At 43.3% G+C, this 288,358-nt stretch overlaps 3 protein-coding genes and 1 pseudogene across 11 annotated transcripts in view; 2 read left to right on the forward strand and 2 right to left on the reverse strand.

Annotated features, from left to right (window-relative positions):
• Positions 1-46,565: 46,565 nt before the first annotated feature.
• On the forward strand, positions 46,566-238,973 carry LOC139535652 (calcium-dependent secretion activator 1). Of its 7 annotated transcripts, XM_071335273.1 has the most exons (30): positions 46,566-47,485; positions 92,202-92,315; positions 94,418-94,750; positions 126,803-126,883; positions 127,242-127,475; positions 128,769-128,890; positions 156,641-156,752; positions 156,970-157,109; positions 158,637-158,703; positions 162,932-163,040; positions 168,714-168,926; positions 177,348-177,484; positions 177,593-177,780; positions 181,091-181,192; positions 181,572-181,635; positions 182,341-182,464; positions 186,742-186,810; positions 187,993-188,040; positions 190,476-190,582; positions 193,576-193,732; positions 195,584-195,725; positions 203,811-203,954; positions 205,813-205,968; positions 206,338-206,485; positions 207,568-207,642; positions 207,740-207,823; positions 208,243-208,275; positions 209,341-209,448; positions 225,168-225,272; positions 237,687-238,973. In XM_071335273.1, exons 1-30 carry the CDS (start codon positions 47,147-47,149, stop codon positions 237,858-237,860), a joined length of 4,029 nt encoding a protein of 1,342 aa, XP_071191374.1. In that variant the 5' UTR covers positions 46,566-47,146; the 3' UTR covers positions 237,861-238,973. The 7 variants fall into 7 exon arrangements, with proteins under 7 accessions (XP_071191374.1, XP_071191376.1, XP_071191377.1 ...); XM_071335275.1 differs by lacking the exon at positions 187,993-188,040; XM_071335276.1 differs by lacking the exon at positions 186,742-186,810.
• On the reverse strand, positions 211,085-211,203 carry LOC139536612 (5S ribosomal RNA; annotated as a pseudogene).
• Positions 238,974-250,562: 11,589 nt separating the features above from the next.
• fezf2 (FEZ family zinc finger 2) lies at positions 250,563-253,910 on the forward strand. Of its 2 annotated transcripts, none has more exons than XM_071335269.1 (5): positions 250,563-250,762; positions 250,970-251,814; positions 252,108-252,242; positions 252,365-252,497; positions 253,233-253,910. In XM_071335269.1, the coding sequence occupies exons 2-5, from the start codon at positions 251,026-251,028 to the stop codon at positions 253,493-253,495; spliced, it is 1,320 nt and encodes a 439-aa protein (XP_071191370.1). In that variant the 5' UTR covers positions 250,563-250,762; positions 250,970-251,025; the 3' UTR covers positions 253,496-253,910. The 2 variants fall into 2 exon arrangements, with proteins under 2 accessions (XP_071191370.1, XP_071191369.1); XM_071335268.1 differs by having other exon boundaries at positions 250,563-250,717.
• A 27,672-nt stretch (positions 253,911-281,582) lies between these two features.
• The window catches only part of LOC139535651 (receptor-type tyrosine-protein phosphatase gamma-like), a 312,527-nt gene continuing 305,751 nt past the window's right edge, over positions 281,583-288,358 (reverse strand). For both annotated transcript variants that reach the window (XM_071335271.1, XM_071335272.1), the window contains 5 exons: positions 287,281-287,409; positions 286,652-286,798; positions 286,343-286,485; positions 285,479-285,614; positions 281,583-284,386 (listed from right to left, as the gene is read on the reverse strand). In XM_071335271.1, coding sequence (XP_071191372.1) covers positions 284,240-284,386; positions 285,479-285,614; positions 286,343-286,485; positions 286,652-286,798; positions 287,281-287,409 — 702 coding nt within the window. In that variant the 3' untranslated portion in view covers positions 281,583-284,239. The remainder of the gene's footprint in view (positions 284,387-285,478; positions 285,615-286,342; positions 286,486-286,651; positions 286,799-287,280; positions 287,410-288,358) is intronic.

Below are 288,358 nucleotides of genomic sequence, written 5' to 3' on the forward strand. Positions count from 1 at the left end.
ACGAGCTTGGATAGGGAAATGGTGTTGAATGCTGAGCTGTAGTCAATAAACAGCTTTCTCACATATCTATTCATTTTATCTAGGTGGATGAGGGCAGTGTGGAGTGCAACTGACATTGAGTCGTCCATGGATCTGTTGGGGCGATATGCAAATTGGAGTGGGTCTAGGGCACATGTGTCAAACTCATTCCACGGAGGACCGAATGACTGAGGGTTTTCGCACCACCCTTGTACTTGATTGATGAATTAATGTCACTAATTGGTAAGGAACTCCCCTCACCTGGTTTTCTAAGTCTTAATTGAAAGGAAAAAACAAAAACGTGCATACACTTGGCCCTTCGTGGAATGAGTTTGACAACCCTGATCAAAGACATGAAACTTAAGGTTACTTGCATAACCCCGGTTCTCTGATAATATGAGTGAGATGTATCACATATGGGATTCACTCTGCGAATGAGGTGAGCCCTTTCTCCCTATGAGGTGCCACTCACATGTCCTCTGGTCATTCTTGACCATGCCCCTATTTGATTGAGCTCTTGCGAGCAGGGAAATTAGGTGATACATCTCACTCATATTATCAGAGAACCGGGGTTACGCGAGTAACCTTAAGTTCTGTTTCAAATACTTATTTCGATGTATCACATAAGGTGATATGGCCCGTATCGCAGACATGTTCTCTGAAGCCAGGGTAGTCCCAACAGTGTAACCCCTCAGTGGCTCAGACACTGAGGACAGTATGTGCCAACAAGGGTGCAGTGACATCCAGTCGGTAAAACCTCATGAAGTTATGAGAGGCGGCCCGACATGTCGCATCACAAATCTCTAGTAAAGAGATGCCTGTGAATAGTGCCCAAGAGGCAGTCATACCTCTGGTGGAGTGAGCCCTCAGGCCTTCTGCGGGCTGTAAACCCTTGCCAGTATTAGTAATTTAGTATTCTCCACTATCCAGTTGGAAAGACGTTGACGAGAGAGGGGCCTCGCCTTGCAGGGAGGTGCCCAAGCAGCGAAGAGTTGGTTGCCCTTGTGTAAAACTCTCATTCTATCCAAGTAAATGTGCAACGTGCGTACTGGACACAAACGGTGGAGACACGCTTCTTCCATAGCGGTGAAGGGCGGCGGACAGAAAGCCACAAGCTCTAAGATGAGACTAGTGGTGTTTCTCAATGTGCATACAACCATGCTCCTCCCCCTACTGTATTACCTCACTCTTCACCTCCCCATTCACTGAACCTTCTTCAAGCCAGGACAATAGCAACAAAGCAACCGTTTTAATTCATACCTATCAGTTATCAGCTAGCTATATGTGAACCATAATAATGTAGCTAACCAGATAGTTTAACAGGCAAAAATTACCTAAAATTAATATTATGCAAGATAGATTCTTCATCGGTAGCTGGCTAACAATTATTTGTGGCTATCTGGCTAGCTAACAGTACTAGTAGCTAGACAGTTAGCCCTATTGACTTATTATGAGCATGTGATCTACTGTACGTAGGCAGGTAAACATGCCAAAATTAACACAGCCTGTATTTATTAACGTATCAAGATAAAATATTGTAGTCAGTCAACATATGAGATGTGAATAGGCAACATTTCATTCCGAAGTCGGAGTGTATTTTCTCTCACTTCAACTAGAATAATGGCTGCCATTGATTTCAAGAAATGTTGCATCATTTTTTATGTGGTTGAGTCATATTTCTTTGCATACTTTCCGTTCAAGCTTGCATCGATGCATGCTTTAAAATATGTACAAACAGAGTACGCATTCAAGAAGTGCCCTCTGTGCTCCGTTTCACATACCTTGATTTGGACAAATACTCCAACCTTCCCGTGCTCCAATTTGTGTGCTCGGAGCAGGGTAGTATGCATTTTGAGAAAAACCTCTGGTCCTGTCCCCGACTAAAACAAATCTAGGTTGACCAAAAGGCGTCTGTTCTTCAGACCAATGGATTGGTCGAAATGTTTAAATGTGTATTTTTCGATATATAGACACACCTTATGTGTTTTAATCAAATCAACTATATGCATTGAGCTTGTCTGATGCTTTAAGCTTACTGTTTGATGAAATATGACACAAATGACTCAAGAGGGAGCCAGAGATTTAGATAACCAGAAGAAAAAAAACTTAACCTGACCCAATCATTCTCCTCCCTCTCCTGCTGGCTTTCGCAGATTCTGCCATTACTCTCCTGAAGTAGCTGGTAACAGGTTACACGAGGAGTTGACAACCTTTCTCTCGTAAAATGCCAATTTATCTTGCATTTCTACCGATCTGTATGCCAGTTATGGTTTTCATATGCACATTTTCAATTAATTACAAACATCTTCATATCTCAAAATCATTGTCATGCGGTTAATCAAATTATATCCAAATCTAAATGAAAATGATACAACATTAAAAAGCAACTTCTATTACCATTGCCAACTATGTAAAAATAGCCTACATAAAGCCAACAAATAAAACTGCAGCCAGCAGGTAGAAAATATCATGATTTAAATAAATATCCTATAAATCACATTGGCCTGTCTGAAACGAACTTGAAACATTGTATCAACTATAACTTGGGTCCAGCCCTAAGCTTGTGGGTCCAGCCCTAAGCTTGTGGGTCCAGCCCTAAGCTTGTGGGTCCAGCCCTAAGCTTGTGGGTCCAGTCCTAAGCTTGTGGGTCCAGCCCTAAGCTTGTGGGTCCAGCCCTAAGCTTGTGGGTCCAGCCCTAAGCTTGTGGGTCCAGCCCTAAGCTTGTGGGTCCAGCCCTAAGCTTGTGGGTCCAGCCCTAAGCTTGTGGGTCCAGCCCTAAACTTGTGGGTCCAGCCCTAAGCTTGTGGGTCCAGCCCTAAGCTTGTGGGTCCAGCCCTAAGCTTGTGGGTCCAGCCCTAAGCTTGTGGGTCCAGCCCTAAGCTTGTGGGTCCAGCCCTAAGCTTGTGGGTCCAGCCCTAAACTTGTGGGTCCAGCCCTAAGCTTGTGGGTCCAGCCCTAAACTTGCACTAGGGAACTTGCAACATTGTATAAAATATTCTGGTCCCTCAGAGATTCCCACGCCAGTGAGCTGGGATGCATAAATCATGACATGCAACAGAATATTGAAAGCCTTTATTGAGAACAACTGTTGCCATGTTTAACATTTTGCACAGCAGAAATAATAAAATAATAATACAAATCATAAAATTGTTATTATTTTATGTTCCATTAACTGGCCCTTCTCAACAAACATCTGACAACTAAATAACAACATCTGGACTAAACAATTGAATGTTTGTGGTGTCCCTTATGGAAAAAACGAATGAATTCCACATGTGAACACGTGCTCTTGTGTGATCACATGTAATTTTATGTGAAGTTAATGTGATAACATGTGTCAATGTGAAGGAAACGTGATTAAAGGAAACTACACGTGACAATATGTGAGCACATGTGAGAACAACATTTCAACATGTGATACCATGAAACTAAACGTGACATTTCACATGTTTTTAGAACACATCGCATTTGTGAAATTTCACTTGAAATCATGTGCAAGTGAAATTTCACATATGATATCATATGCAAATGTTTTTTTGGAACACTTCACATGAGATACTGATGCGATTTGATTATCTGACAAGGGTTGCCCCAGCGGGAGAAGTTTTCCCCGGGTAAAAAGGGATTGGATTTGTTTTGGAACGTGGCTGCCCCATTCAAAGCCCATGGCGAAGTTGGCTCAAAACAAAATGAAGCATGTGGATGTTCTCAAGCCATTTGTTTTACCAGTCGTCAGGACGTTACGTAATGGTCCCAGATGGTCCCAAACTATTATAAGTAACGTAATGATATGGTGGTTTTAAAGTAAGTGGAACGCTGTTCATCTAAAATATAACCCCACCTGGGATTTGAACTCACAACCTATGGATTTGAGGTATGCTGATCTTTCTGCTGAGCAATAATATCATTGCACTACACATTAATTGTCTATAATACATCTATGCACTTAGAAAAATAATGCCATCTGCACTGCTGTTTTAATTATTAGTTATTAGTCCATCTGACTATTCTCTCATCATTGATTTAATTTACTCACTTCAGCAAAGTTTTATTATATTTTATTTATTTAACCTTTATTTAACTAGGCAAGTCAGGTAAGAACAAATTCCTATTTACAAAGACGGCCTACCAACAGGCAAAAGGCCTGGGGGCCTGGGATTAAAAATAAAAACATTAAATACACATCACAACAAGAGAGACAACCCTACATGAAGAGAGACCTCAAACAACAACATAGCAAGGCAGCAACACATGACAACACAGCATGGTAGCAACACAACATGACAACAACATGGTAGCAACACAACATGGTAGCAGCACAAAAAATGGTACAAACATTATTGGGCACAGACGACAACACAAAGGGCAAGAAGGTAGAGACAACAATATATCACGCAAAGCAGCCACAACTGTCAGTAAGAGTGTCCATGATTGAGTCTTTGAATGAAGAGATTGAGATAAAACTGTCCAGTTTGAGTGTTTGTTGCAGCTCTTTCCAGTCGCTAGCTGCAGCGAACTGCAAAGAGGAGCGACCCAGTGATGTGTGTGCTTTGGGGACCTTTAACAGAATGTGACTGGCAGAACGGGTGTTGTATGTGGAGGATGAGGGCTGCACTAGATATCTCAGATAGGTGGGAGTGAGGCCTAAGAGGGTTTTATAAATAAGCATCAACCAGTGGGTCTTGTGAAGGGTATACAGAGATGACCAGTTTACAGAGGAGTATAGAGTGCGGTGTGTCCAATAAGGAGCATTGGTGGCAAATCTGATGGCCGAACGGTAAAGAACAATTGAAGGGGTTTGTATAGTTGTCTAATGTTGGTGGGGCATATTATTCTGTTTAAGTGTTACTCCTGAATCAATATGAATTTAACCAAGCTGAGATTTACTTTGACGTCCAAAGTGCAGGAATACAAGTGTGGTGGCGTAGCAGAAATATCATAATGCTGTGAACCAAGAGGTTGTGAGTTCAAATCCCAGATAAAGACACATTGAATAATAATTACCTTATAAATAAACATACAATGTAGTCAAATATGTAAGATGAAAGCACTGTGTGTGTATCATAGACACACTTGTTTTTTTCATAAATGCCACGTGAAGTGATCTAAAAACACATACATTCAAATGTGAAATGTCACGTGTGAAATGTCAAGTGTTCCAAGAACTTGTTTTCACGGTCTGAAATGTCACGTGAAGTGTTCCAAAAACCAGGGCACAACTTTCACTGGGGATGGTGGTGACATACCCCCCCCCACATTCTGAAATTCAATTTTTGTCCCCCCTGTTGGAATGTGATCCAAAACAAGGAAACAGTGTGCTTTCTAGGTAGGCTGTTTGGAGTGTTTACCCGATGCGGACACCACAGAGCGGACTGACAGGCTGTGTGAAGGCAAAGCTTCTGGAAAGCTGGCTAGGCCAGCACAGGAGAGTTGAGCATAGTTCAGTGTGTTCAGCATTGCGCTCTTTCACCGAGTTGTAATAGGAACAGAAACTGGCTACTCTTTAGTTGACTGATGTAGCTGGAAAGGTAACCGCTGTTAACTTAACAGAAAAAAAATGAAACTAGTGTTTATTCGCAGTGCTGAGCTATTATTGTAACTGACATGTAACTTTAGCTAATGTTTCATCCCTTCTCGACTGAGGTAAATGGATAAGCTACGCTAGTGAGTTGCTGACTTGCTGCACCCTCGACAACTACTGTGATTATTATTATTTGACCATGCTGGTCATTTATGAACATTTGAACATCTTGGCCATGTTCTGTTATAATCTCCACCCGGCACAGCCAGAAGAGGACTGGCCACCCCTCATAGCCTGGTTCCTCTCCAGGTTTCTTCCTAGGTTTTGGCCTTTCTAGGGAGTTTTTCCTAGCCACCGTGCTTCTACACCTGCATTGCTTGCTGTTTGGGGTTTTAGGCTGGGTTTAGGCTGGGTTTCTGTACAGCACTTTGAGATATCAGCTGATGTAAGAAGGGCTATATAAATACATTTGATTTGATTTGATAGTGAGTAGCTACCACAGCCAATTCAGCTCTAGCCTCTAGTTATCTGTCAGATGGTAATAAGAACCACCTCATATCGCTATCTAACAGCAGTTCTTTGAATGGACACGTTTTGTAGCCTTTGTTTTGTTACGTTTCAGAAGTAAATTAACTTGGCAAACTTTCGCCAATTGATGTACCGTTAGAGAGAAAGCTGGCCTTTTTTCCTCAATCAAACTAGACCTGAATCAAATGATTGAAGATTGATATTCTGACTTTTGTCAGTGCAATGTGAGTTGTATTAGTCAGTATGTCTATTATTTTAGGTGTATGTGACACAGCTCACTTGCAAGCCCTGGTCCCAGCAACTTTGCGCCCTATAGGTAATATCAAATGCGCATTTTTTTTTAAAGAAATAGGTTGAATTACCAAAGACTCTCACATGGCCCTTACATTGTATTACTGGGCTAGTTTGAAGAGAGCAGAGTTGGAGAGACTTGCATTTTCTCTTGAGCTATTTTTATAGCCTACATTTTAGGAGTGGGAAGATTTTCAGACTGAGAAATATGAGTGATCAATATTTAAGCCTATTTCTAGGCAATGTAGTAGACTATAGCCTAATAATAGGCCTATTTAGGAAGTACATTTCCTTGGAAAGATAACTGTTCAGTGCTTCTCCGCCCATGTATACATAGGCTCTAGCCAGCTCTATTTAATTGAGACCACACATGTACCTGATCTCGCAGGCATGGCTACTGAACTGGAGGCAGCAAGAATGATGACAGCAACACTTTCTACGTTTTAGGAAGACGATTTGCAGGCAGAGACAAATAAATGGCTAATCCATACTTATTGGAAATGAAAAGGCACATCGCTCGCTAACCATAGTAGCCTAACCTATGTTCATATAATTTCAGACTTAAATCACCATAGAATGTATTATCTACCAGTGAAACTGAATATCATGCACTCAGAAATTGTATTATTTTTCTGGAGGTGTAAAGCAGAAAAGGGGACATATTTGCAGATGTTGTGGTCTTGTGTAGCCTGGCTGAATTCTGGCAAACAGTATGTTCTTTTATCTCAGCATGTCTACAGATTCTCCCTTCTCCCTGTTAACTTGGAAATGTTGATACTGGACACTGTTATCAAAAGAAACTATGTAACCTAGCTAGAGGCTAATAAATGCATTACCATTAATTGGAAGGTTGGTTAGATTTGTTTTAAGATTAAGGGTATATTGTGCAGCTTTTATAAGGTCTGGATGCCTTATATGGAATACTGTACGAAAAAAAGGAGTCTATATTGAAAACATGGCCACGTCAGGGGAGATTTAGGCAATCCCTAGCTTCTGGGCTGCCCAGTCCTGGCCCTGCTGTACTGTTGTCACTCTGGCCTTGGCCTTACAAACCTGAAACCAATAATTAATGTTTCACTAAGATTCTAAAGCTGAGTGGGGTGTGTTGGGTTGGGGCGCTACAGGGCCGTGGACCCCTAGGGGCAGGACGTGATGACCCAACTATATTGTGTGCATTAAAAATAGCTTTACAGTACTATTAGGCCTATGAGATGAATTGTATGGAGGGTGTACTGTTTCTGTATGTTAATGTGTAGGTGTACAGTGCATTCGGAAAGTATTCAGACCCCTTGACTTTTTCCACATTTTGTTACGTTACAGCCTTATTCTAAAATTGATTAAATATTTTTTTCCTCACCAATCTGCATCTAGTACCCTATAATGACAAAGCAAAAACAGTTTTATTTTTTTTACATTTTAGCAAATGTATTAGAAAAATATCACATTTACTTAACTATTCAGATCATTTACTCAGTACTTTCTTGAAGCACCTTTGGCAGCAATTACAGCTTTGAGTCTTCTACGGTATGACGCTACAAGCTTGGCACACATGTATTTGGGGACTTTCTCCCATTCTTCTCTGCAGATCCTCTCAAGCTCTGTCAGGTTGGATGGGGAGCGTTGCTGCACAGCTATTTTTAGGTCTCTCCAGGGATCTTCGATCGGGTTCAAGTCCAGGCTTTGGCTGAGCCACTCAAGGACATTCAGAGACTTGTCCCGAAGCCACTACTACGTTAGCTTGACTTTGTGCATAGGGTCGATGTCCTATTAGAAGGTGAACATTCGCCCCCAGTCTGAGGTCCTGAGCGCTTTGGAGCAGATTTTCATCAAAGTTCTCTCTGTACTTTGATCTGTTCATCCTTGCCTCAATCCTGATTAGTCTCCCAGTCCCTGCTGCTGAAAAACATCCCCACAGCATGATACTGCAACCACGATGCTTCACCGTAGGTATGGTGCCAGGTTTCCTCCAGAGGCGACGCTTGGCATTCAGGCCAAAGAGTTACATTTTGGTCTCATCAGACCAGAGAATCTTGTTTGTCATTGTCTGAGAGTCTTTAGGTGCATTTTGGCAAACTCCTAGCGGGCTGTCATGTGGCTATTACTGAGGAGTGGCTTCCGTCTGGCAACTCTACCATAAAGAGATGGTTGTCCTTCTGGAAGGTTCTCCCATCTCCAAAGATTAACTCTAGAGCTCTGTCAGAGTGACCATCGGGTTCTTGGTCACCTCCCTGACCAAGGCCCTTCTCCCTCGACTGCTCAGTTTGGCCGGGCAGCCAGCTCTAGGAAGAGTCTTGGTGTTTCCAAACTTCTTCCATTTAAGAATGATGGATACCACTGTGTTCTTTGGGACCTTCAATGCTGCAGAAATGTTTTGGTACCCTTCCCCAGATCTGTGCCTCGACACAACCCTGTCTCAGGGCTCTACGGACAATTCATTCGATCTCATGACTTGGTTTTTGCTCTGACATGCACTGTAAACTATACAACCTTATGTATACAGGTGTGTGCCTTTCCAAATCATGTCCAATCAATTTAATTTTCCATCGGTGGACTCCAATCAAGTTTCAATGGAAACAGGATGCACCTTAGACTCAATTTCGTGTCACATAGCATAGGGTCTGAATACTTACTGAATAAGGTATTAATAAAATAATAACATTTCTAAAAACCTGCTTTCACTTTGTCATTGATGGGTGTTGTGTGTAGATTGCTTAGGAATATGTTTAAAAAAAATCTATTTTAACAATAAGGCTGTAACACAACAAAATGTGGAAAAAGTAAAGGGGGTCTGAATACTTTCCGAAGCCACTGTATGTGTGTTTTCATTCAACTTCTGTTTTCCAAACCTTTCCCTTGAGATATAATAAAAAAGATGGGAAGGATGTTGTGTTGGGAAGAGAGTTGAGTTATTGACTAGACTGGTGGGGGTTGGGCGTGTAGGCGGCTCGGCTTGGCTGGGCGGTCTGGCTGAAATTTGATATAGAGGATGACTTAAAGAAAATAAAAAGTTGTCTTGTACTTTATTTGTAAGAGTTGTTCATTTGTTAGGCTATTGGTTAAAGGTGCTATTATCATGGATCATAGTTCAGTCTTATCAAACACTGAAACATATTTAATAATCTCTCACCTAGCTTGATGACTGTGGGCATTTTTGCTTACTTTTTGTTGTTCTAAATAGAGATGGCTAGAAGGGCCATGGGTCATATTAGATTGTGTATAAATGCAGGAAATGTGGTTTAGATGCCCCAAAAAAATGGGAGGGCCCCCAGACCCCCTACCAAGCTACTATATGTCCCCCTCTGCAAATAGCACTGCTGGGTGATTTTAAAATAATACTCTTAGCAAAAATGTATATTTTTAATTAACAATATGTAGAAATCTATGAGTATAGAAAGGTTCCGAACTTTTGTGATACATCACAGCACATTTGAAAAATATATGGAAAATCAAAACTGGATGGTGTTCAGAGATAGATGGGAGGGGTTGAAGGTAGCTGAAGGATGGATGAAAAACAAACAAAATAGAAATATTGTAAAATATACTGTGTCCGTAAAATGTATATCGTATGTATAAGCTGGAAGTAGAAGCCTAAATGTTGTTGTCCATTAGTTTACTCCAATTAGGGGAGGGATGGTAGGGTTAGGGGAAAATAATAAAGGAAAATATATTTTGAAAAATATATATATATTTACAAAAAATATATATGGGTGATTGGAAATTATGCAGTCAATTACATTGGCCATAATCATATGGGTGATTGGAAATTATGCAGTCAATTACATAGGCCATAATCTATCTGTCTAATTAAAGAATTAAAGCTGATTTTTGTTATTTTGTTATTATTATATCCCCCCACTTCTAAAACCAAAGTTGCGCCCCTGCCAAAAACACATGTTTTTTTTGCATGTGTGTGTGTGTGTGTGTGTGTGAGTGAATGTTGGACATGTTCGCTCAATCAGAGACACAGTTGTGACAGTGGTATGGTAGTCGTGGGGTACAGGCTTAGTGGGCCCATCATTTTTATTCCCAGCACCCAGACCTCCATAGGCTTGTTACAACTAACCCTGACCTTTGCAGCCATTAGCTATCTTCAATTTTAGCTACATGTTCAAACTTTAGCATTGCCCTACTTAAATCAAATATATCTACACACATTGGTTATAAACCTGATATAAGTTTGATGAATCTAACGACAAAGTAGGTGATGCCATCGCAAAAACTAATTTGGTAAAAATAAATACTTTCTGACCTCAAAATCAAATTTCTGTCAATAAAATCTGCAGAGTCTATAACAAGGGCTGCGGTCTAAACACTTAAAAGACACACCCTATCCCCTCAGTCCTCAAATTAAGTGGACACTTCTGATGATGTATCACTTCGTCTGGCGAGTATACACTTGCAGGACAAGGGGCGAGGGAGGAAGGAATGATTTTTAAATGGACCACCCTTGGCTGGAAATTCGTCACTCACGCGATGATTTCAGCCACCAGTAGCTTGTGGGTGCTTTATATGCACTACAGTCAATTATGAGTGCATGTCTACTTATATTAAATATATAATTATTAATATACGCCTACTGTATGATAGCTAGCAAATTAATTAGCTAACTAACATTAGCCTGCCTAGCTGGAACTTCTGAAGAAGGAAATTGTTTTATTTCTACAACTTCGAAAAGATAACCAAACAAAACATATTTACTTTTTACGAGGCATGTTTGTGCCGTCATGTGCATTAGTAGCACAATTTCTAACTTATTTACATTCGTTTTTACTTACACTTGTATGTTGACTTCTCCATTGATGTTGTTTTTATGTTTTCGCTGACTTTTCTTAGTGGATGTACAGTCGTCGCGAATTGAATTATGGGGAGTTTCAGGCCCCGAAATGAACATAATTGTACACTCCCAAAGCCGACTAAAAATTAGGGCTGGGGGGCTTAAGTTGCAAACTTCCCTTGCTTGGCTAATCATTTGGACCGCACTCCAAGATGGCGACGGGCATTCCCCCAAGGGCATAAGGCGAGGGTAAGTGGACGAGGGTGTGTCTTTTAAGTGTTTGGACAGCAGGCAAGGTCTTGCTTCTTCACATGAGGGTTGAGGACTAAACTGACCATGTGCACAGTGAGTCACATGATTCTAACTTGTTCCCGATTGGAGATATTGAGAGTGTACAATCCTGTGTTACAACCATCCCTGGTCTCCCCACTGACACCTCAAATGTTCTACTGCTTGAGCTCCTGTTCCTCTTATATAATATTTTCTCAAAAGTATTGTGGTGCTCCTGCACCTAAATATAAACAGTACCATCACCCAAACCTATTTCAGTCCAAGTCAAGCACTGATAAGAAGTAATCAGGTAGGCCTATTTTATGACGTTTCAACTGGATCAGAGCATGACATTTTTCCCTTTCACGCTGAGTGGTTATCGAAAGGGAGACAGCTGGAAAGATTTTTCAAATACATTGAGGAACTATTGTCATTCTCAATGGATGTAAAAGCAGACGTTGTTTGCTTGCCGTTTGAGGTGAAGAAAACATTACTTTGAGAAGCTCCACAGGTCATTAGTGGTGGTGCATTAAGCCAATCCGAAATACTATAATTTGTGCACAGGCCAGATAGCCTACAGGCCTATTTCTAAGCTACTCAGGTGCACATCCTTATTCAACATTGACTGGAGCACTTCAAACAAAAGACAATGACTAAATTGAATTGACAAAATTTGATGAAATAAACTAAAACTTGTTTCTCACAAGTGTTGCATAGGTTGTGCGCTCTGCAAACAATGTGTCCACTCCGACAATGAGAAGGGTACAAGGAACAATAATATATTGAATGCAGTAACAGAAATTACCATAACCAAACAAACACTGTAGATTAGAAATGATAGGAATTAACGGTAAATGTACTACTAGCAAACAATTCACACAATGAAGTTATGAAACAATGAATGTGCACAAATTGGTGGGAGAGATCGCATTCTAGCGAGAGAAGTGCATTGTGCATCTGGGCGCTGATGTCTACATTGGCCATGCAGCGCTTATGGTGATACGGCCTCTGCAGAAATCAGGGCATTCATACTTCTTGCTCATCGCGGAGCAGTGCAGAGCTGTTGTCAAGGAAGTGAGTTTGTGTTTATACAGGATGTTCCGCCCCCACCTACTGTCAACCAATCATGTCAATGCGGAGCTATACAGAGCCCTCGACATTGTTACAACATTTGGGAGCCATATGGCGGTGCGGTATATATCTCAATTTGGCCTCTGCATGCCTCTGGAGGCTCGCAATTGCGTCACACCCTCCATATGGCGCCATCGACCACATTTTCAGATCAAGCATAAATTGTTTTTTAGTCTAGGCCTCCGCAATGGATTAGTTCACTGAGATGTGTGCAAATAAATATATAAGATGCAAGATTGCGTCCCAACAACTGGGGTACCTAATGTGTCCAAGGCGAATGTGCAGAGTTCTTGTAAAGACAGGATTGAACCTCTTGGACTGTGCCTTTAATGAGTGGCGACAGGTATGGCCATACAGTCTGGCGAGTGTGGGGCTGTCTGCCAGAGAGCAGCTAACGGAATGTCGCAAGCCACCAACAGTATAGCGAAGAGGAAGAAGGAAACATACTGGTTACCCAGATTTCCTAATCCTAAACAGTAGAGCAGCTATGTGTCTGGTCTGTCTTGCCCCAACTCCGAGGAGGAAGGGTTATAAAGAACAGAATATTTCCCCGACCGCTCGCCCCCGTGAGGGGAGGTAGAGTGGTCAGTGGTCAGTGGCCGGACTGCTTGAAACAAGCACAGGTGTAGGGACGAGGAAGACGCCTAAGCGTTGTAGACTTGGGAGTACCAAATAGGTGTATAGGGCTCCCGGGCCTGAAAAGGGCGCAGTTTCCCCTTTATTGAACCAGAAAGTATACATAATGAAATACTGGGCTAAGGGAGTCCTGTAGTGAGACAGAAAAAGCCTGTGCCTAGGTTTCATTCCCTGCTCCGCTCACCTAGAGTGATGGCACCCCCTGGAGGAGAACCAAGGGGGTGCACTTATGAGTCTGTTCTATGGTGTTCGGTTGCGCGCAATAGACATATTGAGTCAAAGTGCATGGGAAGAGGGCCATGATAGACGGCAAATGTCAATCAGTCATCCTGCTCCGTTTGTCACAACTGACCCGAGGGGTAGTGGGCATACACTGACTTCTACCCCTGGCTGGAACCTGAAAAGGTGCCGAGGGGAGAGCCTAAGTGTCACGATCGTCGTAAGAAGCGGACCAAAGCGCAGCGTGGTTTGAATACATTCTTCTATATTTAATGAAGAACACTTGAACAAAAACAACAAAACGAATAAGACGAACGTGACCGCTATATAAACACAGTGCTAACATGCAACATAACATAGACAATAACCCACAACACAAACAGGCTACCTAAATATGGTTCCCAATCAGAGACAATGAATGACAGCTGCCTCTGATTGAGAACCATATCAGACCAAACGAGAAAACCCCACATAGAAACAGACAACATAGATAATACCCACCCAACTCACGTCCTGACCAACTAAATAAAGACTAAACAAAGGAAATAAGGTCAGAAACGTGACACTAAGGGAGAATAGCACTTGGGGGTAAGGAGACCACATGTCCCAGATTATGTGGGACAGTCTGGCATTTTGTCCCTTTGTCCTATAACCAAACAATCATGTCCTGCATTTTATCAGCAAATTAAAACCACTAATTTACAATAAAAGGTTGATTTGTCCAATTACCGTGCGACTGGCAGTCAGACATTCCACGTTGCACTTATGAGAAGATATATATCATAAGGATTTGGTACTGGTGATGTTAAACACTCCAGTCATTGTTGAGATCTGATATTCTGTAGGCCAGTATGTCATATCATTAAACAACCACTTTTGTCAAATCCTTTCAGGCTAAATTCCAGCTAAACATGGAGAGGACAGTTAAAGCTGCAATATGTAACTTTTTAAGCACCCCGACCAATTTCACATAGAATAGTGAGTTATAGATATTTTATTCTCATTGAAAGCAAGTCTGAGAAATGGTATATCTGTTCTATGTGTGTTATTTCTATGCTTCCCAATCTTCTGTTTTGTTTTTACGTCTTTTACTTTCGGTTTTGTACACCAGCTTCAAACAGCTGAAAATACAATATTCTTGGTTATGTAAAATATATTTCACAGGGGTTTAGATGGTATAATGATTCTCTACTCTATACTTGCTTGTTTTGGGCTACACTAGTTGTCATGCCCTGGCCTCAGTTATCTTAGTTTTCTTTATTATTTTAGTTAGGTCAGGGTGTGACACGGGGGATGTATGTGTTTTGTACTGTCTAGGTTTTTTTTGTAGATTGATGGGGTTGTGTTCATTCTAGGTGTTTATGTAAGTCTATGGTTGCCTAGATTGGTTCTCAATTAGAGGCAGGTGTTTATCGTTGTCTCTGATTGGGAACCATATTTAGGCAGCCATGTTCTTTGGGTATTTTGTGGGTGATTGTTTCCTGTGTTAGTGTTTGTGCCACACGGGACTGTTTCGGTTTGTTCACGTTTATTGTTTTTGTATTTGTGTTCATGTTCAGTTTTCCATATTAAAACATGGACACCTACCACGCTGCGTATTGGTCCGATCCTTGCTACACCTCTTCAGAGGAAGAAGAGGATGACAGCCGTAACAGAATCACCCACCAACCAACAGTGCAAACAGGCTACCTTAATATGGTTCCCAATCAGAGACAATGACAACACCTGCCTCTGATTGAGAACCATATTAGGCCAAACAACAAACCCAACATAGAAACACAAAACATAGACTACACCCACCCAGCTCACGTCCTGACCAACTAAACAAAGACTAAACCAAGGAAATAAGGTCAGGAACGTGACACTAGTTCATTTAGCAGACAAGATTTGCTTAGAATTCTGTGGCATTATTTTATATTATTTTATAGTATGAAGAATACAATTGAACATATCTGAATTAAACAGAAGGGATATATTCTCCAAACGATTTGAGGGAGTATGCACATGCGGCTATTCTGTGTTGCTTAATTTAGAGTTATTTATGCAACTTTAGTTGTGATACAAACATTGGGCTATGTTTAGATTTTCAATACATTCTAAGGCTGCATGATGCGACTCTAATGATGATTTGAAAAAAGTTGCATGAAAGGCCTGAGCTCTGCTTAGTTTTTTTTGCGCAGGCTGCACACACTTCATCAGTCTCATTTCCAATTTGACAAGCATTTGATATTGCCTGGAATTCCCTGGCGGCATTCCCTTTGTGTGGCTGTAATGCCCCCTAAAAAAATCCATGCCTTTTGTGGCTAGTGGCTGTTGTGCCCTTAGGCTGGATATAATAATTGTAATTTCCTTCTCCCGGCTGTGTGCTCCGAAGCACCTCTAACTCTTTCAGATATCTCAATTCTTATTAGCCAATGCCCATCACGTGATCAGGTACTTCTCACAGGCTACAAGTGAAGACAGTCAGATCGGGGACGCAACTGCGCACATACTTATCAAATTCCGAGAAGCATATTGATGATGTTGGAAGAACTGTCCACTTTTCATCAGCTAACAAGATGAGTAGGTCTAACGAACAGCAAAGTACAAGCCTATGTCAATCTTCTATTCCCCATAGTACAAAAGTTGACCTATTCTATTCTGTGCAAAAAATAAATATTCCAAACATAGTCTGGGACAGTTGTGGGATGCGATAGATCCCAAATGAATACAACCACAATCATCAAAAAACCTTTTAAGGGCAATGAGGCTGAGGAAACAGATCAGAACGTTTAGCTTAAAATGTTGATGAACTATTAGGATATCTTTTCACACACGGCAGTAGGATACAAGCGCAAATGTTCCAAAATACAATTAGCGCGGCGACACTGTTCTCAAATGTGACCGCAAATGTGATTAGGCATGTAATGCTTTATTATAAAGGTGCTTTTTTAGGGTGAAAATTATATTCCCCGAACTTGAAACTCACGTGCTGTGTATATACAGTGCCTTCGGAAAGTATTCAGACCCCTTGACTTTTTCCACATTTTGTTATGTTAGAGCCTTATTCTAAAATGTATTAAATATATAGTTTTCCTCATCAATCTACAAACAAAACCCCATAATGACAAAGCAAAAACAGGTTTAATTATTTTTTTGCTAATTGATTAAAAAAATATATAAAAAAATACATTTACATAAGTATTCAGACCATTTACTCATTACTTTGTTGAAGTACCTTTGGCAGCAATTACACCTTTGAGTCTTCTTTTAATGGCGATCTGTGGAGTATTTGATTGTGTCTCTGCTTGTCTCTGTCCCTTTTCCCCTCTCTTCTGTGTGAAACCACTGTTTCTTCCTCTCTTCCTTTCATAGGTATCAGGCAAGTCCTGTGCCTTGCCTTGGGGTGTGTTAATCATCCATATAGTAGTGTTTGATGGACTAGTATCTGAACACCCGTGTGCTTGGCTGTTTAACACTCTCACTCCATTCTTTTCATAGGAGGAATGGGAGATATTTGGTCCTGACAAGTTTGACATAAATTTGGTTATTTTCTGCAGTGAAATGTCATGGCTCAGTAACTTTGGACACTATCACATTTTTCACAGTTATCAATTAAACCTATCATGCACCTTCAAAAACACAAATCAATGAAACACGATTAGACACTGATACAAAGATTTTGGAAATATGTCTGGTTAAATGGCATTTGTCCTGGTCTCATTCTGCACCAGTGACACAGCCTAAATAATCAGGATTAACATTAGCACGATAGGGGAAAGAGAGAAGGGGGGGGGGGGGGGGGAGGGAGAGAGGGAGAGAGAGGGAGAGGAGCTGCAGCATGAGGATGACCTCAAACTGGTAATATGCCAACCTGGTCTCAGGGCAATTCTTAGGATATGGTATGTACACTTATTTTGCCTCCATTTAGTATGATACATTATGTTAGGTTACATTATGAATGGAATAGCGGTCGTACAGTATGATATGATTTGGTATAGTACGTATAGTATCATATATATAATCGTATAATATCAATTGAATTGGAGGATGTATAGCCTTCAAACTCAACTCTGGACCTTGAAGTTCCCCTGCATTTCTTTATTGTTCCCCTCTAATCAGGGACTGATTTAGACCTGGGACCCAAGGTGTGTGCAATTAATTATCAGGTACAACAGAAAACCAGCAGGCTCCAGACTGCGTATGGTAATAGTTGAATAACCCTGACATATATTATTATACTTCTTTCTCTGTGACCAGGCTGCTTGTTGCATTGTAATGACAAAGGTTAGGAGAATTAGGTTAAGGTTAGGAAAATAGTTAGGGGAAGGGTTAGCTAAAATGCTACAGCTGTCCCCGATGCGACTTGAACATGTAACCTTTGGATAGTTAGACAGTTGCGATATATTAGTTTGTCTAAAGCAACCAGACCATTTGACATATCATATGTCTTGGAGGTCCACAAAAATATGTATAATATCCTTCGTATGGCTCTAAGGCCAGCCTGGATATGCACAGTTGTGGACTTATTATTAGGCAGAAGAAGCAATTGCCTCAGGCCTCACATCATCAAGGGGCATTATTTAAGAAAAATAATACTTCAAATAAAAATAAATCTCCGCTTGAGGCTCGGCTTCTGCCTGGGGCTTCTAAATCACTAAGTCCCCCCTTGGATAGCAACAACACATGCATGACATTCTCATAAACGAACATGTGCATTCAGGCACAAACATACAGACATCTCTGTCTTTATCTTATACACATGTGTGCACAGCTTTCAAGTGCAGCCTTTGTAAACACATAATTAAACCATATCACATAACTGTCCAATCAGTAAAAGCCTGTCTCTGTGTACCGTCAGGTTCAGCACATGCAAGAAGAGAACATAGGCGCTTTATTACAGTAGACCCAGAGCCATTTATAGTGCATTCAGAAAGTATTCACACCTCTTGACTTTTTCCACGTTTAGTTGTATTACAAGGTAGGATGAACATTTATTTAATTGTAATTTTTTGTCAACGATCTACACAAAATAATCTGTAATGTCAAAGTGAAAGAAAAATTATAACATTTGTAAAAAAAAAAAGAAAGAAAAATATAACACTAATATACAGTATCTTGATGAAATAATTATTAAACTCCCTGAGTCAATACATGTTAGAATCAGCTTTAGCAGTGATGAGTCTGTGAGTCTTTCTGGGTAAGTCTCTAAGAGCTTTGCACACCTGGATTGTACAATATTTGCACATTATGCTTTACAAAATTATTCAAGATCTGTCACGTTGGTTGTTGATCATTGCTAGAAAGCGATTTTCAAGTCTTGCTATAGATTTTAAAGCCGATTTAAGTTAAACTGTGTAGCTAGGCCACTCAGGAACAGTCAACGTCATCTTGTTAGGCAACTCCAGTGTATAATTGGCCTTGTGTTTTAGGTTATTGTTGAAAGGTGAATATGTCTCCCAGTGTTTGTTGGAAAGCAGACTGAACAAGGTTTTCCTCTAAGATTTTGCTAGTGCTTAGCTGTATTCCGTTTCTTTTTATCCTTAAAAAATTCCCTTGTCCTTGCCGATGACAAGCATACCCATAACATGATGCAGCCACCACCATGCTTGAAAATATGAAGAGTGGTACTGGATTTGTCCCAAACATAACACTTTGTATTCTTGGACATAATGTTAATTTCTTTGACACATTGTTTGCAGTTTTACTTTAGTGCTTTATTGCAAACAGGATGCATGTTTTGGAATATTTTTTATTCTGTACAAGCTTCCTTCTTTTCACTCTGTCATTTAGGTTAGTATTTTGGAGTAACTACAATGTTGATCCATCCTCAGTTTTCTCTTATCACAGCCATTAAACTCTGTAACTGTTTTAAAGTCACCATTAGCCTCATGGTGAAATCCCTGAGCGGTTTCCTTCATCTCCGGCAACTGAGTTAGGAAGGGCACTTGTATCTTTGTAGTGACTGGGTGTATTGATACACCATCCAAAGTGTAATTAATAACTTCACCATGCTCAAATGGATATTCAATGCCTGCTTTATATTTACCCATCTATCAATAGGTCCTCTACTTTGCGAGGCGTTGGAAAACCTCCCTGGTCTTTGTGGTTGAATCTGTGTTTGAAATTCACTGCTCGACTGAGGGACCAGTGGGGTACAGAAATTAGGTAGTCATTCAAAAATCATATTAAACACTATTACTGCACACAGAGTGAGTCTATAAAACGAATTTTGTGACTTGTTAAGAACATTTTTACCCTTGAACTTATTTAGGCTTGCCATAACACAGGGGTTGAACACTTATTGATTGACTCAAGACATTTCAGCTTTTCATATTTTTTTTGTTTGTAAAAATGTCTAAAAACATAATCCCACTTTGACATTATGGGGTACTGTGTGTAGGTCAGTGACACAACATCTCAATTGAAACCATTTTAAATTCAGGCTGTAACTAATCAAAATGTGGAAAAACTCAAGGGCTATGAATACTTTCTTAAGGTACTGTACATACCGCTCTGAGTAGACCTAATTTGAGCTCTTGCCACAGATTGAAATGCAGTAAATACAGTCAGGTTCAAACATCTGAGTCACTCACCCAGGAGCCTTTGATAGACTGAGCTCTTACCACGTCTGTCATTGGTCAGTAGACCGCTTCAGAGGGCACCAGGAGAAGTCGACTCCATGACAACAGATTTAGCCCATCCATTGCTAGGCAACTAATCCGGTGGTCATGGAGTGGGTCAATGATGGCTAATTATCGGATGCTTATCTCTTTGCAGAGGTTAACCATTCCACTAAATGCATTTTTCAGAACACTATTTTGTAACTGATAATGTGCACTTTTTCATGTCACAGAATATTTGATTATGTGCTTTCAGTTATTGATAAACAGAAAATGTCTTTTGGACTTTCTGCATTATGAACAAGTATGCACCCAGCCATAGAGGGTGGGAGTGCCGGTCGAGGTCTACACTATTTGTATTCTATAACACAGGGAATTAATGTGGCAAAATGACTATGGCCACTTCTAATAATATACCTTAATAGATCTACAGTACATCAGGGTCAGAGAGAAGTAAGCTCTATAGTGGGAATGACACTTGTTTAGATTTGTTTGGGTGACATCAAATCGAGGAGCAGAATCTTCTGAAGCCGTAGTTATTCATTTTCATGGAAACTCTCTGGTGCCCACTGTGGTTGAATTAGTTTGATGTCATATTCCTATTTTCGAAATGCACAAGGTTTACCGGTATGTCTGGACTGGACTGACTGACTGCATAGTTGTCATCCAGCCATGTGTCTGCACTCTGAAGGAAATGGATTTGCACATGACATGATGCATTTGTAGGCTCAGTATCAAAGGGGTTATGAAACCACCTGGATGAACCCTACTGCCAGTGTACATCTGCATCTCAGCTAACTATCACATCGTTTTCTGTATCTATCAATACATAGTTCAACCACATCATGGGGTAAAAAATATCCCTATATCTTCAGAAATAAATCAACTAGATGTTTTCCAGTGAACAACTGCAGATGCCAGAGAGGCCCATCCTTCCTAGCTCCAATCGAATTTAAAAAATGTGGTTATCTGTTGCTGCCAATCTCCATCGGAAATTACTGATGGGAAACATGCAACGACCAGCGCCTTTGTCTAATCTGCAGCTATCAGGAGATGAGGAGGCCAGATAGAGCCTTCCCTGTGACGCTAGAGCACTGATAACCTGGGGACAGGCTGCCAAACACATCCAGTCAAATTAATGGGTGATTTTTCTCATCAGCTGTGCTCCCTATCTCCTCACACAGCCTGTTCTGCTGGCTGGCTGCACAATATGCCAACATCACCACACTGCTTATTCAGTCTGGGAAGACAGGCACTGTTAATTAACTGACTGAGGAGAATTGCAGAGAGAGATTTGGGTGGTATTGTGAGCTATGGTATCCTCAATTCTTTCCTCAAACACAAAGACGGTAGCTAGAAAAGTAGCACAATGTCACACACTCTCTTACTGTGGCAATATTGGCATTTACCTATTAAACTAAGCATTTCATTTCACAATGGTGGAGAGGTTTACTTGAGTACATTTAACATGAATTATATACATATAAATATGAATAATATTTCATCATTAAATGTGTACATTTCTGACAGAAAATGAGCATGAGGAATAGTGTAATTTTGATTAGAAATAATAGACCAGTAGGGGGCTCTCTCTCATTACCTAGCCAGCTTCTACAGAGCAGTGTACTGTGTAGTGTAGGCTACTACCCAACAGCAGAAAATAAGGCCTCAAAGAGTCTCTTTGAAAGACTACTCAAATCTGTGCCTGTCCTACCCCAGGTGATAGGCTTGATCACAGTGATGGGGAGTAGTGAACTATACTGAACAAAAAAAGAACGCAACATGCAACAATTACAGTTTGCAACACGGGGCCGTGCATTATCATGCTGAAACATGGGGTGATGGCGGCGGATGAATGGCACGACGATGGGCCTCAAGATCTCATCACACTATCTCTGTGCATTCAAATGTCCATCGATACAATGCAATTGTGTTCGTTGTCCATAGCTTATGCCTGTCCATACCATAACCCCACCATGGGGCAGTGGTGGAAAAAGTACTCAATTGTCATACTTGAGTAAAAGTAAAGATAACTTAAAATGACTCAAGTAAAAGTGAAAGTCACTCGTGTAAAATATTACATGATATATTACATACAAATATTACATACATTTGTTTTAAAATATATTTAATAAGAATCAAAAGTAAATGGAATTGCTAAAATGTACTTACGTATCAAAAGTAAAAGTATAAACCATTTCAAATTCTTTATATTAATGTACTCAGATGGCACACTTAGATTTTCTTGTTTTATTGATGGATAGCCAGGGGCACACTCCAACACTTAGACATCATTTACAAACAAAGCATTTGTGTTTAGTGAGTCCGCCAGATCAGGGGTAGTAGGCATGACCAAGGGATGTTCTCTTGATAAGAGTGTGAATTGGACCATTTTCCTGTCAAATTGTAACGAGTACTTTTGGGTGTCAGGGAAAATGTAAAAAGTACATTATTTTCTTTAGGAATGTAGTGAAGTAAAAGTTGGCAAAAATATAAATAGTAAAGTAAGGTACAGATACCCCCAAAAACGACTTAAGTAATACTTTAAAATATTTTTACTTAAGTGTTTTACACCACTGCCATGGGGCAGTCTGTTCACAATGTTGACATCAGCATGCCGCTCGCACACACAACGCAATACACGTGGTCTGCGGTTGTGAGGCCGGTTGGGTGTACTGCCAAATTCTCTAAAACAACTTTGGAGGCGGCTTATGGTAGATAAATTAACATTACATGATCTGGCAACAGCTCTGGTGGACATTCCTACAGTCAAAATGCCAATTGCACACTCCCCTCAAAACTTGAGACATCTGTGGCATTGTGTGATAAAACTGCACATTTTAGAGTGGCCTTTAATTGTCCCAAGCACAAGGTGCACATGTGTAATAATCATGCTGATTAATCAGCTTCTTGATATGCTACACCTGTCAGGTGGATGGATGATCTTGGCAAAGGAGAAATGCTCTCTAACAGGGATATAAACAAATTTGTGCACACAATTTGAGAGAAATAAGCTTTTCGTGCATATGGAACATTTCTGTGATTTTTTATTTCAGCTCATGAAATATATGACCAACACTTTACATGTTGCATTTATATTTTTGTTCAGTGTACATGTAGTTCAACCAGTAATTGAATCACATTTTGCTGTAGCTTGGTGGTAGTTGAACTAAATTCAAATCTTGGTAGTGTTTTCAGTAAGCTACACCACTACATGGCCGAAAAGTAATTAACTACTGGAACTACACACTACTTTTTTTGTGAACAGAAGATATGGGTACAGTAGGCAATATTTCCTTTCTTTTCTGGCATCAGACCTGTCTAATTTTTACTTGAAACCTAGTTTTTATGGTAAAAAATAAATATAATTTTTCTTTGTTAAAATGCTCTAATTTTTACCCCTATTTCTACCCAATTTTGTGATATAAAATTACTAGTTACAGTCTTGTCCCATCGCTGCAACTCCCGTACAGACTCGAGAGAGTCGATAATCGAGAGCCATGCGACCTCCAAAACACAACCCTGCCAAGCCACACTGCTTCTTGAGACACTACCCGCTTAACCCAGAAGCCAGCCACACCAATGTGTCAGAGGAAACACCGTACAACTGGTGACCAAAGTCAGCGTGCATGCGCCCGGCCCGCCACAAGGAGTCACTAGAGCGCGATGGGACAAGGACATTCCGGCCGCCAAACCCTTCCCTAACCCATGTCTCCCGGTCGCGGCCGGCTGCAACACAGCCTGGGATCGAACGCGGGTCTGTAGTGACGCCTCTAGCACTGCGATGCAGTGCCTTGGACCGTTTTTTATGTTTAATAGGCTAAATTACACATTATGTTAACATCTGACTCCAGAGACCTGTTCTGCAATTTGTGGTCTTTGACATTTCGGATTTAGATATGATAATTTTTCAGGAAGTAGTTTGGATGTAATTAACTACTTTCTCAAATTAACTTTAGTTTAGTAAACTATATGTTTATTAAGGGTAGCTTTAGTGTATCTTAACTTCTTCCAGTGTGAAGTAGCTTGGTAGCTTGTTAAACTATAATTTCAGAGTAGCTTCCCGAAGCTGGTATTGCACACATTGCTATAGATGGTGACTCACTGTGCTGAGCTGGCATCTTACTGTAACAGGAATTGACAATGCTGACTGGAGGCCTATCATTGGCAATGATGGAGATGGGACAATTTTGTTGGTTGATTACTATTTTAGGCCTATCTGCGCTGGTGGCACAAACCAGGTTCTCTCCCCTCTACAGAGCACACAGGTCCACCGCTATGAGTCTTGCTCTGTGGGTCTCCCCCTGTGTGGGTATGATTTAACTCATATTTACAGTAATAGCAGTGTGCTGGAAACAGGCTCAGGGGCTCCGGGCTTCTCTCTCTGAAGGACTCCGACTCGCTTTAATCCTTACAAAACCACTAATGGAACGCCTCATGACCTGTTCTACTCCAGCGAGCTCATTCACACGGTACACACACGCACGGTACACACACACACACGCACGGTACACACACACACACACACACACACACACACACACACACACACACACACACACACACACACACACACACACACACACACACACACAGAGAATAAGTGCATGCTGGTGTCCACTGAAAGTAAGGCAGATATTTATTACCTCACCCATTCCCCGTCATGTGTGTAATGGATTGATATCTGCAGGTTGTACAGTTTCTTCTGTTCTCTTTATAACAGTAACAGTTAGTGAAATAAATCTAGGTCTCTCCAGTGGCGGCTCGCCCACTAGGGCATTAGGGGTGGTGCCCTGCTTTTGATTGGTCCCATTTAAAATGTTAAAAAACTACAAATAATAATACTCACTATATATACACTGAACAAAAATATATAAGCAACATGTAAAGTGTTGTTCCCATGTTTCATGAGCTGAAATAATAGATTCCAGAAATGTTCCAAACATACAAAAACCTTATTTCTCTCATATTCTGTGCACAAATTTGTTTACGTCCCTGTTAGTGAGCATTTTTCTTTTGCCAAGATAATCCATCCACGTGATAGGTGCGAGCGGTTTGCTGATGTCAACGTTGTGAACAAAGTGCCCCGTGGTGGCGGTGGGGTTATGGTATGGGCAGGCATAAGCATTTTATCAATGGCAATTTGAATGCATAGAGATCCCATGTCGAGATCATGAGACCCGTTGTTGTGCCATTCATCCACCACCATCACCTCATGTTTCAGCATGATAATGCACGCCCCCAAGTCGTAAGGATCTGTACACAATTTCTGAAAGCTGAAAATGTCCCAGTTCTTCCTTGGCCTGCATACTCACCAGACATTTCACTCATTGAGCATGTTTGAGATGCTCTGGATCAACGTGTAAGATAGCGTGTTCCAGTTCCCACCAATATCCAGCAACGTCGCACAGCCATTGAAGTGGAGGGGGACAACATTCCAAAGGCAACAATCAACAGCCTGATCAACTCTATGCGAAGGAGATGTGTCGCACTGCATGAGGCAAATGGTGGTCACAACATATACTGACTGGTTTTCTGATCCACGCCCCTACCTTATTTTTAAAGGTATCTGTGACCAACAGATGCATATCTGTATTCCCAGTCATTTGAAATCCTTAGATTATGGCCTAATTTATTTATTTAAATTGACTGATTTCCTTATATGAACTGTAACTCAGTCAAATCTTTGAAATTGTTGAATGTTGCATTTATATTTTTGTTCAATATATTTTTGTTCAATATATACATACAGTATGTACACTACATGACCAAAACGATGTGGACACCTGCTCTTCGAACATCTCATTACAAAATCATGGGCATTAATATTGAGTTGGTACCCTTTGCTGCTATAACAGCCTCCGCTCTTCTGGCTTCCGATTTCCACAGCCGTCTAAGGCACTTTATCTCAGTGCTAGAGGCGTCACTACAGACCCTGGTTCGATTCCAGGCTGTATCACAACCGGCCGTGATTGGGAGTCCCGTAGGGCGGCGTGTGATTGGGAGTCCTGTAGTGCGGCGTGTGATTGGGAGTCCCATAGGGTGGCGCACAATTGGTCCAGCGTTGTTAAGGTTTGTCCGGGGTAGGCCGTAATTGTAAATAAGAATTTGTTCTTAACTGACTTGCCTAGTTAAATAAAGGTTAAATAAATAAATACAAAATTAAAAAAGGCTTTCCACTAGATGTTGGATCATCGCTGCGGGAACTTCCATTCAGCTACAAAGAGCGTTAGTGTGGTCGGGCACTGATTTTTAGAGACTAGGCCTGTGTCGCAGTTGGCATTCCAATTCATCCCAAAGGTGTTTGATGGGTTTGACATCATGGCTCTGTGCAGGCCAGTCAAGTTCTTCCTCACCAATCTCAAGAAATCATTTCTGTATGGACGTTGCTTTGAGCATGGGGGCATTGTCATGCTGAAACAGGAAATGGACTTCCCAAACTGTTGCCACAAAGTTGGAAACAGAAACAGAATAGTCTAGAATGTCATTCTATTCTAGTGTTAAGATTTCCCTTCACTGTAAATAAGGGGCCTAGCCCAAACCATGCAAAACAGCCCCAGACCATTATTCCTCCTCCACCAAACTTTACAGTTGGCTACCTGCATTGGGGCAGGTAGCGTTCTTCTAAAATTGAATAAATATATAAATATTTTTTTCAATCTACACATAGTCAGAACTTCTGGGTCTGCTCTAGTCTCCCTCCCAATGAGTCTCTCATGCCAGACTGCTTACTTTCGCATGTGAGACTAGATCTGCTCTATCAGGTGTAGACGGAGCTAAATCAAAAAGCAAATTGTAATTAACTTGTAAATAAATAATCATAACAGTCATGGGAACCTGGGACCTGATGAACCTGACATATACATCCAACAAGAGTTGAAGGACAGAGGGATACACTAGCCAGAACCTTCTCATCGAGGATCTGGTAAGGACAAAAAAGCATGACGGTGGCTGGCCAATTTTTGGTTTTTCCCCACAGTACTCATCAGGTTCTACTGTAGGTTACAGTCTGACGTTGTTTTGTGGACTAAAAGAGCATAAAACCGGGGTGTCACAAAGCATGCTAAAATTATTTACCCAGCTTCTGTAATACATTTCTTTGTTGTAAAATTAACCATTTATATCTACCTTTAATAAGCAGCTAGCCACCTTTAATAAGCAGCTAGCCAGCTACAGCTAGCTGGTAGCTTGCTAGCTAGTTAGTTAGCCCATGTCAATTTCTTTCTAATGTAATATCTGACTAACTCGGAAATATGAAGTTATTTCAGAATGAAAGGTAACGGGCTAGCGCATCATGCTTTGTGACATTATGTTAGCTATCCCCAGTTAGATAATGTGTTTTCACTTATTGCATCTGCATGCTTGTTATGTTCTCCCTCGGTTGAATGCTTAAATTCTTGTTAATCTAACGGCACTGTCCAATTTACAGTAGCCATTACAGCGAAAGCATGCCATGCGATTGTTTGAGGACGGCGCCCCACATCAAAATATTTTCCCACCGGAAACGTTGCTCAATACCTTGCATAGCAGAAGGTCATGGCTGATCTCTTTTTGATTAAATGGATTTCTTTGATTAAATGGATTTTCTATTAAGGCTGCCTTTCACCAAATAATGGCTTTCTGATTTTACTGTTCCCATAGGATGTCAAAGGGGCTTCTGTCTTCCTTGCATTATTCTTGATTTATGTTAGTATTCTTAAATTTGATTATTTCTTATTGTTGTTGCAGTGTCGAGAAGGAATCTGCAAGTAAGCATTTTGTTGGACAGTGCATACCATGTGTATCCCGTACATACGACTAATAAAACTTGAAACAGTAAACAATACAAGGTTGGCAAGCAATGAACGCTACTATTTTTGACCTATGACTTGCATTGTAGTTAATCATCTACTTAGCTACCCTGTGCTAAAGTAATAAAATCACATTTTATTTGTCACATGCGCCGAGTACAACAGGTTTAGACCTTACCGTGAAATTCTTACTTACAAGCCCATAACCAACAATGCAGTTAAGAAAATAGAGTTAAGAAAATATTTACTAAATACGCTAAAGTAAAAAACAAATAAACAATAATGAGGCTATATACAGGGGGTACCGGTACCAAGTCAATGTGCGGGGGTACAGGTTAGTCGAGGTAATTTGTAACATATCAATCACTCAAGAAAACGATGAGATGGTTACTAGACAAACGAAAGAGACAGAAATGAAACAGAAAGTTATTCAATGCACACAACTACCCAACTGGGAAAACTATGAAAAGGATTGTCGTGATTGCACAACATATTCTGTTTAAATTTCTAGAAAGGTTCTTAAATCCCTTGACGAAACATAAAATAAAGTGTTTGATTCTGAAAATTTTTACCTAGACATACCATGTCCTCAAAACTATGGTGCAAGGCAACAGAGCATGTTTCATAGATAAGAGCAGTAGTCTAGCGGATTACTGACAAATAATCTTAATACAACTATATATATATATATATATATATCTTATACTTGACTTTCTGTAGCCCTCTATCAATCAATGAAATACAATTTATTTTATAAAGCTGTTTTTACAACAGCAGTTGTCAAAGTGCTTTACAGATTCCCAGCCTAAAACAAGCTAAGCAGAGGCACAGTTGCTAGAAAAAACTCCCAAGAATGCAGGAACCTAGGAAGGTGCTTGACCAGGATCTTCTTAAACTCCCGGGAGATGGTCGCCACAGTGATGGGATACCACATCTGGACCAGCATGGTCTGTGAGGGAGAAACAGACAGATTTTCAAAACACAATTTGATTGGAGAAGTTGATTTAGTTCAGAGACGACTTCTAAAACCTTTACAATGGGGTGTGTCTGTGCCACTGCTGCTGGCAGGGAAGCAGAAATGGGTGGGGCCTGGATATCAAAGCTGAGAAACACAGTCGGTACATCATTGTACTTGAATACTTCTTGATAAAACATTTTGTTGTGAAAGCACAACAAAATGACAATGAAGGACACTAAAAGGGGAAATTAAGAAAATTACCTCAATATAGTTGGTGAGCCAGAAGAAATCTGGGTCTGTGTTTTACACTGTGAAGACAACGGAACGATCTTTCCCTCAGGAACCGCTTTGATCCGGATTGGGAGACGGCCATCATACTTCTGATTGATCAGTATCAAAATCTCCTATCAACCTCAGTGCGTGTGTCAGCATGCTTCAGTTTGGCTGGCGGCTAGCCGAAGTCGGCTGGGCAACCAAACGAGTGTGCTCGCATATTCCCTTAAAAGACCTTAGCTTGAAAAACAAAAAGCGGCAATAGTAGGGGAGAGCGAGGTAAGTTGTCACACGGGTAAGTTGTCAAACTGTTCGTACCTCCAACACTAGAGGCGCTATCTCAAAAATCAAATAGCTACTTTGTGTGACTACATGTTCTATGGTCAACTTCCTGTTCACATGTGGTCAAGGTCACTTTAATCTGAGGTGAGCACAAGTTTCTTATTTTTCCCCTTCAAAAGTAAAAAATTGGCACTTTAGATTTTATGCAATACAACTTTGTTAGGTATGAATGTTCAAAATCATAATTTTGCACTGAGTAGAGGAGACAATAAAGTGTATTTTGATACTTTAACTGCAGTGCTAGGTTGAGCTAACCTTGAGATTTAGCCAACATTAGCACACATGGTAGTTTGGGGCAAATTGTCTCAATGACCTTGGGGCAAGTCTTCACATGTGACAACTTGCCCCAGTATACATAGAACATGCTCAAAAAACATTGTGATATTGTGTAATCAGCTCTGATAATAGTATTTACTGTTACTGTAAATTGATTATTATATATACGTATAGTTTAGAGCAGCAGACATATCCCTGGACTACACCAGACAGGCTCTGGCGTGCGTGTGTGTGTGTGTCTACTAACACACTACATGCCTACTGTATGAGACAGCATATCCACACACACACACTACTTCATACAGTGTCATGAATTTATTGTGGTGTTATGAATTGTATTGTGACAGCAAGGATAGTAGACAGGGAGGTGGGCGTAATAAGCCTGTAATGAATATGTAATTGCAATGAGGAAATGTGATTTTGAAGGAAAGAAGAAAGGAAGGACGGAAAGAAAGAGGGGAAGGAAATAAAGATGGTTAGAAATTGTAAAAGAAAGACAGAATGGCAGCACACCACCTGGCATAATGTTAAAGGCAGTGAGGCAGGTGAATTTGCAGAACAAATCAATCAGGAGTACAGCAAAGGATTTTGACAAATTACCGTACTCTGACTCAATATTGTCAAAAGGTTACCAGAGAAGAAGTCAGACAGCCATGCCAACAACAGTGGTTGGCTATACAAAGCCACGGCAGGTTTTTTCACCTGATTTGGAGATGCAGCTTGTTCAGTGTACTACTAGGTCAGCTGACATTTATTTTGGTCTGTCGCCAAGTGAGGTCAGAAGACTTGCCTACCAGTTTGCTATGGCACACCAGCTGAAGTTCGCGCCAATGTGGGCAGAAAAAGAAAAGGCCAGCTCGGAGTGGTTTACAGGCTTCTTAAAGCGGCAACCAACACAGTCACTGAGAAAGCCAGAGGCAACTAGCCTTGTCAGAGCAAGTAGCTTCAACAGAGAAAATGTTAGTGCTTCCTTCAACAATGTAGCAGAAGTGCTACAGAGATATCAGTTTGGACCAGGAGACATATGGAATGTTGATGAAACTGGGGTGACCACTGTACATAAACCTGACAGAGTGGGGGGATATCAGTTTAGACCAGGAGACATATGCAATGTTGATGAAACTGGGGTGACCACTGTACATAAACCTGACAGAGTGGGGGGATATCAGTTTAGACCAGGAGACATATGGAATGTTGATGAAACTGGGGTGATCACTGTACATAAACCTGACAAAGTGGGGGGGATATCAGTTTAGACCAGGAGACATATGGAATGTTGATGAAACTGGGGTGACCACTGTACATAAACCTGACAAAGTGGGGGGGATATCAGTTTAGACCAGGAGACATATGGAATGTTGATGAAACTGGGGTGATCACTGTACATAAACCTGACAGAGTGGGGGGATATCAGTTTAGACCAGGAGACATATGGAATGTTGATGAAACTGGGGTGATCACTGTACATAAACCTGACAGAGTGGGGGGATATCAGTTTAGACCAGGAGACATATGGAATGTTGATGAAACTGGGGTGACCACTGTACATAAACCTGACAGAGTGGGGGGATATCAGTTTAGACCAGGAGACATATGGAATGTTGATGAAACTGGGGTGATCACTGTACATAAACCTGACAAAGTGGGGGGGATATCAGTTTAGACCAGGAGACATATGGAATGTTGATGAAACTGGGGTGACCACTGTACATAAACCTGACAAAGTGGGGGGGATATCAGTTTAGACCAGGAGACATATGGAATGTTGATGAAACTGGGGTGACCACTGTACATAAACCTGACAGAGTGGGGGGATATCAGTTTAGACCAGGAGACATATGGAATGTTGATGAAACTGGGGTGACCACTGTACATAAACCTGACAGAGTGGGGGGATATCAGTTTAGACCAGGAGACATATGGAATGTTGATGAAACTGGGGTGATCACTGTACATAAACCTGACAAAGTGGGGGGGATATCAGTTTAGACCAGGAGACATATGGAATGTTGATGAAACTGGGGTGACCACTGTACATAAACCTGACAAAGTGGGGGGGATATCAGTTTAGACCAGGAGACATATGGAATGTTGATGAAACTGGGGTGACCACTGTACATAAACCTGACAGAGTGGGGGGATATCAGTTTAGACCAGGAGACATATGGAATGTTGATGAAACTGGGGTGACCACTGTACATAAACCTGACAGAGTGGGGGGATATCAGTTTAGACCAGGAGACATATGGAATGTTGATGAAACTGGGGTGACCACTGTACATAAACCTGACAAAGTGATGGGCAGACGTGGATTCAAACAAGTAGGGTCACAGACCTCCGCTGAAAGGGGAACCCTCGTCACACAGGCCTGTGCTGTCTCAGCCACAGGGAATAGTATACCTCCATATTTTATATTCCCCCGTGTCAACTTCCACAATCATTTCCTGATCAATGAGCAACCTGGCAACAAAGGAGGGGCAAATCCCTCTGGGTGGATGAAAGATGTGCACTTTGTTGACTTTTTGAAACATTTTGTCGAGCATACAAAGTGCTCAAAGCAGAAGCCCTGTTTACTCCTTTTGGACAAAACCAGTCTCATCTGTCAATTGATGGACTCAATTATGCCAAAGAAAATGGCATACTTATGCTGTCATTTCCACCCCTTTGCTTTCATCGGCTTCAACCCTTAGACAGGTCTGTCTACGGGCTACTAAAGAGGCACATCAACACTGCGTGTGATGCCTGGATGAGGAACAATCCCGTGAAGACAATGTCAATTTATGACATTCCTGGGATTGTGGCAATCGCCTATCCTCTGGCTGCAATCCCCTTGAACATTCAGGCTGGCTTTAGGGTGGCTGGGGTACAACCTTACAACAGCAATGTATTTCTGGAAACCGAGTTTGCGCCATCCTACGATACAGATCACCCCATTCAGAACCCAACCCTACCAGGCCCCAGCACCAACCCAACCCTACCAGGCCCCAGCACCAACCCAACCCTACCAGGCCCCAGCACCAACCCTGCCCTGCCAGGCCCCAGCAACATTCCAGCCCTGCCAGGCCCCAGCACCAACCCTGCCCTGCCAGGCCCCAGCAACATTCCAGCCCTACCAGGCCCCAGCACCAACCTTGCCCTGCCAGGCCCCAGCACCAACCCTGCGCTGCCAGGCCCCAGCAGCATTCCAGCCCTGCCAGGCCACAGCAACATTCCAGCCCTGCCAGGCCCCAGCACCAACCTGCCAGGCCCCAGCACCATTCCAGCCCTGCCTAGCACGAGCTGACACAGACCTGCCCAGTTATTATGCTAGCACCAGCTCACCCTTGCCCAGCAATGCCATTTCTGACAGCGGACTACCAACTCCAGAGGACATCCGGCCATATCCATAAGCTGGCCCCCGAAAACCAGCTTGTAAAGGAAGAAAACGGCGCAAGACAGCAATTCTTTAATTTTTTTATTTTATTATTATTTTACCCCTCTTTTCTCCCCAATTTCATGGTATCCAATTAGTAGTAGTTACAGTCTTGTCTCATTGCTGCAACTCCCGTACGGACTCGGGAGAGGCGAAGGTCGAGAGCCAAAACACAACCCAACCAAGCCGCACTGCTTCTTGACACAATGCACATCCAACCCGGAAGCCAGCCGCACCAATGTGTCGGAGGAAACACCATACTCCTGGCGACCTGGTCAGAGTGCACTGCACCCGGCCCGACACAGGAGTCGCTAGTGCGCAATGAGACGAGGATATCCCTGCCGGCCAAACCCTCCCCAACCCGGACGACGCTGGGCCAATTGTGCACGCCCCATGGGCCTCCCGGTCATGGCCGGCTGCGACAGAGCCTGGGCTCAAACCCAGAATCTCTGGTGGCACAGCTAGCACTGCAATGCAGTGCTTTAGACCACTGCGCCACCCAGGAGGTGTGCAAGACAGCAATTCTAACTGACACACCAGTGAAGCAGGCACCAGAAATGGAAAAGAATAAGGCACAATCTAGCAAAAGACTGGTTCCGAAGAAATTGAACCAAGGGGGAGTCAAAATCTGGATCTGCAAAGAACAAGAAGGCAGCTAAAAAAAGAAAAATCATTGAAGAGTCATCAACAGATGAAGAGGAGTGCTTCTGCCTCGTCTGTGTGGAGCCATTTGCTTTCCAAAGGAGACTTGGGTGAAGTGTGTGAGATGCAACAAATGGGCCCATGCTTGTACCTCAGGCCAGGACATTTATGTGTGCCAGAACTGTGACTCTGAAGATGAGTCTGATTAATCAGATACGGATGTACGTCGTATAGGCTGTTACAAAACTGTGCATTAGTGCATTAGCGTGTTTAAACACCACGTCTGTTTTGTTTAACATCTAAGCAAGTTATCTGCAGCATTACATTTCATTCCGATTCCAACAATTACCGTGGATCTATGTACACGCCAGAGAACATTCTATTTTCAGTTCAAAGTAAAGTGGTTGTGCCACTTCATTCATGTGTGCTCTGTCAGCATTATTGTTTTGATTGAAAGGTATGATTTGCTAGATTCTCTAGGCATGATTGTTTTTATTTTGACTTCTTTAATGAAGTTGAATTTGGTTTTGAATTTGAAATTAAAATCAATATTCACAATGAATTAGTTGTGTTCTTATTTGTTGATAATCCAATGTGACAACTTACTCGACGTACTGTGACAATTTACCCGCTGATGGGGAAAATTGTCACAAGTGCACACTCTCTATTTAACTGTCTACAATTCCGTACTGAAATAAGATATGAAGATGTAATGAATACAAGATATGTGCCCAAGACTTCCTTCTTTCATTTGGTATGACATTTATACCATTGTGATGTATTGTGCCCAGTAAATGTTAGATAGCGTGAAAAGTGTGGTAACATACCTCGCTCTCCCTTACTGGGTCTATTTTGAGACGCCGTAGCCAGTATACACTTACTTAAAATAGGAGAGATCTTAGTCGCGCAATTTTACATCTAACTAAGATGTTTGGTGCAGTATTTCTCAATGAAAAAAAATGTGCATGAGAACATTTGATTGACAAAGACTTTATTCTGGAGCGAGTGCGCTTATGAAGTGGCTATGTTGAGTGTAAAAGTGATCATTTGAAACAGGTCCTATATGCTAGATATAGATTTATTTGGCAACTTTAGTTGTGCTGATACAAATCCTGAGAATGTCTTAGAAATCAAAACATATGATGCAACTATAGGCCATTGATGATTTGAAAAAGTCACAAAAAAAGCTTGCACTCTGTTCCTTGTTTCAGGCTGCACACACACTGTTCTCTCATCAAGTGATCATATTTTCACCCATCAGACTATTCTCAATTGAATCTTGTCTTTACTAATATGTACAGTTAGTTTCGGTTTAGAATGGCCCCTCATCAAATGGGCAGGAACAGGGGCAGGGGGAAAAAGACACGGCATCCGTATTCACCCGAACAGCGAATAGATCCTCCTCTTTTTAGTGGCAACCATCAAAACTCTTTTCACACAGGATTGAATATAGGAATATCTGGGCTCATAAGTAAACTCTCTCCCTCCCTCTCCCTCAGGACCTGAGCCAGGTCCCTCAGGACCTCTCCCCCAGGACCTGAGCCCTGGGACCATGCATCAGGACTACCTGGCCTCTGTAGTGCCTTGCGACACCTAGGAGGGAGATAGCAGCTACACCGTATTTCTAGTAGTGTAATGCTGTGTTCATAATCAAGTGGGATGGTGGTAATTACCAGTTGAAGTCGTACATACCAGTTGGACACATTCTCGTGCTTTGAACTCGTTGAGAATGCTGATTGGTTAATGGCCAACAAGCTGTGTCAACCACAAACTAAAAGTGCAGCTATCATGCTTGTAAACGATTTATAGTGTTCAAAGAATTATTAATAGAATGTTGAATACATTTAATTTGAACTTACTCTATCTGCTGTCCACTGATTTTGTTAAAATATGAGACTAAATATCCACAGGAAATTGTGATTAAACCAACTTCCAGAACGCTGGTCAATATAATGATCTGTAGGTTTTTGTATTTCCAGGGTGTATTTTCATGGTAACATTCGGGTATTGTTTAGGTAGTGTGCATTACGTGCGAATGCAAGAGATTGAACATACAAGCTGAGAGAACCATATACTCACTGGTTCTCTAAAAAGGAGGGTTAACAATACTTTCCTGTGGATATTTTGTACAAAATTTCAAGCAGCTGAAGGGTCAACTGCACAGACAACCAGTAGAGTAAGTTCAAATGTAATTGTATTAAACATTCAGGCTTGTAATTAAAACTTCTACGATTTTAAAGATATACAGTAAGTTTCAAACTATGTCAAGCATTGGTAGAAAAGTCTGATTCATTAGGCAAGGATGATACTGTATGTGGTTGTCTCACTCAGCTATCTTAAGATGAATGCACTTATTGTAAGTCGCTCTGGATAAGACCGTCTGCTAAATTACTAAAATTAAAAAAAAATGTTTTTTAAATGATAGACTAGTAATGCCCCAGTTGGAGGGGCATTCAAGTGGATTTTCTTCCAGTCATATGTGATAAATACCAGCTTCCCACTTGTTTATGAATGCAGCTTTACACTGCCACAGAATGTGACCACACAGAGATGGAGATTTCAGAGCGGAGATGGAAGAGGAAGCGAGACAACCCACTCCCTGTTTATTTTCTTCTGGCCACTCCCTGTTTTTTTTTCTGATTCAATGAAAGTCAATGAACAAAGCAATGATCTATATAAACACTAGATGACTATTTGGGGGTGATGTGTTTAAGCCACCGTGCTTCCATCTTGGCACTCCCCCACCGGTGTAAAAAATATATTTTCGTTTTTGATGAATTTATACATACTTCTTAATTACATTATGTGAGATAAACATTATGATTAAACATTTTAAAATATATCATTTTGCTTAAAGTATACATTTTAGAGATTACTAATGATACTGTCCCTACTACTTGAAAAAATACTTTAAATACATGTAATTTTGTCCTAGAAACATTTAATTGAAATACTGTAGAATTCCATTAATTCTTATGGAGAACTGCTCCTACTGGGGATTGCAACTATATGGCCGACCGGTGGATTCAAAGCCTCTCAATGGTCAATACATAGCATCAGCAATCCAGAGTTTATATACATGATTTGAACTATGTGGACCAGAGCCAGCTGCTATTGCATTGGTGTCTATGGGAAAACCACCCGTTAAGTAGACTGGAACTGACACATTTTTTTTCAATGGTTAACGGCCTGACTGAACTATCTTCATTTACCCATCATCTTTGTTTCAGAGGTTTCAGAGGTGTTCAAAGAGGGCAAGTTTGAAAACATGCATGTCAGAAAGCATGTAGTGAATGGGTGTGTTCGAGGGGTTACGCAACCAAAGTCGGGGGAGGTGCATCTGCTATATAGCCGAAAGTCCGACACTGTAGTGGTTTTCCAACAGCAAGGCTCAGATCAGTATGGCAATGTGTTCTACCTACTATTGTTTCTAAACGTTATTCTGTATAAATCTCGAAAAAAAATAAAAAAATTCAGTGTTCCTAGATGTCTTGAATACACTGAAGTTGGAAGTCAGAGATTTCCCAGTTCCCAGTTGTTTAAAACCCGGTAGTGGTTGCAAGTCGGACGTTTTTTGCAAAACCATATTGCAAAAGTGATCCGCTTGATTCGCTGCCACTGAAAAGGCGTAGTCACTCAGTTACACAGGAGGCTGCAAAGGTGAGGACGGCTTATAATAATGGCCGGAACGGAGCAAATTTAATGGCATCAACCACATGGAAACCATTTGTTTGATGTATTTGATGCCATTCCACTAACTACGCTCGAACCATTACCACGAGCCCGTCTCCCCAAATAAGGCGCCACCACCCTCTTATGCTCAGTTGTACAAGTTTCATTTCAGCACTGTACTGATTATCACTTGGTGGAAAGTTTCACTTTCTTAGAAAGCATTGACTGAAGGGAAATGATGGTGCTGCTGTACGTTTTGGATTGTAGGCCTAGTGGCTAACCCAGTCAAGAGTTCCTGATCACCACTCTAGCACAGGTGGGATTGAAAATGTTCATAAACTTCATAAACATGTTACAAAATAAATGAACGCATACAGTTAAAGTCGGAAGTTTACATACACTTAGGTTGGAGTCATTAAAACTCATTTTTCAACCACTCCACAAATTTCTTATTAACAAACTATAGTTTTGGCAAGTCGGTTAGGACATCTACTTTGTGCATGACACAAGTAATTTTTCCAACAATTGTTTACAGACAGATTATTTCACTTATAATTCACTGTATCTCAATTCCAGTGGGTCAGAAGTTTACATACACTAAGTTGACTGTGCCTTTAAACAGCTTGGAAAATGCCAGAAAACGATGTCATGGCTATAGAAGCTTCTGATAAGCTAATTGACATAATTTGAGTCAATTGGAGGTGTACCTGTGGATGTATTTCAAGGCCTACCTTCAAACTCAGTGCCTCTTTGCTTAACATCATGGGGAAATCAAAAGAAATCAGCCAAGACCTCAGAATTTTTTTGTTGTTGACCTCCACAAGTCTGATTCATCCTTGGGAGCAATTTCCAAACGCCTGAAGGTACCACCTTCATCTGTACAAACAATAGTACGCAAGTATAAACACCATGGGACCACGCAGCCGTCATACCGCTCAGGAAGGAGATACCTTCTGTCTGCTAGAGATGAATGTACTTTGGTGCAAAATGTGGAAATTAATCCCAGAACTACAGCAAAGGACCTTGTGAAGATGCTGGAGGAAACAGGTACAAAAGTATCTATATCCACAGTAAAACGAGTCCTATATCGACATAACCTGAAAGGCCGCTCAGAAAGGAAGAAGCCACTGCTCCAAAACCGCCATAAAAAAGCCAGACTATGGTTTGCAACTGCACATGGGGACAAAGATCGTACTTGTTGGAGAAATGTCCTCTGGTGGGATGAAACAGAAATAGAACTGTTTGGCCATAATGACCATCGTTATGTTAGGAGGAAAAAGGGAATGCTTGCAAGCCGAAGAACACCATCCCAACCGTGAAACACGGGGGTGGCAGCATCATGTTGTGGGGGTGCTTTGCTGCAGGAGGGACCGGTGCACTTCACAATATAGATGGCATGATGAGGGAGGGAAATTATGTGGATATATTGAATCAACATCTCAATACATCAGTCAGGAAGTTGAAGCTTGGTTGCAAATGGGTCTTCCAAATGGACAATGACCCCAAGCATACTTCCAAAGCTGTGGCAAAATGGCTTAAGGACAACAAGGTCAAGGTATTAGAGTGGCCATCACAAAGCCCTGACCTCAATCCTATAGAAAATGTGTGGGCAGAACTGAAAAAGTGTGTGCGAGTAAGGAGGCCTACAAACCTGACTCAGTTACACCAGCTCTGTCAGGAGGAATGGGCCAAAATTCACCCAACTTATTGTGGGAAGCTTGTGGAAGGCTACCCGAAATGTTTGACCCAAGTTAAACAATTTAAAGGCAATGCTACCAAATACTAATTGAGTGTATGTAAACTTCTGACCCACTGGGAATGTGATGAAATAAATAAAAGCTGAAATAAATCATTCTCTCCACTATTATTCTGACATTTCACATTCTTAAAATAAAGTGGTGATCCTAACTGACCTAAGACAAGGAATTTTAATGAGGATTAAATGTCAGGAATTGTGAAAAACTGCATTTAAATGTATTTGGCTGAGGTGTATGTAAACTTCTGACTTCAACTGTACATGTTATTCAGTCATTGCATCCAAACTGCTCGTGCGCTTCTGCGTAGTCAGGCGCTAAAATAGAACTTGGTTCTATTTGTGATGCTTAAAGCACTTCAAGTTCCGCCCCTCCCATCTCCTCATTGGTCTTTAGGAGCATACACCCACGTGGGTGATTGAACGATAATTTGAGGTCCACACTCAAGTCCAGGTTGTGGTGGTAATGCACCTGATAGTGCCTGCATCTGATGGTCAGAGACTGACCATCAGATGCAGGCACTATCAGGCAAGAAAATTATTAAAATGTATGCTCACTCAGTTGTGTGTCACAAGTAATACAACAACAGATCTTTTCCGGTGTGATCATATAGCATACAGTACCTCGAACCGAACAATAATGCATTCAGTGGCAGGGCAATTCAAGCAAAGCAAATATCCTGTGATAATGTATTGGGCCTATAGTTTACTGCACAATCCTCATTGCTACAGTACTGTTTTTAATAGGTTAATGTTGCATAGGCTTACGTTTTTTAAGTAATGTTAAAAATAAATCTGAGCGGTAGATCTCGGCTTGCATAGACTTTACATAGACCGGTGTGGCATAAACAATCAGAGTTGCAGTAGGCCTATATGCAAATAGACCATTGCCAAATATGGATCTTTGCCATTTACTTCGAACCGGACTGTGTTTACAGCATGAGAAGTTGTGAGTACCGTAGATGCGCTTGTTTTGAAAACTAGAGCTGCATGTAGCCACTTGTAGGAAGCAGTGATTGCTTCCTACAAGAGCACAAAACATATACATTTCTAGACATCTCTGAAATGCCAGTCAGGTGAAGAGCTTTTTTTGTCTTAAAGGGGCAGTGTTGTATTTTGAGACAGGCTTGAATAAACTAAGTAGCCAATTGGCAGAGGGTAGCAGAAGTTGTCTGTTTCGCTGTAATAATGGTATGGGAATAATAAATCAGTTTATTTTGTAAAATGGTTTCTTGCATCAAACAACATAACATTTTCAGTCACCTCCTTGTCTGAAGGACAAGTGGATAAACAGGTTGATATCAAGCCCTGCATGTTTTTTCCCCCTAAAGTCTCATGGAGTGTAGGCCTACATTGAACACCACACACTGGCTGCTACTGTAAGCTGAATGATAGAACAGCTATTTCCATGTTACAATGTTATTTTCTCCATTGCTTTTAATGGTAGGCCACTCTGGTAGGGCTACATTATGATCAATTAGCCACAGTAGCCTACATGGCCACTGTTAAAACTGTAACTTAGTATTTACAGCCTCAGTGTTCACATTAAACGCACGCTGGAAGTTGAACAGAATTTTCATAACGTTCACGTTTGCACTAGATATGAAATTTGCTCAGTGCCACAAAAAAATTTGAGCCAACATTGGTCACAGACGTCTTCTTCAAGTGTTATTGAGGGGCGATGAGACGCAAACCGCTGTGCTCCTTAGCCCCTTGCTGGTGGCAACAGGCATAAACAATTCCTTGGAGGACTCAGCCCAAAATATCAAATCAAATTTATTATCAGCTGATATCTCAAAGTGCTGTGCAGAAACCCATCCTAAAACCCCAAGCAATGCAGGTGGAAAAATAATAGTGGATTACAACCAAATACAGTCATTGATTACAACAATATCTAAACCATGTTTTATAAATACAATATGATTATATAACCTTTATGGGCAGCCAGAACTATAGTGTATGAAAATAAACCTTCATACTTGGATACGTTTGTGCGTTTTCAAAACTTGCACATCACAAATTATAAACCTACAATGGTCTATGCCATCTCAATCTAATCTCAAAATGAGATGGCAACATCTACAGTAGATACAAAGATATGACAAAGTAGTCATAAGGTTGCCTAACACTAAATGCAATTAGAAATTAATTCATCCCTACAGATTTATGTATTGTTTTTATATATAGTAACAGTAATAAGTTTGGACACACCAACTCATTACAAGGTTTTTCTTACATTTTTTAAACATTTGTCACGATCGTCTTGACTTTGAATGGAGGACCAAAACGCAGCGTGTGAAAAATAAGACATCTTTTAATGAAGGAAAAAACAAACACTTACAAAATGAACAAAACAACCGATCGTGAAGCTAAGAAGAACTAAGTGCACACATGCAACATAGAACATCGACATAGACAATTACCCACAATAACCTAGTGCTTATGGCTGTCTTAAATATGGCTCCCAATCAGAGACAATTAATGACATCTGTCTCTGATTGAGAACCATTCAGGCAACCATAGACACAGCTAGACACCTACACTAAACACAAACCCACCTACTCTACTTAACCCCCCTAAACCATACAACCACTCTAGACAATACAAAAACACATACATTCCCCATGTCACACCCTGACCTAACTAAAATAATAAAGGAAACAAAGAATACTAAGGCCAGGGCGTGACAGTACCCCCACCCAAAGGTGCGGACTCCGGCCGCAGAACCTGAAACAGAAGGGGAGGGTCCGGGGTGGCCCCCATCATGGCGGTGGCTCGGGCGCGGGACGAGGCCCCCACTCCACAATTGTCAATACCCGCTTTGGTGGCGCCTCTGGAGCGGCGACCCTTGTAGCAAGTCCCGGACTGAAGACCATCCCAGTGGGCGCCACCGGACTGAGGGGTAGCTCCGGACTGAGGGGTAGCTCCGGACTGAGGGGTAGCTCCGGACTGAGAGACGGCAGCTCCGGACTGAGAGACGGCAGCTCCGGACTGAGAGACGGCAGCTCCGGACTGAGAGACGGCAGCTCATGGCTGGCTGACGGATCTGGCTGCTCATGGCTGGCGGACGGATCTGGCTGCTCATGGCTGGCGGGCGGATCTGGCTGCTCATGGCTGGCGGGCGGATCTGGCTGCTCATGGCTGGCGGGCGGATCTGGCTGCTCATGGCTGGCGGGCGGCTCTGGCTGATCCTGGCTGGCGGGCGGCTCTGGCTGATCCTGGCTGGCGGGCGGCTCTGGCTGATCCTGGCTGGCGGGCGGCTCTGGCTGATCCTGGCTGGCGGGCGGCTCTGGCTGATCCTGGCTGGCGGGCGGCTCTGGCTGATCCTGGCTGGCGGGCGGCTCTGGCTGATCCTGTCTGGCGGGCGGCTCTGGCTGATCCTGTCTGGCGGGCGGCTCTGGCTGATCCTGTCTGGCGGGCGGCTCTGGCTGATCCTGTCTGGCGGGCGGCTCTGGCTGATCCTGTCTGGCGGGCGGCTCTGGAAGATCCTGTCTGGAGGGCGGCTCTGGAAGATCCTGTCTGGCGGGCGGCTCTGGAAGATCCTGGCTGACGAACGGCTCTGACGGCTCGGGACAGACGGGCGGCTCTAATGGCTCGGGACAGACGGATGGCTCTAATGGCGCTGGGCAGACGGATGGCTCTAATGGCGCTGGGCAGACGGATGGCTCTAATGGCGCTGGGCAGACGGATAGCTCAGATGGCGCTGGGCAGACGGCAGACTCTGGCCGGCTGAGGCGCACTCTAGGCCTGGTGCGTGGTACCGGAACTGGAGGTACCGGGCTAAGGACACGCACCTTCAGGCTAGTGCGGGAAGAAGGAACAGGGCATACTGGACCCTGGATACGCACATTAGACCTAGTGCGTGGTGCCGGCACTGGTGGTACCGGGCTGAAGACACGCATCTCAGGGCTAGTGCGGGGAGCAGCAACAGGACGCACAGGAGGCTTGGTGCGTGGCGTAGGCACAGGTGGTAATGGGCTGGAGACACGCACCACAGGGCTAGTGCGTGGAGGAGGAACAGGGCTCTGGAGACGCACAGGAAGCCTGGTGCGTGGTGTAGGCACTGGTGGTACTGGGCTGGGGCGGGGAGGTGGCGCCGGAAATACCGGACCGTGCAGGCGTACTGGCTCCCTTGAGCACTGAGCCTGCCCAACCTTACCTGGTTGTATGCTCCCCGTCGCCCGACCAGTGCGGGGAGGTGGAATAACCCGCACCGGGCTATGTAGGCGAACCGGGGACACCATGCGTAAGGCTGGTGCCATGTAAGCCGGCCCGAGGAGACGCACTGGCGGCCAGATGCGTTGGGCCGGCTTCATGACATCCGGCTCAATCCTCAATCTAGCCCTGCCAGTGCGGGGAGGTGGAATAACCCGCACCGGGCTATGAACACGTACAGGAGACACCATGCGCTCTACTGCGTAACACGGTGTCTGCCCGTACTCTCACTCTCCACGGTAAGTACAGGGAGTATGCGCAGGTCTCCTACCTGACTCCTCCTACCAATAATTTTTTGTGGCTGACTCACAGGCTTCCTACCGCGTCTTCGTGCTGCCTCCATTCACCGGTATCCCTCCTCGCACTGCGCATAGAATCCCAGGCGGGCTCCGGCACTCGCCCTGGGTCGATCGCCCACCTGTCGATCTCCTCCCACGTAGTGTAGCCCAGATCCTGCTCCCATTGCCATACATCCTGTGTGCATTGCTCCTGTTGCCGCTTGACACGCTGCTTGGTCCCGTTTTGGTGGGTAATTCTGTCACGATCGTCTTGACTTTGAATGGAGGACCAAAACGCAGCGTGTGAAAAATAAGACATCTTCTTTTAATGAAGGAAAAAACAAACACTTACAAAATGAACAAAACAACCGATCGTGAAGCTAAGAAGAACTAAGTGCACACATGCAACATAGAACATCGACAATTACCCACAATAACCTAGTGCCTATGGCGGTCTTAAATATGGCTCCCAATCAGAGACAATTAATGACATCTGTCTCTGATTGAGAACCATTCAGGCAACCATAGACACAGCTAGACACCTACACTAAACACAAACCCATCTACTCTACTTAACCCCCCTAAACCATACAACCACCCTAGACAATACCAAAACACATACATTCCCCATGTCACACCCTGACCTAACTAAAATAATAAAGGAAACAAGGAATACTAAGGCCAGGGCGTGACAACATTGTAGAATAATAGTGAAGACATCGAAACTATTATATACATATGGAATCATGTGGTAACCAAAAAATTGCATAATAATGTAAAATATTATATCTTTGAGATTCTTCAAAGTAGCCACCATTTGCCTTGACTTCAGCTTTGCACAATCTTGGCATTCTCTTCAGCTTCATGGGGTTCTCTTCTTGGCATTCTCTTCAGCTTCATGGGGTAGACACCTATAATACATTTAAATTAACAGGTGTGCCTTGTTAAAAGTTAATTTGTGGAATTTATTTCCTTCTTCATGCATTTGAGTCAATCAGTTGTGTTGTGACAAGGTAAGGGTGGTATACAGAAGATAGCCCTATTTGGTAAAAGACCAAGTCCATATTATGGCAAGAACAGCTCAAATAAGCAAAGAGAAACGACAGTCCATCATTACTTTAAGACATGAAGGTCAGTCAAAACCGGAACATTTCAAGAACTTTGAAAGTTTCTTCAAGTGCAGTCGCAAAAACCATTAAGCGCTATGATGAAACTGGCTCTCATGAGGACCGCCATAGAGGATACGTTTATAACATGCTGACCAGACCGGACACGTCGCGTGCGCGAGCGTTGCAAAATAAATGTAGAAATCCATGTTATTCAATTATTGCACCCACACTGCTTGCGTGCACCAACGAGCATCTGCGCTGCCAAGGGCTAAAATAGAAGTCATTCCTATTTCTGACGTAGATTGTGCTGCAAGTCCTGCTTCTCCCATCTCCTCATTGGTTTATAGAAGCAGGTACCCACGTGCCATTTCCTCATTGGTTATACCCACGTGGGTGATTGAAAGACGAACTGTTTTGACGGTCGTCGTGGTAATACTATGAAAGTTTAGATGCCAATCACCATATAAATTCAAAGATGAAAAAACCTGGAAGGAGGAGAGATGACTAGAAACGATTCGGTTGACCGTTTTATGTGTGGATTAATTGTCGGAGTAGAGGACCTTGTGCATTTCAGGTAAAATAACAACTCAATGTTTATATCCCAGGACAAATTAGCTAGCATGTGCAACCTAGCTAAAAAGGACAAATTAGCTAGCATGTGCAAGCCAGCTAGCTAAATTGCCATACATGTTTAATGCTTTTCGACCTGTCCCTAAATTAATGTAATTGGTTCAGAGTTTGTTTTGATATTTTATCCTGCGTGTCGTGATCGCGTTTGGTGTGGGGGGACAAAATAAATGTATGCACAATGGCGCACGCGCGCAGCCGGTTTGGGTTCCGTGTTAGAGTTACCAGCCTCAGAAATTGCAGCCCAAATAAATGCTTCACAGAGTTCAAGTAACAGACACATCTCAACATCAACTGTTCAGAGGAGACTACGTGAATCAGGCCTTCATGGTCAAATTGCTGCAAAGAAACCACTACTAAACGACACCAATGAGAAGAAGAGACTTGCTTGGGCCAAGAAACACGAGCAATAGATATTAGACTGGTAGAAATCTGTTCTTTGGTCTGATGAGTCCAAATTTGAGATTTTTGGATCCAAACACCGTGTCTTAGTGAGACGCAGAGTAGGTGAACGAAAGATCTCAGCATGTGTGGTTCCCACCTTGAAGCATAGAGGAGGGTGGTGTGATGGTGTGGGGGTGCTTTGCTGGTGACACTGTCTGTGATTTATGGTAAAAAGCCACAGAAGCCTTGGCCATAAGGGTAAATTGTTGGCACTGTCTTTGGAGGGATGGGACGCGGCCATAAGGCTGCACTTTATTGTTTTTTTATTAAGTATGCTATATAGGCCCACACCCTCTCTAAACAGAAATTATAGCTATCCTGTGTTGGATTGGAATTATCCCAGGACCAGTCATGGAAAGAGGCTCCAGGACAGATATTATGCTGTCAGTATTGATGATTGATGCATTAATTCTGAGGCATAATTTAAAAAAATTAAATAATTCTGATGCATAACCTATTACCTAGGCTACATAATTAATTATTAATAAGAAGGGACAAGTCTAGGCTATATAAGGCCTAGGCTACCATACAACATTGGCACTATCATAAACAAAAACATTTAATTAATAGTCAATGAAATCATGCACTTCTAGCCTGACTATTGCACGTGTTAGGGATAAATTGATAACGTGGATAAATGATATTGGTGGATTGAAATATGAATAGGATGAATAAAGAAATAATGATGTTGAAATAGGCTTATTTGGTGAAATCTCCCTTGGAGATGCATCTCCGAGTCTCAGATCATCAGGTGGATGGAGTGAATCGGTTGTCGCAGCAACAGCGTCAACTGCACCCCCACCCCCCGCTATAATTTGCTTTCTGATTCAGAACGACGGTCAATTCCCGGTACCTTCCAGTTGTATCTTCCCAATCCGCGCGATGCTTAGCAGGAAGCGGCCATCGATAGTTTTCTATTGACAAATCGCATCAGGAAAATAAGTGAAAGTCGATGGTTGTCCGTTCTTTCTATCTTTCATCCGACTCCTTCCCGTTCTCATAGATAGCATCCTAGCAAATCCCCGAAGCTGACTGGAGAGTTAAAACGCTGAAAACGCGTAGCCTAAGCAACTACAATTTTCTTTCGTTCGAATTCAATCGCTTTTTGTGCGAACAGTTTGACTAGCTACTCTCGTTCAACATCAGTCGCGCGCTTTCGTAATTCCTCTCCTCAACTGAAATTTCCTGTTTTAAATATAGTTTATCTGGATTTTTTCGACTTTTCCCCCCACTGGCGTTGCCAACGCAACACAGATAGCCTGTTTCTGAACGCAGTCGTTATTCGAAAAAACCTCCTGTGGCACTGAGACACATCGGTCTACGCTTTCTCCCCTGTCTAGATAGTCTCCACCCAAGACCGACAACATGTTGGACCCATCTTCCAGTGAGGAGGAAGCGGATGAGATAGTGGAAGAAGAAGGCAAAGAGGTGATGGCACCAAAGACCGGGGGAGCACGGGTGTCACCCAGCCGGACCACCGAGAGTTCTGGTGGGCTCCAGCCCTCGAGCCGGGGAAGCAGCGCTTGTCCGTCCAGCCCCAGCCCCTCGGCGGCCAGCGAGAAGGAGAAAGATGATCTGGAAAAGATGCAGAGGGAGGAGGAAGAGCGAAAGAAGAGGCTCCAGCTCTATGTCTTTGTGATGCGCTGCATTGCCTACCCTTTTAATGCCAAGCAACCCACCGACATGGCCAGACGACAACAGAAGGTACTGTAAATAATAAACTCACAACAGTGACAAATTAATTTGAATGACTTTTAAAAAGCATCTCATATATATATATATACGTATAGTATCTTATGAAACTAGTTGCCTGTCCTCTTGCTTTGGAATGGTACATAAGTCATTATTAGAACAGAGCCAACCACACATGCACAATTCGAACGCTCATCTGCTACTGCTGGTGTTGGAAAGACAGTAGATCCAGGAAAGGCATATTTCAATACAGCAACACTAGTCAGTGACCAGTTGCACTGTCACATCGTTTCCTCAAATGACAATCTGTGATTGCTCCATACTTTTAAATGTATGATATATAGGCATACCCATTGATTCTTGAAGAATATAACTTATAAATTACTTTAGCTGTCTAACCCCATCAGAATCCAAAATATAAGCTTGTTTTACTCCTATCTTTGTAAACACTGTAAATGTAAACAAACACTGTACATCCTCAAAACATGGTTAAAACTATACATTTGATCTAATGGTTGGTCAGTCCTTTCATCCATAGTTCTGTTTTTGAATTTGAGAGTGGTTATATTTCTCCAGCCCCTTCCCTTAGCTGTTGTGGCTGCTTTGTTGTTGTTTCTGTGCCCAGCTCCAAGAGACATTACAGTCACACCATTAACAAGACTAATGTACATACACTGTAAAGCGGTTATCGTGACTTTGACAGTAGCTTACAGGCAGCTCGGTGGCAAGTAAAATTCTGTAATTCATATTACAGCACACCAACTTTAATATATTTTTTAACCAGGCAAGCCAGTTAAGAACAATTTCTTATTTACAATGACGGCCTACCCCAGACGAAGCTGGGCCAATTGTGCACCGCCCTATGGGACTCCCAATCACGGCCAGATGTGATATCGCCTGGATTCGAACCAGGGACTGTAGTGATGCCTCTTCGACTGAGATGCAGTGCCTTAGACCGCTGCACCAGTTGGGAGCCCAATATAAATAGCGTATTAAAGTAAGTACTGTGTAATGACACAGTACAAAGCCATAAAACGTACTTTATTATACTGTAAAAAAGTAAATGTCACCGTAATCAGAATGAATTAATTATTGAATGAATGAATGGATGAATTAATTACATTTGTTGAGGGGAGGGGTTTGTATTTCACAGTATTTTACTGTAACTACAAGGGATTGATGCAAGCAGGTTGGCTGGTAAGTAAAGTGTTTAGAAACATTAGAGCATATTAATGAATATTTTGTGATTTATATCACTTGCACTTCTAAAGGCCTTAAAGGCTTCCAAACTGGCAGCGACTACACAGCAAAACAGACCAAAAGGACATAGAAAAATGCTCAATCATTTAACGTTCAGGACTTGCTGCTACTCCAATCTTTCCCCTAACCATTTTTAATTGGTGGGGCATTATAGCCACATAGGAGTTAAATTGGTACAGCATTCTCAATCACGGGTGCAACAAATATAGCTCTTACAAGGCACTCCTCAAAGTATGTTAATGAGACAGAAACAACAATACCATGCCCTCACTAGTAGTCAAAATATTTTTTTCGCTCCAAAAATACAGTACAGTACTGTATTCTGGGCCGGCAGGTAGCCTAGTGGTTAGAGCATTGAACTAGTAACTGAAAGGTTGCAAGATCAAATCCCCAAGCTGACAAGGTAAAAATCTGTCATTCTGCCCCTGAACAAGGCAGTTAACCCACTGTTCCTAGGCCTTAATTGAAAATCAAAATTTGTTCTTAACTGACTTGCCTGGTATAATATTCTGTGGTATGGAATTACAGTATCATTCAAAATACAATTATTTCCCCGCCTACAACCTTTTCTCACAATGCCCCATCATTTACAGTATGCTGCAGTAAAAAGTTTTGTACTGATTATAATACAAAAAAACACCATATAATTTACAGTTTTCCGTTAATAGTGTACTGGACAGGTTTGTGACAATACCAGTATCGAGATATTGTGATACTCGATTTTCCATGGCAAAAATGAAAACACAAAGTAGACCAAACTCTTTGGTCCTTTAAAAACCTGCGGTATGTTAAATATTGTGTGCTATAGACTGGTTAGCTGACAACATCACGAAAACGATGCGCGTGCTTCAATGGGGCAGAAGTCCGTGTGTTGTGATTCTGGATGGCCAGATAGCAATCAACAATGACAAGAAGCTGCCATGTGGGGAATGGTAGGTGACTCGTTTCAGCTAGTTTTATCTTGTTCTTGATACCATGTCTTGTTTTGACTGATGTCACGTCTATGCTAATATGGCTCAAATCTGCTAGTGAGCTAACCAACAACTGTAACGATGTCTATAGCTTGGAAAATAAATACATGTGACTCTGGACAGCAACATAATGATGTTTGTTTCCAACATTAGGGCTGTTTTCCTTAAAGGCCCAGTGCAGTCAAAACGAGATTTTCGTAAAAGAATCGCCTGGAATTTTAGCCTGTTTGGGTGGGATGGAGTTTATGTCCGCTGCATGTCACATGGCGATCTGATTTTAATGGACAAAAGATCATTTATGTTGTATTTGAATATTCATATTGTATTTGCATACGTACCCTCCTACGCTAGAACGAGAGAGTGGCTTCTTCTGTAAAAAACATGTCCTGCCCTAGGCTAATAGCTAGCTAGCTACACGTTATAGTGTGGCTATTTGAATAATGACAGATCTTTGGATTACTCATATTTTCATAATGGACAACATGCAAAATTAAACAACGTCTTTCAATAATGTGTTGCCCTGAATTCACCTGGTTCATCGACGACACCGCACTCAGTCAAGAAAGTCTGAAAAAAGTTCATGCTGAGTGAGAATGTTTCACTTTCAGTCTTCTACCATTAATCATTCATCCATACACAGGTAAGAGACTAACGTTATGGTACAGTGGCTAGCTACAAGTGCATACATTTTATGTTCCACCTGTATGACGTAATTTGCTTTGCTAGCTATATTGTTAGCTAGATAGCCAACTGCATATTGGTTAGCTAGCTAGCTGACCGGCAGCTGCAGGTTAACGTTGATTACACATGCGTTATATAAGCTTAGATAATCATCTTTGTCATTATTGTACATTTTTGTCTGTTCCCTGCCAAAAATATTCACTGTGGTTCTAATGCTAATCAAATCACATGAGTCAGTGGTACAAACTGGATTTTATTAGCTAAATTTGGCTAGCTAGCTAGTTTTGATTAAAGTTACACAATTAGTTAAGGACGTTGTTTGCATATTCAACTAGGTGGCTAGCTAGATGAATACCATTCACATCCAGCTAGCTGGTTATTATGGCGTTAAATGTTTGTCAAATCTAGCTAGTTACAGTGCCTTGCAAAAGTATTCATCCCCCTTGGCGTTTTTCCTATTTTGTTGCATTACAACAAGGGTTTAAATAGATTTTTATTTGAATTTCATGTAATGGACGTACATAAAATAGTACAAATTGGTGAAGTGAAATGAAAAAAATAACTTGTTTCGAAAAAGAAATAAAAAACTGAAAAGTGGTGTGCATGTGTATTCACCCCCTTTGCTATGAAGCCACTAAATAAAATCTGGTGCAACCAATTACCTTCAGAAGTCACATAATTAGATTGCACACAGGTTGACTTTATTTAACTAACTGTCACATGATCTGTCACATGATCTCATTATATATACACCTGTTCTGAAAGGCCCCAGAGTCTGCAACACCACTAAGCAAGGGGCACCACCAAGCAAGCGGCTTGGAGCTGCAAAGCTCCACAGCGGACATTGGAGTATCTGTCCATAGGACCACTTTAAGCTGTACACTCCACAGAGCTGGGCTTTATGGAAGAGTGGCTAGAAAAAAGGCTTAGCTTAAAGAAAAAAATAAGCAAACACGTTTGGTATTCGCCAAAAGGCATGGGGGAGAATCCCCAAACATATGGAAGAAGGTACTCTGGTCAGATGAGACTAAAATTTAGCTTTTCGGCCAACAAGGAAAATGTCTGGCTCAAACCCAACAACTCCCATCACCCTGAGAACAGCATCCCCACAGTGAAGCATGGTGGTGGCAGCATCATGCTGTGGGGATGTTTTTCATCTGCAGAGACTGGGAAACTGGTCAGAATTGAAGGAATGTTGGATGGCACTAAATACAGGGAGATTCTTGAGGGAAACCTGTTTCAATCTACCAGAGATTTGAGGATTTGTCCACCTTCCAGCAGGAGAATGATCCTGAGCATACTGCTAAAGCAACACTCGAGTGGTTGAAGGGGAAACATTTAAATGTCTTGGAATGGGGCGGCAGGGTAGCCTAGTGGTTAGAGCGTTGGACTAGTAACCGAAAGGTTGCAAGTTCAAATCCCCGAGCTGACAAGGTACAAATCTGTCGTTCTGCCCCTGAACAGGCAGTTAACCCACTGTTCCTAGGCCGTCATTGAAAATAAGAATTTGTTCTTAACTGACTTGCCTAGTTAAATAAAGGTAAAATAAAAAAATAAAAATAAAAAAATGGCCTAGTCAAAGCCCAGACGTCAATCCAATTGAGAAACTGTGGTATGACTTAGATTGCTGTACACCAGCTGAACCAATCCAACTTGAAGGAACTGGAGCAGTTTTGCCTTGAAGAATGGGCAAAAATTCCAGTACCCTGATATGCCAAGCTTATAGAGACATACCCCAAGATAACCATTTTAACTTTGAGCTGTAACGGCAGCCTTCCCTCTCTTCATGAGAAGAGGAGGTGTAGCAGGGATCGGACCAAGACGCAGTGTAGCTCGTGTTCAACATGATCTTAATTACGAAAATACTGAACACTAAACAAATACAAAATAACAAATGTGGCTTACCGATACAGCCCTATCTGGTGCAGAGAAAACACAGAGACAGGAAACAACCACCCACAAATCCCCAACACAAAACAAGCCACCTATATATGATTCCCAATCACGGACAACGATTGACAGCTGCCTCTGATTGAGAACCATATTAGGCCGAACACAGAAACAGACAAACTAGACACACAACATAGAATGCCCACCCAGCTCACGTCCTGACCAACACTAAAACAAGCAAAACACACAAGAACATTGGTCAGAACGTGACATGAGCCTGTTTCTGATGCTGAGGTCTTTAAAGCACTAAAGGCAACAGACACTAAAAAGTTTGCAGGTCCAGATAACCTGGATCCCTACCTCTTAAAGGTAGCAGCTGCTATTATTACTGAACCTGTGGATCACATTTGTCTGTTGAACAATTCCATACCCAGCATTTGGAAATCAGCTCATGACCTCCCACTGCTAAAGAATGGAGATCCCTCAGATGCTAATAACTATCATCCTATCTCCAAACTCCCTGTCCTGGCCAAAGTCTATGAATCCCTAGTGAGTTCACAGTTAAAAACCTTCTTAATTGAAAAGAACATACTCAGCGGGGTTCAGTCTTGCTTTAGATCGGGGCACAGCACCACAACTGCAGCTATGGCAGTGGCACTTGATAAAAGCAACATTGTGCTGCTCTGTTTGTTGATTTATCAAAGGCGTTTGATTCAGTTGACCATGAATTGTTGCTAGCTAGACTCAGTAACATTGGTCTCAGTGAAGGGGCAGTAAATTGGTTGAGGAACGATCTGTCTGACAGAACACAATGTGTATATACTGACAATCACAAGTCTAGCTTTCTTGAGATTAATAGAGGTGTGCCCCAGTGTTCCGTTTTAGCTCCTGTGTTGTTCTCAATTTTTATTAATGTTTCGGGAAATGGGATGCAACCGGCAAAGTTGCATCTATATGCAGATGATAGAGTCATATATTCATGTGCTCCTTCTCTGGTTCAGGCTGTTGAAGAGCTCCAGACTACTTTTCAGTCACTGCAGGCCTCCCTTTATGGTCTCAAACTAGTCTTGTATGTACAAAAAAACTAAATTCATGACCTTTACCAGAGCTTGCACTCAGCCAGAGAAGGTTAGCATTGTCACATCTGGTGGCTTATCCATTGAAAAAGTGTCATCCTACAAATACCTAGGTATATGGTTGGATGACAAGTTGTCTTTTAAAGTTCGTATGGAAAATCTTGTGAGGAAGCTTAAATTGAAATTGGGTTTTTATTTTCGTAATAAGGCTTGCTTCCCGCTTATGGCTAAAAAGAAGCTTGTTCATGCTACTTTTCCCTCTGTAATTGATCATGGTGACTTGTTGTATATGCATGCAGCCTCCTCCGTCTTACAGAGACTGGACTCTGTTTATCATGCATCCTTGTGCTTTATTACAAATGCCAAGTCACTCACCCACCATTGCACCTTGTACCAAATGGTAGGTTGGACCTCACTTTATATGCGCAGAAAGCTACATTTGTATGTGTTCATCTACAAAGCCCGAGTAACTGCCTCCTGATGATTACATCATCGCCACACCGGAGAGTAGGATAAAAACCCAGCTTTGTCATGTCAACATGTTGAAACCATACTTCACCCGCTACGATCGGGCGACACTCGAACACACTCCTGTGTTTCAATGGCACGTTGTGTTAGCTAATCCAAGTTTATAATTTTAAAAGGCTAATTGATCATTAGAAAACCCTTTTGCAATTAAGTTAGCACAGCTGAAAACTGTTGTACTGATTAAAGAAGCAATAAAACTGGCCTTCTTTAGACTAGTTGAGTATCTGGAGCATCAGAATTTCTGGGTTCGAGTACAGGCTGAAAATGGCCAGAAACAAAGGACTTTCTTCTAAAACTTGTCAGTGTATTCTTTTTCTGAGAAATGAAGGCTATTCCATGCGAGAAATTGCCAAGAAACTGAAGATCTCGTACAACGCTGTGTACTACTCCCTTCACAGAACAGTACAAACTGGCTCTAACCAGAATAGAAATAGGAGTGGGAGGCCCCGGTGCACAACTGAGCAAGAGGACAAGTACATTAGAGTGTTTGGTTTGAGAAACAGACGCCTCACAAGTCCTCAACTGGCAGCTTCATTAAATAGTACCCGCAAAACACCAGTCTCAACGTCAACAGTGAAGAGGCAACTCTGGGATGCTGGCCTTCTAGGCAGAGTTCCTCTGTCCAGTGTCTGTGTTCTTTTGCCCATCTTAATCTTTTCTTTTTATTGGCGCAAACCAGATGTGATGGCGACATCTGGTTTGCGTTTAGTGGGACTATCATTTGTTTTTCAACAGGACAATGACCCAACACACCTCCAGGCTGTGGAAGGCCTATTTGACCAAGAAGGAGAGGGATGTAGTAATGCATCAGATGACCAGGCCTCCACAATCACCCAACCTCAACCCAATTGAGATGGTTTGGGATGAGTTGGACTGCAGAGTGAAGGAAAAGCAGCCTACAAGTGCTTAGCATATGTGGGAACTCCTTCAAGACTGTTGGAAAAGCATTCCATGGGAAGCTGGTGGAGAGAATGCCAAGAGTGTGCAAAGCTGTCAAAGGCAAAGAGTGGCTAATTTGAAGAATCTCAAATATAAAATATATTTTGATTTGTTTAACACTTTTTGGTTACTACATGACTCCATATGTGTTATTTCATAGTTTTGATGTCATAGTTTTGATTATTCTACAATGTAGAAAACAGTAAAAATAAAGAAAAACCCTTGAATGAGTAGGTGTGTCCACTGGTACTGGTACTGTATGTATGGTACTGGTACTGTATGTATATATATATAGGGGATATCAGTATAAATGCAACATGTACAATTTGGTTCCATTAGCTGATTTGAAAATCCCATAAATTTACCATACGCACAAAAAGCTTATTTCTCTCAAATTTTGTGCAGAATTTTGTTTATAACCCTGTTAGTGTGCCTTTCTCATTTGCCAAGATAATCCGTCCACCTGACACGTGTGGCATATCAAGAAGCTGATTAAACAGCATGATCATTACACTTGTGCACCTTGTGCTGGGGGCAATAAAAGCCCATTTGAAAATGTGCAGTTTTGCCACACAACACAATGCCACAGATGTCTCAAGTTTTGAGGTAGAGTGCAATTGGCATGCTGACTGCAGGAATGTCCACCATAGCTTTTGCCAGAGAATATTGGAGAAGGCGATGCATTTAAGTAGCGACGCATTTAAATTGATAATATTGTGTAATGGAAGTTGTTCTCTGTTGGTGGTGAGCAAACGTGTCCAAAAAAATATAAGCACAACATGCAACAATTTCAAAGATTTTACTGAGTTACACTTCATAGAAGGAAATCAATCAATTTAAACAAATTCATTAGGCCCTAATCTATGTATTTCACATGACTGGGCAGGGGTGGGCCTGGGAGGGCATAGGCCCACCCAGTTGGGAGCCAGGTTCACCCACTGGGGAGCCAGGCCCAGCACAAGTTCCCCCACAAATGTGGAAAAAGACAGAAATACAGACATAAATAATCCTCAGCACCTCCCTCCCCCTCCTCAGACAATCCTGCAGGTGAAGAAGCCGGATGTGGAGGTCCTGGGCTGGCGTGGTTACATGTGGTCTGCGGTTGTGAGGCCGGTTTGATGTATTGCCAAATTCTCTAAAACGACGTTGGAGGTGGCTTATAGTAGAGAAATGAACATTCAATTCTCTGGCAACAGCTCTGGTGGACATTCCTGCAGTCAGCATTCCAATTACACACTTCCTCAAAACTTGAGACATCTGTGGCATTGTGTTGTGTGACAAAGCTGCACATTTTAGTGGTCTTTTATTGTCCCCAGCAGAAGGTGCACCCGTGTAATAATCATGCTGATTAATCAGCTTCTTTATTAGCCACACCTGTCATGTGGATGGGTTATATTGGTAAAGGATAATTGCTCACTAACAGGGATGTAAACAGGGATGTATTTGATTATACATTCAAAACATTGATTTAAATGAATATGTTTTTAACCCGGTGAGTGACAGAGGAAGAAGATAATTTCATCAACTGCAAGCAAGAGTTTTCATTGAGATTGCTAATACAGCTAGCTGACCAAGGTAAGATTTGTTTTTGAAAATGAAAATTGAGTAGAGTTCAGTAGAATTATTATTATTATTATGTAACAAAATACAAAATAATTGTTAAATGGTCTTGGTTAGCCAAGCAATGTGTTGCAAGCTAGCTAGCTAGCTAGCTAGCTAACTTAGTTAGCTTTAGTAAGGGTCGGTTGTCTGTTAGAACTGGCTAGCTAGCTAGATTATTTTTAGCAAAATATATTCCTATTTTCCCCTCCTGCAGTGGATCCTTCTGGTCTTGAGCCTCAGCTGCCTATGGACAGACCCATCCAATATAAGTAGTCTTTTGTATAATTTAGCTAGCTAGTTCCCAATTAAGTTCAAATCTGTTGACGAACATTAACCCCTTATTTATTTATTTTTCATCTTGTGTGAATAATTTCACTGACTCTCTGTCTCTGCATTATCCACAGGGACTGTCAACTTGTAAGTCTGAAAATTAACACTGAGTGTGAAGGAATCTGAATTGTAAGTATCAATTTTAAGTATGTTCATAAACATTCAACTCTAATTCATCTTCTTGCAAGGAAAGTTTTCATTGACTCATTTACATTTAGTCAGAATATGTTATTGTTAGACATCCAGTATCCTATGGAACGGAGAAGGGCAACAGTCTGGTACAAGTCAACAGGACAGGCGTGAGTTGGTGAGAAGTGAGGAATTTGGGCTGAGGTCAGGTCAGATGAAGTGAGAAAGAACAGACATCACTAAAGTCCTGTCTAGCAACAGAGATGTATTGGCTGTTCAGATGTGTAAGGAGGAGACTCAGCATAGGAGGAAGGTTTAAATACCAGTGCTTGTGTGAATATGTCTTTGTCTTATGCAGCTGTGTGACCCAGTGGGTGAATAAACTTGGTTTGAGCTTTACTAGTTGTCTGTGAGTTTTTACTCCGTTTATTTAGAACCTAACTAAGGTAACTGTCAACTTGTGAGTCTTAAAATTGACCCTGGAGGTGAAGGATTCTGCATTGTATGTATCGATTTGATTTTCAAATTCATTATTTTCACAGAGGTAATTACATTATATTTTGTGTTTTAGATGTGACCATATTTATGAAATACATTTTGTAATATATTTTACTAGCTACCACAGGATGCTGACAAAATGTATTTCCACACCATATATTTAAATATATAAACAACAAAGTTATCCAGGTCACACCCCCACACGTGATATTATTGAAAAGCCCAGAATGTCCTCTTAATGGTACAACATGACTTAACACACTGGCATGTATGGCCTCTAATGTCCATTAGAGTGGACAAAAATTTATTTCTGGGTCTCAGGAGGAGTAAACTCTAGGTTACTTTCGTAACCCCGGATCTTTGATAATATGAGTGAAATGTATCACATATGGGGATTTGCTAGGGAGCAGGGGCATGCAATGATACATCTCACTCATATTATCAGAGAACCAGGGTGATGAAAGTAACATTAAGTTCTCTTGCAAATACTTATGGGAATATGGCCAACTCCCGTGTCTCCGACATGCTCTCCGAAGCCATGATAGTCCCAACAGCATTACCCCTCAGAGGCTCCGACACTGAGGACAGTATGCGCCAACAGAGGTGCAGTGACTTCCAGTCGGTAAAACCTCATAAACGAATGAGGAGCGGCCCGACATGTCGCATCGCAAATCTCATGTAAAGAGATGCCTGTAAACAGTGCCCAAGAGGTAGCCATACCTATGATGGAATGAGCTCTCAGGCTCTCCGGGGGCTGTAAACCTTTGCTATTATAAGTACATATAATAGTTTCCGCTATCCGTTGACGAGAGAGGGGCCTTCCCTTGCAGGGAGGTACAGTAGGTGCCCAAGAAACGAAGAGTTGGTCGCCCTTGTGTAAAACTCTCATATCCAAGTAAATGCGTACTGGACATAAACGATGGAGACGCTCTTCTTCCGTAGAGGTGAAGGACGGCGGGTAGAAAGCCACAATCTCTAAGGTGAGACATTAAATATTTATTGACCTTAGGCATGAAGGCAGTGTTATGTAACAAGGTCACCTTGGATAACCCTGGGGCTGTTGTAGGCATGAATGGTGAACACTACGTGCAGCTCATTCACTCGCTATGCAGACGTAAGGGCCATTAGTAGGACAGTAAGAAGGAGAGATTTTTTTTTTCAATCCTTTATTTAACTAGGCAAATTAGTTAAGAACAACTTCTTATTTACAATGACAGCCTACCCCAGCCAAACCCTCCCCTAACCCAGACGACACTGGGCCAATTGTGCGCTGTCCGATCACAGCCAGTTGTGATACAGCCTGGGATCGAACCAGGGTCTGTAGTGACACATATAGCACTGCGGTGCAGTGCCTTAGACCGCTGTGCCACTCGGGAAAGATATTATCTCCATGCTTTTCATATCAAAAAATGCTGCAGTGAAATAGCCTCAAGCACAATTGGCCGGTCCGAAGATGCTTGGAGGGCTTGGATACTGAGCGGAAACAACATGCTCCCTTCATGAAACGACATAACAGAGGAAGTTCCTGCTGTGTTATTGTCGAAACCTATAGCAGGCCGAGATAGAGGCTAAACAGTGGAGAAAAAACCTTCCCCCTGTTCAAAAAGGGCCTGCAGAAAGCATAAAACCTTCGATACATAGGTAAGGAATGATCTGTACTTGGTAACACCACTTCTCAAAAACGCACCACCTGTTACCGTACACTGGGTGTGTAGAAGGGACTCTGGGGATCCCAATGATTTTTTTAACAGGAGAAAGCCTTCCTTTTCTTTGAGCCTCAAAACCCGCCCTAGTCAGCATTTTGCAATGCTCGTAGGACTCAGGGTTGTCGAGTGCTGCCTGAGCATGCTCCCTTCCCAAGCAGTTGATGTAGGTGAAAATCCTTCCTCACAATCATGGAGCCGCAAGCCGGGGGTTCGAGTGCTGGGCATGGCTCACCCTTGGATGGGGTAGCAGTGGCCATTATATGGAACAAGGCTTGCTAATATAGAGACGCATGTTGTAAAAAACAACGTATTACGTGGAAGGCTCTGAATAGGCTTAAGCAAGTTAGGAAAAAAGCCACAAGGCTAATAACTAGCTAGCTTGAGCACAAAGTGAACGCTATAGCCACGAGGCTTGTAAGGCATTAACTAGCTAGCAGCTACCCTGTGGCTAAGGTGTGCTGTAGCTAGCACAGTGCTACCCGAAGGGGACTGCGTGGGGCAAGGTTCGACTTCGGGTTGGTAAAGTATCTCAAAGGAGAAGCCGTGAGGCTAAACCAGTCGATCTAACTAACCCAACGAGTGGACGTAGGTTAACTAGATGAGAAAAGAGAGCTAGCAATGCTACCATGTGTGCAGGTAGGGATGCTTGTGTGGGTTGGCTAGCTAGCAGCTACCTTGTGGCTAAGGTGTGCTGTAGCCAGCACAGTGCTAGCTGAAGGGAACTGTGTGGTGGCAGAGTTCTGCTTCAGGTAGGTGTTCTCCCACGACCGTGGAGCCGTGAGGCTAAGTCGGTTGGGCAAGTTAACACAACCAAATGAACGTAGATTAGACTAGACGAGAAAAGGAAGCTAATACTAACTAACGTATGTGCAAGTAGGAATGTGGTTTGCTTGCTTTCCAGCGAGCTAGCCAAGTTAGCTTAAGCATTGCAGCGTGGGCTAATCAAGTTTCGATAGCTAGCCATGTAATGCTAGCTAACACCGAAGACTGAGAAGTAGAAAATAAATTATCTTAAAGCAAAATCTTTCCTTTCAGTCAGTACTCAACAGTATAGCCAGGAGGTAAGGTCCTTTGTTCGGCAGCGTTAACCTCGCGGTTCGCATGAGAACAGTTAAGTAGGAAGACAGGATTCTAGTCATGCTCAGGAGAGCTTCAGGAGCCGTAGCGATTCTTCCACAAGGAAGAAAGGTGAGAATTACCAGAGGACGGGTGAGTGGCGCTCTTACTCACCACATTCGCCACTTGACCTGTCTGTCTCCGACAGAAGTTGTGTGATTGGATCGTCATAGTGATCCGCCTCCAGTGAATCCCCATATTTGATACATTGAAACTAGTATTTGAAAGAGAACCTCCAATGGGAATTCCCAAAGCAAGGCTTTGCAGGTGCTGATTTCTCCTGGTGATAACATGTTATGATCCTTTTCTTGTATGATGAAATACACTAGACAATTTGGCATTCTCTAGACTAGTGACTGTCATAAAGGACACCCTGCAGTCTGATGGGTGGTTCTGGTTCAAACATTCATTACATTACCTTGAAGAAGGCAAAGTGATGCCAAAGCGCCGGTGGTTTACCCAATAAATTACTGGGAGCTTTTATATAGTGTGTGACTCTATTTATTTTTATAGCCTCTTCTTTGCAGACATTTTCTGGAGATGAGTGGTGAGGGATAGCTCTCCTGGAATAAGTTGTCATACTTATTAGTCTATTTGGACACTTAAAGTATCTTCACCACATTACTGTAATGAGTATATGGACACATGGTGGTCCATGTCAAACAATGGTCCACCGTAAGATAAAGGGCAGTTAATTACTGCTGTTGATCCTTGAATGAGCTGGCGACTATACAGTAACTGGGTTGTGACCCTGGTCTGACCTTACCCGAATCAATGAAGTCAGAGTAACGGATGTGACCCTGGTCTGACCTGACCCGACACAATGAAGTAACAGTAACGGGTGTGACCCTGGTCTGACCTGACCCGACTCAATGAACTCACTCTGATCTGATCTCTTAACATCAATCTCAAAATATCCTATCTTGTGTTCCCGATCACTAAACTCTTTGTTGGTTCAGTTTCAGGAAAACATGTAATTTCTCCCAGGAACAAATTGGATCGCTTTAACAAATTTTTTTCTCATGAAGTCATTGTGGATAGCTCCATTAGACCAATATGCAGGGCTGGAGGCTCAGCTGTCTCTCACCATTACCTTTGGGACATTACCTCATCTCAAATCAAATCCAATTTTATTTGTCACATGCGCCGAATACAACAAGTGTAGACCTTACCGTGAAATGCTTACTTACAAGCCCTTAACCAAAAATGCAGTTCAAGAAATAGTTAAGAAAAGATTTACTAAATAAACTAAAGTAAAAAGTAACACACAAAATTACATAACAATAACAAGGCTATATACAGGGGGTACCGGTAGCGAGTCAATGTGCAGGGGTACAGGTTAGTCGAGGTCATTTGTACATGTGGGTAGGGGTAAAGTGACTATGCATAGTTAATAAACAGCGAGTAGCAGCACTGTAAAAACAAAGTGTGTGTGGGGGGGGGTCAATGTAAATACTCCGGGTGGCCAATTTATTAATTGTTCAGCAGTCTTATGGCTTAGGGGTAGAAGCTGTTAAGGAGCCTTTTGAACCTAGACTTGGCGCTCCGGAACCGCTTGCCGTGCGGTAGCAGAGAGAACAGTCTATGACTTGGGTGACTGGAGTCTTTGACAAATTTTTGGGCCTTCCTCTGACACCGCCTAGTACATAGGTCCTGATGGCATGAACCTTGGCCCCAGTGATGTATTGGGCCGTACGCACTACCCTCTGTAGCACCTTGCGTTCGGATGCCAAGCAGTTGCCATACCAGGCGGTGATGCAACCGGTCAGGATGCTCTTGATGGTGCAGCTGTAGAACTTTTTGAGGAGAGGGACTCATGGGGACTCATGCTAAATCTTTTCATTCTCCTGAGGAGTAAAGGGTGTTGTTGTGCCCTCTTTACAACAGTCTTGGTGTGTTTGGACCATGATAATTTGTTGGTGATGTGGACACCAAGGAACTTGAAACTCTCGACCAGCTCCACTACAGCCCCATCGATGTTAATGGGGGCCTGTTCGGCCCTCCTTTTCCTGTAGTCCACAATCATCTCCTTTGTCTTGCTCACATTGAAGGAGAGGTTGTTGTCCTGGCACCACACTGCCAGGTCTCTGACCTCCTCCCTATAGGCTGTCTCCACGTTGTCGGTGATCAGGCCTACCGCTGTTGTGTCATCAGCAAACTTAATGATTCATGGGTGAACAGGGAGTACAGGAACGGGACTAAGTACGCACCCCTGAGGGGCCCCGTTATTGAGGATCAGCGTGGCAGATGTGTTGTTGCCTACACAACTGGATCCTGGGAGCGGCCATGGTCCAGTTGCATAGGGAGGTGTTTAGTCCCAGGATCCTTAGCTTAGTGATACGTTTTGTGGGCACTATGGTTTTGAATGCTGAGCTGTAGTCAATGAACAGCATTCTCACATAGGTGTTCCTTTTGTCCAGGTGGGAAAGGGCAGTGTGGAGTGCGATTGAGATTGCGTCATCTGTGGATCTTTTGGAGCAGTATGCGAATTGGAGTGGGTCTAGGGTTTCCGGCATTATGGTGTTGATGTGAGCAAATGACCAGCCTTTTCAAAGCACTTCATGGCTACTGACGTGAGTACTATGGGGCGGAAGTCATTTAGGCAGGTTACCTTCGCATTCTTGGGCACAGGGACTATGGTTGTCTGCTTGAAACATGTAGGTATTACAGACTCGGTCAGGGTGACATTGAAAATATCAGTGAAGACACTTGCCAGTTGGTCCGCGCATGCTCTGAGTACACTCCCTGGTATCCGTCTGACCCCGCGGCCTTGTGAACGTTGACCTGTTTAAAGGTCTTGCCCACATCGGCTACTGAGAGCGTGATTACAGACTCGTCCGGAACAGCTGGTGCTCTCATGCATGCTTCAGTGTGGCTTGCGTCGAAGCGAGCATCTGGTATGCTCGTCTGGTATGCTAGCGTTACTGGGCAGCTCGCGGCTGGGTACCCCTTTGTATGCTTTGCAAGCCCTGCCATATCCGACGAGTCAGAGCCGGTGTAGTAGGATTCAATCTTAGTCCTGTATTGACGCTTTGCCTGTTTGATGATCATCTTGTACTGTTATTGTGTACACTTCCAGTTATGTCACATATCAGTATGTGTGATTGCATGTGTCTGCTCTCAAGTTCAGCTCTGAGCAGATTGAATGGAATCTGCTTTAGAAACAAGGCAGTTGATTGCCTTCTCTCTTTTAGGGTTCACAGGGCACCTAGCTTGAGGTAGTCTGTGAATGTGACACTTGCTGTGGTTCTCAGTCTTAAACAGTATGTGTGAGTTCGATTTGTCCCTCTGTTAAGGTCACACACACTCACTAGCAGGATGATAAGTGGATGGTATTGCACCTGTAGAGTCGAATCCCTCCCTGTTCAGACTGAGCCTTTACTCTCACTTGAACCCCAGTGGATAGCTGACTGAGAAAGTGTATCTTTATCATTACAATGTCTTCAAAATCTCACATTGATGTAGGTCTCTATCTCCCCTTTCATATGATCTTCTCTTCTTTCTCTGACTGTCTTCCTCCCTCTTGTTCTCAGTCTCTTTCTCAGCCCCCCCCCCCCTCTCCATCCCTCCCCTGTCTTCTTCCGTCTCTCACTGCCTCTGTCTCCTTCTATCGCTTTCTCTCACTCAAGATCACTCTCTCACTCTGTCTTTCAGCGAGCTTTCAGCCTGGAATTGGAGCTCATTTGCTCCCAGCAGTCGATATACCTTGAAGGCCTCTATATGAAAGTGATTGTAATAGTCATCAAGTCATTTACTCAATGTGTCGGCTGGATGCTTTCTCACTTGCTCGCTATCCCTCAAATACCACAGTGAAAATGTGGACTTATTAAAAACTAAGAGAAAACTAGCATCTGTTGTGTTAATAGGGCCATAATGCTTGGGAAAAACAAGTCTTTGTCTTTTTAGGCATCAAGCTAAAGTGAATTTTTGCTGTGATAGATTATTTGAAACTTGTTTCCTCAAAACATGTTTTCTAATTAGGCATAAGCTCTGCAAGGCCCTTGATCTAAAATGAAATATGCTAACTAGCTCTGTTGTTTCAACCACTTCTCAAAAATATTGCATGCCATACCAATTACTGAAAACATGGAGCGATAGTTAAATGCAGAAGGCACTGCAATATGGTAACAACCTCCCGCTCCCTTTTGTCTTTTATTTATTCCCCATTCTCTCCCAAGCCTTCTAATCAGGCCTGGGGGATTAGTACACACAGGTGAGGCTGATGCGGTACAGTAGCACAATCAGGCCATCTGTCCTCTTTTTCACCACAATAGGCCTGGATGAAACCAGTCCAACACCGTCACACCTCACCCCCGCTTTTCTCTCCTCTCCTCCTCTCCTCTCCTCTGCACCTCTCTGCCTCTCCTCGACCATTCCCTTGCTCCTTTTCCTGTTCTTCTCCACTCCTCTCTGCCTTTCCTCTACCATTCCCCTACTTTTATCCTTGCTTTTCTCCTCTGCTTCTCTCTGCCCTCCTCTACCCTGCTCCTTGTCTTCTGCATATCTCCCCCACCCTCTCCTCTGCTTATTTTCCCTGCTCCTCTCCCCTGCTTCTCTCATCCACTTTCCTCTTCCATCTCTCTGTTGCTCCTTTTCCCAAATCCTTTTCCCCATCTCTCTTCAGGAGCCTCCAGTGGCAGGGCCTTGAGTACAAAGCTGTCGGATCAACAGATACACAGGGCTCCAGCCAACAAGGGCTCCCTTTTGATATTTTCATCTCTTTGTTCAGCCGACACCTTTGTCCATGGCTACTTACCCTCCCTGCTTTAACAAGCAACATGTTTAGGGCCTTACTCTTAGGAGTTTAACCAGTATAGTAATTTCAGCATATCAGAGGTAAACATAAGGAAAGGATATAAAGCAACGGATGAAAGGGAGGAAAGGATGTAAGGCCTCTGAGAGTTTTGGTCCAGCCTTGCTTAGTCTCCGCTCAGCCTACTCTGGGACGTATGAGACAGGTAACGGGACAGAGTTACGACCTCCCCTCCTCTCTCTCGTTAATTACCGTGGGATACTGCCTTGGTGGAGAGAAAGTTGCTTCTCTGCTCAGCTGTATTTGTCTCAGAGGAACGTGGTGCGCGAGAAACAAAGAATGATGTTGAACAGCAGTATGCTTTCTATTATCTCTCTGCCATCCAAAGCTAGACCAATAAAACTCCAGAGACAAGCGCTGCGAATGGGTCTTTTTCATTTAGCATTAGCACAGCCAGCTGTGTGATGCAAATATGCTTGGCTGCTCCCTGTACTGATGGAGAGAAAGAGATTCAGTAGTAGATTCAGTAGTCCTGCTTCAAAATTGACAATGAGATACAGTATGTATCTTTTTCTGTCCATTGGATACAGGTTTTATGCCTTTCTTAGACATCACGAGTGAGTGGTGTATAATACATGAGAGTTTCTGGAATTTAAATGTCTTAAAATAATACGTTTTAAGTGAGAATAGGCATAATCTGAAGCCAAAAAATAAAGGAAATTCACGAGCACCACAAGGCCTATTCTACCCAGGCTCTACCAAGGTTTCCAGCACACAGCTTTGACCTACTACAGTAGCTATTTTGGTATTGTACTTCAAAATATGTGTATGCAGATTGCTTACGATTAAAACCTTCTCAAATAGCCTAATTCATGCTCGTAGAGTGTCAGGACCCGGTGTGAGAAACAGTCACTAATAGTCGGCAGAACCCAGAAGATGAGGCAGACACAGCAGTACTAGAGACGGTGGTTTAATCAAAGTAAAAGATCTTCAGGCAAAAAATATAAATCCACAACGTCAAAAGTAAAGCCAAGAGAAAAAATGGATATCCTCCAAAATACAATGAAAATCCACAAAGTGGTAAGAACAGCAGGAAAAAACAAACCTCAAAAGACTAATAAAAAATAAACAAGAACAAAACCAGAGAACCTCTGGAAAATCCAACAAGAGAAATATATGTTCACAGCATGGCTGGGGCTGGGTGCTAACATACAAACACTGAGCAAAGAACTGAGGAACACTAAGGGTTTAAATACCTGCAAAGAAATAAGGCACAGGTGCAAATAATAATTAGACCAAGGGAAAAACAAAAGGTTCAAAAAAGGCGCAATGGGGACATCTAGTGACCAAAACAATCCTGGCCAAATCCTGACATAGAGGAGGTGCTTCCACAATAATGTGATGTGTACTGCATACAAGATAAAGTATTCGATTCTTCACACACCACAGTATTATCCCATTACACTACCTTTTCATGCTTATTTTATTAAATGAAGGCAAGCTTTACTATTATACTTACAAGACCATCAGCCTTGATTGAGTTGTTTTGTCTTGTAGTAATGTGGTGTATGCATGTACTGTATTTCCTTAAACCTTTATTTTAGCAATACTGTAACGGATTTCCTCTTCGTCTGAAGAGGAGTACCAAGGATCGGACCAATGTGCAGCGTGCTAATTGTCCATAATAGATTTTTAATAAATCAAAATGAACACAGAACAAAAATAACAAAACACGAACAAACAACCGAAACAGTCCCGTATGTTGCAAACACTGAAACAGGAAACAACCACCCACAAAACACAATAGAAAACAGGCTACCAAAATATGGCTCCCAATCAGAGACAACAACTGACACCTGCCTCTGATTGAGAACCATACTAGGCCAAACAAATAGAAATATAACAACAGAACAAAACATATAAAAACAACATAGAATGCAGTGACAGTACCCACCCCCAAAGGTGCGGACTCCGGCCGCAAAACCTGAACGTATAGGGGAGGGTCTGGGTGGGCATTTACTGCGGTGGCGGCTCTGGAGCGGGACGAGGACCCCACTTCACCATAGTCTCGGCCCACTTCTGTGACACCTTAGGAGCGGCGACCCTCGTCACCGACCCTGGATTGGAGACCCTAGTAAAGGGCACCACTGGACTGAGGGACGCCTCTGGACTGACGGGCGCCTCTGGACTGACGGGCGCCTCTGGACTGACGGGCGCCTCTGGACTGAAGGGCGGCTCAGGCGGCTCCTGACTGAAGGGCGGCTCAGGCGGCTCCTGACTGAAGGGCGGCTCAGGCGGCTCCTGACTGAAGGGCGGCTCGGGCGGCTCTTGACTGAAGGGCGGCTCCTGACTGAAGGGCGGCTCAGGCGGCTCCTGACTGAAGGGCGGCTCAGGCGGCTCCTGACTGAAGGGCGGCTCAGGCAACTCAGGACAGACGGGCGGCTCAGGCGGCTCAGGACAGACGGGCGGCTCAGGCGGCTCAGGACAGACGGGCGGCTCAAGCGGCTCAGGACAGACGGGCGGCTCTGGCAGCTCAAGACAGACGGGAGCAGTTGTAGGGAGGAGACGGAGAGACAGCCTGGTGCATGGGGCTGCCACAGGACCCACCAGGCTGGAGAGACCTACAGGAGGCCTGGTGCTTGGAGGAGGCACCGGAAGGACCGGGCTATGGGGGAGCACTGGAGCTCTGGTGCGCAGCCTTGGCACCACTCCCCCAGGCTGGATGACTACTCTAGCCCGGACCCTCCAGAGTGCAGGCACAGGTCGAACCGGGCTGTGGGTGAGCACTGGAGATCTGGTGCATACTACGTGCACCTCCCCCTTAGGCTCAATTCCCACATTCGCCCGGCACGAGCGGAGCGCAGGCATAGGACGCACTGCACCCTCCCAGCGCCCCGGAGACACAGCACGCAGAGCCGGCGCAGGATACCCTGGACCAAAACGGCGTACCGGAGACCAGACACGCTGAGCAGGCACAATACGCCCTGGCTGGATGCCCACAGTCGCATGACACTTTCGGGGGGCTGTCCTATAGCGTACCGGGCTATGGGCGCGTACTGGCGACACCGTGCGCTTAACCGCATAACACGGTGTCTGACCAGTAACGCGCTGCTTACAATAAGCACGAGGAGTGGGCTCAGGTCTCCAACCTGACTCTGCCACACTCCCCTTGTGCCCCCCTCAATTTTTTGAGGGGGCTGCCTCTCGTACCTGTCGCGCTGCCGTGCTGCCTCCTCATATCGCCGCCGCTCAGCTTTCGCTGCCTCCAGCTCTGCCTTGGGGCGGCGATATTCCCCAGCCTGTGCCCAGGGTCCTTTACCGTCCAAAATCTCCTCCCATGTCCAGGAGTCCAGAACCTGCTGCTGCCCGATACCACGCTGCTTGGTCCTTGGTTGGTGGGTGATTCTGTAACGAATCTCGTCTGGTGCAGGAGAAGAGGACCAAAATGCAGCGTGGTATGTGTCGATGTCAATATTTAATGAATCAACTGAACACTGAAAATACAAAATAACAAGTGAAAGACAGAACTATTTCGTTTTCGTTTCTGTCTTTCACGTTGTTATTGTATTTTCTGCATTTTGGTCCTCTTCTCCTGCACCAGGCGAGATTCCTTACAAATACATGTAAAAAGAAATGTTTTAGCATTGGTCATTTTTATTTTTATCATTGGTCAGTAGGTGCCCAACATAACAACAGGTGGTGGTTTGTTGGACACAGTAGCTCAGATAGATAGAACCTGTCTACATTCCTGATTTCTGTAACTGTTAGCCTCCCTGTGTAATATTGACAGAAGCTCAGAACCACTTGTGTTTCAAACATGGTCCTGTTTTATCAATTGCTTTGCTGATCAATGGACAGTTCATTCATTACTGCTGTCAAAATATGTCACTTAAAGTTATGTATGTACTTCAAATGATTTTTGCAGTAAAGGATGGCGACACAACAATAATACACATTTACAATATGTTTACAGCCCCATTATTTATATATATATATATATACACTACATGGACAAAGTATGTGGTCAACTGCTCATTGAACATCTCATTTGTCACGTCTACTCCCGCCCCTCCCCTCCCCTCCAGTGTTCGACATCGCCAGTATACTAACCACCGGTCCTGGGATCCATCATTACGCACACCTGGCATCAATCATTACGCGCACCTGCACGTCGTCGTGAGGCACACCTGGACTCCATTACCTCACTTATTACCTCCCCTATATCTGGCACTCCCTTAGGTTCTTTCCCCAGTCAGTATTGTTCCTGTGTTTATGCGTAAACGATACTCTTGTCTCGTTCCATGTTTGTTGTTTTATTAAAAGTTTCACCTACACCTGCTTCTCGACTCTCAGCGTCTCCGTTACATCATTCCAAAATCATGAGCATTAATATGGAGTTGGTTCCCCCGTTGCTGCTTTAACAGCCTCCACTCTTCTGGGATTGCATTCCGCTACAGTAGATGTTGGAACATTGCTGCAGGACTTGCTTCCAGTCAGCCACGAGCATTCATGAGGTCAAGCACTGATGTTGGGCGATTAGGCCTGGCTCGCAGTTGGCGTTCCAATTCATCCCAAAGATATTCTATGGGGTTGAGGTCAGGGCTCTGTGCAGGCCAGTCAAGTTCTTCCACACCAATCTCGACAACCCATTAATGTATGAACCTCGCGTTGTGCACGGGGGCATTGTCATGCTGAAACAGGAAAGAGCCTTCCCCAAACTGTTGCTACAAAGTTGGAAGCACAGACTCTTCTAGAATGTCATTCTATGCTGTAGCGTTAAGATTTCCCTTCACTGGAACTAAGGGGCCTAGCCCAAACCATGAAAAACAGCCTCAGACCATTATCCCTCCTCCACCAAACTTTACAGCGAGCACTAGGTATTGGGGCAGATAGCGTTCTCCTGGCATGCGCTAAACCCAGATTCGTTCGTTGGACTGCGAGATAGTAAAGGTTGATTCATCACTCTAGAGAACGCTTTTCCACTGCTCCAGAGTCCAATGGTTTCGAGCTTGACACTACCCCAGCCAATGCTTTGCATTGCGCATGGTGATCCTGGGCCATGGAAAACCATTTCATGAAGCTCCCGACGAACAGTTCTTGTGCTGACGTTGCTTCCAGAGGCAGTTTGGAACTCAGTAGTGAGTGTTGCAACCGAGGACAGATGATTTTTACTCGCTACACTACGCTCTTCAGCACTCGGCTGTCCTGTTCTGTGAGCTTGTGGCTGAGCCGTTGTTGCTCCTAGACGTAACACTGTAACGAATGAAAAACAGTTGAGAAACACCTGCAAAATACAAAGTCATTAGACAAGTACAAAACTCTTAAGAGAAATGATAGACATATTTACAAATCTGAAATTGGATAGGTGCTCTAAACCCTTGAATACTAAACTTCAGCTACAAATGTCTTAAGTACACCGCTGTCCAACTCCAGTAAAAGAGCACACATGTCCTCATTTATAAATGGTTGTATAAATATTAAAACCGGTGAGAGAACTCACAGATTTGGATCAGAACATACATTTTAAGTATCGAAAGTGTGCGAAGTACCATGTTTACTGCGTGCATTTGTATTGGTATAAGTCGTTTGTCAGTTCCACATGGGCCAGCTTGCATTTCTCTGTGAGAGGTGCATTCCCAGAATCTGCCACTCTGCCATAAAGCACTGTGTTCCCAGGTAGTACCTTAGGGTTGGCGTGCATCTCACAGATGAGTGCAACGACCCACGCAGTAGTACACACCACCACACTCACTGCCACTTGCCTGCCACTTCATGAACCCAAAGGCTCTTAAGAGCCACCTAATAAATGTAAATAAGTGTGCGTGTGCGTGCGTGTGTGTGTGTGTCGGTAGGGGTCTGTCAAAACTATAAACTAAATAATCCTCTGGGAGGCGAACCCACCTCCAGCCATTACACTACAAACCCTGTTCTCAAAACACCGATTTCTTGAAGCGTTTGTTAAAAAAAATGTTTTTGTTTATTTCTCTTGCTTGGTTAAAATACAATAGTCTAAAACAGTTGATTTGTTGAAAACAGACACATTTAATCGTGTACATTGTCTTCAGAAAGTATTCCTACCCCTTGACTTTTCCACATTTTGTTGGGTTACAGCCTGAATTCTGAATGGATTAAATATATTTATTTTTTCACCCATCTGCACACAATACCCAATAATGACTAAGTGAAAACATGTTTTTAAAAATGTTTGCAAATTTATTGTAAATGCAATACAGAAATATTTAATTTACATAAGTATTCACACCCCTGAGTCAATACTTTGTCGAAGCACCTTTGGCAAAGATTACAGCTGCGAGTCTTTCTGGGTAAGTGTCTAAGATTTTTCCTCAATTGGATTTTGCCCATTATTCTTTTCAAAACTCTTCAAGCTCTGTCAAATTGGTTGTTAATTGTTACTGGAAAACCATTTTCAGGTCTTGCCATAGATTTTCAAGCAGATTTAAGTCAACTTTCATTCGGCCACTGTCTTCTTGGTAAACAACTACAGTGTAGATTTAGCCTGAGAATATGAGAATAACTTTTTTTATGCACGATGCGTTTAACAATGCAACAACCAATAATGGAACAGAAAACTTTGTAAATGATGTAATCAAAGGCAGATCTTGCATGTTTTAGTGAGTAAACACATCGTTTACTATTTGTTTGTGAATAGAGCGATTGTGTGATATGGAAATCCAGCGTAAGGTTTTGTGTGTGATGATAGTGTAAGCTTGCTCATGCTCTCCTTGCTCTCTTAAAGTAGTTGTGATACTGGTTCAATAGTTCACTATTCATGAGGACAAGGTGTTTGCACCTAATGTTGCCATGTCAAGTTTTCTACTGTGCAGCCAGTCAGTGAGTATTGTATCCTCGCCAGGGTCTGTACACACACTCACACTTAACGCATGGACACACATACATACATACATACACACACACACACACACACACACACACACACACACACACACACACACACACACACACACACACACACACACACACACACACACACACACACACACACACACACACACCCACACACACACACACGAACACAACACATATGTGCAGTACACCCACACATACTACACATGCTCACACATCCTGTCTCTGACACATGCAGTACACGTACAGTACCACTCTTTCAATGTTTTTTCTATATTTTTACTATTTTCTACATTATAGAATAATAGTGAAGACATCAAAACTATGAAATAACACATATAGAATCATGTAGTAACCAAAAAAGTGTTCAAAAAATCAAAATATATTTTATGTTTGAGATTCTTCAAGGTAGCCACCCTTTGCCTTGATGACAGCTTTGCACACGTTTGGCATTCTCTCAACCAGCTTCACGAGGTAGTCACCTGGAGGTTTGTCCAATCTTTTGTCTGGTACTGTACACAAACATATATTAATAAGACTGATCAGTGCATTGAGTCACTGTGAACACACAACCACAAAGTCTGATCAATTACAGCTGTAATGGTGTGCTGCCTGAGACACCCACAGAATGAGCATGTCAATTAGTACAAAGACTAAATGCACATGCTATCAGCCTAACCCCCCGCCACAAGCTCAGCGGTACCAGACATCAAGCTGTGTTTTAGTATTCTTTAACACTATTGAACTACTGTTAATGTATGTGCCATGCTATTCCATTCTCTATGTTGTTGGTATTCTTGAATACCATTTTAAAAGGGTGTGTTTTCTGTAGGTGGTGCTTAATCTATCTGTGAAGGAGTTTCTTATGTTTCCACACTTCAATGTCTCACTTTATAAGTGGATTACAATTGTGGAAGTGGCCAGAGATGTTTTATGTGGGCAATCCCATTTTTGGGACATTATCCTAATTTTAGCTGAGAGGTAAAAGCCTCCATTCACAGAACCTGTGGATAGTAGTTACAAATGGCCATGGGAGAGCTGGGTTGGACCTGGGAGTGAGGCAGTGGCAAACTGGTAATGAACCATAGATGGATTCCCCACTGGCCCAAAGCACTTTGGAGGGAGAGAGCTGTGATGAGAGTGCCACTGTGGGTGCTGGAGCACCGTTCCAATACTACTTTCATGATTTATCCTTCCTGCCTCCCAGTCCCTACCTCAAAGTAATCATTAATCAGACTGGATTGGCTAAAACTAAGATGTGGAATCTTTGATTTTCTCATCTCATTAGATCAGTGATCACTTCAAGAAAGGGAAGAGCAGCCTCCTGAGTGTTGCAGGGGTCTAAGACACTGCATCGCAGTGCTAGCCGTGCCACTAGAGATTCTGGGTTCGAGTCCAGGCTCTGTCGCAGCCGGCCACGACCGGGAGACCCATGGGGCGGCGCACAATTGGCACAGCGTCATCCGGGTTAGGGGAGGGTTTGGCTGGCAGGGATGTCCTTTTCCCATCGCACACTAGTGACTCCTGTGACTGGCCAGGTGCAGTGCACTCTGACACGGTTGCCAGGTGCACGGTGTTTCCTCCGACACATTGGTGCGGTTGGCTTCCTGGTTAAGTTGGCATTGTGTCAAGAAGCAGTGCTGCTTGTTTGGGATGTGTTTCGAGGGACGCACGGCTCTCGACCTTCGCCTCTCCCGAGTCCGTACGGGAGTTGCAGTGATGAGACAAGACTGTAACTACCAATTGGATACCACGAAAAAGGGGTAAAAAAAAAGAAACAATTTCTTTAAAGGGAAGAGCAATAATGTTTTTTACAAGTGCCCCCTTTAGAGGGCTAAGCTACAATAAACCAATCTAATGTTTCTTGCCGCAACCAAGTCTGCTCTGATTGATTTTCTTTGGTGGAACCATCCCACTGGGCACGAACTGGTTGAATCAACGTTGTTTCAATGTAATTTGTCATTGTGACATGGAATCAACGTGGAAAATACATTGGATTTGAAAAAAGTCAACAACGTAAACTTTTTCAGGTGGGTTAAATTTCAACCACATCACTATGTCACCATGTTAACCAAATTTCAACATAGACAAACATTGTATAAAATATGTTTAATTTGTATCTTTAAAACAACGTCAGACCTTCAACATTATGTCCACTATCAGAAAAAAAACTATAGGCTGGGCAGCACCTCCTACTGGAGAATTTATCTATCTACATCTTCCCTTTAGTCTCCCATCCAGGGTTTTAACCAAGCCCTGCTTAGCCACAGTATGATATTTGTCGGTGACTATTACCAATGTGCTATCGTGAGAATGATTGTTGAGAGATCTCCACTTAAAAACTAAATAGATTCACTGATTCACAATTCAATAGGTCAAGGGTTTCAAGCTCTGGATGATTTCAAATGGAATGGTATTATGTTTGGTTGATCAACACAACCAAATATCAACATTTGAAGGAGATGTATCCTATGCACGGATAGTTCCATCTGTGCCACTGACTTAGTCTGGCTTTAATTCCAGTTTGACTACAAATTATTTATAGGTTGGATTCACATCTCCATCTCAACCAAAAATCTTTGTTGTTTAAAGTGTTATTTTTTTGTTTAAAGTATTGTTATTTAAAGTGTATTTAAAGTGTAAATTGATTTAGTCCTATTCTTTAACTTTGGTTGAGATAAAATGTTGGTTTAGATGGAGAAGTGGATCCACTATATAAATAATGAATTTGTAGTCAAACTGGAACAAAAGCCAGACTAAGTAATGTAAGTAAGCAGATGGAACTGTTAAAACAGAAGATAAATCTCCTTCAAATGTTTTTTATTTTTTATGTTTATTTAACCTTTATTTAACTAGTTAAGAACACATTCTTATTTACAATGACGGCCTTTACAATTTTGATATTTGGTTGAGTTGACAACCAAACACAATTCAATATCACTTTTGAAATACAATAAATAGCCTGTTAACTTGTCGACAGGTTTACAAATGAAACAGTATGTTGGATTGACGTCTCCAGCACAAACAAAATAAAAGTAGAGAATGGGATTAATGCCAGTGACTCAGATGGAACTATCCAAGCTGAAGATACATCTCCTTTAAACGTTGATATTTGGTTGCATTGTCAACTTTTGCCATACAGTACAGTAAATACCTAAAGTTAAGGCTATCTTACAAACTATTGTAACATTCAACCTTAAAATGAGTAACACATCCATGGCCATATTTTGAGGTTACTGTAACTAGGCCTATACATTTCATCTTATGTAATCATATAAAACGGGCATGTTCAAGATAGCATGCATAGGTCGTTGCAGGTCTGTGGAGATCTTCACAATTGCTGTAATAATATGCACTGCATCTCAAACGGAATTGATCACTTGCACCATGTACTTTAAATATTATCTCAACTGCAATCCAGGTCATTTGCTTCTGCTATTAGATGAAGCACAGTGATAACACATTAAACGGTTGTATAAATAAAATACATCTGACATTGTATTCCCATTTGAACTTTGCTGTGGTTTTAAATGGTTGAAAGCATAGTGATAGCACATTGGAAACTCAACTAACTTTTGGCGGTATTTTTGAGTTGGTGATCATTGATCAACGTCTCAACCAAATATTACCCAATTATCCAGGTTGATACTATGTGGTGTATCCAGTGGGATTACTCTAGAGGAGCGGCACTGGCACGTGACTGGAAGCTCTATTATTTCGTTTCTTTTTGGGAAATATTCATTTTAAAATGGCAGCTTCCTTTCAAAAAGGCAAGAGTAAAATAAAATAGGAGAGAGAATGGGGGATTAGACATGTCTGTGTTTGTTTCTTCCCTTCTTTTGTGCTTGTGTAAGTGCATGTCCCTTAATAAAGCAACACGATGTTGCTGCTGAGCATTCACGTACCTCTGTTTTTATATGCAGGCCTGTGTGGGTGGGTGTGCACGTGCACAGATGAGCACTTGCTCTCCTTTGTTGGTTGTCAGTAATCTGGGATTACACATCCATTTGATGTTTTACGGACATTATGTAACTGCCGGGGAGAGCCTGTCTTTGTGCCCTGCCCTCTATATAAGAGGAGAGGAGAGAGAGTGATGTGTGGACGACGAAAGAGAGAGAGATATGGTTGCCCTCCTGGTGCCCTCTCTCTTCTCTGAGACTGTTTTCCTGACCATATGTTCAGTAGTCACACATTAAAGACACTCCATTGGAAGCTGAATGGTGATGGCTTTTCCCCTGATGGTGATTAGGGAGATATGTTCCTTGATTTGCAATGGCCGACCCCCTTTGAATGATTCAGAGCTATTTCAGACCTCACCAACTGCCGAAAAACACTAATTAACGTTGCCGAGAAAGAGAGACAGAGAGACAGAGACAGAGACAGAGACAGAGAGAGAGAGAGAGAGAGAGAGAGAGAGAGAGAGAGAGAGAGAGAGAGAGATCTGCTGGTATCTGCTGTATGACAGAAGAGCAGAACACAGAAACACAGTGGCTACATCAGGGCTGCCCAACCCTCTTCCTGGAGATCTACCGTCCTGTGGGTTTTCAGTCCAACCCTAATTTAACACACCTGATTCTACTAATTAGCTGTTCAACAAGACCTTAACTAGCTGAATCAGATATGCTAAATTAGGGTTGGACTGAAAACCTACAGGACAGTAGATCTCCAGGAAGAGGGTTGTGCAGCCCTCATCCATCATCTCCCTCCTTTCCATGTCCCAGTTGCATAGTGGCTGCAGAAACAGCGTCATATATGATAGGTGAAGTATGTTGCAGCGTGAACATTCGTGACTGAGGTATGTTTTTGTAGCTCACAGATGGCAGGCATAGAGATGGCCTCCACTAACACCAGGCCCTAAGTTGACATGTCCACTGCTTTCTCCTCTCTCCAGTAGTGGTGTGTGGGTAAAATCACTGGTGCAGCCAAGCCAGTAAAAACATCCATATTACAACCTATGTTTTGTGATAATTGCTTTGTTTGCTCTATAACCTGTTAGTTCATATGCCTTGACACCGTGATATATAGGCCTAAGGCAGAGACAATAAGATATCACAGTGGCAGAATATATTCAACCACACCTTTGTTTCATCACAAAACCGGAGATCAACCTCTGTCTGGTGAAGTCCACAAAGCATATTGCATGTAACAAACAGTTACAGTGGGGAGAACAAGTATTTGATACACTGCCGATTTTGCAGGTTTTCCTACTTACAAAGCATGTAGAGGTCTGTCATTTTTATCATAGGTACACTTCAACTGTGAGAGACGGAATCTAGAAAATCACGTTGTATGATTTTTAAATAATTAATTTGCATTTTATTGCATGACATAAGTATTTGATCACCTACCAACCAGTAAGAATTCCGGCTCTCACAGACCTGTTAGTTTTTCTTTAAGAAGCCCTCCTGTTCTCCACTCATTACCTGTATTAACTGCACCTGTTTGAACTCGTTACCTGTATAAAAGACACCTGTCCACACACTCAATCAAACAGATTCCAACCTCTCCACAATGGCCAAGACCAGAGAGCTGTGTAAGGACATCAGGGATAAAATTGTAGACCTGCACAAGGCTAGGATGGGCTACAGGACAATAGGCAAGCAGCTTGGTGAGAAGGAAACAACTGTTGGCGCAATTATTAGAAAATGGAAGAAGTTCAAGATGACGGTCAATCACCCTCGGTCTGGGGCTCCATGCAAGATTTCACCTCGTGGGGCATCAATGATCATGAGGAAGGTGAGGGATCAGCCCAGAACTACACGGCAGGACCTGGTCAATGACCTGAAGAGAGCTGGGACCACAGTCTCAAAGAAAACCATTAGTAACACACTACGCCGTCATGGATTAAAATCCTGCAGCGCACGCAAGGTCCCCCTGCTTAAGCCAGTGCATGTCCAGGCCCGTCTGAAGTTTGCCAATGACCATCTGGATGATCCAGAGGAGGAATGGGAGAAGGTCATGTGGTCTGATGAGACAAAAATAGAGCTTTTTGGTCTAACTCCACTCGCCGTGTTTGGAGGAAGAAGAAGTATGAGTACAACCCCAAGAACACCATCCCAACCGTGAAGCATGGAGGTGGAAACATCATTCTTTGGGGATGCTTTTCTGCAAAGGGGACAGGACGACTGCACCGTATTGAGGGGAGGATGGATGGGGCCATGTATCGCGAGATCTTGGCCAACAACCTCCTTCCCTCAGTAAGAGCATTGAAGATGGGTCGTGGCTGGGTCTTCCAGCATGACAACGACACGAAGCACACAGCCATGGCAACTAAGGAGTGGCTCCGTAAGAAGCATCTCAAGGTCCTGGAGTGGCCTAGCCAGTCTCCAGACCTGAACCCAATAGAAAATCTTTGGAGGGAGCTGAAAGTCCGTATTGCCCAGCGACAGCCCCGAAACCTGAAGGATCTGGAGAAGATCTGTAGGGAGGAGTGGGCCAAAATCCCTGCTGCAGTGTGTGCAAACCTAGTCAAGAACTACAGGAAACGTATGATCTCTGTAATTGCAAACAAAGGTTTCTGTACCAAATATTAAGTTCTGCTTTTCTGATGTATCAAATACTTATGTCATGCAATAAAATGCAAATTAATTACTTAAAAATCATACAATGTGATTTTCTGGATTTTTGTTTTAGATTCCGTCTCTCATAGTTGAAGTGTACCTATGATAAAAATTACAGACCTTTACATGCTTTGTAAGTAGGAAAACCTGCAAAATCGGCAGTGTATCAAATACTTGTTCTCCCCACTGTATATGACCTACAGCATGGTCAAGCAAGTTAATGTTTCCGACATTTCGGACTACTAAGCAGCTATTTATTTGGAACCACAGAGAGTTACTGCAAGTCGCAAAGTAAACAGGAGCTGCCTCCACTATTCCAGCACCATTTCAACTTGAACATTTCAACATCATCAAATCACCTACGCCAATGCTATCCTCCTCTCTTTCATGTTGACAAAACAGTCTTTGTCTCTGTCATACAGTACACGCTTTTATTTTTTGTTGTCCTAGGCTACCTGGATTAAGTGCTTGCTCACTAGCCTAACTTCCTTTCATGGGCAATGTCAGCTAGTTAACATTAGCCTTCTACATTTTCTAATTTTAGATAGCTAGCTAGCCACCAGAGGACAACAACACAATGGGATGCAACAATTAAAGTTGTTTTTGTCAATGATGTATTGCTCGTGATGTGATGTGATTGGAGTGAAGCCAAATCCAAACTGGCTTCCCTTGACACTTTTTTTTTGGTGCACCAGGACCATTCATAGTTAAGCTCACTCAGTTTAGCTCAACGCTAATTGGCTATTATTTTATAATTTTTTTTATCAAGGGAGGCCAAATGCTCGCTGGCTTCCCTTGCCTTCAATGCTACGGGCTGCAACAATGTCATACTCTTTATGACCATACAGCATCAGACAGATGGCCTACACATACAGAGACAGAGGGATGCTGTTTTATTCGCTGAGATGCTTTCTCCGATGAGATGCTTTCTCCGATGAGATACATTCAACCTCTTACGAATTGAAGGAAAATTATGAAACAGAGAGACAAAAGATAAATAATTTTATAGATTTTTTGTATTTTTTTCTTGTTCAAGTTTTTGGGGAAGTCTGGCTTCCCTTGGCATCCATGAATACACGCCACTGGCTCTCTTCCTCTTTCACACTCTTCCTTTCTCGGACTCTGTACCTCCTCTCACTCTCATTCGCTCACACATCTAGTTAACTCAGGATGTCAGCGCCAAACCAAGTTTCATTACCACAGATGCCATTCCATACAGAAAGTGGGGGGGGGTTACCTAGTCAGTTGTACAACTGAATGCCTTCAACTGAAATGTGTCTTCTGCAATTAACCTAACCTCTCTGAATCAGAGAGGTGCGGGGGGCTGCCTTAGTCGACCGCCTGGCACCACTGTTAACACTAACTGTAATACATTGACTATCAGTAAGAGAGAGGAAGATTTCTTGAAGAGGTTGCTACATTACTTGGTACAGTTGAAGTCGGAAGTTTACATACACCTTAGCCAAATACATTTAAACTCAGGTTTTCACAATTCCTGACATTTAATCCTAGTACAAATTCCCTGTTTTAGGTAAGTTAAGAATGTGAAATGTCAGAATAAAAGTAGAGAATTATTTATTTCCGCTTTTATTTCGTTCATCACATTCCCAGTGGGTCAGAAGTTTACATACACTCAATTAGTATTTGGTAGCATTGCCTTTAAATTGTTTAACTTCTGTCAAACGTTTCGGGTAGCATTCCACAAGCTTCCCACAATAAGTTGGGTGAACTTTGGACCATTCCTCCTGACAGAGCTGATGTAACCGAGTCAGGTTTGTAGGGGTCATTGCCCATTTGGAAGACCCATTTGCGACCAAGCTTTAACTTCCTGACTGATGTCTTGAGATGTGGCTTCAATATATCCACATAATTTTCCTTCCTCATGAAGCCATCTATTTTGTGATGTGCACCAGTTCCCTCCTGCAGCAAATAACCCCCACAACCAGATGCTGCCACTCCCGTGCTTCACGGTTGCAATGGTGTTCTTCGGCTTGCAAGCCTCCACCTTTTTCCTCCAAACATAACGATGGTCATTATGGCCAAACAGTTCTATTTTTGTTTCATCAGACCGGAGGACATTTCTCCAAAAAGTACGATCTTTGTCCCCATGTGCATTTGGAAACCGTAGTCTGGCTTTTTTATGGCGGTTTTGGAATAGTGGCTTCTTCCCTACTGAGCGGCCTTTCAGTTTTTTGTTTTGTACCTGTTTCCTCCAGCATCTTCACAAGGTCCTTTGCTGTTGTTCTGGGATTGGTTTGCACTTTTCCGTCCATCTCTAGGAGACAGAACGCGTCTCCTTCCTGAGCGGAATGACGGCTGCGTGGTCTCATAGTGTTTATACTTGCGTACTATTGTTTGTACAGATGAACGTGGTACCTTCAGGCATTTGGAAATTGCTCCCAAGGTCTTGGCTAATTTCTTTTGATTTTCCCATGATGTCAAGCAAAGAGGCACTGAGTTTGAAGGTAGGCCTTGAAATACATCCACAGGTACACCTGCAATTGACTCAAATTATCAATCAATTAGCCTACCGTCTGCTAAATGACTTAAATGTACCAGAAGCTTCTAAAGCCATGACATAATTTTCTGGCATTTTCCAAGCTGTTTGAAGGCACAGTCAACTTAGTGTATGTAAACTTCTGACCCACTGGAATTGTGATACTGTGAATTATAAGTGAAATAATATGTCTGTTAACAATTGTTGGAAAAATTACTTGTGTCATGCACAAAGTAGATTTTCTAACCGACTTGCCAAAACCATTGTTTGTTTACAAGAAATTTGTGGAGTGGTTGAAAAACTAGTTTTAATGACTCCAACCTAAGTGTATGTAAACTTCCGACTTCAGCTGTATTATAAGGAATTGCACCCTGTAGTGTATATTCTTGTTTGTGAGATAATGTGAAAATGCATGCATTTAAAATATTGTAAGCTGGAGCCTGTTTGGGTACCAAATGTAGTTCTGTAGGCAACAGAGACATTAAGATGTGGCAATGATCATCAGAGAGACCAGGGTCCTGTTTCCCAAAAGGCATCTTAAGGCTAAATTAATCTTAGAACCATAGGATCTTATTCTAACGATGAACTTAACCTTAAGATACTTTTGGGAAACCGGGCCCAGGGTAATAGAGCTCTGAAAAGCTGTGATAGGGAGAGAAATAGAGTCTAACTTCTTAAATGACAGCCTAGGGAATTATCAGCATTGGTCCAGTTTCCTAGAGGACCAGGACTCTTTGTCATGTGTCCACCCCCATACAGAGCCCTCTGTGTGGGAGTAAACACAGCCCGGCTCCCGGAGACATGAAAAGAGGATTGTACCTCACACACACACACACACACACACACACACACACACACACACACACACACACACACACACACACACACACACACACACACACACACACACACACACACACACTATGCTTGCATGCACACACACACACACACATACATACAATGGGGAGAACAAGTATTTGAAACACTGCCAATTTTGCAGGTTTTCCTACTTACAAAGCATGTAGAGGTCTGTAATTTGTATCATAGGTACACTTCAACTGTGAGAGACAGTTGAAACAAAAATCTAGAAAATCACATTGTATGATTTTTAAGTAATTAATTAGCATTTTATTGCATGACATAAGTATTTGATCACCTACCAACCAGTAAGAATTCCGGCTCTCACAGACCTGTTAGTTTTTCTTTAAGAAGCCCTCCTGTTCTCCACTCATTACCTGTATTAACTGCACCTGTTTGAACTCGTTACCTGTATAAAAGACACCTGTCCACACACTCAATCAAACAGACTCCAACCTCTCCACAATGGCCAAGACCAGAGAACTGTGTAAGGACATCAGGGCTAAAATTGTAGACCTGCACAAGGCTGGGATGGGCTACAGGCAAGCAGCTTGGTGAGAAGGCAACAACTGTTGGCGCAATTGTTAGAAGATGGAAGAAGTTCAAGATGACGGTCAATCACCCTCGGTCTGGGGCTCCATGCAAGATCTCACCTCTTGGGGCATCAATGATCATGAGGAAGGTGAGGGATCAGCCCAGAACTACACGGCAGGACCTGGTCAATGACCTCAAGAGAGCTGGGACCACAGTCTCAAAGAAAATCATTAGTAACACACTACGCCGTCATGGATTAAAATCCTGCAGCGCACGCAAGGTCCCCCTGCTCAAGCCAGCGCATGTCCAGGCCCGTCTGAAGTTTGCCAATGACCATCTGGATGATCCAGAGGAGGAATGGGAGAAGGTCATGTGGTCTGATGATTCAAAAATAGAGCTTTTTGGTCTAAACTCCACTCGCCGTGTTTGGAGGAAGAAGAAGGATGAGTACAACCCCAAGAACCCCATCCCAACCGTGAAGCATGGAGGTGGAAACATCATTCTTTGGGGATGCTTTTCTGCAAAGGGGACAGGACGACTGCACCGTATTGAGGGGAGGATGGATGGGGCCATGTATCGCGAGATCTTGGCCAACAACCTCCTTCCCTCAGTAAGAGCATTGAAGATGGGTCGTGGCTGGGTCTTCCAGCATGACAACGACCCGAAACACACAGCCAGGGCAACTAAGGAGTGGCTCCGTAAGAAGCATCTCAAGGTCCTGGAGTGGCCAAGCCAGTCTCCAGACCTGAACCCAATAGAAAATCTTTGGAGGGAGCTGAAAGTCCGTATTGCCCAGCGACAGCCCCGAAACCTGAAGGATCTGGAGAAGGTCTGTATGGAGGAGTGGGCCAAAATCCCTGCTGCAGTGTGTGCAAACCTGGTCAAGAACTACAGGAAACGTATGATCTCTGTAATTGCAAACAAAGGTTTCTGTACCAAATATTAAGTTCTGCTTTTCTGATGTATCAAATACTTATGTCATGCAATAAAATGCAAATTAATTACTTAAAAATCATACAATGTGATTTTCTGAATTTTTGGATTCAGTCTCTCACAGTTGAAGTGTACCTATGATAAAATTACAGACCTCTACATGCTTTGTAAGTAGGAAAACCTGCAAAATCGGCAGTGTATCAAATACTTCTTCTCCCCACTGTATGCACACATACGCACATACGACTAATGGGGACTCTGTTTCAGTGGGGGTCCGTCAGTCACAACCCACGCACATGCAGGCCCAGTGGGCTTCTGGGTCTGTGAGCATTGTCTTCTGGCCACGCTCGGGGTGCTAATGATGGGAGGAAATGTACTGTAACGTTAGATGAACAATAATGCATACACAGGACATGCTCACTTAAGCGATACAAGGCACGTGCCAGGCACAGACATACAGACCATGCTTAAACTCTTATGAACACACACACACACACACACACACACACACACACACACACACACACACACTGACAAAACATGACTTAATCCGCATTTAAGTATGTATAATATACTGTTCATGTTTGTACAAGACATTCATAATACATCCTACATTACATTGATGAGAGTTGTACTATACACATACATATTGTCATATTTGTGCCGTGAACCTGTAAAGAGCATGCCTTTTCAGGAGTCAGTGCTGGTTGTGGCCAGCTGGCTCAGTAAAACAATCATTCAAGGGAATATTCCATCCTGTGCCAGAGATGATTAGATTCATGCCATTAATGTGGTGCATTACATAAACCCTCAGCCTGATGTTAGCTGGCTTGGGGGCTTAGGGCCAATGGTGCTGCTTCATGAATGGATTGTAGTGGACAGTAAAACATGGGAGAGGACTTTAGTTAATGAGAAGAGACTAAGTTGTAAGTGGAACAGTCTAAACTCTCTGAGTTGCTTATACACTGTGGGAAGGTAGATGACTACATTTCTTTATCGTATTATGTAAAAGATTTAGGGAACTATGACTTTGCTATTAATCTAATGGGAGAACACAGCATCAAATGTCAAATAGCAACATGATCTCATGCACATACAGTGGGGAGAACAAGTATTTGATACACTGCCGATTTTGCAGGTTTTCCTACTTACAAAGCATGTAAAGGTCTGTAATTTTTATCATAGGTACACTTCAACTATGAGAGACGGAATCTAAAACAAAAATCCAGAAAATCACATTGTATGATTTTTAAGTAATTAATTTGCATTTTATTGCATGACATAAGTATTTGATACATCAGAAAAGCAGAACTTAATATTTGGTACAGAAACCTTTGTTTGCAATTACAGAGATCATACGTTTCCTGTAGTTCTTGACTAGGTTTGCACACACTGCAGCAGGGATTTTGGCCCACTCCTCCCTACAGATCTTCTCCAGATCCTTCAGGTTTCGGGGCTGTCGCTGGGCAATACGGACTTTCAGCTCCCTCCAAAGATTTTCTATTGGGTTCAGGTCTGGAGACTGGCTAGGCCACTCCAGGACCTTGAGATGCTTCTTACGGAGCCACTCCTTAGTTGCCATGGCTGTGTGTTTCGTGTCGTTGTCATGCTGGAAGACCCAGCCACGACCCATCTTCAATGCTCTTACTGAGGGAAGGAGGTTGTTGGCCAAGATCTCGCGATACATGGCCCCATCCATCCTCCCCTCAATACGGTGCAGTCGTCCTGTCCCCTTTGCAGAAAAGCATCCCCAAAGAATGATGTTTCCACCTCCATGCTTCACGGTTGGGATGGTGTTCTTGGGGTTGTACTCATACTTCTTCTTCCTCCAAACACGGCGAGTGGAGTTAGACCAAAAAGCTCTATTTTTGTCTCATCAGACCACATGACCTTCTCCCATTCCTCCTCTGGATCATCCAGATGGTCATTGGCAAACTTCAGACAGGCCTGGACATGCACTGGCTTAAGCAGGGGGACCTTGCGTGCGCTGCAGGATTTTAATCCATGACGGCGTAGTGTGTTACTAATGGTTTTCTTTGAGACTGTGGTCCCAGCTCTCTTCAGGTCATTGACCAGGTCCTGCCGTGTAGTTCTGGGCTGATCCCTCACCTTGCTCATGATCATTGATGCCCCACGAGGTGAAATCTTGCATGGAGCCCCAGACCGAGGGTGATTGACCGTCATCTTGAACTTCTTCCATTTTCTAATAATTGCGCCAACAGTTGTTTCCTTCTCACCAAGCTGCTTGCCTATTGTCCTGTAGCCCATCCCAGCCTTGTGCAGGTCTACAATTTTATCCCTGATGTCCTTACACAGCTCTCTGGTCTTGGCCATTGTGGAGAGGTTGGAATCTGTTTGATTGAGTGTGTGGACAGGTGTCTTTTATACAGGTAACGAGTTCAAACAGGTGCAGTTAATACAGGTAATGAGTGGAGAACAGGAGGGCTTCTAAAAGAAAAACTAACAGGTCTGTGAGAGCCGGAATTCTTACTGGTTGGTAGGTGATCAAATACTTATGTCATGCAATAAAATGCAAATTAATTATTTAAAAATCATACAATGTGATTTTCTGGATTTTTGTTTTAGATTCCGTCTCTCACAGTTGAAGTGTACCTATGATCAAAATTACAGACCTCTACATGCTTTGTAAGTAGGAAAACCTGCAAAATCTGCAGTGTATCAAATACTTGTTCTCCCCACTGTATATAGTGTATATGCTGTACCCAAGGGTTTGGAATATGGAGTGTTCTCTTCCTGGTCATCTAATGTTTGGAGTGTGCCTGTTTGCTCTGTGTCTGTTCATCAATAAAAGGCTGGCAGAAGAGGCATGTGTTAAAACTGACAGTGTGCCAAACTCCAGTCAGAACACTGATCTTTTCCTTAGTAATTCCCTGGTATTAGTGTGTTGGTGTGTGTAGTTTCTGGACTGCTGCCATGGCTGGCCGGCCTCTCAGTCTGACAGGCATCTATAGAGAACCCTAAGGGTTTTTCCTCACTGTCTTAGGAGGAAGAGAATATTACATAGACACACCCATCTATTTATGTATGCACAATATCTCTGTGAGTATCTTTTCTTTCGCATCCGGGATGTACAAACCAATCAATCCTAAGATTGTACTAAGTGTCAATCTTAAAAATATTACAAATATTTACACACAGGCATGTGCCTGATTTCTTGTACTGACTTCGCAGTTAATTTAATTAGAGGACACTGACTTAAATAAAGAAATAAAGTATGCTCAATGCTCAGCTTCGTTTTGTCTTTTACTCCACTCTGAAATGGAGGTAGTGAACATTGCACGGGTGCAAGCGTTTAGTAAATCTAGGCCCATGGTTGATGGATTCTAATGTAAACCAATACAATTAAATGCTTCATTAAGCACATGTGATTCCTGCGGGAATTCACTCTTGAGACGGACCATACAGTATGGAAACTGTAGACACACAGACCATTATAGCGCCTATTCTCACCCACACTTTTTGCATAATTTCTTTGAACAATAAAATGTCCATTAGTGAAGATATGATCAATACAAATGGATGTCACAGATCCAACACTATTGTTATACACTGTAGTTGGTTGAGTTATAACCTGGGTTACAGGCATTAGTCACAGTTAGAAGCTTCCTCTTGAGAGGAGAACTAGATGATAACCAGTCAATGTTCAGGTCACCAAGAAAATGTATTCTTTATTAGTGTCTAACATCAGACACATATACTCCAGATACTGACAGTTTGCACTTGGTGGCCTATAGCATTACCTTAAAAGAAGAGGCTTCCGATGAGGCATGTGAACCTGCAACCACAGCACTTATTTTAACTTTTATTTAGGGAAGCCCAATTGAGACCAGGGTCTCATTCGCAATGGTGCCCTGAGTGCACACATAATCACAATCAAAGAAAATTAACATTCCAAATAAAATAAGAAGAATAAAGATACAAATAAACTACTAGGTTTACAATATTACAATTTCAACAATTAAACCAATTACAATTAATCAAAATAAGTACAATCCTAAATTAATGAATTTATCACCAGAGTCCTGAATGGCCCTAGTGGCACCAGAGAATCAAGACGCAAGGTATTTTGCAGGTTAATCCAGCAATGGGGAGCAATAAAACTCAAGGTGTCAAGGCTCTGGAGAAGACCCAGACACTTTCGAAGTAACAAAAGTTTACTACAAAAACAGGGGTGCAGGCAAACGACATGTCAAGGGCATGCAGACGTCAGTAGTCCAGAGCAGAGTCCGAAAGGTACAGAACGGCAGGCAGGCTCAGGGTCAGGGCAGGCATAGGTCAGAAATCCAGGGTGGTGTGACAAGGTACAGAACGACAGCCAGGCTCAGCGTCAAGCAAGGCAGAATGGTGAAAAGCTGGAAAACAGAAACTAGAGACAGAAAGGAGCGCGGAGAAAAACACTGGTAGGCTTGACGAAACAAAACAAACTGGCAACAGACAAACAGAGAACACAGGTATAAATACACTGGGGAAAATTAGGAAGATGGGTGACATCTGTAGAGGGTGGAGACAAGCACAAAGACAGCTGAAACAGATCAGGGTGTGACAAAAGGAGGATTTACCTAAATTGGTCAAGACCAGAGGGACCTCAAGAGTTAACCAACCCTGCGAGCGGGTTTGGTAGCTCATTCTTTTATACTTCAGCAAAAAAAGTATGTAAGTCGGTAGCTTGTGTAGTAGAGCTTTGTAAACATAAAGGGGTAATGAAGGGATCTACAGGACTTTATTGAGTACCAGCCAACCTTTTAATAGAGGATACAGTGGTGAGTATTAAAACTGTCACCTGTGATAAAGTGAAGGGCGTTATGCTAGACGACATCCACTTCATTTGTCATGAGATCCTCTCTGACCTTTACAGGAATATGCCTCTGAATATATACAGTAACACCTCCCCTGCAGACATTCCTGTCTCAGAAATTGCTAATATATTAATATTATCTAAGATTAGCAAATTACTAATCTCATTAACTTTGTTTCTGAGGCTACATACATTTATATGAGCTAACTTTAACCCTTTCTTTGGTAGCGTATCTAAAACTGAACTCATTGATAATAGGTTTTATTTGGAGTGTGTGAGTAGAGCTCACCAGATCTCAGAAAAACGTTGAGATTCTCTACATGTTGGATGGTGGATAAATGAGGATGGCTACTGTACAGATTCAATTGAATGTTTGTCACTTCCATAACTATAATCTGTGCTATAATCATTACCCTCATTTCAGGGTTTTAGTATAGCCCTCGGCAGAGAGGCTAGCAGTGGAAAGGTCATGTTAAACTCTGAACCTTGACCCCATTAAGGGTAATCACTACATGGCTTCCTGGAGTTGCCTGTGACATGGTGACCACGGTAAAAGTAACTTGGGACAGCTGTGGGAGGGGACAGATGGGGGAGGAGGTCCAGGGGTGGGTTGGTGGGCGTGGCTTTAGACATTAGTGTCATAGACAGAAGAGAAACCGAGACACACTGCTCCCTCATTTTTTCTGATCGGGGCGGGGCCAATCTGCTCTACTTATTGCCTGCTTGTTTGTCTTGTGTAGAGGACAAAGGAGAGAGAACACATGAGGGGAGCATTGATAATACATTTGAATGAATTACAGTATCTTGTTCCTTGACAAAATGATGACAGAACGGTTGGCTACCCTCCCCTCTCTTCCTCTTAACATGTTGCAAGTGTGTGGTAAAGACTTTGATAAATGATGGACGTCGTTTGGGTGATTATCCTCAGTCAACATCACATTCCTAGATAGGACCTAAAAGTTTCATTATGGCTGTACTGCCTTGTGTCACCTCGTCTATGCTGCATCACTTTCTCTATCCTCCCAGTTAGACCTGCTCTCTTGTCTATCTCTGCTCCTACCAGCCTGTGTGTTTAGCTTGGGATGGAGAGAGGCTGGGCAGTTTATTAGGTACACCCATCTAGTACTGGGTCGGACCCCCATTTGACTCCAGAACAGCCTGAATTATTTTGGGTATGGAAACGTTGCTCAATTGGTATCAAAGGACCTAACGTGTGCCAGGGAAATGCTCCCCACACCATTACACCACCGCCACCGGCCTGTACCGTTTACACCAGGCAGGATGGTGCCATGGACTCATGCTGCTTACGCCAAATCCTGACTACCATCAGCATGACGCAACAGGAACCGGGATTCATCAGACCAGGTGATGTTTTTCCACTCCTCAGTTGTTCAGTGTTGGTGATCGCGTTCCCACTGGAGCCACTTGTTCTTGTTTTTAGCTAATAGGAGTGGAACCCGGTGTGGTCGTCTGCTTCAGTAGCCCATCCGAGACACGGACTGACTGACGAGTTGTGCGTTCCCCAATGCCGTTATGCACTCCCTGTTGTACTGCACTGTTATTTGCTTGTTTGTGGCCTGTCTGTTAGCTTGCAAGATTCTTGCCATGAACGGTCCTTGGACCTCTCATCAACGAGCTGTTTTTGCCCAAAGGACTGCTGCTGACTGGATGTTTTTTGTTTGTCGCACCATTCTCGGTAAACCCTAGACACTGTCGTGTGTGATAAGCTCAGGAGGCCAGCCGTTTCTGAGATACTGGAACTGGCGTGCCTGGCACCAACGATCATACCACGCTCATAGTCGCTTAGGTCACTCATTTTGCCCATTCTAATGTTCAATCTAACAGTAACTGTATGCCTCTATGCCTGTCTGCCTACTTTATATAGCAAGCCAGGTTCACATGACTCACTGTCTGTCTGTAGGAATGAACCATTTTCATGAACGGGGTGGTATAACTAATAAACTGAGTGTACATTTGCACAAGTGACTTGTGCAGTATTACTGTGGCAACATCAGTCCAAACTCATTTCCTATCTATATTTGAACATCTTTAATACCCAATCATTTATTTATAGCCTATATATCAGTCCTATGCAATATGCAATAAACCTCATTGTTACTGTCAGTTAAGAGACCCCAGTTTTTAAAATGTTGGCGAGGGCTGTAATCCAGAATTAAGGTGGCATTTTTTTTGTCATAAAAGCACTGAAGTTTACAAATAAAGATGTGGATGGGTCGTTCCATGAAATGAGTAACCTTTGCATCCCTTTGATATTTCAAGTAGAAATTGTGCAGCAATATTGCATTTTAAAAGCCTGTTCAATTAAGTGCCCTTCAATATAGACCACATGGAGAATTCAATAAATTCTATTTTTTTAATATGAATAAACACTTGCTAATGTGGCAAAAATCTGCATTTGAAATCCTATGACACAGGATGATTTTAACCCCAAAATTTCTCCCAAGTTTTCACGATGATTGTAAAGCCCTAGTTATTTTGTTGCTTTGACAAAGACATTTCTGAAGATTATTATTTATTTAATGCAGTGGTGTAAAGTACATAACAAAAAATACTTAAAGTACTACTTAAGTATTTTTGGGGGGTATCTGTACTTTACTTGACTATTTATATTTTTTACAACTTTTACTTCAATACATTCCTAAAGAAAATAATGTACTATTTACTCCATACATTTTCCCTGACACCCAAAAGTACTATTTACATTTTGAATGCTTAGCAGGACAGGAAAATGGTCAAATTCATGCACTTATCAAGTGAACATCCCTGGTCTTCCCTACTGCCTCTGATCTGACGGACTCACTAAAGACACGCTTCGTTTTGTAAATTATGTCTGAGTGTCCCCCTGGCTATTTGTAAATAAAAATAAAATGGCCACATCTTGTTTGCTTAATATCAGGAATATGAAATGATTTATACTTTTACTTTTGATACTTAAGTATATTTTAGCAATTACAAATTACTTTCTATACATACGTATATTTAAAACAAAATCATTTTAGACTCTTACTCAAGTAGTATTTTACTGGGTGACTTTCACTTTTGCTTGAGTCATTTTCTATTAGTGTATCTTTACTTTTACCCAAGTATAACAATTGGGTACTTTTTCCACCACTTATTTATGTTATTAGTGATTCCTTTTAAGGTTAAAAAAAACCTGTCCCTTATTTTAAGTTCAACAATGTTAAGTGAACTAAAATCTTGTTTTAATGTGGTGAAACTATTCCTTTAAAACATTTTTGAAAATAAACATCTAATAGTCAAATCATAGTGTTAAAGCAGGTGAGCTGGATCTACTCTTTTTGGCAATATTCTGGTGTTTTGTGGTAGAAACCTAAGCGGGTCGAGCATAACATGTCAACCCTGTTACCTACAGCTAGGTTGACTAGAAATGTGCTTCCATTTCCACTGTCACAAGGGGATTTTTGTTTGATTTAAGATGCAATTGTCAACCCTGCTACTTTATTTGGCACTTAACAGGCATTTACTATGGTATGTTTTTTATTTATTTAACTTCTTGTGATGGAAAATGTGTTTTTTATTAAGTTGCCAATGTGCCCTTTATGACAGAATGTAACCATTTGGTAAAATCAGAAATTTTTTTCTTACAAAGTTACACATCTTAAAAGGCATCGAATTGGTGGAACGACACGGATGTTAAATACGGCATGAGATGGAACCAGGAAATGTGTAATTGGTAACGGGAGGACTGAGATATGAGTGCTGGGACCGGGGCTGCGCAGGGCAGTTAAATTATTTGTGTGTTGAGGATGTTAGAGGAAAACACGGTTTAAACGGGAGGCCATGTTTCAATTTAGCACTGAAGAAGAAAGATCTATGCATGCAAAGAGGATCCAAAAAGAGGAGTTGTGTTAAGTGAAGAAAGACAAATTTTTTTTTACTGTATATTCAACATTGATATGAACTTATTCATTTTATAAGGGGACTGTGACAATAAATGTTTGAAGTGAAGTAATATGAAACCTATGAGCTAACTTAATGTTACCATGATTCCTAATACTCTGTTGTTTCCCTCTATATTGTCTGTCTGTCTGTCTGTCTGTCTGTCTGTCTGTCTGTCTGTCTGTCTGTCTGTCTGTCTGTCTGTCTGTCTGTCTGTCTGTCTGTCTGTCTGTCTCCTCTCTCAGATCAGTAAGCAGCAGTTACAGACAGTGAAGGAGCGTTTCCAGGCTTTCCTCAGTGGTGACACCCAGATAGTGGCAGACGAGGCCTTCATCAATGCAGTCCAGAGCTACTATGATGTGAGGCCCTACTCTCTCTCTCTCTCTCTCTCGGTGTGTGTGTGTGTGTGTGTGTGTGTGTGTGTGTGTGTGTGTGTGTGTGTGTGTGTGTGTGTGTGTGTGTGTGTGTGTGTGTGTGTGTGTGTGTGTGTGTGTGTGTGTGTGTGTGTGTGTGTGTGTGTGTGTGTGTGTGTGTGTGTGTGTGTGGGTCTGTATTGTTGGATTGTGTTATCTGTTGATTTGTATTCACCAATGATTATTCTGCAGTTTTAAATAGTCCTCTGCGGACGAACCAAATCGTCTGGATGTTTGAGGAGATGACTCACCTTTGGTCTGGTAAATGATGTGGAACACACAGACAGCTGCTTCCCTCAGGCAGTCTTATTAATGTTTTCCCCCTGCATCTGACAGATTCAAATGAATTGGACTTCCCAAAATAGGCCTCTAAAATATTAATAGTTCAGACAGAGGCTATGTGAGGTGCTAAGCTGAATCCTTGGACATCTTGTGCTCCAGAAAAGTAGCTTTGAGTATGCCTATCCGGGGCCTACCGAGTGGCGCAGCGGTCTAAGGCATCGCAGCGTCTGTGTTGCAGCTGACTGCGACCGGGAAACCCATGAGGTGGTGCACAATTGGCCCAGCGTCGTCTGGGTTAGGTAGGAGGTTTGGCCGGCCGGGATGTCCTTGTCCCAACGCACTCTAGCGACTCCTTGTGGTGGGCCGGTTGCATGCACTCTGGCTTCGGTCGCCAGTTGTACAGTGTTTCCTCTGACACATTGGTGCGGCTGGCTTCCGGGTTAAGCGAGCAGTGTGTCAAGAAGCACTGCGGCTTAGCCGGTTTGTGTTTCGGAGGATGCATGGCTCTCGACCTTCACCTCTCCCGAGTCCGTACAGGAGTTGCAGCGATGGGCCATAACTGTAACTACCAATTGGATAACATGAAATTGGGGAGAAAAAGGGGTGAAAAGTACCCAAAAAATAAATACAAGAATATGACTATCCATCCCTTTCAATATGTCTGCCTTGACAACTCTGAAATCACAGAAGAACGATGTTCGAAACACTATCTCAAAGCTTCCAAACAGTTACAGAAAATGAGACAAAAGTAAATGAGATTTGCTCTGCCTGCAGAATTAATTGATACAACACTTCAATCAGCCTAAATTTGTGAATTGAAATGCTTCATTACTCAACACCCAGCTAAAGCTGGTTTTCCAATTCAATTAAAGCCCAATGCTCTTACTGACTGTGTTCTGGATGCTTACACACTCCCCACATCCCCACCTGCCCTAGAGCCTGGAGGAAACCTGGGTGCTCTTCCTTGGCAGAATTTAGGATTAAGCTACATTAAAAAAAATTATTCTAGCCAACATTTCAATTTTATTGTTTATATCAGCAGTTCTATCTTCAACACTCCCATTTGTGCAATGTTCCCTTCTTTTTGGCCCACTGAGAGCACTGCTGCTGTTTCAGAAAAGTTGCAAGTGCCCGAGGATGATACATGTCTGTGTATCTGTATGTCCATCCAGCCTCAGAGGCGATGGCCCTCAGTCTTCACCCTGCGTTAGGCACTGATTGGGAACAGGGAGCCTGTCACCGTGAACCATAAGGAGGCTGCATGGTAGAGAGAGGGCCAACATCTGAGTCAGCCAGACATATGGGTCCCTCTCTCTTTCTCTTTCCCTAAACCACACCCCTTGGCATGGAAAATTGCTTTGTGAGAATTGTGGGAAAATAAATGTGCAGTTTGGGATTGAACAGATAAGCACAACAATGCCAGATTTAATTGAAACTACAATCATTTATTTTCCTCTGCACCTTCATCATGAAGACAGAAAGACCAAGCTGTAGCAAATCCTCAAAGAGAAGCAGTACTTTAGACATTTCACTTCCCTCCAGAAGCAAAGACATGTCAGGCTGCCACCAGGGCTTCTTTACGCAGATGCAGGGGAGAATGTCTCACAGAAAATAATGGGCAATTTCCAATTCAGAAATTGAGTTGAAATAAAATTCATCCCAACCTCACAACCAAACTGTATGTTCTTCCTGTATGTTCTTCCTGACTTTTTAATACTTAAACCACATGCTTAATCCCCCATCTCTGCTCTTAACTGTGACCACAGATATTCCTGAAGAGTGACCGTGTGTCCCGGATGGTCCAGAGCGGAGGCTGCTCGGCCAGTGACTCGCGGGAGGTTTTCAAGAAGCACATTGAGAAGCGTGTCCGTAGCCTGCCGGAGATCGACGGCCTAAGTAAGGAGACAGTGCTCAGCTCCTGGATGGCCAAGTTTGACACAATCTACCGCGGAGAGGATGACCCCAGGAAGCACCAGCAGCGGATGACGGCCAGTGCAGCCTCAGAGCTCATCCTCAGTAAGGACCAGCTCTACGAGATGTTCCAGTCCATCCTGGGCATCAAGAAGTTTGAGCACCAGCTCCTCTACAATGCCTGCCAGGTGAGATAAGAGCTTCCTCTCATGTCCTTTACCAGACATTTGTCTTAACACTAACACTTTCACTGATGGAGATTTCTCAGTTTCACTCCTTTCTCTAGGTCTGAGAGGTGACTTGAGGTGCAGTGTCAACTTTTAACACCTTTTTGATGCTTTGATTTGAGGCTTGCTTCCGATTAAATTCTAATGGGTTGAAATGGTAAAAGTGTGCTGTGAAATCAGCCTTACTTTAAACCCCTGGAAAATCCATCCACTTTCCAGGGTTATTAGATGAATAGGCACCTGTAACAGAAAAGCACAGTTTAGTGTGGGATTGAATACTCTTTAATCCAAGCAGGAAAGAGGACTGGAATGAATACTGCAAAAAAATATGACCATTGTGAGATGGAGAAATAGTGTGGGTGGTGTGAAGGGCACTATGGAGGCAGAACAATAGATGAGTGTGACTACCAAGGTACTGTGCTAACGGCAATCATATTGTATCATAGAGAATGGAATGGATAGCTATTGATCATTATTGAATGGAGAGGGTGGGCTGAGAAGTAGGCAGCCAGAATAATAGGACGATGGTGGCCTTTAAAGAGGGGGTTCACATGTCAGTCATACTGGGTTCAATGGAAGGTGTAGTGAGCCCTTCAGGATGTCTTAAGTCATCATCCAGGCTTTTGTCTGTCCAGGATTCAGTTGCCACACACACAGGACGCTGGCCAAGGACGGCAGGTAGCCTTGCAGTTAAGAGCATTGGGACATTAACCAAAAGGTTGCTGGTTTGAATCCCCAAGCCTACTAGGTGACAAATCTGTAGATGTGTCATTGAGCAATGCACTTAACCCTAATTGCTCCTGTTAATCAAGTCAAATCAATTTGTATTTGTCACATGCGCCGAATACAACAGGTGTAGTAGACCTTACCGTGAAATGTTTACTTACAAGCCTACAATGCAGTTCAAGAAATAGTTAAGAAAATATTTACTAAATAAACTAAAGTAAAAAATAAAATAAAAAGTAACACGATAAATAACAATAACTAGGCTATACAGGGGGTACAGGTACGGAGTCAATGTGCGGAGGTACAGGTTTGTCGAGGTAATTTGTACATGTAGGTAGGGGTAAAGTGACTATGCATAGATAAAGTAAATAGTCCGGGTGGCCATTTTATTAATTGTTCAGCAGTCTTATGGCTTGGGGCCTTTTGGACCTAGACCTGGTGCTACGGTATCGCTTGCCGTGCGGTAGCAGAGAGAACAGTCCATGACTTGGGTGACTGGACATTTTGGACCTTTTTCTGTCACCGCCTAGTATATAGGTCATGGATGGCAGGAGCTTGGCCCCGTTGATGTACTGGGCCGTACGCACTACCCTCTGTAGCGCCTTACGGTCAAATGCTGAGCAGTTGCTATACCAGGCAGTGATGCAACCAGTCAGGATGCTCTTGATGGTGCAGCTGTAAAAAAAAAAAAAAAAAGAGGATCTGGGGACCCATGCCAAATCCTTTCAGTGTCCTGAGGGGGAAAAGTTGTTGTCGTGCCCTCTTCAGGACTGTCTTGGTGTGTTTGGACTAGAGGTCGACCGATTATGATTTTTCAACGCCGATACCGATTTATTGGAGGACCAAAAAAAGCCGATACCGATTAATCGGCCGATTTTTATTTATTTATTTGTAATAATGACAATTACAACAATACTGAATGAACACTTATTTTAACTTAATATAATACATCAATAAAATCTATTTAGCCTCAAATAAATAATGAAATATGTTAAATTTGGTTTAAATAATGCAAAAAAAGTGTTGGAGAAGAAAGTAAAAGTGCAATATGTGCCATGTTAGAAAGCTAACGTTTAAGTTCCTTGCTCAGAACATGAGAACATATGAAAGCTGGTGGTTCCTTTTAACATGAGTCTTCAATATTCCCTGGTAAGAAGTTTAAGGTTGTAGTTATTGTAGGAATTATAGGACTATTTCTCTCTGTACGATTTGTATTTCATATACATTTGACTATTGGATGTTCTTATAGGCACTTTAGTATTGCCAGTGTAACAGTATAGCTTCCATCCCTCTCCTCGCCACTACCTGGGCTCGAACCAGAAACACATCGACAACAGCCACCCTCGTAGCAGCGTTACCCATGCAGAGCAAGGGGAACAACTACTCCAAGTCTCAGAGCGAGTGACGTTTGAAACGCTATTAGCGCGCACCCCGCTAACTAGCTTGCCATTTCACATCGGTTTCACCAGCCTAATCTCGGGAATTGATAGGCTTGAAGTCATAAACAGCGCAATGCTTGAAGCATTGCGAAGAGCTGCTGGCAAAATGCACGAAAGTGCTGTTTGAATGAATGCTTACGAGCCTGCTGGTGCTTACCATCGCTCAGTCTGACTGCTCTATCAAATCATAGACTTAATTATAACATAATAACACATAGAAATACGAGCCTTAGGTCATTAATATGGTCGAATCCGGAAACTATCATCTCGAAAACAAAACGTTTATTAGTTTCAGTGAATTACGGAACCGTTACGTATTTTATCTAACGGGTGGCATCCCTAAGTCTAAATATTCCTGTCACATTGCACAACCTTCAATGTTATGTCATAATTACGTAAAATTCTGGCAAATCAGTTCGCAATGAGCCAGGCGGCCCAAACTGTTGCATATACCCTGACTCTGCGTGCAATGAACGCAAGAGAAGTGACACAATTTCACCTGGTTAATATTGCCTGGCAACATGGATTTCTTTTAGCTAAATATGCATGTTTAAAAATATATACTTCTGTGTATTGATTTTAAGAAAGGCATTGATGTTTATGGTTAGGTACACGTTGGAGCAACGACAGTCCTCTTTCGCGAATGCGCACCGCATCGATTATATTCAACGCAGGACACGCTAGATAAACTAGTAATATCATCAACCATGTGTAGTTATAACTAGTGATTATGATTGATTGATTGTTTTTTATAAGATAAGTTTAATGCTAGCTAGCAACTTACCTTAGCTTCTTACTGCATTCGCGTAACAGGCAGGCTCCTCGTGAGGCAGGTGGTTAGAGCGTTGGACTAGTTAACCGTAAGGTTGCAAGATTGAATCCCTGAGCTGACAAGGTAAAAATCTGTCGTTCTGCCCCTGAACAAGGCAGTTAACACACCGTTCCTAGGCCGTCATTGAAAATAAGAATGTGTTCTTAACTGACTTGCCTAGTTAAATAAAGGTGTAAAAAATAGGTAACCTGCCTAAATGATTACCGCCCTGTAGCACTCACATCTGTGGCCATAAAAAGCTTTGAAAGGCTGGTCATGGCTCACATCAACACCATCATCCCGCAGTGGAGGCTCCTCATAGGAGGAAAGGGAGGAACTTCCTCCTCAGTGAATTTTATAAAAGTAAAATTGTGAAACATTAAAAGTTATCCTTTTTAGATAAAACTATACTAAATATATTCACGTCACCAAAAATGGATTAAAAGCACACTGTTTTGCAATGAAGTTTTACAGTAGCCTCAGTAGTACTCTGTAGGGTAGCAACATGGTGTAGCCGGAAGAAAGCTAGCTTATGTCCTCCTCTGGGTACATTGACTTTAATACAAAACCTAGGAGGCTCATGGTTCTCACCCTTTTCCATAGACTTATACAGTAATTGTGACAACTTCCTGGGGACATCCTCCAACCTATCAGAGCTCTTGTAGCATGAACTGACATGTTGTCATCCCAATCAAAGGAGCAGAGAATGACTCTAGTACTGGAAGCATAAGCTACAGCTAGCTAGCACTGCAGTGAATAAAATGTGGTGAGTAGTTGACTCAAAGAGAGAGCAAGGCAATAAATGAATTTCTTCCAAAATTAATAAGCAAGATATAGAGAGAGCTCTATATTTCATAGTATATTTTTTAAAACTTTCACTTACTTAGCTAGCATCGAATGCAGCTAGCTATTTTAGCATACTCAAACACCCGGCTCAAACAGAAAGGGATGCTATGTTAGCTAGATAGCTATGGCTATCCAACCCTGGAACTCTTCCAAGTCAAGGTAAGCTTTTGGTTTTATAAATGTATTTTCACCCGGGCCCGCCGGTGTAACAGCTAATCTGCTTGCTGCTGACTATACACTGTACTACATGATTGTAGCGGGTTTACTAATGTGTTAGTTCTATTAGCTATGTTGACTATGATGTGACAACAATGTAGGCTGTGTTGTAGTGGTTCGTGGTCATGATATGACGGTTTGGCTTGGAAAGGTTTTTTCACCTGGTCACAGACAGCTGATATGTTGTGCACAAGTCCACAAGCGAAGGGAAAAGTTGAGAGGAGGAGAGCGCGTAGATAGATGTGAGAAGGAATTATATATATATAACAAACTGTTTGTATGTGGCTGTTATGAAAGTGAACTGTGTGGGCATGATCAGGGGTGTATTCATTGCACTGATACTGTTGAAAAACGTTTCTCAAACGGAAGTGGGGATAAATATACCTGAATTTGTGCGATAGAAACTCTTGTTAGACTTAAGATTACACCCTAGATCAGCTAGATGCAGGCAAGAGTGTGCAAGACAGTATTGAATGTGTCACTGTCACCTTGATTACTCAAAATGATCTTGATCTGTCAACCTACGTTGTAAACTTTGCTTCCTAGACTAGGTTGTAGCAACCTCATGATGGGTACAGGGAAAATGTGAGTATCATGTAGTAACCTAAGCCTATCGCTGTTACATTGAACTGGGTGAAAGGAGTATGAATGACAGTCATCCAATATGCTGCAATAGAAATAAGGCCATGTTAATCCTCCCTCATCTTAAATGGCACCGACTGCCACTGCATCCCAGACAACCTGGACCCGCTCTAATTCGCATACCGCCCCAACAGATCCACAGATGATGCAATCTCTATTGCACTCCACACTGCCCTTTACCACCTGGACAAAAGGAACACCTATGTGATAATGCTGTTCATTGGCTATTACTCAGCATTTAACACCATAGTGCCCTCCTAGCTCATCACTAAGCTAAGGAACCTGGGACTAACCACCTCCCTCTGCAACTGGATCCTGGACTTCCTGACGGGCCACACCCAGGTGTTGAGGGTAGGCAACACCACATCTGGCGTGCTGACCCTCAACACAGGTGCCCCTCAGCGGTGTGTGCTTAGTCCCCTCCTGTACTCCCTGTTCACCCACGACTGTGTGGCCACGCACGACTCCATTACCATCATTAAGTTTGCAGATGACTCGATGGTGGTACGCTTGATCACCGATGACGATGAGCCAGCCTACAGGGAGGAGGTCAGAGACCTGGCAATGTGGTGCCAGGACAACAACCTCTCCCTCAATGTTAGCAAGACAAAGGAGTTGTTCGTGGACTACAGGAAATGAAGGGTCGCGCATGTCCACATCGATGGAGCTGTAGTGGAGCAGGTCGAGCGCTTCAAGTTCCTCGGGGTCCACATCATTAAGGAATGGTCTACACACCCCAATCATGGGCCACACACACCAAGACAGTCGCGATAAACGCCTCTTCCCTCTCAGGAGGCTGAAAAGATTCAGTATGGGCACTCAGATCCTCAAAAAGTTATACAGCTGCACCATTGAGAGCATCTTGACTGGCTGCATCATCGCAAGGTGCTACAGACGGTAGTGCGTACGGCCCAGCAAATCACTGGGGCCGAGCTCCCTGCCATCCAGGACCTGTATACCAGGCAGTGTCAGAGGAAGGCCCTGAAAATTGTCAATGACTCCAGACACCCAAGTCATAGACTGTTCTCTCTGCTACCAGACGGCAAGTGGTACCGATGCACCAAGTCTGGAACCAACAGGACCCTGAACAGCTTTTACCCCCAAGCCATAAGACTGCTAAATAGTTAGTCCAGGTAGCTATTGGTTAAGTATTTAACTATTTGCATTGACCCTTTTTGCACTAAGTCTTTTGACTCATCACATGTGCTGCTGCTACTGTTTATTATCTCTCCTGTTTCCTAGTTACTTTATCCCTACCTATATGTACAGTGCCCACCACTAATATTGGCACCCTTGGTAAATACAGTTGAAGTCAGAAGTTTACATACACTTAGGTTGGAGTCATTAAAACTCGTTTTCCAATCACTCCCCACATTTCTTGTAAACAAACTATAGTTTTGGCAAGTCAGTTAGGACATATACTTTGTGCATGACACAAGTAAATGTTCCAACAATTGTTTACAGACAGATTCTTTCACTTATAATTCACAGTATCACAATTCCAGTTGGTCAGAAGTTTACATACAAGCTGCCTTTAAACAGCTTGGAAAATTCCAGAAAACGATGTCATGGCTTTAGAAGCTTCTGATAGGCTGATTGACATAATTTGAGTCAATTTGAGGTGTGTACCTGTGGATATATTTCAAGGCCTACCTTCAAACTCAGTGCCTCTTTGCTTGACATCATGGGAAAATCTAAAGAAATCAGCCAAGACCTCAGAAAAAAATGGTAGACCTCCACAAGTCTGGTTCATCCTTGGGAGCAATTTCTAAACGCCTGAAGGTACCACCTTCATCTGTACAAACAATAGTACGCAAGTATAAACACCATGGGACCACGCAGCCGTCATACCGCTCAGGAAGGAGAGGAAAAAGGGGTAGGCTTGCAAGCCGAAGAACACCATACCAACCGTGAAGCACGGGGGTGGCAGAATCATGTTGTGGGGGTGCTTTGCTGCAGGAGGGACTGGTGCACTTCACAAAATAGATGGCATCATGAGGAATTGAAAATTATGTGGATATATTGAAGCAACATCTCAAGACATCAGTCAGGAAGTTAAAGCTTGGTTGCAAATGGGTCTTCCAAATGGACAATGAATTGTGAAAAACTGAGTTTAAATGTATTTGGATAAGGTGTATGTAAACTTCCGACTTCAACTGTATGAGCAAAACAGGATGTAAAAAAAATCTTTATTGTTTATCCTCTTGGTCTTTCTTTGAAAATATTCACAAAAATCTAACTTTAATTAAAAGTAAAATAATTGAAAGAAAAAATATATTCTTCACATAAAATAAATATTTTTCTAAAATATGTGTTTATTATTGTCACCCCTTCATTCAATACTTTGTGCAACCTCCCTTTGCCAAGATAACACCTCTGAGTCTTCTCCTATAATGCGTAATGAGGTTGGAGAACACATGGCAAGGGATCTGAGACCATTCCTCAATACAGATTCTCTCTATGCTTGTGGACTGTCCTCTTCAGCTCATCCCACAGGTTTTCTATGGGGTTTAGGCCAGGGGACTGGGTTGGCCATGGCAAAACCTTGATTCTGTGGTCAGAGAAGCATTTTTGTGTTGATTTTGAGGTGTGCTTTGGTTCATTGTCCTGCTGGAAGATCCAACCAAGGCCCAGTTTAAGCTTCTTAGAAGAGGCAGTCAGGTTTGGATGTAACATCTGCTGGTACTTGATGGAGTCCATGATACTATGTATCCTAACAAGTTGTCCAGGGCCTTTGGAAGAAAGACAGTCCCACAACATTAAAGATCCACCACCATACTTCACAGTGGGATGAGGTACTTTTCTGCATGGCTAACTTTCTGTCTACGCCAAATCCACCTCTGTGTGTTTCCAAAAGCTATATTTTGGTCTCATCTGACCATAGAACCCGTTCCCATTGAAAGTTCCAGTAATGTTTGGCAAACTGTAGGCGCTTGTGTTTGTTGTTTGATGACAGCAAAGGCGTTTTTATGGCAACCCTCCCAAACAACTTGTGTTTACGTAGGTGGCGTCTGATCGTAGTTCTGGAGTCTTTCTGATCCCAAGATCCAACTAACGTCTGCAATTCTCCAGCTGTGATCCCTGATTTTTTTGTTGTTGCCACTGTTACCATCCTCCTCACTGTGCGTGGGGTCAATATAGACACACGTCCTCTTCCAGGCCGACGGTTGACATCTCCAGTTGCTTTAAACTTCTTAATTATTGCCCTGATAGTGGAAATGGGCATTTTCAACCGTTGAGCTATTTTCTCATAGCCATTTCCTGATTTGTGCAGCTCAACAACCTTTTGTCGTACATTAGTACTGTATTCTTGGGTCTTTCCTATAGTGATGGTTGACTATGGGAACTTGGCCTGTATGTCACCTCATATTTATACCCCAGTGAAACAGGAAGTCATGGTTTAACACTTAAGTATTTCTAATCTCTCAGGTGAATTTAAAACGTAAAATATGCATGGGAATATACTTCAGTTAGATTTTACCATAAGAATGTCTAGGGGTGTTTTGGAGATTTTTTAAAATTTAATTTACTTCACATTTATTTATTTTTACTTCATTTTACTTCAATTAAAGGTTCGATTTTTTGTGAGTATTTTGAATGAAACACCAAGAGGATAAACAGCAAATATATTTTTTTTTACAGACTGTCTTGCTCATGTTTACCAACGATGCCAATATAAGTGGAGGGCACTGTACATATCTACCTCAATTACCTCATAGCCCTGCACGTCGACTCGGTTCTGGTACCCCGTGTATATAGCCAAGTTATCATTACTCATTGCGTATTTATTCCTAGTGTTATAATTGTTCTATTTGTCAATTACTTTTCCTCTTTCTCTCTGCATTGTTGGGAAGGGCCCTTAAGTAAGCATTTCACTGTTAGTCTACACCTGTTGTTTACGAAGCAAGTAACAGATAAGATGTTATTTTATTTGAGTGTCAGATTGAGTGTTTGAAGAACAGAACAGCTGTAATCCGTGTCCCTACTCGGGTACCTGTCATCATGTACTTTAGGGTTGTGAGTTGGATGCTTTTGATGGAGATTGAGATACAGATAGTTCCCTCCTATCACATTTTGTAGCAAGCTGTTGTTGCACTCATTAGATGAGTGGTTGTATTCTGGGGATTGCAGTGTAAGAATGGTGCAAAGAGGGCTGGTGGATTTCCAGTTGATAATCTGGGTAATAGGGTGCATTTCATGTTGTGTGTGTGTGTGTGTGTGTGGAGGGGTGGACCTCTGCAAACTGAAGACTAAGTCATGACTATGTAAACATTTCTGTGAAGAAACAACCTCAGTGACTGTCTAAATTAAAATGAGAGCATATTGTCTTCTGATGAATATGTTTTAGCCTGTAATGATGATTTGAGTTAAGGAATAAATTGAATTTCAACCCTGTTTGGCAGATGCGTGACTTGACCTAGGTGTGGGTGGACAGCATGGGTCTTCTTCCTTTTCACCAGATGGAGTTTGGAGTTATGGATGTGGTCCTGCTGACCGCCTGCCGCTGTTTTAATGAAAGCACAATCAGCCTATAATTGGTCAGAATGGACAAGCAACAGCACAACATGGCTGAAGTGACTACACTGCTGGCTTCCCAGGGACTCATATAGAAACACAAAATTAGATCATCATGAAAAATAAATAGTATCTTTATTAAAGATGCAGTCCGGGATCTTAAGCACTTACAAATTCATAACATATTGTACGAATTGGAATTTGTAACATGTCATACGAATTGCAAAGAATTTTCAGGATGTAACATATCATACGAAATGGATGACGTACTACACAATTGTGCACCATTTTTTGGAACCCGTTTTGGCACAAATTTTCTATAGGATTAAGGTCAGGGCTGTGTGATGGCCACTCCAATACCTTGACTTTGTTTCCTTAAGCCATTTTGCCACAACTTTGGAAGTATGTTTGGGGTCATTGTCAATTTGGAAGACCCATTTTCGACCAAGATTTAACTTCCTGACTGATGTCTTGAGATGTTGCTTCAATATATCCACATAATTTTCAATTCCTCATGATGCCATCTATTTTGTGAAGTGCATCAGTCCCTCCTGCAGCAAAGCAACCCCACATCATGATTCTGCCACCCCCGTGCTTCACGGTTGGGATGGTGTTCTTCGGCTTGCAAGCCTCCCCCTTTTTCCTCCAAACATAACGATGGTCATTATGGCCAAACAGTTCTATTTTTGTTTCATCAGACCAGAGGACATTTCTCCAAAAAGTACGATCTTTGTCCCCATGTGCAGTTGGAAACTGTAGTCTGGCTTTTTTATGGCGGTTTTGGAGCAGTGGCTTCTTCCTTGCTGAGCGGCCTTTCAGGTTATGTCGATGCAGGACTCGTTTTACTGTGGATATAGATACTTTTGTACCTGTTTCCTCCAGCATCTTCACACGGTTCTTTGCTGTTGTTTTGGGATTTATTTGCACTTACAGCACCAAAGTACGTTCATCTCTAGGAGACAGAATGCGTCCCCTTCCTGAGCTGCGTGGTCCCATGGTGTTTATACTTGCGTACTATTGTTTGTACAGATTAACGTGGTACCTTCAGGCATTTGGAAATTGCTCCCAAGGATGAACCAGACTTGTGGAGGTCTACAATTATTTTTCTGAGGTCTTGGCTTACTTTTGATTTTCCCATGATGTCAAGCAAAGAGACACTGAGTTTGAAGGTAGGCCTTGAAATACATCCAAAGGTACAACTCCAATTGACTCAAATGATGTAAACTAGCCTATCAGAAGCTTCTAAAGCCATTACGTCATTTTCTGGAATTTTCCAAGCTGTTTAACTTCTTATGGCTGCAATCCCGTCACCGGGATGATATGACAACAGCCAGTGACAGTGCAGGGCACCAAATTCAAACAACAGAAATCTCATAATTAAAATTCCTCAGACATTCATGTGTCTTATATCATTTTAAAGGTAATCTTGTTGTTAATCCCACCAAAGTGTCCGATTTCAAATATGCTTTTCAGCGAAAGCACTACAAACGATTATGTTAGGTCACCACAAAACCACAATAAGCACAGCCATTTTTCCAGCGAAAGATAGCTTTCACAAAAAGCAGAAATAGAGATAAAATTAATCACTACCCTTTGATTATCTTCATCAGATGACACTCATAGGACTTCATGTTACACAATACATGCATGTTTTGTTTGATAAAGTTTATATTTAAATAAAAAAATCTGAGTTTACATTGGCGCGTTACATTCACTAGTTCCAAAAACATCAAGTGATTTTGCATAGCCACATCGTTTCAACAAAAATACTCATCATAAATGTAGATGATAATACAAGTTATACACATGGAATTATAGATATACCTCTCCTTAATGCAACCGCTGTGTCAGATTTCAAAAAAACTTTGCGGAAAAATAAACCATGCAATTGTCACGACTCCTACCGAAGGTGGCTCCCCTTCCTGTTCGGGTGGCGCTCGGCGGTCGTCGTCACCGACCTACTAGCTGCCACTGACTTTTTCCTCCCCCTCCTTGTATGTTTATTGGTTACACCTGTTTTTAGTTAGGGTGATTAGTAGGGCTTTATTACCCAGCAGGCCCGCCTGTTGGGTGTGCGGGATTGTTTTGTGTACTGTTTGTGCATGCGTGTATGTCACGGTTCGTGGTAGTTGTATTTTCGGGAACTATTTTGTTCCCCTTGTGTGTTGGGGCATTTGGTTGGAGTGGCGTCGTGTTTCACCTTTTTGGTGATTAAAAGTTACGCTACTCTGAACTCTGTCTCCTGCGTCTGACTCTTTCCTCCACTACACCCCGTGTATTACAGCAATAATCTGAGACGGAGCTCAGAACAATAGCCAAATTAGCCGCCATGTTGGACTCAACAGAAACCAGAAAATACATGATAAATGTTTCCTTACCTTTGATGAACTTCATCAGAATGCAGTCCTAGGAATCCCAGGTCCACAATAAATGCTTGATTTGTTCGATAATGTCCGTTATTTATGTCCAATTAGCTACTTTGGAATTGTTTACCAAACACGCTAACCAAAGTCACAAACCGCGTCCACTATAACGTGACGAAATGTCCAAAAGTTCCGTAACAGTCAGTAGAAACATGTCAAACGATGTACTGAATCAATCTTTAGAATGTTGTTAACACATCTTGAATAACATTCCAACCGGAGAATTACATTGACTTCAGTTGACCGATGGAACGGAGCTCCCTCTCACTTGAACGCGCCAGTTCAATGCGTGGGCACCTCATCCATATCTCGCTGTAATTTCAATGAGAGCTTTGTTGAAAATCTGCCACCCCCAGATAAAATCCAAACAGAAAGTGGAACTTCTCAGGTTTTTGCCTGCCATATGAGTTCTGTTATACTCACAGACATAATTCAAACAGTTTTAGAAACCTAAGTGTTTTCTATCCAATACTACTAATAATATGCATATATTAGCAACTATGACATAGGAGCAGGCCGTTTACTCTGGGCACCTCTGTGCACCTTTCATCCAAGCTACTCAATACTGCCCCTTCAGCCATAAGAAGTTAAAGGCACAGTCAACTTAGTGTATGTAAACTTCTGACCCACTGGAATTGTGATACGGTGAAATAATCTGTCTGTAAACAATTGTTGGAATTATATCCAAAAATCTCAGTTTACATTGGCGCGTTATGTTCAGTAATGTTTTGCTTCCTAAACATCTGGTGATTTTGCAGAGCGCCACATCAATTTACATAAATACTCATCATAAATGTTGATGAAAATACAAGTGTTATACATAGAATTATAGATCCACTTCTCCTTAATGCAACCGCTGTCAGATTTCAAAAGAACTTTACGGAAAAAGCACACCATGCAATAATCTGAGTACGGCGCTCAGACACAAAAACAAGCCATACAGGTACCCGCCATGTTGTGGAGTCAACAGAAGTCAGAAATAGTATTATAAATATTCACTTACCTTTGATGATCTTCATCAGAATGCACTCCCAGGAATCCCAGTTCCACAATAAATGTTTGTTTTGTTCGATAAAGTCCATCATTTATGTCCAAATACCTCCTTTTTGTTCGCGCGTTTAGTTCACAAATCCAAATTCATGAGGCGCGAGCACTAGGTCCAGACGGAAAGTCAAAAAGTTCCGTTACAGTTCGTAGAAACATGTCAAACGATGTATAGAATCAACCTTTAGGATGTTTTTAACATAAATCTTCAATAATGTTTCAACCGGAGAATTCCTTTGTCTTTAGAAATGCAATGGAACGCAGCTAACTCTCACGGGCGCGCGCGAGACTGAGCTCATGGCATTCTGCCAGACCTCTGGTTGAAACAGCTCTCATTCTCTCCCCCTTCACAGTAGAAGCCTCAAACAAGATTCTAAAGACTGTTGACATCTAGTGGAAGCCTTAGGAAGTGCAATCGGACCAAATTTACACTATCTTGGATAGGCAAAGAGTTGAAAAACTACAAACCTCAGATTTCCCACTTCCTGGTTGGATTTTTTCTCAGGTTTTGCCTGCCATATGAGTTCTGTTATACTCACAGACATCATTCAAACAGTTTTAGAAACTTAAGTGTTTTCTATCCAAATCTACGAATAATATGCATATCTTAGCTTCTGGGCCTGAGTAGCAGGCAGTTTACTCTGGGCACCTTATTCATCCAAGCTACTCAATACTGCCCCCCGGCCATAAGAAGTTAACATGTTTAAATGTTTTACTCACGTTGGCCGCGGTGAAGGAGAGCCCACAGGTTTTGGTAGCGGGCCATGTCAGTGGCACTGTATTGTCTTCAAAGCGAGCAATGAAGTTTCCCCGTGTCCGCGACGGGGCTGGTTTTCTTTTTGTAATCCGTGATTGACTGTAGACCCTGCCACATTACGTCTCGTGTCTGAGCTGTTGAGTAGCCACACTGTCTGTATTCGTTCAGGTTTCCGGTCGCCTTGCCATGATTAAAAGCAGTGCTTCGCGCTTTTAGTTTTGCGCGAATGCTGCCATCAATCCACGGTTTCTGGTTGGGGAAGGTTTTAATAGTTACCGTGGGTACAACATCACCGATGCACTTGCTAATAAACTCGCTCACCGAGTCCGCGTATACATCAATGTTGTTGTCTGTGGCTATCCGGAACATATCCCAGTTCATGTGTTCGAAGCAACCTTGAAGCATGGAATCCGATTGGTCGGACCAGCGTTGAACAGACCTGAGCACGGGCGTTTCCTATTGTAGTTTCTGTCTATAGGCTGGGAGCAACAAAATGGAGTCATGGTCAGATTTGTCGAAAGGAGGGCGGGGGAGGGATTTGTATGCATTGCGGAAGTTAGAGTAGCAATAATCCAGAATGCTGCCAGCCCGAGACTTGTTTTCAGATTGGCTTTGTCAAAATCCCCAGCTACAATAAATGCAGCCTCAGGATATATGGTTTCCAGTTTACATAGAGTCCAGTGAAGTTCTTTCAGGGCAGTCAACGGTGTCTGCTTGGGGGGGATATACACAGCTGTGATTATAATCGAAGAGAATTCTCTTGGTAGATAACGCGGTCGGCATTTGATTGTAAGGAATTCTATGTCAGGTGAACAAAAGGACTTGAGTTCCTGTATGTTGTTATGATTACACCACGACTCGTTAATCATAAGGCATACTCCCTTGACCTTCTTCTTACCAGAGAGATGTTTGTTTCTGTACCGACTCTGATAACATATCCCGAGTGAGCCATGTTTCCGTGAAACAGAGAATGTTACTATCTCTGATGTCTCTCTGGAAGGCACCCCTTGCTCGAATTTCATCTACCTTGCTGTCTAGAGACTGGACATTGGCGAGTAGTATACTCGGGAGCGGTGAGCGATGTGCCTGTCTACGGAGCCTAACCAGAAGACCGCTTCTGCAGCGCCGTTGTTTTGGGTCGCTTACTGGCATCAGATCCATTGTCCTGGGTGGTGGTCCGAACAGATGATCCGCTTCGGGAAAGTCGTATTCCTGGTCATAATGTTGGTAAGTTGACGTTGGTCTTATATCCAATAGTTCCTCCCGGCTGTATGTAATAAGACTTAAGATTTCCTGGGTTAACAATGTAAGAAATAATACATAAAAAAACAAAATACTGCATAGTTTCCTAAGAACGCAAATCGAGGCAACCATCTCTGTCGGCGCCATCTTCATACCATCTCTGTTGGCGCCAGCTCTCACCCCCTCCCTTCCACAAAGATGTAGTTCAGTACTTTTCCATCACACAGTTGGAAAAAGGTTTCTCCATGTTCCTCCGTGCGTATCACAGGACATCTTATCAGTCAGGAGAGGTCTTTAGTTATTGGGAGTACTCATTCTCACAGTCCACTGCAGTCCACTAAATAATTACACTTCTCATACAAAGAGCTTGAACCTTACACTAATTTTGATTTCTAAGGCTATATAAAAAATCTATTCATACTAAGATGATATAAAACAGTAAGAATATAAAACAGTAATTTACAATCTATCAATACAAAAGCTCTGGAGAATCCAGCTCTAGTGAGGCGGATAATTTGCCTTGATCTCTGCTCCCAGAACACAATCCCACAACACAAACACACACCTTCTGGTTGCCAGTTCATCTCCCTCTTGCCATTGTCTGTTAACATTCTGACCATTGGTCTACCTCTCTAACTTCAAGGATACATATGCCCTATATAAACACTCTCCGTTAATCTTGTAGAATCAGTTAAAGAGATTCTCTGGTACTTTTGTAATCTTTATTAGTTCTGAAAGTAGAGCTCACAAGCCAAAAGTGGTTCCCTCTCTCGATTTGCTGTGTGTGCATCTTGCTAGTTGTCACTCAAATGGCGAGGGGCTAACATTCATTGGCTGAAACTTGAATTGCTAGGGGGCTGACCCACGTGGGGGGAAAATGTAGGGAAAATGGATTTCGTGGCTAATTAAAATAAGGCTGTAATTCTGATCATAGACGTGTATGAACTACAGATTGACACTGTCACGCCCTGACCATAGTTTGCTTTGTATGTTTATATGTTTTGTTTGGTCAGGGTGTGATCTGAGTGGGCATTCTATGTTGTATGTCTAGTTTGTCTGTTTCTGTGTTTGGCCTGATATGGTTCTCAATCAGAGGCAGGTGTTAGTCGTTTGTCTCAGATTGGGAACCATATTTAGGTAGCCTGTTTTGTCATTGTGGGGGTGGGTGATTGTCTATGTGTTAGTTGCCTGAGTCTGCACTGTTATATATAGCGTCACGTTCGTTTTGTTGTTTGTATTAGTTTGGTTAGTGTTTCTTCTTAAATAAATAGAAGAATGTATTCACTTCACGCTGCGCCTTGGTCCTCCTCTCTTCCACATTACGACGAGCGTGACAGACACATCCAGCCCGAAGCGGGAGGTTTCAAAAATACTTACTAGTTGCCAAAGTTCCGGATCATGTCTTTAAGTATTAAACAACATAAAAGCGTCAATGCAAACAGTCGTATTTTTTCCCGAAAAAATTGCCTACTTGAGCACACAATGTTTTAGAAGTCTGTCAGAAGTCCCTTTTATCATATATTTTCCAGTTCAGGTAGAACAGAAAAACAACAGCCGTCATCAATGAGTCTTTTGTTCTCTGTGTTAGTTGTATAAAACCTTTTACTCTGTCAAGTCACTTACTGTACACCTCATTGAATATGGATGAGAGAGATCAAACCCAAAGAAAAGACTCCTATATTTTTTGTATCATAAACAAGGCCATCAACACAACGATTTGAAAGCCCTCCGTTCTATGCATACATTTGCTGCTATTACAGAATGGGGAAGTAATATATCCTCAATTTTCATCAAAGACCTTGCTGCTATTGTACTGCAAACAGATGTCTGTCTGAAAGCTTTGAAGTAGATCTCAATGCTGGACTTTTGTTTTGGTGTAGTCTGTATGGTGTGTTGCTATGCTCACTGTGTGTGTGTGTGTGTGTGTGTGTGTTTATTTGTTTGTGGAACCTTTCTGCCGTCAGTCACACACACACACACCATGCCCTTTGTCTGCTCATTTGTGCTACCATGGTGACAGTAAACATGGCTACCTTTCTTTCCCCTCTCCCCCTCCTCCACTGTCAGCTGTTGTCATCCTGTATATATTAAACCAGACAGACCGGAAAGGTTTTCCCCTAATCACATATCAGAGTTTGACTTTGAATCTATCAATCGGAGGGGATTGCAATTTATTTAAACAATTAAAAGACTGCGGAGAGGAGAGCAAAGGAGAGGAGACGAGAGGAGCCTGTTTGGAATAGGTAGAGGAGATAGTATGTAGTGAATCACAAAATCCTGCAAACCCATCCTTTAGTCCGTTACCTCTGGCCAAAACCCCCAGTAGCTGAACACCTGTGTGTTATGACATTTAATCTCCTCTGTAGAGAGTTGATCTACAAAAGAGCCTGAAGCCTCGTGCACTGTATCTCGTTACACAGGAAAGCACTGTAGTATCAAAGTGGAAGTGTGCCCGGAGTTCTCTGTACATAGGATTAAACATTGATCAGACACTTATGCACTCTGAAAAATTTACCTTGGCAGAGCTGTGTGTGTGTGTGTTTTTGTGTGTTTGGTTTTACTATCCTTGTGGGGACCAGAATTCCTCACAAGGATAGTAAAACAAGGACAATTTGGATAAGTGGATGTGGGGACATTCATCGGTCCTCACAAGGAAAAAGGCTATTTTAGGCTTAGGGGTTAGCATTACAATAAGGTTTAGGGTTTGGGGTTAGGGTTAGGTTAAGGGTTAGGGAAAATAGGATTTTGAATGGGAATCAATTGTTTGGTCCCCACAATGATATTAAAACAAATGTGTGTGTGTATGCTTGTGTTTTTCTTTAAAAAGTGGAAAACAGAAGGGAACAAGCAGATTAGGAGGACTGTAGCCTTGACAACGGTATCAGACAGTACCATACTTGACCCTAAACTCAATCAAGCCAGTGGTACTGAACTGGGATCTAAACTCAATCAACCCTACGATCCTGATATGTGGCCAAAATATTCATTTTACGGAGCGTGGTGGTGGACAAGTGAGTTTCAGAGGGAATGTCTCCCTGACCCTTATCCTCAACCCTCCCAGCCCTGCCTCACTCTGCCTGTGGTTACGCTATAGCTGTTCACCCCCATGAATGTTTTCACTTAAGGATGAGTTATCTGCTGCCTGGAGTGCTTAATGATGGAGTGACCGGTGCCTCAGACTCAGGCTCCACGCTCTAGTGAGTGATTGAAAAAGATAGATAGTTCATCATGCTACTCAGTGGACAGAATACACTATCGATTGCCATCGATTGCCATGATGAAAATTGATACTACAGATCACAGACACAGACTGACTGGCTGGCTGGCTGTGTCTGAATATCCATACTAGCGTACTACATACTTAAACTGCATACGATGTACGCATCGTCGCATACTATTTAGCATGTACCGTTTAGTAAAAAGTATGCAGTATGCCACAGCTCCTGACTGGCTGAGTAGGGAAGGCGAGGCCGAGTGCAGGTGGATTTTTCCAAATTCAACAGAAATGCATCGCATTAACCAACCTGATAATAGCTCAGTTCCAATTTGATTAATTACTCTAAACTTTGAATAGAATAGGAATGGTTATAGGCAGACTATCACATTGGACCTATACTGTAGCTGTTAAGTCTACTCCCGCTTCTCCTCTCCGGTGTTCGACATCGCCGGTTTACTAACCACCGGTCCTGGCAACCATCATTACGCGCACCTGGCATCAATTATTACGCGGTCTACTCCTCATGATTAGGCTCACCTGGACTCCATTTCCTCTCTCATTACCTCCCCTATATCTGCCACTCCCTTAGGTCTATTCCCCAGGCAGTATTAATGTTGTTCCATGTCCATACGTTACACTTGTGTCTTGCGGTGTGCTCTGTTACGTTTATTATTATACTCACTACCTGCACTTGCTTCCTGTCTCCCAGCGTCGTCGTTACAGAAGCCCATACAGCCCATCTATCCTATTTAAAAAGGACTGAAAACAGAAACATGTTTGGTTCAATTTCGACATATTTATTAGTGAAACAAAAGTGCTGTAACAAAAAAAAAGACTTCTGTTTTCAAAGATGTGATCATTTTAATGAGAACAAAGATGACTTAGCCTACATTTGAACACCACCGCAGAAGCTTCGCTATTCGGTATCTTCCCAATTAAGTACCCTCGTTTTGTTGTTTGGCTACTTGAAGAGAACAAGGGTCTATCACTTGCAACCCACCTTTTCCATCTTTCCATCACCTTTCCCATCTTTTGCATTGTGGAAAAGTGTGCATCCAATTCTACTAGATGAAGAGCCGAAATGAGTATAACATTCCTTCATTTAAACCATACTCGATTTTCGCATACTGAGAATGCATCATGCGAGATTGCGTTGTTTCCCGTTGTTTGTTGATTTCTGTAGCGCATCCCCAAATCTAATTGATCAGCTCTTGTTAAAGCCCAAAATAGTATGACATCTGGGCATTTAAAGTTGACCCGATTTTCACATACTCGAAAGGCCTACTATTTGGGACGCAAGTATGGGTATTCAGACACGGCCACTGACTGACTGACAGGCAGGCACACACAGACAGGGATCATCAGTGCCTCACCCAGTGGGGATGTGGGATCTACTAAATTAAGCGGGCATGTAACACAATATACTGTTAGGCAGTGTGTCAAATGAGATGACTCACATTCGTCGTATGAATCGGACCAAGGCGCAGCGTGGAATACCTACATTCTTTATTATAAAAAGAAGGAACACTGAACAAACTAACCAAAATAACAAAACGACACGTGAAGCTATACAAAACGAGTGCTGAAAGGCAACTACACATAGACAGAACCCACAAACACCAAAGGGAAATGGCTACCTAAATATGATCCCCAATCAGAGACAACAATAAACAGCTGCCTCTGATTGGGAACCATATCAGGCCACCATAAACATACAAAACCCTATACATACAAAACCCCTAGACATACAAAACCCTAGACATACAAAACCCCTAGACATACAAAACCCCTAGACATACAAAACCCCTAGACATACAAAACCCCTAGACATACAAAACCCCTAGACATACAAAACCCCTAGACAATACAAAACCCCTAGACAATACAAAAACTAGCGTTTCCACCCTAGTCACACCCTGACCTAACCAAAATATAAAGAAAACAGAGATCTCTCAGGCCCCCCCCCCCCCCCCTCTTTACGCTGATCCCTCCGCCTTTGTAGAACCGGACCGGGGATCATCGCCGGAGGCTCCGGACTGTGGACCGTCGGTGGATGTTCCGTACTGTGGCCCGTCGCCGGAAGCTCCGGACTGGGAACTGTCGCCGGAAGCTCCGGACTGGGTACTGTCGCCGGAAGCTCCGGACTGGGTACTGTCGCCGGAAGCTCCGGACTGGGAACTGTCGCCAGAAGCTCCGGACTCTGAAAGCGCACTGGAAGCCTGATGCGTGGTGCCGGGAACTGGTGGTACCGGGCTGAGGACACGCACCTCAGGGCGAGTGTGGAGAGCAGGAACAGGACGTACTGGACTGTGGAGGCGCACTGGAGATCTGGAGCGTAGAGCTGGCACAATGCGTCCTGGCTGGATGCTCACTTGAGCCCGGCAAGTGCGGGAAGCTAGCACAGGACACACTGTGCTATGAATGCGCACTGGAGACCTGATGCGTGGGACCGGTACAGGTGACATCGGGCTAATGACACGCACCTCAGCACGCCCGCTCTGCAGCGCTCTCAATGCTAGCACCTCTCTCCGGAATCTTGCGTCGAACTCCTCATTTGACTCCCTGACTGGCTCTGGTTCGCACCTCGGCTCCGCCGACTGCTCTATGTGCGGACTGCTCCATGTTCTTGGGGTTTCTGTGGCCTACCTCGTTGATATAACTCCTCGTAATATCGCCGTTCCACTTTTGCTGCCTCTATTTCCTCCTTCGGAAGGCGATACTCCCCAGCCTGCATCCAGGGTCCTGCTCCATCCAAAATCTCCTCCCAGGTCCATTCCTCCTGAACACACTGCTTGGTCCATTTATGGTGGGTTCTTCTGTCACGTTCGTCGTATGAATCGGACCAAGGCGCAGCGTGGTATACGTACATTCTTTAATATATTAAGAATGAACACTGAACAAACTAACCAAAATAACAAAACGACACGTGAAGCTATACAAAACGAGTGCTGACAGGCAACTACACATAGACAGAACCCACAAACACCAAAGGGAAATGGCTACCTAAATATGATCCCCAATCAGAGACAACGATAAACAGCTGCCTCTGATTGGGAACCATATCAGGCCACCATAAACATACAAATACCTAGACCTACAAAACCCCTAGACATACAAAACCCCTAGAAAATACAAAACCCCTAGACAATACAAAAACTAGCGTATCCACCCTAGTCACACCCTGACCTAACCAAAATATTAAAAAAACAGATATCTCAGGTCAGGGTGTGACAATGACTCGTCTTGCCACTCTGTAGGGGACACTTACGTTTGAGGTAGAGCTTTGGGCTTTAGGGCTTTGATCGCTGGCCGGGATTGAGACTTTAGCGATGCGATTGGATTAATTACTTTGGAATCTCATCCTATAATGTAAAGAGGACAGATTGGCCCCATTTTGACCCCACACACATCCCATACATACTTGACTGTGTGTCTGTCGGCTGCCAAAGCCAAGCCGTGTGTGTGTGTGTGTTCTCTCTCAAACACTACAGGAATGTAAGCTTGTGGTAGGCCTGATAGCCTATAGGGAGGAGGTCAGAGACCTGGCCGGGTGGTGCCAGAATAACAACCTATCCCTCAACATAATCAAGACAAAGGAGATGATTGTGGACTACATGAAAAGGAGGACCGAGCATGCCCCCATTCTCATCGACGGGCCTGTAGTGGAGCAGGTTGAGAGCTTCAAGTTCCTTCATGTCCACATCACCAACAAACTAGAATGGTCCAACCACACCAAGACAGTTGTGAAGAGGGCACGACAAAGCCTATTCCCCATCAGGAAACTAAAAAGATTTGGCATGGGTCCTCAGATCTTCAAAAGGTTCTACAGCTGCAACATCAAGAGCATCCTTACTGGTTGCATCACTGCCTGGTATGGCAACTGCTCGGCCTCCGACCGCAAGGCACTACAGAGGGTAGTGTGTACGGCCCAGTACATCACTGGGGCTAAGCTGCCTGCCGTCCAGGATCTCGTCAGAGGAAGGCCCTAAAAATTGTCAAAGACCCCACACACCTCAGTCATAGAATGTTCTCTCTCCTACCGCATGGCAAGCAGTACCGGAGCACCAAGTCTAGGACCAAAAGGCTTCTTAACAGTTTTACCCCCAAGCCATATGACTCCTGAACAAGTAATCAAATGGCTACCCAGACTATTTGCGTTGTCCCCCCAACCCCTCTTTTACGCTGCTGCTACTCTCTGTTTATCATATATGCATAGTCACTTTGACCATACCTACATGTACATACTACCTCAATTGGCCCGACTAACCGGGGCCTGTATATAGACTTGCTACTGTTATTTTTCACTGTCTTTTTACTGTTGTATTATTTCTTTACGTATCTATTGTTCACCTAATACTTATTTTTTTACTTAAAAATCGCACTGTTGGTTAGGGTCTGTAAGTAAGCATTTCACTGTAAGGTCTACACCTGTTGTATTCGGCGCACGTGACAAATAAACTTTGATTTGAGTTGGTGGTAGCAGCAGGGGTGGGTGTTCAGCAACATATTAATGCAGCAGTAAGAAAAATCAATGGCAAGAGAGGGCTGAGAGGGTAACACAGAGACAGGGAGAGGGAAGGTAGAAGACACAGAGAGAAATATATATATATATATATATACTGTATAGGTAGTCTTTTGGAGAGAGGGAGAGAACAGGGACATTTTGTGCTATAATTCAGAGAATGAAAAACAGAAATTGAGAGAATGGAGAGAGACATCACCTTTTGATTCACCAATACCCCCCTACACACACAGACACACACACACAATGCATGGTGGCAAATCTCCTAATCTTCATCCTGACATCTGTATCATTAAACTAAGCTGGGTTCCCGGTCTTCCTGGAGGCTACAGAGGGAGGGGATAAGGAGAAGTCATGTTGAAGAGTTGTATTCTAGACAGGGAGACTGTCGAGACGGATGGGCATGGGAGAGCGTGCATTTATTCCAGACACAATCATACTATCACAATACTCTCAAACACACACTGATAAACACTGTCAGATACAGTACATATGGTGTGGCAATCAGGCACACAGTTTTTGGCCAGTGGAGATTAAGCAGATTTAATGAATCTAATTATGGTTGGCCTTGCTTACATCAGATCTGATTCTATTATGACAGGGATATCTCTTTCTCATTACTGTTCTGGTGTAATGCAGAAAAGTATCTCTGTCTGAGTGTCTGTGTGTGTGTGTTATGACAACTCTGTAGTCTTATTCTCATCCACCTTCTCCCTTGTTTCTCATCCCTCTCTGAGTGTTGCTGTGAAGAATGCCTCAGTGCCCCGTCAGAGGGTGGAGCGTGGGCAGAGATACTCTAGTGGACAGGGCACCTGCTTGGCACAGGCATACAACTCTCTGCCAGAGGGGAATGCCAACCCTGGGAATTCGGGTGTGTCTGGCCTTTTGGGTGTTGAAATTAGCTTTCTGCTATTCTGTGTGTGCTCGTTCGTTGGACTGTGTGTGTTTGTGCGTGTATTATCTACAGGGAGTGTAGAAGAAATGGTTGGTGTGTACGACAGTTCTGTAGACACCAGCTGGAGACAAGAAGGGAGACATTCCAGGCCTGCTCCTGTGCAGATGGCTTACTGGCCAACACACACACGGATACTAGTACTGTACATTGTGTGTGTGTGTGTGTGTGTGTTCTGCCCATCCCACTTGAAGAGCCCCAACAATGCCTCTGAACAGACTGGGGGATTATATTAGCATACGCTATAGAGATCTTGTTGCATATCTGTGTGTGTGTGTGGTGATGCACATGTGGTCTTGAACACGTATGTGTTGTGGTATATGTCTTATACCACGGCATTGTTCCATGCTCATTTCTGATTGGCTAGAAACGCATTCTAGAGTGGGAATGTGGTGAGTAATGAGCATGAATGTCTCCGGTCTGTCAACGTTGCAGTCATGACGCAAATGGTGCTATGCTGTCATCCTCCCACATGTTCTCATTTGACCAGCTGTTTTCAGCAACTGGTATTGTTGACCTCAGTTGTCATATTGACAGATTTGCTAGCAACAAACTATTTAGCTAGCTTCTAGCCTCGTGTTTGATATACAATGCAACCTCCTCTACGGTAATGAACAGTGTCCTAACCAGACAGCAACTTTTTTTATGCCAAATGAAATCACGCATCATCAGCTCCTTCTTATGGATGTATCCAAATCAATGTCACTAACAGACAGCTTAAACAAACACATGCAGCTGTTGACTGTTATGACATGTCCTCCATTATTTCCAAGATAATGTACAGAGCGTCTATCTCTTACATGTACCTCAGTATTTGTGGTCCTGCCAGTACACACAATGCTAGAAACCATCTCTGCAGTAATTTGCTCCTCCATCCTCAGGCGCTGAAGGAGTGGCTGTGACAGATGTGTTTGTCTGCTATTATACTGCAGGCTCCCTGACCACCGATGACTATCCCTTTCTCACCAGCTCAGACACACCTCTGCTCTTCAATCTGGGGAAAGAGTCTATACTGCCCACATACATCTGATGAAATCTACTCAGATGTACACTGAATGTACAAAACATTAGGAACACCTTCCTAATATTGCGTTGCACCCCTTTTTGCGCTCAAAGGTGTCGAAAGCGTTCCACAGGGATGCTGGCCCATGTTCACTCCAATGCTTCCCACAGTTGTGTCAAGTTGGCTTGATGTCCTTTGGGTGGTGGACCATTCTTGATACACACGGGAAATGGTTGAGCGTGAAAAACCCAGCAGCGTTGCAGTTCTTGACACACTCAAACCGGTGCGCCTGGCACCTACTACCATAGCCCGTTCAAAGGCACTTAAATGTTTTGTCTTGCCCATTTTACCTGGATTCACCTGGTTATTCTATGTCATGGAAAGAGCAGTTGTTCCTAATGTTCTGTACACTCAGTGTATATGTCACGTTTCCTGACCTGTTCTCTGTTGTGTATTATTTAGTTGGTCAGGGCGTGAGTTGGGGTGGGTTGTCTGTGTCATTTTCTATGTGGGGATGTTTGTGTTCGGCCGGGTATGATTCTCAATCAGAGGCAGCTGTAGATCGTTGTCCCTGATTGAGAATCATACTTAGGCAGCCGGGGTTCACGTGGGTGTTTGTATCTCGTGTCAGTGTTCGTGCCTCACGGGACTGTTTGACGGTAGTTTCATTTTGTATTTTGTATCGTATATGGTTTATTTTTTGTTATTAAATTACCATGGAAACCAACCACTCCGCATTTTGGTCTGATCCGTCTCGCCTCTCCTCGTCCGAGGAGGAGGATTACGACTACCGTAACAGAAACACCCACCACCAACGGACCAAGCGGAGTGGAGAAGGGCGGAAACAGCAGCGGGAGAAAACCCAAGACTCCTGGACTTGGGAAGAAATTCTGGACGGCAAAGGACCCTGGACTCAGCCAGGGGAATATCGCCGTCCCAAGGCGGAGTTGGAGGCAGCGAAGGCAGAGAGGCGCTGGTATGAGGAGGCAGCGCGGCGACGCGGTTGGGAGCCCGAGAGTCAGACCCAAAAATTTCTTGGGGGGGGCACACGCGGAGTGTGGCAAAGCCGGGTAGGATACCTGAGCCAACTCCCCGTGCATACCGTGGAGTGAGAGAGCGTCGTACTGGTCAGACACCGTGTTATGTGGTAAAGCGCACGGTGTCCCCAGTACGCGTGCTTAGTCCAGTGCGGGCTATTCCACCTTGCCGCACTGGCTGGGCTAGGTTGGGCATCGAGCCGGGTGTCATGAAGCCGGCCCAACATATCTGGCCTCCAGTCCTTCTCCTCGGGCCGGCGTACATGGCACCAGCCTTACAGATGGTGTCCCCGGTTCGCCAGCATGGCCCAGTGCGGGCTATTCCACCTTGCCGCACTGGCCGGGCTACGGGGACCATTCAACCTGGTAGGGTTGGGGAGGCTCGGTGCTCAAGAGCGCGTGTCCTCCTTCACGGTCCGGTATACCCGGTGCCACCTCCACGTACCAGTCCTCCGGTGGCAGCCCCCCGCACCAGGCTGTCTCTCCGGGTTCTCTCTCCAGCTGCTTCCACCTGTCCAGCGCTGTCAGAGCCTTCCTCCTCTCCAGCGCAGCCTGAGTATGAACTGCCTGCTTTCCCAGCGCTGTCTGAACTGTCTGCCTGCCCAGCGCTGTCCGTCTGTCCAGAGCCGTCCAGCCAGGATCCGCCAGAGCCGTCCAGCCAGGACCAGTCAGAGCCGTCCAGCCAGGATCAGCCAGAGCCTTCCGCCAGCCAGGATCAGCCAGAGCCTTCCGCCAGCCAGGATCCGCCAGAGCCGGCCAGCCAGGATCCGCCCCTCAGTCCGGTGCTGCCCCTCAGTCCGGTGCTGCCCCTCAGTCCGGTGCTGCCCCTCAGTCCGGTGCTACCCCTCAGTCCGGTGCTACCCCTCAGTCCGGTGCTACCCCTCAGTCCGTTGCTGCCCTTTGGTATAGTGGGATTGACATGGAGGGTGGCCATTGGGAGGAGGCCACGGAAGCGGGGGTTGACTATGGTGGGGTGGGGACCACGACCAGTGCCAGAGCCGCCACCGTGGACAGACGCCCACCCAGACCCTCCCCTAGACTTTGTGCTGGTGCGCCCGGAGTTCGCACCTTAAGGGGGGGGGGTTCTGTCACGTTTCCTGACCTGTTTTCTGTTGTGTTTGTATTATTTAGTTGGTCAGGGCGTGAGTTGGGGTGGGTTGTCTGTGTCATTTTCTATGTGGGGATGTTTGTGTTCGGCCGGGTATGATTCTCAATCAGAGGCAGCTGTAGATCGTTGTCCCTGATTGAGAATCATACTTAGGCAGCCGGGGTTCACGTGTGTGTTTGTATCTTGTGTATCTCGTGTCAGTGTTCGTGCCTCACGGGACTGTTTGACGGTAGTTTCATTTTGTATTTTGTATCGTATATGGTTTATTTTTTGTTATTAAATTACCATGGAAACCAACCACTCCGCATTTTGGTCTGATCCGTCTCGCCTCTCCTCGTCCGAGGAGGAGGATTACGACTACCGTAACAGAAACACCCACCACCAACGGACCAAGCGGAGTGGAGAAGGGCGGAAACAGCAGCGGGAGAAAACCCAAGACTCCTGGACTTGGGAAGAAATTCTGGACGGCAAAGGACCCTGGACTCAGCCAGGGGAATATCGCCGTCCCAAGGCGGAGTTGGAGGCAGCGAAGGTAGAGAGGCGCTGGTATGAGGAGGCAGCGCGGCGACGCGGTTGGGAGCCCGAGAGTCAGACCCAAAAATTTCTTGGGGGGGGCACACGCGGAGTGTGGCAAAGCCGGGTAGGATACCTGAGCCAACTCCCCGTGCTTACCGTGGAGTGAGAGAGCGTCGTACTGGTCAGACACCGTGTTATGTGGTAAAGCGCACGGTGTCCCCAGTACGCGTGCTTAGTCCAGTGCGGGCTATTCCACCTTGCCGCACTGGCTGGGCTAGGTTGGGCATCGAGCCGGGTGTCATGAAGCCGGCCCAACATATCTGGCCTCCAGTCCTTCTCCTCGGGCCGGCGTACATGGCACCAGCCTTACAGATGGTGTCCCCGGTTCGCCAGCATGGCCCAGTGCGGGCTATTCCACCTTGCCGCACTGGCCGGGCTACGGGGACCATTCAACCTGGTAGGGTTGGGGAGGCTCGGTGCTCAAGAGCGCGTGTCCTCCTTCACGGTCCGGTATACCCGGTGCCACCTCCACGTACCAGTCCTCCGGTGGCAGCCCCCCGCACCAGGCTGTCTCTCCGGGTTCTCTCTCCAGCTGCTTCCACCTGTCCAGCGCTGTCAGAGCCTTCCTCCTCTCCAGCGCAGCCTGAGTATGAACTGCCTGCTTTCCCAGCGCTGTCTGAACTGTCTGCCTGCCCAGCGCTGTCCGTCTGTCCAGAGCCGTCCAGCCAGGATCCGCCAGAGCCGTCCAGCCAGGACCAGTCAGAGCCGTCCAGCCAGGACCAGCCAGAGCCGTCCAGCCAGGACCAGCCAGAGCCGTCCAGCCAGGACCAGCCAGAGCCGTCCAGCCAGGACCAGCCAGAGCCGTCCAGCCAGGACCCGCCAGAGCCGTCCAGCCAGGACCAGTCAGAGCCGTCCAGCCAGGACCAGCCAGAGCCGTCCAGCCAGGACCAGCCAGAGCCGTCCAGCCAGGACCAGCCAGAGCCGTCCAGCCAGGACCAGCCAGAGCCGTCCAGCCAGGACCAGCCAGAGCCGTCCAGCCAGGACCCGCCAGAGCCGTCCAGCCAGGACCAGTCAGAGCCGTCCAGCCAGGACCAGCCAGAGCCGTCCAGCCAGGACCAGCCAGAGCCGTCCAGCCAGGACCAGCCAGAGCCGTCCAGCCAGGACCAGCCAGAGCCGTCCAGCCAGGACCAGCCAGAGCCGTCCAGCCAGGACCAGCCAGAGCCGTCCAGCCAGGACCAGCCAGAGCCGTCCAGCCAGAGCCTTCCGCCAGCCAGAGCCGTCCAGCCAGAGCCTTCCGCCAGCCAGGATCAGCCAGAGCCTTCCGCCAGCCAGGATCAGCCAGAGCCTTCCGCCAGCCAGGATCAGCCAGAGCCTTCCGCCAGCCAGGATCAGCCAGAGCCTTCCGCCAGCCAGGATCCGCCAGAGCCGGCCAGCCAGGATCCGCCCCTCAGTCCGGTGCTGCCCCTCAGTCCGGTGCTGCCCCTCAGTCCGGTGCTGCCCCTCAGTCCGGTGCTACCCCTCAGTCCGGTGCTACCCCTCAGTCCGGTGCTACCCCTCAGTCCGTTGCTGCCCTTTGGTATAGTGGGATTGACATGGAGGGTGGCCATTGGGAGGAGGCCACGGAAGCGGGGGTTGACTATGGTGGGGTGGGGACCACGACCAGTGCCAGAGCCGCCACCGTGGACAGACGCCCACCCAGACCCTCCCCTAGACTTTGTGCTGGTGCGCCCGGAGTTCGCACCTTAAGGGGGGGGGGTTCTGTCACGTTTCCTGACCTGTTTTCTGTTGTGTTTGTATTATTTAGTTGGTCAGGGCGTGAGTTGGGGTGGGTTGTCTGTGTCATTTTCTATGTGGGGATGTTTGTGTTCGGCCGGGTATGATTCTCAATCAGAGGCAGCTGTAGATCGTTGTCCCTGATTGAGAATCATACTTAGGCAGCCGGGGTTCACGTGTGTGTTTGTATCTTGTGTATCTCGTGTCAGTGTTCGTGCCTCACGGGACTGTTTGACGGTAGTTTCATTTTGTATTTTGTATCGTATATGGTTTATTTTTTGTTATTAAATTACCATGGAAACCAACCACTCCGCATTTTGGTCTGATCCGTCTCGCCTCTCCTCGTCCGAGGAGGAGGATTACGACTACCGTAACAGAAACACCCACCACCAACGGACCAAGCGGAGTGGAGAAGGGCGGAAACAGCAGCGGGAGAAAACCCAAGACTCCTGGACTTGGGAAGAAATTCTGGACGGCAAAGGACCCTGGACTCAGCCAGGGGAATATCGCCGTCCCAAGGCGGAGTTGGAGGCAGCGAAGGCAGAGAGGCGCTGGTATGAGGAGGCAGCGCGGCGACGCGGTTGGGAGCCCGAGAGTCAGACCCAAAAATGTCTTGGGGGGGGCACACGCGGAGTGTGGCAAAGCCGGGTAGGATACCTGAGCCAACTCCCCGTGCTTACCGTGGAGTGAGAGAGCGTCGTACTGGTCAGACACCGTGTTATGTGGTAAAGCGCACGGTGTCCCCAGTACGCGTGCTTAGTCCAGTGCGGGCTATTCCACCTTGCCGCACTGGCTGGGCTAGGTTGGGCATCGAGCCGGGTGTCATGAAGCCGGCCCAACATATCTGGCCTCCAGTCCTTCTCCTCGGGCCGGCGTACATGGCACCAGCCTTACAGATGGTGTCCCCGGTTCGCCAGCATGGCCCAGTGCGGGCTATTCCACCTTGCCGCACTGGCCGGGCTACGGGGACCATTCAACCTGGTAGGGTTGGGGAGGCTCGGTGCTCAAGAGCGCGTGTCCTCCTTCACGGTCCGGTATACCCGGTGCCACCTCCACGTACCAGTCCTCCGGTGGCAGCCCCCCGCACCAGGCTGTCTCTCCGGGTTCTCTCTCCAGCTGCTTCCACCTGTCCAGCGCTGTCAGAGCCTTCCTCCTCTCCAGCACAGCCTGAGTATGAACTGCCTGCTTTCCCAGCGCTGTCTGAACTGTCTGCCTGCCCAGCGCTGTCCGTCTGTCCAGAGCCGTCCAGCCAGGATCCGCCAGAGCCGTCCAGCCAGGACCAGCCAGAGCCGTCCAGCCAGGACCAGCCAGAGCCGTCCAGCCAGGACCAGCCAGAGCCGTCCAGCCAGGACCAGCCAGAGCCGTCCAGCCAGGATCAGCCAGAGCCTTCCGCCAGCCAGGATCAGCCAGAGCCTTCCGCCAGCCAGGATCAGCCAGAGCCTTCCGCCAGCCAGGATCAGCCAGAGCCTTCCGCCAGCCAGGATCAGCCAGAGCCTTCCGCCAGCCAGGATCCGCCAGAGCCGGCCAGCCAGGATCCGCCCCTCAGTCCGGTGCTGCCCCTCAGTCCGGTGCTGCCCCTCAGTCCGGTGCTGCCCCTCAGTCCGGTGCTACCCCTCAGTCCGGTGCTACCCCTCAGTCCGGTGCTACCCCTCAGTCCGTTGCTGCCCTTTGGTATAGTGGGATTGACATGGAGGGTGGCCATTGGGAGGAGGCCACGGAAGCGGGGGTTGACTATGGTGGGGTGGGGACCACGACCAGAGCCGCCACCGTGGACAGACGCCCACCCAGACCCTCCCCTAGACTTTGTGCTGGTGCGCCCGGAGTTCGCACCTTAAGGGGGGGGGGGTTCTGTCACGTTTCCTGACCTGTTTTCTGTTGTGTTTGTATTATTTAGTTGGTCAGGGCGTGAGTTGGGGTGGGTTGTCTGTGTCATTTTCTATGTGGGGATGTTTGTGTTCGGCCGGGTATGATTCTCAATCAGAGGCAGCTGTAGATCGTTGTCCCTGATTGAGAATCATACTTAGGCAGCCGGGGTTCACGTGTGTGTTTGTATCTTGTGTATCTCGTGTCAGTGTTCGTGCCTCACGGGACTGTTTGACGGTAGTTTCATTTTGTATTTTGTATCGTATATGGTTTATTTTTTGTTATTAAATTACCATGGAAACCAACCACTCCGCATTTTGGTCTGATCCGTCTCGCCTCTCCTCGTCCGAGGAGGAGGATTACGACTACCGTAACAGTATAGTAAATGAACGAATTCATAGAACTGAACCAGGGCTGTAAACAAGCATCATTAAAGGGGCAATCTGCAATTGCTACATCCATTGTTGGACTATATTAATGATATGTAACCGTTGTTTCTTGAAGATAACTTATAAATGCATCATGAGCTGAGTTCAACTGTCATACCCCATCAGAACCCAAAATATAACTTGTTTTACTCCAATGTTTGTAAAAAAAAGTGAATGTAAACATTTTACATTACATTTGAGTCATTTAGCAGACAAGAGTGACTTACAGTCATGAGTGCATACATTTTCATACTGGTTCCCCATAACCTTGGCGTTAGAAGCGACATGCTTTACCAACTGAGCCACACGGGACTAAACAAACACGATATGGCTTCAAAAAATGTTAAACTATCATTTTGATAGCATGGATGGTCAGTCCTTGCATCCATAGCTCTGTTTTTGAACTTGAAAGTGGTTGTATTTCTCCAGCCCCATTCCTCAGCTTTTTACCGAAACATTGGAGTACGCTTTATTGTTTCAACTGCTGATTCCCCCTTTAACATAGGAACACAATAATTTGACAGTGATTGAATATCGATCATCTTTCCCAATGGAGGGGAGGTGATGGAATTCAAATGGAAATGATATTGATTCCAGCTCATCACTTTAGTGGGGTTTACAAGTACGGTGCAAGTCTTTGCATGTTGATACATTCATACATTACTACAGACAATGATCCTTTTGAAAATCATTTCCAAGGATGACGATTATAATATACTGTAAGAACTAAAGGTAATACTATGTCATCACCATTAGTCTATGGTCATTGGCATCACTAAGGCTAGTAATGGAGGCTGTGTTTAAGGCCTATGTCACCTCTAAGGGGATTTTAAAGGCTATATGTCAGGCTTTTGTCCCCTCTAAGGCGATAGTAAACACTGTATGTCAGGCTTATGTCATGAGGAAATCTTCTCTCATTGTGTTTGTTTCCAGCTTGATAACCCAGACGAGCAGGCTGCACAGATCAGGAGAGAACTGGATGGACGACTGCAGATGGCTGATCAGATCGCCAGGGTAAGACACCACTACCTGAAAGTAAAGTAGAGAATTAGACACCAACCCACCCCTCTTAAATCACCTCACCAGAGCTGTAACATATACTGTAGAAGGCAGTAGGCCTAAGGCCTATACACTAAGTAGTAGAGGTACTACAGTATGTGTGTGTTCTGAACCATAGGCCCTCACATGAGCAAAACAGCCTCAATAATGTAAAAGCAGAGGTAGACTCAGGGCAGGAGTACGCATGAATAAACATTCTCTTTAAAAAAACCTGTACCCTTTATGGTTGTAGACTTCACTATGGACGTGTGTGTGATCGTGTGCCTGCGTGTGTACGACCCTGTGTGTATGCCTGCGTGCGTCTGTCTAACAGGGCGGCAAGTTTCCCAAGTTTGTGTCCAAAGAGATGGAGGCCATGTTCATAGAGGAGCTGAGATCCTCAGTGAACCTGCTAATGGCTAACCTGGAGAGCATGCCGGTGTCCAAGGGAGGAGAGTTCAAACTGCAGAAGCTCAAACGAGGGCACAACACCTCCATCATAGACATGGGCCAGGAGGACGAGAACACGCTGTCCAAGTCTGATGTGGTGCTCTCCTTCACTCTGGAGGTATGGTTGGTTAACACTGCAGCTCACACAGCCTGCCTGAGACACAGAAATGTCTTGAGTCAATAAATGTTCAACCCGTTTGTTATGTCAAGCATAAATAAGTTCAGGAGTAAAAATGTGTTTAACACGTCACATAATAAGTTGCATGGACTCTGTACAATAATTGTGTTTAACGGGATTTTTGAATGACACACATAAATATCTGTAAGGTCCCTCAATCGAGCAGTGAATTTCAAACTCAGATTCACAGATCACAAAGACCAGGCAGTTTTTCCAACGCCTCGCAAAGAAAGGCACCTATTGGTAGATGGGTAAAAAAAATGTAGACAGACATTGAATTTTCCTTTGAGCATGGTGAAGTTATTAATTACACTTTGGGTGGTGTATCAATACACCCAGTCACTACAAAGATACAGGTGTCCTTCCTAACTCAGGAAGGAAACCGCTCAGGGATTTCACCATGAGGCCAATGGTGACTTTGAAACAGTTACAGAGTTTAATGGCTGTGACAGGAGAAAACTGAGGATCAACATTGTACTGCAGTTACTCTACCATACTAATCTAAATGACAGAATGAAATGAAGGAAGCCTGTACAGAACAAAAATATTCCTAAACATGCATCCTGTTTGCAATAAAAGCACTAAAGTAAAACTGCAAAGAATGTTGCAAAGAAATTAACGTTATGTCCTGAATACAAAAGTGTTATGTTTGGAGCAAATTGAACACAACACATCACTGAGTACCACTCTTCAATATTCAAGGATGGTGGTGGCTGCATCATGTTTTGGGTATGCTTGTCATCAGCAAGGACTAGGGAGTTTTTGAGGATAAAAATAAACGTAATAGAGCTAAGCACTTTGTCATTATAGGTTATTGTGTGTAGATGGGTGAGAAATTATCAATTTAATCCATTTTGAATTCAGGCTGTAACACAATAAAATGTGGACTACTATAAGTCAAGTGGTATGAATACTTTCTGAAGGCACTGTAGGCTCTGATGAGTAATGTCCCATGGGACATAGTCCCTCCTCTCTCGTATACCTCAGAAGGTTTTGTTGCAGCAGTCGTAATGTTTTACACTCCCTATTCTGCTGGTCTCAGGGGACATGGCTGTAGATCAGAGAGGCTGAGCTGATCTGGGCGGCCCATGTCTGTGAAAAACCAAGGAAGATGTTTCTTTATAGTAGTATCAGTGTATTTAACAGTGCTCTAACTGTAAAATGTAATTTTGTGTTTGTGTCTGAAACTAGTTTGTAGGTGTTTGATCGGCGTGGTGGTGTGTTTTCTCTCAGGTGGTGATTGTGGAGGTTCAGGGGTTAAAGTCGCTGGCGCCCAATCGGATCGTCTACTGCACCATGGAGGTGGAGGGGGGGCATAAGCTCCAGACTGACCAGGCCGAGGCCTCCAAACCAACGTGAGTGTGACACGCACACACACACATGCACATATGCTGTGCACATACATGACATTACAGTGTTATTTATGAATAAATACCTAGTAACTGGGTAGTAAGTTCAGTGCATTCTAATAGTTTTTTTAATCTAAACAAAGTCATGTTAGCTAATCAGGTTAGGAACTACATAACTGCATTTAGATTTATCAGCACCTGATACAGATTGTGTTAATATGAGCACTAAGTCTTGAGTCCTCGTTGGGTGGCCTCATGTTCTGGCCATAGCTGCACAGCATGATGTGGTAATGATATTGCCTGTGCGAGTGTGATCAGGGCACAGATAACAAGGTTGTAGACGCTGAGCCGTACTGATTACCCAACATGCACCTTGCGACACTGCTTGTGTACTCTAGCAGGTGACTGAGGTGGGACGTGTGGATGTGTTGAGACATTTGCTTTGCTTTAATTAAAGGATACTCAGATGTATGTAGAGTATCAGAGATGAGTAAGTAATCCATATCTCTTCCTGATATAGATGATGAATTCATCATTGTCAGTAGAGGGAATTATTTCCTCATATATAATGCAGGGCTCATCACCACTCTTCCGTCCTTCTCCTCCCCTCTTCTCTCTGCCGTCCTTCTCCTTCCCTCTTCTCTCTGCCGTCCTTCTCCTCCTTCTCTCTGCCGTCCTTCTCCTCCTCCCCTCTTCTCTCTGCCGTCCTTCTCCTCCTCCCCTCTTCTCTCTGCCGTCCTTCTCCTCCTCCCCTCTTCTCTCTGCCGTCCTTCTTCTCCTTCCCTCTTCTCTCTGCCGTCCTTCTCCTTCCCTCTTCTCTCTGCCGTCCTTCTCCTCCTTCTCTCTGCCGTCCTTCTCCTCCTCCCCTCTTCTCTCTGCCGTCCTTCTCCTCCTCCCCTCTTCTCTCTGCCGTCCTTCTCCTCCTTCCCTCTTCTCTCTGCCGTCCTTCTCCTCCTTCCCTCTTCTCTCTGCCGTCCTTCTCCTCCTCCCCTCTTCTCTCTGCCGTCCTTCTCCTCCTCCCCTCTTCTCTCTGCCGTCCTTCTCCTCCCCCCCCTTCTCTCTGCCGTCCTCTCCAGGGTTTTTTGGGATCAAAAAGGGGCTTAGGTAGTGGGTGTGGCAGGGGGAGTGGCAATGAGAGCGCGGCAAAAATGTTTCATTCTACAAATTTCTCCATGGAGCTGAGAGACATTTTTGCTGTTTTGAAGCTGATTTCCCGTAATTCTGCACATTTTGCCATGGCTTATGCTGTATTATTTTGCTCAAACATAATAAAATTGATACTCAAAATGAATGAATTGTTTTTGGTATTGTATATTCTCCCTGACTGTCTAGCTTTATTTTTGGTGATTATTAGAGCTCAAAGATTATATTATTTAAAAAATGTATTTGCTCCATTATCTTTCCGACATACTTTCTGTTTTTAGTCTATTTCCTCTCTTCCCCTCCCTCTGATTTGAACAGCAGGATGGTATGTCCTATGCTAGAGCTATAGTAGCTAAAACAGTTTGTAACAGTAACCCTGTACCCTAGCCATCAATACTCATTCAGAAGTGTTCATCTTGAAGAGGGCCTTGTTCTGAGTGAACAGATGTTGCTGGTTGATTGTAGTTTTAGGGTCACGCTGTTACTGTAACACACCCTAGTGTGAAATATGTGGCCCAGTGGGTCTTTGTCATCTGTTACTGTCAGAGTTTTATCAGTCTCTATGCCCTGAGTGCACAGAGATAGAGAGCAGTTATTGTCTACAGTCTAGACTTTGGCAAGGGATGCAGCTGTGCCCATCATTGACATCAAACTCTGTGTCCAAGCTTATGGGTTAGGGTTAGAATTAAGGTTTGAGGCCTCCCAAGTGGCGCAGCGGTCTAAGGCACTGCATCGCAGTGCTAGAGGCGTCACTACAGATCTGGGTTTGATCCCGTGCTGTGTCACAACTGGCTGTGATCGGGAGTCCCACAGGGTGGCGCACAATTTGCCTGGCGTCGTCCGGGTTAGGCCGGGGGGCTTTACTTGGCTCTTCACGCTCTAGTGACTCCTGCAGGCTGACCTCAGTCGTCAGTTGAACGGTTTTTCCTCTGACACATTGGTGCGGCTGGCTTCCGGGTTAAGCGGGCGGGTGTTAAGAAGCGCGGTTTTGCGGGTCATGTTTTGGAGGAGGCATGGCTCGACCTTCGCGTCCCAAGCCTGTTGGGGAGTTGCAGTGATGAAACAAGATCAAAATTGCGGGTAAAATTTAAAAATAAAACAAATAAAAAGGTTAGGGTTAGGGCTAGGTTAAGGATTTAGGATTTTAAATGGGAATACATTTATTGTTCCTACACGCATAGTAAAACAAGTGTGTGTGTGTGTGTGTGTGTGTGAGAAAGAGATGGGGCTTTTTTAGGCCCTGCTTCCTCACAGTGGAAAGCTCAGATGGGATCTGTGAGTGGATCAGTGTAAACTTTAGTTCAACCTCAATTGTTCCTGAAACAGAGGATAGTTTATTTGTGCTAGATACAGTATCTCGGTCAGACAGCCATGGATAACGGAACACTGAGTACATTTAAAAAAGGGATTCATTCCTTCTCTTCCATGATGCACAGATGGCCAGTCTCTTGTTGAACTTTGCATAGGAATGTTAGGTTCTAAATATCAGAGTTAGAACTCAACGGACATTATGAAAGCTTTTAAACCAAGTTTATTCCTGCCAAAGGATCGAACAGCTGAACCGACCAAGACATATTCACACAAGCACTGATATTAAACTATTTCTCCTCTGCTGAGTCTCCTCCTGCACATCTGAACAGCCAATGTATCTCTGTTGCTTGACAGAGAACCTTAGTGATATCTGTTCTTCCTCACTTCATCTGACCTGACTTCTGTCCCAAAGTGCTCACTCCTCCCCAACTCACGGCTGTCATGGTGACTGGTACCAGACTGTGTCTCTTCTCCTCCCAGAGGATCCCTCCCTTAGGATCCCTGATGGCTAACAATAACATATTCTGACATAATGTAAACATTATACATTAACCTCTCTCCCTCAGTGACATGAATAAGTATATTTCATATTCTCAGAACCCAACAGTCCCCTCTGTTGAACATTAACCCCATACTGTTCATCACTATATAAACTTTGACATTTCTTATAAATGGACAAACAATGATAATACAACATTAACAAAAAATGTAACACAAGACATATCAGCATTAATAAGGTGGTAAGCTATGCATAATTATATATGCATGAAAACCCAAAGTCTGATAACATGACAATTCCAACTCTCTCTTCACCTGTCTCTATGCCTCCAGGACACTCTATACCTCCAGGATACGGATTCCACAAAAATGAAGGCCCTAGAGAACTTCCTCATGCTTTCACCCAGTCTTCCCCTTTCCGGCCACAGGCTCCGAAAGGTGTTCCCAAGCCATGTCATTTTCACTTTGTTCTCCTTCTTCCTCCATTGCCACCTGATCGGCACGTCACCTGATAGGCAAGTGCGTATCACTAATCAATGTCTTCAGAATGTTGTGACATGACGATCTTTACCGCTGCAGGTGCTGCAAGGAATACTGTGTGTGGACCAGACCAGTGCTGTCCCAACACCCCCGCCTGGTGTATCTTTATGTACACTCAATCTCCAGAATTCAGTCAGTGCTCCCGGTTATCTCCTGCTCCTCATGTGCCGCTTTCACCTGGGAATATACACACTGCAACGCATGGGTCATTTCCTGACAACAGGATAACATAGACTCTCCCAACAAAGCTACTAGAGTAACCCCTGCTACTACTGACACTGCCCATGACGCATACCTCCAAATCCCTCATTTGCGCCGTAGTCCAATTCCATGCTGCTACTATATAGCCACCTTCAGTTACTGTCCCTACAGCGACTGCCGTGAGAATAATCACTGCATGGAATCTGTCAAGTGTTTGCTGGTTGTTATAAATGGAAGAGATTAATGACATTTACATTACATTTAAGTCATTTAGCAGACGCTCTTATCCAGAGCGACTTACAAATTGGTGCATTCACCTTATGATATCCAGTGGAACAACCACTTTACAATAGTGCATCTAACTCTTTTAAGGGGGGGGGGGGGCTAGAAGGATTACTTTATCCTATCCTAGGTATTCCTTAAAGAGGTGGGGTTTCAGGTGTCTCCGGAAGGTGGTGATTGACTCCGCTGACCTGGCGTCGTGAGGGAGTTTGTTCCACCATTGGGGTGCCAGAGCAGCGAACAGTTTTGACTGGGCTGAGCGGGAACTGTACTTCCTCAGAGGTAGGGAGGCGAGCAGGCCAGAGGTGGATGAACGCAGTGCCCTTGTTTGGGTGTAGGGCCTGATCAGAGCCTGAAGGTACGGAGGTGCCGTTCCCCTCACAGCTCCGTAGGCAAGCACCATGGTCTTGTAGCGGATGCGAGCTTCAACTGGAAGCCAGTGGAGAGAGCGGAGGAGCGGGGTGACGTGAGAGAACTTGGGAAAGTTGAACACCAGACGGGCTGCGGCGTTCTGGATGAGTTGTAGGGGTTTAATGGCACAGGCAGGGAGCCCAGCCAACAGCGAGTTGCAGTAATCCAGACGGGAGATGACAAGTGCCTGGATTAGGACCTGCGCCGCTTCCTGCGTGAGGCAGGGTCGTACTCTGCGAATGTTGTAGAGCATGAACCTACAGGAACGGGTCACCGCCTTGATGTTAGTTGAGAACGACAGGGTGTTGTCCAGGATCACGCCAAGGTTCTTAGCACTCTGGGAGGAGGACACAATGGAGTTGTCAACCGTGATGGCGAGATCATGGAACGGGCAGTCCTTCCCCGGGAGGAAGAGCAGCTCCGTCTTGCCGAGGTTCAGCTTGAGGTGGTGATCCGTCATCCACACTGATATGTCTGCCAGACATGCAGAGATGCGATTCACCACCTGGTTATCAGAGGGGGGAAAGGAGAATGACGTTGGAAGAGTATCCATCCTAACAAAACTCTGAGTCACAGGTTTCCTGAAAGTTGACAACAGTGTCTGAAATGCCAACACTATCTCTGCTACTTTCACCATGATCTGGGTATGTGTAATAGTCCCTATATTGTGCACAGTTAGCTGTCCTCCCTCTCCTACGAGCTATCTCCTGTAGCAATATACATAGAGTGGTATCATCCCCAGAGACTATCACCCCGACCTCAATTTATGAGCCCCCACAGATCTCCATCCCAGTCACATTCCATCCCACTTAACAGCCTTATGTAAACATTGTCTCAAACACAGACCTCATGTGTACCTCGCCTCCTGCTACAGATACATTTTCACATATATCATTCCATCTAACCCATAACACACTAGTCACTACTCCTAATGCACTTCTAAAGTTATAAACATAATAAAACATTCTCAAATCAGTTAGTCAATATTCACCAATCCCTCCTCTAGAACAATGATCACTCTTATGTTCCACAACACATAAAAACATATTGACTTGAAAGGGAAAGAGAAAAGGTACATGTTTAATAATTCACACCACCCTTGATGTGACAAAGACTGGGGAAAGAACCGTCCATCCGTTCCGTTCTATCCCCATGTGATGCTGGTCTCCATGCCGTCTCCTTCATTTTCATCCTTGGGTGTTATTGCAAGACACAGGCTACGAGCCTTGTATGCAATTAATTGTACCGTATCATCCAGCAATCTATATGTATTGATGCAATTTAACATTACAATTCTGATGACATGGTAAAACAAATAAACCTTCATGGTTGACCCAAGCTATCATCCAGTGAGTTCTCTAACAACCTCCCTCTCGGAGGACACTTAAAGGTAAGGTTTCTAGAGTGGAAAAACCCTCCCTAGGCCCAATCAATTCTAGCAGTGCACCCACACCTCACAGTTTGAGAGTAGAGCTCTCTCTCGCTTTATCCGAATCATAATTAAAACATTTGATAAACTATCCAACCCACATTTAGAATGACAGTCCTTAGTGCTTTACTTTGAGTCTATCACTCAACTTCAAGTTTCTCAACCTGGCACACATCATCACGGTTAGAATGTACATTTATAAACGGGACCAGATATTACCGGTAATAACTCTTCTCATTACCACCCCCATTTGTCCCTGTTCTCCTGTGTCGAGTGGCATGGTAATGAAAGATCGGTATCTCAATGCATTCTTAGTCCAAATTGTTTGCAGTGTCTAGACCTTCCTCAATATCACCCCCCCCTTTTCCCGGCACTTCTTTATAGCGTTACAGTTCATCTTCCCAACGGCACATATGTAAGTCTAGCCTCTCACATTTGATGGCCCTTGATAATGTCCGATTTCAATATAGAGTAATCCATTTTTTCTACGTACACAAGTCTCTCACCTGAGCCTCTACCACCATTATGTCTGGTCCATTTCTCCCACCAGTACACCAGGAGCATGAGAGAAGTTTGAATGTGATCTCTCGCCAAGCTCACTCCACATGCGCGATCTCAGGACTCATGGCGTGCTCCTGCCGCCCGTAACCAGGTTAATGGCTCGGACGCAGACCGGAGTGTTAACAGTCACTGTCGCATTGAACGTCTTTGTCGCTCTTTCTTCAGCCGGTTAGGGAGGGTTTTGAGGTTCACATACACTGTTCATGGTCAAATTATTCCAACCATGCATTAAGACCCCATCTGACGTCAACTTCCATGATAACCTCAAGAGAAGACAGATCAGAACATCAGTTTAGTTACAAGCATTGACTATATGACAAATTATTACATTTCCAATATTCTTAATACCTTTATATCTAAGACAAATGTCAAAGAGCATAACAACATACTGTTACTGTTGAAACCATTTTCAAAATTAGTTCATACTCCCTTATTTTACTGGCGACCTCTCGGAATAGTTACCAGATCAGGGAGTTAGCACCCTAACCCATGGGGAATCCCAACAATCCAGCAGACCCAATCTGGTGAAATTTGTATCGAAAGAAAGACAAAAATGAAATCAGCAATACACATATCACAATCCATTTGGAGTAACTGTCAACCCTTATTAACATATATTTTTCGTTTTATATGCAAATTTGAAAAAAAATAAACAAATTTGAATGACCAATCAACTTAGAATTACAACTCTTGATCTCCATAAGGAAATAATGATATCCATAAGGAAATAATGGTATCCCATAAAGTAATGGTGAAATAGACTAGAGACTGGTGTTTTTCATTCATTTTATAATTAAATCCCACCTGTTTCGACCATTTCTAGTGAGATTGATCAGGATACAGGGCATTCGATACCATTAAATATTTACTTTACCTTTTTCTTTCTCTGTCCTTCAGAAACCATTTAAAAAATGTCAAACATGTCCATCCTTCTGCATAGCCAATTTAAAACCAAATTGAAAAGACCCCATAAAATAATTCCAATGGTATCCGGTAAGTTGTATGTGCCCGCTGGTGTGTCTGGTAAACCGTAGGTCAAAAACACACACGTGAACAGGCCTTTCTTACCTGGGAACTCCGTTCATGGCCTAATCTAGATACTTTTATACTTAAAACTGCCGAATATCACTAACTGCTCTCCCCAAGACCACAGTCTCAGGGAACATTCCAACGAGAGATAATGAAACCCCCTCTTCTGGAAAAGCATGTGTACGTTGTTGTTAGCATTCGCTATGTTACATCTTAATCAGCAATTCAAAAGTATTAATTATAAACCAAACATGATAATGGTAAATCCACTGTCCATACTCCCATCATTAAACATTTGTTTTAATCCACCCCATCGTTTATGTATCCTTTATTTAGCATGTACTACCCTTAGACATGGCGACATTATCTCGCCACTGAGTCTAACGATTCACTGGTGTCTTTTCGCCATGATTCTCCATAACCACCGCACCACAATGTTCATGAACTAAAACAAAACATTTTAAAAGTTCATTTTAGGTTTGGTAACCCCACTGCTAATTTCTCATGACTCCTCCCTTTCGTCCATTCTAAAAATCTATTCCAGAATAAGACGACATAAAATGTAAATCTATTTTATAATGAAACTACATAAAATGTCTCACGAGATAAAAAAATCCCTCTAAGGTTTTCTGAGTTTGCAAGGAGTGTTTGGCCAGATAATTTTAATGTGTTACCTCTTCAGAATCCATCCCCTTGGCATTTTGCCTAGATTTTTCAACCCAAAATACTTTTTACTTTGACAAATTTTGCCAATTTCTCATCATAAGGAATACACAATATTTGATCCCTGACATCTATGAAAACGTTGGTTGAGATGTGGTCTCCTACATCTCCCTCCACATGAAAAACGTGATCTGTATGAACTACTATCGATCGAACCGAGGCCATACACTGCTATCTAACATTTTCCTCTCCCGCTGCTTTCAAGAGGATTTTTTGCAACCCTTTTGAAAAAAATGCAAATGCTTGCATCGCAGCATCCCTCCCGAATGCAGCGGACTCCATTCCCACCTTACACTCCCTATTTCAATGACCAACAGCCCCACACCTAACAGCCCCACACCTAAAAGAGGACATAGGTTGATTTTCCCTTTCCTCCCTTTTCCCTTGTCTTACTTGGGCCATTGAAACCACTGTTAATGACTTTCACTGTGGCTGCATTAACCACTCGTACATCTGCGGAGTAAACGGAATTAGCTTCCTCTCTCCATGCTGCTTGTACTATTTCATCCCAGTGAGAATGCTGGTCCAATACTCCCGCAATTTCCGTTTTGATCACAGGTTTCAAACCTGCCATCAAAGCCGACATACGTCAACAGTGAAGAGGCGACTCCGGGATGCTGACCTTCTAGGCAGAGTTCCTCTGTCCAGTGTCTGTGCTCTTTTGCCCATCTTAATCTTTTCTTTTAATTGGCAAGTCTGAGATATGGCTTTTTCTTTGTAACTCTGCCTAGAAGGCCAGCATCCCGGAGTCGCCTCTTCACTGTTGACTTTGAGACTGGTGTTTTGCAGGTACTATTTAATGAAGCTGCCAGTTGAGGACTTTTGAGGCGTCTGTTTCTCAAACTAGACACTCTAATGTACTTGTCCTCTTGCTCAGTTCTGCACCGGGGCCTGCCACTCCTCTTTCTATTCTGGTTAGAGTCAGTTTGCGCTGTACTGTGAAGGGAGTAGTACACAGCGTTGTACGAGATCTTCAGTTTCTTGGCAATTTCTCACATGGAATAGCCTTCATTTCTCAGAACAGGAATAGACTGACAAGTTTCAGAAGAAAGTTATTTGTTTCCGGCCATCTTGAGCCTATAATCGAACCCACAAATGCTGATGCTCCAGCTACCCAATTTGTAAGTCGCTCTGGATAAGAGCGTCTGCTAAATGACTTAAATGTATATGTAAATGTCATCAACTAGTCTAAAGAAAGACAGTTTTATTGCTTCTTTATCAGCACAACAGTTTTCAGCTGTGCTAACATAATTGCAAAAGGGTTTTCTAATGATCAATTAGCCTTTTAAAATTATAAACTTGGATTAGCTAACACAACGTGCCATTGGAACACAGGAGTGATGGTTGCTGATAATGGGCCTCTGTACACCTATGTAGATATCCCATTAAAATCAGCTGTTTCCAGCTACAATAGTAATTTACAACATTAACAATGTCTACGCTGTATTTCTCATTAATTTGATGTTATTTTAATGGACCAAAAATGTGCTTTTCTTTCAAAAACAAGGAAATGTCTAAGTGACCCCACATTTTTGAACGGTAGTGTGTATATATACACAGTGCCAGTCAAACTTTGGACACCTACTCATTCAAGGGTTTTTCTTTATTTTTACTGTTCTACATTGTAGAATAACAGTGAAGACATCAAAACTATGAAGTAACACTTATAGAATCATGTAGTAACCAAAAAAGTATTTCTCAAAATATATTTTATATTTGAGATTCTTCAAAGTAGCCTTGGTGACAGCTTTGCACACTCTTGGCATTCTCTCAACCAGCTTCATGAGGCAGTCACCTGGAATGGATTTCAATCAACAGGTGTGCCTTGTTAAAAGTTAATTTGTTGAATTTCTGTCCTTCTTGATGCGTTTGAGCCAATCATTTGTGTTGTGACAAGGTAGGGGTGGTATACAGAAGATACCCCTATTTGGTAAAAGACAACAGCTCAAATAAGCGAAGAGAAATGACAGTCCGTCATTACTTTAAGACATGAAGGTCAGTCAATTTCTAGAACTTTGAAAGTTTCTTCAAGTGCAGTCGCAAAAACCATCAAGTGCTATGATGAAATTGGCTCTCATGAGGACCACCACAGGAAAGAAAGACCCAGAGTTACCCCTGTTGCAGAAGATAAGTAAAATTTTTAAATGTAACCTTCATTTAACTGGGCAAGTCAGTTAAGAACAAATTCTTATTTCAATGACGGCCTACCGGGGAACAGTGGGTTAACTGCCTTCTTCAGGGGCAGAACAACAGATTTTTACCTTGTCAGCTCTGGGATTCGACCTATCGGTTACTGGCCCAACCACTAGGCTACTAGGCTTCCTGCCGCCCCCTCAGAAATCGGCAATGAACTGGTTGTGCCACCTTTAACTGCAATGACTCCAACCAAACACGTTCTGTAGTTGTTGATCAGTCTCTCACATTGCTGTGGAGGAATTTTGGCCCACTCTTCCATGCTTAACTGCTGTAATTCAATAACATTTGTGGGTTTTCAAGCATGAACTGCTTGTTTCAAGTCCTGCCACAACTCAATTGGGATTATGTCTGGACTTTGACTATGCCATTCCCAAACTTCAAATTTGTTGCTTTTTAGCCATTTTCATGTAGACTTGATTGTGCGTTTTGGATCATTATCTTGCTGCAAGACCCAGCTGTGCTTCAGCTTCAGCTCAGACAGATGGCCTGACATTCTCCTGTAGAATTATCTGATATAGAGCAGAATTCATTGTTCCTTCTAATAAGGAAAGTCATCCAGATACTGAGGCAGCAAAGCAACCCCAAACTACCACACTACCACCACCATGCTTGACCGTTGGTATGAGGTTCTTACTGTGGAATGCAGTGTTTGGTTTTCGCCAGGCATAATGTCGTCCAAAAAGTTATACTTTTTAATCATCTGTCCATAGAACATTCTTCCAAGAGTCTTGATGATCATCCAGGTGCTTCCAGGTTCTTTTTGGCAAACTTGAGGCCACTTTTTGGATGACATGGGTCCCATTATGCCTTTTTGACAGGGGGTGCATGATTTTTTTTGTCTGATTTAGATATGTTTCTGCTTATAATTTCCAACATTTTGGTAGGCTATTTGTTAGTCAACTTGTCGATAATTAGATACATGTATGTCACGGCCGTTAACAGAAGAGGACCAAGGTGCAGCGTGGTAACCGTACATTTTCCTTTATTTATAAAAATTACGCAGGAAAAAAAATAAAAAATACTACAAAAACAAACCGTAAAGCTGAAGGCTATGTGCCCTAAACAAAGTCAACTTCCCACAAAGACAGGTGGAAAAAAGGGCTACCTAAGTATGGTTCTCAATCAGAGACAACGATAGACAGCTGCCTCTGATTGAGAACCACACCCGGCCAAACACAAAGAAATACACAACATAGAACATAGAATACCCACCCCAACTCACGCCCTGACCAAACCAAAATAGAGACATAAAAAGGATCTCTAAGGTTAGGGCGTGACAATGTAGCTTCTCTTTCTCTTTTTTATTTATTTCACATTTGTTTAACCAGGTAGGCCAGTTGAGAACAAGTTCTCATTTACAACTGCGGCCTGGCCAAGATAAAGCAAAGCAGTGCGACAAAAACAAAAACAGAGTTACACATAAACAAACGTACAGTCAATAATACAATAGAAAAATCTATGTACAGTGTGTGTAAATGTAGGGAGGTAAGGCAATAAATAGGCCATAGAGGCGAAATAATTACAATTTAACATTAACACTGGAGTGATAGATGTACAGATGATGATGTTCAAGTAGAGATACTGGGGTGCAAAAGAGCAAGAGGATAAATAACAATATGGGGTTGAGGTAGTTGGGTGTGCTATTTACAGATTGGCTGTGTACAGGTACAGTAATCAGTAAGCTGCTCTGACAGCTGATGCTTAAAGTTAGTGAGGGAGATATAAGACTCCAGCTTCAGGGATTTTTGCAATTTGTTCCAGTCATTGGCAGCAGAGACCTGGAAGGAAAGGTGGCCAAAGGAAGTGTTGGCTTTGGGGATGACCAGTGAAATATACTTGCTGGAGCGCGTGCTACGGGTGGGTGTTGCTATGGTGACCAGTGAGCTGAGATAAGGCGGGGCTTTACCGAGCAAAGACTTATAGATGACCTGGAGCCAGTGAGTTTGGCGACTAATATGTTTTGAGGGTCAGCCAACGAGAGCATACAGGTCGCAGTGGTGGGTAGTATATAGGGCTTTGTGATAGACTACATCCAGTTTGCTGAGTAGAGTGTTGGAGGCTATTTTGTAAATGACATCGCCGAAGTCAAGGATCGGTAGGTCTGTTTTACGAGGGTATGTTTGGCAGCATGAGTGAAGGAGACTTTATTGCGAAATAGGAAGCCGTTTCTAGATTTAACTTTGGATTGGAGATGCTTAATGTGAGTCTGGAAGGAGAGTTTACAGTCTAACCAGACACCTAGGCATTTGTAGTTGTCCACATATTCTAAGTCAGAACCGTCCAGAGTAGTGATGCTAGTCAGGCAGGCAGGTGCGGGCAACAACTGGTTGAAGAGCATGCATTTAGTTTTACTAGCATTTAATATCAGTTGGAGGCCACGGAAGGAGTGTTGTATGGCATTGAAGCTCGTTTGGAGGTTTAACACGGTGTCCAAAGAAATGCCAGATGTATACAGAATGGCGTCATCTGCGTAGAGGTGGATCAGAGAATCCCCAACAGCAAGAACAACTTCATTGATATATACAAAGAAGAGAGTCGGCCCTAGAAGACTAAATAAACCCTTTCTCAACAGAATAATGCAATAGATTGATCGAGTGAATGCATCAATCTAGTTGGCATTGGTAAAGTTTTCATTGTCATCATTAGCTGAGCAAAGACGTTTCGGGACTGGGGAAAAAATACTATAAAGCAACAACAAAAAAAAAGGAAAGTTTTTCTGTGCAAAATGTCAAAATTACATGAGTTTGACCGGTTGTAAGGAAAAAGAAAGCTGTGAAAGTGACCCAACGTGTTTCTGATGAGATATCTGCAAGAAATGTTAATTCTGCAGGAGTTCTTATTCATGCAATGTGAGTTATAGACCTAGAGTCAGTTTCCAGATTTAAGTTTCTGTTTAACCCATCTAAACTACAGTTCCCTTGACATGCCATCGGCCTATTTGAAGTCCCGTCTTGTGACTGTCGAATTTGTATAGCGCCTCACAATCATCACACATAACATAGCCGGCACTGCTATCATCCTTTTATAGCATATTTTCCAAATATTGCTTTTCTTTCTCCCTTCTCTTTATTTTCAAATCTCATATCGCAGCTTTTGTCTTACTGAATTGAACTTTGACAATGGCCTTTTTTCCTCTGTGGATTGACATTAACTTTTTCTGCCCATTCCCAAAAGCATTGTTTGGCAATTGGCTGTGTAGTCTATTTGGTGCATGTACAGTTAAGCCCCGAAGCTTAGGGTTATGCACTAATACCAGATAGCCTAAAATAATGAAAGAAAAATCTTTGGGTTATGAGTCAACCCGCACATCATTAGTAGGTGTGTATGTTTGTGGCTCCAGCTCTGTGCTGTACTATGTTGTGCTGCTCCGCACGTGTGGCTGAGCTGAGATTTACATCACTACTAAGTCCCATAGGAATGCCCCAGGCCTGTGCTCCTGGCTACTGAGGCTCAAACATGACTCAAACCAACACCAGGCCTCACATCTGAGCCACGAGCCAGGCTTAGACATACACTCATCCCTAGATATACCAGGCGGTGTCAGAGGAAAGCCCTAAACATTTTCAAAGACTCCAACCACCCAAGTCATAGACTGTTCTCTCTGCTACCGCATGGCAAGCAGTACCAATGCACCAAGTCTGGAAGCAACAGGACCCTGAACAGCTTCTACTGTACCCCCAAGCCATAAGACTACTAAATAAGAAGTCCAGGTAGCTATTTGGTTAACTATTTAACTATACTGAACAAAAATATAAAACGCAATATGCAACAAAGTCAAAGATTTTACTGAGTTACAGTTCCTATAAGGAAATCAATCACTTGCAATAAATACATTAGGCCCTAATCTATGGAATTCACATGCCTGGGAATACAGATATGCATCTGTTGGTCACAGATACCTTGAAAGAAAGGTAGGGCGTGGATCAGAAAACCAGTCAGTATCTGGTGTGACCACCATTTGCCTCATGCAGCACGACAGATCTCCTTCGCATAGAGTTGCTCAGGCTGTTGATTGTGGCCTGTGGAATGTTGGCGGGAACTGGAACACTCTGTCGTACATGTCGATCCAGAGCATCCCAAACATGCTCAATGGGTGACATGTCTGGTGAGTATGCAGGCCATGGAAGAACTGGGACATTTTCAGCTTCCAGGAACTGTGAACAGATCCTTGCGACATGGGGCCGTGCATTATCATGTTGAAACATGAGGTGATGGCGGTGGATAAATGGCACGACAATGGGCCTCAGGATCTTGTCACGGTATCTCTATGCATTAAAATTGCCATTGATAAAATGCAATGGTTTTCATTGTCCGTAGCTTATGCCTGCCCATACCGTAACACCAACACCACCATGGGGCACTCGGTTAACAACGTTGACATCAAAAAAAACTGCTCACCCAGAAAACACCAAACACGTGGTCTGGGGTTGTGAGGCCGGTTGGATGTACTGCCAAATTCTCTAAAATGATGTTGGAGGTGGCTTATGGTAGAGAACTTAACATCCATTTCTCTGGCAACCGCTCTGGTAGACATTCCTGCAGTCAGCATGCCAACTGCATGCTCCTTCAAAACATGAGACATCTGTGGCATTGTGTTGTGTGACAAAACTGCACAGTTTGTTATCGTCCCCAGCACAAGGTGCACTTGTGTAATGATCATGATGTTTAATCAGCCACACCTGTCGGTTGGATGGATTATCTTTGCAAAGGAGAAATGCTCACTATCAGGGATGTAAACAAATGTGTGCACAACATTTTGGAGAAATAATATTTTTGTACATATGGGACATTTCTGTGATCTTTTTCAGCTCATTACATGTTGTGTTGATATTTTTGTTCAGTGTATCTGCATTGATCCTTTTTGCACTAACTTTTTTGACTCGTCACATACGCTGCTGTTAGTGTGCTCATCTCAGGCACATTATAATGAGGAATACATACTGTGATCCTGACATCAATTTATATCTGTCATTTTCTGAAAGCAACATACATTATGTAATGTTATTTTATGATATGTAATCCAGACTTTAGTGATGCAAGGTAGAAAGCCAGTGTGAGGGTCTGTGCCAATGATGTATATTAACCCTGTATTGCTGATGCTATGTAATGACCAATGAAAGGCTTTGAAGCCAACTATTTTGGCACTCCATAGGAATAAATGGAATTCTACAGTATTTCAATTAAATGTTTCAAGGTCAAAATTACCTGTATTTCAGTATTTTGTTGATGTGAGGACAGTATATAGCCTCGCTACTGTTATTTTATTGTTGCTCCTTAATTATTTGTTATTTTTATCATTTTAATTTTTAATTAAAAAAAATAATTTGTATTTACTTATTTCTTCAGTTTATTTTAGTAAATACTTAACACTTTTTTTTCTTAACTGCATTGTTGTTTAAGGGCTTGTAAGTAAGCATGGCAAGCGGTACCAAACTAACACTAGAGAAATTGCTGACTAGAGTTAACGCAATGACTGGACATCTATGATATCTGCTAGCAGCAGATACTATAGACTTCCAGTCATTGTGCTAACGCTAGTTAGCATTGGCTCATGAAACTACCTCTAACTTCCTTCATACTGGACACAGAGACATGCAAATGGTATCCACGAGTTCATCTGACTCTGGGGAACTAGATAAAGGGCCTCATGGCCAAAATCCCGAGGTATCCCTTTAAGGTGTCTGTAATAGAATAATCGTGCAAAAACAAATGTACACAATAACAAATGCATTTCCATAGCTTCCAAAATATTTTTTACTATGGTGGGGAAGTGCCAAGATGGAGGCGCGGTGGCTTCAAAACAGTACCCCGTTAGTCATCTAGTGTATAAATAAATAAAAGGTCCACTCTCAAGGTTACAATGAAACAGCAATTACCACATTATACGTTTCGGCTTATATGCCTTCATCAGTGCTGTACAAATTAATTAGGAGACACATACTTAAAGATGTTTTATTGTCACATACACGGGATAGGGGGCGGCATAGAGCAAGGCAGTTAACCCCCAACAACAACTGCTCCCCGGGGGCCAATGACGTCAATTAAAGCAGCCACCCGCACCTCTTGATTCAGAGGGGTTGGGGTAGAAGACACGTTTCGGTTGAACGCATTCAGATGTGCAACTGACTAGGTATACCCTTTCCCTAGGTGCAGTGAAATGTGTTGTTTTACAGGGTTAGCCATGGTAATACAGTGCCCCTGGAGCAAATTAGGGTTAAGTGCCTTGCTCAAGGGTACATCGACACCACTACGCCGCCTGCTAGGCTGCGACACACCTGGGATGTGTTCAGTTCGATTAAACGTTTGCTATGTTGCGTGGCGGTTGTATTGAATGACACGTTTCCCCAAACCGTTCTTGAAAGTTTGCTCCGTTTGGTTTGTGTGGCGGGGTCTGGCATGAAGCAATGGGTGATGTGAGTGACTGAATGCATAGATTCCGCATGTGTTTCTCTGCTTATTAATAAAAATTGGATTTCCGGCTTGATACTTGAATCAATAGGTTGCTACAACCTAGCCTATGAATGAAAGTTTACAATTTAGATACACACAGGTCGAGAGAAAAATATGAGGTGACAGACAGTGACACATGGGCAGACAGTGACACATTCACATCCTCCTTGCACAATCTTGCCTGCATCTAGCTTATCTACGGAGTAATCATTAGTTCAACAGTTGCAAACGAGAGTTTCTATTGGACAAATTCAGGTATTTTTATCCTTGTTTCATTTGCTTCCGTTTAAACGCTTTTCAACAGAATCGGTGGAATGAATACACCCCTGATCACGTGTAAACACGGTTCACTTTCATAGCAACCACATTGTATTCCTTCTCGCCTCTATGCAGTCTCCTCCTCCTCACCTTTTCCCTTTGTCTGTGGGCTTCAATGCACAAGCTAAACCATGTCATAACCGCTACACACAGTCTACATCGTTGTCCCCATATTAGCTAAAGTAACGTCCTAGTCAACATAGCTAATAGAACTAATACATTAGTAAACCTGCTACAATCATGCAGTAAAGTTAGTGTATAGTCAGTAAGCAGTTTAGCCTTGACTTGGATGAGTTCCAGTGTTGTATTGGATAGTCATTGCCAACTAGCTAACATAGCATCCCCCTGATTGAGCCGGGTGTTTTAGTAGGCTAAACTAGCCAGCTGCATTTGCTAGCTAAGTAAGTGAAACTGAAATTGAAAAAATAAAAACTATTGCTTCTCCTTTTATTTTTTATTTTGTAATAAATTCATTTGTTGAAAACTGTTCAACTATTGTCTTTCTCTTTCTTTGAGTCAACTACTCACCACATTTTATGATCAGCAGTGCAAGCTAGCTGTAGCTTATGTGTTCAGTACTAAATTCATTCTCTGATCCTTTGATTGGGTGGACAACATGTCAGTTCAAGAGCTCTGATAGGTTGGAGGATGTCCTCCGGAAGTTGTCATAATTACTGTGTAAGTCTATGGAAGGGGGTGAGAACCATGAGCCTCCTAGGTTTTGTATTGAAGTCAATGTATCAAGAGGAGGACGGAAGCTAGCTGTCCTCTGGCTACACCATGTTGCTACCCTACAGAGTGCTGTTGAGGCTACTGTAGATCTTCATTGCAAAACAGTGTGTTTTAATTAATTATTTGGTGACGTGAATAAAACTATACTAAATAAATCTAAAAAGGATCACTTTTTTAAATGTTTTTCACAAATTACATTTTTGTGAAATTCACTGAGGAGGAAGTTCCTCCCCTTACGCTTCTGAGGAGCCTCCACTGGTGTGGTTTGATGTGGCAGTTAGATGTTTGTCGCCCATGAGACACCATAGGAACAAAGCCAGTAATCACTTCTTCAAAATAGTCATAATGAATCTACAATAATCTAAGATAACTTAACTTAAGATAACTCAACTGTTTTATTCATGCAATTGGCATTGAGGAGAATAGCACCTCCGTCACCGGCTTCATCAATAAGTGCATCGACAACGACGTCCCCACAGTGATCGTACTTTTATTTTATTTTTATTTAATTTCACCTTTATTTAACCAGGTGGGCTAATTGAGAACAAGTTCTCATTTACAACTGTGCCCTGACCAAGATAAAGCAAAGCAGACACAAACAACAACACAGAGTTACACATGTGAATAAACAAACATAATCAATAATACAATAGAAAAAGTCTATATACAGTGTGTGCAAATGAAGTAGGATAAGGAAGTAAGGCAATAAATAGGCCATAGTGGCGAAATAATTACAATATTGCAATTAAAAACTGGAGTGATAGATGTGCAGAAGATGAATGTGCAAGTAGAGGGTTACTGGGGTACAAAGGAGCAAAATAAATAAATAACAGTATGGGGATGAAATAGTTGGATGGGCTATGTACAGGTGCAGTGATCTGTGAGCTACTCTGACAGCTGGTGCTTAAAGTTAGTGAGGGAGATATGAGTCTCCGGCTTCAGTGATTTTTGCAATTCATTCCAGTCATTGGCAGCAGAGAACTGGAAGGAAAGGCGGAACACACACACACCACACACACATTGTTCTCCCTCACAAATAATTATAATGTACAGCATCTGGGTCAATAAATGACTTAATCATACTGACATTGGGAACTTATATTGGAAATGTACCTTAAAGGTTATTATTTAAGGTTATTGGTTCCTCCAAAGGAGGAATTGGCTTTGGGGGTGACCAGTGAAATATACCTGCTGGAGCGTGTGCTACGGGTGGGTGCTGCTATGGTGACCAGTGAGCTGAGATAAGGCAGGGCTTTACCTAGCAAAGACTTATAGATGACCTGGAGCCAGTGGGTTTGGTGACGAATTTGAAGCGAGGGCCAGCCAACGAGAGCATACAGGTCGCAGTGGTGGGTAGTGTATGGGGCTTTGGTGACAAAACGGATGGCACTGTGATAGACTGCATCCGATTTGCTGAGTAGAGTGTTGGAGGCTATTTTGTAAATGACATCGCCGAAGTCAAGGATCGGTAGGATAGTCTGTTTTACGAGGGTATGTTTGGCAGCATGAGTGAAGGATGCTTTGTTGTGAAATACGGAGCCGTTTCTAGATTTAATTTTGGATTGGAGATGCTTAATGTGAGTCTGGAAGGAGAGTTTACAGTCTAACCAGACACCTAGGTATTTGTAGTTGTCAACATATTCTAAGTCAGAACCGTCCAGAGTAGTGATGCTGGACGGGCAGGCAGGTGCGGGCAGCGATCGGTTGAAGAGCATGCATTTAGTTTTACTTGCATTTAAGAGCAGTTGGAGGCCACGGAAGTAGAGTTGTATGGTATTGAAGCTCGTCTGGAGGTTAGTTAACACAGTGTCCATAGAAGGGCCAGAAGTATACAGAATGGTGTCGTCTGCGTAGAGGTGGATCAGACAATCACCAGCAGCAAGAGCGACATCATTGATATATACAGAGAAAAGAGTCGGCCTCAGAATTGAACCCTGTGGCACCCCCATAGAGACTGCCAGAGGTGCGGACATCAGGCCCTCTGATTTGACACACTGAACTCTGTCTGAGAAGTAGTTGTTGAACCAGGCGAGGCTGTCATTTGACAAACCAAGGCTGTTGAGTCTGCCGATAAAAATGTGGTGATTGACAGAGTCGAAGCCTTGGCCAGGTCGATGAATACAGCTGCACAGTATTGTCTCTTATCGATGGCGGTTATGATATCATTTAGGACCTTGAGCGTGCCTGAGGTGCACCCATGACCAGCTCTGAAACCAGATTGCATAGCGGAGAAGGTACGGTGGGATTCGAAATGGTCGGTGATCTGTTTGTTAACTTGGCTTTCGAAGACCTTAGAAAGGCAGGGTAGGATAGATATAGGTCTGTAGCAGTTTGGGTCTAGAGTGTCTCCCCCTTTGAAGAGGGGGATGACCGTGGCAGCTTTGCAATCTTTGGGGTTCTCAGACGATACGAAAGAGAAGAGGCTAGTGATAGGGGTTGCAACAATTTCGGCGGATAATGTTAGAAAGAGATGGTCCAGATTGTCTAGCCCGGCTGATTTGTATGGGTCCAGATTTTGAAGCTCTTTCAGAACATCAGCTATCTGGATTTGGGTGAAGGAGAAATGTGGGATGCTTGGATAAGTTGCTGTGGGGGGTGCAGGGCTGTTGACCTGGGTAGGGGTAGCCAGGTGGAAAGCATGTCCAGCCATAGAGCAATGCTTATTGAAATTGTCAATTATCGTGGATTTATCGGTGGTGACAGTGTTTCCTAGCCTCAGTGAAGTGGGCAGCTGGGAGGAGGTGCTCTTATTCTCCATGGACTTTACAGTGTCCCAGAACTTTTTGGAGTTTGTGCTTCAGGATACAAATTTCTGTTTGAAAAAGCTAGCCTTTGCTTTCCTAACTGCCTGTGTATATTGGTTCCTAACTTCCCTGAAAAGTTGCATATCGCGGGGGCTATTCGATGCTAATGCAGTACGCCACAGGATGTGTTTGTACTGGTCAAGGGCAGTTAAGTCTGGAGTGAACCAAGGGCTTATCTCCTCCTGGTTCTACATTTTTGAATGGGGCAAGCCTATTTAAGATGGTGAGGAAAGCACTTTTAAAGAATAACCAGTCATAACAAGAGAGATTTACATGGTTATCAAACGTTACGCCAGGGTAAGCCTACATGAAACACATACCTTATTAAGTGTCTCTAAAATCCCCAATGGGAAAAATTATTGGAACCCTTTCCCTGTTTGACCTCTAGGTTTTATGGGTATTACGACTTATACTGTGGTACTCTATTGCCTTCAGTTGCGCTTTAAAGGGCAACGGCTACGCTGAAGCGTTCCTCAACCCACAACTAAACCCCTCCCAGTTTTTGAAAAGGTCATTCAAAACAGCATTGTTTCCGTTTAATTGAACATTGCACACCGTTTTTTTGTACTGAACGGGTTAGTTAGTTACTGCCGAATTGGGAATCATCAGGTGCCGGTTTTTTAAAACTTTTTTTGAGGGGGGGGGAGGGGATCAGAATGATTCTCTAATTCTACAATTTTTGTTATCCAGGATCAGATAGATCTGGCTGTTTTTGAGACGGTTTTTTCAAAAATAATCAGATAGGATCATTCTGATCCAGATAACAATATCAAGATCACTGAATCCAGATTTTCAGTGGTTTGGATAAGTATCTATATTGCCATCCACTGTACTTGGTGAGTTATGTTAGCATTTTGTTTAGCCAAAATGACAGCCAAAATGTTCACATTTGTATCTGGATCAGAATGATCCGGATTCTGTAATCCTCTTTGTTGCTAACCAGGATCAAATCAATCTGGCTGTTTTTGAGATGGTTTTTCAGAAAATAATCAGATAGGATCATTCTGATCCAGATACCACAATATCAAGATCACAGAATCTGGATTTTTTGCTTTGAACAGGCCTACACCTTGCCATCTACTAGACAGATTGTGGTACTACTTCTACACACTCATAGGCAAACACATAAAGTAAACTACTTGAATAAAGGTAACTTGATAAAAAATAATATAGCTTGCATATCACTTAGAATTGTAATGAACACGATGGGAGACATAGAGCTGGTTTCAAGCGCAGGGCGCAGCAGGTGTTTATTATTAAAAGACCACAGGAGGAGGCAGGTAGCTGGGTCCAGGGGCAGGCAGAAGGTCATACACAGGGGATTCAAAATGACAACAGTACAGGCAGGGAAAAGGCTAGTAAAGTCATTCGGGAGATCAGGCAATAGGTTGATAACAGGAAATCCGATAGGCTAAAGTACAGGCATGGAGCAGGGAATAGGCATTAGTGAGGCAGGCAAAAACTATCATACACGGGAGGATTAAATTACCAGAAAAACAGCACTCCGAATAGACGTGTGTCACAAAACAAACAATACCTCACAATGATGGGGTGCAAAGAACTAAACTAAATAGTGTGTGATAATGACATACATGTGTCTGAACAGGTGATCAGAGTTCAGGTGATTGGGATCTGGCGAGTGAGCTGCGTTCAGGGGATCTATGTGTTTGAGAGTGTGAGCTGGAAAGTGGGCTGGAAAGTGAGCTGCGTTCAGGGGATCTACGTGTTTGAGAGTGTGAGTTGGAAGCAGACGTTACAAGCATTAAGTAGATGCATTTGTTTGACACTAATCAATAGAACAACTTACCACATACCTACTGCAGTCAATTTAACATATTTAACCTTTGATTTTCAGATCTTACAAAGTTTTTTTTAACTTTCTCACCTTAGTTACATTTAAATGTTGTGGTTGTAATGCCTTTCACCTTTCTAAATCCACCCTGAATCCACCCTTCCACTGGCATCAAGAAAAAGCTCAATACAATCCTGATTAAAGGTCAGATTGGATTACTAAATCCTTATCCCTATTCGGAGGTTCAGAATCTGTTTTCAGTTTTGAAAAACCCAGTGCTATCATTTAATCCTATCCGATTGCCGAAATCCAATAAGACAACTTTTGAAAAACTGGGCCCAGGGCATATACTGTATACAGGAAATATGTAGAAGAATAAAAGCAAATGGACAGATATCATTGAGAAGAGACCTTTGTTTCCCTATTCGCCGGTATCTATTTAACCAGTTGCTTGCACCTCTTACGAACAACAGGTGTGTCTTCTCCTAATGAATTTGTACAGCATTGATGAAGGCATTTGTTTATCACTTTTTATCACTTTGCACTAACATCTTTTCTTATTCTTTCGAGCATGGATGAAATGATGTTGGCCTCCTTGGTTTTTCCTTTTCATGGTTTGAGTGAAAGTACCTACATATTTCTGCAAGCTCTTAGACTGCCATCTACAGGTGGTATGTAAAAACAGAATTACCAGGCTTTGGACAGCTACTTTGCTTAAAACACATATTTACAGACATTTAATTGTATGTAAATGTATGCTGTTAAATACTACACAATTAAAACCATCTGGAGAATATTCAATTTGTTCTGTTTAAATCCATGCAATATTACGCTTCTCTGTAATTTATTATATTAAATTATCTTTTCTCTCTCAATTGGTGTCAATATTGCAGAGTCGGCACTCTGCCAGTGCAATCTGCTCTGACAAGACAAACAGAGGAAAAACCCCAGGGAAATAGATTGCAGTCTTTTCTCCATGACTCATACATAGGCTAGTACCACTAGAGTGTTGTTGTTGTTGACTTGGAACGTGTGCATGTGTGACAGGCCGTTCTGTGGTGAGTCAACTGGTGAGCCCTTACACACTACTCCACACACTACTCTATAGTGGCAGAGCCCAATGTATTATTACACATGACTCACAGGGCTCATGATTCAGAAGCATTGTAACACTGTGTCACAAAGTGTTCCCTGCCAAGGCAGTGGCTACTGGGCTGGAGGGATGTGGGTCATGTTGATGGAAAGCAGCAATCCAACAGATGCTGGACATCAAGCCTGATAGGTTGTTGTTAATGGGTCATAATGGGGCTGCTTTCAGGGCGTTGGTGGGATCTGTCATGGATACTGTGTTTCATTTAGAGCAGGTCATTTTATACCATGCAAAATGATTGAAATACGTACAGTTTAAGTGCGGAGAGAGGTCGATGGAGAGGGTGAAAGCGTGAGATGGACAGACTAGTCTTCATTCTGCCGTATCAGTGCTCCCCCACCGCAGGCAGAGAGAACTGTAGTGTATATATATTATTGTATAGTAGTTAAACCTTACAAATGAATACTCACTCTGTGGAGCTGTCACATCTGGGAAATGCTTCATGGATGGTAGCCGCTGTGTGTTGTGAGAGCAAAATTGCAAGATTATATACAGCCCGTCAGGATGCTCTCAATTGTGCATCTGTAGAAGTTTGTGAGGGTCTTATGTGCACACTGCCCCCAGAATGAGGTGGAAACTGAGCTGCACTTCCTAACCTCCTGCCAAATGTATGACCATTTGGAGACACATATTTCCCTTAGATTACACAGACCCCAAAATAATTTGAAAACAAATCCAATTTTGATAAACTTCCATATCTATTGGGTGAAATACCACAGTGTGCAATCATAGCAGCAAGATGTGTGACCTGTTGCCACAAGAAAATGGCAGCCAATTAAGAACAAACACCATTGTAAATACAGCTTATATTTACGTTTATTTATTTTTCCTTTTGTATTTTTCCTTTTGTATTTGCATCAAATTGTTGTTTTATGCAACAGAATAAGGGTTGTTAGAACACTCATCTGTGTGTGTTCTACTGAGGATGGGCCTCTGGGAGATTTAACACTGACAGAAGATTTACGATGTCTTTGGGTGATAAACCTAAAGAGACCGCATTCCATAGCATGAGTTAATGTTTCCGTTCTATAAGGTACCAGGGAGAGATGACTCTGGGACCAGACCCTGGTCTCTACACAATGAGAACAGTTTTTACAGCAGATACTGTTTGCTGTGAATTATAAGTACCTTTCATACAAATCTTAACCTTGTGACCCATTCCATACATCTGTTGTTTGTCATGAAGACTGAAGGGGTTGTATCTTTGCTATAAAAGGCCATGGTATATTTTGTCGTTGAGCTCTCAACGAATCAACTAGGGGGGGGTTCATTGACAAGCTCCATTACTGCAGTAATTAAATAATAAAGTTGGATTGTTTTGAAGAAATGTAAAAGTCTCTCCTTTTGATTGCAATAATTCCACGACAGTGTACAATACTTAAGTGCAAAACTTATAATATTTTTCACAGATAAGAGACCACATAGAAATGTGATGCAGCACATCAGTGAGAAGTGACACACACAGGGGAAACACCTAACAGCTCAGAGATAGTCCACAGTAGGTTGTGGTGCATCCCAAAAGCATACTGAATGATATTGGAATGATGAAATTGCGGTTGTGGTGTCAAGATGTCATGGTTTCCCCTGTGCTATCTCTCCATCACAGAGTGAGTGTATTCTGAATACACTGGGTTTGTCATACATGCACACATACACACACGCACCAATATTACACTCACAAAAGTTCCAAAATGTCACGCTCTGACCTTAGATATCTCTGTTTTCTTTATATTTTGGTTAGGTCAGGGTGTGACGAGGGTGGGTATGCTAGTTTTTGTATTGTCTAGGGTTTTTGTATGTCTAGGGGTTTTGTAGGTCTAGGTATTTGTATGTCTATGGTGGCCTGATATGGTTCCCAATCAGAGGCAGCTGTTTATCGTTGTCTCTGATTGGGGATCATATTTAGGTAGCCATTTTCCCTTTTGTGTTCGTGGGTTCTTGTTCTATGTTTAGTTGCCTGTCTGCACTATTCATATTAGCTTCACGGTTCGTTTTGTTGTTTTGTTAGTTTGTTCAGTGTTCATTCTTTAATAAATATAGAATGTACGCATACAACGCTGCGTCTTGGTCCGATTCATACGACGAACGTGACACAAAATAATAAAGACATATCAAATGTCATATTGTGTATATATACAGTGTTGTAATGATGTGCAAATAGTTAAAGTACAAAAGGAAAAATAAATAAACGTAAATATAAGCTGTATTTACAATGGTGTTTGTTCTTAATTGGCTGCCATTTTCTTGTGGCAACAGGTCACACATCTTGCTGCTATGATTGCACACTGTGGTATTTCACCCAATAGATATGGAAGTTTATCAAAATTGGATTTGTTTTCAAATTATTTTGGGGTCTGTGTAATCTAAGGGAAATATGTGTCTCCAAATGGTCATACATTTGGCAGGAGGTTAGGAAGTGCAGCTCAGTTTCCACCTCATTCTGGGGGCAGTGTGCACATAAGACCCTCACAAACTTCTACAGATGCACAATTGAGAGCATCCTGACGGGCTGTATCACCGCCTGGTACAGCAGTGATTCCTGCACCGTCCGCAACTACAGGAATCTCCAGAGGGTGGTGCAGTCAGCCCAACGCATCAATGGGGGCATACTGCCTGCCCTCCAGGATATCTACAGCACCCAGTGTCACAAGACGACCAAGAAGATCAGCAAGGACCTCCGCCACCCAAGCCACGACCTGTTCACCCCACTAGAAGGCGGAGCCAGTACAGGTGCATCAAAGCTGGGACCGAGAGACTGAAAAACAGTTTTTATCTCCAGGCCATCAGACTGTTAAATAGTCACCTACAGCCTTGCTCCGCCCAGTACCCTGCCCTGAACTTTAGTCACTGTTTCTAGCCGGCTACCACCTGGTTAGTCGACCCTGCACCTTAGAGATGTACTGTAGATAGTAATTGAACACTGGTCACTTTAATAATGTTTACATACTGTTTTACCCACTTTATATGTATATACTGTATTCTAGTCAAGGCTCATCCTATATAACTACTGCTGTACACCTTTTCTATTCATATTTAGTCTATAAACACTATCATAAGCATTTTCCTACACCCACAATAACAAATGCAAAATATGTGTACGCAACCAATAATATTTGTGACCGACCGCCTTGATTCGGTCTTATGTAGCAAAATTTGAAATAGTGTTTTTTACATTGGATAAAAGCAGAGAAACAGAGCTACAAAATGCCATATCATACACTGCATTTGAGGAACAATGGGAAAGTAATTCTGCTTTGAAAGTTGATAAACTTGTTACCTCACTTTTGAGAAAATGGCCTTTGAATGTTCGCTAGATAACTAGCTAAACAATGGACCATAATCCCAACTCATGATGTTACAACCCTGCATGAATCTGCAGGTAGCTAACCAACCGAGTCCAATGTTAGCTAGCTAACATTAAGCTATATCTAGCCAAGCAAATGGCTCTGAGATACGAATAATAAGATCATACACATAACGTTAGCTAGTGAGCCAGCCAGCTAACGTTCGCTAGCTAACAGTACACTTTAACTTGAAATGAAACCACTTTCTGTAGCTAGACTATCATGGATGGACGCTTCTCCTGTCATGGATGCCATGGTTGCCCTTAGTTTGAAGATGTAATCCAGAGATGTGTTTTCTCCATCTCCTTAGATATATACATGTATTCCACTGATTTCAAAACTCGGTCCTCCAGAAAGTGGAGAGGAACACTTGTAGTTTTACTACGCAATACATAATTTTTTAAAAGCCGCGTTAGACAGGATTACCTACACATACTGACCAGCTCAAATAGACAGAAGCGTACTATATGGCAGACCAATCCAAACTCATCTTTCGGCATGTCCAGCCCACTCATTATCTCAGCCAATCATCGCTAACAGGAAGGTTCCTCACTTTTTCTGTATCTAAATCAACTAGGTTCGTATTTTAGCAATTTTATTAGTATTTACAGATGGCATACAAGTTTGTTATTAAGGCACATGAAAGTTCACATGTTCGAGAAGGCATTTCATGCCAAAAAACGCATTTTGATTTTTTTTTAAAGTTTACGTTCAAACAGCTCTCCTGTGAAGTAGTGACCTTCGACATGCGCCTAGTTTCCTGAAATGGGTCACATTTGATGTGAAACAATGTCATGTCACTCTTTAACCCGTCTCACCCTATGGTCTTCTGTGTGTTTCAGCTGGGGGACCCAGGGGGACTTCACCACCACACACCCCCTGCCTGCTGTCAAGGTGAAGTTGTTCACTGAGAGCACAGGAGTCCTGGCCCTGGAGGACAAAGAGCTTGGCAGGGTAAGAGCCTACAGAACTGGAGCCAGACATAGGCACAGTTAGCAACGAACTTGCTTTTCAGATTTCAAAATGGTTGCCATTGATGTGAATAGGGAGTATACATTGTTACGATCTATTACATACATTATACAAATACATATACATTGATACAACCTTACGTGGCTGTGTGTTTTATGTATGACTTGACTATAATAGATATGTGTCTTTGTGCTTCCAGGTGGTACTCCATCCGACCCCTAACAGTCCCAAACAGTCAGAACTACACAAGATGTCCGTGTCCAAAGGCTGCCCTGACAGTGACCTGAAGATCAAACTGGCCATCCGCATGGACAAGCCACAAAACATGAAGCACTGTGGGTAAGCTACATTGCCTGAAACTCTAGATCAAATCATATCTTTCTCAGATGCAGTGATATGCTGCCATCTAGTGGGCCGACCATTAGTGCATAACACACACTTCCAGACGGCCGATCGACTGTTACCAAAGCAGGCAACCTTTATCTTTATCTTTAACCTTAAACATTAAATCTATTATCTTCAACATACATTGAACATTACTATGTAATTGGCACTGTGACATCTGACATTTAAAAATTTTCTCAAATATTGTTGTACTGCATTTATCAAGCTTACATAATGTTTGCTAAATAACAAAAGGTAGTCTTCTTCTTCAGTATTTCACCGCTTTGTTGGTGCCATTGCCTGGGATCAGTCATTAACAAAGTGCTCATAGCCTCACACTAATATGTAAGACATGACCATGTTAAAGAGCACATTGAATAAGAGTAAGAATTATGACTGTCATGAATGGATATCAAGTAAAAGGTATTGACATTCTCCTCACCCCAGATCAAATAGGAAATAATGATTGTGATTAAGCCAGTGGGGTGACCAGGTAGCCTAGTGGTTAGAGTGTGGGGCCCGTAACTGAAAGGTTGCAAGATCAAATCCCTGAGCAGATAGGGTAAAAATCTGTCGTTCTGCTCCTGAACAAGGCAGTTAACCCACTGTTCCTAGGCCGTCATTGTAAATAAGAATTTGTTCTTAACTGACTTGCCTAGTTAAATATATATTTTTTAATAATGGCTATTGATGTAAGTGATGTGACAGCACCAACTCAGAGACATAAGGAAACGTTAACGTCAAACTTCCTCCCTCCTCCGATCTCCTCCACTGTGTGTGTGTGTCCTGCTCTATGGGGGAAGCCCAGTGTCTGGGCTTTAAGGAGCGCCGCCTGTCCCCCTCGTTCACTCTCCTCCATATGCTTCCTGTACAGGGCCTGTGAGGTCTGATGTGATGCTGGGGTGGCCCTGCAGTAGCCTGTGTTTGGGTTTTATGCTTCCTGTACCTGCCTCTGCCTGTACCAGCCTCAGCCCCCTTTCCCACTGCTCCTTTGGCACTAGTTTATTCAGAGAGAGAAGCCCTGATGTCCCTAAACTAACCAGGGGGATACACCGACAGAGGCAGGCAAGCCAGGGTACCCCTAGCCCGGCCAGGGGGAGGAGCGGACAGAGGCAGTCAGAGCTGGGGTCCTCACCCTCAGATGTTCATTTCTTCTTCATGCTCTGATTGGTCATTCTAGCTCTAAACCCTTTTCACAGTAAAAGGTAGCAGTAACAACTTTCTACCATAAGAGGTCAGCAGAGACCTTGTACTGTAACACATGCTTCTCTGCTATTGTTCGCCAATTGCCATTCACTCAAGGTGTTGTATATATTGCTCATTATAACGTAAAAGGAAAAATGTATATGCTTTTTCAGCATGCCACCTCTCTATGAAATAATGATGCAACGCAAGGTTTAATATTGTAAAGCAGCCTCTGTAGAAAGGCCATCCACCATAGACTACACAACTTGTTACTAAACCATTGCTTTGTTTACTTAGGTACCTATGGGCTATTGGTAAAAATGTGTGGAAGAGATGGAAGAAGAGATTCTATGTCTTGGTGCAGGTAAGAACAAAAGACCACTAAAGAAACCATGGTCAGCACTAATCCAATAAGTAAGATGTTATGTTTTTGATCTGTCATGCTTTGGTACGTGCCTTCCTCTAGTTGACTGGGGTGCTGAAGGTTTAAGCCAATTCTTGTCAGGAGCTTGTGTAGCTGTAGCAGCCATTTTCTGTCTGGCCTCATTTGGAGAAGCACACTTTCTCCTCTGTGTTTGGGAGGATATGTCTCAGAGCGAGGAGTTGACAGGCGATTGACAAACCAGAGTGTACGCTGGCTGGCCTAGCACTCGCAGCTACAAGAGCCCACGGAATGCTCGTCTCGCTCGCTCCCAGCTGTACATACAGTGTGTGTGTGTGTGTGTGTGTGTGTGTGTGTGTGTGTGTGTGTGTGTGTGTGTGTGTGTGTGTGTGTGTGTGTGTGTGTGTGTGTGTGTGTGTGTGTGTGTGTGTGTGTGTCATGTGCAAGTCTGTTTCTCAGAGAGACCGATAGCTTTTATGTTTGTGTATAATTTCATTTGTAAATCTTTTACTTTTTCTTGTCTCTTCTGTTTTGGTTATGTTAAGTCGCGTGTAAGTATTCAAGACATTCAATACTCTATTGGTGTTATGATGGACTCAAATGTATTGTTCTTCAGAATTGGCAAAATGATTATATTTTCAAAGTGAAGGGCAAATACGTTTAGTTCGCTTTACCATCAATATAGTATGTCCCCTTTGTTTCTTGGTGTTGCCTGAAAATACAAAATTCAGCAGTGAAGTAGTACAAAACTGTACGTGTTGATTCATAGCCTATGAAAAGACAACAGTGTGCAACTTCAGCTGGTTGAGGAGATATGTCCAATAGGAGTTTGTTGTGAGTTAGCTGTGTTAACTACTGTGGATGTGATTCACCAACAGCACTCTGTGATGTTCAACCCTCCTTCTCTGAAATAACAAAACGCAAACTCACATGCGCTGTATGCCGAATGTGGCACACACACACACACACACACACACACACACACACACACACACACACACACACACACACACACACACACACACACACACACACACACACACACACACACACACACACACACAGACACACACACACACACACACACACACACACACACACACACTTTCTGAATTTAATTTGACTGACATTTGTCATGATACTCATAAATAGCACAGTTTACACTGGGGGGTATTTATTTCAGTGTCAGAAGATTCGTTTCCTGTTGAATTATTCATGAGTTGTTAATTACATGGAGTGAGTAGATCATTTACAGTGCTAGGTGATGGACGCTGGCACCACCCATGGCAGCGACACACCAACAACACGTCAGGTACACGTAAACAGAATTCTACAGGTGTAAAGCTGTCATTACACACCCTGTAAACACGTTACGTGTGCCAGAGAAAAAAAGAACGAGTCAGGGGTTGAACATCCCATGAGATGGCTATCGTGACGGCTCATGCCATGTAACCCTCTCACTATTCCTGTGTGATAAAGTAAGTCCCCTTTCTCTGTTCATACCCAGTGAAAGTGGAAAGCGTCAGTATCAAAGGCATCAGCCTCAGCTGAACCGAGCGAGTCCCATCACGAGAGGCGAAAATGCCACTCTAAACCTGTGAAACTATGTTTTGTCTTAATTGAGTCGAGGGATCACAATTAAGCGGCTTGCTCCCCAAACCAAGCTCTCGCCAGACCCCTCCTACCCCCACCCCGCTCAGATAGAGTTCATCCTGCCTGTAGTGGTATCTGGCTAGTTGAATGCCCTGACAGGTCACTGCTCAACAGAACAGATTGGAGCCACAAACCACATGTTTATGATGCAAAGTGAAGTGTAATTATTCAGCAGTCTGGAGGCTGTCCTCGAAGACAGACAGAAGCAGCCACCCTACCACACTATCCTTCTTTTTCTCTCCCCCTTCTCTCACTCACTCCTTTCTATTTTCTTCTCTGTTCACTCACTCTCTTTGTTCTCTCTCTCTCTGATGATATGCTGGCTTTGGAGTGAAATGTTAAGCATTTCCGTATGACAACTGGGGGGGCTATCATGGTCAAGAGTTTCCTCAGTGACATACTGGCAAACAACCACATTGATCGCTGGCCTGTTCTCCAGCCCCACCCCACCCCCATCACACAATCCAATTTATAAACTCAACCAGTGGTGTAAAAATTACCCAATTGTCATACTTGAGTAAAAATAAAGATACCTTAATTAATAGAAAATAAATCAGTAAAAGTGAACGTCACTCAGTAAAATCCTACTTGAGTAAAAGTCTAAAAGTATTTGGTTATAAATATACATCATTATCAAAAGTAAATGTAATTGCTAAAATATACTTAAGTAGCAAAATCAAAAGTGAAAGTATAAATAATTTCAAATTCCTTATTAAGCCAACCATGTTTAGTTATTTTACGGATAACCAGGGACACGCTCCAACACTCAGACATAATTTACAAACAAAGCATGTGTTTAGTGAGTCCGCCAGATCAGAGGCAGTAGGGATAACCAGGGATGTTATTTTGATAAGGGTGTGAATTAGACCATATTCCTGTCCTGCTAAGCATTCAAAATGTGCTTTTGGGTGTCAGGGAAAATGTATGGAGTAAAAAGTACATCATTTTCTTTAGGAATGTACTGAAGTAAAAGTAAAAGTTGTCAAAAATATAAATAGTAAAGTAATGTACAGATACCCAAAAAAACTACTCAAGTAGTACTTGAATGTATTTTTACTTAAGTACTTTACACCACTGCTCTCAACAATAACAAGGTTATTTAAAAGAGCAAAGCATGTAGGGTAATCAGGGAGCGAAGTCATTTAGAATCCTTTAACCATCAGTTTGACAGCAGGTCAGCCAGCCTTAAGGCCCATAGAGTCTTGCTCTGTCTCTGTCTGTGTGTTTGTCTCGCCTGGCCCTGACAGGTCCAAACTTTAGCAGGCAGAGGAATGTGAGGCTGAAGTGGGTTTAGAGAGAGGCAGGCGAGGGAGTGGGAAGGAGATGGGGAGTTCTGATGTGCCCCAGGGACGTCCCGAAGGCAAGGGGGCACCGTGGAGCTGGGTAGTGGCACCGGCGGCCCAGCAAGTTCCACCCGGGGCCTCATCAGAGCCCTGACAGTGAATCTCTGTTGTCACACAGAGGCAGGCTGCAGCCAGTGAGAGCTGCCACTTGCAGCAGAGGTGACAATAGCGTGGTACTGGCTGAGATCCTTGGGTTGCCTTGACATGACTGGCACCTAGCAGTCGGGCTCCTATCTCTTGTGACAGGGTGTCACTACCACACTCGTCTGTCCTCACTGAGTGACAGAGTCAGGGCCACAACCCCGCCCTGGCAACGGCGCCGGCAACAGCACCCTGCCTGCCCACCCTCGCTCTCTGATTCTCTCCCACCTCTCTCTCTCTCTCTCTCTCTCTCTCTCTATCTCTCTCAATCTCTCTCTCTGTGTGTCTGTCCTTGTCAGTAGCAGAATAAGCCTGCTTATCACTGTATCAGTCCTGGATAGATACACACTCACACTCAAGCACACACATACTCTCTCTCATCAACATAAGTTACTTTTACCAGCTCCCCCTCTCCCCTGGATCGGCCACTTCATTCATCTAATTATAATGTGATTATCCCAGTATACTCACACACACTCACACACACATTACTGACTAGAGGTTCAAGAGTGGGCAACACAGCTGTCATTTCCATTCTCTCACTATTGCACACACACACACACACACACACACACACACACACACACACACACACACACACACACACACACACACACACACACACACACACACACACACACACACACACACAGACAGATTGTTTTCCCATATGCCTATCTTGACCAGCATCTGGTCACCATCTATGCCTGGTGATTGGCTCATTAACCCTTGTGTGACCATCTCTCCCGGTTGGTTATCACAAACAAGGTGTCCAAGGCCTGGGTTAGGGAACATGACGTTATATTTGAGATCAAGGTTACAGTGGTAAGTAGAACTGATAAGATGTAATGCTTTCTTTCAGTCTGTTATTTACCTGGTATACAGAATGGTAGTTACATAGTAATTACTAGGCAGTTTACCAATGTTATGTCATTTTCGTCTGTATGTCCTAGTACCCGTATTACTATGCGTTACCTTGAGAAATACCAGGTAAATAGCAGCTGGAATAGCACCATGAGATAACGTGTACAGTAAATAATTAGTAGCCCTCTGTTCCTTCCCCTGTGATGCAGGTGAGCCAGTACACCTTTGCCATGTGCAGCTACAGAGAGAAGAAAGCAGAGCCTGTGGAGCTGCTCCAACTGGACGGCTACACTGTAGACTACACCGACCCTCAGCCAGGTACAGTAATACACCACACACACACCGACCCTCAGCCAGGTACAGTAATACACCACACACACACCGACCCTCAGCCAGGTACAGTAATACACCACACACACACCGACCCTCAGCCAGATACAGTAACATACCACACACACACCGACCCTCAGCCAGGTACAGTAATACACCACACACATACCGACCCTCAGCAAGGTACAGTAACACACCACACACACACCGACCCTCAGCCAGATACAGTAACATACCACACACACACCGACCCTCAGCCAGGTACAGTAACACACCACACACACACCGACCCTCAGCCAGGTACAGTAATATACCACACACACACCGACCCTCAGCCAGATACAGTAACATACCACACACACACCGACCCTCAGCCAGGTACAGTAATACACCACACAGTCACACACACCGACCCTCAGCCAGGTACAGTAACACACCACACACACACCGACCCTCAGCCAGGTACAGTAACACACCATACACAGACACTCACCGACCCTCAGCCAGGTACAGTAACACACCACACACACACCGAAACTCAGCCAGGTACAGTAACACACCACACACACACACCGACACTCAGCCAGGTACAGTAACACACCACACACACACATCAACCCTCAGCCAGGTACAGTAATACACCACACACACACTGACCCTCAGCCAGGTACAGTATCACACCACACACACACACACACACACACACACCGACCCTCAGCCAGGAACAGTAACACACCACACACACACACCGACCCTCAGCCAGGTACAGTAACACACCACAAACACACACCGACCCTCAGCCAGGTACAGTAACACACCACACACACACCGACCCTCAGCCAGGTACAGTATCACACCACACACACACACACACACCGACCCTCAGCCAGGTACTGTAATACACCACACACACACCGACCCTCAGCCAGGTACAGTAACACACCACACACACACACCGACCCTCAGCCATGTACAGTAACACACAACACACAGACACCGACCCTCAGCCAAGTACAGTAATACACCACACACAAACACCAACCCTCAGCAAGGTACAGTAATAAACCACGCACACACACTGACACTCAGCCAGGTACAGTAACACACCACACACACACACACCGACCCTCAGCCAGGTACAGTAACACACCACACACACACACACACCGACCCTCAGCCAGGTACACTGATACACCACACACACACACAGCGACCCTCATCCACGTACAGTGATACACCACACACACACACCAACCCTCAGCCAGGTACAGTAACACACCACACACACACACACACACACCGACCCTCAGCCAGGTACAGTAACACACCACACACACACACCAACCCTCAGCCAGGTACAGTATCACACAACACACACACACACACACACACGCCCCTCAGCCAGGTACAGTAATACACCACACACACACCGACCCTCAGCCAGATACAGTAACACACCACACACACACCGACCCTCAGCCAGGTACAGTATCACACCACACACACACACACACACACACCGACCCTCAGCCAGGTACTGTAATACACCACACACACACACCGACCCTCAGCCAGGTACAGTAACACACCACACACACACACCGACCCTCAGCCATGTACAGTAACACACAACACACAGACACCGACCCTCAGCCAGGTACAGTAATACACCACACACACACTGACCCTCAGCCAGGTACAGTAATACACCACACACAAACACCAACCCTCAGCAAGGTACAGTAATAAACCACGCACACACACTGCCACTCAGCCAGGTACAGTAACACACCACACACACACACCGACCCTCAGCCAGGTACAGTAACACACCACACACACACACACACCGACCCTCAGCCAGGTACAGTAATACACCACACACACACCGACCCTCAGCCAGATACAGTAACATACCACACACACACCGACCCTCAGCCAGGTACAGTAACACACCACACACACACTCACCCTCAGCCAGGTACAGTAATACACCACACACACACCGACCCTCAGCCAGATACAGTAACATACCACACACACACCGACCCTCAGCCAGGTACAGTAATACACCACACAGTCACACACACCGACCCTCAGCCAGGTACAGTAACACACCACACACACACCGACCCTCAGCCAGGTACAGTAACACACCATACACAGACACTCACCGACCCCTAGCCAGGTACAGTAACACACCACACACACACTGACCCTCAGCCAGGTACAGTAACACACCACACACACACCGACCCTCAGCCAGGTACAGTATCACACCACACACACACACACCGACCCTCAGCCAGGTACAGTAATACACCACACACACACCGACCCTCAGCCAGGTACAGTAACACACCACACACACACACCGACCCTCAGCCATGTACAGTAACACACAACACACACACACCGACCCTCAGCCAGGTACAGTAATACACCACACACACACTGACCCTCAGCCAGGTACAGTAATACGCCACACACAAACACCAACCCTCAGCAAGGTACAGTAATAAACCACACACACACACACTGACACTCAGCCAGGTACAGTAACACACCACACACACACACCGACCCTCAGCCAGGTACAGTAACACACCACACACACACACACCGACCCTCAGCCAGCTACACTGATACACCACACACACACAGCAACCCTCAACCAGGTACAGTAACACACCACACACACACACCAACCCTCAGCCAGGTACAGTAACACACCACACACACACACACACACACCGACCCCCAGCCAGGTACAGTAACACAGCACACACACACACCGACCCTCAGCCAGGTACAGTAACACACCACACACACACCAACCTTCAGCAAGGTACAGTATCACACAACACACACACACACACACCGACCCTCAGCCAGGTACAGTAATACACCACACACACACCGACCCTCAGCCAGGTACAGTAACACACCACACACACACCAACCTTCAGCAAGGTACAGTATCACACAACACACACACACACACACCGACCCTCAGCCAGGTACAGTAATACACCACACACACACAGACCCTCATCCTGGTACAGTAATACACCACACACACACCGACCCTCAGCCAGGTACAGTTACACACCACACACACACACACACACACACACACACACACACACACACACACACACACACACACACACACACACACACACACACACCGACCCTCAACCAGATACAGTAATACACCACACACACACACACACCAACCCTCAGCCAGGTACAGTAACACACCACACACACCGACCCTCAGCCAGGTACACTAGTACACCACACACACACCGACCCTCATCCTAGTACAGTAACACACACCACACACACACACCGACCCTCAGCCAGGTACAGTAATACACCACGTACACACACCGTCCTTGTGTACGTACACACGTACACACACCACGTACACACACCGACCTTCAGCCAGGTACGGTCACACACACACATTGACCCTCAGTCAGGTACAGTAATACACCACACAAACACACCGACCCTCAGCCAGGTACAGTAATACACCACACACACACACACCGACCCTCAGCCAGGTACAGTATTACACCACACACACACCGACCATCAGCCAGGTACAGTAACGCACCACACACACACACCGGCCCTCAGCCAGGTACAGTAACACACCACACACACACCGACCCTCAGCCAGGTACAGTAATACACCACACACACATACACACACACCCTCAGCCAGGTACTGTAACACATCACACACACACACCGACCCGCAGCCAGGTACAGTAACACACCACACACCGACCCTCAGCCAGGTACAGTAACACACCACACACACACACTGACCCTCAGCCATGTACAGTAATACACCACACACACACACACACCGACGCTCAGCCAGGTACAGTATCACACCACACACACCCACACACACACCGACCCTCAGCCAGGTACAGTAACACACCAAACACACACACACACACACACACCCTCAGACAGGTACAGTAACACACCACACACGCACACCAACCCTCAGCCAGGTACAGTAATACACCACACACGTACACCAACCCTCCGCCAGGTACAGTAACACACCACACACACACACCAACCCTCAGCCAGGTACAGTAATACACCACACACGTACACCGCCAGGTGCAGTAAAATCAAATCAAATGTATTTATATAGCCCTTCTTACATCAGCTGATATCTCAAAGTGCTGTACAGAAACCCAGCCTAACACACCACACACGCACACCAACCCTCAGCCAGGTACAGTAATACACCACACACACGCACCGACCCTCAGCCAGGTACAGTAATACACCACACACACACACACCGACCCTCAGCCAGGTACAGTAATACACCACACACCAGTCATGGCTCTGCCATTGTACATTAATAACCAACACGGGTAATTTGTTCTCTTGGCAATTTAGCCTGTGCAAATGGCTATCCAATTCCTTTCCTTGAGATAATTTCCATTAGTTGCATTAGTACCAGGGCCTAAATACACTACATGACCAAAAGTATGTGGACAACTGCTTGTCGAACATCTCATTCCAAAATCATGGGCATTAATATGGAGTTGGTCCTCCCTTTGCTGCTCTAACAGCTGCCACTCTTCTGGGAAGGCTTTCCACTAGATGTTGGAACATTGCTGCGGGGACTTGCTTCCATTCAGCCACAAGCATTAGTGAGGTCGGGCACTGATGTTGGGTGATTAGGCCTAGCTCGCTGTCGGCTTTCCAATTCATCCCAAAGGTATTTGATGGGGTGGAGGTCAGGGCTCTGTGCAGGCCAGTCAAGTTCTTCCACACCGATCTCAACAAACCATTTCTGAATGGATCTTGCTTTGTGAACGGAGGCATTGTCATGCTGAAACAGGAAAGGGCCTTCCCCAAACTGTTGCCACACAGTTAGAAGCACAGGATCGTCTCTAGAATGTCATGGAATGCTATCGCGTAAAAATGTCCCTTCACTGGAACTAAGGGGCCTAGCCCGAAGCAGGAAAAACAGCCATAGACCATTATTCCTCCACCAAACTTTACAGTTGCCATTATGCGTTGGGGAAGGTAGCGTTCTCCTAGCATCTGCCAAACCGAGATTCGTCCATCGTACTGCCAGATGGTAAAAGCGTAATTCATCACTCCAGGGAATGCGTTTCCACCTTCGCATTGCGCATGGTAATCTTAGGCTTGTGTGCAGCTACTTGGCTATGGAAACCCATTTCCTGAAGTTCCCGACGAACAGTTATTGTGTTGACGTTGCTTCCAGAGGCAGTTTGGAACTCGGTAGTGAGTGTTGCAAGCTTGTGTGGCTTACCACTTCATGGCTGAGGCGTTGTTGCTCCTAGATGTTTCCACTTCACAAAATCAGCACTTACAGTTGACCGGGGCAGCTCTAGCAGGGCAAACATTTTACGAACTGACTTGAACTGACAACGGTGCCACATTGAAAGTCACTGAGCTCTTCAGTAAGGCCATTGTTTGTCTATGGAGATTGCATGGCTGTGTGCTATACACCTGTCAGCAACGGGTGTGGCTGAAATAGCCAGATCCACTCATTTTACGGGGTGTCCACATACTTTTGTATATGTGTGCTGGTATCTACCTGTAGCACTAGCCCTACAAACACTGCTAACCGTAATAATTCCTTAGGTCTTGACGGTGGGAGGACCTTCTTCAACGCAGTAAAGGAAGGTGACACTGTGATCTTTGCCAGTGATGACGAGCAGGACCGCATCCTGTGGGTCCAGGCTATGTACCGGGCCACGGGCCAGTCCCACAAGCCCATCCCCCCCACCCAGGTCCAGAAACTCAACAACAGAGCAGGCTCTGCACCTCAGCTAGACGCACCCATCTCCCAGTTCTGTAAGTGCCACCCATGTTGTGCCCACGAGGCCCACAACACTCAGAGTAGCTCTAACTGTTTCAGCTACAGTACCCAGGAAACGACCGCCCAATGTTCAATGCTGTTATGTCTAATCAAATTCAATATCTATCAAGATACGGATTTTATTGGACTCCTTTTTGAGGTAACCTCTTTTGTTGTATTTTTTTCTCTCCACACAAGTGTGTATTTTAAAATGGACAATACGCACTGTTATGGTATATACAGTGGGGAGAACAAGTATTTGATACACTGCCGATTTTGCAGGTTTTCCTACTTACAAAGCATGTAGAGGTCTGTAATTTTTATCATAGGTACACTTCAACTGTGAGAGACGGAATCTAAAACAAAAATCCAGAAAATCACATTGTGTGATTTTTAAATAATTAATTTGCATTTTATTGCATGACATAAGTATTTGATACATCAGAAAAGCAGAACTTAATATTTGGTACAGAAACCTTTGTTTGCAATTACAGAGCTCATACGTTTCCTGTAGTTCTTGACCATGTTTGCACACACTGCAGCAGGGATTTTGGCCCACTCCTCCATACAGACCTTCTCCAGATCCTTCAGGTTTCGGGGCTGTCGCTGGGCAATACGGACTTTCAGCTCCCTCCAAAGATTTTCTATTGGGTTCAGGTCTGGAGACTGGCTAGGCCACTCCAGGACCTTGAGATGCTTCTTACGGAGCCACTCCTTAGTTGCCCTGGCTGTGTGTTTCGGGTCGTTGTCATGCTGGAAGACCCAGCCACGACCCATCTTCAATGCTCTTACTGAGGGAAGGAGGTTGTTGGCCAAGATCTCGCGATACATGGCCCCATCCATCCTCCCCTCAATACGATGCAGTCGTCCTGTCCCCTTTGCAGAAAAGCATCCCCAAAGAATGATGTTTCCACCTCCATGCTTCACGGTTGGGATGGGTTCTTGGGGTTGTACTCATCATCCTTCTTCCTCCAAACACGGCGAGTGGAGTTTAGACCAAAAAGCTCTATTTTTGTCTCATCAGACCACACGACCTTCTCCTATTCCTCCTCTGGATCATCCAGATGGTCATTGGCAAACTTCAGACGGGCCTGGACATGCGCTGGCTTGAGCAGGGGGACCTTGCATGCGCTGCAGGATTTTAATCCATGATGGCGTAGTGTGTTACTAATGGTTTTCTTTGAGACTGTGGTCCCAGCTCTCTTCAGGTCATTGACCAGGTCCTGCCGTGTAGTTCTGGGCTGATCCCTCACCTTCCTCATGATCATTGATGCCCCACGAGGTGAGATCTTGCATGGAGCCCCAGACCGAGGGTGATTGACCGTCATCTTGAACTTCTTCCATTTTCTAATAATTGCACCAACAGTTGTTGCCTTCTCACCAAGCTGCTTGCCTATTGTCCTGTAGCCCATCCCAGCCTTGTAGAGGTCTACAATTTAACCCTGATGTCCTTACACAGCTCTCTGGTCTTGGCCATTGTGGAGAGGTTGGAGTCTGCTTGATTGAGTGTGTGGACAGGTGTCTTTTAAACAGGTAACGAGTTCAAACAAGTGCAGTTAATACAGGTAATGAGTGGAGAACAGGAGGGCTTCTTAAAGAAAAACTAACAGGTCTGTGAGAGCCGGAATTCTTACTGGTTGGTAGATGATCAAATACTTATGTCATGCAATAAAATGGAAATTAATTACTTAAAAATCATACAATGTGATTTTCTGGATTTTTGTTTTAGATTCCGTCTCTCACAGTTGAAGTGTACCTATGATAAAAATTACAGACCTCTACATGCTTTGTAAGTAGGAAAACCTGCAAAATCGGCAGTGTATCAAATACTTGTTCTCCCCACTGTATTTATTCTATAGGAATGTGTGTGTAACAGTTTATATTATGTAACCCCAAGCAACTACAGCGAAGTGTCTACATCCATCTGGAGAAGAAAGAACGCCTCTCCTCACCTCTCCTTTCAATCTGTTTCATTAATCTCTCTACTATTGTCACTAAATATGTCATTTTTTTCATCAACGCTGTGTCTCTCTCTCCTATTCCATATCACATTATCTCTCACTCTCTACCTGTATCTATTCATTTCACCTTATGTCAATATTCATCTCTTTAGTTTAGCTCTTCCCCTGTGTCCTATTATACCAGTTGTTTAACAGTTTATGAGCTCTTTTCCCCACTTTCTCTCACTCTCACTCTCACACTCATGCTTTGTGTGTGTCCCTGGTCTATCCCAGCTGCTGTAGGTCAGGTCTCTGTGTCTGCTCTCTGTCTTTATGTGTCTCTGGTTTGTTCCTTCTTACCCCGCTATCTATCTCGTAGCTGGATTTAAGGGTAAGTGCTTCCCTGTTGCTGGCACAGCCTAGATAATCCACACTGATTATCTGACCAAAGCAATGTGCTCTCCTCCCTCTTCCTCTTCTGTTGTTCATTCTCTCCCTCTATTCAAATCTTTATATTATCTCTGTCTTAGACCACTTTAGAAAACTTATATACTCACTTCCATCCTTCCAAGACTAAGATGCACGTCACTCTGATTTTGTTTGCTTTGCTTTGGTTAAACTGCATATTTGCCTTCTCTCGCTCTCAGCAACATAATTGAACATGAAATCCCTTCTTAGCAAAACAGACCTATTTCTAAACACCAGGACTTATAATATACCAATATGGTATCTCTTAAAAAAGGCAGAAACAGTTTTAATTACCATAATAGTAATAAAGGGTTAAGGCGGAGACAGGGCTAAAACCCACAACATAAAACTACAATGATTTGTTGATTGTCATGTTCCATACATTGCAGTAGAACTGAGGGCGTATGTTAATTCAGTGAAATGGTTGTTTTTGACAACTACTGGAGGCCTTTGTCTCTCAGCAGCTGATTACTACCATGTTAAAAGTGCCATGACATGAATTAAACAGTGTGGTCTCTGCACAATTATTCCAGGAAGCAATCAGGGAAATGTTGCTAAATAACTACGTGCTAGTTCACACTTGCAACTTTACAAATGCCTTCACTTTGGAGAAAAACAATGTAATAAAAACACTTACTATATGTTTTTGGGGTTTAAAATAAGATCATAAAAAAATATTATAGGTAGATAAATAATCGTGTATTTTTATTCCAGACCAATGCAATTTGGCTACACACTTCATACACATTATATAGTTTGATGTGCTTCTTCCAAATTGCGGAAAAGTCCAAATCCAATGTATGCATGCATGTAAGTCTACTAAATGTCTGCTAGATGATATTTATATACAGTGCCTTCAGAAAGTATTCACACCCCTTTTTCCAAATGTTGTTCTGTTAGCCTACATTTTAAATTGGTTAAATTGAGATTTAAGTTTTTCAAACTTTTTACAAATAAATTAATTAAATTGAAAATCGAAAATGCCATTAGTCAATAAGTGTTCAACCCCTTTGTTATGGCAAACCTAAGTAAATTCAGGGGTAAAAAAAAAATGTGCTTAACAAGTCACATAAAAAGGTGCATGCACTCACTCTGTGTGCAATAATAGGGTTTTAACATGTTTTTTTTATGATTGCCTCTGTACTCCACACATACAATTATCTGTAAGGTCCCTCAGTCGAGCAGTGAAATTCAAACACAGATTCAACAACAAAGACCAGAGAGGTTGTCCAATGCCTCACAAAGAAGGGCACCTATTGGTAGATGGGTAAAACAAATAGCAGACATTCAATTGTTATTAATTACACTTTGGATGGTGTATCAATACACCCAGTCACTACAAAGATACAGGTGTCCTTCCTAACTCAGTTGCCGAAGAGCAAAGAAACCGCTCAGAGATTTCACCTTGTGGCCAATGGTAACTTTAAAACAGTTACAGAGTTTAATGGCAGTGATAGGAGAAAACTGAGGATGGATTAACTACATTGTATTTACTCCACAATACTAACCTAATTGACAGAGTAAAAATAAAAAATTCCAAAACATGCATCCTGTTTGCAACAAGGTACTAAAGTAATACTTAAAAGAATGTGTCAAAGCAATAAACTTTTTGTCCTGAATACAAAGTGTAATTTTTGGGAAAATCCAATACAACACATTACTGAGTACCACTCTCCATATTTTCAAGCATAGTGGTGGCTGCATCATGTTATGGGTATTAACGACTGGGGAGTTTTTCAGGATAAAAAAAAATGGAATGTAGCAAAGCACAGGCAAAATCCTAAAGGAAAGTTGCTTACCAAGAAGACAGTGAGTGTTCCTGAGTGGCCGAGTTACAGTTTTGACTTAACACTACTTAAAAATATATGGCAAGACCTGAAAATAGGTGTCTAGCAATGATCAACAACAAATTTGACAGAGCTTGAAGAATTTTGTGAAGAATAATGGGCAAATGTTGCCCAATCCAGGTGTGGAAAGCTTTTAGAGACTTACCCAGAAAGACTCACAGCTGTAATCACTGCCAAAGGTGCTTCTACAAAATATTGACTCAGGGGTGTGAATACTTAAATAAATGCAATATTACATTTTCAAAACAATTGCCCACATTTCTACAAATATGTTGTCACTTTTCCATTATGGGGTATTGTGTGTGGATTGGTGAGATTTGTAAAAAATATTTAGGAGTATGAATACTTTCTGAAGGCACTGTATATATTTATTATATATTTAATCAATTGTTATTTCCAGTGGAATATCCATGTTTTACTGAAGATTGCTCAATTCCTGCCTTTTCCTCTTTATTCTTCTTGCTGCTAAATGAGAGCTGGCAAATATGTACCTGGAGTATTCTGAATGCTAACATGTAGCAAGTGATGATGTCATGCCATTCCTTTTACCATATGCTGCTGCAGTCTTCTCCACTCCTTAGAGACGGACCTGAAATTAACACTTCTACCACTTTTACAATGTACATATCCGTTTACCTTTTCTTTCTTTGGATGCCTGACAAGAACATTTACCAGGGTGATGTTCTCACCATTTATGCTTAAAACTGAGTCTGTTTTCTGTTCCCTCTTGTTGAAAGACTGAGACAGATCCTGGTATTGTTGGGTATATAGAGATTTGCCTCAAGAATTCATTTATCCTCTCCTTTAACACACTAATATTGGTATGCTCTCAGTGCTCTATGAATCATACAGTGCATGGGGATATAAAGTATTGTCAACTTGCAAATGTACAAATGTGTTAAAAAACATGAACCTGTATACAAAATCTAAATGAGCATAATAAGATCTTCCACAATTGCTGTTCAATGAATTCAAATGTTTAGGATAGAGAGACTGATCGAGAAGGTGAGAACCACAGTGTCAGCTCATGTCTTTAGCTCCACGTTACCCCTAAATCAGACCCAGCTATCATCATGTACCCCTCACTCTGCCGTCAGAGAGTCTGGGCTGTGGGTGTTCTGGGGAGAGAGGGAATGAGCAGGGAGGTGGTGCTGGTGGTCAATTCTTTTCTTTTTTTACTATGCGCTAAATAGCCCAAATGTTTAGTGTAGGGATCTATAAATCAGTAGCATCCATCAATCATTGTGATGTCAGTCCTTCCCCTGCCTAGACAGACGGGGGTGACTAGTGTCATTGTCTGTTACTGTCCAGAGCCCCCATGTCCACTCCACCGCTGGGATGTCAAATAGACATGACAGGCCACCAGTCACAGAGGAGAGGGACACATAGTCACCTTTTTGGATTTGGGAGTTGGGGATCATAAGCATCATAGCAGCACAGGCTTTGTTCCCTGGGTGGTTGACAGCTGGCTTGGCGCCACATTGGGTTTCACTCAACAGTGAAGTCGAGGTCAATGGGAGAAAATAAAAGTGATTTTTTATTATTATATTCTCTCAGCTTTGATGGTAGTTTGGTATTTATGTATTTTTATTCTATAGTCAAAGTAATTTATTGTTCATGATTTTATATTTGTGTGTCACTTTCAGCTTTTGTGTGATTTGGAATTTATGAAAAACATCCAAAACATTTGACACTTTTTTATATCAGTGTGTCTGGACACATTTTACTATGACATTGTGTGTGTATATCCACATTGCAGCGAAAACTCATTTGTATCTATATCGCAACTGTTGTTAATGCTCCATAAGTGGTGTTGTCTCTTTATTTACATGTAAAGCCTCGTCTCGGGAGGGGCAGCTGCATAGGCTATTTATCCAGACCGCTGCTTAGAATAGCTGTGACCTGCGGATCTGAGGCATTCAGAGCAGTCCCTGAGCCCTGGCTAAAGCAGGGTATTAGAATACAACTAGAGGGAGATGGACAGCGCATGGATTATCGGTCAGCCTTCCCATTCCAGACAGACCCTGATGTAATGCCTAAGCCCACTCACTGGGAAGGAAAGTGAAAATGTGTTGTCAAATTTATTTAGCCCCCTCTCTGGACAAAAGGAGGGGGGGGTTAATTAGGGAGACCCTAGCAGTGGAAGGGAGGGAGTGGAAGTAAAGGGGAAGGGTGGGAGGGGAAAGAAGATGGCTGACGGGCTGAGCAGTGGAAGGGAGGGAGTGGAAGTAAAGGGGAAGGGTGGGAGGGGAAAGAAGATGGGTCTAGCTAGTGCACCTCAGAGGTTGCATTCGATCATGTGAGGATGCAATCAGAAAGGCTGCTATCAGAGACTTTAGACTATATATACTGATCAAAAATGTACATTTAAAAGATTTTACTGAGTTACAGTTCATATAAGGAAATCATTCAATTGAAATAAATCCATTAGGCCTTAATCTATGGATTTAACATGGCTGGGAATACAAATGCATCTGTTGGTCACAGATACCTTAAAAAAAAGATGGGGGTGTGGATCAGAAAACCAGTCAGTATCTGGTGTGACCACTATTTGCCTCATGCAGCGCGACACATCTCCTTTGCATAGAGTTGATCAGGCTGTTGATTGTGGCCTGTGGAATGTTGTCCCACGCCTCTTCAATGGCTGTGGGAAGTTGCTGGATATTGGCGGGAACTGGAACATGCTGTTGTGCACGTCAATCCAGAGCATCCCAAACATGCTCAATGGGAGACATGGCGGGTGAGTATGCAGGCCATGGAAGAACTGTGACATGGGGCCGTGCATTATCATGCTGTAACATGAGGTGGTGATGGTGGTGGATGAATGGCACGTCAATGGGCCTCAGGATCTCGTCACGGTATCACTGAGTATTAAAATTGCCATTGATAAAATGCAATTTTGTTCGTTGTCCGTAGCTTATGCCTGCCCATACCATAACTCCACCGCCATCATGGGGCACTCTGTTCACATCGTTGTCATCAGCAAACTGCTCGCCCACACAACGCCATACATGTGGTCTGCGGTTGTGAGGCCGGTTGGAAGTACTGCCAAATTCTCTAAAATGACATTGGAGGTGGCTTATGGTAGATAAATTAACATTAAATTCTCTGGCAACAGCTCTGGTGGACATTCCTGCAGTCAGCATGCCAATTGCACACTCCCTCAAAACTTGAGACATCTGTGGGATTGTGTTGTGTGACAAAACTGCACATTTTAGAGTGGCCTTTTATTGTCTCCAGCACAAGGTGCACCTGTGTAATGTTCATGCTGTTTAATCAGCTTCTTCATATGCCACACCTGTCAGGCGGATGGATTACTTGGCAAAGTATAAATGCTCACTAACAGGGATGTAAACAAATTTGTGCCCAACATTTTCGAGAAATAAGCTTTTTGTGCATATGTAAAATTTCAGGGAACTTTTGATTTCAGCTAATGAAACTTGGGCCCAACTGCATGTTGAGTTTATATTTTTGTTCGGTGTATATGCTCAGGCCGATGGATCACATGTGGGGGGACCTGAGATTTCAACAGTCATACACTGTTGTGTAGGGAGAAAGACCCCACATAAAGTAACTTTGATACGTATCAAGAGAGAACTGGACCAACATTGTAATAATGAGACAGACAGACAGAACAGAATCAGTCATGCATGACCACAGGAATGACCCTTCTGCATTGGTTATGCTGCAACTCACATCCAATCCTCCTGACCCTCCCTCTGGCCCAGAGCCCTTTCCACCTGCTAGTTGACTATGAACCCCACACTGATCCTCTCCATTGACCAGACCACCCACCCCCAGATGAAGCATACTGTACGAGAGCCCTATTCAATGTAAACCGTTAACCTGGTGTGCAGGCTCAGAACAAATTGAAAAATGTTCCTGCCCGGTGGGAGGGTGTCCGTATAGTTTCACCCATACGCCATTGATTACTCATTAGATGAGCCCCAACCCACAATCTTCCAGTGCAAGAAAAATGTATACCCGTAAACCTTCTTAGCAGTTTTGATAGAATAGGGCCCTCACACTGTGCGAGTGACGCTCTCTTACCCTCTCACTCCGATAGCCATTCCCATCCTCTGCTGTGTCTAACTCCTGTGGATCCTGTCTCTCCCTTCGTGTGTGCTGGCTCTCTCTCTCTCTCCGGGGTGGACGGACACAGACGCGGACCGGGCACAGAAACATGGCATGGATGAGTTCATCTCAGCCAACCCCTGCAGCTTTGACCACTCCTCTCTGTTTGAGATGGTGCAGCGCCTCACCCTGGACCACAGACTCAATGACTCCTACTCCTGTTTGGTGAGGAAAGGGTTACCAGTCCAGTGGTTCCCTCATTCTTTTACATTGTGATCCTACATTCTATCAATTTTGATCTATTCTAACTTCCCTCGTATGTCTATTTTGTAGGGTTGGTTCAGTCCAGGCCAGGTGTTTGTCATGGATGAGTACTGTGCTCGTAATGGTGTGCGGGGGTGTCACAGACACCTGTGTTACCTGGGTGACCTGCTGGAGAGGGCAGAGAACGGGGCTATGATCGACCCCACCCTGCTGCACTACAGCTTTGCCTTCTGTGCCTCACACGTCCATGGCAACAGGTACAGAGTACTGACTTACAGCCCCCCTTCTACGCCACCCCCCATCTCTCTCTCTCTCTTTCTGTCTCTCTGTCTCTCTCTGTGTCTGTCTGTCTGTCTCTGTCTCTCTCACTCTCTCTGTTATGCATATGAAAGTAAACCCAATCCTCCCCACTCAGAGAACCCACTCCACCACCAACCTTCTTCATCAAATCAATCTCATTCGGAGAAGACAGTAACAGAATGTATATTCCACCCTAGATCTGCATACAATTGTCTGTACTGGTATACTTCACCAAGCCACCTCATACTGTGCTTGTTGTTTTTTTGCCTCAGTCAAAGCTTTCTCTAATATTATTTTTCCAATCACTTGTTTCAGTCACTTATGCTTTTAAGTTTCTCATGTCCAGTTGGGATTTGTGTTTATTATTTTATTTTTCTTCTTTCTTTGTTGTCTGTTCTCAATTCATTGATTTTCATAGTCTGTTATGATTTAGGTTTGCTTTATTAATGTTCTTCTTTCTTTTTTTCTGATGCTTGATCTCTTAACATCACCCCTGCCTCTTTCTCATGCAACCTGTAGTCAGAGACTGTCTGAGTTGCTAAACTGGCCTGTAACCGAGGCAGAGCTTCAGAGTTACCTTTACCCCCCCACCCCAGAGCCCCCCACACCCTCTAAGAGGGAACTCAAAATCAAGGAGTTTAGGAAAAAAAAGGACTCCAAGTCCCAGGCTGTCTCTTGGCCCAGAAGGTAAGAGTCTGTGGTGCTTCCTCCCTGATAGATCCACTGTGACTCTCTCCCTCCCACCCGACCTCAGTCACTTGACTTTTTGATTTTAACAAGAGTGAATACTGGAGTTGAAATATTGAAATACTTATTGGGTATTTACATGTATTCTTTTTGCATAATAAAATGTGTGTTTGTGTGTACTGTACGTGCATACGTACGTACGTTTGTACCTATGAATACTGGAGTTGAAATATTGAAATACTTATTGGGTATTTACATGTATTTTTTTTGCATAATAAAATGTGTGTTTTGTGTACTGTACGTGCATACGTACGTACGTTTGTACCTATGTACAAAGGGTGTTTGTGTACATAGGGTGTTTGTGTACATGTGCTCACACTTCTGTATGGAGACCGAATCTGTCGTAATCATGGCTGGATCTCGAGTCAATATAAACAAGCGAGTGTCACTACAGTGTGAGGTGCAAAGGTCACGGCGGCTGTCTGCCAGTCTGCCCCAGTCTGACAATCCTCCTACCCCATCTACCCCTCCGCATCTTTTTAGCTTTGCTTTTCCTTGGGGTACTTTATAGTCGTTCAGTTTTTGGCATTCTTTCGTTTTTAATTTGATGTTTGTTGTGTAGTAAATAGTTCCGCTTTTTTATTCGTTTTTTTCCTGTGAAGCACTTGCATTCTATGTCGGATATTTGCTGCATAAATAATGCTTGATTTGACTTGATTTGATTTCCACCCCTCCCTCTACCCTCATCCTATGACAGACAGTGATGAAGCTGAGGTGGGCTGTCTGTTTGAGTCCTGTTATGATCAGGCTGGACAGGAAGACGGGAGTAGCTCCAAGACTGGAGGAAAGGAGTGGGGGGTGGAGAGAGAAAAAAGGAAAATGGGAGAAAAAGAGAGTGGGGGAGAGGACGTAAAGAGAGAGGGTCAGGAATTGAGGGAGAGAGAGAGAAATATGGAGACAGAAAATAAAGGGAGGGAGGGAGGTGTAGTGTACTGTAGTGGGCTCTCCAGCCGGCCGGTGTGCCTGGAGGTCAGGAATGACAGGATGACAGGTTGTCATGGGTGACGGGCGAGTGTCTCCTGCCACTGTCCGAGCTCAGGCCACAGCTACAGCCAGTCCGCCTACAGTCCCCATGACCATGACAGCCCATGAGAGAAACCCATCTTTGGCCAAAAAAAACCTCACTCCCCTCATCCACCCACAACGTAATAGCCTGATGGCCACAGGGCATGAACTGATTATTATAGAGAGTACAGTAGCCTGAGAGTAAATTGAGAATAAATTGTCTGTTTAAAGGTTGGAGTGGATTTCATTCCACCTCCAGTAAGTTTAGGTAATGATTTGGAAATGTGGTGTTTGAATGTTAAATACAGGTTAAATATGGTATTTGTCTTTTAAAATGTGATGTACTAGTCAATTTGTGAATTGGCTGTAATTCAACTCCAGTCACGTACTGTAGCTTCTTGAACTAGAGGAAGCACAGACCTCTGATATGGCGTGCTTCCGGTGTTCTGTTATTAGTTTCTCTGATCGCTCTGTTACAAATGACTTCTCATTTCCATGTAGCCATTATAATAGAGGACAGGGGCGTGAGGTTATGAAAACATTATGAAAGCTGTGGAGGAGCAGAAAATGAGGCTAGGCATAATTAGTGTGAAATGATCAAATAGTTGATTTCTGTTTGACGGACCGTCAGATGCAGAGATTATACAAACACCACATCTTATTAAAGGCTTTTTATCGACATGCCTCAGATGAACACAAAAACACAAACACTGACAATCATAGCCTGAAACATACACACACACGCACGCACACACACACACACACACACACACACACACACACACACACACACACACACACACACACACACACACACACACACACACACAAACAGAGGGAAGAGAGTGTGGTTGAGGGGCCTGGCTCCTTATAGTTAGTGACGTGGCTGAGGACGGGGGAAATTGAGCAGAGTGCATGTGACAGAGGAGGCGCTGGTCGCCGTGACAGCGGCTTGAGGAGCAGGAGACGTGACATGCTCCACGTCACCAGGCCCAGGATGTAATCTCAGTGAAGGACACTGAGAAAGGAGGGGAGGGGTGAGGGATACTCCTGTCAGACAAGATGGGGGCAACAGCTTGGGGGGGGGGTGCAGTTATAACCCCCCGTCTGTAACCATCCTCAGATATCGGTGGCCCCACTGTTCCAGACAGATGGCTGGCTCTTACCTGTGGAATACACCACAGAAACTCTTCGTACTGTAGGCTCTGCTGTGGACATATAGCTAGCCACTACACGTGTACTTAGTTAGCTGAAATTCGCAGTTATAACTCCAGTGACCATGTTGACCCTTGTGTGACCCCTGTGATCACTGTGTCAGTGGTGGCCATACTGTCTACTCTGAATTGGGATATTACGATGATACTAATATAATATGTCCTAAGGGATATCCCAGTTAACACATACTGTATATTCATTGTACTTTATGTGGACCATGTGGGAATGAAACCCACAACCTTGGTGTTTCCTGCCCCATGCTCCAACCATATAAACTCTATGGTACTGTATATCCCTCAGGCCTGACGGGATAGGAACAGTCACTGTGGAGGAGAAGGAGCGCTTTGAGGATATCAAAGAGAGGCTGCGTGTTCTGCTGGAGAACCAGATCACACACTTCAGGTGTGTACTGTAATACTATATCTAAATCTATAACTGACCCTGGCACAGACACGGCTATGGGACTTATCAGACCACAGATTATAGATTGTGACAGATGTCAATCATGTATCAATCACTGTGCTCTGCAAAATTGTACTTACATTCTGATCTCAAGAACTAGCTGCCCGCTGGGTACAAACTGGTTGAATCAACATTATTTTCACGTCATTTCAATTAAATTGCGTTAAACCAACGCGGAATAGACCTTGAATAGACGTCTGTGCACAGTGGGTAGTCATTTATAAATTGTTAGAAATCCTTGAGCATGAAGAATGGTCTTATGATGAAGGAAAACCTTCATAATAAACCCTACAGAAATGAAACTGGATTTCTTTCACAGGTACTGTTTTCCATTTGGTCGACCGGAGGGGGCCCTGAAAGCCACTCTGTCCCTGCTTGAGAGGGTAGGTTATTATGCATCCTCTTCTAACCTTACCTTATTAACTATGGACACACACCTTCCTAAACTAAATATACAAAATATTTTAAATGTTCCATCCACATTTTAATTGACCAGGTCTTATGGATCGATGTGTATTTGGTTTCTATATGTTGTATATAATATAGGCTACCTGAGTGTGGTAAACAGATGTTTGTCTCCTGTTCTCTACAAGTGAAGGGTCAACATGCACACTCCCATGCTTTTCTTTTTTGTGGTACCGCCCCAAAAAGGATAGTATTTTTTCTCTAATGTCTCCTTGTCACGGATACTAGGAGTGGTGGGTAGGAGTCAGGCACAGAGAGCAGAGGGTTCAGTGATTTGTAGATTTATTTCTCCGGCACAAAACGGTCACACCAAATACAGGGCGCATAAACACTGACCAGCCCAAACACAGGGCAAACGATCCGAAGAACAATGAAAAAACACATCCACAACCGACAGAGAACACAAATAATCCCGCACAAACCTATGCGGGCCTAACAGGCTTAAATAGACCAAAAATCTAAAAACAAAAAGGAACAGTTGCAACTAATAAGACTAAACTAACAGAAAAGGAAAAAGGGATCGGTGGCGGCTAGTAGACCGGCGACGACGACCGCCGAGCACCGCCCGAACAGGCAGGGGAGCCACCTTCGGTGGGAGTCGTGACACTCATGTTCTGTTCCAGGTGCTGATGAAGGATATTGTGACTCCTGTGCCCCAGGAGGAGGTGAAGACAGTCATCCGTAAATGTCTGGAGCAGGCAGCCTTGATCAACTACCAGCGCCTCTCAGAATACGCCAAAGTAGAAGGTAGATGACCACCTCAAATAAACACTGACAGATGCGCACACAAACGCACACACACACACACAGTTCAATTACACAATGCAGCATCACACAGCATACTAGCTATACCCATAGAGTATTATTTCACACACAGTACTTTACTGTACTGTACAATGTTCTGTCGTCATTTATGTCTCCCCTCTAGCATTGTTACCACAATAGTATTGCTATCTACAGGGATTATCACACATTATTGTTACACAGTGATATACATGCTACAGACATCATGCCCTCTGGTGCTTTACCACATTGCCCCCTGCAGGTCAATGGGTGCTAACAAACTACAGTTGTGGGGTTAGCTGATGAAACTAACACTGTAAAAGTGTGACATAAATGTGATCAGTGTTATTTCCTGATAGTAGCTGGTTGAAAATACAATCTACACAGGACCTTCTAATCAGCAGGTTTTGCGTGGTAGAGTTTCGGCCAGGCAGTAAATTAATTAATATACTGTACCAATAACAGAGTTCCAAACCTCTCTGCCAATAACAGCTAGTTTTCAGTTTCCCCCTCCCCACTCAGACCACTCATAGACAGTGATAGCAAAATTCATCCTTGAGAAATAGTTTTTTTGCTGAAAAAGCTATTTGTGTTTCTTTTTAACAATTTTAATGGAAAACTATGTCAGTAAGGAACTTAATTGTTACCCAGAAAGGATTTGATATGGAGATAACAGCAGCATTTAAGAAGAAAAAAAAGTCAAACATTCAAATACAATCAATGAATGGAAATAAGTGAACTCAAAGCAAAGATTTTGTCTTCATATGGTATTAATATAACTGTTCTGTCCCCAGCTGCAGTGAAAATACCTCGGCTTCCGGTCCTGTGGCTGCTGTTACATTAAGATGTGCTAATAAAGTTGAAACCCTCTTTTCATTTACAGGTGTCCTTTATATTGATGTAGATCCCTAAATAAATGTGCATGTTAGAGATGTGTACAGTAAGTAAAAATGCATTCAACTCCCTGTGAATCTGCCATCTTTATTCTGACTCCTGTGTGCCTCAGCTTCTCTCTGGCCCAGTCAACCCACTGTCCCTCTCCTTTCTCACACCGCCGTGGCTTCAAGGTGGGGTGATGCTCTGAAGCAACAATTGTTCTTGTTTTCTCTCCTACCCCTTTCCTATCCTCTCCTTTGTTTTGAAATAATCATCATCTTCTATTCACCGCCTCCTCCCCCTCTCTGCTTTCCTCCTCCTTGTTTATTGGCTTTGCTGCTTCTCTCCAAGCTCCTTGTAGTATGAACACAAGTCAGGAAGGCTAATGCACAAGGCATGCTGGGATTGCCCTCTGCAGCTACCCAGTATCTGTCTGTTGCATGTCCCAAGTTTTCTTTACTAGGCATCCAGAACTGGCAACATGTTCCACGGATACGTTTACAAAACAAATCTGTGTATAGGTATGTGTAGCTTGGACTACACTCAACTATACTGTTTTACTATCGAATCCTCCATTCTCAAATTAAGCTATTCTCTATTCCAGTCAGTGACTATTAGGGCTGTGGCGGTCATGACATTTTGTCAGCCGGTGATTGTCAAGCAAACAACTGCCGGTCTCATGGTAATTGACCGTTAATTAGCATAAACACACCTACAAGCCACTGATGCAGACCTTTGGAACATCTGCATTTTAAAAAGTCTAATAAATCCATTTAATATAGCCTACACATCACAATAAATTCATTATTTATTTTAGACAGGTCTAAAGAAACACGAGATGAAGAAAATGTAGTCTATTTCAGAAGAACAAAATGGCATCCTCTGAGTTGTCCTTATGTTACATGTAGGTCCTGATCTGGCTATTCCATATGGCTGTGGGCTACATAGTCCATTTAGCAGACAGGATTTACTTAGAATTTTGTAGCATTATTTTATATTATTTTATATTATGAAGAATACAATTGAACATAGCTGAATAAAATAGAAAGGATATTTTATCCAAATGATTTCTGAAGGAGTCCACACATGCAGCTAGCTATTCTGTGTTGAGTGGTTAATAAAGAAATAGATCCTCCTATATGACTAATTTAGAATTATTTATGCAACTTTAGTTGTGATACAAACGTTGGACTATATGTTTTGATTTTTAAAACATTCTAAGGCTGCATGATGCAACTCCAATGTTGATTTGAAAAAAGTCGCTCTGCTTTGTTTCTTAAGCAGGCTGCACTCACTTCATCAGTCTCTGGTTCACAATTTGGCAAGCACCTGATAATAATCTCACCAGGACAAATTTCCTGACGGCATCCCCCTTGTGTGACTGTAATGCCACCTAACAAAATCCATGCCTATGATAATTTGAATTTCCTTTTCCCGTCTGCCAATCGCCATGCTCCGAAGCACCTCTCACTCACATAGCTCTCTCAGATATCTAAATTCTTATCAGCCAATGCCTGTCATGTGATCGGGTCCTTCTCACAGGCATCTCAGCTTCGAAGTAGGCTACAAGTGAAGACAGACACATCTAGGACGCAAATGAGTGCGTCCTTCTTATCGAATTCCAAAGTGTACATTAAAGATGTTAGATTTACTTTTCGTCAGCCAACAAGATGAGTAGGCCTAACGAACAGCAAAAGCACTAGCCTATGTCAATCTACTATCCCCGTAGTACAAAAGTTGACCTATTCTATTGGTCAACTTGTCCTTCTGTGCGAGAAATAAATATTCCAAATATACTCTGGGACGCGATAGATCCCAAATTAATACAACAACTCGTATCAAAAAAAAGTTTAAAAGCAATGAGGCTGATACAACAGATACAACATTTAGCTTAAGATGTAGATATACTATTAGGCTATTTCTTCACATTATAAACGCAGCAAAGTGCACAAGGCAGTAGGCTATATGCGCGAATGTTACAAAATGCTATCAATTAGCGGGAAAAGGTCATTATCAAAAGTGACCACAAAGGCAATTATGCTTGTAATGCTTTATTATAAAGGTGTATTTTTATGGTGAAAATGATCTTCCCCAAACTAGAAACTCACTCGCTGCTTATGTATGCCAGTTAGGCTCTACACTGGCTGTAAAGCTGATTAATGTGCTTAATTTTAAGAAGTTATTTGGCCACTTTAGTTGTGATATAAACCTTATCAACATATAGACGTGTGAGCTAGGCTACATGAGACTATGATTTGAAAAAGTCGAAAATAAAAGGCATGCGCTGTTTCTTGCCTTATTGCACACGGGGGGCATCATTCACAAGTGATAATATATAATTCACAAGTGAAAGGCTAATATTGTCTCCCATCAGACAATTTTTTTATTTAATCTTGTCTTTAATCTTGTCTTTACATATACTACATAATATATGTGTGAAATTAGTTTTGGTTTAGAATGGACCATTGTCAGGGGCAGGGGAAAAAATACATGTCATCTATGCGCTTAAATAGCTAATGGAGGACGCTTTTCCCGTGGTTCATTTTCATGCCAGCCAGGTAGGCTATTCTCCTGTTGAAAAGTGAAGCAATGTGCTTAATATTAGAAAAGTTGAGAAGTAAATATAGTAGGCTATAGAAAGCTGATGGGATCCTCCTCTTTTTAAGAGGCCATCAAAAAAAATTGCGCAACATGAGCTCATGGGCTCTCATTATTTTATTTTTTTTTATTTTTGAATGTCAGATGTCAGAGTGATTTCAGGGACAATAGAGTGCTGAGTACCAGGCAGTTAGCAAGTTTGGTAGGCTTCTAATGACCATCAGCAGCGTCAGAGCTTGGAGAAGCCTAGTTACTGCGACTAAACGACATGACTGCGGTCATGACTCCTGACTGCCATTGTGGCGGTAATACGGTCACCGTAACAGACCTAGTGACTATTAAAAAAAGCTGAGGGTGACGAAGATACCCTCAGTATCTTGGAGTGGAAAAACTGCAAAAAAATCCTTAATTCTGCTCCTCATAAACATTTGCTTGTTCGTTGCCTTGACTGGGAAGATCTCCAACTTGATAGAAAAGTCTCACTCCTTAATACCATTTGGCATGAAGAATGGTTAAATAAAAGTGTGTACAAAGGCGACCCCCAGACCCCACTCCTTTTGTCCACACACCCAGTCTCCTCCACATTCGACACTTCTGTCAAATCGATGCCTCTCTTTCTGTCTCCACGGGCCTCCTCAACCACCACCACCACCACATCCACAGAGGACGCTGTGGGGACCCCTAACCTCCACATGCAGCTACCCTCTGAACTCTGACCTCTCCTTCTTTGACCCCAGCCTTTTGCATGCCCCGATCCTCTCTTGTAGGGAAAAAGAGAGAAATGTATGAGCATCCTGTCTTCTGCTTGGCGTCTCAAGTGATGGATTTAACCATTCGTGAGTACCTTCCTCATCCTGCCACACCCTCCTCCACCCCTTACTTCTCCTCCCCTCTCCTCTACCATGTTTTTCAGTTTTCAACATCTCCTCTTTTGCACGTCACCCACCCCTCCACTACTACCATTCCCTGCCGCCCCTGAACCAATCTCTCTCTTTCTCTCTCTCTCTCACTCTTTCTCTCTCTCTTGCTTCTCTCAAGTCCTTTGGCTTTTTGATCTGTTGCTTCTGTCTGTGAAAGCTACCTGTGAGGGATCCAGACCCAGGGTCTCTGTCTGTCAGCCTATCTGTCTGTTAGTTCCTAGCAGAGCAGGACCAAGGCTCCATCTATCTGTGAAGACCATGAGATATCTTATCTACTGTATCTGGCAGCTCCTCTTTCTGTTCCCATGCCTGTCTGTGACTTGAATGCATTTTTACTTTGCTTCTGTGTAAACCCCCTCAGTCCCGTTGAACACCATACAGCTACAGTACCATAGAGAACATTATCATGACTTTCCCTTTGTATCAGTTCACACTTGGGACCAGAGGGGTAAGACAACAGGAACAGGAAGTGGCAACGTAAGGAGGACATATGTCGACACATCTCTACACGTTTTCCAATAGAAACATTTATATATTGCCATGTCTTTTCTTTATTATTACAGCTTTTTGCTGTATGTCCTGAAGGGTGTGTTTTCTTTATTATTACAGTTTTTTGCTGTATGTCCTGAAGGGTGTGTTTTCTTTATTATTACAGCTTTTTACTGTATGTCCTGAAGGGCGTGTTTTCTTTATTATTACAGTTTTTTGCTGTATGTCCTGAAGGGTGTGTTTTCTTTATTATTACAGCTTTTTACTGTATGTCCTGAAGGGTGTGTTTTCTTTTTTATTACAGCTTTTTACTGTATGTCCTGAAGGGTGTGTTTTCTTTTTGGGGGTTTGGGTTTTGTTTGGACCTCCGTCTGTATATGTTTTACTGTATAAAGATATATGTGTGTCCATGTCTGAGTACTGGTTAACATCAGAGGGTAAAAGATGTTGCTCAACCACCTGTTTTCCAGACTTCCACTCTATCCTGCTCTTATGCTTTCAGTACTGACTATCCTCTCTTCTTTCTCTCTCTCTTTCTCTCCCTCCCACCGTCCTTTGTCTCTCCTTCTCTTTCATTCTCTGCTCCCCCTCACTCCTACTCTCACTTAGCGGAGAAAACTCAGAAAGATAAGAAAGATCATCAGGATCAGGATCCAGGTGACATCATATATATGAGCATATCCTAACCCGGCTAGAGCCATAGCAACATAACATCTCACAGCCTTCCTGAGGCACGGCCTGGGAATGTTACAGGAACGTTGTGACAGCGTTATGTCACCACACCCCTGCCCTGTAGTTTCCCCTGTACCTGCACTGCATTCCAGTGATGGAGATGCAGCCCTCCCCAGTGGGTGATTGTGGTAACCTTAACTGTCAAGTCCTCTCTCTAACCCTCCTGTTAAGACCGCTCATCTGTGGTGGCTCCACCAATGGACATCCTCTGAATTCTTTTAAAATTCTTCCTCTTTCCTATAATGTGGCCTTACTGCACTAGATTTCTTCCAGGAAGAAAAAGAAGTGAGGAAGGGAGGAAGAGGGAAAATGGAGGGAGCAATTTTAAGACCATTCAGACCATTGCCATTGAGTATCACACTTGTGTGATTGAAACCTGCAGAGTTAGCACTGCTTTATTGCAAGTACATGTAAGTTAAAGCAGTTATTACATGCTTTGGAATGTATGCTGTTGTACAATTGAAGTATTACTTCCTCTGCAGAAAGTGCATGAACTATAAATATCTCCAATGTACTAAAATGCAATAGTTTTGAATACAAACCTGTCATGGTTTGGTATTGATGGTTGCAAAATTTGACCATAAGTGATGAGACGGTTTGGATATTCTGACTGCTATTGTTCATTGATGACCATGTTTTTATATCAATGGAAATGTTGATACATTGGAAATAAATACGTGAACTAAGATGAGATCATAGATGATAATAGCACATACTGTAGTCATCATAAGTATTAATGTCACTTCAGACTGTTTCAGGGTTGCGATCCTGCTGCACTCTTAGAAGAAAAGGTGCTATCTAGAACCTTAAAGGGTTCTTCGGCTGTCCCCATAGATGAAGCCTTTGAAGATCCCTTTTTGGTTCCTGGTAGAACCTTTTTGGGTTCCATGTAAAATCCTTTCCACAGAGGGTTCTTCCTGGAACCAAAAACTATTCTCCTATGGAGACAGCGGAATAACCCTTTTAGAACCCTTTTTTCTAAGAGTGTGGTGTCACTCTGGGTGACACATTGTTTCAATTCCACTGAATAGACAGAGCTCACACCTGGTTTCCCAGGTCTAAAACAGCAGACATCCCTTATACTGTAGAATGTGGCAATACTGAGTTTCTGTTATAGAAGATCTAGATTTGTGCCCTTGTCCCTCACCTCACCTGTATCACTCCAGCCCCCCTGCCCCTTCATTGACTAAGGGAAGAAGTTGCCTTTTTGTTTGAGGGCATTCTTTTAAACCCTCCATCCATACTGGTGACTAGGCCGTCATTTCAAAACTCAGTCAAAGAGGCAATCCTCTGTCCACAGTTCAGTCCACGGACACCACTGGGCTTAAAGTGCTATGCCAGTGTGTGTGCGTCACAGAACTGTACCTCTGTACACTGCCAATTAAACCCCTGCTACTACAGAATACTGACTAGCACAATGACAGATGTGTATGCCGGACAAAGAGCAGAAGCAGTGAGGAGAGGACTTCTTCCAGTGTAAAAGTCCACATTGTCACATTAATCTCTCCATTTTACTGGGACTGTAAACAGACTGAGAAATGGGAAATGAGTCAAGTAAGTCGGTGTTGTTTTGAGAGTCTGTCTGACTGATTCGTTAAGAAATGGGTAAGTCAGCCATATCGAAATATCTTTGACCCTGCCTGAGATGCCCTGAAGTCTGAACGAGGAACCAAATATGTATGGTACTGTATAGGCTACTACCCAGTCTTCCAGTTACCTCTGCTGACTCTCTCTCACACATATACCTTCTCTTCACCGTATTACTTATTATTTTATTTATTTCAAAAGCCTGACATTTATGTGTAGTATCATCACAACCTCATTGGTCAGTTGAGCTGGTTGGGTTTCGTCCGTTGGTTGTGTTTTGTTACATGATTGCTGTAGACGGAGTTGGTATCCATTAGTAGTAGTAGTATGTGAACACCAGACTTTAATTGTGTTTTTTTGTTCTTCAAGATGGATTTGATGTGAAAACAATTATTGTAATAATGCAAATACTTGCACTCTACACTTCTTAGTGGTTATATTTATCCTGGTTGTCACAGCAATCCTACTCAGCTGGGGAAAGTACCAGACTACAGTGAGAGTAGTTTTGCATGTCACATGTTAAACATGAAGAAAAGAACATGAGTGCTGCACGACGTTCTGCACATTCTGCATGGTAACTGTGGAACATGTGTTGTTTTCCCTGTTTTCATTTGACTCATTGTACCTGCGTTGTTCTTGATGGTGTTATTACAGTGTTGCCCTCTGAGGCTTACACAATAGCACACCATTACCATAACGTTGATCAGACGTTGTGGGGAGGTTTTACAGCCATGTATCTCCCTCCATATTGACCTGTGACCTTTGTGCTTCAGAGAATGTAGGGCGCTTAGTCACCCCAGCCAAAAAGCTGGAGGACACCATCCGCCTGGCCGAATTGGTCATCGAGGTCCTCCAACAGAATGAGGAGCACCATGCAGAGGTGAGTACATTACACACACTCTCTCCTCTGTCTGTCTGTCTGTCTGTCTGTCTGTCTGTCTGTCTGTCTGTCTGTCTGTCTGTCTGTCTGTCTGTCTGTCTGTCTGTCTGTCTCTCACTCTCTCTCGCTCTCTCCCACACACACACGCACACACACACACATTATGTCTAATATATTCCTATAAAACACTGTGCAACGTGACCAGGGAAAATCAAAAGTCAGTTATTACCAGAGCAGAGAATTATTAACTACAGAGAACCACGGGGCATTTATTCTGTGTCTGACTCTGTGTTTAACAGGCTACAGTCACAAGTACTGGAAATCAGTCGGTACAGTATTCCTATCTCTGTTTTCTTTGACTGGGGGACTTCTGATTGGGTTACTTTGTTTGCTATACATGCCCACCTGGAGGTGAAAGCCAGCGGGGCTTTAATTAACCCTATTACCTCATATTCTACCCTAGGCGCTAGCTATGAAGTTTTTCCCTGTGATGTCACAGTTGCTTTTCCTGTGAACAAGTGTGTCCCCCACAGAAGTTGCATGGGTCTGGTAGAGCAGTGTAGTACAGTGTGTAGTGTAGTGGAGGTTGGGTGGGATGATGATTCACAGACTCGATCATCCTGTTGTTGTATCACATACTTTTTAGTGGCACATGACTGTATTTGTACTCTTTCCAGAAACGTGAAGAGAATTTACAGACCTCAGTGACCCATTTTTAAACACCAAATGTGTCTATTGATTATGTGGCTAGTCCTAGTGCATGGTTTTCCTCGTGTATATCATGTTTATTCACAAAATAGAATGTTGGCATATTTTTTAACAGACCTTGACCTCTTGAGTATGTTTTGAAACAAAAAAAAAATGTCTCTGTTGTTTTGGATCATTTCTTTCTTTCACTGTCATCATCGCACATTTTCTGTCAAATAACCATTAGAAGGAAAAAGTCAACACGAGGACGCCAACTTTGAAGAAGTGTACCTGACTTAACCCCTTCCTGTTCTCTCATTGTTTGTTTTGTTTGCGGGGAATGTCCGAACAGGGCAAAGAGGTATGTGATAGATCCTGATAACATGACCTCTAACCCTTGCCACCCCCCACCTGCCATGACCCCTAACCCCTGCCACACCCACCTCCCATATTATGTGCATGTCCTGAAGATGCCCAATACCCAGGGATGATCTTAACTGTTCCCATCTTCCTTGTCTAGTAATAGCCTTGTACCCCAACTTCTTCCCTTATAGTTGCTGTCAGCCCGTCCCAGAGAGTTGTGCAAGTGCTTGTGCAACCCAAAGGGTTGCCTTTGGTGATAAGGCATACCCCAACAAGCACTGTGGCAGTGTCCCTGTCTATCATACTTAGACCCCTCCTACTGAAATAGTAGCCTCCCCCACCACCACATCGCCCCCCTCACCGTCTGGTCTGGTGCAGTTTTCTCTGTCCAACCCAACTGCCACAGCCAACTCTGGTCCCATCCTGTCAGGGAAAGACCTGCTCTCTAGTGCTGTGTGTTTGAGGAAAGCTGTGTGACAGGTAAGAGAGGTGATCCAGTCACCTCCACCCAACAAGCTGGTCCTCCTCCATTGTAGACTTGAGTACTCTCAATGGAAAAAGCATGCCATTTGTCAGGGTCAACGTGACCCACTCTATCCCCTCTTGCATTTCTCAAGTGCATTGTTGTGTGAATTTCCCCATTAGAAATGTACACTAACACTGTCAGTAGACCAGCAGAAGCAGCAATAGACACATCTTCCACTTTCCAACTCAGGACCCTCAGTCACCTCATTCATTCAGTTTGAGTCAATTCCATTTTTATTCAACTCAATTGGCGCATCTAATACAATGTTTGTGTATAGTGTATGCCATGTCCAATAAAGACCATTAATTGAATAGAATAGAAATTAAACTGACCCTAACTGTTACTCAATTCAGCATCCAATGTGGAGCATTAGTAGATGAATCCTCCTCGAGGCCTGTAATGAATTTTTTATTTATGGTTATGAGCCTCACCATTTTGACCCAGAGATCCTGTTGCTGGTTGCTGCTGGCGCTGTCATGCCAACCGTCCCATGCCAGAGTGCATCGGAACATTCACATCACAGAGGTGTGACGATGTGAATGGCTGATGGCCAAGGCCTCCAATGGGAAGAGATAGGGGGAGCATGGGAAGCTGAGTGTTAACCTGCATGAGACCAGCCTGTTCCAGACTCTGTCACTCCACTGATTCTATCTATCCTATGGGGAGGCTCAGAGCAGCTCTGTGTGAATGACTTAGTCAAGGAGCCGTGTCTACGCAGTTCTCTGTGTCTCTCTCTGTGGTCCAACAGAACAGTGCACGTTTAGCCGTGCTCAAGCGCAGAACTGAAACACTGCGCTCAAAGCTGTGAAGTGTACCCCAGAGATCTCTGTGTGATGCCTCAGAGGTGACAACTTGACTCTTATTGTGAAAACGAGAGAAGAAAAGAGCCCTTATATAGATCGGTGGAGTAGCATTCTCTCCCTTTTCCTCTAGAGAATGACAGTGCTGTGAGCCTTGTAGTTAGAGATGTGCTTGTATTATATTTGCATAATCTTATCCTCAATTTGTGTTTCTGTCTCTCTCTCTTTGTATGTTTCTCTACCTGCCTCCCTTTTCCCCTCTTTCACCCTCTATTTGTTTTTCTCAAACTTCCTTTATCTTCCCATTCCTCTTCTTCTCTCTCTATCCTCTACCTCTTTCGTTCATTCCCCCTTCTATCCCGTTCTCTTTGTCTATGTATTCCTCTCTCCTCTTTCTTTCATTCTTCACTCAATCTATCTCTCTTTCCCCTCTCTCTCTCTCTCTCTCTCTCTCTCTCTCTCTCTCTCTCTCTCTCTCTCTCTCTCTCTCTCTCTCTCTCTCTCTCTCTCTCTCTCTCTCTCTCTCTCTCTCTCTCTCTCTTTCTCCCTCTCACTCACTCACTCACTCACTCAATCACTCACACTCTCTCTCTTGCTCTGTCTCTCTCTGTCTCTAGGCGTTTGCGTGGTGGTCTGACCTGATGGTGGAGCACGCGGAGACCTTCCTGTCTCTGTATGCGGTGGACATGGACGCTGCTCTAGAGGTGCAGCCCCCTGACAGCTGGGACAGCTTCCCTCTCTTCCAGCTCCTCAACGACTTCCTGAGGACAGACTGTGAGTGCCTCCAACCCCGATCCAGGTCCTGAACTAGGGCTACATTATGAACAGACACGCAGAGCGTTTAGCACTCCAGAACCATACAGCACACACTTAACATGAGTGGAACATTCATGTCACATAGGACTGGGTTTTTATTGAATATTCATTGTGGTTGGTCTTGGCAAACTGGAGAAACTAAAACCTAGAGTTGAGATCTAATGTTACTTTCCCACAGCATGATCCTTTCTGCATTTGACTTCAGTATAATGAAAGGGATGAAGGTAACTGAGAGTACAATAGGGCGCTATGGGAGCCTCGCACTAAGAGCTGAGAGACTAACAGTGAAATGGTTGCTGTGGGCCCTGTCATCTCCCTAATGAACTGCAGTTGCCGTAGGAGCACTGTCCAGGGTGCTGAAAGCGTGAGCCAGAAAGAAACACTTACCACTGCCTTTGTGAAGTGAACCTACACTGGGCTAATTGTCCCTGGGGAATGTCTCCTTTTAGCTTGTCAGCCAGGAGTCTGGAAGGAAGTAATGCAGTCTGTTGTTCACCTGCAGTGGCTTAATGGACTTAGACTGGAACAGCTTGTTATGCTCACTTGCTACTGCTGCACAATTGGCCACATTCACAGTGGCATTTTTTTTTTTAAATAGCCGATTGGTTATTCACATTGCAATGATCATAGTTACTAGACCATCTGGATACAAGCCAAACAGAAGGGCGAAATTAATGGTATTCTTCCCCAATTTACTTTTATAATACCAAAAGGCTCCAGTGATCACTGCATGTCAACACATGATGTGTTGGATTTCATAGTGCACTCTTTACATACAGTATAATTGATGTAGCACACATGGACTAATTCCATGTAATACTAGTAATTGTAATTCCCATGACTTTGACAGCATAACTCAACATGCAAACCTCACACGGTGATGAGTGATATGGTCACCAAAATAGCATCCATCTATCCGTGTCCCTCAGGGTCCTCCAGTGGTTTACAGGAGCACACTGACAGAGTATACAATGTCAAAATCTACACTACACACACAGTGCAACATCCCCACAACTACCATTCCATATCACAGGGGCATTTTACACAGAAGGTCATTTGTTTTGTCTCCCCACAGCAGCTAGCTTATATGGCAGGAAATAGCCCTAGCACCAGACAGGCGCCAAAAGTCAGACGCCATTGAAGCAGTTAATGAGGTCTAAAACAGAAGTGGCTGGGGAGAGGGGCGAGCCCTGCATCATCACTTCTGGACAAATACATCAAAGTGTACAGCAGCCGCTCAAGTGGCTAATTGGAGAGCGGCAATCAAGGAACAAAATAAACATCACACCTACTGTGTATCATCGACCTTGACTTCTATACACGCAGCACACACATATAGCCTACACACACAATCACACACACACACACACAGAGAGAGGGAGAGCGAGCGCTCAAAGGGATAAAATACAGACCCACTGTGTGGAGCCGTGAGCCATCGCATTAGCACACACTGGCCTCCATTTTATCTCCCGTGGTCTGTGTTAGCGTTGCCTTTTTACCAGTTGAATGTAGAGGAATCATGCCTTGTCTGAAAATACTAATAGCAACAGATATCCAACACAGAGAATAGTCTAGTACGGTACCTGATAGCGAGGAGCGAGACTACTATTAGCTTCCTTCTGATAGACTCAAAAGCTTAAAGCAAGGGTTCCACAGCATAGCTTTCATAAGACCAGTCCTTTCAAGACAGCGATCACTTCAAGGAAGACAGGAAGGAGAAGTCATTCTCCCTTGGCTGTTATATTGATGATTGTTCCTTTGGTGTTACAATTTAATGAATTACTTAATATATGCTCTTTCCTGTCTCAGATAACCTGTGCAACGGGCAGTTCCACAGACACCTGCAGGACCTGTACGCCCCCCTTGTGGTGCGTTATGTGGACCTCATGGAGTCATCTATCGCCCAGTCCATCCACAGGGGCTTCGAGAGAGAGTCCTGGGAGCCTGTCAAGTAAGGGCACCTCATCATCTAGAATCAACACCCTATTGTAATGATTCGATATCCTGGGTGCTACACAGTTTCTGCATTCAAGTTGGCTATGGCAGAAACTGACTGGCACCCAGAATAGTCAAACTGCAGTAGCCTAAGCATACCTTTCTTCATGTAGGCCAATTAATCAATAAAGGATGTTGGGTACTACCCAACATACAATATAGGTAGATGTTAATATCTTTTCAAACATGAATTACTGTCAATGATTTTAGGCGTTTCCTGTTCATGTTAAAATAAATATTCAGATATTTTGGGGGTGATCATTTGTACCATGTATTTGTACATTAAATAGTTTGATATCCACATAAATGATGTATACTGAACAAAATATAAACACAACATGTAAAGTGTAGGTCCCATGTATCATGAGCAACAATAAAAGATCCCAGAAATGTTCCATACGCACAAAAAGCTTATTTCTCTCAAATTTTGTGCACAAATTTGTTTACATCCCTGTTATTGAGCATTTTTCCTTTGCCAAGATAATCCATCCACCTGACAGTTATGGCATATCAAGAACTGATTAAACAGCATGATCATTACACAGCTGCAGCTTGTGCTGGGGACATTAAAAAGCCACTCTAAAATGTGCAGTTATGTCACACACACAATGCCAACGATGTCTCAAGTTTTGAGGGAGCGTGCAATTGCCATGCTGACTGCAGGAATGTCCACCAGAGCTGTTGCCAGAGAATGTAATGTCAATTTCTCTAGCATAAGCCACCTCCAACGTCGTTTTAAAGAATTTGGCAGTACTTCCAACCGGCCTCACAACCTCAGACCACGTGTAGCCATGCAAGCCCAGGACCTCCACATCCGAGCTTCTTCACCTTTGGGATCATCTGAGACCAGCCATCCAGACAGCTGATGAAACTGAGGAGTGTTTCTGTCTGTAATAAAGCCCTATTTTGACTTAAAAACTAATTTTGATTGGTTGGGCCTGGCTCCCAAGTGGGTGTGACTATGCCCTCCCAGGCCCACCCATAGTTGTGCCCCTGTCCAGTCATGTGAAATCCATAGATCAGGGCCTAATTTATTTATTTCAATTGACTGATTTCCTTATATGAACTGTAAATTATATTTTTGTTCAGTATATATTTGTGGGCAATTGTGTAAAAATATATGGTAACTATTTACTTTGACTACATATCCATAACACATTTATTACTCATAAGCATTTCATGAACATGTTATAACAGGTCTCAACCGCATTATTAAAGGTTCACTAAATATATCCATAGCATATCTATAGCATATTCATGTCATGCTATGCAAGAGTACATATTTAGGTATCTTAATAGGTGCATCATTACAATGACAGCTTAGTGTCATCATTATGGCTGTTGTCAAAAGTATGCTTCTGCCATACCTGTGTTAGTGAATATGCCAAAAGGCCAAACCACGTTTAGAAAACGATGCTGATATATAGCCTGTACCAGCCCCATCTCCCCCACCGGCCGGTATAGGCCCACGACTTACCTTCTTCTTCTTCTCACTGAGGTCAATGGTGCATAAAGATCCCCACGGGGTTGAATCCTCTGGGTACATTTTACGGATCAAATTGTGTAGTTGAGGGTCATATCATAACTCTTTCATATCTCATTAGCAACTCTCGTTCACATCACAATTAAGTAGGTCATACTGGTCTATAACCCACACATGAAAGGTCTATGTATGTATTCTATGCAGTCAAATTAAAGTAAAATCTGTTTTCACATTCATAAAGCATTTATAGCTATGCACTTCATGGTAATTACCTGTACAGTTTGCCACTGATCTATAACACCGACATTAACGTTCTATGTATGAATTCTATGCAGTCAATATAATATAATTTATTTTCCCATTCATAAAGCATTTATAAACGTGCCACAATTATCAAAAAGAACACAGACACAACACAGAAAGGAAATATGACATTTTTTATTTACATTTTCTAGATTTAGCACATAAATCAATTGCTGAGGACATTGCCGAAGTATCTTAATATTCACATTTTTCAGTTCAACTTTTCTTTAATAGATTTAACAAAGATGGATATTTATTGTATTCATATTCAATTCCTCATTTCAGACTCATAGCTAGCAATAACTATTTTAGTATGTAAAACTAATGTAGCTAGCTAGCTAGCTTAGCTCCTGGCAATGTCAACATATTTTCCAACTTTGTCAATAAAAGTTAAACTCATCTTAAAACTCATGACATTTAGTTAACAATGGTAGCTATTGTATATTTTAAGACATACATTGTACTTTTGGACATTATGAGGTGAAAAATATCTATATCATCTTTACTCCACACACAGTGACACATACAAAGCTTTTCCTCACACTCCATTTGGCAAATCTGACCATAAGTCTATCCTCCTGATTCCTGCTTACAAGAAAAAACTCGAACAGGAAGTATCAGTGACGCACTGAATTTGGAAGTGGTCCGATGAAGTGGATGCAGTTTCGCTAGCACAAACTTGAATATGTTCCGCGATTCATCTGATGGCATTGAAGAGTTTACCACATCAGTCAACATCTTCATTAACAAGTGCATTGACGAAGTCATCCCCACAGTGGCCGTACGTACATATCCCAACCAGAAGCCATGGATTACAGCCAACATCCACATTGAGCTAAAGGCTAGAGCTGCCACTTTCAATGAGTGGGATACTAATCCAGACGCTTATAAGAAATCCCGCTGTGCCCTCCGACGAACCATCAAACAGGCAAAGCGTTCATACAAGACCAAGATGGAATCCTATTACACCAGCTCTGATGCTCGTCAGATGTGGCAGGGCTTGAAAACTATCATGAATTACAAAGGAAAACTCAGTCTCGAGCTGTCCAGTGACGCGAGCCTACCAGACGAGATATATTCCTTCTATGCTCGCTTCAAGGCTAGCAACACTGAACCATGCATGAGAGCACCAGCTGTGCTGGATGACTGTGTGATCACGCTCTCCGTGATCACTTTAAACAGGTTAACGTTCACAAGGCCACAAGGCAAGAAGGATTACCAGGACACATACTCAGAACATGCGCTGACCAGCTGACATTTTCAAACTCTCCCTGACACAGTCTGTAATACTTACATGTTTTAAGCAGACCACCATAGTCCCTGTGCCCAAGAATGCCAAGGTAACCTGTCTAAGTGACTATCACCCCTTAGCACTCACATATGCAACCATGAAATGCTTTGAAAGGATGGTCATGGCTCACATCAACATCATCATCCCAGACACCCTGGACCCACTCCAATTTGCATACCGCCACAACAGATCCACAGATGACTCGATCTCTATTGCACTCCACTCTACCCTTTCCCACATGGACAAAAGGAAAACCTATGTGAGAATGCTGTTCATTGACTACAACTCAGTATTCAACACCTCCAAACTCATCACTAAGTTAACGACCCTGTGTTTAAACACCTTCCTCTGTAACTGGATCCTGGACGGCCCCAGGTGATGAGGGTAGGAAACAATGTATCCGCCACGTTGACCCTCAACACGAGAGCCACTCAGGGCTGTGTGCTTAGTCTCCTCCTGTACTCCCTGTTCACCCATGACTGCATGGCCGCGCACGACTCAACAACACCACCTCTCCCATGACGTCAGCATGTTTCATATTTAATCATATAAGTTATACAACATGTAGATGTAACTCTGACATATACATTGTGAAATCTCTTAAAGTTACAATGTTTCCGTTATAACGGCTTAAATGATATCACAAAACAATAAATTATCTGACATGATAGTTCTTCCCACATTCTTTGTGTTAGAAATATTGTTTCATTATCCACTTTTGGATGTTGGGAGTTTTGGCGGGAATAATCTCTTTGTAACAAAATGGTTCTTTCCCCTCAATACTGCATGGCAAGGGAGAGAAAGTTCCTGCAAGGTATTTACAACCGTCATAAAACTGGCCATCTCCCCCAGGAGAGTCTTGAAACCTTTGATTAGCCGGCACCTTTGATCTCCATCCAGGAGGGCAAGTCATGGCACTAGTCACTTTATTCCTACCTAGTATATGTACATACAGTTGAAGTCGGAAGTTTACATACACCTTAGCCAAATACATTTAAACTCAGTTTTTCATAATTCCTGACATTTATAGTAAAAAGTCCCTGTCTTAGGTCAGTTAGGATCACCACTTTATTTTAAGAATGTGACATGTCAGAATAATAGTAGAGAATTATTTATTTCAGCTTTTATTTATTTCATCACATTCCCAGTGGGTCAGAAGTTTACATACACTCAATTAGTATTTGGTAGCATTGCCTTTAAATTGTTTAACTTGGGTCAAATGTATCGGGTAGTCTTCCACAAGCTTCCCACAATAAGTTGGGTGCATTTTTGCCCATTCCTCCTGACAGAGCTCGTGTAACTGAGTCAGGTTTGTAGGCCACCTTGCTCGCACACGCTATAAGATTGAGGTCAGGGCTTTATGATGGCCACTGCAATACCTTGACTTTGTTGTCCTTAAGCCATTTTGCCACAACTTTGGAAGTATGCTTGGGGTCATTGTCCATTTGGAAGACCCATTTGCGACCAAGCTTTACCTTCCTGACTGATGTCTTGAGATGTTGCAATATATCCACCTAATTTTCATTCGTCATGATGCCATCTATTTTGTGAAGTGCACCAGTCCCTCCTGCAGCAAAGCACCCCCACAACATGATGCTGCCACCCCTGTACTTCACGGTTGGGATGGTGTCCTTCGGCTTGCAAGCGTCCCTCTTTTTCCTCCAAACATAACGATGGTCATTATGACCAAACAGTTCTAATTTTGTTTCATCAGACCATAGGACATTTCTCCAAAAAGTACGATCTTTGTCCCCATGTGCAGTTGCAACCCGTAGTCTGACTTTTTTATGGCGGTTTTGGAGCAGTGGCTTCTTCCTTACTGAGGGACCTTTCAGGTTATGTCGATATAGGACTCGTTTTACTGTGGATATAGATACTTTTGTACCTGTTTCCTCCAGCATCTTCACAAGGTCCTTTGCTGTTGTTCTGGGATTGATTTGCACTTTTCACACCAAAGTACGTTCATCTCTATGAGACAGAACGCGTCTTCTTCCTGAGAAATAGCGGCTGCGTGGTCCCATGGTGTTTATACTTGCATACTATTGTTTGTACAGATGACCGTGGTACCTTCAGGCATTTGGAAATTGCTCCCAATGATGAACCAGACTTGTGGAGGTCTACAATATTTTTTCTGTGGTCTTGGCTGATTTATTTTAATTTTCCCATGATGTCAAGCGAAGAGGAACTGAGTTTTTAAGGTAGGCCTTGAAATACATCCACAGGTACACCTCCAATTGACTCAAATTATGTCAATGAGCCTATCAGAAGCTTCTAAAGCCATGACATAATTTTCGGGAATTTTCCAAGCTGTTTAAAGGCACAGTCAACTTAGTGTATGTAAACTTCTGACCCACTGGAATTGTGATACATTGAATTATAAGTGAAAAAATCTGTCTGTAAACAATTGTTGGAAAAATTACTTGTGTCATGCACAAAGTAGATGTCCTAACTGACTTGCCAAAACTATAGTTTGTTAACAAGAAATTTGTGGAGTGGTTGAAAAACGAGTTTTAATGACTCCAACCTAAGTGTATGTAAACTTCCGACTTCAACTGTATCTACCTCAAATACCTCGTACCCCTGCAAATTGACTCGGTACTGGTACCCCGTGTATATAGCCAAGTTATTGTTACTCATTGTGTATTTTTTCCTCGTGTTATTATTTTTCAAAAAATCTTTGTTTTTCTCTTTGCATTGTTGGGAAGGGCTCGTGAGTAAATATTTTACTGTTTGTCTACACCTGTTCTTTACAAAGCATATGACCATTCTTTTCTTCTTTTATTTGAATTAAGAGACAAACATCATCGCATTCTTTCCATTTTGGATGCACTATCACAGGACAAGCGTGTGAGAGTTGAGTGGTCATTGAAATGACACTTCCTGGTGAACTCTCGCTTCTACAAAAATCATTAAAAAAATGTATTAAACATTTTGTTAACCTTTTTCATGAATGAAAGTATACATTTGTACATTTAAAATAACAAAAATAGCTATTAAAAGCCAGACGAATGCTAGGCTGTCACCCGGAAGCGATGCCACCATGACTTACCTCTCATCTGCAGTCAAAACATAGAGAATGATAGAGGCTTCTAGTTGCCAAAAGGCCGTATTAGCATGAGCAGCGCCATATTAGCATGGGCAGTGCCATTGAGGGCTTCCACCATTTTATTGTAGTCAACTGGGTGGGACTTCCAACTTCGTTGGCTGATCCCTCCTGATGACCTTGTTGGAGTCATGTCCAACCGGGTCATCAGGCGGGATCAGTCAATTGTGAAGAAGAACATTGACTACTTCTAAATGGAGATAGCCTCCATGTCACTGCCTATGCTGTCACATACGCTAGAATGGCACAAATACAAAGATGAGTTCTTTATATATCTCCATGTTCTCTCTTAATTTGTCCTGTTTTAAAAGGTCTGTAATGTGCAAAAGTACAATGTAAACAGTGAAATAGCTAACATTGTTAACAAAATGTTGAATAAGGGGGAAACACTAGCTAGCTTTACCACCTTGTGTTATTACGTTTTACTCACTAAAATAGTTATTGCTAGCTGAATTTGAATGCTTTGAATATGAATCTTTGTTAAATCTATTCAAGAAAAACTAACTGAAAAATGTCAATAGTAGGATTCTTTGGCAATTGTTTTCTGTGCTAGCTAGCTAAAGTTACATATGGAAAATTGAAACAAAATACCATTCTGTGTTGTGTTCGTATTCTTTTTGATAAGTGAGGCATGTTTATAAATGCCTTATAAATGCTTTATGAATGAGAAAATAGAAATGACAGTACATTAACTGCATAAAATTCATACATAGATCTTTAATGTTGGTGCTATAGATCAGAGTGGCAAACTGAACAGGTAATTACCATGAAGTGCTATAAATGCTTTATGGGAAAATAGATTTGACTTTAATGTGACTGCATAGAATTCATACCCTTCATGTGTGCATAATAGACTAGTATGACTAACTTAATTGTGAGAAGGGCTGTTAATGAGTTACGGAAGAGTTATAGTATCAACTACAAAATGTTATCCGTAAAATGTACCCAGAGGATTCAACCCTGTGGGGATCTTTATGCACCATTGACCTCAGTGAGAAGAAGAAGGTAAGTCGTGGGCCTATACCGGCCGGTGGGGGAAATGGGGCTGGTACAGGCTATATATCAGCATCGTTTTCTAAACGTGGTTTGGCCTTTTGGCATATTCACTAACACAGGTATGGCAGAAGCATACTTTTGACAACAGCCATAATGATGACACTAAGCTGTCATTGTAATGATGCACCTATTAAGCTGTCATTGTAATGATGAATCTATTAAGATACCTAAATATGAGCTCTTGCATAGCATGACATGAATGAACTATAGATATGCTATGAATATATTTCATTAACCTTTAATAATGTGGTTGAGACCTGTTATAATGCGTTCATGAAATACATAAATATGTGTAATAAATGTGTTGTGGATATGTAGTCAAAGTAAATCGTTACCAAATATATTAATTTGTACTAGCAAGATTATTTACTATCTATTTAATTCAAATGTTCCCTATTGCAGCTAAGACCATATGTCTGAAAATGCTGTTGGAAACATTTTTCCTCTGTTTGGTATTCCCTAGTGTTCATATGGTATCCCTTGTATTAATGTCAAAGCTATTTGCTGTCACCATATGTTGAGTTATCAATTGTTAACTATATTTAGTCATTGTTCGCTTCAATGTTGATAAGACACTCTTTACACATCATTTTTCAACATTAGATTTGTCTCTTCTATTCACTGCAACTATACCCTTACTTATTTCAACTTAATGACTACTATTTTTCTTGTAAATTTGCTCTGCCTCACCAATTGTTTTTCTTTTTCTGGGCATTGCTTCACTTTTCCTTTTAAAACACATCCATATTACCACTGTTATAGCACATCTTATTTTGATTTGATTTGGTCTGTTTCCTCTACACAGGAGCCTAACAAGTAATCTTCCTGATTTGAGTCTACCAAATGTCAAGCTCCAAATGCCCAAAGTACCAAATCTACCACCAGTTAGCCTTCTAACAATGCCTAGCTTTTCTACACCCAACTGGATGGCAGCTACATGTGACTCGGAGTGTGTATTGAGTCTCTGCTGGAGCCTGAAACATGAAAAATGCATGTGTGTTTTTGGCATGAACATGTCACATGTCATCTGAAGTACTGGCTCAATTTCTGGAGATGTACAGGCAATATCCACCAATCCTAATTTAGATGGGGTCAGGTTTGACCTAGTTGATTTGACTTAGTTAGCTAAAGGCAGCTACTCAACAATAGGCTACAATAAAATATTGACACATTTTACTCATACCGTAGTAGGGCCTGTAGTGCATTTGTAAAACCAACCATGCCTAACGTGCAGAAGTAGGAGAGCTTTGATCAGCCCCAGGGCTCCTGGTGCTTGTCTTTACTGAGGCATGAGCCTCTCAGATACGCCTACTTTAAAACAGATCATGTTCACTCTTCACACCATGATAATGATCCCACTTTTATATTGACGGAATATGAAATGAAGTCCCATTTCATTAGTGATTCTGCCAGTTGTAAAACTCCATGTCTACCTGTTAGCTCTTAGCAGCCCTCCCGGGGGACCAAGGAGAGACACAGCGTGAAGATAATTGCAAAGCTATGTTTAGATATGTTGATCAAAAGCACTTCTTCTGCACCTTGAGGTACACCTGACACATTACCAAAGTGAAACATCTTCAGCACCAGCTACTAAAAATGTGTGAAAGGAGAGAGAAAGATTAAATGAATACATTCGCTGCCAAAATGTAAAGGCACTGTTCTGTCAAAGATAGGCCTGAACTAAAAGCAGGTTTGGTATCTTGTAAATAAGCCATAAAGACTAAGCCAATCTCACCCCACAAAATAAAACTCAAACACAGCCTTGACACAACCACAATGTTGATAATTAGGAAAAAACAGGCTCAGCCTATTCTAAAATATGTAGTAAAACACTGCCTGTGATCTGATGTTCTTTTTCCAGGATCCAAGTTGTCCCAGTGTTCTTATTGTTCTACCTGCAGCCATGTTCATGCCAAGGCCCTAGCATGGGGAGTGGGGTTAGAGTAGGCAGTGTTTCAAAATGGAGAACCATCAATGGCTTTTCATTTTCCTCCGACTGCATGTGTTTGAACTGAAGGGTGGAAAGACACAAATTACTTTTTAAGCTGATTGGAAAACACCAAGAATGGGAAATGCTAAATTACACATCATTATTAAATGAGGCCCTACCCAAGCTAGTGTTTAAAAGTATTGAATTTGTGTCTTTCCATCACATGTATCTGATCTCCAGTCTGCCACAGTGTGCTAGGGAGGATAAGTCCCTGTTTACCCTGTGTTGGAGCTCTTACCTGTGGGCGCTAGTTGTGAGAAGGCCCCTGTGTGTCTGGAGAGACCTGTGTGGCTGGAGAGATCTGCTCTCTCTTTCTGCAGGGTTTGGGGGAAGGGGACAGGGAATGGGAGTGGGATACAGTCTCCACCACCGCATCAGAAAGCAACCCCACCCTTCCTTGTGTGTTTTCCCAGAGTGCACTAACTAACTGACCAACCTCCAGTGTGCATGGAGCCCTACTTTTTCCCTGGTTTTGATAACTACTCAACTCTGAGGTTATTAATTGGTCAAAGACATACTCATGTCTGTTTATTTTTACCATACACTGATTGGGACCTTGATGAACACAATTCATAGAACCTCATTGGCCAGGAATAGATCAAAGATATAGTATCTTCCATTCAAAATATTTTAGAACCAATCGGTAAATGGTCAAAATAACCCAAACAAATGGAATCCTGAGACCTAGATTTGCCCATCCTCTCTAATCCTTGATGTAGTCCTCTACCCCCCATGTGTTCTCCTGTTGTGTAACAGTGCTCTAACCTTTAACCTCTTAGCTGTGACCCCTGACCTGTGCCCCGTTCTTCCTGCCCAGTAATGGCTCGGGGACATCCGAGGACCTGTTCTGGAAGCTGGATGCGCTGCAGACCTTCATCAGAGACCTGCACTGGCCTGAGGAGGAGTTTGGCAAACATCTGGAGAGCAGGCTCAAACTCATGTCCAGCGACATGATTGAGTCCTGCGTCAAACGGTGAGAGAACGCTCCTGAATGGGACCCTTGCACTTGCTTACACACAATTACACACATACACAGTCTTGTACAACTAACCTTGTGGGGACACCCAATTCAATCCCATTCAAAATCCTATTTTCCCTAACCCTAACCCTTACCCAAACCTTAACCCTAACCATAACCCTTAACCTTAACCCAAAAACCTAACCTTAATCCTAAACCTAACCCTAGCTCCTAACCCTAACACTAAACCTAATTCTAACCCTAATTCTAACCTTAAACCCCCTAGAAATAGCAAGTATACATTAATACATCCACACACACAGACATTGTAGGTCTGTGTATAGTGCTCCACAACCTCTCTCCTTTCTCTGTCCCTGTCTCCAGAACGAGGGTGGCCTTTGAGGCCAAGCTCCAGAAGAGCAGTCGGACCACAGACCTCCGCGTGCCTCAGTCCATCTGCACCATGTTCAACGTGATGGTGGATGCCAAGGCCCAGTCAGCCAAGCTGTGTGCCATGGAGCTGGGACAGGAGGTAGAGGATTCCTTCCTCCTTATAGTCTTTAACCAGTCTTAGATCAGACATCAGATACCAGTCTTAGATCAGACATCAGATACCAGTCTTAGATCAGACATCAGATACCAGTCTTAGATCAGACATCAGATACCAGTCTTAGATCAGACATCAGATACCAGTCCACCTCCATCTGCACAGCCTCAGTCCAACAGAGTTTCCACCTATTATATTCTAGATGTAATATAACGTAAATCATTCTATTGATGTCTAGTAGTGATTTCTCTTTCACTCTGATTTATATGATATATCACTGAGCATGCTGCACTGGATATACAGACCAGTATCCACCCTGGAGCAGTACCAATGCACTTTGGGAAAATCATTTTGTGCTCACCAGCTGTGTGTTAGATGTGTATTCTATTAAAATTGCATGGATTCAGGAGCTCTAGGTCAATTAGAATCAGCATTTCTATGCTTCATTTCTTTCTATTTGCTCATATTATGTAATGCTATGCTTATACAATACATGTTGTATAGTAGTACATTCTGTATATGTATTTCTGTCAAGGTTTTCACTGACAATTAGTTTCAATGGCACTTACTGTGATTGCTGTGTCTCCTGATTTAGCTTTTGCTTGAATATGTGCTTTTGCTGTAGTCGTTTCCTTTTTCACTATCATCTTTTCATTTCTTTTCTCTATCTTGTGAAAGTTTGTTAGAGATTGGGTAAGTGTGGCTAACAATTCAATTGAAATCTCACTCCCAGTTCCCAAATGTATAATTAGCCATCAATGCAGTTTTCCCCAGTCTTCCAACACTTTAAATGTTTTGATTTCATTAGCATGTGTGTAGATGGTACTGAATATACATGGGGTAGATTTGACAGTTCTCATCTCTGCACAATCTAGAGACCGATACCAATTATCAGCGCAGAATTAATTAGTCTGAGGTCTTTTACATGGCTCACTTGAAGACAAAAGAATGCTGTCATACTACTGATTAGCATATTGGCCTACTGTGAGACCTGGTAGCAACAAACATAAGGGAAGGGAGGGACGCTGGATTTGGACGTTGTGACTAACATGTCTCTCTCCTCACAGAGACAGTACCATTCCCAAATTGACGCTCTCATAGAGGAGACTGTGAAGGAGATGATCACCTTACTGGTAGCAAAGGTGCTGTTGCTGTCTTACTCACATCTGAAAGTGATATTACATGAATGTTGTTATTAATGTGTTAGACTTGCCAGTAACATAACTCCCTGTCTGTCAGTTTGTGGTCATTCTAGAGAGTGTCCTAGCCAAACTGTCCAGATACGACGAGGGCACTCTCTTCTCCTCCTTCCTCTCTTTCACAGTAAGAACACACTCCTTCTCTCGTTCCCCTCTTTCTCATCGTACACTGCATACAGAACTGGACCCTGATCTTGATATGATTTTAATCATCACAGGGTAGGATTAGTCTTGTTCAAATATTGTACCTTTAGCAAACATATGTTCAGAGAATGTACAGCTCTCTCCCTCAATTTGCTCATGATAACACTCCCAATGCATGAAAAGGTTAAGTATTTTAGTAGTTTCCTGAACATTGTAATAGAAGTCTACATTTTTTTGAGTGAACTGTGTTATTACATTTCCTGGCATGACTCACTTAAGCATATTGCAGTCACACACTGAAGCTACACTCACAGTATACAGTTTTTACAATGAAAAGAAGTTGCACAGTTGGAATCTCAAATCTTTCCTTTTCACCTAAACTCTCTGTCTCATTTCAAGGTGAAAGCTGCATCAAAGTATGTGGATGTACCTGTAAGTGGGAGAATAGCTTTATTATCAGTACTTGTGTTTTTCTTGTCCCAGTCCAAGTGTGTACATGTTTGTGTGTGTGTGTCATTCCATCTTCCCTGATATGGATCTGGCCAAAAACAGCCAGCTAGACATGTCATTGTGAGTGTCTCTGTTGTGTTGTGTAACAAAAACCCACAAAAGCTCAACACGGCACTTTTTAAATGTATGCCTTGTCAGTGGATCTGTGATTGGGCCTCTTATGTCCGCAGGGCCAGCGCCCTAGTTTCTGAATGGTAATTGTTTGCTTAATGCACAAAATAAAATTACACTGGAGAAACATACTAATTTGCACCCTTTGGAACCACTCAGGGATGTGTTAACTAAGTTCAGTTTACAGCGGGTAATACAAATTCATATGACCTCGTCCGCTGGCACAAAAGATGTGTTTCATATACCGGAGAAGAGGCGCGAGGTGGAAATACACACACACACACACACACACAAATTGAGTGTCTTATTTGCAAACGCATTGTCCTGTTTGAAAATTTGAGATGGCATGAGAAATGGCAGCCCTCCTAACAGTCTGTTCAGTAGCCTGATCACGTGTTCCTAGTTCTTCTGTTCACTTTGCACATGCCCAGACTGTGACAGATGATTCTGGGCCAAGTACAGATCTCTAATAGGAAGTTCAGTGAAAAAGACAGCCATAGCCCAGGGTCTATATGCACTGCAAATGAAACACCTCTCCAGAGATGTCAACTGTACATTTTAATACTTTTTTTTCTGAGTTGAAAATGACAATTTGATAACACTTTGGGTTGAATGTTTATTTTAATACCTGTCAGTTTTTCATATGCATGTCTTAGAGCTTGACATGACATAACAGTTGATAATAACTTATGTCACTTTGCTGGTCTCCATCATGTTTATTATGAGGTAAACAGGTTTCGGTGCCTTGGTGAGACAATGAATTTGTTTTTTGGGGGCTAATTACTCTTTCCCTCTTGTTCTCAACTCTCTCTCTCTCTCTCTCTCTCTCTCTCTCTCTCTCTCTCTCTCTCTCTCTCTCTCTCTCGTGTTCTGCAGAAGCCTGGGATGGACATTGCAGACGGTTACGTGACCTTTGTGCGCCATTCTCAGGACATGCTGCGGGATAAGGTCAATGAGGAGGTGTACATAGAAAGGTTATTTGCCGTAAGTAACCAATGCCGTCTCCTCACAGGGGGAGGCTCTCCAAGATGTGATAAAACAGTCGGTTCAGAGGGATAAGTCTCATTTTGAACAGCTCTCTGGCTTTTCTTTCGCAGCTGTACAAGTAGCTCTCTCTCTCCTTCTCTCCGTCTCTCTCTTTCCCTTGCTTTACTTCTAACTCTTCCCTCCATACTGAATACACTATGCTCTAGCCTGTGTCTTCTCTACTGAAGTGTTCTGCATCTTCTGTTTATTTCTGTTTGAGAAGTGCAAAATCTTGAGGAGGATTATCTTAAGCAGTGTTCTCTCTCTGCGAGTCAGCAAGCAGGGGTTCATCAATTGAAGGCCATACAATAGAATGCCCTCCTATAAGATGACTTAATACCGTCTTTACAATTCCCCAGTCTAAATTCTGTCTTCAGCCATTACAATACATTGTGTTCTTCCACTAATTGATCTGTAGCAAAATTAATAATCAAATCAAAAGGTTAGGGTTAGTAGGTCGGCTTATGCTGACCAGTTTCCCCCACACTGCTGACCCGTTCCCCACATTGGACTATATACAAGACACTTGGAACTGTCCCATTTTGACAATGAGGGCTTCCTCCAACGAAATCTTCCTCTTAGGAACGACAAACAGAAAGGAGGGCCTCTGACCCAGGGCTTATTGTAATAAGGGCTTAAGAAGGATGGAGAGAAAGAAAGAAATAACGGAAGAAAGGGAAAAAGAGAAATATAATGAGTTTGTATTTGAGAGTGAATAAAGTGGGGGGAGAAATGAGAAAAGAGAACACTGTCTTAATGAATAGCCTGAAACCTGGTTATCTAAATAATCCTCTGTGATGCATGTTGACCAATTTGTCCACTACTCTTTTTTGGGGTGAGAACCTCAGATTGCACCTGTGCGCGTGTGTGGGTGTGTGTTATATGCGTGTGTGTGTGGCTTCCCCTAAGGCCTGCTGGCATGACCTGCCTTCTATCTAATCAGTCTTCTCTGAGTGAAAGTGTCTCTTCTCCATGTTTGTTTCTCTTGCTGCTTTGACCTGCTGTTTGGCTTGTATCGTCTTCTCTCAGAAGAGCATTTCTTTTCTGATTATAGCAGAGGCCTCTCTCTCTATATATATGTCACTCTCTATCTGTTCTCCCTCTGGCAGTACTGTGGCGTATGAAGGTGTCTTGCTGCGCTGTAGGACTCCTCTATGTTGTCCTTTTCTTGTCGCTCTGCTCAATATGACCAAGGCGTGATGCTGTTGTTTCTATGCGTTCATGCTCAGGGATCAAAAAGCATAACAACGCCCTTGGTTTTCTATGTATGTTCCCTTTCCTTCCATCTCTTTCTTTTTCTCACTTGAACCACAATGCCTTTCAACATTTCTTTCAGCTTTACTTTGCAAACACTTTCCCACCTAGCTATATATTTTGAAATGGAACTTATCTCTCATGTCAGATTGTTTTAACACATTATGTCCAGTGGCATGATTCAGAGTCAAATAATCTTTCTGTGTACATCTACTAGCAAGGCCCATCTCCCTGGAGATTAACCCCATACATACATGCATGCACTCAGCATCCCTCCCTTAACAACCTCCTTGGCATTCGTACAACACTGAGGAACACATTTTTGTTATTTTTTTTTTTTAGCTTACAGCACCTGGTATTCCCAGGCGGTCTCCCGTCCAAGTACTAACCAGGCCTGACCCTGCTTAGCTACCAAGATCAGACAAGATCAGGCATGTTCAGGGTGGTCTGGTCACAAGCCTATTTTCTTTTGCCCATTTTATCCCCAAATGATTTCCTTGGCTCATCACTGCAACTCCCAAATGGGCTCGAGAGAGGCAAAGGTCGAGTCATGCGTCCTCCGAAACATGACCCGCCTGGCCGTGCTACTTCTTATTACACTGCTCACTTAACCCGGAAGTCAGCCACACCAATGTGTCAGGAAACACAGTTCGACTGACGAACAAGTCAGCTTGCATGCGACCGGCCCTGCCACAAGGAGTCGCTAGAGTGTGGTGAGCCATGGAAAGCCCCCTGGCTAAACACTCCCCTATCCCGGAAGGCACTGGGCCCATTGTACACCATCATATGGGGCTGCCGGTCACAGCCGGCTGTGACACAGCCTGGGATCGAACCCCAGTCTGTAGGGACGCCTCAGCACTGCGATGTAGTGCTTTTGACCGCTGCGCCACTCAGGGACACATTTTGACAGCACAAGAGTGCAGGGATGTTGCCAAAACAGACACTATCGTTTGAATTACTCTACATAGCTCTTAAAATAGTTTAATACTTTGAGTATTAGTCGGTTTTTGCAACATCTCCACATTGTTAAGCTGTCAAAATTGTGCCTAAATGTTGATGCTCCCCCAAACGAGATATTCTAGGATCAGATAACTTCAGCCTTACTGCTTCTTAGACATAAATGTCTGCCTTCACCGACACCCCCGATAACACTTTATAGAAAGGACTAAAGAACATGGGGATCATACCAGTTTTAAACAGAGAGGGGGAGGGGGCATCTGTTCTGTAAAAATATGGATAGGGATTGTTTGTTTTGTTCTTTTATTTCCAGGGATAATCATTTATTCTATAACTAATTATAAAGTAGCACGTGCTGTTGTCTGTAAACGAAATATGCATCCTGTCAGACATAACCATTGGTAACGGTTGAAATTAAAGTCTGGCTTCAGCTGCTATTTACATCAAAGGCCCAATACAGCCGTTTTAATATCAATATAAATTTGATATTTCTGGGTAACAATTAAGTATTTTACTCTAATAGATTTATGTTAAAATGGGCAAAAAAAATTGCAAAAAAACTAATTCTCAGGCAAGAATTTTGCCCAGACTGTCTGGGAGGGGGAAACTGAAAAATAGCTGTTATTGGCAGAGAGGTTTGGAACTATATTTGTTATTTGTCTATTAACCAATTTACACCATGGAAAGCGTAATCTTCCTCCCGTGCAAACCTGCTGATTAGAAGGTCCTGTGTAGATTGCATTTTCAACCAGCAACTATCAGCAAATAACACTGAATATTGACTAAACTGGACCTTTAAGATTTCATGTGTTTTTTGGGGGGATAAATTATAACATAATTATTAGGTATTCATGAAGTTATTACCATTTCAACCATGTTATTTCTAAGACAAAACAACAGGTGAACAGCCAATAGTAAAGTTAAGTGTAATCAAAATATATTTATCTTGGATAAATACTTTTTTACTGGGATATTTTTCTTTTCAAGAAATAAAACAAAAATGCTACCCATCCATGATATCCACTTAAACAAATTGATTTGCATTTCAGGTGTTTTGATGTCATCCCATAATAGATTATCAGAAGACAAGATTTAAATCCTGTTCTATTTTATCATAATATAAAACAAATTAAGAGATTGAGATGCTGACCTTGAAAATAACATTATTATTCTCTGTACTGCTGATCATGAGGGGATTACTTTTCAAATCACACAATGCCTCTATAAATGAATATCCCTCATGTACATTTTACACATCTAGACAAAAACCAAAGTTCAAAATTCTCTTTTCTGTCTTTTGATCTCCTTTTGACCTGCAATGATTTACGTCCCACGTTGAGTTGGTACAATTGGTGCCCGTTAGAATAGATGATTTAGAAGGAGCCAAAAGACCAATCAGATGCGTGGAGGGAATGTCTTAGCCCTATAAAGGTTAAGGGCAGATTTAGTGGTATGGGTGTGGCTAGGGCCCTTCCTAAGAATCCATTCTAATACCCACCCTCAGCCGTAGACCTGAGCAATGGCTCTGAGGAGTAACAACATAAGACGTTCCTCTAAGGAAAATGTCTGTATTCAATTGTTTCCCCTACCCTAATCCCTTGGGTCCTGATGACATTTGGTCAAGGGTTTAAATGTAATTGTGCGTGTGTGTGTGTTTTGGAGCCAGTTGATCTGGAGGCATACCTTATGTCCCCTCAGGGTTAATTAGGGTGGAGACATGGATTTCTTCAAGACGTCAGTAGATGTCATATCAGACACAATAAGGATATGGTTCACTTCATTTAAATACATGTCAGAAGGACTGACTTTAGCCTGGGATGCCGTTTGACATCAGACTGACCATATGGGCATAAGTTAGTATGTTAAGAAAACAACAACGCCCAAGAAATTCATTATGATTGGAGACATTAGAAAGTGAATAAGGCCTATGTTGTGACAGATTGGATGGCAGGGGAGGCTGGTAAACCATAACATTATTTTAGTATTTATTTCACCTCTTCTCTCTCAGTAACAATAGCTCTATAGCTCTGTGCCAATGTCAAGAGGGTAAAACAACAATTTTTTTCTGAATTGTTATTGCAATCAGTGAGAAGAAAAGTACTATTTGATTCAGGCCATTGTTACATGCCACGATCCTCACCATGAATCCAATCATTCTATGATCTCTTTAATAATACATTTTTGTTTGTGAATATTGAGGCTCGGACAGGTGTACTGGATGTGTGTGTTTGTGCGTCTATGTATGTGTGTGTGTATGTCTGTATGTGTGTGTTTTTGTGTTTGGGGAGAGTGATGCGGGTATTATTCAACAGTAATGATTAATCTTACAGGACTGTTCTCAAAGTACAGATGGCTTTCGTGATGTGCTATAGGTTTTACAGAGGAGCAATTTCTCTTTTTCCAAGCTGCCTAAGCGGCACCAAATTGTATATAGTGCTAAAGAGATGAAACTCGCAGTCAGATGGCTAAGTTTGTTAAGTTCAGGGGCAGGGAAAGGGAGGGAGCTGGATGGAGTGAGGGAGTGTGTGGGGGAGAGGAACAAATAATTTGTTTTCTTCCCCCCATATCCCCTCCTCCTTCTTGAAAGAACAGCTGAAGAGAAGAGGATTAAAACAGCTGTGCTTAACGTAAGGGCTCATCGACTTAATGCGGCTGGCCCAGAGATCATTGATTAAAACAGCCATCTCTTTAGCCAAGGCCAAATCCAGCACTGCACTGATATGCTAGCTGCCTGGTGTGGGCCTCCAGCCTCCAGTGCCAGGGAACAGAGATTTTGGGATGCATGGTGCCCGGCTGGCACTGGGTCCAGTTGTTCCCTGGCCAACCACAGATACACGGATTACACGGGTCAATTATAGACTTAATCTGCCTCCTGGGGATTAGGGCCCAGCTCATTGATTGATTTGAAGTATTTCCGTTGACCTTGGTAGTTATCAGATCTGCAAGATTGCACTTTATGACGAAGTTAAAACGCTTTAATCGCCACGCAGGGAACTGGTTCACGACTGCCAAGGGCAATGGAGGGGAGAGCAGGAGGGATTAGGTTCGATTGAGATTGCGCTGCTGCTGCTACTGTTGATGTTGCTGCTGGCTTGTGCTTGTGGTGGTGGGGATGATGATGAGGAGGATAACTGACAGACCTACTGCAATACCACTTCACTGTCCCAGACACTTTACCACTTTTTCAGGATCCTGTCGCCAAGCGCAGAGCCAAGTGAACAGTTTAATCATTTTGAGCTTCTTGTGCAGCACGCAAAATTAACTGTGCCAGGGCGGGTCAGGCAGATGGAGAGGAGAGCCAGGGTGGGTCAGGCAGACAGAGAGGAGAGCCAGGGTGGGTCAGGCAGACGTAGAGGAGAGCCAGGGTGGGTCAGGCAGACGGAGAGGAGAGCCAGGGTGGGTCAGGCAGACGGAGAGGAGAGCCAGGGTGGGTCAGGCAGACAGAGAGGAGAGCCAGGGTGGGTCAGGCAGACGTAGAGGAGAGCCAGGGTGGGTCAGGCAGACAGAGAGGAGAGCCAGGGTGGGTCAGGCAGTCGGAGAGGAGAGCCAGGGTGGGTCAGGCAGACAGAGAGGAGAGCCAGGGTGGGTCAGGCAGACGGAGAGGAGAGCCAGGGTGGGTCAGGCAGACAGAGAGGAGAGCCAGGGTGGGTCAGGCAGACGGAGAGGAGAGCCAGGGTGGGTCAGGCAGACGGAGAGGAGAGCCAGGGTGGGTCAGGCAGACGGAGAGGAGAGCCAGGGTGGGTCAGGCAGACGGAGAGGAGAGCCAGGGTGGGTCAGGCAGACGGAGAGGAGAGCCAGGGTGGGTCAGGCAGACGTAGAGGAGAGCCAGGGTGGGTCAGGCAGACGTAGAGGAGAGCCAGGGTGGGTCAGGCAGACGGAGAGGAGAGCCAGGGTGGGTCAGGCAGACGGAGAGGAGAGCCAGGGTGGGTCAGGCAGACGGAGAGGAGAGCCAGGGTGGGTCAGGCAGACGGAGAGGAGAGCCAGGGTGGGTCAGGCAGACGGAGAGGAGAGCCAGGGTGGGTCAGGCAGACGGAGAGGAGAGCCAGGGTGGGTCAGGCAGACGGAGAGGAGAGCCAGGGTGGGTCAGGCAGACGGAGAGGAGAGCCAGGGTGGGTCAGGCAGACGGAGAGGAGAGCCAGGGTGGGTCAGGCAGACGTAGAGGAGAGCCAGGGTGGGTTAGGCAGACGTAGAGGAGAGCCAGGGTGGGTCAGGCAGATGTAGAGGAGAGCCAGGGTGGGTCAGGCAGACAGAGAGGAGAGCCAGATAAACAAGCTAAAGGACAGAAACGAGAGAATGAAGGAACGAAGGCTCTAGTTAGACCAAGAGTGATGACCCTGCTTTGTTTCTTTGTTGAGGAGATTACAGTCAACCTACCAGGGTAGTTACAAAGAGCACAGGAATTAAATCATCAACATGTATTGATCACATCTTTACTAATGCTGCAGATATTTGATTTAAAGCGGTATCCAAATCCATAGGATGTAGTGATCACAATATAATAGCCATATCTAGGAAAACAAAAGTTCCAAAGGCTGGGCGTAATATAGTGTATAAGAGGTCATACAATACATTTTGTAGTGATTCATCTGTTGATGATGTAAATAATATTTGCTGGTCCGTGGTGTGTAATGAGGAGCAACCAGACGCTGCACTTGACACATTTATGAAACTACTTATTCCAGTTACTAATAAGCACGCACCCATTAAGAAAATGACTGTAAAAACTGGTAAATCCCCTTGGATTGATGAGGAATTGAAAAATTGTATGGTTGAGAGGGATGAGGCAAAAGGTATGGCAATTAAGTCTGGCAGCCCAACTGATTGGCAAACATACTGCAAATTAAGAAATCATGTGACTAAACTAAATAAACATTTAAATAAACTACACTATGAAACAAAGATAAATTATATAAAGAATGACAGTAAAAAGCTTTGATGCACCTCAAATGAAATTTTGGGCGAAAAAGCCAACTCGGCTCCTTCATTGATTGAATCAGATGGCTCATTCATCACAAAGCCCTCTGATATTGCAAACTACTGTAATTACTTTTTCATTGGCAAGATAAGCAAACTTAGGGATGACATGCCAGCAACAAACGCTGACACTACACATCCAAGTATATCGGACCAGATTATGAAAACAAGAATTGTACTTTTGAATTCCGTAAAGTCAGTGTGGAAGAGGTGAAAAAATTATTGTTGTCTATCAACAATGACAAGCCACCGGGGTCTGACAACCTGGATGTAAAATTACTGAGGATAATAGCAGACGATATTGCCACTCCTATTTGCCACATCTTCAATCTAAGCCTACTAGAGAGCGTGTGCCCTCAAGCCTGGAGGGAAGCTAAAGTCAATCCGCTACCCAAGAATAGTAAAGCCCCCTTTACTGGCTCAAATAGCCGACCAATCAGACTGTTACCAACCCTTAGTAAACATCTGGGGAAAATTGTGTTTCACCAGATAAAAGGCAGTAAACAAATTGACAGCAGAATGTCAGCATGCTTATAGGGAAGGACATTCAAAAGGGCACTCAACAAGCACAGCACTTACACAAATGACTGATGATGGGCTGAGAGAAATTGGTTGATAAAATGATTGTGAGGGCTGTCTTGTTAGACTTCAGTGCAGCTTTTGACATTATTGATCATAGTCTGCTGCTCGAAAAACTTGTGTGTTATGGCTTTACACCCCCTGATATAATGTGGATAAAGAGTTACTTGTCTAACAGAACACAGAGGGTGTTCTTTAATGGAATCCTCTCAAATATAATCCAGTTAGAATCAGGAATTCCCCATGGTAGCTGTTTAGGCCCCTTGCTTTTTTCAATTTTTACTAACGACATGCCACTGACTTTGCGTAAAGCCAGGGTGTCTATGTATGTAGATGACTCAACACTATACACGTCAGCTACTACAGCGACTGAAATGACTGCAACACTCAACAAAGAGCTGCAGTTAGTTTCAGAGTGGGTGGCAAGGAATAAGTTAGCCCTAAATACTTCTAAAACTGAAAGCATAGTATTTGGAACAAAATACTCACTAAACCCAAAACCTCAACTAATTCTTGTAATAAATGGAAATTGAGCAAGTTGAGATGACTAAACTGCTTGCAGTAACCCTAGATTGTAAACTGTCATGGTCAAAACATATTGATGCAGTAGTAGCTAAGATGGGGAGAAGTCTGTCTATAATAAAGCGATGCTCTGCCTTCTTAACAACACTATCAACAAGGCAGGTCCTACAGGCCCTAGTTTTGTCGCACCTTGACTACTGTTCAGTCGTGTGGTCAGGTGCCACAAAAAAGGACTTGCGAAAATGGCTTAGAACAGGGCAGCATGGCTGGCCCTTGGATGTACACAGAGAGCTAATATTAATAATATGCATGTCAATCTCTCCTGGCTGAAAGTGGAGGAGAGATTAACTTCATCACTACTTTTATTTATGAGAGGTATTAACATGTTGAATGCACCGAGCTGTCTGTCTAAACTACTGGCACACAGCTCGGACACTCATTCATACCCCACAAGACATGCCACAAGAGGTCTCTTCACAGTCCCCAAGTCCAGATCAGACTATGGGAGGCACACAGTACTACATAGAGCCATGACTACATGGAACTCTATTCCATATCAAGTAACTGAACTGACGCAAGCAGTAAAATTAGATTTAACAAACAGATTTAAAAAAATATCTTATGGAACAGCGGGGACTGTGAAGCAACACAAACATTGGCACACACACACAATAACATACGCACTATACATACACATGGATTTAGTACTGTAAATATGTGGTAGTGGTGGAGTAGGGGCCTGAGGGCACACAGTGTGTAGTGAAATCTGTGAATCTATTGTAATGTTTTTAAAATTGTATAAACTGCCTTCATTTTGCTGGATCACATGGAAGAGCAGCTGCTGCTTTGGCAGCTAATGGGGATCCATAATAAATACAAATATAAACTTTTAACGTTAGCTATACATTGTCTTATTTTAGTTTTTGTAATCTATATATTTGTTTCACTTTTTTTATAATACAATGAATATATAGTATAATTTCTTGGGACAGACATGCGTGTGTTTCTATTTAAACTAGGGTGTGAAAAGAAAGTACATGTTTTGGTTGTTGTTTCTGTTGTTTACCAGTCAGGGTTTCATTTTGGGGATTTAGTTTTTCACTTTTACTGTGAAAAAAGACATAATGTAGAAGGAAATAGTGTATTTGCCCTATTGAAGACTATACTATATTCATGAGGGGGGGTTTGTGTTGTTGATCTTCCTTTATCAATTGGATTAACTTCATATCAAATTACATCTACAAAAAGAGAAGCAAACATGTTTACTATTAAAACAAAAGCGTCATTGAATCTGGGAAAATCTACATAGTCACAAATATGGTTGAAGAAATGTTTTTAGGAGGATGAGGACGTGTTAACACAATGCATGCCAGTCTTAGATATATTGTGTATGAATCCAATAGCAAGAGTAAGATGCGTTTTTCCCATGTAAAGCCATGATACATCTCATTATGAACGCAATGCTTATTGTTTTTCATGCCAGTTAATAATCTCTTTATGTTGATATAAACCAATGGTGAAAAGAGGCTTTGGAATGGATAATGAAGAATCTGGATGATAGAAGGCCAGAATAAAATAAGACTAAGAATAACAAACAGGTAGTATATAGACTCACTGCAACTGTTGAAAACATGTCAAAAGGTTTTGCTTCCTTTTAATGAAGTCTGTAAGCAGCTTAGACTCTTTATAATTACTGAGGGAGCATTTTGTTTCCCCCCATCCATCCATCCATCCATCTACCCTCACTGTGATCTTAGACTCTGGCATAAATCCCTCCTGACCCACCCCAGAGGTCCATGTCAGTGGTCAACACCAAATGAGGAAAGGAATGGATGAATAACATAAGACGAGGGAAATGGAAGTTAAATGGAGCCGTCTTTTATGTTGAGTGGGACAAGTCCTCCTGTTGGGGGAAGGGGGGTGATAGGATCGGTTGATCACACATATACACACACACACCATTTTCTCTGTTTCTCTCTCCTCTCTCTCTCTTTCTCTGTTTTCCTCTGTCTCTCGCTCTCTATCGAAAGGGAGGTATGGTGGCATTTGTTTGATTAACTTGTCTGACAAAAGTGACAGCTGCTTGCCGGTGCATGTGGATGAGAGGCTCAGCGCGGGTCCCTCTTTGTACATCTGTCAGCGGAGAGGCAGGGGGAAAGGGTGAAAAGAAACAAATTGGTCCCAAAAGGCAGGCCATTCACTTTCTGCACCCCCTCTCTTCCCCCCGTCCCTCCTTCCCATTCAGGTGCTCGGCGGGATCCTCAAGTGCTTGCTGGCTTATTCCATTTCGTTCCCCCTATAGTCTGAAGTCCACAAGTGTTTTACCCATCATTCTGAGCCCCTCAATCCACCTCTAAGCAGCCTTTTGAAAGGAGTATGGCTCACTTTGCTCAGGCCTTTGCTCGGTTTTATTCACTGAGCTTTTCTGTCCTTTATTGTGTGTTTACTCAATGGCGCCGGTGTAGTCCACAATTCCAACCGTTTAGTTCCTCAGAACATGCTCTTTCTCTCTTTTTTTAACCATGTTTTTGTAAAGTACTCTTATTTTGACACTGTAATCTGTTCAACTGACACTAACTAGTGTAATGTGACTGGTGACTGGTGACATTTATGTCAGTCTTGTGTTACATATGCACAGAACATTTATTGTTAGCCTTACTTATTTCACATTTCTTTAAAAGGAAAGGCTGACTATCTTAGCGATTTAGTAGTGGTTGGGCACACACAGAGGAATTTTGTTCCACTTAAGGTTGCGCTGAAGCGTGTGAATCGTTGGCCGGCCTCTCCTTTGTAGATGCGGCACAATCAGAACAGTTTGAAGCCCATAAACTTGCTGAGCCTGAAACTTTATTTCAATTTTGCCTTTCAGAGTGCTGCACTCCCCTATGTTTAGAGAAGTAGAAAGGAGAGCGGTGTGAGCGGAGCGCAGGGTGCTGGCAGGATCTGAGGGCCACAGCAGCAGTGGTGCTCAGCCAGCGTGGAGGGACACGGTATAGGGCCGTCAGCTTCCTGTGAAAGGACTGACTACCTATGGGATCAGCTCTTTTGGGGGGTGGGGGGAGACCTGGGGGTCACCGGTGTGAGTTACTATGGTAATTGAGTTCCGTCATCAATGGTCCTCCTCTCAGGAGCTATAAAGCAGACAATAACAGGCAAGCAGCAGCGTTGAAAAGCAAGCAGGTAGGATTACTCTGCCCCTTTGTCGTAAGTGCATAATGTCTTGTAGTCAGATTTAAAGACTTCTCAACCCCCGGGTCCTCCCCTCAGCCGCCCGCTGGGGGGCCTAATTTAGCTGCCCTGGCTGCCAGCTCTATCTGGGCCAGGAGACCAGTGTGGACAGCTCTTTTTAACCACTAACAAAGCCCTGTAGACACCCTGGCCAGGAGTGTTGGAGAAAGGTTGTGCCTTTGATCGGCCCTACCACTCTTTAATGGATTTTTGAGGATTGTTTTGTTTTTATTTTAAGGAGCTTGTAGAGCAGAGGCCGTGTGTGTTCTTGAGTGAATGCACACGCTTGCGTGTGTGTGTGTGCGTGCGTGCGTGTGTGAGAGAGTTAAAAAGGAAAAGTATTGGTGCGTAATGTCTCTGTGATACACAGCGGCCTCCCCTCTCCTTTAAATGTAAGCCTGTCACTTTGCATTAGCATCGTCGCGGCAACAATCATCATTCCATGCCTCCCGCTAATTGCAGACACAGCTGGGTCCCAGCAGGACACCTACTACACACCCCAGCCTTGCACCAACCAGGGCCAATCTGTGGAGCACTAACACACACACACACACACACCACACCTACTACAAGATCCAAGCTCAATCAGGCCAGATCCAATCTGGTCTGTAGCACTGACACATACACAATCACATGCACACACACAGACCTTCGCACACAAAGGCACACACACACATCACCACCAGCAAGGGCGGAAAGAGGCAGAGTCACAGGTTGCTTGTAATCCCCCTATACCCCCCATGGAAGGGCCCCCGCCTCTGCTCCAGCATTCCTGCTTTTTGTGTTTTTTGGGGGTCCAGGACAAAGGCCTAAGCCGACCCCTTACCAGTCCTCTGTCCTAGTCTCGCAAAGGCGTAGTGGGACTGGTGTATGTGTTTATGTGTGTATGCATTGGGATACGAGGGGAGGGGTATGCAGATTTGCACTGAATTCTGTTGGTTGCCCCCCTGCCAGGCGTTATGGCTTCCTGTAACATGTCATATATGAGTGTGAACACCAGGTTCAAGGCGGGGTGTTGTGTGTGGTGGTGGAGGGGCGTGGGGGGGTTGGTGTTGCAGGGGGCAGGAGGTTGCACTGCCTCCCAGCTCTTCACCCCTCTTCGGGACCTGCAGATGTTTGTATGTGTGTGATGAAGCAGTGGAACCCCTATCCATAGGCGCACACACACACACACACACACACACACACACACACACACACACACACACACACACACACACACACACACACACACACACACACAAAGACACACAACCATCCAAAACCACCTTCATTATCCAATCCCTAATATCAGATGGAACTTGATAGAATGTCACAGTGTCACAGATTTGATCCCTGTTGGGTTATGACATTATATATTCAGAGCCATATTACACGTGTTTTGGCTGTCAGCTATTGCTAGCCTCCTGCTGATCCCAATCGAGCCTAAAAAGAGTGAGTGCCTGGGTGTGTTCATCTGTTCTAAGAGATTTGTTAGGGTTTGTTAGTCTGTTCAGAGTGGAACAAAGCAAGAGTGCCATCACTGTTCATTTCACAAGCCTGGCATCAGAGTCTGTCTCTCTCTGAGATTCCCTTGAGCACCACACCTCACACACACACAAAAAAACGAAAGATTGGACCTGAAATCAAAAATGGATTGCCCTCCCTTCAGCTAAATATATTTGACCTAAACCCTCCCTGAACGTTTGAAAAAAACAAATTACCCTCCCGTATACCCAAAATAATAATTAGAATATAAAGGTGATAGTAGAGAACATGATACCATTTACCCTCACTTCTTGGACAGACCACAGCCTTAGATATGCAGTTTTAGAAACTGTTCATTGTCCTTTAAGCATTACATGGCAACGCAGGAATTTTGATAGCGCACAGGCTGCGGGCCAGAAGGTTGTGGGTTCACAGACCACCGTGGACAAGAATAGGGGTGGAAAGAGAGATAGGCCTATGTGTTCATCTTATCATATTTCTCCAATGCCAAATCAGTGATTGTTTGCAACGAAACTGTCCCTGTTTGCAAATAATACAATCTGAGACATCATTAGGAATCTTAGCATGATAGGTTACTTTCAAAAGTTATGCATACCTTTCCATCCCAGACAGAGTAGGCCTACCTTTCCACCCCAGACAGAGTAGGCCTACCTTTCCACCCCAGACAGAGTAGGCCTACCTTTCCACCCCAGACAGAGTAGGCCTACCTTTCCACCCCAGACAGAGTAGGCCTACCTTTCCACCCCAGACAGAGTAGGCCTACCTTTCCACCCCAGACAGAGTAGGCCTACCTTTCCAACCCAGACAGAGTAGACCTACCTTTCCACCCCAGACAGAGTAGGCCTACCTTTCCACCCCAGACAGAGTAGGCCGACCGACGCAGAAAAATGTAAGCTTTAACTGCTGGCTACTCTTCTTCCGTGGCTTAACCCAACAAGTGTAGGTAACAAGTGCTTCCCTAAAAGCTGTCTGGGTTTAAACATCTTCTATTGGACAGAAAGTGAATAGTTTAATCAATTGATAGTGACAGAATTAGATTACTTCCCAAGCAAAGTGCAATTTTTGTCTCCTTGTCTATAGAAGGTTGTAGCTCAGCCTCTGAATGTAAAAGAAACTAAACAATGACATCCTCATATGCATCGGTGTCGCTTCTTCCCAGATATTTTACAGCTTGTTTCTAGCATAAAGCATTGCGGCTCAAAGTGCTGTTATATGTCATTGATCACTTTATATGATCGCATTCGCTTTATTTTCTTCAAAATCTTAAACTAACAAAGGATATGCCTGTGCTTTTTGCCATTTACTTGAATTAAAGTAAAAAAATAAAAGAAACAATAATCCTATTTAGAGGTTATGAAGGTGAGAGAAAGAGAGGCTGACAGGGAGAGATGGATGGAGGGCAGAGTGAAAAGAGGAGAGTGAGAGCAGTCACACCAGGCCTGGCCTCTCGGCGTGGGGTCGTGCTAGGGGCGAGATCACAGCCCTGCTGCCATGGCGATTCCTTCACAGGCACAGAGCGGCAGAGAGGAAGCTGCCACAGTGGTACACATGCAGCAGGTTCCCACAGTGATTCATCCCGCAGAGAAGGCCTTTACGTTGTACCCTTACTTACCCCAGCACAACTCCAGGGAGAAGCTATACACCAGGGTTCCCCACCTGGCGGCCCACAGGCCAACTTTGGCCCGATGGGGATTTTATTTGGCCCCCCAAGTCAGGGAATCAGCTCCAAGTGATTTTCATTTTGGAAATCTGTATAAAAAAAAATCCACACAAAGTAGCAAGATATGTGATCGTATACAAATGTAAGCAAGGTTTAAAATGTTAATGTTTTAGTCAAATGTTTGTAGTCTACAAATGATTTGTAATTATGTTCCGGCCCCCTGACCATCCACTCAAGAATAAATGGACCCGCGGCTGAATCTAGTTGATGATCCCTGCCCTACACTGTCATCTAGAGAAGGAACTGATGATGTATGTACTGTTGTCACTACTGGGGTATGTTCACTTGAAACATGAAGTACTGTATACTGATAGCTACTTTTTATCTAGCCCCCTGGTAGAGAAGGAGCCTTGTGGCCTGAAAAAATTGTTCTCATATCTCATGACAGTCTTTTTTGCACATGACTGTAAAAAAAGGACACAGCAGAAGGCCTCTCATTGACAGTGTGAAAGTTCCAGCAACACAAACTCAAGAGTCATCCCAGATATGTTCCCCTCCTTTCTTGTCTCTGCCTGACGGTTGAGCGCTAGTCCACTCTGATTAGCATCAGCCTGCCCTGATCATTACCAATCAGTTAGACTTCAAACAGGACTCAGCCCACAGATAAACATCTGGAGTCTCTCAGCTAGCTACTCCGGTTATAGAGGAGGTGCTTCCAGTTCACTCACCCCTCAGCTGAGAGAGAGAGAGAGACAGCAAGAGGGAGTCAGTTAGTCAGAGGGTAATGAGTGAGTGAAAGAGACTGAGAGAGGGAGTTGTTGAGATGGAGAGAAATACAGAGAGGGAATGAGAGGGGGATGAAGACAGGAGAAAGAGAGGGCATGAAGGAGTGAGATTGTAAATTCCTATGAAATGCTGGTTCTGCTCTGTGTTTTCTGTATTCTGGTTGTCTGTGTGTGTACGTGTGTGTTTGTGTGTCTGTTTTGCTGGAGACCGTTGTGTTTGTGTGTTGCAGCAATGGTATACCAGCACCATGAACCTCCTGGGTATGTGGCTGACTGACCGAATGGACCTACAGCTCCATGTCTACCAACTCAAGATCCTCATCAGAGTAGTCAAGGTAAGTCAAGCTCAGTCAACAGGCCTCTTCCAGGGCATCCCAAACCAATTGGTCATTCATTCAAAGTAATATATCAAGGTTCACAATCAAATAGTGTAGAATTACATAATTTCATTTAAAAAATAAAATGTTTATATTCTCTTAATCTGTGACCCATATCGAATGAGTTGTGACCTACTGTACCTTCTCATGGCTTGATAGGAAGCCTAGTACTGACAACCATTGTTTCTCTGTCCTGTGTTAATATTTCAGCGTGATGTTGGTGCAGTGTGAACAGTAACAAGTCTTACCAGCATAACGTCATGTCACACATTTATTTCTGTTCTCTCAGAGAGACTGTCTCCCTATACATGCAGTAGTGACTGATGAGGCCTGTATATGCAAGGGATCTGTCCTCACGTGACATATAGTGTCAGTGCCAGATGATTTAGTACAAAAATGGGTCAATAGGATGTCCCCGGAACGTCAGGAAATTGTAGCCTAAAGTCATCAGGACGTTGTGTAATGGTCCCCATGAGGTTTTTGTCTAGTACACTGCGTGTTCCTGATGGGCGCAAAGAAACGTCCCGCCCACGCAAAATGTAACTCTCTATCCAGAGCAACCGGACCCTAGTTTCATTACACCTCACTCCTCGTTACTGTTGCCAAGCCCATCAAGAGCCCTGATTGGTGAATCACTTATCCATTCACAGCTCTTTGTCTTTTGGCAATGTTAGGGACACCCACACAAAAGGTGCTTTTAACATAGTGTTTTCAACGTACATATTGGATACACTTCGGCATACATGATTACATTGCATTCCGATCTTCCTACTACGACACCAAGTTAATGTCAATGACTGAGTTCACCTGTATTCCTACACTTTTCACTTCAAAGTAAATCTCAGCTCTGTTAAAAATACACAAAACAACTATTATATTTATTATAGTGATTCCGGAGTAACATTAAAATATGCCCCACCAACATTAAACAACAATATGGGGAAAAAACTAACTCAAATAGCTAAAATAAGTTAATTAAATCAATGATGTGAGAATAGTCAGATTAACTAATAACTAAAATAACAGTGCAGATGTTATTATACAGTGGCAAGAAAAAGTATGTGAACCCTTTGGAATAAATTAGTCATAACATTTTATCTGATCTTCATCTAAGTCACAACAATAGACAAACACAGTCTGCTTAAGCTAATAACACACAAACAATTATACGTTTTCATGTCTGTATTGAACACACCGTGTAAATATTCACAGTACAGGGTTGGAAAAGTATGTGAACCCTTGGATTTAATAACTGGTTGACCCTCCTTTGGCAGCAATACACTCAGCCAAATGTTTTCTGTAGTTGCGGATCAGACCTGCACAATGGTCAGGAGGAATTTTGGACCATTCATCTTTACAAAACTGTTTCAGTTCAGCAATATTCTTAGAATGTCTCGTGTGAACCGCTCTCGAGGTCATGCCATAGCATTTTAAATCGGGTTGAGGTCAGGACTCTGACTGGGCCACTCCAGAAGGCGTATTTTCTTCTGTTGAAGCCATTCTATTGTTGATTTACTTCTGGTGTTTTGGGTCGTTGTCCTGTTGCATCACCCAACTTCTGTTGAGCTTCAATTGGCGGACAGATAGCTTTATATTCTCCTGCAAAATGTCTTGATAAACTTGGGAATACATTTTTCCGTCGATGATAGCAAGCTGTCACAACTTCCACCGAAGGTGTTTCCTCTCCCTGTTCGGGCGGTGCTTGGCGGTCGGCGTCGCCGGCCTACTAGCCATCACCGATCCATTTTTCCTTTTCCGTTTGTTTTGTCTTTGGTTCTTTCACACCTGGTTTCATTTGCTTTAATTTCTGTGTATAATTACCCCTGTTGCCTGCTTAGGTTTGTGCGGAATTATTCGTTTCATGTTGCTCGTTGAGGTTGTGCCTATATACCGATTGTGTATAGGTTTAAGGAGCGTTGTTTTTTCCTCCTTCCGTGAGTAACTGTGTTCTCTTTTGTCATGGGCGTTTTATTGGTATTGTACCTGACCCTATTTTGTTGTGGACTTGCCTATTAAAAGACGCATCTTGGACATCTCTGCTCTCCTGCGCTTGACTCCTTCACCTACCTCCTAATACAATAACGCAACACAAGCTGTCCAGGCCCTGAGGACAGTGCAATTTTGCAATTTTGTTGCTAGATTTAGCAACTTTTCAGACTACCCTGGCAACTGTTTTTCAAACAGCACCTAGCAACAACTTTAGCTACTTAAAAAAATGTATTTGAAACTTTTAGCAACTTTTAAAAGTGACTCAAACGCTAAAATGCACACATTTCCCCTCTAAATGAAAACGATTTTCTCTGTCACACACTCAGTCACAACACACGTGCCTGGCTGCAAAAGTGCATTGTGAGTGATGTCAGCAGCAGGCGCTCAGCTCGTGCACAGGCAACAGAAGGCCAGCTGCAATTTCAGCAAATTGCAAATCATTGTTAGCTGACTGCAGCAGCAGTAGTACGGGTTCGACGAGCCAAACCCAATGAATATAGTTGCTCACGAATGTTTGATCTTGAATAGAACTTACAACATCACTCAACATGTTTCATTCAAAATTGTACAGCCAGAAGTACAGAAAAGAGTGGGAGTCTGTACCTGAATTTAAAGGGTGGCTGAAGCCAGTAATTGGGGATGATTGTCGGGTATACAGTACGTACTGCAAATCAGATATGCTTGCAAAAATGTATGACATCAAAAAACATTGTGCTACAGCAAAGCATATAAATAAATCAAAACCGTACAACCCCGCAACGCAGTCTACATTACCACAGTTGGTTAAGAAAGTGGATAACTGCAAAAGCGCAGAAGCTACTATGGCAATGGCATTTGCGGTGCATTGTTCGCTGCTAGCATGCGACCATTTAGGTATGGCTTGCAAAGCTGCCTTTTCAGATTCTGTGGCAGCAACAAACTTCCAAGTGCACAGAAATTATTAGGGGAGTACTGGCTCCTTATTTTCTCAAAAGGGTAACATCAGATGTGGGGGATGAGAAGTTCAGTCTCCTTTTGGATGAGTCCACTGATGTCAGTGTCTCGAAATACCTGGGTGTGGTGATTCGGTATTTCAGTGCTAAAAAAAGAACCGTTATGTCCACATTTCTCGGGCTGGTTGAATTGGAGGGGCGATGCCAGATCAATACCAAAGGCGGTAGTTGAGTTTCTTGAGAAGTGTAACTTCAGGGTATTGGCACTGATAATGCGTCCGTGATGACTGGGGTGCACAACAGGGTGCGAAAGATTTTAAAGGAAGAATGTGCATTGCCCAATTTGCTACTCATCCCCTGTGTGTGCCATTCTTTGCAATTGGCTGTCAGTGCAGCATCCAAAGAAACCATCCCTAGAAGTGTTGAGTACTTAATCAGGGAAACCTACAACTGGTTTTCGATTTCCCCAAAACGGTGCGAGGCGTACAAAGCAGTGTGTGCCACCATTAATTGTGGCCAGAAACCCCTGCAGATCACCAAAGTGTGTGCCACACGTTGGTTATCAATTGAGCCTGCGGTAACTCGTATATTGAGCCAGTGGAAAGAAATTAAACTCCACTTTGAGTTGACCAAGGCCAGTGAGCATTGCTACATGGTGGTTGTGCTCCACGCCATGTACATGGACAAGACCTGACAATCTTGTAATTAATCCTGTCCGACGTGCCGACGTGCCGAAGTCATTTGAGGGAGGAGCAAACAGATCCTGTCAAGCTTTTGGACAATCTGGTACACCTCTTAACATCAATTTGCAGCAGAGTAGTCAACCCTATGGCAAAAATGTATGTCCTGAAGGATGCCATTGATGGACATCTCAGTCCATCACCATTCCTTGGGTACCATTTCGAGAGCATGGTGTACCAACTCAGTCTTGCGCAAGAGGACAAAAAGGAAATTCGGAGACGGTGCATCAACTATATTTTTGCTTTAAGCAAGGAGCTGCAAGCAAGGCTCCCAGACAACCTAGAAGCCTTGCGAAACATGGCCTTGTTCAGTTTTAAGGAAACGCTAAAGCACAATAAAGGTACCACCGAAATGATTAAAGGAGCTGAGCTACTGGGATACCAGCCCCAAACAATTGATAAAATTGGAGAAACATCCATCTGTTTAGGTGGGACTCAACTGAAAATACATTAGAATTTTGGAGTGAAGTGAATAATTACACGTACTCTTCCGGGTCAAATCCATTTGAAGAACTGTGCAAAGCTGCACTCGCTGCCCTCTCTTTGCCACACTCAAATGCGGAGGTTGAACGGCTATTCAGCCAAATGAGTGTGGTCAAGTCAAAGTTAAGAAATATAATGTCACTGCACACTCTCAACTCCATACTCCTGGTGCGGTATGGACTGAAGCTGGCTGGTGATACCTGTTACCAGCATAAACTCCCAGGTGAAGTTCTGCAGCAGTTTGGCACCATAGCGGCATACAGCTTTAAGGCCACTCCATCCTCTTCTGCTGGTTCCAGCTCCGTGACAATGAAGTTGGACAGTGAAGATGAAGTGGATTTCCTTGCCAATCTATGATTCATCATATTTACAGTACGTTTGCAAGGAGTGGACTTTCTGGAACTGGCGGAGACACACAGCTGATGGTGGCAGTGCACTGCAGTGTGAGCGAGAACAGTGGCAATATCTGGAGGAAACCAGTAAGCAGCTATCCAGCCAAGCAGCACAACAACCTGGAGAGAGCTGGATGCCTAGCGCACACATCATTATTTGAGTTAAGTTGCTTGTTCAATAGGATAGCATATACAGTTGAAGTCGGAAATTTACATACACCTTAGCCAAATACATTTAAACTCTGTTTTTCACAATACCTGACATTTAATCTGAGTAAAAAGTCCCTGTCTTAGGTCAGTTAAGATCACCACTTTATTTTAAGAATGTGAAATGTCCTGAATAATAGTAGAGAGAATGATTTATTTCAGCTTTTATTTCTTTCATCACATTCCCAGTGGGTCAGAAGTTTACATACACTCAATTAGTATTTGGTAGTATTGCCTTTAAATTGTTTAACTTGGGTCAAACGTTTCGGGTAGCCTTCCACAAGCTACCCACAATAAGTTGAGTGAATTTTGGCCCATTTCTTCTGACAGAGCTGGTGTAACTGAGTTAGGTTTGTATGCCTCCTTGCTCGCACACACTTTTTCAGTTCTGCCCACATATTTTCTATAGGATTGAGGTCAGGGCTTTGTGATGGCCACACCAATACCTTGACTTTGTTGTCCTTAAGCCATTTTGCCGCAACTTTGGAAGTATGCTTGGGGCCATTGTCCATTTGGAAGACCCATTTACGACCAAGCTTTAACTTCCTGACTGATATCTTGAGATGTTGCTTCAATATATCCACATAATTTTCAATTCCTCATGATGCCATCTATTTTGTGAAGTGCACCAGCCCCTCCTGCAGCAAAGCACCCCCACAATGTGATGCTGCCACCACCGTGCTTCACGGTTGGGATGGTGTTCTTTGGCTTGCAAGCGTCCCCCTTTTTCCTCCAAACGTAACGATGGTCATTATGGCCAAACAGTTCTATTTTTGTTTCATCAGACCAGAGGACATTTCTCCAAAAAGTACGATCTTTGTCCCCATGTGCAGTTACAAACTGTAGTCTGGCTTTTTTATGGCGGTTTTGGGGCAGTGGCTTCTTCCTTGCTGAGCAGCCTTTCAGATTATACCGATATAGGAGTCATTTTACTGTGGATATAGATACTTTTGTACCTGTTTCCTCCAGCATCTTCACAAGGTCTGTCACGTTCCTGACCTGTTTTCTCTTGTTTTGTATGTCTTTATTGGTCAGGGCGTGAGTGTTGGGTGGGCAGTCTATGTTTTCTATTTCTATGTTGGGTTTTGTGTTCGGCCTGGTATGATTCTCAATTAGAGACAGGTGTGTATCGTTTGTCTCTGATTGAGAGTCATACTAAGGCAGCCAGGGTTTCACTGGTGTTTTGTGGGTGTTTGTTTCCTGTGTTAGCGTTTGGGCCACACAGGACTGTTGCAGGTTAGTCACGTTTGTTGTTTTGTTAATTTGTTAGTGTTTGTTGGTTTGTCATTAAAATCATGAATACCTCCTACTCCGCATCTTGGTCCGATCCATGCTCCTCCTCGTCTGAGGAGGAGAACGACATTGACAGCCGTTACAGAAACACCCACCAAACCAGGACCAAGCGGATTGGAGAAGGACGGCAAGAACAAAAGCAATGGAGAGAAGAGGAATGGACATGGGAGCAAATACTCAACGGAGAAGGACCCTGGGCTAAGGTGGGAGAGAATCGCCGCTCTCGGGAGGAGAAGGAGGCAGCCACAGCCCAGGAGCGCTGGTATGAGGAGGCAGCACGTAAGAGAGGCTGGAAGCCCGAGAGGCTCACCCAAAAATGTCTTGGGGGGGGGCTAAAGGGGAGTGTGGCGAAGCCGGGTTGGTTACCTGAGCCAACTCCCCGGGCTTACCGTGGAGTGAGAGGGCGTCGTACTGGTCAGACACCGTGTTATGCGGTAAAGCGCACGGTGTCCCCAGTACGCGTGCTTAGCCCAGTGCGGGCTATTCCACCTTGCCGCACTGGGAGGGCTAGGTTGGGCATCGAGCCGGATGTCATGAAGCCGGCCCAACGTATCTGGCCTCCAGTACGTCTCCTCGGGCCGGCGTACATGGCACCAGCCTTACAGGTGGTGTCCCCGGTTCGCCTGCATAGCCCAGTGCGGGCTATTCCACCTCGCCGCACTGGCAGGGCTACGGGGACCATTCAACCTGGTAAGGTTGGAGAGGCTCGGTGCTCAAGAGCGCGTGTCCTCCTTCACGGTCCGGCATATCCGGCGCCACCTTCCCGCCCCAGCCCAGTACCACCAGTGCCTACACCACGCACCAGGCTTCCAGTGCATCTCCAGAGCCCTGTTCCTCCTCCCCGCACTCGCCCTGAGGTGCGTGCCCTCAGCCCGGTACCTCCAGTTCCGGCACCACGCATCAGGCCTATTGTGCGTCTCAGCCGGCCAGAGTCTGCCGTCTGCCCAGCGGTGCCTGAACTGCCCGTCTGCCCAGCGGTGCCTGAACTGCCCGGCTGCCCAACGCCGTCTGAGCCATCTGTCTGCCCAGCGCCGTCTGAGCCATCCGTCTGCCCAACGCCGTCTGAGCCATCCGTCTGCCCAACGCCGTCTGAGCCATCCGTCTGCCCAACGCCGTCTGAGCCATCCGTCTGCCCAACGCCGTCTGAGCCATCCGTCTGCCCAACGCCGTCTGAGCCATCTGTCTGCCCAACGCCGTCTGAGCCATCTGTCTGCCCAACGCCGTCTGAGCCATCTGTCTGCCCAACGCCGTCTGAGCCATCTGTCTGCCCAACGCCGTCTGAGCCATCTGTCTGCCCAACGCCGTCTGAGCCATCTGTCTGCCCAACGCCGTCTGAGCCATCCGTCTGCCAAGCGCCATCTGAGCCATCCGTCTGCCACGAGCCATTAGAGCCGCCCGTCTGTCCCGAGCCGTTAGAGCCGTCCGTCAGTCAGGAGCCGCTAGAGCCGTCCGTCAGTCAGGAGCTGCCAGAGCCGCCAGCCAGTCAGGAGCTGCCAGAGACGCCAGCCAGTCAGGAGCTGCCAGAGACGCCAGCCAGTCAGGAGCTGCCAGAGACGCCAGCCAGTCAGGAGCTGCCAGAGACGCCAGCCAGTCAGGAGCTGCCAGAGACGCCAGCCAGTCAGGAGCTGCCAGAGACGCCAGCCAGTCAGGAGCTGCCAGAGACGCCAGCCAGTCAGGAGCTGCCCTACGGTCGTGAGCTGCCCTCCAGTCGTGAGCTGCCCTCCAGTCGTGAGCTGCCCTCCAGTCGTGAGCTGCCCTCCAGTCGTGAGCTGCCCTCCAGTCGTGAGCTGCCCTACAGTCATGAGCTGCCACTCAGTCCGGAGCTGCCACTCAGTCCGGAGCGGTCCGGAGCTGCTGCCCCTTATCCCGGAGCTGCTGCCCCTTATCCCGGAGCTGCTGCCCCTTATCCCGGAGCTGCTGCCCCTTATCCCGGAGCTGCTGCCCCTTATCCCGGAGCTGCTGCCCCTTATCCCGGTGCTGGCCCTTCATTTAGGTGGGTTGAGTTGGAGGGTGGTCATTGGGAGGGGGATACGGAAGCGGGGAGTGACTATGGTGGGGTGGGGACCTCGCCCAGAGCCTGAGCCACCACCGTGGTCAGATGCCCACCCAGACCCTCCCCTAGACTTTGTGCTGGTGCGCCCGGAGTTCGCACCTTAAGGGGGGGGTTATGTCACGTTCCTGACCTGTTTTCTCTTGTTTTGTATGTCTTTATTGGTCAGGGCGTGAGTGTTGGGTGGGCAGTCTATGTTTTCTATTTCTATGTTGGGTTTTGTGTTCGGCCTGGTATGATTCTCAATTAGAGACAGGTGTGTATCGTTTGTCTCTGATTGAGAGTCATACTAAGGCAGCCAGGGTTTCACTGGTGTTTTGTGGGTGTTTGTTTCCTGTGTTAGCGTTTGGGCCACACAGGACTGTTGCAGGTTAGTCACGTTTGTTGTTTTGTTAATTTGTTAGTGTTTGTTGGTTTGTCATTAAAATCATGAATACCTCCTACTCCGCATCTTGGTCCGATCCATGCTCCTCCTCGTCTGAGGAGGAGAACGACATTGACAGCCGTTACAAGGTCCTTTGTTTGCTGTTCTGGGATTGATTTGCACTTTTCGCACCAAAGTATGTTCATCTCTAGGAGACAGAACGCGTCTCCTTCCTGAGAGGTGTGACGGCTGTGTGGTCCCATGGTGTTTATACTTGCATACTATTGTTTGTACAGATGAAGGTGGTACCTTCGGGCATTTGGAAATTGCTCCCAAGGATGAACCAGACTTGTGGAGGTGTACAATTTTTTTCAGAGGTCTTGGCTGATTTCTTTTGATTTTCCCATGATGTCAAGCAAAGAGGCACTGAGTTTGAAGGTAGGCCTTGAAATACATCCACAGGTACACCTCCAATTGACTCAAATTATGTCAATTAGCCTTTCAGAAGCTTCTAAAGGAATTTTCCAAGCTGTTTACAGGCACAGTCAACTTAGTGTATGTAGACTTCTGACCCACTGAAATTGTGATACAGTGAAATAATCTGTCTGTAAACAATGGTTGGAAAAATTTCTTGTGTCATGCACAAAGTAGATGTCCTAACCGACTTGCCAAAACTATAGTCTGTTAACAAGAAATTTGTGGAGTGGTTGAAAAATGAGTTTTAATGACTCCAACCTAAGTGTATGTAAACTTTCGACTTCAACTGTATACCTTGTTATTAGCTTGTACCTATAATTGTTGATCAGTTAGGTAACTACCAATACACTGCTTAAAACTATAATTGTTCAAAATTTTGTAGGTTTACTAGTTGAAAATAAAGTAAATCAAATGTAATTGTTCAATAATGTGTAGTGTGTAATTGTTCAAAAATTCTATGTGTTGTGTTTAAAAATAAAAATATCTGATCATATTTAAGTATATTTAAGTGTTTAAGTTACTTTTACAAATAAAAATATGTGATAATAAACAAACAAATCTAAACTAACAAATGTCAAATCATATTTTTCGCCAAGATGGCCAGTCAATTTGAGTAACGTCATTGTGTATTCTACATAATGACGCAGTTTTACATTATTACGTAATGACGTCATCACGCAATGACATCACAACCTCATTTAGCAACTTTTAGCAACAAATCAACCTGCCGCTAGCAACTTCCTCTGAAAATGAGTTGGCAACACTGCCTGAGGCAGCAAAGCAGCCCCAAACCATGATGCTCCCTCCACCATACTTTACAGTTAGGATGAGGTTTTGATGTTGGTGTGCTGTGCCTTTTTTTTCTCCACACATAGTGTTGTGTGTTCCTTCCAAACAACTCAACTTTAGTTTAATCTGTCCACAGAATATTTTGCCAGAAGTGCTGTGGAAAATCCAGGTGGTCTTTTGCGAACTTCAGACGTGCAGCAAGGTTTTTTTTGGACAGCAGTGGCTTCTTCCGTGGTGTCCTCCCATGAACACCGTTCTTGTTTAGTGTTTTACGTATCATAGACAGAGATTTTAGCATGTTCCAGAGATTTCTGTAAGTCTTTAGCTGACACTCTAGGATTCTTCTTAATTAACCTCATTGAGCATTCTGCGCTGTGCTCTTGCAGTTATCTTTGCAGGACGGCCACTCCTATGGAGAGTAGCAACAGTGCTGAACTTTCTCCTTTTATAGACAATTTGTCCTACTGTGGACTGGTGAACATCACGGCTTTTAGAGATACTTTTGTAACCCTTTCCAGCTTTTTGCAAGTCAACAATTCTTAATCTTAGGTCTTCTGAGATCTCATTTGTTCGAGGCATGGTTCACATCAGGCAATACTTCTTGTGAATACAAAACGTACATTTAGTGAGTGTTTTTTATAGGACAGGGCAGCTTTAACCAACATCTACAATCTCATCTCATTGGTTTGGATTCCAGGTTAGCTGACTCCTGAGTCCAATTAGCTTTTGGAGAAGTCATTAGCCTAGAGGTTCACATACTTTTTCCACCCTACACTGTGAATGTTTAAATGATGTATACAATATAGACAAGAAAAATAAAATGATTTGTGTGTTATTAGTTTAATCACACTGTGTTTGTCTACTGTTGTGACTAAGATGAAGTTCAGATCAAATTGTATGACTAATTTATGCAGAAATCCAGGTAATTCCAAAGGATTCACATACTTTTTCTTGCCACTGTATATTATAGGTAATTATACCATGGCATTGTTGAATACTCGTTTCTGATTGGCTTGAAGGGCATTCTAGAGCGTGCATTATTTAAGCAATAATGCCTGATTACCCAGGAATTATCATGTGACAACTCCCTCACAGGGCTGTTCTGAGGCCCAAGGCGAATAAAACGGTTGCCAACATATTTATAAAAATATGAATGACATTTCTGCATATTAAATATTATTTTAATGAGTCATGGCTACTGGGGCTACCGAGTGGCGCATCAGTCTAAGGCACTGCATCTCAGTGTTAGAGGATCGCAGTGTTACTGACCCTGGTTCAATTCCAGGCTGTATCACAACCGGCCGTGATTAGGAGTCCCATAGGGCGGTGCACAATTGGCCCAGCGTCGTTAGGGTTTGGCCAGGGAAGGCCGTCATTGTAAATAAGAAATTGATCTTAACTGACTTGCCTAATTAATTAAAGGTTAAGTAAAAAACAAGTAAATTTGTTTTTGCATTATGAAGTTGCCACCCAAGCGGCTGGTCGTTAGTTATTTTCTCATGTTTTGACCCAGTCGTTACGTTTAATAATTATAATAATTTGACGTTACCATCAGCATACCCCAAATCTAGAGGTTCTGAGTTCAAATCCCAGGTGGGGTCATTTTGTCAGGAATAAGTGATCATGTCAAATGTAATCATATTGTTGTTAATTAAAGATTTTTACACTATTTTAGCTGAACAGCGTACCACTTACCTTAAAACCCCCATACCATTTAATTACTTTACTTATAATGGTTTCGGAGACCTGGGACCATCATGTGACAAAAAAACACAACGTCCCAAGAATGTCCTAAAATGGTTCTAACATGGTCCTGACATGGTCCTCAGTGACGTCCAGGGAACTAGACAAAGGTACTTCAGAGAGCGTTTCCTTGGGACTGTCATGCGACGTCCTAAGGACTAGTAAAATTATAGTCCTGAGATTGTCCTTAAAAGGTTGTGACATGGTTCTCAGTGACATCCTAGGAACTTACAGGGAACTACACAAAGGTCCCTCAGAGAACGTTCCCTTTGGACCATCTACATCAAATGAAAGTCCTGAGAATGGCCTAAAAAGGTCTTGACATGGTCCTCATTGAAGTCCTGGGAACTTAAAGGGTACTACACAAAGGTCCCCCAGAGAACGTTCCCCTGGGAGCATCATGGGACTTCTCCTTGACCATCATGAAATGTCTCCTTGTCGTCATTGAATGTCCCGTGGATAACGTCTCTCCAAAACCGCTTTAAGGGACCTAATGGGAACGTTGCTGAATGTCCTTAAGACATGGGACTTCCCCACAACCCCTGTTTGTGGGGATGGCTCTTTGAGGAAAATGCTACACGTGGATAATTTGCTAAATGTGTCAAATATTGTGAACCATTAAGTGTCCTCTTAAGTGTCCTCTTGTCCACTCCTACATTTTTCCTGATCTAAAAAACACATGCTAGGTGAAAGCATTGTGATGCCTGGGAAATTGTTGTCACTAATTAAATGATTTAATGATTAAGATAGAGGAAAGGAGACAAGGAGAGGAGGCCACTCTAAACAGTCGAGATTCACCCAAACATTGCAGTGCATTCCTGGCTTCATGTCCTCTCTTGCCTTAGCAACTGACTGAGAATGTTTTGTCTGTGTGCTAGTCCCAACCTTGACCCTCTCTACTCTCTTGTTCCAGAAAAAGTACCGTGACTTCCGGCTGCAGGGCGTCCTGGACTCCACACTAAACAGTAAGATGTATGACACGGTGCGGAACAGACTGACCCTGGAGGAGGCCACGGCGTCGGTGAGGGAAGGAGGGATGTCGGGCATATCTATGAAGGACAGTGATGAAGACGACGATGATGACTAGATCAACCACCGGATGGAGCCTGCAAATCAATGCATGTATCAACTTTGTTAACCACTGGACCAATCTTATAGGGTTATTATTTTTCACTGTCAGATAGATAGAAATACCCACAAAGGAACAACAATACAAATTAGTAACTGAATACATAAATTATAATTATATTAGTCATTATAATTATAAAATATATATATTTATGTGTTGAACTAAAAAGTATAGGTGTTTTACAAAAAAAGTTAGCATTTGCCTAGCATTCACTCTTGAATGTTCCTAAGCAATATGGAGAACCATGTATGCGATGTTGAGTACCATGATTAGGGATAATGCTTGGTGTGTACCTGTTGAATGCAAACCTGTTGAGGCGCTTTGTTAACGTACTGTGAATACAGTAATGGTACATCATTGTGAGGAGGAGAGTAAGATCACCTATTGTTCTCATTCATCTCAGAGCGTATGTCTACAGCCTAAAGGGAACCAAACTACAGACAGCCAGGCAACCTGTTTGTAGCTAGATTACAATACATTATAAAAAGTAGCTATCCATTCTCTCTCCTCTCTTAACATCAATGTAGAATTTACTTTGTTGACTCAATTCAATACTCAATACTACAACATTTTCCCTCACTGGCAAAACATTTAGCCACATTTTTTTTTAAATTATGAGTTGTTTTAGAAATGCAATATTTTAATTGTTTCATTGTTATATCTTGTTGATGTATTTATTGATAATTTATGTTTTTTAAAACATAATGTTTTTTAAAAATATGTTATATTTTAGTTATAATAGCAATTAGCACAAAAATATTCAATCACAAAGGGAAAAGAGACTTTCTTCTGTGTCCCCTATACTTCCGCCATTCCAGGTGATTACGTGTTTCCACACTTTTATATCTTTATTGTGTCTGCCAGTATTTTCTCTGCCGCTGATGTTGTTTTGTATATACACATACTGTACATTGCCCTGTGTGCAGTTACTGCATGTCCCAGTTATCCTCTTCTCTCCAAAAGTGTGATGGTCTCAGTGTAAAGTTACTGGTGGAGTCATTTTGCTTCTGCCTTATGGGAGCTTATAGATCTGTGGCCCACAAAGTGAAAATAAAAGTATCTGTACAAACATACTGCTTTTTTATTCATGTAATTGTTATTGTTGTTGTGTTGTACAGTCCTGATGGGTATACTAGAAAGTAGGTTCAATTAGTTAGCCAGCTAACATTGATAAACTACCAGAAATAACTATAGATGTGTTGCTTAATTAAGACATCTAAACGTAGATACAGTATGTGTTTTTGGTTGGGGAGTCATTTAGACAATGCCCATTTCAAGCTGTCAGGAAGAAAAAAAAATATTTCTGAATATTTAGGAAAGTTAGTTAGCCAACTCCTTGATCCTGCTTTGTAGTATACCCCCCTGGAAATCATATTAATTTTAGTTACATTTCCTAGAAGTAATCTGCCCATAGAAATTAGTGTAAAGAGTTAGAGAGAAGTGTTATGTTGTGATACATTTTTAAGAAAAACAAACTCAAATTGAAGCTGTATGCACAATACATACACTATATATACAAAGGTATGTGGACACCCCTTTAAATTAGTGGATTTGACTATTTCAGCCACATTCGTTGCTTACAGGTGTATAAATTGAGCACACCGCCATGCAATCTCCATAGACAAACATTGGCAGTTAATTAACAGCTAATAAACGGGAAGCAAGTACAGGGAGTGAATTTAATAAATAAACTAAACATGTGCGTAATACGCACACCCCATCAACCACCCAACTTTCGTTTTTGCCTTAAATAACCTTCTGTCTTATGTAACAATACCAAACGTAAAATATAATACTAATTTGAGTGTCCCGAATTTACTTTACTATGTTACGTTTAGTCTATGAGACCAGGCTGCGTGCTCCAGTGTTGAGACTTGGGCCAGTTCTTGCTGTGATGGTCAATTGAGAATTTTATTTGAATACCATTATCATTCTCATTTTAAAAGCTGATTGAAGCTTAAAAACCAAAGCAGCACAGATCGTGCCTGCGTAAATCTCCAGGCCTATTAATCCATCTCGCTGTCCTCTCCCTCACAAAATTGTTGCATCGCGCCTGGATTTATGTGCTGATTAAATGTATAATATCCAGAGGACCCTCATATGCTAGATTGGATGTTGAGCTAGAGCATTTTGGCCTTTGCTGTCGATTATTCCTATATCAGGTAGCAACGAGATGGGCGTCCATAGAAACGTAGCCACAATTAGGTCAGAAATTAAGTCCCAGGGAGAACATTACCGCTTAGAGCCTCTCTCGTTTGTCTGACTGTGCCCTACGCCCACCACAAGTATGAGCTGGTGAAATAGTGTCTTGAGTTTAACCACAATGTCTGCAGGGATGAGAAGTCTCATTTGCTCAATGGCACAGCTCTTCATTCCTCAAATTTCCCCCTAGCACTTGATATGAAAAGTAATCAGAGACGACAATCATTGCACTAGGAGAATACAAAATGCCATAAAACACCCCTGCTTATCATAAATTCCTAATTCACCAGGACTTTATCATTTCTAATCCACATTCTGGATGAATCTCAGAATGTGTATGTCAGAATGTGGAAGGCTGAACTGAAAACTTACACATGCCTATTAGAGAATAAGGATGAGCAAAAAGTGATACCTATAGCAGCTATTCATACTTGTTATAATGTAAGTATTGAATGTACAGTACAATGAATTCCTACTGTCAGTTCTCCAAAATGACAAACTATGTTGTCACCCTTCAACCAAATCATAGCCTTGTTCTCGAATGAGACACAAGATTGTTTCTGTTGTTGTTTTGGATCACCCCATTCCCACAATACTGGGGATAAATCTTGTTTTTCTCAATTCTTCTAAGAAGGATTTGTTGTTTGCCCTTCTTCTATGACATAATTAAAAATATGCGGTCTTCTTTTAATTCGTGACTTTATTATATTTAATCCCCCTGATATCTGTCATCTTGTCCCTGATTTTTCTTTTTTTTTAATCTGGTGGAAGAGATCTGCCAAAGTGTATATCATCTTTGGCCATTCTTCCAATCTCCTTCTGGACTGTATTATAAACTCTCAAGATGAGTAAAACTTTAATCCAACACACTAATCTCAGACTCTTTTCTTAGGACACCACTGTGACAGGAGGAGGGGGAGATGAGGGGTTATAAGGGCTGGCGTTTAAATACAATACATGACCAAAAGTATGTGGACACCTGCTCATCGAACATCTAATTTCAAAATCATGGACATTAATATGTAGTTGGTTCCCCCTTTGCTGCTATAACAGCCTCCACTCATCTGGGAAGGCTTTCCACTAGATGTTAGAACATTGCTGTGGATACTTGCTTCCATTCAGCCACAAGAGCACTGTTGCCACAAAGTTGGAATTGTGTACAATGGCATTGTATGCTGTAGCGTTAAGATTTCCTTTCACTTGAACTAAGGGACCTAGCCCGAACTATGAATTTCATCACAGACAACTTTAGCATTTGAGCTAATTAACAACTTTGCAACTACTTACTACCTTCCCCTAACCCTAACCTTAACTCTTTAACTTAACTCCTAACCTTAAGTTTAACCCTATCCCCTAACCCTAACTCCTAGCCTAGCTAACACTAGCCAGCTAGCTAACGTTCACATTAGCCACCTAGATAATGTTAGCCATAACAAATTTGAATTTGTAACATATTGTATGTTTTACAAATTCTTAACATATTGTACGAATTGCAATTACTAACATATCATACGAAATGGATGATGGACATTGACAAATTAATACATACCATACGAAGTGTAACATATAATACTAAATGGAGTGTCTCAGATTTATGTTAGAAATAATATGAAATGCTCTGAGACCAGGTTGGAGCACAAGCAGTGGGGTGTCCTGACAGTTGAGGCCCCCATATACGACCCAGCAGGTTCCCTCAGACATGACATCGCAGGATAATAACAACAACAAGAACATTGTAAGAGGAAAAAGTTAACGACCATAATATAAACAATTGGGCTACCAAATCCATTGATCTTCGCACTTTATTTTAAGCAAGCAATTTGTTATATATACCCACACAAAAAAAATGGGCTGCTGCATTCAAACGTTTGTTCAGAACAGCTTCTGTTTTTTGGGGGAGGTATTTTTGTTAATTTGCGTGCCAGAAGTGTTGAAATTGCCTGTTATTTAACAGAGCAGGTAGATGTCATATCCGTTTAATAAAGGCTGTAGCAAAGCCTCTTATGTTTTACTACCTCTCCATAACCTTCTTATCTGAGCCTTAAGAAGGGAAAACAACCCCACTGATTAATTTTGTATATTTTTTCCATGAAAAGAGTAGCTTACAGTTTAAAGCAATCTAACACAATGTTCAGTCAAGACATCAGCGCAGCGTATTACAGAGAGATGTTCTTCCTGTCTGATCATACAGTAAGCCCATATGGGGATCAACAGGATCACAGTGAGGAACTGGGGCTGCCAATCCCACTGTTGTTAAAATTTAATCACCTGATAGACACATTTATATTTCATAGCTCATTTAATTTTTTATATATTTTTCTCCCCAATTTCGTGGTATCCAATTGGTAGTTACAGTCTTGTCCCATCGCTGCAACTCCCGCACGGACTCGGGAGAGGCTAAGGTTGAGAGCCGTGCATCCTCCGAAACACAACCCAACCAAGCCGCACTGCTTCTTGACACAATGCCTACTTAATCCAGAAGCCAGCCGCACCCATGTGTCAGAGGAAAATCCTTGCACCTGGCAAACGTGTCAGTGTGCCCGACCCACCACAGGAGTCGCTAGTGGACAAGAACAACCCTGCCGGCCAAACCCTTCCCTAACCCGGACGACGCTGGGCTGGTTGTGCGCCGCCCCATGGGTCTCCCAGTAGCGGCCGGCTCCGACAGAGCCTGGACTCAAACCAGGATCTCTAGTGGCACAGTTTAGCACTGCGATGCAGGGCCTTAGACCACTGCGCCACTCCGGATGCCCTCCATAGGTCATTTTAGCAAATATGTTGTACATATCATAGCATTTCACCAAGTTCTTACAATGGTCAGAAATGGTTTAGAAAAACTATACCTTGAATCTATGCTATCGTGCCCAGAAACCTGCTCCTTTTACTCTCTGTTCCGAATGTGCTAGACGGCCAGTTCTTATAGCCTTTAGCCGTGCCCTTATCCTACTTCTCCTCTGTTCCTCTGGTGATGTAGAGGTTAATCTAGGACCTGCAGTGCCTAGCTCCACTCCTACTCCCCAGGTGCTCTCATTTGTTGACTTCTGTAACCGTAAAAGCCTTGGTTTCATGCATGTTAACATTAGAAGCCTACTCCCTAAGTTTGCTTTATTCACTGCTTTAACACATTCTGCCAACCCGGATGTCTTAGCCGTGTCTGAATCCTGGCTTAGGAAAACCACCAAAAACCCCAAAATGTCCATCCCTAACTATAGCATTTTCCGCCAAGATAGAACTGCCAAGGGGGCGGTGTTGCAATCTACTGCAGAGATAGCCTGCAGAGTTCTATCTTACTATCCAGGTCTGTACCAAAACAATTTGAGCTTCTACTTCTAAAAATGCACCTTTCCAGAAACAGGTCTCTCACCGTTGCCGCTTGCTATAGACCACCCTCTACCGCCAGCTGTGCCCTGGACACCATATGTGAATTGATTGCCCCCCATCTATCTTCTGAGCCCGTGCTGCTAGGTGACCTAAACTGGGACATGCTTAACACCTCGGTCATCCTACAATCTAAGTTTGATGCCCTTAATCTCACACAAATTATCTATGACCCTACCAGGTACAACCCCAAATCTGTAAACACAGGCACCCTCATAGATATCATCCTAACTAACTCGCCCTCCAAATACACCTCTGCTGTTTTCAACCAAGATCTCAGCGATCACTGCCTCATTGCCTGCATCCGTAATGGGTTTGCGGTTAAACGATCCCTAAAACACTTCAGCGAACAGGCCTTTCTAATCGACCTGGCCGGGGTATCCTGGAAGGATATTGACCTCATTCCGTCAGTAGAGGATGCCTGGTTATTCTTTAAAAGTGCCTTCCTCACCATCTTAAGTAAGCATGCTCCATTCAAAAATGTAGAACAAGGAATAGATATAGCCCTTGGTTCAATCTGCCCTTGACCAGCACAAAAACATCCTGTGGCATTCTGCATTAGCATCGAATAGCCCCTGTGATATGCAACTTTTCAGGGAAGTTAGGAACCAATATACACAGGCAGTTAGGAAAGCTACGGCTAGCTTTTTCAAACAGAAATTTGCATCCTGTAGTACAAACTCAAAAAAGTTCTGTGACACTGTAAAGTCCATGGAGAATAAGAGCACCTCCTCCCAGCTGCCCACTGCACTGAGGCTAGGAAACACTGTCACTACCGATAAATCCACAATAATTGAGAATTTCAATAAGCATTTTTCTGCGACTGGTCATGATTTCCACCTGGCTACCCCTACCCCGGTCAACAGCCCTGCACTCCCCACAGCAACGCGCCCAGACCTTCCCCACTTCTCCTTCACCCAAATCCAGATAGCTGATGTTCTGAAAGAGCTGCAAAATCTGGACCCCTACAAATCAGCCAGGCTAGACAATCTGGACCATCTCTTTCTAAAATTATCTGCCGAAAATGTTGCAACCCCTATTACTAGCCTGTTCAATCTCTCTTTCGTATCGTCTGAGATTCCCATAGTTGGAAAGCTGCCGCGGTCATCCCCCTCTTCAAAGGGGGAGACACTCTAGACCCAAACTGCTACAGACCTACAGACCTATATCCATTCTACCCTGCCTTTCTTGGTCTTTGAAAGCCAAGTTAACAAACAGATTACCGACCATTTCGAATCTCACCGCACCTTCTATGCAATCTGGTTTCAGAGCTGGTCATGGGTGCACCTCAGCCACGCTCAAGATCCTAAACGAAATCGTAACCGCCATCGATAAGAGACATTACTGTGCAGCCGTATTCATCGACCTGGCTAAGGCTTTCGACTCTGTCAATCACAACATTCTTATTGGCAGACTCAACAGCCTTGGTTTCTCAAATGATTGCCTCGCTTGGTTCACCAACTACATCTCCGATAGAGTTCCGTATGTCAAATCGGAGGGCCTGTTGTCCGGACCTCTGGCAGTCTCTATGGGGGTGCCACAGGGTTCAATTCTCGGGCCGACTTTCTTCTCTGTATACATCAATGATGTCGCTCTCGCTGCTGGTGATTCTTTGATCCACCTCTACGCAGACGATACCATTCTGTATACCTCTGGCCCTTCGTTGGACACTGTGTTAACTAACCTCCTGATGAGCTTCAATGCCATACAACACTCCTTCCGTGGCCTCCAACTGCTCTTAAATGCAAGTAAAACTAAATGAATGCTCTTTAACCGATCGCTGCCCGCACATGCCCGCCCGTCCAGCATCACTACTCTAGACGGTTCTGACTTAGAATATGTGAACAACTACAAATACCTAGGTGTCTGGTTAGACTGTAAACTCTCCTTCCAGACTCACATTAAACATCTCCAATCCAAAATTAAATCTAGAATTGGCTTCCTATTTCGCAACAAAGCATCCTTCACTCATGCTGCCAAACATACCCTCGTAAAACTGACCATCCTACCGATCCTCGACTTCGGCGATGTCATTTACAAAATAGCCTCCAACACTCTACTCAACTAATTAGATGCAGTCTATCACAGTGAAATCCGTTTTGTCACCAAAGCCCCATATACTACCCACCACTGCGACCTGTATGCTCTCGTGGGCTGGCCCTCACTACATACTCGTCGCCAAACCCACTGGCTCCAGGTCATCTACAAGTCTCTGCTAGGTAAAGCCCTGCCTTATCTCAGCTCACTAGTCACCATAGCAGCACCCACCCGTAGCACGCGCTCCAGCAGGTATATCTCACTGGTCACCCCGAAAGCCAATTCTTCCTTTGGCCGCCTTTCCTTCCAGTTCTCTGCTGCCAATGACTGGAACGAACGGCAAAAATCTCTGAAGCTGGAGGCTTTTACCTCCCTCACTAGCTTTAAGCACCAGCTATCAGAGCACCTGTACATAGCTCATCTGTAAATAGCCCATCCAATCTACCTCATCCCATACTGTATTTATTTATTTATCTTGCTCCTTTGCACCCCAGTATCTCAACTTGCACATTCATCCTCTACACATCCTACCATCCTAGTGTTTAAATTGCTACATTGTAATTTCTTTGACACCATGGCCTATTTATTGCCTTCCCTCTCTTATCCTACCTCCTTTGCACATGCTGTATATAGATTTTCCTACTGTATTATTGATTGTATGTTTGTTTATTCCATGTGTAACTCTGTGTTGTTGTATGTGTCGAACTGCTTTGCTTTATCTTGGCCAGGTCGCAGTTGCAAATGAGAACTTGTTCTCAACTAGCCTACCTGGTTAAATAAAGGTGAAATAAAATAAATAAATAAATATTCCAATGCACCTGTCCTCTAGCCTATAGTCAAAAATGCTAATGCATATAAGCAAACATGCAATGCTGCTCCGATGTCCTCTTCAGTGCTGGTGATGGGCCTGGGTAGGTGTCGGCTGGCCTGAGTCAGGCTTGGGTAGACCTGGGCCTTGCATGGCTCTACTGGACTCAGAGCTGGCCCAGAGGGGACGCTCCCTTCAACCTGCTGTCGATCACTTTAATTTTGGCAGACACATGGGGTCTGTGCAGAGTGGGCGGCAGCCAGCAGGGCAAACCAAGGCCTCTCAGGTGGCCATACATGCTCTGTTCTCTCAGGCCTCCTCACCATTGTCCTGCTCTGCCATTCACTCCCCTGCTCTAAGCATCAAAGGCAAGGCTGCCCCGTGCTTTGAAAAGCTATGGGCTATTCAGAACTAACAGTATGGAGAACCTCCTGCACTTGGATAAGGGGTCAGAAAAATAGAAGGATGGGGGGAGGGAGATGGGGGACTTTAAAAGGCACAGAGTAAAAGTGGCACCAATGACAAATGTGACAAAAGAAGTAACGAAGGTGGGGGGAGAGAAATGTGGGCTAAAAGGCTGCCTTACGTATTTTGAATAGGGCACGCTGAATGTGTGTGACAAATAGAGAATGTTTGTGCGTGTGTGTGTGTGTGCGCGTGCATGTTGGAGTGTTCTGTAGATGAAGAGAGGCAAACAGACAGGCCACATGGTGGTCGTGTTGAGGAGCAGGTGAGGGGCAGGAGGTCTGACAGGCTAGAGGAACTCAGGAGGCCTTCAGGACACAAACACTGACTGACAAAAAGACTCACTCAGGAATACATTAAAAAAGCCAGTCCATAGCACAGGAACGCTGCATCGCTTTGACAGACAATGTTTTCCTCTTCGTTGGCATTTCCTCTGCAAACTTTTCCCAAGACACTTGGTTTTCCTCTGAGCACTTTTATATAAAAGAACAAAGCAGATATAAACCATGCCATCACCATGGTTTGGCACGTCTTAAGACATATTTGTGAAGACATCTTGAGACATCTTAAGTCTGGGAAAACATATCTCCTGATGATTTAAGATGTCTTCAACAAGTCTCTGTGTCTTAAAATGTCTGTAGACGTCTCAACTATGTGTCTTAACCTAAGACATCTCAAGACAATGATGGCTGGTATACTGATTACATTTCCCTTTGCATGAGCTTGGACAGTGGTTCAAAAGAATGTTTCCCATCCCAGTCTATGACCCTTTGACGTGGCCCTGTCTCATTCTGAAAATATAAATAGTCCTTTGAGATTAAACATGTCATTACCGCATGTGACCACAGTACATGCTGTTAGGTGACATGCTGGTCATGTGATTCTCTGATGTAACACATCGCCAAACATAGCCCTAATGAAGCAAGGTGCACAAGCTCACTGACAAGTTCTGCTCATGGGTACTTCCCTGTGGTTCCCTTTCCTTACACTAAGACCGTGGTGGAAGTTTTCATCCTCTGTGTCACCACTAATGGAGAGTGTGGTCACCACTGCCGGTCAGCAGGTGGGTACCGGGAGACTTAAAACGTTGAGCCAATGACAGACTCAATTTGTTGTGGTGTTGCATTAACACTGCCTATAGTTGTATGATTATTTTTATTTTATCGGTTAGCATAGGCCTAATGGTACGAGGATGCTGGCTAAGACCAGTCTGAGTTCTTAAAACTTCCTAAATCTGATGCCTGCGTGGGTAGGTGGGTGCATGTGGGTGTCGGTGTCTGTATAATGTCTGATGTCCACCATAAGATTAGGGTTAAGGTTAGTGTTAGGGCTATGGTTATTTTTAAGTATGTGGTTAGTATTACAGCTGTAGGGACATTGGAATACCAATCCAACCCCAACCCTAACCCTAAATTGGTAAGACATTGCACACACACACATGCACGCACACACATTCACACACACATACACATGAGCATGCACACACATGCTCACACACACACACACACATGCTCGCACAAACACACAAACATACATAACACATTCTGTGATGCAACACTGAACCATGCTGACATGGTCTCTCTGGACACTTGTGGCATCAGGGCCAACTCTCAGTGACAGGTCACCTCGGAAACTTCTCTTCCTGCAGAGTCAGCAGGACCAAGGTGTTCTCATCTCTTTCCCTCCACTGTCTGTCACTGAAGCTAATACCAAGAAGAGAGAATGTCAGTAAGGTTGTGTGTGTTTAAACAGCAGACACTATAAAAGAAGCCAATACGTTTGAAAGATATTCATAATTTGGCCTACCTTATCTTTTCAATATTATGCTTATAATTGTGAACTAATAGTCTGTCTAATTTGAATATGAGTATATCCTTGATAAACGTTACAGTTATTGAATAAAAAATACATTACATACATTGAATTATAGCAGGCTAGATTTGACTTTAAATCGATGCCTGAGCTAATTGCTGAACGTGTTAATCCGAAATAGTGGGTCGAGGTTACAGCAATAGGATCAATGTTTATTGTGCGGAGGAGCCGGTAATTGAGCCTGAATAAACTGAAATTAGAGTTGCACCATTTACATATAAGTGGAATTAGGTCTACTGGCACTCATTTAAACCTTTCCGCGCTAAAGTTGCAGGTGTGTAACTGAATTTAATATTGAATTAGGCTACATGTTCAGGTCTTGGCTACGCAGGCCTACACATATTTTGGCCATCAGTAAAAACAGACTGTTGTGAAAATGTAGGCCTATGGTATATTTTGTCGATATACTGTACATGTGTAATGTCAGGCCCACTTATTATCCTAGTGAATTTTCGTTATGACAATCACAAACAAAAAGAGCAGAGAAATGAACGGGTCAGTATCCTAATTTAAACACGTTTTTGTCCCTCAATTTAAACTGTGAAATAAAGTCGACATAAAAGCAGTAGATCTCAGTTCACATTTTCCATTAATTCACCCAAGAAAGACTAACATCTCCTTGAGTCTTATTATCTCAAGGACATCCACATGAACTTATCCACACTCGAATTATTACATTCCAAAGGGTAAGAGAGAACTTGAGAATGGCATGGTCGAAATGGTTGAATAAGCAACATCAATAAAGCGTTTACAAACCAATAATAAAGAAACGCAGTTATTGTGTGTGTGAACTTGCAAAGTTCTTTTAGAATCTCTTTTTGTAATAATTTGTTGTGAGTCTCAGGTGAAATCGTCTGCAAACAAATGAATTCAAGCTGGTCCTTATGAACAATGACTCGAGGGTGACTGGTCATTGTAGCAAGCACATAAAACTCCGGATTCCAGCAAACTTTTTGTGCTGGTTTAAAAAGAGCTCTTTTCATTTTTCGGTCTACCTCTGGCCAGGCTAAATCCTTTCTTCCTCCTTTAATCCTTCCCTTTATTTCAGAAAAACACAAAACCAGGTTCCACGCAGTGCTTTAGTAGCTAAAAGTGAAAGAGCTGTTTTTTTCGGAGCTGAGCTCTGAATCGCTCTGGAAAATTGGTTCTTCTGAATAAGTGAAGGAGGAAAAACGTTTAATAGGATCGGAGGGAGGTTCTGCTCTTGCAATCTGCTCCTTAAACAGGTGAAAATTGGACCTTCTCAATTATACAAATAGTAAGTAGCCTATAAACCAGCATGAAAAAGCTATTCCATCTCCAAGGATTAGCAACTCGCAATGAAAATTGAGACTGGTCAAACCGGAGGACCCAAATTGTTAATGAAGTTAAACAACCTCTGAGTCTGAATAACAGTCCTCTTAAATTGTGAATTTTAGCATAGTCAGAAGCATAACATCTGGAAATGAGTTGTATGGTCTAATTCAATGTGTAGCCTAATAGTTGCAGATATTCCCATTCAAAACATGGTAGCCTGAAATAAATCGAATAAAATTGGAATAGCAGCCTATTTCCTAAAAACAGTAGGCTAATTGAGTGTTGTTACACAATAACAACAACAACAAGAACTACAAACAAATAATAATAATAATACCATCAATAATAATAATAATAATATGTAGCCAACTAATAATAACAAACACATTGTTAAAATTATTATTATCAAATGGAGCTCATCTTTTTCTTATTTTCGAGAAAGGAATACATCATAGTTATTCGATTAGAGAATGGCTGGTGGTAAGAGGTGGAGGATTTGAGGATGGAGACATAAATAATAATCTGTAATAACTGTCATGCATACCACCCATGCCAGTATATAAGTGGGCCGCGGGAGAAGGGACAGGCCTGGTGATGGCGTTTCCTTGTCACCCTAATACGAGCTAGTTCATGTGACGTCAGCTAAATGCAAAAGACAGTGATCTCGCGCTGATGAGGAAGTCCGCTTCCAAGATGTGACAGAGCAGTCACGCTGCTATCTCCGAATAGGCTACATCTGCTGTCGCTTTACTAAAAGGTAAACTTCAACATTGACTATCAGATTCTCAGAGGTGCTGAATAGGTATGAACGCACTGTTTTTTGTCTTTTTCTTTTCCCTAACGAGCTCTGTAATGTCCTGTTAATTTTGTGTGTACTAGTTAATGAGCATTAATCTGGTACCCCTGGACGCTATTGTTCCAGGGATGGCCATTTGAATGCAAATGAGTGACATTGTAATACCAAGGTGCTTATTAAACTGATGTGTGTCCTGTCTTTTCTGGAATTCAGGAGGCGAGGACAGGGCGGCTGGTCGGCTGCTCCTCACAACAAGTTCGGTACACAACATGGCAAGTTCTCTCCCCTTTGGAACGGTGATGTCTTGCCCACGACACGAAAGCGGTAGAAGTGGAGCGTCTGCCACTCCAAAGCCGCTGGCCTTCTCGATTGACCGGATCATGTCCAAGACCTCGGAACCGAAAGGCAATTTGGATGAGCGGCGAGTGGAGTCTTCAGGGGGAAAGAAGATGCTCGGGCTCTGCTCACCTATACCGTGCATGATCCCCCTACAACCTTTTAGCTACGACTTACAAGCCAAGGCGCTGATGAACTACTCCGAATTTTGGAAAGCTAATTTCAGAGGAACACTATGCACTTCTGCAGCGATGTGCAAAGCCAACTGCGGGGTGTGTTGCAAAACGGACTCGGGGTTGAAGCAGTCTTTATTACCGGGGAGCAGGGTGATTAAACCCCAGGTCATCCATCAGACGGTGGCGATGCCCACCAACGGCTCTTTTTACTATTTCAACTACCTGGACTCTGCTTATCACCAGTCTGAGCTGCTAACCGGACACTTGTTCTCCTCGGCCCTGGCCAACTCTCAAGCCCAGGCTTCTCTCAGTGCGCACCAGAAACTGCTATTGCTGGAGAACGCCAAACTCGCCAGCGCTTCCGCCGAGAAGTTTCCGACACCTCAGTACCCACACAAGGAGCATCTTCCTGGCCAGCTCGACCAGATAGTGAAGGAGAACCATAACCAGAGCTCGGAGAAAAATGGAGTGAAAGCGCACAGCAAGCTCAACAACAGCTCCATGGACGGAAAACCCAAAAACTTCACCTGCGAAGTGTGTGGAAAGGTAAATTATTTCATTCAGTAAAACGAATGGTAAAAAAATAATGATGCAATTATTATTTTTCGTTTAGTTTGTTTATTATTTGATTTGCAAATCACTTACATTTCCTCTAAACAAAAACATATAAGCCTAGACAATTACTCATTATTTAACTTATTTTAGAAGTGTGCAAGAACAGACGTTCCCTATTTATTTTGACATTAAATTGAAGCTGAATTGTTAATTTCACATAATCAAAACACCTCACAAATGAAAACAAGAAAAGTAAAAACGAGATTGTTTATTTTCTTCTGCAGGTGTTCAATGCTCATTATAATTTGACACGACACATGCCAGTGCACACAGGCGCTAGGCCGTTCGTGTGTAAAGTTTGCGGGAAAGGATTCCGTCAGGCCAGTACATTGTGCAGACACAAAATCATTCACACACAGGTGAGACATATCATATTTCACTCGTTTATAACTCTATTAATTATATATGACTGTATTATAAACTACATCATGATTGCTTACAAAAAGTAGTCTAATAAGAATTTGTCTTAATTATTTTCCAGGAAAAGCCTCATAAATGCAACCAGTGTGGCAAGGCGTTCAACAGGAGTTCGACGCTGAACACTCACATACGGATCCATGCCGGGTACAAACCATTCGTCTGCGAATTCTGTGGGAAAGGATTTCATCAGAAAGGTAATTATTCACTATTAAAACCCTTTTCAAAATAGAAATCATATGTCCTCTTACGCATATATTTACACAAACACGCATAATGGGGGGGGGGGGGGGGGGGGCATGGCTATGTTTTGAGATTAAGATAACACCAGAACGTCACAGTAACATTTTCCAGATCATATGATTTTCAGACTGTATTATGAATGAACTTAATATCCCAGACACATATTCATTAAATAGCATACAGTAAGTAATTGTATGACAATAGCGATGATGGTTGTGATTTTATATCGCAGTTGTAACCCAATGATATAAGGCTAGGTCCAAAAGTAACAGCAAAGGTACACAATTATGATTTAGAAACCTGTTGGTAAAAATGGATTCCCATTGCAGCCCTCTGATGATCTTGAAGCATCAATCTAAATAGGACATGTCACTTTACACTAACTAACTCTCCCTACAATGCGCTTACATTTGCCATGGGTCAAGAGACAGACCTTTCCCAGGTTTATAATCCGACAGGTTCCAGTTGTTGTTGCGTTTGATTTTGACAAAGTTTGACAACTTCTTGACTTCGACATGCAAAGTGCTGATTAATGAAGGCTGTAGAATGGAGCGTCTTTGTGGAGAGTAACTTAATGATGAACTATTGACCTCGAGGAGAAAAAAAGGAACTCAATGTGTTCCCTTTCGTGTATGCTGTTCATTTTATTCGCGATGTTCATTTTTAGTCATTGAATTTTTCAATTTCAGGAAATTACAAGAACCATAAGCTGACGCACAGCGGAGAGAAACAGTACAAGTGTTCCATCTGCAACAAGGCCTTCCATCAGGTCTACAACCTAACCTTCCACATGCACACGCACAACGACAAAAAGCCCTTCACGTGCGGAACCTGCGGGAAAGGCTTCTGCAGAAACTTTGACCTGAAAAAACACATACGGAAGTTACATGACAATAATTCATGTAGGCCTATATCTGCAGCGACAGATTCTTCCAGGGGACCCGAAAGCTGAGTTTTTCCATTGGATTTGGAAAGTCTCCTTCAACACTTAAATTGACAGTTTATTATGACTGCACCAGTACACATTTCTATGATTTTTTCTCTCTACAGTTTTCATTTATCAAAATTTTTAAAAGACGGAAAACTATAAAGCATAAAAAACATTGGGACTGTTGATAGACTGATTAAAGACCATTTTGTGTTTGAGGTTTTTTATTATTCGATTAAAAAATATATAATAATAAGGATGTGAATGTTGTACTGTTGCACTGCAGTAAATCTGACCCTGAATGGATTAATGTTCTAAACATGTATAATTGAAATCATGACTATTTGCTCAACCCAGGAGTATATCGTTTTTATTTCCCCATTGCATAATGTGTGAAAATCGAATTGTAAATAAAAGGAAAATAAAATATTTAAAAGTGTTTTCCGTGGGCGCATTTGTATAAATTGCAATGTAAATGTAACATGGGATTTTTAACCATCTCAAATGTTGCCATTTATTAGTAGGAAATAGAATTGTATCCCGAAATCAAATGTTTTGGAGAACGTTTGCGGAAAAATATTCTAAATGTATATATGAGTTAGGCTTCGGCCCCTATGCCCCAATTATTTGGAAAGGGCTATAACATATATCCATTGTATTGACATTTGATAACCCTTGCCTCCTGTTATATTGCAATAGGCCAACATTTCAGACGTCTTCCATATCAAGCTGCATTGCCAACCAATAAATTGCGAAGACAGTGATACATCTGATATAGGCCATTTCATCAAATATCAAGATGTTTGCTTTCTACACTGAAAAGCTTTGCACGCAACTGTTTTACTAGCACCATTAAGTAGACTAGTCTTAGCCTACTGGTAAGAATACATTGATTCTGTTACTTGAATGAGTTCAGTGTAAACATTTTTTGTCAGACAAGAGGCAAGACTCTGGTGGTGCTACACTTGACTTCCGTGTAATGGCACAAATTATTAGATATAACATGGACTCTTGAAAGCGAATTACATTAATCATCTAAACGCCCTCGGGGGGAGGCTTCGGAGCAAGACGTGTTCATCAGAATATGAATAATAAAGCACTTGGCCACATCACCCACCCCTGTCCTCATCTGCCCAACATTAATAAAGGATTACGTATTCTGCACACGGCTATTGGAACAATATTACCCTTGCGCGCTAACATAAATTCTGATGAGAGATGGGCGCGTGCTCCCAAATCTCGGGCTCCCAATTAGAACGTTTAGTAATTACGCGCCATGCCCAGGGACCGGTTAGAAGGCTAATATTACCAGTTGAATGGCTTGTTCACCCCTGGTCCCTTCTGTTCCCGGTAATTCACACGCAAGCTGCTCCAAAGACCAGAATATAACAACTAGTGTGTTTTTTCCAAAACCCTTATTTTTATATTGTCAACCCGATATTTTAAGTTAAATGGCCTGTAAATGCACATGTTTTGTCACATCTCATCGACCAAGACTTTTATATAGCCTAAAGGTTCACATTATTGTTCAATATGTAGGCTCTATATGTTCTGACTGTGGCTATGGAACCCTGACCTTGTCCCGGACCTGCTGTTTCGAGCCCCCCCCCCCCCCCCCTCTACTGTCTCTACCTGTGAATGCTCAGCTATGAAAAGCCAACTGACATTGTACTCCTGAGGTGCTGACCTGTTGCACCCTCTATAACCACCTATACTATTATTTGACCCTGCTAGTCATCTACAAACGTTTGAAAATCTTGAAGAACGGTCTGGCCTTAATGGTCATGTACTCACTCTTATAATCTCCACCTAGCACAGCCAGAAGAGGACTGGATACCCCTCAGAGCCTGGTTCCTCTATAGGTTTCTTCCTAAATTCCTGCCTTTCCAGGGAGTTTTCCCTAGCCACCGTGCTTCTACATCTGCATAGCTTGCTCATTGGGGTTTTAGGCTGTGTTTCTGTATAGTCACGTTGTGATATCTGCTGATGTAAAAAGGTCTTTATTAATACATTTAATTGATTGATTGGCATATCTGTTTGATATTTCACACCCTTATTTGTTGGCGTTGATCATAATTTGAACACGCCTGCGTAATTTCCAGACATTGTGCGTAATTCCAGGTTAGGCTATGGAGTTTTAAATGTAAATTCAAGAAAGCCACGTCATATTGCATCATAAATGTTTTTAAAAGGCTTTAATTGTGCTATGAAAAGAATAACAACTTTCTCAAATGTATAGGCCTAACAACTTTAGTTATTTTCCCTCATTTTTTTATTTGTACGTATGCCTAGGCCATTTTTCTACAAACATTCCAGAGCACTCTCAATTAATAAACTTTATTTGACTACAGTCAATAAGTTGCGGATAGGTGGTTGGCCTTTTCAGAAAAAGTTCTTAATCAAATTCCAACACAAACTTACCAGCTAGGATATCACGAGGTCAGTTATGCGCAATTAAACAATAATTAGGCAACGCTATCAAGTTGTCATCCCCCTCCTGCACGGACATTCTGGAACATGTCCACACACTCCACACCTACAACCTTATTGGGTCCAGTTTGACAGGCCGAATAATCAACAGTTAACACAGTATGTCAAGTGTTGCCAATTAAACTTGTTTTTACAAGCCACTGAGAAAACCATCTTTGATTTGTGTTTTGTAGGCTATTTTTTTATATATATTTTTACAACTCAGCCACATTGAATCTCAGTCTCCATTCATCCATCTTTGTTAGGAATAGTCTATAGCTGGGAAAATATGCATGGGCGAGTTTCTGAAAAGAAATGTTTGTGTCGAGAAAAGCGTCAGGGCTATGCGCAAGAGTGTCGGTCTTGTCCAAAGCCGGAGAAAAGAGTGCTGGAGAGTAAACAACCTAAAGGCAGCCGGGTTGCCCTTTTCTCTGCACTTTCCTCTCAAACATCTGAGCAACCAGCTTCGGTTCTAGAAACATGTTAATTGACAACGGAGCTCATTACCGTGTGCACATGTAACGCAGCACGAGAGATTACCGACACAAGAGCGCATTAATCAACTGTCAACAATCGAGTACATCTACACGACCAGGATCACCCAAAATTGAGGCATTTACAAGCCACAAAAGGCTCGCCTGAGACAGGAAGAAAAGAAGAGCCAGACTTTTGTTTGGCCAATTCAATTGATTGTAAATTGAAGATTAACGGAAGTAGCTCCAGCGTTTTTTAAGGACTAAGAGGAGAGAAAAGGACCAATTAAGTCCACCAAATGTTAACTACACCAGTTTTCCCCATTTAACCCAAATGAAATTCTAATTAAACCGTCCCTTGCCATCATTTTGGAAAGCAATTTATTTCGCTGCTGAAGGAGCGTGCGGGCTGTTTGCGCCCCTCGTTATATGAAGCATTGGCTCTTGTCACAAAGAGCTCACAAGACGCATTCTAAAATGCCAAGGGGGAAGTTAATGAGCATCAGACAAAGTCCTTGGATCTATTCCTGGAGAATGGTATTGGAAAGATGGACTCGGCCAGCCAACTACATGATGTTCTGGACACTTCTAAATAATGTTCAAAAGGGCAGTCAGCAATAATGTTGTTCTAACTGCATAAAATATGCAGTCGTTACTCGACTGAAAAATGATAGGATTGTAACATAAGCTTACATATGACACCAAGAAAGTAATTGAATATATTATAGGAGTTGTTATTGTAAAAAACAAATAAATAAAGTTATAAGCAAAATATGGTTTCAACTGTTTTATTTTTGTGCAGCAGCCTAGCCTATTACACCAGCAAATTGGAGTGTACATGCATACACTGCAATCATGTTATACATGAATTAAAACTAAACCAAAACTAGTCAACATGCACTTTCCCCACTAAATCTAATTAAAATCCTTCTATACACATGTTACTCAATGATGTGATATCAATACGGACATGACCGACACACGAACATGCACACACACACACACACACACACACACACACACACACACACACACACACACACACACACACACACACACACACACACACACACACACACACACACACACACACACACACACACACACACACACACACACACACACACACACACACACACACACAACCCCCCCCCCCCCCCCTTGGTTCATCAAGGGCATGAGTGGGAGAAGGTGCTTTGTAGCTTAGAGGTCTGTGGGTGCTGGGCTCGTGGGAGCCAAGTGTGGGCTCTGCCCCGCTGGAATCACATCACTGTCTGTCAGTCTCCAGAGAGTGACCTCCACCCAGGACCAGTCCACCCGCCCGCCCTCCCTCAGAGCCCAGGGCCAAGGAGCTGAAGGGGACCCTCTGTCCCCTTGCCCACTCCCTTCACCTCCATCTCTTGGAGGAAAGGAGAGAATCCTGACCCCCAAACAATCCGCTCCACATTTCCAGCCTCAGCCTCTCACCGCTCTGACGTGCACTGACAGCAATGAGATTCGTTTCCATGAGGAGTCATAAGTGAATACTAATGTTGGTCACTGTCAAAAATATTTAAATAGATAAACAATACCAAATTAATAGGTAAACATACAACTGAATATTAACCCATTGCTATAAATACATAAATATATGAATAATAAATGAGTAGTGTTTTCCATCGCACCCTGCTGAGACTGAGCTCTATTCTTGTGGAATTAAATCAGGAGCTCTCATTGTTGGTTAGGATCACTAATTCTGGGATGTCCGGTGCTAATCTCTTTGACCTGGGTTGGCCTTGCTGGGAAATGTCCACTACTGCTGTGCTTACCCACGAGTGCTAATGATGTACTTCTCCAGATCTATGCACAGCAGCCGTTCCCACAAATAAGGTCCCTTATAATAAGATGCTACAAGTTGTGTCACATTAAGATGAGCATTCTCACCAGTTGGTAGGACGGAAGGACTGAACACCGATAAACAAGTTAACTTTCTTTTGTGACTTCGATAACACAATGGAGATTGATCTAAGCAATCATTTCTTCATAGGTAGAACCGTTAAAAATACATATGTGATTAAAAAAAATCCTGTATGTCCATTAAACAGTAATCTGTAGTTCAGGACTTACATTGAATGTCTTCTTTCCTCTGTAGTATCAATGTTGAAAAGGCAAAAACAACATGGCAACAAAATTCACTCTCACACACTAACATAAACATATCCTTGCAGTCGTACACACCCAAATAAAACTATATGTTATAACTTCACTTACCACATCTGTAGGCTTGTGGAAAAAGAGATGGAAACAAATGAAGCACAATCAATATTTTACTAAATTAAGTATACTTTGAAAAGGACAAAAACACTGCAGGAGTGTGTCAGAATAATAGCGTCAAGCTTGGAAAACATTTCCAGGCAAGCTCCCGTAAACGAAAGCTAATTGTGTTTAAGTGCTCTACAATTGCAAAAGTATGTGTCTAAAGCTATATTTGTAAGGAGTACAGAGAGCCAGTGAAGTACAGGGAGGTATATGATTATGTTGACACAAAAAAAGAACTCAGGTCCATTTAGGAGGAAACACTATACTTACGCTTGGCCAGTCAATACTGAACACTGTGGGGCTCCCTTAAGGCCAGTGTTACTTCCCTTTAGTGGGCCACATGTAGACTTGTCTTTAATCCACCACAACATGAACAACACAGTCAACTCCTCTCTTAGCCGATACAGTAGGCACAGGCCTGGCAGGGCATGCACTTAACCAGAGTTGACATGACATGATCAAAGGAGTGATAAGGAATAATATTGGAGTACATTGTACAGTATGGAGCCCCCTGTTATGTCAAGAAACAGCATTTTAACATTGGTTTGTTTTCAAAAACTGTCCCAAAAACTAAGTGTAATAGTCACATTAATCACATTAGAATTAACTGTTCTAAAAGGACAGAAAAACAACAATAGAAAAACAAAATGATGCCAAAATCTTAGTTTTTAGTGCAGCACTCACTATACTTGCAGCACATTATTCAATAAAATACAACATACAATTATCCATTATCCAATCAATTGAAGTCGACAGCTACCCAGCTATTATGCTTTTCTGCTTTTAATTTACTCAGGAGCCTCTCAGCATGCTCTCAATAGACGCCCCAAATCATGTAATCATACGGTTTCAAATGCATATGCTAAGAGATGGAGGGGGTCACCTCCTCCTCTGTCAGCTGCTAATCCTGCTGCTGAACTTGAGAGGAGAGGCTGGCTTTAACCCAGGTGTCTGTGGGGTAATAGGGGTCGGGGGACCCAGGGAGGGTTGTCAGGACTGGGGTTGGCAGGGCCTGGCAACAGAGGCTTGGTCCCCCAACCGGGGGCGTGACAGGAGTTTGGTGTCCGTAGCTAATCCACCTCAGGGCCTTAACCATTAGAATACATAATGCAAAGCTAGTCAATTGGAAGGGCTCCAGATCGTGCTCTTCAAAACACTTTTAGATAATTCTCTGCCTGTTCCCCCCCACTCTCGCTGCCCCCCCCAAACCTTCACCCACACCCACCCCTCCAACGTACACGATCACCACCACCACCCCCCATCAGCCCCCGTCCATGGCGACTGGTGCCTGCCTGACCTCGGGGGCAGGAGCAAGTCCCAGCTGAGGAGGCAGGGCAGCTGCCAACCATGGCCACTTCAACCACGGCCTCCCGGATGATTACGCTTGTCAAGCCGCCACTCTGTGTCAACGCAGCGTAGGTTTGATCATCGCAATTAGGCTGGATCAGGGATGCCATCTCTGCCACAGAAAGGGGAAGAGGGAGAGAAAGCCGAATGAAGGGAGATGGAGGAGGGAGAGCAGAGGGGTGGTGTGTGCTGCTTTGAAAGTCAGAAAGCAGGTGGAAAGGCTCACTGCGTCTTTGCGTCCATGTTTAACGGCGAGACTTCAGCCTTCATCAGAGCTCACATTATGTCCCGTGTACCTTCTCCTTATCCACACGGCAGCTCTTTAGCACTGTCACGTCGGCCCGTGTCTTAGCTGCAAATCTCTCAACAGAAGCCTCAATTACATTGGTGGGAGAAAAAAATCAGAAACATGTTATGACCAATTTGTAACCCCAAAAACGGGACCATTTGTTACACTGAATATGGGCTACTGTATAATAGTAAAATAACAAAATAAATCACAAATATTCCAACTGTACTAGCAATAAAGCTTTCTTATCAAAATTATACTAATTACCTAGCAAACAGAGCCCCCCCCCCCACATCAGAGTTTACACAAGCCTAATGGCCCTGCAGATATGAAAGGGTCATTTTACATACATTTCTATGGAGTATTATTAACATATGGTAACTGGCTGACCTCAGACTAGCCTTGAATAAAGGGACAATAAAAAAGCAATTATTGCAGACACAGAAGGTCCTTCTGGAGGCTTTGTGTAATAAAGACGGCACAATCCCATTGTAGCTCAGATGTAAAGAGGACTCTTCAATTACTATATAATGATTTAGACATTCCAGAGAACCTAGCTCAATGGCTCAGGCGAATATATTTAACCCCCTAATACACAGCATATACTGTGTGATGAAGTGCTAAAAATAATGATTAGGAGCTAATAAGCTAAACTCGATAAGCTCCCAACAATTTAATGGATAAACATATTACATCATTGGGAGCATATTGTGCAACTTTCTTTTTTGCTTTTGTGCAGTTGATTCTTGGTCTGCACCTCTACAAACATTTTGGGGTGTGTGTCAGCTCCTGATTTTTACTGGACTAATAAACTAAAGTAAAATGAGTAAAATGAAAGAATGATTTCTTAGTACATTTTTTACTTTGCAGTGAATGGCATACATAGATGAAGAATCAGGTGAATAATAAAAACTGTTTTTTGGGTATATATATGCACATTGCTTGAACTTAAACAAGAAGGGGAACAGTAATTAAAGTATGAATGATTTGGGGTTTACCATAATATTCATATTAGTATTGATTGTAATAATAAATATTTTTTTATTTTATTTTTAATTGTGCATTACTATATACATTAGAAAAGAACATGGGTAAGACATGAAAATACATTTGAGTTATTTTGTGACAGATGATGAATGACCCGAGGTTAACTAACTGAAGGAGAGTTTGCCTTTGTTATCCAAATCTATGGTTCTACCTCCCCCTAGTGGACAGATATGAGCCATGAATTAAAAACACCACATTCTTTGTTTCAGATCAAATCAAATCTAATCAAATTTATTTGTCACATACACATGGTTAGCAGATGTTAATGCGAGTGTAGCGAAATGCTTGTGTTTCTAGTTCCGACCATGCAGTAATATCTAACAAGTAATCTAACAATTTCACAACAACTACCTTATACACAAAAGTGTAAAGGAATGAATACAAATATGTACATAAAAACATATGAATGAGTGATGCCCGAACGGCATAGGCAAGATGCAGTAGATGGTATAGAGTACAGTATATACATATGAGATGAGTAATGTAGGGTATGAAAACATTATATTAAGTGGCATTGTTTAAAGTGGCTAGTGATACATTACATCAAGATGGCAAGATGCAGTAGATGGTATAGAGTACAGTATATACATATGAGATGAGTAATGTAGGGTATGAAAACATTATATTAAGTGGCATTGTTTAAAGTGGCTAGTGATACATTACATCAAGATGCAGTAGATGGTATAGAGTACAGTATATACATATGAGATGAGTAATGTAGGGTATGAAAACATTAAGAGAAGTGGCATTGTTTAAAGTGGCTAGTGATACATTACATCAAGATGCAGTAGATTGTATATACAGTATATACATATGAGATGAGTAATGTAGGGTATGAAAACATTATATAAAGTGGCATTGTTTAAAGTGGCTAGTGATACATTTAATTACATCAAGATGGCAAGATGCAGTAGATGGTATAGCGTACAGTATATACATATGAGATGAGTAATGTAGGGTATGTAAGCATTATATAAAGTGGCTAGTGATAAATAGATTACATCCATTTTTCTTTTATTAAAGTGGCTAGAGTTGAGTCAGTATGTTGGCAGCAGCCACTCAATGTTAGTGATGGCTGTTTAACAGTCTGATGGCCTTGAGATAGAAGCTGTTTTTCAGTCTCTCGGTCCCTGCTTTGATGCACCTGTACTGACCTCGCCTTCTGGATGATAGCGGGGTGAACAGGCAGTGGCTCGGGTGGTTGTTGTCCTTGATTATCTTTTTGGCCTTCCTGTGACATCGGGTGGTGTAGGTGTCCTGGAGGGCAGGTAGTTTGCACCCGGTGATGCGTTGTGCAGACCTCACTACCCTCTGGCGAGCCTTACGGTTATGGGTGGAGCAGCTGACAGGATGCTCTCGATTGTGCATCTGTAAAAGTTTGTGAGTGTTTTTGGTGACAAGCCAAATTTCTTCAGCCTCCTGAGGTTGAAGAGGCGCTGCTGCGCCTTCTTCACCACGCTGTCTGTGTGGGTGGACCATTTCAGTTTGTCCGTGATGTGTACGCCGAGGAACTTAAAACTTTCCACCCTCTCCACTACTGTCCCGTCAATGTAGATAGGGGGCTGCTCCCTCTGCTGTGTCCTGAAGTCCACGATCATCTCCTTTGTTTTGTTGACATTGAGTGTGAGGTTATTTTCCTGACACCACACTCCGAGGGCCCTCACCTCCTCCCTGTAGGCCGTCTCATCGTTGTTGGTAATCAAGCCTACCACTGTAGTGTCGTCTGCAAACTTGATGATTGAGTTGGAGGCGTGCATGGCCACGCAGTCATGGGTGAACAGGGAGAACAGGAGAGGGCTGAGAACGCACCCTTGTCGTCACTTCCTCTTGAATTTGCAGACGTGTTGCTGTACGTTTTGTTGCTGTGCGTTTTGTTGCCAACCTTACTTTGCTAGCTGACAACTTTACGTTTTTTTTTTTCTTTTTAATTACCGTTTATATTTTTAGTTTTTCCATCACAACTTTTTTCCCTCATTCAACGTTTTCACTCCGGACGCTTTATCTGGACATGATTCGTCAGCACTTTCAACAGCCGAAGCTAAGTAGTAACATTAACATGATGTCTTCTAATTGCAGTCGCTGTACTCATAATATACAGGAGAACGATCGCCTTATGGCGAGGATAGCTGTGCTGCAAGCCCAGCTTCAGACGCAATCGTTAGGCAAGGGTAATTTCAGTGTAGGAAAGGATGAAACAGCGTCTGTGCCACCAGTAAGTACAGATAGTAACGTTAGTATAAATCCTCCCGCACAGTCCCCGCAGCCGGACAACTTTCTCATGGCTTCTGGAGGGAAATGCTGTAGGAATGCTCAACTGGTGTCGCTCATTCAGCCGACAGAAACTTTCAACCGGTTTTCCCCATTAAGTAGCGAGTCGGAGTCTGAGGCCGAGTCTTCTCTTGTCTCTACTCCTCCCGTTACGGGGTCTGAGACGCCGAAGGCTCCCACCATTAGCTCTGACAAATTGAAAACCCTAGTCATTGGCGACTCCATTACCCGCAGTATTAGACTTAAAACGAATCACCCAGCGATCATACACTGTTTACCAGGGGGCAGGGCTACCGACGTTAAGGCTAATCTGAAGATGGTGCTGGCTAAAGCTAAAACTGGCGAGTGTAGAGAGTATAGAGATATTGTTATCCACGTCGGCACCAACGATGGATGAAACAGGATGAAACAGTCAGAGGTCACCAAGCGCAACATAGCTTCAGCGTGTAAATCAGCTAGAAAGATGTGTCGGCATCGAGTAATTGTCTCTGGCCCCCTCCCAGTTAGGGGGAGTGACGAGCTCTACAGCAGTCTCACAACTCAATCGCTGGTTGAAAACTGTTTTCTGCCCCTCCCAAAAGATAGAATTTTTAGATAATTGGCCCTCTTTCTGGGACTCACCCACAAACAGGACCAAGCCTGACCTGCTGAGGAGTGACGGACTCCATCCTAGCTGGAGGGGTGCTCTCATCTTATCTACCAACATAGACAGGGCTCTAACTCCTCTAGCTCCACAATGAAATAGGGTGCAGGCCAGGCAGCAGGCTGTTAGCCAACCTGCCAGCTTAGTGGAGTCTGCCACTAGCATAGTCAGTGTAGTCAGCTCAGCCATCCCCATTGAGACTGTGTCTGTGCCTCGACCTAGGTTGGGCAAAACTAAACATGGCGGTGTTCGCCTTAGCAATCTCATTAGGATAAAGACCTCCTCCATTCCTGCCATTATTGAAAGAGATCGTGATACCTCACATCTCAAAATAGGGTTACTTAATGTTAGATCCCTCACTTCAAAGGCAGTTATAGTCAATGAACTAATCACTGATCATAATCTTGATGTGATTGGCCTGACTGAAACATGGCTTAAGCCTGATGAATTTACTGTGTTAAATGAGGCCTCACCTCCTGGTTACACTAGTGACCATATCCCCCGTGCATCCCGCAAAGGCGGAGGTGTTGCCAACATTTACGATAGCAAATTTCAATTTACAAAAAAAAAAATGACGTTTTCGTCTTTTGAGCTTCTAGTCATGAAATCTATGCAGCCTACTCAATCACTTTTTATGGCTACTGTTTACAAGCCTCCTGGGCCATATACAGCGTTCCTCTCTGAGTTCTCTGAATTCCTATCGGACCTTGTAGTCATAGCAGATCATATTCTAATTTTTGGTGATTTTAATATTCATATGGAGAAGTCCACAGACCCACTCCAAAAGGCTTTCGGAGCCATCATCGACTCAGTGGGTTTTGTCCAACATGTCTCTGGACCTACTCACTGCCACAGTCATACTCTGGACCTAGTTTTGTCCCATGGAATAAATGTTGTAGATCTTAATGTTTTTCCTCATAATCCTGGACTATCGGACCACCATTTTATTACGTTTGCAATCGCAACAAATAATCTGCTCAGACCCCAACCAAGGAGCATCAAAAGTCGTGCTATAAATTCTCAGACAACACAAAAATTCCTTGATGCCCTTCCAGACTCCTTCTGCCTACCCAAGGACGTCAGAGGACAAAAATCAGTTAACCACCTAACTGAGGAACTCAATTTAACCTTGCGCAATACCCTAGATGCAGTTGCACCCCTAAAAACGAAAAACATTTGTCATAAGAAACTAGCTCCCTGGTATACAGAAAATACCCGAGCTCTGAAGCAAGCTTCCAGAAAATTGGAACGGAAATGGCGCCACACCAAACTGGAAGTCTTCCGACTAGCTTGGAAAGACAGTACCGTGCAGTATCGAAGAGCCCTCACTGCTGCTCGATCATCCTACTTTTCCAACTTAATTGAGGAAAATAAGAACAATCCAAAATTTATTTTTGATACTGTTGCAAAGCTAACTAAAAAGCAGCATTCCCCAAGAGAGGATGGCTTTCACTTCAGCAGTAATAAATTCATGAACTTCTTTGAGGAAAAGATCATGATCATTAGAAAGCAAATTACGGACTCCTCTTTAAATCTGCGTATTCCTCCAGGGCTTAGCTGTCCTGGATCTGCACAGCTCTGCCAGGGCCTGGGATCGGGAGAGACACTTAAGTGTTTTAGTACTATATCTCTTGACACAATGATGAAAATAATCATGGCCTCTAAACCTTCAAGCTGCATACTGGATCCTATTCCAACTAAACTACTGAAAGAGCTGCTTCATGTGCTTGGCCCTCCTATGTTGAACATAATAAACGGCTCTCTATCCACCGGATGTGTACCAAACTCACTAAAAGTGGCAGTAATAAAGCCTCTCTTGAAAAAGCCAAACCTTGACCCGGAAAATATAAAAAAAACTATCGGCCTATATCGAATCTTCCATTCCTCTCAAATTTTTTTGAAAAAGCTGTTGCGCAGCAACTCACTGCCTTCCTGAAGACAAACAATGTATACGAAATGCTTCAGTCTGGTTTTAGACCCCATCATAGCACTGAGACTGCACTTGTGAAGGTGGTAAATGACCTTTTAATGGCGTCAGACCGAGGCTCTGCATCTGTCCTCGTGCTACTAGACCTTAGTGCTGCCTTTGACACCATCGATCACCACATTCTTTTGGAGAGACTGGAAACCCAAATTGGTCTACACGGACAAGTTCTGGCCTGGTTTAGATCTTATCTGTCGGAAAGATATCAGTTTGTCTCTGTGAATGGTTTGTCCTCTGACAAATCAACTGTACATTTCGGTGTTCCTCAAGGTTCCGTTTTAGGACCACTATTGTTTTCACTATATATTTTACCTCTTGGGGATGTTATTCGAAAACATAATGTTAACTTTCACTGCTATGCGGATGACACACAGCTGTACATTTCAATGAAACATGGTGAAGCCCCAAAATTGCCCTCGCTAGAAGCCTGTGTTTCAGACATAAGGAAGTGGATGGCTGAAAACGTTCTACTTTTAAACTCGGACAAAACAGAGATGCTTGTTCTAGGTCCCAAGAAACAAAGAGATCTTCTGTTAAATCTGACAATTAATCTTGATGGTTGTAAAGTCGTCTCAAATAAAACTGTGAAGGACCTCGGCGTTACTCTTGACCCTGATCTCTCTTTTGACGAACATATCAAGACTGTTTTAAGGACAGCTTTTTTCCATCTACGTAACATTGCAAAAATCTGAAATTTTCTGTCCAAAAATGATGCAGAAAAATTAATCCATGCATTTGTTACTTACTACTGCAATGCTCTACTTTCCGGCTACCCGGATAAAGCACTAAATAAACTTCAGTTAGTGCTAAATACGGCTGCTAGAATCCTGACTAGAACCAAGAAATTTGATCATATTACTCCAGTGCTAGCTTCCCTACACTGGCTTCCTGTTAAGGCAAGGGCTGATTTCAAGGTTTTACTGTTAACCTATAAAGTGTTACATGGGCTTGCTCCTACCTATCTTTCCGAGTTGGTCCTGCCGTACATACCTACACGTACGCTACGGTCACAAGACGCAGGCCTCCTAATTGTCCCTAGAATTTCTAAGCAAACAGCTGGAGGCAGGGCATTCTCCTATAGATCTCCATTTTTATGGAACGGTCTGCCTACCCATGTGAGAGACGCAGACTCGGTCTCAACCTTTAAGTCTTAACTGAAGACTTATCTCTTCAGTAGGTCATATGATTGAGTGTAGTCTGGCCCAGGAGTGTGAAGGTGAACGGAAAGGCTCTGGAGCAACGAACCGCCCTTGCTGTCTCCGCCTGGCCGGTTCCCCTCTCTCCACTGGGATTCTCTGCCTCTAACCCTATTACAGGGGCTGAGTCACTGGCTTACTGGTGCTCTTTCATGCCGTCCCTAGGAGGGGTGCGTCACTTGAGTGGGTTGAGTTACTGACGTGATCTTCCTGTCTGGGTTGGCGCCCCCCCCTTGGTTTGTGCTGTGGTGGAGATCTTTGTGGGCTATACTCGGCCTTGTCTCAGGATTGTAAGTTGGTGGTTGAAGATATCCCTCTAGTGGTGCGGGGGCTGTGCTTTGGCAAAGTGGGTGGGGTTATATCCTTCCTGTTTGGCCCTGTCCGGGGGTATCATCGGATGGGGCCACAGTGTCTCCTGACCCCTCCTGTCTCAGCCTCCAGTATTTATGCTGCAGTAGTTTATGTGTCGGGGGGCTAGGGTCAGTTGGTTATATCTGGAGTACTTCTCCTGTCTTATCCAGTGTCCTGTGTGAATTTAAGTATGCTCTCTCTAATTCTCTCCTTCAAGAGTTGGCCCTAGGACCATACGTCGAGTTGGCCCTAGGACCATACGTCAGGACTACCGGGCATGATTACTCCTTGCTGTCCCCAGTCCACCTGGCCTTGCTGCTGTTCCAGTTTCAACTGTTCTGCCTGCGGTTATGGAACCCCTACCTGTCCCAGACCTGCTGCTTTCAACTCTTAATGATCGGCTATGAAAAGCCAACTGACATTTATTCCTGATTATTATTTGACCATGCTTGTCATTTATGAACATTTGAAAATCTTGGCTCTCTCTAATTCTCTCCTTCTCTCTTTCTTTCTCTCTCTCGGAGGACCTGAGCCCTAGGACCATACGTCAGGACTACCGGGCATGATGACTCCTTGCTGTCCCCAGTCCACCTGGCCTTGCTGCTATTCCAGTTTCAACTGTTCTGCCTGCGGTTATGGAACCGCCACCTGTCCCAGACCTGTTGTTTTTCAACTCTTGATGATCGGCTATGAAAAGCCAACTGAAAATTATTCATGATTATTATTTGACCATGCTTGTCACTTATGAACATTTTTGAACATCTTGGCATAGTTCTGTTATAATCTCCACCCGGCACAGCCAGAAGAGGACTGGCCACCCCTCATAGCCTGGTTCCTATCTAGGTTTCTTCCTAGGTTTTGGCCTTTCTAGGGAGTTTTTCCTAGCCACCGTGCTTCTACACCTGCATTACTAGCTGTTTGGGGTTTTAGGCTGGGTTTCTGTACAGCACTTCGAGATATTAGCTGATGTACGAAGGGCTATATAAAATAAACTTGATTTGATTTGATTAGTGGGGACCCAGTGTTGAGGATCAGTGGGGTGGAGATGTTGTTACCTACCCTCACCACCTGGGGGGCGGCCCGCCAGGAAGTCCAGGACCCAGTTGCACAGGGCGGGGTCGAGACCCAGGGTCTCGAGCTTAATGATCAGTTTGGAGGGTACTATGGTGTTAAATGCTGAGCTGTAATCGATGAACAGCATTCTTACATTCTCTTGTCCAGATTGGTTAGGGCAGTGTGCAGTGTGATGGCGATTGCGTCGTCTGTGGACCTATTGAGGCGGTAAGCAAATTGGAGTTGGTCTAGGGTGTCAGGTAGGGTGGAGGTGATATGGTCCTTGACTAGTCTCTCAAAGCACTTCATGATGACGGAAGTGAGTGCTACAGGGTGGTAGTCATTTAGCTCAGTAACCTTAGCTTTCTTGGGAACAGGAACAATGGTGGCCCTCTTGAAGCATGTGGGAACAGCAGACTGGGATAAGGATTGATTGAATATGTCTGCTCTGAGGACGCGGCTGGGGATGCCGTCTGGGCCTGCAGCCTTGCAAGGGTTAACACGTTTAAATGTTTTACTCACGTTGGCTACAGTGAAGGAGAGCCCGCAGGTTTTGGTAGCGGCCGTGTCAGTGGCACTGTATTGTCCTCAAAGCGAGCAAAAAAGTTGTTTAGTCTGTCTGGGAGCAAGGCATCGTGGTCCGCGACGGGGCTGGTTTTTCTTTTGTAGTCTGTGATTGACTGTAGACCCTAACACATACCGTGTCTGAGCCATTGAATTGCGACTCCACTTTGTCTCTATACTGACGCTTAGCTTGTTTGATTGCCTTGCGGAGGGAATAGATACACTGTTTGTATTTGGTCATGTTTCCGGTCACCTTGCCCTGATTAAAAGCAGTGGTTCGCACTTTCAGTTTTGTGCGAATGCTGCCATCAATCCACGGTTTCTGGTTGGGGAATGTTTTAATAGACGCTGTGGGTACAACATCATCGATGCACTTGCTAATAAACTCGCTCACCGAATCAGCGTATTCGTCAATGTTGTTGTTCGCCGCAATGCGTAACATATCCCAGTTCATGTGATCGAAGCAATCTTGAAGCGTGGAATCCGATTGGTCGTACAAGCGTTGAACAGACCTGAGCGCGGGTGCTTCCTGTTTTAGTTTCTGTCTATAGGCTGGGAGCAACAAAATGGAGTCGTGGTCAGCTTTTCTGAAAGGAGAGCGGGGGAAGAGTCGCAGAAGTTAGAATAACAATTGATCTAGGATTTTGCCAGCCCTGGTAGCACAATCGATATGCTGATAGAATTTGGGGAGCCTTGTTTTCAGATTAGCCCTGTTAAAATCCCCAGCTACAATAAATGCACCCTCAGGATATGTGGTTTCCAGTTTACATAGAGTCGAATTACGTTCTTTCAGGGACGTCGATGTGTCTGCTTGGGGGGAATATACACGACTGTGATTATGATCGAAGAGAATTATCTTGGTAGATAATGAGGTCGGCATTTGATTGTGAGGAATTCTAAGTCAGGTAAACAAAAGGACTTGAGTTCCTGTATGTTGTTATGATCACACCACGTCTCGTTAATCATAAGGCATACACCCCCGCCCTTCTTCTTACCAGAGAGATGCTTGTTTTTGTCGGCGCGATGCGTGAAGAAACCAGGTGGCTGTACCGACTCAGATAGCGTGTCTCGAGTGAGCCATGTTTCCGTGAAACAAAGAATGTTACAGTCTCTGATGTCTCTCTGGAATGCTACCCTTGCTCGGATTTCGTTTACCTTGTTGTCAAGAGACTGGACATTGGCGAGTAGTATGCTCGGGAGCGGTGCGCGATGTGCCCGTCTACGGAGCCTGACCAGAAGACCGCTCCGTCTGCGGCGCCGTTGTTTTGGGTCGCCGGCTGGGATCCGATCCATTGTCCTGGGTGGTAGGCCAAACAGAGGATCCGCTTCGGGAAAGTCGTATTCCTGGTCGTAATGTTGGTGAGTTGACGTTGCTCTTATATGCAATAGTTCCTCCCGACTGTATGTAATAAAACCTAAGATTTTCTAGGGTAACATTGTAAGAAATAACACATAAAAAAAACAAAATCCTGCAAAGTTTCCTAGGAACGCGAAGTGAGGTGGCCATCTCTGTTGGCGCCGGAAGTCATAAAATGCTGATGAAATGAGATTACCATAAAGCGCTACATACAATATCATCACACTAAACGTGCGAGCATTACTTGTAAACATTGCAATATAGAGCAGTATTTATGTAGACAGAGGTCATAGGAAAGAATAAAACTCCTGGATGTTGTCCAAAATCTGAGCTTCACCCTGAGCCGTAAAAATGGCTGAGCATAAAAAGTTGCCGTAGTGTAAACATATGGAAAACAACATGATGCCTACGCAACACTGTCAATGCTAAAAATATGGTTATTCTAATAGGAAAACATCCCATATGACACTACATGTCAAAAGAACATTTACCTCAGGCACTCACAATAACCTTATAATCTACAGTGTCACTGTCAAATGATTTTAGTTTCTCCTTTGCTCCTTGTTGATCACATAAGATGAAGATAAAAGCCAAAGCAATGTTCTACATGATCCACTTCGGGTCATTTGACATGTTTCCGTACAGGACGAGTAGGCAGAGCTCTATCTTGTGTGGGGGCATGGTCTCTGGGTGTGGTTTTCTGTTTCCCTTGTTTAGGTGTTCTGCTAGGGTCACTGCTAGGATGTAGGCCTTTACCCAGGGGGAAGCGCTCCCATTCTGGAATCTTCTCATCAACTGACGCCTAGTAACAAGTCTGGAACAAGATAACAGTACAGCGGCCTGGGTCACCAACAATCTGTACTTGATTATCAGGGTACAGTAGGGTCAGGAATGCTTCACAACTCAACTCAAAATAGCTCCCATCAGTGGCGTGTACTCATGGATGCCAAAGGAAGCCAGGCTTCCCAAAAAATGTACCAAGAAAAAATGAAAAAATAATGTATCTTTCGTCTCTATGTAAGTCATCATTTTCCTTAAATTTGCAAGAGGCAGAAATTGCACCTGAGAAAGCATCCGAGTGAGCGAAACAGCGCCCCTCCGTCTCTGTATGTGTAGCCCATCTATCTGATGCTGTCTGGTCCCAAAAAGTGTACCATTGTTTCTGCCCTTAGCATTGAAGGCAAGGGAAGCCAGCGAGCATTTGGCCTCCCTTGATAAAACAATATATAAAATAATAGCCAATCAGCGTTGAACTAAACTGAGTAAGTTCAACCATGAATGGTCCTTGCGCACCAAAAGAAAGTGTCAAGGGAAGCCAGTTTGGATTTGGTTTCACACCAATCACATCACATCAAAAGCATAACGTCATTGACAGAAAAAAATTGAATTGTTGCATCTTGTTGTGTTGTTGTACTCTGGTGGCTAGCTAGCTAGCTAAAATCAACCCTTTCCTAAATTAGCCATAGATGGAGATAGGGATTTGGACTTGTGGTTTTAAATCATTCTCAATACTGGCCAATGATTATAACGGCGATTCTGATCCAACCATAAATTAATACATTGTGCCCTTGGCCTGAGAGGATGGAAGTTCAATATGTAGCTAGATGTAGAAGGCTAATGTCAACTAGCTGACTCAATGTTGCTCATGAAAGGAAGTTAGGCTAGCAAGCATTTTAGCCAGGTAGCCTAGAAGAACAAAAACTAAATGCGTTTACTGTATCATAGAGTCATTGACCGTTTCGGCAACAAGTAGGGTGAGTCAACAAGTTTTTTATTTTTGCATGCTCATGCTCGCACACGCTCGCTCGCTCGCACACACACACACACACACACACACACACACACACACACACACACACACACACACACACACACACACACACACACACACACACACACACACACACACACACACACACACACACACACACACACACACACACACACACACACACACACACACACTCTCTCTATCAGTACCATGGACAGCCAAATCATATTTAGCTGATGTTGATTGGACTAAATTGTTTTTGGAATCTTTTAGTTGTCACAGTACTTAATTCTACGGACCACCCATCCCGGATCCGGGATCATTCTCATCAGAAACGCTGACTAGCATAGCCTAGTCTAGTGCCACAGGGATATCATATAATATATCTAGCGCCACAGGGATATCATATAATATAATTTCATGAAATCACAAGTTCAATACAGCAAATGAAAGATAAACATCTTGTGAATTCAGCCAACATGTCCGATTTTTAAAATGTTTTACAGCGAAAACACAACATATATTTATGTTAGCTCACCACAATATCCAAAAACACACCGCCATTTTTTCACAGAAAAGATAGCTTTCACAAAACCCACAAATAGAGATACAATTAATCACTAACCTTTGAACAACTTCATCAGATGACAGTCATGTTATACAATACATTTATGTTTTGTTCGAAAATTTGCATATTTATAGCTACAAATCGTGGTTTTACATTGCCGCCATGGTCACAAATGGCACCAAAATGTCCGGAGAAATTTTAGACAGCCACGTAATCTAACAGAAAAACTCATCATAAACTTTGCTGAAAAATACATGTTGTACATAAAATTAAAGATACACTGGTTCTTAATGCAACCGCTGTGTTAGATTTAAAAAAATAACTTTAGTAAAAAGCACAGCATGCAATAATCTGAGACAGCGCTCAGCCATTCTCCGCCATGTTGGAGTCAAAAGAGTCAACAAAAATAAGAAATAACATCATAAATATTCCCATTCCTTTGATGAACTTTCATCAGAATGCAGTGCCAGGAATCCTAGTTCCACAATAAATCGTTGTTTTGTTTTAGAATGTTCATTTCTTCTGTCGAATTAGCAACTTTGGCTAGCATGTGTAGCTCACGTGTCCATGAAGATTTTTACGCATGAACAAAAAATAAAAAAAGTGATAATAAAAGTCGAATAAACTGGTCAAACTCAGTTGAGAATCCATCTTTAGGATGTTTTTCTCATATACAGTGGGGAGAACAAGTATTTGATACACTGCCGATTTTGCAGGTTTTCCTACTTACAAAGCATTTAGAGGTCTGTAATTTTTATCATAGGTACACTTCAACTGTGAGAGACGGAATCTAAAACAAAAATCCAGAAAATCACATTGTATGATTTTTAAGTAATTAATTTGTATTTTATTGCATGACATAAGTATTTGATCACCTACCAACCAGTAAGATTTCCGGCTCTCACAGACCTGTTAGTTTTTCTTTAAGACGCCCTCCTGTTCTCCACTCATTACCTGTATTAACTGCACCTGTTTGAACTCGTTACCTGTATAAAAGACACCTGTCCACACACTCAATCAAACAGACTCCAACCTCTCCACAATGGCCAAGACCAGAGAGCTGTGTAAGGACATCAGGGATAAAATTGTAGACCTGCACAAGGCTGGGATGGGCTACAGGACAATAGGCAAGCAGCTTGGTGAGAAGGCAACAACTGTTGGCGCAATTATTAGAAAATGGAAGAAGTTCAAGATGACGGTCAATCACCCTCGGTCTGGGGCTCCATGCAAGATCTCACCTCGTGGGGCATCAATGATCATGAGGAAGGTGAGGGATCAGCCCAGAACTACACGGCAGGACCTGGTCAATGACCTGAAGAGAGCTGGGACCACAGTCTCAAAGAAAACCATTAGTAACACACTACGCCGTCATGGATTAAAATCCTGCAGCGCACGCAAGGTCCCCCTGCTCAAGCCAGCGCATGTCCAGGCCCGTCTGAAGTTTGCCAATGACCATCTGGATGATCCAGAGGAGGAATGGGAGAAGGTCATGTGGTCTGATGAGACAAAAATAGAGCTTTTTGGTCTAAACTCCACTCGCTGTGTTTGGAGGAAGAAGAAGGATGAGTACAACCCCAAGAACACCATCCCAACTGTGAAGCATGGAGGTGGAAACATCATTCTTTGGGGATGCTTTTCTGCAAAGGGGACAGGACGACTGCACCGTATTGAGGGGAGGATGGATGGGGCCATGTATCGCGAGATCTTGGCCAACAACCTCCTTCCCTCAGTAAGAGCATTGAAGATGGGTCGTGGCTGGGTCTTCCAGAATGACAACGACCCAAAACACACAGCCAGGGCAACTAAGGAGTGGCTCCGTAAGAAGCATCTCAAGGTCCTGGAGTGGCCTAGCCAGTCTCCAGACCTGAACCCAATAGAAAATCTTTGGAGGGAGCTAAAAGTCCGTATTGCCCAGCGACAGCCCCGAAACCTGAAGGATCTGGAGAAGATCTGTAGGGAGGAGTGGGCCAAAATCCCTGCTGCAGTGTGTGCAAACCTAGTCAAGAACTACAGGAAACGTATGATCTCTGTAATTGCAAACAAAGGTTTCTGTACCAAATATTAAGTTCTGCTTTTCTGATGTATCAAATACTTATGTCATGCAATAAAATGCAAATTAATTACTTAAAAATCATACAATGTGATTTTCTGGATTTTTGTTTTAGATTCCGTCTCTCATAGTTGAAGTGTACCTATGATAAAAATTACAGACCTCTACATGCTTTGTAAGTAGGAAAACCTGCAAAATCGGCAGTGTATCAAATACTTGTTCTTTCCACTGTATATCCAATAACGTCCCAGACGGAGCATTTCTTCGTGTCTACCTAACGCATTGCAGACAAAGATATGACAAACCAAAGTGCGTAGCCAAATACTGCCAATATGGCTGACCTCTCAATCCAACGACTCTCATCCGGTCCCACAGAAGGCTAGACACTTCATTCCACGTTCTACTGCCTGTTGACATCTAGTGGAAGGCGTATGAAGTGCATACAGATCCATAAATACAAGACAATTGAATAGGCGATGCCTTTCACAGAGACCCATTTCAGAATTTTCACTTCCTGTTTGGAAGTTTGCCTGCCAAATGAGTTCTGTTTTACTCACAGATATAATTCAAACAGGTTTAGAAACTTCAGAGTGTTTTCTATCCAATAGTAATAATAATATGCATATCATATGATCTAGGACAGAGTACGAGGCCGTTTAAATTGGGCACAATTTTATCCAGAAGTGAAAAGGGCACCCCCTATTTCCAAGAGGTTTTAACTAAGCATAGGTGATTTGATGATGTTGAAATGTTGAAGTTGAAATGGTGCTGGAATAGTGGAGGCAGCTCCTGTTTTCTTTTTGACTTGCGTTAACTCCGTGGTTCTAAATCAATGGTTGTTTAGTGTCACGTCTTCTCCCGCTCCCCCCCCCCCCCCCCCCGGGCGCTTGAGGGCGCCTGGACTCACTCATCATCTGTTTATTTCCTCCCCTATATTTGTCAGTTCCCTTGCTCTGTTCCCCGCTGCTGCATTGATTGTTTCTTGTCTTTGTATTTTTGTTTGCTGACGCTGTTCCTGTCTCGTTCCATGTCCGTTCTATATTAAATGTTTGACTCCCCGTACCTGAAGCGTCTCTGAAGCGTCAACTCATGTGACTATATGGTAGTACGAAACATTTGTATTTGTATTTATTAGGGATCCCCATTAGCTGCTGCCAAAGCAAAATTAAGGCAGTTTATACAATTTTAAAAACATTACATACATTCACAGATTTCACATCACACTTTGTGCCCTCAGGCCCCTACTCCACCACTAACACATATCCATGTACGTATATGTATAGTGCAAATGTTATCGTGTGTGTGTGTGTGTGTATGCATGTATCTGTGCCAATGTTTGTGTTGCTTCACAGTCCCCGCTGTTCCATAAAGGTGTTTTTTAGCTGTTTTTTAAATCTAATTTTACTGCTTGCATCAGTTACTTGATGTGGAATAGAGTTCCATGTAGTCATGGCTCTATGTAGTACTGTGTGCCTCCCATTGTCTGTTCTGGATTTGGGGACTGTGAAGAGACCTCTTGTGGAATGTCTTGTGGGGTATACATGGGTGTCCGAGCTGTGTGCCAGTAGTTTAGACAGACAGCTCGGTGCATTCAACATGTCAATACATCTCATAAATAAAAGTAGTGATGAAGTCAATCTCTCCTCCATTTTCCGCCGGGAGAGATTGACATGCATATTATTAATATTAGCTCTCTGTGTACATCCAAGGGCTATCTGTGCTGCCCTGTTCTGAGCCAATTGCAATTTTTCCAAAGTCCTTTTTTGTGGCACCTGACCACACGACTGAACCATAGTCAAGGTGCGACAAAACTAGGGCCTGTAGGACCTGCCTTGTTGATAGTGTTGTTAAGAAAGCAGAGCATCACTTAATTATAGACAGACTTCTCCCCATCTTAGCTACTACTGCATCAATATGTTCTGACCATGACAGTTTCCAATCTAGGGTTACTCCAAGCAGTTTAGTCATCTCAACTTGCTCAATTTCCACATTATTTATTACAAGATTTAGTTGAGGTTTTGGGGTTAGTGAGTGTTTTGTTCCAAATACAATGCATGTCGTTAATAAAAAATTTAAAAAGCAAGGGGCCTCAACAGCTACCCTGGGGAATTCCTGATTCTAACTGGATTATATTTGAGAAGCTTCCATTAAAGAACACCCTCTGTGTTCTGTTAGACAAGTAACTCTTTATCAATATTAAAGCAGGGGGTGTAAAGCCATAACACATACTTTTTTCCAGCAGCAGACTGTGATCGATAATGTCAAAAGCTGCACTGAAGTCTAACAAGAGAACCCCCACAATCATTTTATCATCAATTTCTCTCAGCCAATCATCAGTCATTTATCTAAATGCTGTGCTTGTTGAGTGTCCTTCCCTATTAGCATCCTGAAATTCTGTTGTCAATTTGATTACTGTGAAATAGCATTGTATCTGGTCAAACACAATTATTTCCAGAAGTTTACTAAGGGTTGGTGATTGGTCGGCTATTTGAGCCAGTAAAGGGGGCTTTACTATTCTTGGGTAGCGGATTGACTTTAGCTTCCCTCCAGGCTTGAGGGCACACACATTCTAGTAGGCTTAAATTGAAGATGTGGCAAATAGGAGTGGCAATATCGTCTGCTATTATCCTCAGTAATTTTCCATCTAGATAGTTGTCATTGTGGATAGACAAAAAAAAAAAATCACCTCTTCCACACTGACTTTACAGAATTAGTAAAGTACAATATGTAACGGACTTCTACTTCTTCCTCCTCCTCTGACGAGGAGGAGCATGGATCAGAGAACCAATTTGCAGCGTGGTGAAATGACATAATGAGTTTATTAAAGTAAGACGGAAAAACACGAAAACACTTTAACAAACTACAAAACAACAAACGACGTAGACTGACCTGAACATAAGAACTTACATGACACGAAGAACGCATGAAACAGGAACAGACTACATAAACCGAACGAACAAACGAAACAGTCCCGTGTGGTGCAAACAAACACAGACACAGGAGACAACCACCCACAACAAACAATGTGAAACCACCTACCTTAATATGGTTCTCAATCAGAGGAGATGAAAACCACCTGCCTCTAATTGAGAACCGTATCAGGTCACCCATTTACCAACATAGAAACACATAACATAGAAATGCCCACCCACACTCACGCCCTGACCGACTAACACATACAAAAACAACAGAAAACAGGTCAGGAACGTGACACAATACTTGTCTTTCATAATTTGGTCAGATATACTTAAATGTGCAGTGTCAGCGTTTGTTGCTGGCACGTCATTTTTGCAAAAATGTCATTTAAGCTGCCCCAAAGCTTTTCATTATAATTCTTTATATAATTTATCTTTGTTTCATAGTGTAGTTTATTTAAATTTATATTTAGTTTAGTCACATGGTTTCTTAATTTGCAGTACATTTGCCAATCAGTTGGGCTGCCAGACTTAATTGCCATACCTTTTGCCTCATCCCGCTCAACCATACAATTTCAATCAATCCAAGGGGATTTAACAGTTTTTACAGTCATTTTCTTAACGGGTGCGTGCTTATTAGTAACTGGAATAAGTAGTTTCATAAATGCATCAAGTGCAGCGTCTGGTTGCTCCTCATTACACACCACAGATCAGCAAATATTATTTACATCATCAACATATGAATCACTACAAAACATATTGTATGACCTCTTATACACTATATTAGGCCCAGCCTTTGGAACTTTGGCTTTCCTAGATATGGCTATTATATTGTGATCACTACATCCTATGGATTTGGATACTACCACTGTATCATCAAAGGTAATATCGAAGTGAGTTTCCGAGATAGCCAGAATATGAATGTCATCTGTTACAAGCAAATTATTGACATAATGGACCTTGTTTCTTAGGCTACATATGTTAATATGGGCTATTTTTAGCACTTTTCTTAGTTGTTTGATTGTTTTTAATGCTTTACTGGGAAGCTTATCAGAGGTAGACTTACTCATGTTATTTATATTGGAGCTGATAGTGCAGGGTGAGCTGCATAAAGTGGTCTTCCTACTATTGCACACCGCCTCAGTGCTAACAGTGTAACTCTGGTTTATAGGCTCATGATTACTGCTTACAATAGCTGTAGGATAAACAAATGTATTCAGTGCAATTAGGGGTACATACATTAAATTACTTACATTGTGTTTGCCAATGCCCCTAAGATAATGTACATTTGATACAGCATTATGACGACTCATTGTCACAATGGTAGGGATTAACTGAGCTGGTCTTGGATCATTTACCAGTCATTGTTTCAATGCAGCCTTGAAATGTGTGGACAGAGTCCAGGAGCCAAGATGTTTGGATGGACTCCGTCATTCCTGTAGAGTATCTTCTGTTTCCAGAAGGTGTCAAAGTTATCAATAAAAGTGACTCCAGCAGAGCTACAGTAGTCTTTTAGCCAGATGTGTAATGCCAGCAGTCTGCTGAATTTTTCACACTCGTGGCCCAACGATGGTACTGGACCTGAAATTATTGGCCGTTTTTTGAAGTCTTAATGCTAAAATCAGTTCTTTAAAATCCATTTTCAAATGTTCCGAGCTAGCCCTCCTGATGGCCCCACATGGACTACGACAGTGTCAGCTCCCGGCATCTGTAGTAGAACAGTCGGAAGCAGCCTTGTTATGTCCTGTACTCATGCTCCTGGGTAGCACGGTCCACATTGTCCTGGAACAAAGCAAAGTAAACACAGCTCCTGCAACACTGAAAACGTTCAATAGCGGCTTCTATTTGAGGCCGCCAAGCCAGCTAGCCAGCTAGGCTAGCGTCTCTCCCTCTATACGGAATCTGGCAGGATTCCGGGCCAGATAGCAGCGCTCATAGCAATTTAGCCCAACAGAGCCGCAGGATTCAAAACAAAAAATAAAAGTATATAAAAACACTGTTAGCTTTTAAAATTAGGTCTTCAGTTCAGGTTTCGTTGTTCGACAGCGTTCAACAACAGCAAACATACGTCACGCTTGACCATGCTGTAGGTCATGTAACTGTTTGTTACATGCAAAATGCTTTGTGGACTTCACCGGACAGCTGTTGCTCTCCGGTTTTGTGATGAAACAATGGTGTGGTTTAATTTATTCTGCTGCTGTGTCTTCTTATTGTCTCGGCATTCTACCTATATATAACGGTGTCAAGGCATATGAACTAACAGGTTATAGACCAAACAAAGCAATTATCACAATATGGCTTTTTTTCCTGGCTTGGCTTCCCCAGGGATTTTACCCACACACCACTACTGGCTCCCATTGACAATTAGGGAGGGCAGGGGAGTCTGCAGAGAGAGAATGTATTGTTAATTGGTTGTTATTTATTAGAGATCCCCTTACCTCCAAAGTGAGGATGTCCTGGTATGAGAGTTGTCTTGTTCTGAGATGACTCTCCATTTTCTGCAAGTCCTGTCGTAGGAGATAGAAGTATGCCTTTCACAAATTCCTTTTACATAGCCTTAGAAGCCTATACCAGCGTTATCAACATGCACAATAAAATGAATGCACTGAAAGCGTGTATTCAAGTGGAGACAACCAGCGACATTTCTGAGAGACATCTGGTAGATTAACCTGTTCCATACCTGGAGGGGTTGGGCGTTTCTCTCATGTGCAGCTTCACCTGCTGCCTCCTCGTACTCTTCTGTTGCTCATATCGACTCTCCATCTGCTGAAGCAGCACAGCTCTTTTCCCTAGACTGACACGGATGGCATGGATGACATCCTTATGGTTATAGCTAGCTAGCGATGCTTCTAATGTAAAAATGCAACATTCTCTAGTCATTCACGTAGAGCTAATTCAGAGCTAGCTATGTTTTTGTTGTGGATATTTAGCTAGTAAAAGTTGTTTATGACATTTAAAATAAACGTGGCATAACCTCATTAAAATAATCAATGCGGGAGCAATAACCACAAAACCCAAACAATCTTTAACAGTGTTGTTTGTCTGCTTTGTAAATCTGACAGCAATCCAATCATGCAATTTTCAGTTACCTCCCTACCCCTGTAATTATTGCTTTGATGACCATTACACTTTCTATTGTGTAATTTAAGGCTAATCAAATATCATCATAATTACTGTGCTTTACAATCATTTATGCTTTCATAATTACAGTACTCACGCATACTCTCACTGTTTAGCCAGGCCTTGTGAACAGAATGTAAGCTCTTGAGATCAGGATGTGTAGGCCTATCGAAAACTACTTGGCTGTTCTGGGAAAGGTCTTCACTACTTTACCACTAGATGGAAACCTTGTATCTAATTATGTGATACAAGGATAGTGGAATGATAATGCTTGATTCCCAATACGATACAAATGGCTAAATCCAGTACACAAAGGCAAACATGGACCACACAAGGATTTCAACAAAGTACATCAAAACCCATATTTTATTTTAAGTATAGCAATACAATGTACATATTAAATAACACTATAATAGCTTTCAACAAAAAAAAAGTTTTTTCCCCTTCTTTTTTTTTCTTCTTATTTCAGGTTACAAAAGAGGAAGCAACACCCCCCCTGTTCAAAATGGTCAATGGGATGAAATTATTCAGTGACTTGATCTATTCTATTGCACACTCTGACAACAGAAACATGAACATGAAAACAAAGTAATAACAATAATAATATCACAATCACTGCCTTAAAAGTTAATGGGAGGCGTGGAATTCTATTGGAATGTGATGACGGCCACTAACTCAATGCACGAAGACTTGGTTTCCACGTTTCACCACAAAAGCAATGCAATGAATGAGTTGAACTGACAGAAAGAAAAATAGCTTTATATGAAAATATAAAATTCTATGATTATATACCATAGATACAAAGTTTCCAGAAAATGGTTGGTTATAGAAGCAACAAAATATGTACATTGTTTTCATGATCCACTAGTGTTTGTGTTTTGCACCACATTAACACACCTGACAGTGGACACTAGGCTCAGTGATGGAACAAGCGAAACTGAAAGAATGGAAAAAAGCTAGTCCTTAACGATGCAAAATGCCTTCAGTGACAAAGGGACAAAAGTCAGCTGTTTACCCCAAATGTTGGAGCTATGACTTCATTCAATAGCCCTCCTTGGAAGGAGATGAAAGATGACGGGTAAAAAAAGAAGGAATTAATGCATCTCTCTACTTTATTATTCCAATAATTGAGTCAGAAATTAGACATAATAAAATTGCAATGATCTCCTCCTGTAGCAAAGGGAATTTCTAAACCAACACAAGTTATGACGAGTTTATGCAGAAAGTCCAGCATGTAAACTAAAAGATGCCAAATGAAGCAGAAGAAAACGTACACAGGATCATCATCACTCACTCAGTCAACAGCCTACAATTTACTGACAAAGGAAATCAGACACAAATGAAATAAGCTCTCCCTCTCTCTATTATTTCTGTTGACGGAAATTAGTGTAAGTCTTTGGTAAAAGTTACAAATCATAGGTATCCTCTATGTTTTGTTGTGATAATCAAACAGAAAATATTCTAATAGCATGGTCATTGTGCTGTTAACTTAATTCACATTTTCTTTCAAATGCAAATCACAGGTGGTCTCTGTTTCCTTCAGATAACTAAGGGAGGTATTTATTTTTAAAGTGATTCTGTCAGGAAATGAAGGGGTGGTGGTGGGAGTACAACTAAAACAGGGTCAATGAGTTAATGTGAATCACTCTAGGACTCCAGTAAAACTGTCCTTGAACCACAGTAAAACTGTCCTTGCTTAGGCCACTAAGTTCCCACCTGACTGAATCTGGAGCAAAACCATACGACAGTCATAGCATACAATCATACCACACACAAGCAGTCAAGCAACGGTGAGGATTAGAAACTATGTACACAAGGCCGTGTGACGTGGGAGCATACCTGCTTCAGGATGAACCAGGGGATTATAAAAATACCTTCACCCAAATAATCAATTCAACAGGAAGGACACAGAAAATGGCAATTGGCTGTATCATGAGTATCCATTTTCTCAAAGAAGTTTCCACTCACACAAGGACATTATCATTTCTTAATTTAACTAACTTCTATGACTCTGCGTTAACTATTAGCAGCAAGAAGCAAAAAACAACTGAGCCAGAAGGGGGTGTAAGTGTGCAGAAAATCAACACTGGCATTGAATAAGAGTGGTAAACTGTTGGATCAAGTGGGACTCGGAGGCAGGTCATGACATCGGACATCTACAAAATCACAAGTTATAATGATAAGGATATTCATATATGTGTACATATATCTATATATATATTCAAAAGCATAATATGAATCATACAAAAAACAATACAAGTTCACAGTAGCTGTTATAATATCACCTTCAATATTCAAATATGGGTTTGAATTGCTAATAAGATGCATAATGAAGATAAGGTGATACAAACAAAAGAAGAACAAACAACAAACAGAACCAATGACCCTATTGGCTGTAGGTGTGATTGAAACCAGACTGTTGAGTCTTGCAGCAAATGAGTGATATATGAGCCATATGGGTGAGCAGAGGAGAGAAGAGAGGAGGGGAGAGGAGAAGAGGTCTACTGTAGTGAAACCAGATTGAAAGGGTTATTGATATGAACCGGAAGTTATGTCACTCTCGCTCCTCTTCCTTATATGAGCCAGTAGGGAGCAAACAGAGCAATGTTTTTCTTTTCTTTCTTACTTCTCTAAAGAAGTTGAGTGAGGGTTTTGCCATGGAATGTTGAAATAAGAGCTTAATTGTAGTAGAACAGAGTCGATCAGCTTAGTATAGGCAGTAACACTGACATTATAGTGCAAACAAGAAAGACAGAAGTGTGTTTCGTTGTTGTGAACTCAAAAATGCAGCTGCAAACGTTCAGTAGGATAACATTAAGACGTAAAATGGCAAAAAATAAATATCAAAAACTTTTTATCAGTGTAAAAAAGTAATCAGGTTATTCATTTAACCAAGAGTCTGGCAAAAAAGGCCTCAAAGTATTGTCTTATAGTCTGTTTTACAAAGTAAGAGCCTCTCTCTCTGCGAGGGCCTGGGGCCCCTCAGGCCTGGTGGGTGGGGTCTTTCAGACGAGGGACTCCATGCTCTCTGCTTGGTCTGACTCATCCGACATGGCCATGATACCGTTTCTGTCCAGTGACCATAAGCCAGAGCCATTCTCCTTGGTGCTGATCAGACTGAGCATAGCTTTATAAAGGTACTGGTACTGATCCTGTGGAGGGAGAGGGAAATGCTGTAAGGAAGGGTGCAAACTCCAAAAATGCAGTCATGTAGCCAATTTGCATCTACACTATATATACAAAAGTATGTGGATGTCAGCACAAGAACTGTTCATCAGGAGCTTCATGAAATGGGTTCCATAGCCGAGAAGCCACACACAAGCCTAAGATCACCATGCTCAATGCCAAGTGTCGGCTGGAGTGGTGTAAAGCTCGCCGCCATGGGACTCTGGAGCAGTGGAAACGCGTTCTCTGGAGTGATGAATCACGCTTCACCATCTGGCAGTGCGAAGGACGAATCTGGGTTTGGCGGATGCTAACTGCCCGAATGCATAGTGCCAATAGTGTAGGGCTCCTGAGTGGCGCAGTGGTCTAAGGCACTGCATCTCAGTGCTAGAGGGGTCACTACAGACCCTGGTTCGATCCCGGGCTGTATCACAACTGGCCATGATCGGGAGTCCCATAGGGCAGTGCACAATTGGCCCAGCGTCCTCCAGGTTAAGGGAGGGTTTGGCTGGGGTAGGCCGTTACTGTAAATAAGAATTTGTTCTTAACTGACTTGCCTGGTTAGATAAACATGTTTGGTGGAGGTGAAATAATGGTTGGGGGCTGTTTTTCATGATTTGGGCTAGGTCCCTTAGTTCCAGTGAAGGGAAATCTTAACGCTTCCAACTTTGTGGTAACAGTTTGGGCAAGGCCCTTTCCTGTTTCAGCATGACAATGCCCCCGTGCACCAAGCAAGGTCCATACAGAAATAGTTTGTCAGGACCTAAACCCCATCGAATACCTTTGGGATGAATTGGAACGCCAACTGTGAGCCAGGCCTAATAGCCCAAAATCAGTGCCTGACCTCACCAATGCTCTTGTGGCTGAATGGAAGCAAGTCCCCGAAGCAATTGTCCAACATCTTGTGGAAAGCCTTCCCAGAGGAGTGGAGGCTGTTATAGCAGGAAAGTGGAGACCAACTCCATATTAATGCCATTGATTTTGGAATGCAATGTTCGACGAGCAGGTGTCCACATACTTTTGGTCATTTAGTGCATTTAATCTCTTCCATTTCATAACCATGCTACTAGTCTACTTACTATATCTGTGAATACTCCAGGCCTCATGAGGTTGATCATTTTGGCCACCTGATAGACGCCCACGGCACTCTCACTCTCCAGCTGCTGGGACAGGGTGGTGAGGGCACACAGCATGCCCGCTGACACTGCTCCGAACCTGGGGGGCAGGAGAGGAACACACAGGGTTACTTCATAAGCCTTTAAACAGGACAGAGACACACGTTCACAGAGAAGCATAGAGCCCAGAGAGGAACTGAACATCAGACTGAAGACTTAAGGAACACTGCAGCAAATTAATTCCATGTGAGACGGCAAGAGGAGTTGAGCCCCTTAGAGAAAGAAGGACGTTCACAATGAAAAGGTTGCTGCTTTTATTAACAGCTTTGTCAAGTGCACTGGAGATACACAGCCTAACAACCATGTCTAACCAGCTAATGAATATGCAGATAATTACTACAGCCGTCTATCCAAAACCTCTTAGGGGGGGATACCATAGTAACGTTACAGAACTGAAATGCTCAATTAGTCCCTTTTTTCTCTGGGATGAGACAAGCAATCTTCATTATCCTAATGAATAAACATGACTAAAGCTGCATGTCTCGTCGTTGGGAGTGTTGTTCGTCGCCGCTCATGTCTGTCAATATTAAGCGACGTTCATTATTTCTAATTGGATGGCGTATCAGTGTACCTGGGGGTGGGACTCATTAGAAGTCATCAATGGCTATGCTTACCAGGTATGCTGTAGATGTGAAAGTGTGGGTGGGTGTGTGTGTGTGAAAAACAAAATGTTCTGTTGAAACAGTGTACAGTATACAGTATTCAGTTTGCTTAAAAGCAGAGATAAGTGTTCTCTCTGTCATTAGGAACAGGACGTGACACACTCACTCGTCGTGTACTATGGTGGGTCCGTCTCTGGTCATGGCCTCCTCCTTGATGACATTGATGAGCTCAAAGGTGCTGCTGATGGGAGCGTCAGGGTTGGGCCATTTAGGGCACTGGAAGTGACGCACCTCCAACACATAGTCATCCTGGGGAGAGGAACAGAAAGAGAGGAAGGGATAGGTTAGTGTATGTAGGTGTACATACAAAGACGCCCCCAGCCACACACACATGGACTGACTCATACACTCATGGAGGAAAAGACAGTCATACACACAGAGGTAGGTCCATAAACACCCACACACCACACCGTACCTGTGTGGCCTCCAGGATGAAGTCGTGGATGATGATCTGCTCCTCGTTAGAAAGGCATAGTCTGTCTTTGCTGATAAGTGTGACAGTGAAAGCTTCACAGTTCATGGCCTCCTCTCGACTCGGCCAGTACACAAACTCATCCTCCGCCTAAAGACACACAGCCAAATCAAAAGGGGGGATTAGTATGAAAAGGAAAAAGGAGGAGAAGGAAAGTGGGGGTGAGACAAAAATAGAAAAACAAGGATGGGTTGAGTGAGACATTTCAGTTTAGTAGAATCCCTGAGAGTTTATTCTGAGCAAAGCATTAAGTCCAAAACGAAACAAACTTTTAAAGGGGTGGGAATGTGAGTGCAGAGGTGCCCCCAATCAGTGTGTGAAGTCACAGAGAGTTAGTTAGAGAGACATATGGCTGACTGGAGCGACTGATACAGCTGCTGTCACTTCCAGTCCTCATCTCAATGCTTCTCACCCCAAAATGAGTGACTTCCTGTGTGAACACTGGGCCAAGGCTGGAAAAGACAATGCTTAGGGTGCTAAGGCAGCCTTTTAATAGACCAAAGATTAGGCTGATATCTGAACTGTTTTACCTTTAGTCTGTGTGCGTGTGTTTGTGTGTGTGTGAGACCCACCAGCCCCTGGTTATCCGGCAGCATGACAATGATCTGTGCGTTGTGGTCCCAGATCATCCTCCAGAAGTCTTTAGTGGTGTGGGGCAGAGGATGCTGGGTAATGATGAACTCATTGCTCCTGTAGTAGCCCTGTGGTGTCACAACAGAGGTCAAGGGTTCAAGCAAGGGTTGTGTTGTGGTTAAGAGGAAAACAAGCCAGTGTGCCTCAGGCGAAACCTGCCACAGCAGCAGCCTACCACTGCTTAAAACATCTTACAGCTAGCAGCCTACCACTGCTTAAAACATCTTACAGCTAGCAGCCTACCACTGCTTAAAACATCTTACAGCTAGCAGCCTACCACTGCTTAAAACATCTTACAGCTAGCAGCCTACCACTGCTTAAAACATCTTACAGCTAGCAGCCTACCACTGCTTAAAACATCTTACAGCTAGCAGTCTACCACTGCTTAAAACATCTTACAGCTAGCAGCCTACCACTGCTTAAAACATCTTACAGCTAGCAGCCTACCACTGCTTAAAACATCTTACAGCTAGCAGCCTACCACTGCTTAAAACATCTTACAGCTAGCAACCTACCACTGCTTAAAACATCTTACAGCTAGCAGCCTACCACTGCTTAAAACATCTTACAGCTAGCAGCCTACCACTGCTTAAAACATCTTACAGCTAGCAGCCTACCACTGCTTAAAACATCTTACAGCTAGCAGCCTACCACTGCTTAAAACATCTTACAGCAGCAGCCTACCACTGCTTAAAACATCTTACAGCTAGCAGCCTACCACTGCTTAAAACATCTTACAGCTAGCAGTCTACCACTGCTTAAAACATCTTACAGCTAGCAGCCTACCACTGCTTAAAACATCTTACAGCTAGCAGCCTACCACTGCTTAAAACATCTTACAGCTAGCAATCTACCTCTAGTATTCACAAAAGTCAACAACTCCAAGTCCATTCCTCTCAGTTGACAGCAATCAATGTCTATGAGACAAATGGATCTTATATCATAATATTTACATTCCTTGTTCAGTTGGTCCAGCCGGGTGTGTGCCTGAGGGACAGTGAATGATTGACAGGGGAG

This window comes from Salvelinus alpinus, chromosome 12, assembly GCF_045679555.1.
Source record: "Salvelinus alpinus chromosome 12, SLU_Salpinus.1, whole genome shotgun sequence".
Lineage (NCBI taxonomy): Eukaryota > Metazoa > Chordata > Actinopteri > Salmoniformes > Salmonidae > Salvelinus > Salvelinus alpinus.

Excerpts from the sequence above, each read along its gene's own strand:
- fezf2 (XM_071335269.1), top strand. The coding sequence starts at position 251,026 with ATGGCAAGTTCTCTCCCCTTTGGAACGGTGATGTCTTGCCCACGACAC. Across the intron at positions 251,815-252,107 it reads CCTGCGAAGTGTGTGGAAAG|GTGTTCAATGCTCATTATAA; the intron begins GTAAATTATTTC and ends TTTCTTCTGCAG. Across the intron at positions 252,498-253,232 it reads GAAAGGATTTCATCAGAAAG|GAAATTACAAGAACCATAAG; the intron begins GTAATTATTCAC and ends TTTCAATTTCAG.
- LOC139535652 (XM_071335273.1), top strand. The coding sequence starts at position 47,147 with ATGTTGGACCCATCTTCCAGTGAGGAGGAAGCGGATGAGATAGTGGAA. Across the intron at positions 156,753-156,969 it reads AGGACAAAGAGCTTGGCAGG|GTGGTACTCCATCCGACCCC; the intron begins GTAAGAGCCTAC and ends TTGTGCTTCCAG. Across the intron at positions 207,824-208,242 it reads CCTCCTTCCTCTCTTTCACA|GTGAAAGCTGCATCAAAGTA; the intron begins GTAAGAACACAC and ends TCTCATTTCAAG.